Raw genomic sequence first — 288,358 nt, forward strand, 5'->3', positions numbered from 1 at the left:
ATCTATGTTTCAGGTGACAGGAGTGTTCAGCAAAGAATATATTCCTCAGGGGACTCGCTTTGGCCCCCTGCAAGGAGACATCTACACCAAAGACAACGTCCCAAAACAGGCCAACAGGAAATACTTCTGGAGGGTAAGGGAAAACATTCATACGCATGCAAAAATCTACACAAATTCACAATACATACACCCATTCACAGTCAGACAGGCGGAGAGGGACATGGGGACATGTGTTCATCTTTCTGCATTATTGGTCACATACAGAAGTTTCACATCAAGTCCATGTCTGTGCGTCACAGACAAACACAAAATGCTTTCACACGGATTGCACTCGCGTAAAAGGATTTTTGGAAGAGGAAGTTGGAACCCTGGTGGCACGTACGATCACACACGCACACACTTACACTTACTGGCACTCAGGTCCACTATGCCACATCTGTCACATACACATAGGAACCCTTGTCTCCCCCCCCCCCTTTTTTTAGTCATCAAGTCCTCTGTTACTTTTCTCTCTCCAAACATAGCTTATGTCACTCAGGAAAGTTTCTACTATGCTGCCTGAATCAATTCCCATCAGGAGTTTTGCTGCAATCCTACGTGTTTTCCTTCCGGTTTTATTTCCTGTTGAACCTGAGCAGTGGGGGCGTTTCTCCCCCCGAGCAATAGTGAAAGTCTGACGTGCTCCTGAGCTGCTACTCTTATCATCCCTAATGACGAAGCATGCCAGCCTGTGTTTTTGGCTGCCTGCCAGCAGCTGTCAGGCAGTTACATTTCCCTTTCATCTTCTGTAAAAAGAAGATTTTTTTTTTCCTTAGAAAGAAGAGATAATAATCGAGTGTAAACGCTGGCATGTATATACTGTATCATAAAACCAATTGACATGCCAGGAACAAGAGTAACTCTTAAGAAGTGGGAAACAAAAACAAAGACTAAAAACAAAAAGGGGGAGGTGGCAACTGTGAGGGGGCCACACCTCCACTCCTCACACCTCATAAATGGAGTGACAGCACAGGCATAAACACACACAAGAGTGAAACCCTCAGGACAAAGAGCAGAGCTGCACCGTGCAGAGCAAAGGAGCAAACAATATTACTGATAACTAAAGAGGATAAAGGATATTTAACTGTACATGGCAGAGGTGATTATTATTTTTTCTTTAGAATCTTTAATCATTTTAAAATGTTTGGGGGATTTAATGTGCAGTTTATTTAGCTTTTCAGTGTGTCAGATATTGTTTGAAATCTTACACATTTGAGCGTCACACGCTGCCAAGTTGGTCAAATAATATAGACTTATATTTGAATAATATTCATACATTTACCAAATTATTCTATCACATATAAAACGATGTAATATTAAACCTATACTCATGATGTTACACACAGAAATCTCAATCTCTCAATCCCATCTCTTTCTCCCACCTCCCCCCTGCCACAGATTTACAGCAATGGGCATCTTCAAAACTTCATTGATGGCTACGACGTCAACCGGAGCAACTGGATGCGCTACGTCAACCCGGCGCGCTCTGCGTCGGAACAGAACCTGGTCGCGTGTCAGAACGGCCGCGACGTTTACTTCTACACCGTCCGCCCGGTGGAGCCCAACCAGGAGCTGCTGGTGTGGTACAGCCAGGAGTTTGCCCAAAGACTCTGCAGCCAACAAGTCGACATCAAACAAAGTGAGTGAAGCAGACTAGCTACCATATTGTATTATGCGCTTTGAGTGTGAGAAAAGCGATATATAAATTAAATGTATTATTATTATTATTATTATTATTATTATTATTATTATTATTATTATTATTATTATTATTATTATTATTATTATTATTATTATTATTATTATTATTATTATTGTTATTATTATATTGTGGCTAAGGATAGAAGGCAACCTATGCAACCTTGAGTAGTATTCAATGTGATGGAAGTTGTTGGAGATAGTGTCAGTCAATAGACTTAAAGTTCACATACTACCCAAACAACCGTCTTAGTTTGGTGAACTTGAACTTGATGTCCTCTTGCACTGATCTTCCTGACTGGTTAGGTGACAGAGGCTAAAGGACAGCTGATAATCAGCGGCTTAGATGGTGACTTAAGACAACAGACAACAATTGAGAAATTAGATTCCGATCTGTGGCAGCTATGACTAAACAAGTCCGCGTGATGAGAGGATAGCTATTATCAGCCAAATTCTTTGACTTCAAAGTGATTCCCTTCCTGTGACGAAGACCCGATGTTATCTTTCCCCCGACATTTATAGAGTTTGTTTGATGCTATTTTTCTATCTGTCTGCCATGCCACAAAGAGAAGAATATTTATGTAAGATCAGAGTGAATGCTAACAGGCACGTAGACCAAACAAATCCGAGCATTTACTGGTATGTGGTTAATGACGTAGGATTTTAGGAAGAGTGGAGGAAACCTAAGAGGTGTAATGACTGCTTGGTCAAAGTACCTGGCTGACTCACCTGTTGTCAGCTAGTAGTAGATTGGCAAGTCATGCCTTCATCATCCTTTATGGTTCTCTGTTGCCACTAAGTCTGGTGACTAATGCCAACTGGGTACACCAGATGCACTGACATTATCTTGATGACTAACGCTGAGGCACTGCATTGTTTTATCAACTTAAAGGATCCTAAAGGAATTCACCTTCCTTTTTGTCAAAGTCCAGGTCCGCTCATTGTTTGTTTTGAGGGTTTGATCTTTTGATGTTTTGTGAAGGCAGTCTAACTCAACAGCTCGCCTACTGGTTAATGAAGCGTATGGGGGGGATACATGTTGGGTTATCAAATACATTGCTATGCACAACAAAGACATAACATAAAACTATGATAATGTGCACAATTTCTGGCAACCATTTTTTTCATAATAAAGCTGAATGAGAAAGGCTCCATTGAGGTTTATATTGAGATTTGTGGAACACTATGTTATGATTTGTGAGGGGGATTTAAAGTATACATCAATTGCAGTAAATAAGCTTAACCATGCAAAAACACTGGCACAGCCCTTCAAAGTACCTTAAATTAAATTCATATATAATGTACATGTCAGTAAAATGACATGAAACGATAGTTGACATACAATAATGGTGAACAAGGCGGGCCCAGAAAAAGGGTTTCTCAAAAAGAGAAAGGAAAGGAAAAAAAAGGAAGAGATGTTTCACTTTTTTTTTTTTTGTGGCCGGTACGGTAAGACAGCTATACCAAGAAAAGGTTTCACAAACGAAACTTAGAATCTCGCCGCACAACTGCTTATACATGACATGGCATGATACATGGCCGCCCACGCTCTTTACCACTAACTCTTCTTCCCACACCAAAATCACTACTGCGATTGACAAACAGACCCGTTTATCGTATGATTGATGTGTCAAGTCATAACTGAAACTACTATCATTTACCATAACTGGGTGTGCCTTCTGTGGGCAGATGTGTTGTGTCAGTGTGTGAGGGAGGGAGGCCTTTGAACCTATTAAATGAATCCGCTATATTGAGCTTCTCCAAGAAAACCAAGTAATTAACCAGTGTTTCTTTTAATTTTGTTTTTCTCACAGAATACACAAGTTCCGATGAGGACCGTGAGCTTGAGTACACCAAACAGCACTTACCTCAGCGGACGTGGCTCAAGGACAGAACGAAGGAAGAAGTGAAAGAAGAGAGGGAAGAGGAAGGAGAGGAGAAGATCGACGTGGAGATGCTGGAGAGAGACACTCCGCCCGACACGCCCGACGACCAGATCATGGACTTCAGCAGCAAAAAGGAAGAGAAGATCCAGAGAGCTCCAGAGGAACAGGGGAACGTCCCCTCCCCTCAGCCCGAAAGAAGAGAGCCTAGCCTGGGCTTGAACCACCCGATCTTACCCGACCAGCATCGGCCGCTCCCATCCCCGCACCGAAATCTCCCTCTCCACCTCCACGGCCTCTATGGACACAAGGAGGGCCTCGTATCATCCTACCCCCTTTACCACCCCCAGTCCAGACCGCTGCAGCCATCAACATACCAGCTCCTCCCTCCATACGGTCCCCACTATCCTCGCCTCCTCCTACCCTCCTACTCCCCTCCCTTTCCTGGGATGCTGCCGTCGAGAGGACCCCTCCGATACAACGGCTACCTGGGCACAGACGGGCTGCCCTATCCTCCCATGGGCCACCAGCCTAATCTACTTCCAGGGTCCCTCCAGTACCCTCCGTCTTCACAGGGGGGTCTGAAGGAACTAACGCCAAATGTGTCGCCGCCTCGGTGCGCCCCCGTCACCCCAGAGCTTTCCCCCATCCCCAAGCCCAGCAGTCAGTACCAGTCTCCCGAGCATTCTCCCTCCGGTTGCGAGGAAGCCATGAACCTAAGCCTGGCTACCACCAAAGGCGCCTCATCGCCACGCAACGGGCCCGGCCACAAATCTTTACCCTACCCACTGAAGAAGCAGAACGGAAAGATCAAGTATGAATGTAACACCTGCTCCAAGACTTTTGGACAGCTGTCGAACCTCAAGGTAACGGCTTCAATTCCTCTCCCCCTTGTCATCATAACTCAATTGAACGTATTTCACATTTTTAGACCGCATTGCCATTGGACACCAGTGCTCATTGCTTATCGCTGTGATCTGTGTAATTGTAGGTCCATCTCCGAGTGCACAGTGGCGAGAGGCCGTTCCAGTGTAACCTGTGTAAAAAGAGCTTCACCCAGCTGGCCCACCTCCAGAAACATCACCTGGTCCACACGGGCGAGAAGCCACATGAATGTCAGGTATGTTGAAAATCAGCGTGTGTTTTTTTCCCGCTTTAATAACATGCTTTGCACAAGCCTTTTACTTATCCACAATGAAGGTGACGTACAATCGACAGTGGGAGAGACATATACACAATACATGGGGTTACACAGACATACCTTTCTGGTAACGCAGTGTCTGTTTGATTTTCATTGAGCCACTACCCACCTTGTCATGTAATAGTTTCTTTATGGTTTTTGTTTGTTAAATGTGACTCTGTGGGTGTGAGTGTTAGGAGTGACTATAGAACTGGTCTTAACAAAGAAAGAAAAAGTGATGTTGTTTTGTGATAGTACCCAATAGAACAGGAATGACATGGTCAACCCTGATACTAAGCTATTAATAACGTCAACATGACTTCATACTCCTACTGCCTTGCCAGTTTTTCCAGAATAATCCTGAACACAATCCATACAGGTTTCTTAAGTGTGTTAGTAATCAATCATAATAGTGGTTGCTCGGGGGAGTGCTTAACCTTTTCATTTCATTCTTTCTTTCTAGGTGTGTCACAAACGCTTCAGTAGCACCAGCAACCTGAAAACACACCTGCGCCTCCACTCCGGGGAAAAACCCTACCAGTGCAAACTGTGCAGCACCAAGTTCACCCAATACATCCACCTCAAACTGCACCGCCGCCTGCACAGCAGCCGCGACAGGCCCTACCGCTGCCAGCTCTGCGCCCAGACCTTCTTCCACAGATTCTCCCTCCGCATCCACCAACGCAGCTGCTGCTTAGCTAACTCCAACGCTCCCATCAACGTGCACATGAAAGAGATGGTAGAGAGGTTTGACGCTAGCCAAGAGGCGGACACGCTAACGGAGACGGCGTCGGCACTGCAAGTGGAGGAAGCCGTCGAGCGCTGGTTGGCTCGTACCTTCGAAGGCGAGGGCAAAGAAGACCAGAAGGAGGCCACCATACTGCTGAAAGCTCTGACGGTGGCCATTAACGCACCAGCAATGTCCATGGCCCAATCAGCTTTACCTCCATCGCACCACAGCCCTCCACTGGCTAACTATCAGGAGAGGGCCAGCGTTGTTTATCTCCACAAACGGCCAACAGTGAAGACAGAGGGACAGTGAAATGGGGAATTGAAAGAGAAAAAAACATAATAAATGAAAAAAGGACATACAGCCTACCATCAACCAAAAAAAAAAACAGACTCCGCCAAATAAAACTCCCCTTAATGTCCATGAAGGACATAAAAGGGAAATATGTACTTCCATATTCCAATGAGCGCAGCACCAAAACAAGAGCATTCCAAAGACTGAGCGTGTATTCAGTACTTCCTCCCTAACATCAGTTAAAACAGGGAGGACGTTGTTAAGCTGTGAAATATTTAAAAACTCTTTTCACTCAGGTAGAGAAGTGTTTGCTTTTTTTGTGCTTTAACTTATTACTTTTCTTATTTTTATTTGAGTGTTTTTTTATTTATTAAATTGTACTGTAGGTAGTTTTTTTTCTTTTCTGTTCGTGTTTTTTTCCCCATGTTGTAGAAATTTTCCAGGAGATGTGATCTCTGTGGAAAATCACCAATGGACTCATGAACAATAACACGACAAAAACCTGTGGATGAGTCACTTGTTTTATTGTGGATTGTTTTGTGTGTGTGTGTTTGTGTGTGTGTGTGTGTGTGTGTGTGTGTGTGTGTGTGTGTGTGTGTGTGTGTGTGTGTGTGTGTGTGTGTGTGACAGTGTGTTTGGTCTTCCGGTTGCATGTGCACAACAAATGGAAGTTTTTATATGAACGACAGGGCACAGTGATGGCGCAAACCAACTCCCTGTTCCTATTTTATTTATTTATGATTTAAAAAAGGGAAAAATCAGGTATTTTGAAACTGTGTGTTGATAAGCAATTGCCAAAATGAATGTTGAGCACTGACTTTGGATCATTTTTCATCTCTTTATACCATTAGAAGTCGGAAAAGAGGTTCAGATAACGCTAATGCCACCAAAAGAAACAAAAAGTACACATTCAATGTGATAACAATGACAATGAATGAAATATGTACACAAGATCCTCTGGTAAATAGCTTTTTGCTGCATTCAAATATTTTACATATTTCTTACAGAGAAAGCTTTATTGTAAATGTTGAACTCAAGCGTCATCCAAATCTAATTCACACATCGGTACCTCATATTCAGCATTGGATAACAAAAGCCAGCGACTTCTAGCATTGTTAATAGTTTTGTCACTTAGCACTGGAGTAAAAAAAAAAAAACAGCTAGAGCTGTGTGTCTTTTGGCATTACCCATAACCAGAAGTTGGGAATTGTTCTTAATTTTACTTCTGAGCCAGTAATGTTCTTCCTTTTAGTAGTTTATTTTTTATTTTTTCATTTGTTCAATATGTTTGTCTACAGTAGTTTATTTTTGGAAACAAGTTATGAAATGTTAAGAATTTATATGTGAGAGACTATTTTGATGATACTTTTATATTTACACGATGTAGCATATTAAAGATATTGTTTCTATATCTCTTGAATTCTCTGTGTGTTTTTCATGCTGGTGTAAGATTTAAATAATCAAAACAATACAGCTACTGGGAGGACAGAAACATAAAAATTCTGAATTTCCTTAATAAATCAAGCATTGCATTATTTCTGGCAGTGCACAATGCATTTCTAATAGCAATCTGATAAGCATTAGCTCACCCTGTATACTCACCTATGACCTTTCTGAAGGCCATAATAAGGAAGTCGTTTTTATTGAAGCTTTCACCTAGAATACTGCTGCTATACCAGTTCATTTCCTCCAACAAGTCCTCCAAATTAAACAGCAATATAAGTTGTGAACAAGACATCAAGGCGTTTTCTTACCTAATGCCCTAATCAGTAGGAGGACATTTATATGAAATTACAAATTGTCTATGATTTGACAACGTGATGGTTCAGGTTTGATAAGGTTTATGCATAAAAACAACCTGGTTAGGTAAAAGCAAGCATTTTGTGAACAGTGAAAACAAAGTACTATTGTCATTGACCTCAGTTTAGGCTTTGATATAGGTGATAAACATTATTTAGAATCCAGTTGTATTGTCAAGTACGTTTTTTCCACAAACAAGGAATTTGTCCTGTATGTTCGTGCACCCAATACACATAGATTTTAAGAGTAAAAAGCAAGCACTCCAAAATAAAAATACAAATAAAAGATAGAAGGATTTTCAAAGAATAATATATTTAATATATTTGTAAACACTAAAGTGATTCAGTGTTTGGGAGAGACAGAGAGCGGGGGAGAGAGAGAAACAAAGAAAAAAGACAAGAATAAAGGGAAAAAAAGTAGTAAACAAAGTTAAGAAGTCATTTAGGCTGTGGAAATCCATTGAAATAAGCTTGTGTTCAGAGCCAATTTACAACTTGTTAAATGTATACTTTATATTTCTTTACTGGAATACCTATAGACAGACAGAGAAACACACCAACACCAATCTCAAGTGTGAAGAGGAGAGGCTTGAATCAGTTACAAATTCACTCCAATTACAGACCCTTGCAATATTTCTCCCCTTGGCAGAATGATTGTGACATTCTAATCAAAGAGATTAATTGATGTATTTTAACTTTAAAGGTCTTTCACTCTTGTTCTCTCCTTAGGGCTCAACCTACTCACTGACAGTCTTAAGTTGCATCACATCCGTAACACACCATACCCTTTTTGGAGATAAATCAGATCCATACATGCTGGGATTGCCTCACCGGAAGACGATGTCATCCTTTACTGTAATATCTTTGTACCTAGGGGGCAAAACCCCTTTTTTTTTAAAACAGACATGGAGCGTTGTAAAAGGTTGTTCACCAGAAATTATATCTAGGACCTTCCAGGATCCAAACCTGGGTGGACAACCTGGTCAACTAGCTGCTGGAAAGCTACAGCGGGCCGATAGAGCAAATCAGAACCACTGTTTAAGCGAATGGGGGTGGGCTAATAGGGAATTTTTTAAACTTATAGATATCATTATGACACTTTGCAAGTTGATTACTGACATTAAAACAACAACTTTTTGTATTACAGTATTTTCCAAAAAGTTTGAATAAATATGAAAAATCATCAATATCTTACTAATGATGCAACATTTGCATATCTGCAAAGCCCCAAAATCTAGATGTTGGACAAAAACAAAGTCAATTTGTTTTTAAATTTTGAAAACAAAACAAGTGTCCAACTGCCTGAAGCTTTTACTAATCACAGTTCAAATTTGATCAATAACCCATAGAAAATGAATTCTTGACACAGTTTTTTCCAAGGGAATGTCTAGCCGTTTCCTAAAATACCAGCTGGAGACTCCAAAAGGACACTTTTGGTCCATGGTACATGAAATGTAACTGTAAAAAAAATATTTTCTATGGGTTATTATTGATCAAATTTGAACTGTGATTAGAAAAGGCTTCAGGCAGTTGGACACTTGTTTTGTTTTCAAAATTTAAAAACAAATTGACTTTGTTTTCTTCCAACATCTAGATTTTGGGGCTTTGCAGATATGCAAATGTACGCATCATTAGTAAGATATTGATGATTTTTCATATTTATTTAAACATTTTGGAAAATACTGTAATAAAAAAGTTGTTGTTTTAATGTCAGTAATCAACTGGCAAAGTGTCATAATGATATCTATAAGTTCAAAAAATTCCCCATTAGCCCATCCCCATTCACCCCCATTCACTTAAACAGTGGTTCTGATTTGCTATGTCGGCCCGCTGTAGCTTTACAGCAGCTTGTTGACAAGGTTGTCCACCCAGGTTGTGATCGTGGAAGGTCCTAGATGTCATTTTTGGTGAACAACCTTTTACAACGCTCCATGTCCATAAAATCACTTTGCCCCCTGGGTATTGATACATTTTGCAGAAGGAGACAATATACAGAGAACAAATGTGTCATCTTTTCAGCTCTTTCTCGCTCATGGATTTGTGATCCAATTGTCCATCAATGGCAAAACCAGTATCACACGTTCTTTTTTGCTGATATGTCAATACGGTATATACTGCACTGAATATATTTTTACTTATACGTCTTTGACACCTGTGAGCCAGGTGTTTCAATTCTCGTTGAACTAGTTTCCTGCACATTTCACACTTTTGCAGGGTATTTCTATTAGGCTATAACACCCAGCTATCTATTTTCTATTTGTGTGGTATTGTTGTTAGCATGAGGTAGCGTTTCGCTGTTGTGCGTCATAAACACTATGTAGGGGAGAACGGGGGAATCTGAGGCATCGGGTAATGTGAACCACCCCCTGTATCTAGGCAACGGAAAACATTTGTGGCCATGTGAGATATATGTTTTCAAGCCCCTCTCATTTCCCCATGGCCCTGAAAGAGAGGACCTCATGGTGCTGTGGTAAGCATGTTTTTTTCACCAAAATAGGTATTTTGCATGTAAAAGTAAATTTTCTTGCTGTCAACTTAATCAACTGTTGTGCCAAAGCAAATGTATTCACGTAGAAACACTTCTATCATAAGTGTTGATGAACTACCAACATATGAAACCATGTGATGCTGATAACTGAAGATTAGCCTGAAATACTAAGAGAGGTAGTTTTTTCTCAAATTGTGGTGGTGGGGGAAAGTGAGCCAAATGCTGTGGGGGAAAGTGAGCCACTGTCTCACTTTCCCCCACCATGAGGCACAAGTTAAGTTTAGTCTTAAACATATTTTAATGTAATATTACATAACATATGTTTTATTTTAATGGCATACACATTGTAGAAAAGCCATCATGCCAAGGAAATACACCAGGAAGACGACCTGGGGCAACCACACTGAAAGAGCACCTTCTCATCTTTCCCTGTAACCTTCAGGGCTGGAATGTAGAGTAGGCCTAGTTGTAGAGTATGACAGGCTGATGTTTCATTTCATTTATTGTTTATTTAGCAGGGACAGTGCACAATATACAATTGAGCCAGATTATAGCCACATGGCTAATTTTCGTCTGTAGTCCCTGGACAGGAATTGGTGTTAAGCTAAAAACAAAAAGGATTAAAATGAATAATAATACAAGAATTTGATAATACAATTAAAAGGTGGATGTTATAATCCAGTTGGGTCTTCTCCTGTGTTCTGAGTCCCAGGCTGTTCTGATTTTCCTATGCTTTGACCCCCAGACACTAGCTGGCTCTAAGGGTCCTGTGTTCTGAACCCCAGACTGTGTTCTAATCTAACTGGTTCTATCTTTCATTTGAATCTTATTAAAACCTTTTGAATTATAATATGTTGTATTTGATTTTGTTCAGAGTTACTTTCAAGTGTTTAGAAAATTTGCTTTGCTTAATTGACCAAACCCCATCATTCTTTTACTAGTCCGACATTAGTTCTGGAATGTGTGGCTAGCTTTCAGGATTCTTAATGTTACAATATGTGTTGTTATGGTAGTTTCAGAGTGGAAAAAGTAAGTGGATCAGTTTACCCCACAGCTGGGGTAAAGTGAGCCACATGACAACTTTTTTTAAAACAATCATATTTTCACTGCCCTTTGTCTTGAAAAAATTCTGCTAATGCCCATTTCTAGGAAACATCCTGAATTAATGGGAAATGTGTAAATTTGAGTGATAAATCATTTTAGCTCCCTTAGAGGGGAGCAAATGTAAAAAGTGGCTCAGATTACCCCGTTCTCCCCTATGTGTTAATTTAACAAAGAATAATATATTTAATACATTTTTATTTTTAAATATAGCTATATATTTTTAAATGATATGATATAAATATGTGTGAGTTTGGGTCCCAGTTCCTGTAGATGAGGCAGGTTGCTGTACTAGTGGAATGAGGTTTTGCTGTTAACAGCCTGCAGCCTTCTGCCAGAGGGACTCAAACGGATTTGGCTCTAGATTTGTTTTGCTCAAACCTGTCAAACTGTCCCCTCTCCCTCCCAGAAAGTTCCAAGTCTCCTGTGGAGTCCTCCAGGTGTCCATCCTGGGTCCTTTACTATTCTCAGAGTTTGTGCTTCCTTCCCTTGAAGCCTGCTTAGACAACGGTGTCCTTTATTCTGACATTTCAATTTGATATCCCAAGAATTTTATCCCATTCATCAAAAACAAGTTAGAGATACTTTGGTGTTCTCTTCGTAGTTTTTGCATTTGTATGATAGTATCTCAGTGTGTATGGACTGTCCAGGAAAGGGTCCCTGTACAGTTTCTTTTTAAGAAAAGTTATATTTACACCAAAATGAGCACATCCTTTGGGATATAACAATTTTTTTAATGTTTAAATTTAATTTAATGTTTTAAATTGTGATTGTTTCGTTCTACGTTTACAGTTTTCTTTGTTGATCATCTAATGTCAAGATAGCCAGGAATGCAGTGGACAGTTTCAAAAGAACTCCCTTCCAATGAGCATATCAAAGAAGTCATGATGACATAGTTCCCTGGCATGTAAACGAATACAACTTTTCAACAATTTCAACATCCTGCTTACTCCCCCCTCTATTGCTACAGTAATAAAGTAAAGGAAGTCTCACGCTACATCCCCCTTGACTGGTTCATTTCCATGCTCTTACCTAGAAACTACAGGAAATGAAACCATCCAGTCACCAATGAAACTCTGAAAAAGTACTGCTTGCATCACAATTTTTACATGACAAAACCGATAATTGTGACAACAGAGGGAAGAGTGTATGGATAACCAACACAGTGTTTACAGTAAGACAAGTCGCAGGTGTTGAGTATTGTGTTTTGCAATGAAAAAACTAAAAAAAAAAACTGCCCTGAATTCTGAAATGTTATTTGAAATCAAACTGACTATTTTCTCTACAATGCCCTTTTTCTCAGACAAGACATGAATAGATAGAGGGTCTAAAGTTAGATTTAAAACCATAATATTTTACCCTTCTTCTCTTCTCAAAACAACAGAGTGATATATTTACGGGCAAAGCGGACATCCCTAGACGCAGGCAAAACCCCAAAATATGTTTCTCATGTGATCATTGTCGGTCCATGGCAATGACACACACTTTCAAGCAACAAAATGTGTGGCAAAGTTACTGTAATCATGTTTTTTTCTCTTTACAGTAATTGTCTTAGTCTCTCTCAATCTCTCTCTCTCTCTTTCTCCCTCTCTCTCTTTCCCTCTCTGTTTCTCTGTTTCTTAACCACTTTCTTTTTCTTTTTGCTGTGCAATGATACCTGTTTCTATAGTATTTCCTCTTGTGATATGTGCTGTGGGGGAGAACCCTACACAGCACTGACCAGAATGAAAACATCTCAGACCTTTAAGGTGCACAGTCAAACTGCAGGGGTGACAGGAAATCCCTTTCTCTTGGCTGGCTGCCAGCCACACGTTTACCCCATTGAGCAATTTAGCAATAGAAGCTAAAACAATAGCTAGAGTCAGAGAAAATATAAAATGCCTGTTTTGAGACGAAGGAGAAAGGAGAAAACAAACTAACCAATGTTTCTTATACTACTGTAGTTAAGTCCCCCTAAAACTATGTGAGTTCTGTTGTGATGTCACAATATGTCCCAGTATATTTTTCACTTCATTATATTAGCAGGCTAATGTCAGCTTTGTCCATTGGTTCAGTTTGTTACCTAACAGTTATACTTGGCAGGGGGATGTAAATGGTGGTGCTATACATTTGAATTTAGTCATAATTAGGCTAAGTTTCAGCCTATAAACATCTGGTGCAACTGGTGCCCACCCTTTAAATATACTAACTAAGGTTAGCAAAAAAATGAACTAAAACTTGCTCACACTCCACTTGTTGCTATGGTGGCAAAACACACACAAAAGAATGAAAAAAATAACAAAAGAAAACAATTGTGCAATTTTTCATCAAACCTGAATATTGCCACAGTCATTCACGTGAATGAACAATCGTGTTATAGGATACCCACCTCTTCAAGAGTTCATTATCAGTTCACCGGTACAGGGACGTGAACATGTACACGTGCCATGCTCCCTCATAGCTGGCAATACCAAGGAAGTTCTCTTCCAAAGGAGGCGGAGCATACGGTGCACCAATAAAAAAAATTCCAGCTAAGTCAAAATCTCTTTCCAGATTGCATCATGCATCTAACTCACATAAAAGGCACTGACTTCCAGCGGAAATGGATACAAAGTTTCCATTGTATTTCGGGAAAGTGGTCATCAGTACATTTGATAGCAGTAGTAGATTCAGTAATAGTAGCAGTAGTAGGCTTATAGATTCAGATAAGGCAATGATTTCAGTTCGGGAATTATCAATGCTTTTATTTTTATAGTACAATCACATTTCCAGCTGATTTGTTTTACTTTCAATATTACAAAGAACAGCACGCCCTGCAGAAAAAATGCAGTGTCCACAGTGAACTTTGACTCTTGAGTCTCAGGTTGAAACATTGGAGTATGAGTGTGCACCATCAAGGCTGAACCCTGACCCCTGTATTGTTGCCGTTGACGTACAATGGATTCCACAGTGACAAAAGCCCTTGAACTTGGCAAACAATGGAGCGAAATGCAATTCACCACCAATATCGGGAAAAATTTCTCATTGCCATTATCACGTTCACAGGAAATTTACAAGCATTGGCTGCCACACACGACATCCACTTGTAGAGGAAATGTCAACATTACAGTGATTCAGTGTTTGAGAGAGACAGAGAGCGGGGGTAGAGAGAGAGAGACAAAGAAAAAAGACAAGAATAAAAGGAAAAAAAGTAGGAAACAGAGTTAAGAAGTAATTTAGGCTGTGGAAATCCATTGAAATCAGCTCGTGTTCAGAGCCAACTTACACCTTGTTAAATGTATACTTTATATTTCTTTACTGGAATACCTACAGACAGACAGAGAAACAAAACAACAACAATCTTAAGTGTGAAGAGGAGAGGCTTGAATCAGTTACAAATTCACTCCAATGACAGGCCCTTGCAATATTTCTCCCCTAAGCAGAATGAATGTGACATTCTGAGCAAAGAGATAGTCTTTCACTCATGTTCTCTCATTATGGCTCAACCTACTCACTGACAAAATCAAGTCTGAAGTTGCATCACATCCGTAACACACCATACCCTTTTTGGAGATAAATCAGATCCATACATGCTGAGATTGCCTCACCGGAAGACGATGTCATCCTTTACTGTAATGTCTTTGATACATTTTGCAGAAGGAGACAATGTACGGAGAACAAATGTGTCATCTTTTCAACTCTCTCCTGCTCATGTATTTGTGATCCAATTGTCCATCAATGGCAAAACCAGTATCACACGTTCCTTTTTGCTGATATATTAATATATACTGTACTGTATATGTTTAACTTATACGTCTTTGACACCTGCCAGCCAGGTGTTTCAATTCTCGTTGAACTGGTTTCCTGCAAATGTCACCCTTTTGCAGGGTATTTTTATTAGGCTATAACACCCAGCTATCTATTTTCTATTCTCGTGGTATTGTTGTTAGCATGAGGTAGCGTTTTGCTGTTGTGCGTCCTAAACACTATGTATGTGTTGATTTAACACAATGCCAAAACAAAAGGGGAGAAAGTTACAAAACATCTAAAAAGAGGTAGAGAGGGAAGTCAAAAAAAGTAATTGTTTAAATGCTCAAATCAGCAAGAGTATGTACGTAATACAAATAAAGTGGTGGTATGTTTTTTTATCAAATTTGATTCATGATGTCCACTTGATACTGTATCAAGTCCTAAAGGAAATATATCAATAAAGAAAAAATGTAATACGGAAGCAGTACTTGCACTTAGAGCCAAGCTGTGTTGGACGATCACCAATTTCTTCTTCAACCTGCATGTTTCATATCAACAACTGTAAACACAGAGCATTGTCTGACTTTTCTATTTAATTTCAACAGAAAGATTTGAAGGATGATAATGTTAAATGGAAAGGGTGTGTGTGCGTGTATGTGTGTGTGTGTGTGTGTGTGTGTGCGTGTGTGTGTGTGTGTGTGTTTGATTTATGATGGTGGAGTTTGCATTGACAGCGCCAAAAGACAGAGAAGAACAAACTATGACCTCACGCCAATGTTCCCTTTCACTGTTAGCCTCTTGGTTGTGGAGGACAAGACAACACAGATTCCAGTCTTTATTTTAAATTTTTTCTAAATGCTTACCATTGATTGTACATAATCGTGCATCACTGTCATTCTTCACGACGTCATTTATTCCAGTTTGATCTCAGTGTTTGACTTTCGGTTGCAATTGTTTCTTAGTCAGCAGTGTGAAGGCCATATACTTGGGTGTGGGGCACTGAAAAGCAAAAGGTTGTCACTCATAAGCTGAAATCAGGTCTAAAGGTTTGTAGGTTATAAAGATAAAAATGAAAAGTGCTTTTGTATCACCATATGTTAGTTCACGAGGAGCTATAAAAACAATATGGATCAGAAATCTGCACTCTGAATAACTAGAGTGAAATGTTTTTGAAAAGCAACCCTGCTGTTCTTAAAATAGGATTTCTATTAAAACATTGTTTATTTAGAAAAATAATGCTTTTTAAGGATTTGATTGACGATAATGCCACCTTGAGAATAAATTACATCTACAAAAGCTTACACCATTAATATACATTATGCATGGCCACTGTTATAGTGAAACTAAACCAGGCTGTTTAAGTCATAGTGATCAGTTGAATACTGGAATCATATAATCAAGTTTATGGCCAAGTATGTTTTCTCATACAAGGAATGTGACTTGGTATATTGCTGCTTTCAATAAACATAGGGGAGATAAGAACAATAAACACAGAAAATATGGAAGTAAAAAGCAAGTACTGCAAAGTCAAGAATAAAGAGGAAATTATGATACTCATGTATACTAGATAACTACTGTATACATCTCATACTTGTTTTTTATTCTTTCATTCACTGCATCAGTGCATATGAAATAATGACAATTCAAATGAAATGTTTATATATTTCTCTTTATTGTGTTAATTGTATACATAAGTGAGGGCAGTGTAAAAAAAAAACAGAGAAAAAAAAATCAAGGACTTTAGAACTTTAGAGGTTCCTCTCCTGTGTCCGTGAAGGCTGTGGCAATGGAATGGAATCTCAGCACAATGAGTGAAACTATGATTTATCTTGAATTACCCTCTCTCTAAAAATAAGATCACGTAAGATGTGTGTGTGTGTGTGTGTGTGTGTGTGTGTGTGTGAGTGTGTGTGTGTGTGTGTGTGTGTGTTTGTGTTTGTGTTTGCGTGCGAGTCTGAGAAGTCTCTTATCTCTCCTTATCTTCTCATTATTGGCAGTGCGTGGGTGGCTACTGTTACAGTAGAGACTTACAGTTTCAGTCGTTGTAAATTATGACATTTTACAGTATTGCAGTTTTTCTGGCGAATATACGCCTTTGGTTCAAAAAAGCATGCAAATGAATTGATCTGGGAACATAAGGTTTTGTGTGTTTTAATGTTAAAGATACAATAAATAGTTCATTGCGGGGGATAGAAAAATAAACAACACTGCTGGAACTGACTTTCACTTGTCAGACAGTAAGCTTGCTGTGCTCCCTATGATTGGATTGTGTGAGCTGGTAGCGCCATCCTGTGGCTGAGTAAGCCACATGCAAACAAACATGAGCAAATGGCCGAGGAGGTGTTCTGTGCCCTTTTTCATCAGATCTGTGATCCAGTTGCAGACTGCTTAGAGACCACATGATGTCACTGTTGATCCACTGAGATTATACCATTATTATTAGGTAGGCCTGCATAAACTATAATTTGAAGTAATTATATGTAATTTTGAGGGTTTATAAATTATGTAGTTGCAAGTGCCTGCTCTCTTATCTCCAATTATCAGACATGCATCATATAATTATACAGGTGTTATCTCTCTCTGTCTATCTGTCTGTCTGTCTCCCTCTATCCCTCCCTCTCTCTATCTTTCTTTTTAAATATATGTACGTATATGTTTGAGTAAAACGTTTTTTTTTGTTTTTTTTATAATGAAACATTTACACCGAGCTTTCCCATTTAAGTCACATGCCAGACAAAAAAAAGTCAATTTGTCCTCACAGGTCATATAAACCAATCATGTTTTTTTATTTTTTTATTTGTTAATTATTAACACGTAAAAAACTAAAAACATTAAAAACAATAACCACATATTTTCTCAGGTGAGCTGACAATCCTGCTTCCAGGTGAGTTGCCCTGGACATGCCTTCACAGGGCAAGGATGAAAGGAAAAGGGGACAGGGCTTGTTAATGGGAGTTCAATTACAGAAGCAATCGTAGAATAAAAACAATTAAATTGTAAAACAAAATGTAGTTTATTGTTTCAGTAGGCTAGATAACTACACACAAATGGCAAAAAAAATGTAACAACTCGACTTCATTATGCAAATATGAGTGTAGTTGAACCAACAGCAAGCTACTGCAAAAGTTACACTACGCCTACTAGTTTAATTGTATAAAGTTCACTATAGATAGATAGATAGATAGATAGATAGATAGATAGATAGATAGATAGATAGATAGATAGATAGATAGATAGATAGATAGATAGATAGATAGATAGATAGATAGATAGATAGATAGATAGATAGATAGATAGATAGATAGATAGATAGATACTTTATGTATCCCCGTGGGGAAATTCCTGTATCTATAACTTCTCCCCAACACTGCCAGTTTGGGACAAAAGATTTAATAGAATGAACTCATTTCGAATGTTTTTTTTAGTGCATCACATGGTGGAGGACCAGTAGAGGCTGCTATGGGTTGTGCTGTCTGTCTAGCTGGGTTATGGGTGTTGCTCCTCGTGGGCGTGTCGCGCCACACCTGAGCTCAGCTCTGTGTAAACTGGGGGCTGCTGGAGCGGCAGCTGCCATCTGTCAACAAGTGCCATCCCCGGGCAGTTCTCCACTCCACGACTGTTTCTTATCAGCGTTGCATGGGCGGATCACCAGCGGGAAAAGTAGTGTCGCGAGTGACTTGTATAAACAGCCCGTCAGTCCTGCCGTCTGGTAGAGATGGCGAAGAGCACTACAAGCAGAAAGTCTCTGAAAAGTTTGTTCTCCAGGGGCACAGCATCAGCCAGCAACCCTGACAGCCCCGCGGAGAAAGACAAGGAGAAAGAGAGGGAGAAAGAGAAGGAGAAAGATGTGGACAAGAATGAAGGAGGAGAGAAGAAGAGGTTCAAGTTCCTGAAGTTCAAGACAAAGCCGAAGCCTGCCTCCAACGACAGCCAGCAGCAGCAGGTGTTCAGGTAGGCAACTGTCTGCAAAACGTCGGGAATTTTCGGGATAGCCTACGTTTTTTCATGCCTGTGCATGTGCTTCTCATGGGGGCAACATCATGAAGCAGCTTCTGCAGGTAGCTTTCAGCTGCTCCAGATGGAGGCCTATTGCTCCCCAATGTTTGAGTTAAAACCTGCATCCTTCAATTCCAGTTTTAAATGAATGCACAATGTTTGCTTTAGCTTTTATTATCTTACACCGATAATTCACAAACTGTAGTATAGGCTATGTATCTTGTGGGAACCTTTGGACTTTTGAATTGATGCTTCGTCAGGTGAGCGTTCAACATTCTTGTGTTCATAAAGACATCACTTCCTGTGTAACTCCCTTGGCACTGCCAAACAAATGTCAATGCAGACATTTAATAGACATCAATGTGTTTTAATGAGGTTAATGATAGCCGGAAAGCTGTTATCACTTGCACCATATTAAACCCATTTTGAATTGCCTTACTGTGACTTTGTAGAGGGTTTAGTTTGATGGTGGTTTAGATGGCCCACAAGGACGTTTCTGTCTAGACAGGACTGTTGAAAGGGGCACTATGTGAAATCCATAAAATTCAGCCCATTCGGTCAGGCGTTACGTAATTGTGTTAAAGAGCAGGAGAGAAAGGGAATTTGGGGAGAGCTGGAGGCTTGCAGAAGCCTTCAGGGACTTGCACTAAAATACTTTTTGACACTTTCAGAAATGTGTTGTAAAGTCTAGTGTAGGCTACTACATCTATAGCACTAGCACCCATGGTATATTTTGTTTTGAGTCAAATACTAAAAAGTTGATTGGACATGGATTCCATTATTTGATGGTAACTGTTAACATAGCCTATTAGTTCATGTATTAATGTTGAAGTTGTGATTGGGTTATTTAAAGCAGGAACAATAAGTCAACCAAGTGATTAGCTGTCCAGCAACCACTTCTTTGATAACCTACTATTCATGTCAGTTGCTTTTTAAGTCAAGATTCCAAAATGTCTCTGGTTCTAGCCTCTTAATATTAATATTTACTGTTTTTTTGTCTTCTATCTATGACATTCAACTGAATATATGTGTGCCTTTTTTCTAAGAGCTCATGCAATTTAAAAAGGTCCACTTTGGGTTTGGACAACTGTGTTGCATATTTTTTATTTCTCACTACCAAGTCCAAACTATGTAAAGCTTAATCGACAAAATATGTGGCCGACTAATCAATCATGAGAGCAGATGCAGTTTCGGATTGATACTCTTTATCTGTCAACAGTAAGAAATAACAAATTCAAGAAAGGTGAAAAAAGATGGGTGATAAAAACATCTCTGTCAATTAGCCCGTCAGCACTTTTAGTCTTGTGATGTGCTGGGGGCAGACTACTAAGCAATCGAGTCATTACCCTAAACATCTAGAAAACATCATCTGCTAAACTCTGATATTAACATTTGTAGACAATACAGGCCACTCGACAAGTGAAACAAACAACATAATGATCAGGTTGAAATGATGATCCTTTAAATAACGATTGGGCTTTCTGTATGACTACACATATATGTTTGTGATAAGCCAACATTGGCAGATAGGTAGCTCCAACCGTCCCATTCAATGTATTGACAGATTTGCTCTTCATGTTGCTTTTGTATATCCATGCGACTGTCAGTGGACTGTTGGACTGTATACTGATAAAGCTGATATACACACCATAGTAAAAGGCAACCTCACCCCTGGAACCTCAAGAGACACTTTGTATAGAGCGCAGTCGGCAGGTAAATACAATACAGGGCCCTTCAGCAAAATCATACATGCAATAAATACACATGGAACGTTTTTAGAATTCGCATTGGAAGAGTCCCAACTGTTTCAACTTCACCGCGCTAGTCCCGAAATGTCTACACTGGAGTAAAGGAGGCAATCTTGAAACCTGGTACAATGCATAAGCAAAGGAGTGTGCGTAAACACACAGGTGAGGCAGTGTGTTTGTGCAAGTCACATGCAAGGACAATGTCATCATGTTGTTGGAGTGGTTACAGACCATAGCGAGAGTGTTTGCATTGGGGCGGGAAAAAAAGGAAAACGATGAGCTGACACTCCGAGAAACGACCTATAAACACACATAAGGTCCATAAAGGGGGGATTAGGCAAGGGCAAACTTTACAAGCACAACAAATAGATAAATAGAGAGAACATGGGCAATGTCCAATAATCATGATTTTATTTTAATTTTTTTCTGTACCAAGGATTTTAAATTAAAGGTGGAGTCAGCGTTTTTGGAAAAGCTTATTGTCAATCTATTTTTTTTTGTAAAAATCTGTGAATATTTCAATCTGTCCGTATTGTGTGTGCGCTGAAAATCCATTGTTAATAATACACAGCCTAGGCTCTGTAAACTGGTATGTAAATTAAGGGGCCCCACAGTAGGTAGTGACATGCCCCTTCCCAGAGCCTAGGCTGTGTTTTAACACTTGATTTTCTTTCAGCGCACACACAGTAAAGAGATCGGTATAGATTGGGATGCGAAATTATGGATCTTGAAAAAATTAAAATTTGACAACAAGCTTTCTCCAGAATCGCTGACTCCACCTTAATACAGAATTTAAAGATTGCTTTGCAATTTCTCTTAATGGCTTCTCATCCACTGATTGTTGAGCTATTATATTCACTTTTTTTGTAGTGGTATGAATGCATTCTTTAATTGTTGACATTCTGGAGTTAAATCCACAAACGGGGACTAAATCTGTTTTTGTGTAAATTCAGGATTAAGTGTTTTAATCTTTGTCCAGGGTTTACCTATAGCAAAGACTTGAGGACTCCACAATCTTACAAACACATCTTCAGGTTCAGCTGTTTTGTTTGTTTTGATGACATCATGGGATTTCATGCAGTTCAAGGGGATGTCAAAGTCATATCATAGGAGAACATGACACTTCCCCCTGCAGTATGCTATTACAGACCAAACACTCACATTTTTTTTTAAACAAGTTGAACACACCCAACCTTTTTAGTATCTGGAAAGGCTTGTTGGGCTTCTGCACGGAGCTGTGGATAAATGGAGGTACTGTAGCCAAACCTGCCACTCCACATGCCTGCAACATTGTCGCCAAACTACTAATCAAACACAAATGCACACGTTGGTTTGCCAACAGATACAGGTCGGCTACATCTTAGTCACAGCTGAACCTCAGACATCTCGACTTGGCTGGGTTTAAAATATCTGACATGGTTGAGAACAATCGTGTTCAAAATGAGTCAGTGTATGGTGTAACCTGTTATCTCTCGGTAGAAAGTGTATTGAAGTAAACACGTTGATTGCACAGTGAATGAGTTTTCTAGATGATCAATAGTTGATTATCCTCATAGAACATGTGTTATTTGTATTTTTCTATCGAAGTAGATTTATCTATTATTGTGACTTACTGTATCCTACTATGCCAGTGAGTTGGAATAAGGGAATCAGATAACCACTCCTTTGAGGTGTGATGTTTTTCCCTGTATCTGCTTGAGTGCAACAATGTTATCAAAGTCTAATGCGAAGTTGGTGGAGCTGTTACCATTGAATCGATATTTAAAAGCTTAATAAATTCTGATTACGATCTGAGTCATTTTCTTTTATACATACTAGTTTCTGGTAAGATACATTTACACTAATTGACTGCACCAAATATTGCACTTTTTTGTATTTCTGCACATGACATTATATCATTTGAAATCTTTTGGTGGTATTGTTGAAATAAATAACACTTATAATAAACAACATCAACAACAAATTCTTCACACACAAATGAAATAAAGGCGGTTCTCTACATGAATAACCAAACCAACCTACCCTGAAAACTATAAAGTTGGCCTATGTTTGGTTGCAACATTTAGGCTTAGTTCATTCTGCTCTCATCACTATTTTATTTTTTATTTTTAGAAACAATACAGAAAGCAGGACCTTGGTGGTTACGGCAATAATTAAAACAGGATGATGCTGCTCGTCAGCTTCATTGTGGTAGGACCCGGCTGGTTGGTCAATTGGCCAGGTTTGTGAAAAACTGGTCAGACCTGGCTGGTCGTGTCAACCTGAAGACTTATGTCAAAGCCTTTAGAAGCAAAGGCAAATTCTTTTTCACAAAAATGTACGTTATGGGGAGAGAGAATTTAAACCTCTTTGTAGACTCAGGAAAATTACAGAGCTCAATCTGAAACATTTTGAACATTTCTTCTTTTCTACTGCTTTTTAAATGGCCGTAAGCGGAGCCACAGCTCTGTGTAAACACCCAACTTTGAATAGATATTGACATAAATATCTAAAAATCTAAAAATAAAGTTTAGCTTATAGGCCTTTCACACCGCCGCAAAATCGGCGCTAGTTCTGGGCTTGTTCGGAGTTAGAGCCAGTGTTTTGGTTTCACACCGCCAGAGAGCCTGCTCCGGGCCGTAAAAACCGGGGGAACTCATACCCCAGGATTGAGCAGGGTTTGATAAGAACTGCTTGCGCGAACGGTTGGGGGAGGGATTATCCTGACCAACCAGAGCAACTCAAACCTCATGCCCGCCATATTTAAAAACACCGCTACTACGAGACGTAAACATAACATAATTACCGAACGTAGCGATCAAATTGACCGGCGAGAATACGCTGTATGGGTCCTGTTTGCTTAAGAAAGCAAAGCGAGAGCCAACAAGTGTAAAAATAAGACGTATTCGCCGCTGTTGTTGTGCTTAAAGCTAGCGGTAGCTTTAGCGTTAGCCACAAGAGCAGCGGCGTCGGGTGACGTACACACACGTTTACAGTGACGTCATCACGTTGCTCTCTTGCCGGCTCCATGGCTGTCTCCGGTCGATGTGAAACCAACCGGTTCATAACTGGGATAAGGCTGTAACCAGTTTTGAACTGACCCCAACACCAGCCTGGAACTGACTCTTGGTTCATTTTGGTGTGAAAGGCCTACTAGTCAGGTTCTTGGGTTCCAAAGACCATGGGCCCCCCAATTGGCTGGGCCCTAGAAAGCCTTCCCACTTTCTACCCCTTATGGGTGGCCCTGCTCAAACTTACAATCAGTTGCCTATATAGTAAATGACTTGTGTGCGCGCGGGCGCGCTCGGGCTTTCGGTTTAGCTTTTAAACGTAAATAAAACATTTTGTGGAAGCATCCGAGAACGTGCTGTCAATTAACGTGTCAGCTGTGTGTGTGGGACTTGGGCGCGCGGTCGTGCTTTCGGTTTAGCTTTCAAACGGATATAAAACAGTTTGTGGAAGCTTCCGAAACCATGCTTTATTATTATAGTGAAAATAGCGTAAAGTGGAGTCCTTAGCACTAAAGCGGACAGGTGGAGCAGGTGAGGAGTTGTTGAGGAAGTAAGAATAGGCTGTGTCGGTCTGCTGTGTGTGTCCCGCTAGTCAGAGGGAACCGGGGTTTATTCGGAGATTACTTCATGCTCCGTGCTCACTGTGCTCACTGTGGCCTTCAGTGTGCGCACTTCACAATGAAGGATGAAGGATTCACACCTTTCGTATTTCTAAAAACTTCACAATGAAGGATGCACACCTTCGTGCTGTGCGCAAGCAATATCCGGAAGCTCATGCCGATCGGACTAAAACTCAGAGAGATATGCGAGCCACAGACAGACGTTTCTTGCTTTATAGATAGATAGATACCAACATTTTTGAAAAGGCTCTCTTAAATTATTTTTTTAAGGAATTATGACCAAGATGTTTCATAGAATAAGCCACGGTCAGCCCTAAATTGTTAGTCCGTGCATGGCTCATGTTCACAGGCAACATTCTTTTTGTTTGAGTAAATGGAGTGCAATATTTGTCTGCCATAGTCGTAATCATCAGAGTCTACTGTACTCTAAACAACATGTAGTAGACCCATCTGTTTCAATACTACATGATTTATACAGGCCAGGTTTTGTGTGTCTGTCTAATTTCTTCAGATCTTACATGTACTTTTTTCTTCCTCAAATTGCACTGTCCTATGTTAACTATCGATTTGGAATGTATCCTCAGGTGTTTTTTCTTAACCCCTAACCCCCTTTTTTTTTTTCTTTTTTTTATATATATACTATTGACTGGCCATCATTGACAGGCCGGGTTAAATGCCATTAGAGGAATTCAGTGAGATACATTCAGCGAAGCTAAAGATGGCTTTATCAGTAAAATCAATGGTGGGCTTTGAGCAGTAAATGGGTGACACCTTGTCATTTTAAATTCACATCACTTTCATTCATTCTATTGTTCAGGGAGTAAATGGGCGTATTGATTTTCAAATGACACCAAGGCCTGAAAGATGCATACCCTTCATCAGTGAGATAAACGGAATATATGACCCCTTTGTCTCTGTGAACTGTATTACCTAAAATATTGTCATAATATTGAATTTTAGGCAAGTTTGACATGTGTGCATTTCAACATTGACTAAAAAGCAGTGTTGGAAAGGCAAAAGTCTTGCATGATTCACTGCAGAAAAAGGGATACTCATTGGCCATCATTGGTTAGGTGTTGCATTGGCACTTGTGTGATGTTAGTATCACCTGAAGGGGTACCGTACAGCAGTAATACTCTTGTCAGTTAACAGCAACATTAAGTTGCATTTAAAGCCCAATAAAGTGCAGGTGCGTGACCTAGTAGCCGTGACATACTCCGCCCCCCCCCCCCCCCCCCCCCCCAAACAGGCTGTTACTTAAAAACGGAGCAGGAAGACCTGCATAGCTGTCTGTCATCTCCCTGAGGTGCTGGTCATGAATGTGTCACATGCATGAATATGTTTACAAGCGTAGCCATGCACACAAAGCCAATGGAGACAGTTTGAGCTTCTAGACAGCGGATGCAAACCAAAACTGTCTTTCAAGAGTATTGGCTTTATAGGTCATTCAACAAGATTCATTAGGAATGAGTCATGTATGTGTTTGTTGGGTTAAATGAGAAGATGGATACCACTGTCTTGTCTCTCAATTCTAAGCTAACTAGCTGATGACTCCAGCTTCATATTTTCGGCACAGTTGTGAAGTATATTTCCCCGAAAAATGTTGTACAATTCCTGTCAGATGATCGAGATGGTGGCCGCATAGAGCAAACGTGTGGTTTCACTGTAGCAAAGTGGCCAGTAGTAGATACAGATGCAAATGTCTTAGTTAAACTCCAGCAGGGCCTCACTTTAGCTCTCTCTCTATCTCTCTCTATCTCCCTCTCAGTCCTGTTCTTATGCAAACAAAGATTATCCCATTTTGCTGGCAGCAAAAAGAGAACGTACAGGAGGTACTTTCACATCTCGGTTACATCCTGTTGAATTTCAACCATACCAAAAAATGTCTGGTTATCACGTGTTGTCATGTAAACAAACATCACCTTAGGGAAGGTATGACTCACCCTCCTATCTCTGGGCATCTTTTTGCATATAGGCTACACTCGGTGTGTCAACGTGAGCCTATCAAACTGTGTAATGGTGTTAACTCTCTGCTGTTTAAACCCCATAACCGCCTTAAAGTTGTCACCTTTTTATGAGTGCTAGTAAAAGTTCAAGCTCACAAAACAGCAGATGAAATACATGTTACATGTGTACTGTGTGCACAAAATAATGGTGAAGATGCATCGTTTTTGAAGTCACATTGTTGTAGCGCTGCTACTTATGCTTGTCATTTGGCTTCCTGATTGTGCAGAAGGGAAACAGCCTTTCGGTTATAAATCAACCTTTGTTTAATGTGATGACAGCTTACTATTATTGTTGTAGCGTCTCTGTTGACTTTGAGCCCCAGCAGCCTCATACTGACATAGAAGTCCCAGGAGGAAAGGATTAGTTTAACAAGTCAGGTGACTGAACAAAGTCAAAGGCCTATTGAAGTAGACAATAATTTAATTAATAACCCTTTTAGACGTATTGCTACCAGTTCCTATATTTAGGAGACAGCTACTTTAGCTCCAAGGCCAATTTCTATGTTCCTTAACTTTATCTTGGTGGCATACTTAGCCTTTCTTCTGTACACAAGTCAGTTTCACACATAAGCCTAACTAAGTCCCTCTCTGCTTAGTTCTATTCAGCATTCCATACACAGTCATTCACAGGATGAATGACACACGTGGATTTCCTCATGTTGTAACAGTGTATTGTACACATTGCACACTGGTCAAACATAACTGAAAACAATGTTTCATTTGTCTGAGGAATTGCATTTTATACCATTGACATCAGTCCTATGGTTCCGTTTATTAGTATGTTCATATATCATAAAACAAACGTATCTGTTTGCATCATTTCAAAACCTTAAAACTGTGTTAGCATTTCAATGCTCAGATTAGTTTTTTTTTGTGGTAAACATTTGAAATATTATAATTTTTTTTATATGTATTTTCAAGTTGATTCAGATTGTGAATGTTTATGACCGTTTACCCCTCAGTGATCCTGAGCCCAGCAACACAGTCGATGTCGATGGAGAGGCCTCGGTTGAAAATGTCTTCCCTGAAAAAAAGAGGTTTTCTCTCTATGGCACCACACCCAAGTCAAAGGTCAGTTGAACTATTTTCAAACAGTTTTTAAGCTTTTAAGTGTTTCAAACCACACAGTCAAGCATGGAAGATTTTTGACTGGCTCATTTCAAGGGTTCCACGTGTGTCTGTGTTTTTAAAGTGATAAGTGGAGCCTCATATTTTTTTTTTTCATTTAACTTTTATTTATCCTCGAGAGACCAATTGAGGGGTGACCCTCATTTACAATGATGTCGAGTTCAAAGCAAATTCAAAGGAAAAACAACAATACATAAACAATATTCAATGAGAGTGGCAGCAATTAAAATTAAATGGGTGAAAGTACAATATAGTCTAATTAAAACAGTTACATATAAGTAATCATAGAGATAAATAGCCTACATTCAAAGATTGTAAAATAAAGTGTTATAAAATCCCAACAGACTCTGGAGCCAGAAAACTAATCGGACATAAAGCAGGTCATTGTTCTGTATATTGTAACTTTCCCTAAACATTAACTACAAAATATGAGGTTATTGTTAGTATATCATTTTATATTGAATACATCAATTCAAGTGATGAGAAAACTGACCCACTTGTTTGTGGTGATGTAATCTATTTTTCTGTGTATGTGACACGCAGGGATCATCATTCATTGGCAGAACATGGGCCTTTAATTACATGGCACTTTCATGGCATCAACCATAGGACATCAAGATATGCCAACTATTCTGTCAAACTTGAAAGCTATGAAAAGCTGATGGCTGATTGCCACACTGGGAAGCAGATTTAGAACTTGCTGGTTTACCTGGACCTGAATTTTTTTTTGTTGCCACAGCTCGGTTGGTTTCTAAAATAGAATAAAATCGAATTCGAAAATGGACGTGCCAATATATTTATTTGCTTCTTTAGCATTTATTACGGCACTGTATGCCAATAGAATGTCATCCGCACAAATTGGTTCCCCCTGATTGGACTTGATCCAGAAAGGTATTGAATGAGGGTTTTGAAACTCTGTACACTTCCTGTCTACGTAGCCTTAAGAGTGAAACGACTACAATTAAAGCAATAACACCCTGTAACCTTGTAAGCCTGTGAGCTTGAAATTCAGTTCAAACTTCCTACTCAGTCCCTGTGGCGACAAATGTCATGCTCAAAATAGTTCCATGCTCTCTCTTAATACATGGAATAACAGAAATCAATGAGGATGATATATTAACCCTAAATAAAAATGTTTTGGGTTGTGGAGAGTATTTTTGATGGATAGAAAACGTGTCTGTACAAGAATATTCCCTGGGGCAAAAATCTGAGTAAAAGATGAGTAAAACGGCCCCAATAAGGCGACTTCAACGGTTCTGCATTCCACTTTTAGATTTGTAGAAACTCCCTCTGGGTCTCGCTTGAATTATTATTACGCCCTTACTATCACATGCACGCACTCACAGGCAACTCTAATATTATGCAGTCAGCATAGGCACAGTCACATTCAGCCATTGTTGTCATTACACCACACTCAGACGTACTAACTAATAAATAACCCCTCTTGTGATCTCAATCGAGTTACACCCACAGCTACATTCAGCACACACGGCACAGCGTGTTTGAATTAATCTAAGTCACTAGGGATTGTTGCTTTGAACCTTATGTCCACAATGCTATGGTTTCATTCATTCCTGGCCTTGTTTCTAATGTGGCTTGCAGTAGGTATATAACACAGACAGGCAAGACACACCGAATACTTTTAGATCCCTCCAGAAGAGGGCGTTATTGCTTTACTAAACGGCTTTGTTTTGATGGAGAAGAATTATGATTGGGCCCCTTTTCTTTTTTTCTCATTCCATCTGTTCTACAGGCCTCGGCTATAAAGTAAATCCACATATGTGTTTTACTTCAATTGTAATCCATTGATTTGGAAGAGTTTACAGTACAGTATATTAGCGTAAAAATATAGGAGTTGAATGCAAGAAATCAGTGGATGTGTGTGTCCCCTATATGGTGCATATGTGCTTAAAAGTTAACAGCCCTCAACGGGAAGATTTGAACCCATGATTCAAAGGTGAACACATAATGCAGAATGAACTAAAAACATGAAGTAATTGACTTTAAAAATGCCAGTTTTAGTTTGTGGCTATGAGCATTACAGGTGGGCTAAAGTGTTAGATACCCTAAAAACACTTTGCATTGTGGGAGGCAGCCTTTGGTGGACATGGTTAATTTTAGGGTTGCTAGTGTCATAAAACGTAAGTGCATGTTTGCATTAAAAAGCTTTGCATAAAAATACATGTATGGGACACAACATACTTTTTGTATTTCATGTTGCGTCAGTGTGCAAGGATCCTTATGGACATCATCATCAGTTTTCATCAGTCATATTAACTAATAACTGTGGCCACATTCATTTTTATTTCTTAAATTCGTGAAATCAACTTTTAACTTCAATAGTGTTTTTTCTTTTTTTTGATAAGTAACATCATCTTGCAGGGGCACACAGGTTGAACATATTGTTATATTTAGAGACAAATATTTTTTTTATGCAATTATTTTTATGGCCAAATAATTCTATTTAATGTTTAAGACTTTTTCAGGCTTTGTGTAAAACTAATATGAAAAACACACATTATTTAATGGTAGGACCTGTCCATTGTTAATTGAATAACTGGATTTAAATTGAAAAAAATAAAAGATGTTTAAGCAAGACTAATAGATAGTTGCGGGTCTTTTTATCATTTTTCGTAAGGCAGCCGAGTTACAGTGTCCATGCCACTCTAGACTCAACAAAGCCTCTCCTTTGATTGTTGTCTTAGCTTGTCAAACTTTCCAAACTATCCATCACTAAAGAAAGAATTCAAGAGGGCACACCCAGTAAGAAAACCTGGCAAGATTACAGTCAGAGAATCCCTCGTGTTCCTTTGTCGTTTGTCTCCACCTGCTCGACAAAACATACACACAACTACCGGAATAGCATCACCTCTATCTCTACGATCGATGTCTGCCTGCATGAAGACGCATCAGTTCCTTTTCAAATTATCTAATGAGAAACACCCAAGTCATACTGGATGCCCTCCAAAGATACCTTGACATTTGTTTTTTAAGTCTGGCCAGACTTCCACGAAACTCATTTAATTTTTGTAACAATATTGTGACCCTGCTATTTAAAGAGATGTATGCAAAATCAACGAGCCATTATTTCATACATTATTTAATGCCCTTTCTTGCACTTACTCGTACCATACTGCAGTTGCTGTAAATCTATAATATTCCACAAAAGGTAACACTATACAGGAAATTGCTTCCTTTTTTATTTTCACTTACTTTCAAGTTCTCCATACCTCCGTATGTATGCTAGCAGCTACTAGATTTAGATTAGAAAATCGTGTTATACTAGTCTGACATTTTTTTCCTGGGTGGAGTGGCATTTTTCACTGCTTGGAATGAAGGTAGGGTGTCAACTATTTCTATTGTTTATCAGTGTTAAGACTAATAATCTGTGGGTTGCTACATTTTTTTTTCATTATGTAATATCCTCACTCTTCATTCATACCAAAAGAAACAGCATTTGGAGGTTCCTAATAAACCTTTTGCAAGGGCTTTAAAAAAAAAGTTAGGTCTGTGTGGTCTGTGTGTTCAACAAATGATAATGGTCGATGTTGCATTCCCAATCATCATAAGTGTCAGTAGAGAAATCACTAAATGCTTTGAGAAACATGCAGTGTTTTTCTTGAGATACTTACCTTGATATTCTGTCTTCATGTCTTTGCATTTCCTCCCCTCTCTCCCCCTTTGTCACCTCATTCCACCTCACAGGGTAACGAACTCAGCTACTCTGAAATGGATCTCCGCAAGCCCAAAAAGTTTGCAACCTTTTCATTTGGTCTACGAAAGAGGAAGAAAAGAGAGGAAGGGTCTTTCTCTAAGAGCACTTTTGGCCTTGATAGCCCTGGCATTGAAGAACCAGAGGAGGTAACCCGGTTCACTGTGTTGTTTTCCTCTGTTTCATGCCTGAACAATGCATAATGACTCACTTTTATGCAACTTTGGAAATGTGGTGCATCAACAAGATGTGGATTGTTTAATCTGAATTCCCCATTTTGAGCCAGTGTTATCTTTCTACTAATATAATGGTGTTATATTACCATAGTAGGGGTTGTCTGTCTGTCTGTCTGTCTGTCTCATTTTCCAATATTTACCCTAGCTAACATAACTAGTGGATGAGAACAAAATGGAGCCAGCTATTCCCCTCAGGAGTCGCTAGAGACCAAAAGCAGAACTAAAAACAGTGTCAATATTTAAAAACAGGAAGTCTCAGTGATCAACTGTTTGCAAAAGTTTGCTAATCTACTTATGTCAATGTAATGTTCACATCTATAAAGAAAACAGCTCATGAAGATTTAAAGGTCCTATAAAGATTATCAAAACAGATATTTATTTATTGAGTCTTGGTCCTGTTGCTCAATTGTAATGATAACATACGAGAGGTTCAAACTGGGGCTAAATCATCAATATCTACAAATGATTTAATAGTTAGATCATTTTTCATATTTTGTTGAAACTATAAATGATCTTCTCCTAGGCTTCTATGGTTCTCAGTCCGATGGAGTTGGATCCGGCCACGACCAAGAAGAGATTCAGTATGTCTCAACCAGTGCTTGACACCAGCGACTCTTTTGACATCCCTTCTCCTCCCCCCGTGGCCACAAACCCATCAGGGTCGTACTTTAATCTCCCCGACCAATCGCATTCATCTGTTAACATAGATCCCCAACCAGAAGCAAAGGAGCCTCTGACAAACGGCTCAACTCTCTCCGATGAACATAAGGAACCGCGGAAAGCACCGATCGCTGCCATTCCTGAGCTACAGCTGGATTACGCAGACTCGACAGAGGAGAAAAAGAACATTCCCGTCGATGTTAAGTCATCCAAAAGCGATTCTTTGACTCACACAGAAGCCATTTCTGTTGTTGATAACCAGACCGTACCCGTCCTCACACCTAGCCAGCCTCCGATCGTCCTCGACGGCTCAGATGGCAAAGCAGCAGCAGTTGTTGAGACTGTCTTTACGAGAAACACAGAAACGGAAACCTCTCTTGCCGAATCCACCGTAGATTCATTATCATATCGTCAACAAGATACCCCAGACATAGCTGCTGACAGGGCAAAAGGTGAGCCCGCCTTGTCAGGTGTTGACTTTGAAATTGACACCACTATGACACAGTCAACCCCTGTGGCTTCAAGTGTCACCACAACCCCAGCTGTTAGTGGTGAACAGGGTGCTCGTAGTGAAAGTCAAGATGAAGTTTACGGAGCATTGTATGACTCGCTGTTCCCACAGAATTTCACCACAGAGCTTTTTTCATCACTCTTAAACAGTCCATCTCAAATCAACTCTGAGACCAGACATCTTAACACAAGATCAGAAGAAGTCACGGTTCAAACCCTCAATGAATCTTACTCAGAGAAGAATGTCATGTACTCTCGCCTGTCCACCTCACGTGAGCGTGACCTTTCTCTACGCAGGATGGACGGACATTCTAACATAAACGCCACTTTCAATGGAGAGAGGGGGTTTCTTCTAGTGAGAGCTCCAGGTATACCTCTTACCGAACATCCTCCACTTATAACACTCCTGCATCCCCAGATATCCACTTCAAATATCTGCCACCCTCTTTCTACTCGGGCTCCGAAACGACGGGCAGTGATCACACTAAATACTCTGAGCAGACCAGCTCCCCTTCAGAGGTGAAATCCGACAGGTGTGGCCTCTTTCAAGACTCTGTCAGGTCAGCCGCTGAATATGCAACACCCCAGGGGACGGATACTCAGGTTACCGACTCGATACGGAGAGTAATACTAGTCAAAGAGATTGTCGCAGAAGGGGAGGAGGAGAAAAGGAGAAGGGCTGTCCCTCTACTGTGCCTGAAAAACACAGCTCAACAAATGGTCTTAACTCACCAACAGAAAGTTTTTCTTCTCCCGCCGTACAAATGGACGGGCACGAAGGGCTTCAGAGTCCAGCGTATCTGAGCGTGGGATCGGACGATGGCAGTGCCATGGAGATATACTACAGCGCAGAGGAGGACAATGCAGAGGAGAGCGGTGACGAAGAGACGCAAACAATGGTCCAAACAAAAGAGGTTTTTGTAGTGGACAGGGTGAAACAGGATGAGCTGTGTGAGGACTTTCCCCAGCAGGTGGAGATTGCAGAAAGGAGCACACCAATGTTTGAAAGAGAAGAACTGAGCGTGATAGACGAAGTGGAAGAGGTTGAGATTTCAGAACGGGAGATGAGCAAGAGAGATGAAGGACTGATGAGGGTGGTCATTGTGAGAACGCAGAGTAGTGTAGACGAAACGGAGGATATCGGTAGCCAAGGGGAAGTGCAGCGACAGCTAAATGACGGTCAGAGTTCAGAAACTTGGACGTCTGAGTTTCTTGCAGGCAATGATGCAAAGAGTGAGGTGAAAGAAGTAGCCACCACGGCGTATCCACCAGTGAAAGACACCGAGCTATTTGAGGAGTTTTCAGAGCAGGGGGAGATTGGAGAAAGGGGGATAGCAAATGAGGAAAGAGAAGTTTGCGTGGTTGATGAGGTGAAACAGGTCCAGCTAAGTGAGGAGATTGCACAAAGGAAGATAACTTACGTTGAAAGGGAAGGAGTTAAGGTGGTAGAGGAATTGAAAGAGGTTGAGCCGCGTGAGGAGATTCCCGAGCACAGGGAGATTAAAGAAACCGAGATAAGCAAGAGAGATGAAGGACACATGAGGGTGGTGATTGTTAAAATGCGCAGTGTTGATGAAACGGAAGATATCGATAGCCATACTGAAGTGCAGCAGCAAATAAATGATGGTCAGAGTTCATCTGAGTTTCTAATGGGCTTTAATGCAAAAAGGGAGGAGGACGAAGGTGCCAACACAATGTTTTCACAGGTGAAAGACACAGAGAGGGGGCTAACAGTGGTTGAAAGCGAAGCAGTTTTAGTAGTAGACACGGTGAAGGAGGCTGAACTGCCTGAGGAGCTTCCCCAGGGGTTATTTGTTAAAACACAGAGGGACGGAGGAACAACGGACAGTGTAGAAGAAAAAGAGGATATCAGTAGCCAAACTGAACTTCCTGATGGTCAGAGTTTAAAAACGTGGACCTCTGAGATTCTAACAGGCAGTGGTGCAAAAGCAAGTGAGGAGAAAGAAGTAGCCACCACAGCGTTTTCACATGTGAAAGACGCTGGGCTGCGGGAAGAGTTTCTCAAGCAGGACGAGATTGCAGATAGGGAGATGACGTACGTTGAAAGAGAAGACGTTAGCTTGGCAGACGGGGTGAAACAGGTCGAGCTCAGGAGTGAGGAGTTTTCACAGCATGTGGAGATGGCAGGAACAGGGACGAGCCAGAGAGATGAAGAGGAATTGAAGGTGGAAATTGGTCAAATTCAGAGGGAAGGAGGAGCAATGGGCAGTGAAGAGGAAAACGAGGATATAGGTAGCCAAACCGAAGTGCAGCAACAACTAAATGATGGTCCGAGTTCAGAAATTGGGATACCTGAGTTTATGGCAAGCAGTTACGCGAAGAGTGAGGAGAATGAAGAAGAAGAAGCCACCATGGCGTATCCACAGGTGAAAGATGCCAGCCCGATTGAGGAGATTTCACAGCAGGGGGAGATTACAGAGAGGGAGATAACGTACGTTGAAAAAGTAGAAGTAGTTAGTGTGGTGGACAAAATGAAAGATGCTGATCTGAGTGAGGAGTTCCCCAAGCAAGGGGAGATTGAAGAAACGGGATTAAGCAAGAGAGATGAAGGACAATCGATGGTGCTTCCTGTTAAAGAGCAAGATGACGGAGGAAAAATGAGCGATGAAGAGGAGAAAGAGCATATCAGTAAGCAAACTGAAGTGCACCAAATTCCAGATGGTTCGGAACAAACTGGGACATTTGAGTTTCAGACCGGCAATGATGCAAAGAGTGAGGAAAAGGCCACCACATCGTTTCCATGGGTTACAGCAGGGGGGCAAGTGGAGACGGAAGTGGATTTACTGGCTCCACCGGTCAGGCGGGTGAACACAGTGATGGTATGTGACTTGGCTCCACCCTCCAGTGAGCCGTATGGGCACATGAGGGAGGGGGCGGAGGGAAACCAGACCGGGGGACTGGTAACTGAAGACCCTCCTAATGGAAAGAATGAACTCCCAACAAGCCAGGCGATACAATGTGTGGCTTCAGTAGACTTGAGTTCTGACTATATACCTGCTGCTGCTGCTGCTTCCAGTAACTCAGGAGAGGAAGACTGGATCACACCCAAATTAAGAGAGGCAGAAGAGCAAGTTTGCGAGCTGAGAGAGGAGGCGTGCAAAGACAACACAGATATCAACAGCTGCACCACAGCAATTGCGGTCGCAGACACTTCTCACGAAGTACAGGTTGTCTCAGGCACTTTGACAGACAGGGCTGAGCTGGAATCGGATGCCACAGAGAAGAGTTGTGAGTGGGTGGATACTATTGTTCAGAGCGCTGACAGAACCGGGACACCGCAGGAACAAGTGACAGTCGAGCTGTCAATCCCGAACGCTGACACACAGCATCCCGACATCCAAGCTGCAGACACACACTCAGAGAGACACCAGCATCCGTCTGAGGCACAACCTGAGCTGAACGGGTGAGTGGAAAGTCTTATCTCCTTTTGAAACAAGTTTTATAGTTTGAGTGTGTGAGTGTGTGAGGCGAGAATGAAGTATGTGAATGAACAGTTACATGAAATAGTCCTCAACTCTGGCTGTCGATAATGTCCCGCTTTAGGGAGCATCAATTAAAAGTGCAAGAGGTTGAGTTATTTTACAAATGTGTGAATGGTGTCATTAAGGAATGTGCAGCTCTATTGCTACCGTGCTGGTGCAAACAACATGTAGCCTAAGGGGTATAGTTGACACCTAAACAAGCGCAGATTTCTTCTTACTGTAAAGCGATACGCTCAAAACATTAGACTTTGTAAGTGTAACTTTATACACTCACTGTGTGGTTATGTGATAAGGTCCTGAAATGAAAGCTATACATTTTCTTGATAAATAGGTCAATGCTTGATGAGCGCCCTTGTTTTTTTTTCCAGCAGAGTGGCCTACGCACCTGTTTAGATCACACACCCTTTTTAATGAACCACATGTTAGCACTGGGTGTTTTCAGCTCAGGCTGTCACATACACTCAGCCTGGTGAGCGATCGATTCGTGGGGCCTGAAACAATGCAGTCAGTTCTGTCTTGCACAAGATACTCACTCATCCATCCTAAGGAATTAAATGTCCAAAAGGCAATACATAATAGCAAAAAAAACATAAACTATTGACATGTTGCACTATCATCCTCCCCTGAGCTGTTATGCTGAGCTGTATTACATGACATTGTGTTTCCACCATGCTGCATACAGATGGCCAGCCAAGGAATGGATAATGCTGCAGTGTTGGCCTATAATTCGATACTTTTAAACCCTAATAATTGGCTGGATTTGACATATTAAATCAATCTTTAATCTATGTCGCCTCTTGTTGGATCTGCAAACACTCTGCTCAGCTATGCATCGTCACTGTTGCACCACGGCATGCTTTCCTGCCTCCCATTCCCCAGCCTCCTCCTCCTACCACCAATCTTGATGAATTCTAAACATTTAGGTCACTTGCATAGCCTGGACCCCAGGATATACATTTTTTCGGCCTCTTTGTCATGCTTGCAATTTAAAAAGGAATTCCACACAAGCAGAAAAACTGTTACATTAAATACTTTTACCCCACTGTTACTCATAAAGTCCCAATCCACTTTACTGCCACAACAACATGTCCTGACACCTGCAGCACTGGGTTTCATGCCAAAATGCTAATATGCTTATTAGGACTGATAGGTGAGTTATGGCTTTTGAGTGTGTGTTATTGTGCACAGGCATGTGTTTACTTGATGCAACTTTTTTCGCACAGTTTTTCTTGGCGTGTGAAAGTGTCAACAGTTGAAGGCAAAAAAAACGCAGCAGCAATGGTGCAACAGCAATGGTACAACAGCAATGGTGCATTTAGTCATCATATCACTTACATGTTGCTGATTGGTGTCAGCATGACTTATTCAAAGTGTTTCAGATTATAAGGCAACCTTGCTGCATTGAAACCACAAGATGGCAGCACAGACATGTATTGTACTCGAGATTGAAAGTCAAAAGGAAATGGTGTGGGTTGATCACACAGTGTAGTGCATCTACTGCATATTCAAGAGAAAATGGCTCTAAAAAGGATTTGTTAAAAGGCAAATAAAGAGCCTATTGTAGCAGTTTTTAAAGCCATAGCTGCATGTATTTTATGTATGCATTAAAAAGGCTTCAGATGAGCAAAACGGTTTTCTCATTTTGTAAAAAATGGAAAGAAGACATTTTTGGAAAATATATGCAGGTTGATTGACGTTAGGTCATAGGAATATTTTGATAATTAATACCAACTCTCTGTGTGTGTGTGTGTGTGTGTGTGTGTGTGTGTGTGTGTGTGTGTGTGTGTGTGTGTGTGTGTGTGTGTGTGTGTGTGTGTGTGTGTGTGTGTGTGTGTGTGTGTGTGTGTGTGTGTGTGTGTGTGTGTGTGTGTGTGTGTGTGTGTGTGCTTCTGTATCATCATTTCCATAGACGTCTTTCATTTTTGTTGATGCCTTCTACACTTCTCAGTCAACCTGTTTCTGGTGAACAGGCATGTTGATTAATGAAAGATGATCAAGGCATGTAGCCAGCCCCACCTGTCTTTCGCGCTTCTTCTGATGTGGTGTCATAATGCACAACATGTATTTAATTTGGTAATCCATGCCAAACTACAAGGGTCAACAAGTCCAAAATATAAATGAAAGTCTGACACACAAAATTAATCTTCTTTGTATGGGCATGTTTCTGGAATGACTCGGATATGAAGCCAGTTTAGCCACTTGCAGATCTGTATGGTCTTTACTCTGCTGCTGGGTTATGTCTTTTGTTCCTTCTTTGGTGTGCTGTTGTCTGACAGCTTACTTGAGAAACAAGCGGAATGAAAAGCTTGTGGAGAATTCCCTCTGTTGAAATTCAACTTGTGTAACAACTGGCTTTCAAATGCCCAGGCGTCTATAGAGGCTGTACATTTTACATCTTTACACAATTGTCACTAGTCAGACCACCATAAATATTCTAACATTGTATGTCAGCTTGTCTCACATCACAGCCAGTTGCGGGCTATTGTCAGCATTTGACCATAATTTAAGGGCCAAAAAAACAAATCACTTTTAATCGAATACTGCATGTTGCTACAAAACCACACAGTCTAAATTACTTTTATGCATTATAGTATGAGTAACAAGTAAATATTTAAATCTCTGCTTAAAATTAACATGAGGAGTAGTCACTACTGTATCATGCTTTCCTGTTTATCATATTAATTGACTGAATTTTTTTTTTAATCGACAGCATTGTAGTAAACATGGATTAAACTTGAACTGCTAAATCCAAATTGTATGTTAGTAGCGACTTTTTTTCTCGACAGACAGATAGTCTTCAGCCACAACCTGTTTTGTTGAGTGATGTAACAAATGCTAAAAATGTTTAACATTTTTTACATCAAAGTTTTTTCCTGTCTGCTACTGAAATACATTGGCTAACATTATGGTATGAAGACAATGTTAGCAGGTAGCAATTAGAGTAAACACACAAGGGGCTGGAGGCTGGTCAGTCAGCATGACCAAAATAGTTGTGATGCTTTCAGCTTTGGGCTTTAATGGTGTCTGACAGACAGATGTCAGCTCTTGCTGAAATCCACAGTCACACTGCTGTGGGCTCAGTAAAGAACTCTTTAATCCCCTAAGGCTGTGCAGAGAGAAGGGAGGCCAAACGGGAAAAACATGCCAAGGCTAAATAACACATCATGCACTCTTTTCTTACTCATAGGTTTCCATGTGTGTATCATATCTTTTCTGACCGATACTCAACCAGATTTAGGAAGAAAGAAATAGATAATGCTTCAGTGTTGGAGATTTGTTGGTGCTTTTTTCCTCATGAAAAGAACGTAGTAATCTAGCGTACTTTCCAGCAATACCTCCTGCTTCCCACTCCCCAGCCTTCTCCTCCTGCACTGGCAATAAAGTTGATGAATTTTGAACGTTTAGGTCACTTGCAGACCCAGGAACCCAGGATCTGCTAGGGGATTTGTGTACTCGAAAAAAATTCACAAATCCAGAAAAACTGTTGCAGTAAAAACTTAACCCAATTCCCGTGAAGACGCAATCTAATTTAGCTCCACGACATGTCCTGACACCTGTAGAACTACATCTCGTGCCAGAATGCTAATATGCTTAATACCACATTATATAACGCTCGTCCCTTTCTTTGAGAGACTGCAGGATGAGTTGCAGTATTTGAGTGTGTGTTATTGTGCACAGGCATTTGTTTTCTTAATGCATCTCTCCCTACTGGTTTGTTCGGCGGCATGTGTCAAAACAATGTGTGTTTTGACTACATTCCAACATTTAAAGACCGACAGAAGAGTCTTTTTTTTATGTTAATCAGTACGGAGAGAAGAATGTTTGCTGTAAAGAGTTTAACATTTAGAGAGAAAATGACGCTGAGTCAGAGGTTTTTCTTTGATTTTTCGAGCTTCATAACCAGTTGAGACCTAAATTATTCCATGGTAATGTGTTATTCCATGGAAAGTTGCCCTTTCATGGGCAACACCTGAAATCACTAGGTGTGTTACTCTGTGTTAAAGTACAAATGGACTCTGTGTGGATGCTCCTCGCTGCTGGTGCAAGTTCTAGCACGTGTTTTTGATTTGCATACATCGTGAATTTCAGGTGTACCTATGTCTCTTTACCTGAAACTTAATATGTTAATGCACAGTCTGTTCCTCTGTCGAACTCTGTGCCTTGAAGTTTAGGATTGCTGCCAGAGTTTGCAGTGCCCTCAGGGTTAGGTGTGCTCCGCAGTCAGAGCAGCAATGTGTACACCATGTCCCAGCCAGGAGGAGCTTCTATCCACCTGGTTGATGAATGGCAAAATGAATTGGTTAAATATTTCATATTGAGTGGATCAAATTGTGAATATTTTATTCTGAGATGACAAAAGTTATTTCTATTCACTTTTAGAAAAATATGCTCTTAAGCAAGTTTTTTTTTTCACCCTAAGTTAACCACTAAGCTGAAATACATGCTGCCTCACCTTTTTGTTATTTGTGGTTGATGGGGCTGAATGCAATCTGAAAGACCTGCAGACCACCCTTGAGTAGTTCAGGGGTGAAAAGCAGGTTTTAGACAACTTTGTTTTTCTGTAGTGTTTGAACGTTAGTCAAAGACAAAATTGGAAAGCACAAAACACTTTATGCCAAAGATGCAAATACAAAATGACCTGTATATATCAAATAATGAGGTCTCTATAAAGATAACTAAATGGGATTCATCATTCATCATCAATTCACAATACAGAAGTTGACATAGCATCAAAGTTGATCAAAATGTTTTCTGATCAAATTGATTATTTGCATCTGTTGTTCTTAGGCTGCAGTGAGTTTAGTTACACTGGCCACCGTACCAAACCAACTGATACATATTTGCTCCAATTCACTTAATGAAAGCTATATTGCTTTGCACAGTCAATGGAAAAAAAAAGTCCTGAAAGCCTGTAGATATTTCTGCACATTTTTGCATATTTTATAAACACTAATTTCTTAATTTGGATCACTAAACTTACCTAACACAGGCTGATTACATGTGTATCAGTTGGCAAGAGAATAAAAAAATTCCATGTCTAGTTGTGCCCTTTAATGTAGTCAAGAAGCAGCAAATGCCATTCAGTGATTCAAGGCAATTATATTATGACCTTTATATAATAACCTTTATGTGCCAGTTAGTCATATGTGCCTTCTTTGTGTAGATCGCCAACCTTTTCACCTTTTTACTGGTAATCACGCACACAGTTGGTTGTAAAAACACAACACCTTTTGCCTTTTAAAGTCCACAGAGTTTATGATGTTGCCCTTCCTTGAAACCTTTCTGCTATGTGGAATGTAGAGTTTCGTCAATTTACTAAAGGTCAAATGATTCACTAACGCAGAATTAATGCTCAAATGCTTCTTGGCACCAAAATTAATCCCTGTTTTGTGCGTTTTGTCAAACAATACTGATGGCGACGATGAAGTTTTTATTTTTGTTGCTTTCAAACCTGCCAAGCCAGACCAATCAATCAAACTGTTTGATCATCTGCACGCTAGAATATTTCACCATCAAGCCATTTTAAAAAAAAACCTAGACTGTAAAGTTACTGAAGAGAAGTGGACTTGCAGAGGTCACACAATTGATTTTCCTCATGATTATTTTTGAATCTGAAAGTAATAATAGATTGAGGAAGAAAACCAGCTTAATGGTATAACTATAGATGTTTTTCATTTTGGATAAGCATGGTAAAACACGTAATTCAGGAAAAAAAATCACTTTGAGAAGTGTTCCACTGATTTAGTATATCACATTGAGAAAGTTGAGGGAATTTTAGTTTTTTTCCTTCTGTCAAACTCTTAGACACTCAACACTACAGTTCCCATAATTCAACTTGATTGCATTTTACATTTGCTTAATGCCCACTTTTTTCCATCTTGCCTGCTTGCTGGACAAATGTTTGTTGACTTAGGCTTGCACAGGAAAAGATAACATACAAAGTGTTGACTTTGTGTAACCTTGAATCGTCAGCTGACAGTGTTTTTCTTGTTTGCACATGATCCTTTCATATCTGTTGGTTTTATGACATTGGGTTTGTGCATTGACCGAAGCCATCCGAAAGCTTTGCCTCGTTGAAATTATTTACCGTATTTCACTTATCCAGTTTCACAAGAACATTTCTTTCACACAATATTCTTCAGCAATACAGTTAAGAAATAAGTGGAACTTCCGTTTTGGTTATGACGCATTTGTTATTCATGTTTGACATTTCGTGGAAGACAAGGTGCTCAAAGTTGCTTCGCATTATTTGCATTGTTGGCATTCTGTGACCACCACACCCTGAAGACACTTAAAACACTGTGCAGGGTTTTTCCTGCATAGAGAAATTTTCGGCGCCCCCCAAAGAGGATTTAACCAGCGCCAAAGGAAAATCACCAGCGCCAAAATGATAAAATTTGAGAATAAATATAGCCATTTAAAACCTCTCTAAATTCAGCCCAATTTAAGTCATCCTTTTGAGGGACTAGTCAATAACTTGAATTTCAATTTCGATTACATTTACGGCCTCCCTCAATCATGAAAACAAAATAATCGTAATTTAACTGTCATTGTTCCGCACGCCGGGGCATGCAGGCTTTTAAATGCAGCGAACCCTTTCAGCCGTGAGCTCCACCTGATAGTTAACTTTCAGCTGGTTCAGAGAGTAGGAGGCGCATTGCCAGGAAAAACTTACTGCCGTCCTTCGAAAAATTTTGAAGGACGGCAGTAAGTCGAGAAGAAAGGTAAAACTAATTTGCAGTATGTTCAGTATGTGACATTAAACTCATGGAATATTAGTACAAATTGTACCTGGCTGCTGGCGTCAACCTGAAGACTTTGGACCTTATTGTCCCCTAAGGGAAATTCTTTATCTCAAAAATGTACGTTAAGACATTTAAACCTGTTTGTAATGTAGACTCAGGAAAACAACAAAGTATTACCTTGTCAACTTTATAAGAATGTTTTCTGTTTTACCAAGTACTAGGTCCAAATACTTTTCACAATTCATAGAATAACACCCAGACACAAGTAGCAGGACGACTCAGGTAAAATAATCCAGACAAAACTGTACAACAATATATCAAAACCAAATTTTGTGACCATATGGCACAAAAAGTAAAGGAAATTAATGCATACTTGTATTAAAGAACTCCATTTATCTGATATGGAGATACCTGAATTTATCAAAGAAATAATTTTACTGTAACTCACATTTAAAAAAGCTCTTCAAGACTAGATTATTTTTTGAGAGTTCAAATTAAATGGATGCTGCGCTGAAAGATTCTACAATTCCTGGGAGAACAAATTGATATTTATTTTGTGATTAACACATTACTACAACTAGGTGGGAAGCCAACAAGGCATATACTGTATAAGGGGTCAAATTATAAGTTATACAAGTTCCCTGGCCAGCCTCCATTCCCCCTCAGCTCAGTTTTGTGGTACCCAGTCCACCTGCCCTGGGTAAGGGTGGGGGGAGTACATCATGTTATGATGTTTAAAAGGCATAGCTAATCTCTAGTGAACACTTGGCGAATGTTTGTTTATGTTTATACTAACCACGTTAATATTCGTCTCTCAGAGCCAGTCCTCTGTACTCTCGACTAGCCCGTTCCCCGAAATGTCAAAATCGTACAGCTAATGGCTCTGAGCCAGGCTTTTTAAAATTGGTGTTAGTGACTTTTTTTCAGCGTGCCGTGCACACAGGACGGACATAAAGTGGAGGGTAGCAGAGGAGTAGATATTGGCATTGAAGTTACAATATTTAAAATGTTTGTTTTGTCGTTATGGTTGTGCAAGTTTTAAATGGTTATAGTGAATATTTCTGTTAAAAATAATGTTAGGCTCAGTTAGGTTCCTGGCCTCTGAAGACCATGGGCCACCCAAGGGCTGGGCCCTAGAAAGCTTTCCCACTTTCTACCCCTTATGGGCGGCCCTGACCACAACAGTCAACACTGTACAATATCCAGCCAGCTCATTGAGACATAAATAAATGATGCCCTCACATCCCTGTTAGCAAAAATATGTGCCCTATCAACACCATTTGCAACGGGTTATTTTTAATTTGACATATTTGTTTTATTCAATTATTAAAAATATGTTTCACTTATTTAGCCTATTTCTATGTTCATTGTTTTCAGTTCAATTAGGCCTATGTTTAAAGTCCAAAGTCATGGTGTAAATAGAAACAACCTTGTTAAAAGTTAAATAAATGGACTGAGGTGTCTGCCCCCTTGGTGCCACTTACCCTGCCGGGTGCCATGTGAGATTTGCCCCAGTTTTGTTTTTGCTTTTGTTTTGTTTTGTTTTTTATGTATTTGTAGCTTGTTTTCTTGATTATTTTGTCTTGTTTGTTTGTTCTTTATTCTTGTTGTGTGTCTTTCTTGCCTGTTTATGTGAGGGAGGGAGAGGGGGGTTGTGTGGGTATTGTATGTGTCTACTTGTTTTTTTTGTCCATATATGTAAAATCGTAAAACCACAAAAAAAAAAATAAAATAAAAGAAATAAATGCATGATGTTCTTAAATCAATGATTAACTGTCTTTAATAATCGTGATTACACAATGTCAATCAAAATAATCATGATTAGGATTTTTTCATAATCGAGCAGCCCTACCCTCTTGCAATTTCCATGGTTTAGATCAATTAGAAACAGTCATTATTAGTATTTTGACTTCATATCTACAGGTTCTTTATTGTGATGTTATCAGTCAGTAAGCTCCATGGTAACACAGCGATTGACAGGCTAACCTAAATGCTCTGTAGCTGGACAGAAACTGCCCTCTCCCAACCCCACACCCCTCTTAAAATACAATAACGTTTTGCCTTTAAAGTCGCGAACCCCAAACAAAGTTGGTCCGCATACTGACCCCCCCAAATGCCCATTCTGAGCCAGGAAAAACCCTGCTGTGGATCAGTAATTAAATCAGTACATCTGCCTTTTCTGTTTTCATCATCTTTGCTTTGTTTTTTCTCTTTATTTGTCCAGGTCCTTGACAGATTCACTGACGCCAACAGCCGCTTCAGAATTCGGCGCTCCTGAAAATCAGCCCATTGAAAGTGACCAGGAATCAGTTGACAAAATGAATTTGGGCTACAGCAGCCTGAGCACCAAACTGTCCATAAACACATCATCTACCCCTAAAGAGGATGAAGCTAATTATCGTTTTGGTAAAGTATCCCTGACCAGTGAGGCTGATTCAACTACAGTCACCCAGGATTCAGTGGACTTTAACAAAACAAGCACCACCGTGATAGACACGAACGGACCAGATCTCAGCTCATCGTGGAGAAATAGATTTGAAGAGGATTCTCAGTATAAGCCGTACACAATAGAGGAATCCTCTTTCACTGAATCTCTGAGTTACAGAATGTCCGACACCTCTAGCAGAGTGGATGAGGCAAATACCTACACCAGTACGTCCTTCTTGTCCTCCTCTTCTCTGCCCAAGGCTACTGCTTACACACACCTTGGTGACACCTATTCCTCCTCCCTCCCCTCTACAGAGGAACGCATCACCCTTGGCAACAGGCTGACTGACAGGACCGAAGTTTATCCGAGCAGTGAGTGGAGGAGCGGCTTAGTGGAGAGGGAGGGGCCTGCTGCACCTGCAGGTGAAAGAGAGCAGCAGAGAGAGGGAGAGGCAGAGAGGATAGAGTCACGCCTGGACTCAGAGCAGCTGCTGCAGACAGACCTGTCCTCGCCATACCAATACTACTTTGACACTTTCAAAGACGAGGGCGACGACTCATCCCGTTTTTCTGGCTTGTTCAAGGCCACGCTCGTGGAGCTCGTCTCCGACCCAGCGGCACCCCCCTCCACCCCACCGGCCTCCCCCGCAGAAGACTCCACCAACCAGTTCGACATGGACAGTCTGGTGGACACCCTGAAGAGCATGGGACCTTCCCTGAGGCAGAGGAGCATGGGCCAACGCGGGCCTCCTCCCTCCCTTATGTCCTCCCTGCCACCAATTGTTGAGGATGCTCCACTTCCTGCAGCCTCTGAGATCAAGGCCCCAGCTGCAAGTCTGACTAGTCCTGCAAAACCCCTAACCCCCATTACAAGTCCTTCCAAATCCCTAACCCCCATTACTAGTCCCTCCAAACCCCTAACCGCAACTGTAGAACTGGGCAAGCCTGCCCTGTCTCCCAATGGACTTTACACTCTGCCAGGTGACATCGGACTGAAGAGGACCGCCGCCAGAGACAACCGTTCACCACTGGAACTGATGAAGCAGAGCCAGCAGGTACAGTACAGTCACTTTTCTTGGTTAAAGGTCTTCTTATCTCCGAGATGTAAATTTTTTCAGGGATAGGGAATATGCAAATAGATAAGGGCTACATGGGTTTTAACAGTGTTTTTTTCTTTTTGAGGCTTAACCTAATGTGACAGAAAGTAAAGTGAGATAAGCCTTTATTGATCCCCAGAGGGGAAATTTGGTTGTATCCATTTGCAATGCAAAATAAACAATTTGTAGATATGAAAGAGGTAAATTGGAAATTTCTGATATTTGAAAAAGATAATGGCACAAAAGTAGTATTTAATTACGTCGATTCCTCTCCTTCTCTAATGGTTTCATCAAAATGGAGAATCAGCAAATGTAGGTTTTGTAACTTGAATGAAACAACCCTATAACCTATGGCTTTACTTGCATGTTCTCAATCAACAGCAGGACCAGCAACAGCCTGGAACAAAAGGCCTGACCTTACCCCTGAGACAAAGTGCCATCAGCAGTATTGTAATGAGAACATCTTCAGACTCTTCTCCTGACGAACTCAAGTCCCCAGTGCTCAATGGAAACGGAGTAGGTCAGTCTTCTAGCCCGAACTCTCGCTTAGAAAACAGCGTCGTCTTCGGAAGCTACAGGTCGCCATCCTTGGATAAGCCGGTGGAAAACAAGCCGCCCCATCGACCGCTCTTCCGCACCGGCTCGTTACCTGATTCGGGGCCTTCAAACGATCGCGTTAACTTGGGACATAAGGAGCTCGGGGAACCGGCCACTGGGGCAGAACCGGCAGGGTCCCGCTTTGATCGCTTCTCCTTCCTTTTGAACTCCACCTCCAACTCCACCACCACCTCCACATCGTCCTCCCTGTCGGGTTCCTTGACCGGTAGTGAAGACTTCAACTCCCGTCTGAGTCGGGGTCCACAGCTGAACTTCAACTCTCCAACGTCCGGCAACAGTCCCAAAAGCCTCCTCAGCCCAGCCAGCTCCTTTGACCTCCACAAGCCCTTCACCAACACCACCAGCACAGACTCCTCCCTTCTATCTAGGTTTGGCCAGACGCAAGGGATGGGGATGGGTGCAGGTACCGGGGCACAAAGCTCTACCACCCTGCAGAGGAGCTTCAGCAGTGAGGGCACTGCGGGGCTCAAGCCCACTTCATTGTTCAACAGTGTGCAGGGAGGATCTCAGTTCCAGAGCCAAAAAAAAGAGCCCGAGCCGGATAAGAACTTAGCGACCAAATACAGAGCCTTCCCTGATGCTTATGTGAGTACTAAAATAATTGTGTTTTTAGTCTTACTAAGTGTTAGAATTTTTGCTTGGATGACTTTTAAAGGTAACATATTTTGGCAATTTTCACTCCTTTCACCCTCTGACTGAAACGCTCCGTTTAAGCTTAGTCCCGCCTTCCAAAATGCCCAGTCTACTCCGATTGGCCAGTTCCCCACGTGGGGGGCACAGGCAATGTCCGCCAGCTCAATATGGCTGACTGCTGGTTAGATTCTGGGGTTTCAGGGGATGTGCTTATCACAGGGGAAAGCAGTGGCAAGTTAGGTTGGTACTGAGGGGAAGTGGCTTCTCCCGTCATGACACCTGGACCCATATTAATGTTGGAAAAACCATGAAAAAGTAAATTTTGCATAACATGTGACCTTTAAACTTATAACAATTTTGGGGAGAAATGACTAAATCAGATAAAGAGATATGAGCACAAGCACAATGTTGCTGTTGTTGAGGAGTAATTTATGCAGAAGCAGCCCTAAGGGAAGAGGCTGGCACAAAGGTTATGAATAACGTGTTTGCCGCAATCCAAGGTAAACAGAAGAAACATTTTATTTCACACTTTCTTTAGCAAATATTAAGTCCGGAGTGCAGTCAGTGGAATCCTCAGCGAAGTATGAAACGGAATGCTCGACATATTTCTACCTATTGTACAGTGTCTGTGTTTACTTATTATGTGGGCAGCGCTGAGTGTCACTCCCACACCTATTGTTCTTGCTGACAAACAGCAGGTTATACAATAGGTGAGGGAGATGCCGCAATGTGTGGTTTGCTGTACACACTGGAAATGTAACTTGTTGTGTGGCTTTCGTTGGTGTCGGTAAACCTCAATGTACAATGACATTTGCCATTTACTGAGTACATTTGGAGAATTCACTGACGTCTGATAAGTATCTGATAATTGTTTCAGGAACAGAGAGGGCATCAGTAGTGTCAGAATAGTCCCTCAGTGGTCATGCATTTGCAAAAAACTAAACTGTCAACACACAGGTTGGGTTTAGGGATGAGCATCGAAGAAATTACAAGAAAGGGGTGTGTATCCAGTTTTGTGTTCACACACGTAAGCACTTGTTCTCACATGCAAGCATTCATTTGGGCTTAACTGATTAGGACGTGTATTAAAATGATTTGGTTGGCAAGAGAAAGAGAGAAAACATCTTCTCTGCACACATGTGCAGCTGACTTGGCGTTGCAGACACACCCTCTCGCTCTCTCCATCTGTCAACTCATTCTAAATCAAGTTGGCACTTTCACTTTTTCGGCAAATAAACCACAAAGCGTTGTTTCGACGCTCAACTCTTAACCATTAAATATTGCTGGTAAACAGTTAGGAAACACAGCAACCACAGAACTGACCCCTGAGGGAATTGGCTGGGTTGTTCAAACGAGCAGTAGAACTGGATCATTACCTAATGCTTTTTCTAATAAGGCCTTTCTCTATTTCATGTGTTGCGTAACGCTTAAAAGCTTAGGCATTTATGTACATGCAAACTCTGTCAGCTGGAGTTTGTACCCAATGTAGTTACAAATGTAATACAAATGTTTGCAGTGAATGTGTGTTCCTGTTCAAACAATGCTTAGTGTCTGTGTTGTGAAGTAGTATGGCTCAGCAGCTCCTTTTTCCAGGTCAAAGCACACAGCATGACCATGGATCCTGTTACTGGCTGGGCCACCGAGACTGAGACTCACGATGGGTTTGGGCCTTTTTTAAAGGTCAGCAGGGGCATATATTACTGCAGTAGAAAGGGTAGTTTTAAACTGCCCTCTCCCTCAAGAATGTACTGTAAGGCAGGGCTAGTATGGAGGGAATGCAGACAGGGGATGTCGCCACACTTTTGTTACAAATACATAAAGTTGCATTCTTTCTTATGATTACTACTACAGAGGCCGATAATAACAGGTGGCCACCGAGGCAATAGTTTGTTTGATCTGGATGTGAGGTCACTTGCAGTTAAACTGAAGAGGTTCATTGAGTATAATGCTTATAGCTTCTGTCGTGTATGCACTTTGTGTAAAAACTTTCAAACACGTGTGTGATCTAAATGCCACTGACCCCGATGTATCAGATATGTTATCAGATGAAACAAAAAAATATATACAATGATATATGATGACATAATGTATCTATATAAACTGCAGTCTCATGCAAAGGCATGAACTGGCTTCTATCAGTGAAAGTAGTGTGCTAGTTTCCTATTATGACATGGGTGGGTGTCAACAGGGATGTGCTTTACAGCTATATCCTGCTCTGCTCCTGTCAATTGATAAAAGTTGGAGTTAAAAAAGAACGGCTTAAGAATTGTATGTAAAAATCTCAAACCTTGACGGATTTTGGAGTATGCTGCAGGGCACACAATTAGACCCTACCTACATTAGTCAGGCAGTAAAGTTCTTCATGCATTTAAACCATCAGTTCAGTGACACCTTTTCAGCCGTTGGGCATCAAGTTGAATCTTGGCTGAATTATTGCTGCTTCCATCTGTTTTAATTTCTTCTTCTACTTCTGTCTCCGCTATGCTCCCCACCCAACCCAGCTATCCGTCTGTTCCTGCACAGACACGGCCACACCTCACCTTTTGTATTTAATCTCACATTTCTCTGCACGTTCGTTTGATAATTGACAAAGTGGAGTTGACAGTAAAATTCTTTGCAGGAAAGGGGGGCAGGGTGAGAGAAGACGACAAAGAGACAATCTGTTCCATAATGAGTGTTTGTTTATCAGCCTTATGCAGTACGTGTGGGCTTTTTTTTGTTTGATAGTTTGTTTTCTTTTGTCTCTGAATACGTGATCTGCTGAAATGGCACATTCTGTCTGCGGTAAGAAATGTTGTTGGAGAGCAGAAGAGTAAGGCATATGCTGAAATCATACGCAAACTATTGAAATAATTGACATTACTGAAATGGAAATGGATTTTTTTTTTAGGTTGGGACACAACAATTATGCAATTTTTAAAAGTTCACCTTTCAACTCACAAGAGCTTCAAGTTCCTCAACAGCCTGTAGCAAGTGAATGTTTACGCCCATGGCCGTCAACCTGAGCTCAGACGGCTACAGTGCTGAGCTGTAATAATGACCAGTTATAAAGCAGTGCATTGCCAGAAGTCACTTGCAAGCAGTTTGTCATTATTACGACAACTGTCTATGTATGCAATGAAAGTAGCATCATGTTTGAATATCATGATTAATTTAAAGCAAACAAAATAAGGTAATGATATAATCTGAAAAAATGCAAAGAACAACGGTGTTACTTTATTCCGTTGAAATAGAGACACGATTAATTTATGATTGTATTGCTACAAAACGTACTTTGTACAAAGCCAATACAGTCCTGGAATGTATAGATAATAATTACAGTCATTACAAAAATCTGCAATCTTTTGCCTCACACCATTCAACTCTATCTTAGGCTTTCAGTCAACCCTTACATTGGGATTCATTTTTTGGAATTTGTTTGTTTCATCTGTCTGAGACTGTGATTTCACCGAAATACAACACGCCTCCTTAAAAGAAATACCTGTGAGGAAAACCAGCAAGGCAGAGTCAAGTGTCGCAATCACATAGTTCATGCTTCTACAGTATGTCGGCTGTTGTGTCAACGTTTGTTATTCATCGGTATGGATCAGGGTCTTTTCTTTTCCAAAAGCATCAACACACAGCTCTCCACACACATTATATGACAGCCATGTCCAGCTACAACAATGGGTAGGAGAAACAGTTCCCACCCATGGTTACATTCGGAAGTACAGAAAACGCAATCCGAATTGAAAGCTACGCATATGATTTTTATACACAGGGACCATTTACAGACATAAGTTAGGGTCACTTTGTGGTGTCGGATTTACAGTCTGAATTCCTGAAAGACTTTAGTATAGAATGGAACGGAACTGAATCATTTCTTGCCCATTTGACGGTTCAATAAAACATATGCAAACAACATATTACAACAGAACTTGTCAGTATTAATACTTCACGAACAAAAATACAATAACAGAAATTCATAGTCAAAACATTGAGCAATTGCCTTTAACTTCATAAGTATGTTCCCTGCTGAAATATAATATTCAGTATGTTTGCATAATTTACTGTAGTTTGGCCAATGGGATCCTTTGGCTCTTTGGAAATAGTCTGACTGCTATAATGTCCTATAACATAAGTAAAATGTGACTTAAGAATTTAGCTTTCCCCAGAATGCATCTAATTTAAAAAAAATAACTTTTCAATTGAATTCAACCCAGGGACAGACAGCAACGAGGACCGTTGTAATAGAAGTCGCGGGCCCGCTTTGGCTGGTAACATGATCCAGATTATAACCTGTTTCCTAAAGAGGTTCCAGAGAGTAGAGGCCAAGTGATACCTGAGACCACAGACAGACATACACACACAGACACACACACACACACACACACACACACACACACACACACACACACCCACACGCGCGCACACACACAAACACACACACACACACACACACACAAACTGTCACCTCTATCTCTGGTAAATCTATATGCATATTTGCTTAGCGCTAATCATTTCCAAACACCCTAAAAATCCAGCAGCATTCCATGCTGAGATTCAGTCATTCAGAGATGCGCACACAGACAGAAAGACAGACAGACAGACAGATGGACACAGAGGGGAAAACAGTGAGTCAATTCATGGCTTCTGGGTTCCGACCAGAATACTGTTGTCAGTGGTGGGGGGGTGGTTAGCAGGTCGAAAGCGGCAGGTTAAACGGGTAGAGGGCAGGAATGAATTCCCACCTGTCAAAGAGGAGCTAGCTCTGTCATACAGTTGTGAATGATGTTCTCTGTCCTCATCTCTTCCCTTACATAACCTAAACAATGTTTGAGTTTGCATTGTCTGGTCCACCCGGGTGTGATGTTAATGAATGTTGAGGTTTTTACACAATCACATTTTAGATCCATAATGATTTACAGTAGTTCGCTTGTGTCGCTCTATTGTAATTACTTCTACATATATACAGTAGCAAATATTATTGACAGTATTTGTATATGTTTCATATTTCAATTGGTATACAGGATTATCTTTGCTTCTATCCTGACCTTTTACCCTATTAATGAATTCATTCAAGATGTCAGGACAAGGGGCGCCCTTAGCTCAGTTGGTAGGGCGTCCCCCCCCCCATGGGCCTCGGCCAGCAGCGGACACGGGTTCGATTCCAGCCCGCGGTCGTTCTCTGCATGTCACTCCCCTCTCTGCCCCATTTCAACTCTGTCTCTACACTATCAATAAAGCATAAAAATGCCAAAAAAAAAAAGATGTCAGGACATAGTAAATTAAACAATGGCTTAATACTATATTACATTTTTTGCTAAAATATATATGTATTTTCTTTGTCCATAGCTCACTAAAACGAAGGAACATGGGAAGCTCAATCCTCGTCCTGGAAAGGTGAGTCTCCACACTGAATGCATTCCTGGCTACTGTTGAGGCTTTGACCTTCATCAGGACACCAGGGAATGATATCGGTGTGAATGCGGTGTTTCTGTGGAATCCTGCACCACTGGCTAAATAAGCCGTTGTCCCTTTTTTCTTGTACTGAGTGACAAATTGCACTGGGCTCCATTCAACGGTCTTGAGAACGGAGACGACTGAGAAAATGTCAATGCTTCTACTCATGTTAACTATCTCAGGCATTTTGGGTGTCCTCCGAAGATATACTTGAAAATATATTTTTCAGCCATGATCTACCAACATTTGGTACAGATATCCATGACTCTCAGAAGATGAATCCTTAAATGATGCTTAAAAATATGCATGCTAGTACTGTCGTTTTTAGCAGGTTAGCATCGTGACGTTAACATTTAGATCAAAGCGCACTGCTAGTGTGGCTGTAGACTATTGTTTTAAACTAAAATATACCTTTTAGAGATTTGAATGCATGTCACGCGCAATTTCTTTTGCAGCAACATTACATTTTAAGAGAAAAAAGGGAGTTCAATAAGTCAGCAAAACTGTTTATACACTAGAGTATAAGTTACTGCTGTTTGCACTGGGCCATTAAATGTACTTGTATTAAGCACACAGCAAAGATGGCTACTTCCGTAGTAAAGTTGTTCATGTGGTCTGGCATTATGCTCCACAAGTTCATTCACAAAATACATAAAAAGTTATTTGTACAAGACCGTGTAGTGTTTTTATTTCGGTTAATATACACATCCGCCAGTAACCGCTATTACGTAAGCCCTTGTGAATAGAAGCAGCGGACAGACTGCACGGTTCGTTCAGTAGGCAATCAGGCCAAACTCTTCCCAGACGTCTTTTGTTAAATGTAAGATTGTGATTGACGCCGTTAAATTGCATAGGCTATCAGCTAGATTTGCCTAATCCAGCCCACATGCATTACTAACCTTTAAATGTCAGGCCTGCTCCTGCTTGCAGCTGAGGTGTGCTCTTGTTGAGATTGTCCATGAAAGATCCAAAATGCTAGAGGTGGAGCTGACATTTAGCTTTACTTTTCTTGGTACTCTTCCACGCTGCAGGGCGTCAAACCTGACTGAATCAAACGTGTCTGTACTGTCAACGTGGATTGTGGACAGTACTGAACATATCGTATTTTTTTTTGAGCTGCTACTGTAAGGGTTCAAGTAACATGAAACCTTTACTGCTTTTGCATGTTGTAAATATTAATACAAGATATTCAGGCCTAATGCTACATTGTATCTGTCACTGCCACACTGCTTTGGGAATATCACAAGGTGGAAAGTATCAGATTGCTGAAAGCTTGAAATTTAAGATTCATGCCTGGATATGAAACTGTAGATAATGGCGTTGGAAAATACTGTCTCCGTTCTTAAATTACTTTGGTCTTATTGAGGCTGCAGAGCCGCAGGTTGAGCAGTGAAACGCCTCTCAGCCACATGGCCAGACTTCACACACGGAGATGATCAAAAAATTGTGTCTCCCCATTAATATACAGTATATTGTAACATCCATGTTTTCTGTGTTAGATGTATATCTATGACCGGCCGGGCATGTGCGGCCAGAGAATCGACATACGCAGTGATGTCCACGATGCTACGTCCTGGGACCTAGGGGAGACCATCTCCATCAGGGTCATCAGAGGAGGGTGAGTGCTTGATCTGACTGCACGTTTGCTTAGAGTGCACACAGTTTGCGACACCAAATTTCCACTTAGAATCAGCCAGGTGTATTGAGTCTCCATCTGTGTCCCAATCTAGTGCTACATACTGGATACATTTTCCTGTTAGTATACAAAAATCTGCCTATGTTACCTTTTTGTACTTAGAGAACATGTTAGTCTTACTTTGTATATAATTTAATTTTTTTTTGCATTTTTATCGAACTCCGATCTTTCCGATTTGTGTTGTATTACGGGGTAGTAATGTACATCAACAGTACACTCAAAATCAAGCCTGCATTTTGTACTATAGTATGCAGAATGTTTTTGATTACACTTCATTGGACACAGCTATTGTTTGGAGTGAAAAAAGTACAACAAAAACTTTTCACTATTGGCTCATATTTGGCTCTCTGTTAAAGCCTAGGCTTCCTGGCACCTCTACTTCTAGTTTTTCTTGAAATGTGAGGTGTCTAAATAAACACTGTTTTTTTTTTTCAAAATAATCCCCGCAATAATCTCTAGTAGCATGCAAACAAAACAGCTATTGATACACTTCGGACATGCATTCAATAGTGACTTAAGACACCAAGACAAACACACACACACACACACACACACACACACACACACACACACACCCACCCCGGTATACATTATTGCCTCAGATGTGGAATGTTTTATCTGCCAGACGGCGAAAACTTGCACTGATACGGATGGTACCTCCAGCCTGTGCAAACACCGGCTTTAAGATTGCTTTGCCTCCAACAAAGGGATAATTACACAGTCACCTCATGCATCCCACTGTGCACCACTTCCCCAATTCAAAACTAAAGCTGCAATTAATGGATTTTGTGTAAGTGGAGTTTGTAGCCCATTATCCGTAGACTTAAACTGGTTTCTTTTATTAAGGGATTTACCTTAAACAAGCAGCTCTGTGCCGAAGTGCAATTCAAAGGAACTTTTATTGTGCTTGAAGCTTTTTCATTTAATGCTACTTTCCTCTTGATTCAATCCATTACATTTCAGGGTGTAATACTGTCCTTTTTTAAACTAGACTAAGTTTTGCCAAACAGCCACTAGAAAAATAATGGGATAATGCTCAAAGCTTAAAACTACTCATCAGTAGCACAAGTGCAAAAGAGTTAGTAAAGACAGTTGCACAGTAATTTCTATCTATGGTAGCTAACATTAACCACCATGAGCTACTGGTCATACCAGACCAAGTAAGGCTTTAGCAGAAGACCCCATGAGTGTTTTGAAATCATCATTGGTGTGTTTCGTTGCTTATCAATACATTTCTTCATTTAAAAGAGCGAGAAAGTGTTGTCTCTTTTTTCAAAAGTTACAGTGTCACTTTAAATAATTATACATGTGTTGTATAATATAATCATCCCCTCTAAAAAGCCTGGAGCACAGTAGCAACTGTGTGAAAAAGACAGATCAAACAGCGGCATCAGCGAGATGAATAATGAGATTCTTTGTTCCCTTTTGTGTGAACACTGTTTTGATAGATTCCAGAATAATGATGCAGTAATTTGATCCCAACAAAGAAATCATTTCCAATAAACCAACAGGGGTCTATGAATAGTATACAAACACATGCCTTATCATACACAATAGGTTCTAACCATCTGCCCTTTCATTTGCACCCCCCCCCCCTCTCTACAAGATGGGTATTGTATGAGCTACCTAAATTCAGAGGGGAGAAGATCGCCCTAGACGAGGGAGACTTGGAGCTGACCAACCCGTTCAACCCTCCAGAGGAGCCACTGCAGAACGGACAGACGGCCGAGAAGCAGAACGGTGAAGCGGGGGATGGGGAGACGGAGAGCAAGCCAGTCAGGAAGTTTGTCATCGGATCTCTAAGAAGGGCCGTGAGGGTAAGAATTTCAAGTACTTTTCTTTTATGGGTTTTTGTTGTCAAGAAGTAGTTGACAGTCACGCACCTTAAATTCCAATCAGATCAAGTCAGTTTTGTTTATATAGCCCTGTAGCCAAAAAACTATTTGCCTTCTAGGGATCCCTCTCGCAGAACAGACAGACATGCAATAGATACATGTTGTGTGTGCCTTTTTTTATATACAAAATGAACAGGTTTTCATGACAAAATTATAACATGGAAATTGTAAAATTCCTGAATAATATGGATACAAGAGGACGTTAAGAGACTCATGTGTCCCCAGATCTGATATGATTTGGATATGATCAGCTGTAGTGGAAATATATTTGAAGTTTTATCTTCTTAACATTGTTATCTGATGCAGAAAGGCTGAATAGTTCCGTGCAGAAATGTTGCACTGTACCTTTCTCAGTGACCATGCGCACTTTGAATCAGTAGCACCATCTAGCGACGAAAGCAGGAACGAGCACCTGTTGCTTTGAAGAAATGTTCATGATGTCAAAAGGTTTCAAGAAGCATTGAAGATTGACAATTTTGTCGTAAGCAAATTGATGGACACTCTTTGTGCCGTCCCTCAGGACTACAGCGTCCCAGAAATCAGCCTTTTCCCTGAAGAGAACGCTGAGGGGAAGAAGGTGACCTTCAGAGATACGTCCGAAGACGCCAGGATTTTTGGCTTCCCCATCAAGGCCAACTCTGTCATCGTTAACGCTGGGCTGTGAGTTATGAAATACCAATTATAAGAAAACACGTGTTGAATCCAAGCTGTAAAAAAACAAACTTTTAAAAACAATATCAGTTGACCAAAGTGCTGTACAAAATACAATAAAAAAACAACATATAAGATGCATGAAAATTCAAATGAAAGTGTCAAAAAGCTCAACTTGGGTTAAATGCCAATGCAACAAAGTGATTTTTTTTTGTAAGTTCAGATTGATGGTGCTTTTAATTGTTTTCACTTATATTATTTTTCTCTCCTGCTCAGATGGCTTGTGTACGCACATCCCTTCTTCCAGGGCGTACCACGTGTCCTGGAGGTGGGGGGGTACTCGACCCCTGCATCCTGGGGAGTGGAACAGCCCTATGTGGGATCAGTTCATCCACTCAAAATAGTAAGTGGTACTGTTAGTATGTTCATACAAGCCCTGTTCTTTACTTATTATGAAGTGTCGATAGTTAGCCTGCTATCGGTGTATGAATGTGTGTGTGAATGGTAACGTGGGAAAGGAAAACAGGTCTCCCTTGCAAAAGAGTCTTCGGTCTCAATGGGATTTACCTGTATAAATAAAGGTTAAAAATATATATATATATGTTTTCACTGATTGTTTGTAATAAGTTCATTCATTCCTTTGTTTTCTTAGGCTGAACCAAGAGTGGAAAATATAAGCGAACCAAAGGTGAGAAAGTACAATTGCTTCTAATAAAATTTAGCTAAATGAAAGTATTGAGACAGCAGTGATAATGAACAGAACCTATAATTAAACACTGTTTGATTACAATGTTTGTCTCCAGATTGAGATCTACGACAAGCCGTACTTCTCAGGGAAATCGAGGATAATAACGACCAACATGAGAGACTTCATAACCAAAACAGACCAGAAGCAGAAGGCCTTCATGCACAAAGCCTGCTCCATTAAAGTACATGGAGGAATGTGAGTGCTGTGTTACAATCAGAGACTGTTATATAAAATAGGTTACAATGTGTTGTATTCACTTAAAGGAGCACTATGCAACTGTTGGTGTTACAGAGAAGTGAACATTTTCTAAGGTATATTCTTTCCCCAAACAAAATTGGATCCTTGGAACACCGTTTGAAGTCAGAAAGCTACCCGAAAAGTTACTGTTTCACTGCTGTTGTTTACAGCACAGGGACCACAGTTTGTGTTGACAAACTGTCATACATTTGATTTCAGGTGCCTCAACATTTTGTTTGGATTTATGATGATAGTTATTCCAGACTAAGAATTACATTAAGAGAACATAGGTTTTGTAAACTAACTGCAGTCTCTGCTAATGTAAACAAATCCCCCCCCCCCCCCCCCCCCCCCGAAACTGCATAGTAGACCTTTTACCTTGGAAAGACACATTCAGTGAGTTTTGTTAAGCAATGCAGCACAGCCAATATCACTGGAGTATGATCTCAGATATGTGTGCTTTTTAACCCTGTGCCTCTCTTGTGTTTTGCAGTTGGGTTGGCTATGAGAAGGAGGGCTTCAGAGGCCACCAGTACCTGCTGGAGGAGGGAGAGTACCAGGACTGGAGGGTGTGGGGAGGCTGTGATGCTGAACTGCGCTCTCTCAGGGTCATACGAGCGGTAAGTTGCAAGGAATATTTCGCTGCAGTTAATATTTGCTAAAAAGTAATAATGTTGCTTCCCCTGTGTGCAAACTGCAGATGAAATAGTCCATGGAGATTGTTTAAAAAAATTATAATAAAAAAAATTAGGTAGTGGTTGAATTCGAAACAACCTTGACCAAACTGTGACATTGTTGTACAGGGGAAGTTGGTAGCTTGAAAATATTTTTACCAAATTTTATATCGGACATCATTAAAACCCTTTTATCTAATCTAAAAGTAAAGCTCTTGAGACTTTGCACTCTGATAAATGGCCTTTGTAATGCTGATACTGAGCGGGTCATGAGTTGGATTACACAAAACAGCAACCGACATCATGAGTTACAATTGTGGTAACATTCTAGCTGCATGATTTAGAAAAAACTGAAAAAAACTATTAGAATTTCTCTTGATTATGATACATATGCCCTAAGTGCCCCTTGGCTTAAGTAAAATAACCCATTGTTTTACCCTTGTTTAGGACCTGTCAGACCCGTTGATGGTGATGTTTGAACAGCCAGAGGAAGAGCACGAGGAAACGGCGGAGGGGAACACCTTTGAGGTGTCTGAAGCCATTCCTGACGTGGAACTGTTTGATTACAAAACCTCCACGCGCTCCATCCATGTAGTCAGCGGGGCGTAAGTAGTAATGCATACTGAATTTTCTATCAGTAATTGAGATGGCGCTGTGATAAAACGATGAGCTAAACTGTGTGTTTGCCCTTTACAGGTGGGTGGCCTACTCCCAAGTAGACTTCTCCGGGAACCAGTTCATCTTAGAGAAAGGTTTCTACAATAACTGTGCTGACTGGGGCTCTCATGACAATCGCATCTGCTCTGTGCAGCCAATACTACTGGTGAGGAGAGGAGGACACAGACCTATCAACAAGATTTAATTAATGAATTGATGTTGTTAACTTACCTTTTTTGTTTGTGTGTGTTTTTTTTAGGCCCCGAGTGACAGCTCAAAGAGCAAGAATGAGGTGACTGCATTGCCTTGACATTCTCAGTTTATTGTTGTTTCATGTGCCTCAGACAATTGACTACTCTATTTTGTCTATTAAATAGTATTTACTATCTGCAGTGCAATGCGTCGTCTGCGTTAACTTGCGTTTTTTACATTCAAATTCAATTTGATTTTCAACCAAGTTAATGTGAAATAGTAACCACATCATATCTGCATTGTAAAAATAACCTGTTATCAATAAGATTAGCAACAAAAAACTTGACCTATGACAGCTGAACATTTAAAAAAAATAACATGTGAAGTAGCACTCTTTTGCCGCTAAAAAACTACAATAAAAAAATTTAACAAATAAAAGCCTTCAGGTCATGAATGTGTAAATCTAATATTTCCTTTGATTTCTCTGCGTCTGTCAGGTTATTCTTTACGCTGACACAGACTTCCAGGGTGCAGCTCACGTCTTTGACCGCAACACTGAAGAACTGCCCGAAAAACTACTGACCAAGTCCTGCCGAGTGTCAGGGGGAAGGTGAGGAGCAATGCCGAATTATCCAATGAGGAAAAAAACAAGGGGAAAAAATCTGTAAAATAAAAGATAAATGTATAAAAAGGCTGGACAATAGCATTGGGGAGGATAAAAAAATAACTTAAAGACCTACTTCATCTGTGGGAATATGAATGTGCATTGAACTCTGAGATCATATGTAGTATAAATGTGCAAACATTTTTGAAATTGGTTCATCCTAGCCTGACAAAAGGGAGAGAGTGTTTTATGGTCTCACTGTCTAACCATACATTTTACTAGGATGACTTCATACTGGTAAAAATGTAGGGTTAGGATTAACAGGAGAGCTGGGCCAAGGGAAGACTGAGGGAAGAAAACCTCATTCATTATATTATAATAGCGATTTTATAATGATAGAACGCCGGTTCAGTATGGGTGAAGTTTTCCTTTTAAATTTGTTGGTTGATGGCAAATTAATTGACAAGTTTGTGTTTTCAGCTGGGTGCTGTACGACGATAAGAAGTTTCTTGGGAACATGTACGTCTTATTTGAAGGAGACTACCCCAATCTAACCAGCATGGGATGTCCTACCGGCAACACCATCCGGTCCGTCAGGGTCGTGCCACTGGTGAGAAAAGCACAAAAAAAAAATGCTTAGATAATTATTTTCCTTTTGTCTAGTTCTAAACTTTCCATCACCTCCTTGTGTAGACGTTCTCCGTTCCCTCCATCTCTCTGTTTGGCCTGGAGTGTCAGGAGGGCAGAGAGATCACCATCGACACAGAGATCTTCAACATGGTGGAGGAGGGCTTCAACAACCACATTCTGTCCGTCAGGGTCAACAGTGGAACGTAGGTTTTTGTCTCTTGTGTCTGTGTGTGTATTTGGGCGAGACCGTTAGCATGTTTGCATTTGCACAAGTTCATTATCATCGACACGTGTCAAAAAGTATCTTTGTTATGAGCTGCAGCTTGTCAGTGAGTATCTCCTCACCAACCGCTACCTGTAAAAACAATCTGGTATTTATACACAGCCTAGGCTCTGTAAACTGCCAACAAAGGGTATGTAAACAAAGGGGGCCGACTGTTGCCAGCAAATTGGCCGTTTACAGAGCCTAGGGCTGTGTATCATTACCAGATTTCTTTTTCAGTGCACACACTGCAGGCGAATCGTGAGGAGATATACACTGTTTTTGACAACAATCTTTCTCCAAAATCACTGACTCCACCTTTAAGTCTTGAATGTAAGATGTTAAAACACAACGGCAACATGTTTGTTCTGGGTCCATGTCTATGCCATGTGATTGTTGTTCAGCAACACAAATCTTTCATCTTTCATTTTCTGTTTTCCTTCACAGCTGGGTGATATGTGAGCACAGCAACTACAGGGGGCGCCAATTCCTCCTGGAACCCATTGAAATCACCAACTGGCCCAAGTTCAGTTCAATACAGACCGTGGGCTCAATGTTCCCAGTCAGACAGGTTAGTCAACAACACGTCTAGATAAGCTTCTTTTTTTTTATCAACCTAGGAATTAAGTACACATTTAAGAATACGCAGTGTAGCCGTCAATCAGAAGTGGTGGCTGGTTATCCAAACAGAAAGGCCATATCAGTTTCATGCTTATAAAGCACTTGATAAACATTTCCAACGACAAAAGGTTTAGTTTAAATGCATTAGCAGTTTAGACAAATTTTGAGATAATGGCCGTTAGAGATGGTTGTATAGGAGAAATAAACAGATGCAAACAGGCAAGGTACTTCTAAAATGAACACCCCAATGTTAATTTTTGAACCTTTTTATTTATACTAGTATGAAAGACGACATGTTATGAAAGCAAAATAGACAAACATCTTAAAATGGACCACTGCTTGACAAATCTATGTTTTTGCTGGCCTTTTCTCGCCTTTAAGTAAAAAGCCGAACTCAAACCAATCTCTGAGGACATTCCTTTTATATTTAAAAGGTTGATTTAGTTGTGTGGGGTCTTCTTAGAACCTTGATACTCTTGAAAAACAGCCGAGGGGGTTCTTGGCTCCGTGACTATGTAACCTTTATTAATTGTTGGTGTCTTTTGCCTTCTGCAGAAGCGGCACTATTTCCGCATCAAGAACAAAGAGAAGGGCCACTTCATGTCTATCCAAGGCGGTGTGGAGGAGATGAAATCAGGACGTTTGGTGGTGTTACCGGAGGTGGAGCCCATGACTGACATCTGGTTCTATCAGGACGGACTCATCAAGAGCAAGGTAAAGCTTAAAACCGTTATAAGAATGTACTTGGCTGCGTCTTGTAAACCAAAAACATGAACTGCCATTTTATGCTGCATAGCTGTGTTTATATTAAGCTGTTCTAACCATGTACCATATGTGTGTGTGTGTGTGTGTGTGATGTAGTTGGCCCAGACAATGAGTCTGCAGGCGATGGGTAAAGTAGAGCCAGGATCCAAGGTGGTTCTCTGGTCAGAGACCCGGCAGCCTATCCAGAGCTGGGCGGCCCAGACCATAGGCCTCATCACCAGCCTGACTTTCCCTGGCATGGTCCTGGATCTCAAAGGTATGAGAGGAAAAACCTACAAACATTTATAAGACTGCATGCTTCCCACACTTGCTAAGAGTCTTTTCAGATCACTCTAATATTGTAAAAGTCCCTCTTTGTTTCATCATACTGTCTCCTCATGAGCTGTTGTTGGTATAGCTTCAATTTGAGAGTCTCTCAAGCAGATTTTCCTTAAATAATGTACGGTTCTTAACTTTTATATTTCCTTATTGTCCGTCCATTGTAATTGATTAATTTGCTGGCAGTGGTGGAATAAGTATTCAGATTATTTCCTTAAGTAAAAACAAGAATATGACAATGTACAAAACAAAATTCTAATTCTAAAATATATATATATATATATATATGTGTGTGTGTGACTGTGTCTGTGTGTAAATAGATGTATGTTTATATTTTATTAGTACTGGTGCATTAATGTCCTAAGGTAATACAGTACATGGCAATTGTGCTAATTAAAGCATTCCACCACTTGCTTTTCAAGATGATCATTGTAACATTACCACGATGACTTGACTAAAGAGATTATTTTATTTTTGTTCAGGTGGGAAATCGTACGACAAGGACCACGTGGTGATGATGCCGGAGAATGATGAGAGGCCCAGCCAACAGTGGGAGATAGAGCTGCTGTAAAAAAAAAAAAAAAACTCTTTTCTAAGCTTTCCTCAGCAGTGCATCAACAGATTAGTCCCTTCATATTCTGGGAACCACTTCGTCATGATGTCATTTATTTCAGTACCTATTTTACCTAATATAACCATTGCAATAATACAAATGCAGTGAAATCAACAAAGGCCCAGGAAAAGCTGCACCAGACAGGACAGTTAAGTGCTTTGAAAAGTTTTGTGTTTTTTTTCTCCAGTTTTTAATACTAAAAATATTAAAAAAATGTTCCGACTCGAATAAAGATTTTTCTGTGTGCATTGACTACTGGAAGTGCCTCGACCTGCTGCGGTCAAACTGGAAAGCAATTATGAATGGTTTGACTTTTTTCCATCTCCGACATTGGCCTTTAAACCATTTTACCACAATTTGAATATTCAAAGTGTATCCCTGTTTGTGTGATGCCAGGGCTCATGCAAATGTCCCCACAGTAGAAGCACCTGTACTTGATGCTCTCATGACTTTTGTTTACAATGGAGCAAACCCAAGTTTTAATAGCGTTGAGTGAACAGCAAGTGGCTCTGACGGATAGTGGACGAATGAAGCCAAACTACTGCATAGTGTGCGAGAAAATGTATGCGCTGCTTTTGTCTTTTTTAAATATATATATAGATTTTTTTGTATGTAAAGTATGTATCAATGTTTTTTTGTTTTCGCGGGAAATGTTGCACTTCTGTATTTAGTATATCGCATTACATTAGTGCAGTGCAATGCAATGGGTTGTGTGTTGTATATTTGTTACATGTGAAATTGTTACAGGAAAGAAATTGTCTGTTACCTGCATCAGTTGTATGTCGTGTGTATATTTGATACTAAAGATATGTAAGAGGGAGTGGTTTTAAAATATTGACTAATAAAATTTAGATAAAACCAAGCCGGCTGATTTCTTTAAATTTTTTTCCCCTCCAGGTTCATAAGTGATATTTTGGTAACATGATGTGTACATACATCTTGTTTCCACTATATCCAGCCCTTAAAAACACACATCAAAACAGCTACAGTTAGGGGCGCCCTTAGCTCAGTTGGTAGTAGGGCGTCCCCCCCCATGGGCCTCGGCCAGCAGCAGATCCGGGTTCGATTCCAGCCCGCGGTCGTTCTCTGCATGTCACTCCACTCTCTGCCCCATTTCAATTCTGTCTCTACACTATCAATAAAGCATAAAAATGCCCAAAAAAATATATTTTACAGTTAACATTATTATGAAGCAAAATAACTTTGTAATAATTATACTGGTTTCATTTTATTTTGCGATTAAGTTTTTTTTGTTTTGTCTTACACTGTTTCGCCTCAGTGCTAATAACTGCCTTTGTAAGTAAACTGCTACAGTGTTGATGCTGCTTTTAAATGGACTGTATAATCCCTTTATTCATTTCAAATGTTTGCTTAGGCTTTCTTTTCATTCATATTTTCTTCTATTCAGTGATGCTTCCTGTTTGCGCTCAGGGAGACAATTATGTATTGATTTAGATTATGCTTTTTTGAGATGCACAAAGCCAACTTACTCAACACAAAATGCTAAATGAAAACACAACCACTCATTTTAAATGTGTATATTTGTATTCATGTCTCGTCTTGAGATACGCTGGCTTTCGAACACTTGCATCCATTAACGACTAAAACCAGAAAAGGAAATCAAGAAGTGCACATGATAAATGCTAAAAAAGGAAAAAAGAAAAAGTAGTCCAAAACGTATTAAGTTAATCACTTTCTCTGAAAGGTCATCCTCTTTTATACATCAGGTGACATTCCAGCCGCTTTGATTTTTGATTTGGCAAGTGACACTCAACACCTAAATTAAATTGACTCTCTTCATTCAGTGCTTATCACTTCATATTAAATTTTAAAGTTGAAACTTATCTGAGCATCTTTTAGGATCTGAATATAGACAGCAATTTTTTTTTTAGTTAACATTTTTTTCTTTATTTTGAGAACATGTCATATCTCAAGTTAAAATTGCCAAAGGGCAAACAAGCTGATGCTGGCTGTGTTTGTATTGCCCACACTGGTCTCATATTTTTATCGCTGAACACAGCACAGAGAAGTGGAATGTTGGATAGTCTCATTGTTCTCAAGTTATACTGTGTGCTCTGCTAGAAATGACTATGAACAAATGATTTTTATCTGACCTGTCATGTGTGCCAGCTGAGTTTGAACTTGATATGACTGTCTGCATGTCTCTTTCACTGTCTCTCTCTCTTTCTTTGTCTTTTTTTTGAATGAGGGGAAAAAGGGCGGATAAGAGCCTTTGGAGTGTCAGATTCCTATCACTTACCAGCCAGAAATGTAGCAGCAGAAAGGGCCTTTTGTTAGCTCACTTGACAGCATTCAATTTTCAGGTGTTGTAAAAGGAGGGAGGACCACCAGGTTATACATGAGCACACCAGATCTTAAGAAAGTCTGCTTTTTACCCTGAAACCAGAGTTATCGCCATCTCTTACTCACGAAAATGCCTGGCATTGTTTTTCTCTATCATTTAACTCCTCCTTGGTGAAAAGCTGCAACAATGACAATGTTTTAACTTGAAAAACCTACATTTTACCACATTTGTCAATGTGCTTCCAGAAGCAAAAGCCAGAAGTTTACAGGTGGGATGTCATAGTAATTCAACAGACCAATACTGTTAAAAAATAAGAAGCTGTTATGATACTGAGCTCTGATTGGTTGTCTGCTTGATGGACAGTCAGGTTTGGTTGAACTGCAGCGGGTGTGGCGTTGTAAAGGGCGGGACCAAGATAAGGGGCTGATGAGAGGGTTGTAAAAATACTCCACTACCTCCACACCTTCCTACAGCTGCCACAAGCATTCTGTTACAGGTAAGAAAAATAAGCATTTTGTTGTATTATGTGCTTGTATATTTATGTCAGTGTGTTTTGGGCATGTCAGGTGTCCTATAGTCTCTATTAGATAAACACTTAAGGAACTGGTGTTATGAATAAACAGTCATCAAGTGATTCATGTAACACATTCAGAATGAAGTTGACTTTAGCATTCTTACTATTGACATCACCAAAAATGTAATGTCATTTTATTTATACATTGTGTCCATGGTTCTTTTGATTTATTGTATGTGTCTTCATGTGTATGACATATGTATATCTTACTCCCATTCTACATTGCAGATAATACAAACATGGACCCTGAATACTTCAAATCCTATGTAAGTAGACTTCTTCACTGCCCTGTTAGTCTGACGCCACATTTGTAGATAATGTTATCTGCTGTCTTCTTGTGATTGCATACCTCCCAATGTTATCTTCATTCACTGTGTCACTGTACCGGATGCCCAGGAATGTTGCAACGTGAACATGTGTTTCTGTTAGAATTTTCATATTAAAAAAATCAAGTCAATTAGGAATCGATTAACTCAACACAGTTTTACAGTCCTTAATATGATGTTTCATGACATAGGCTATTAATCTATTTCCTCAACTGTCCCCCCCCCTTCCCCACAAGTCTCATGCAAGAGGAAGGAATATTTGACATTCTTTGAATTCAAGTACCATGAAGAATTACCCAACATCTATGCTCATCTTTTGACAACACCTGCATGGTGTGTCGACGTAAAATCCATTGTCAACTTCCCCCTTTTTTTGTCACACATTCCAACTGTTCTCCTGCCACTCAATTATTTATTTATTTTATTTTTAACAGAAACAGACAGAATAATGTGTCCAATGCCAGTATTATATGCCTAATTTTCCTTCAGTATTTACGGTTGTTTTCATCAAAATGTTTGTTTTTATCTATCTATTTGTCAAACAGGAGATGTGTTGGGGTACACTTGGAACGGTGCGACCCTTCTCCAATTTCCGCCCTGAGCGTGATGCTTTGGACATTCAGGCAGGGCTGGAAAAGAAAGGTATTTTGGTTGCTACATTAACCGGTGTTGTCAACCAGCGATGTTGGGATAAAGCAAGCTGTATACACAAACCCTGCTTTTTATTTTGCCTCTTAACATTCCTCGCCCCATCGTTCAATTGTCAGTATTGTATCATAATCCAAACATTGTGTGTCTGGCTCAGATGTGGATTCTCTGTTGAGGATCCTAACCAATCGGAACAACGCCCAGAGACAAGACATCACCAGGAACTATGAAGAAACAACAAAAAAGGCAAGCAAACAATTAACCCTAATATATTTGACAATGTAGGTCCTACATGATGGAAAAGGGTGAACAAAGGCATTGAGACACTAACACAGTTTGAATGTCCCTATCTGTAAAATAACTGTAACATATTTCAAATAACCCATGTTATACAGTACAACAGAATGGTTGTTTGCTCATTTGTAACCTCTAAGTGTTTGCTGATCAAACAGTATCTAAACAGGTCTTGAAGGGTTTTGAACACACCTTTGTTTGGAGAGGGAGTAGGACACGCAGTAGGCTACATAAACTGCAAGAGAACATTCATTATTTATTAGCTGTAGTTATTCATTATGGGTCTTAATGGTATGGGCGTATTTTGAAAACCACAAAAAGATATAGCAATTGCCCACTTTTCTGTTCATTGTCTTGGAAGTTTTTTCTTTTAGACAAAAAGGTGATTGTATCAATGTTTCACTTTGTCAGTCTGTGGTCAAACAGTCAGTTATCTCTATCCAGTTGCACAGTGACAGCTTATCAGGGTATGTTGAAAGGAAAGTCCAAAGAACAGAATTTACACTGCGCTACATCGTCATATTTCATTTTAACTAATGATGTCATCGGTCGGTCCATTGATTCACCAAAGTTACATCATTAATGCATATTGATTCAGTTAATGTTGGTCTAACTATTTTTGAAGCCTCTTTTTACATAAACTATCAAGTTATGTATTATGTTTAGCATTGATTTCCTGCTTTTGTGAGTCAACCAAAGACAACCATAGACAATGTCTAAGACAATAACACCAGTGTGTGTTCTGACTCCGTTCCAGGACCTGAAAGTTGGTCTGAAGAAAGTTCTGTCTGGAGATCTAGAGAGTCTGATGTTGGACTTACTGGTGCCTCCTGTGCGGTACGAGGCTCATCGGCTGCAGCAGGCCATGTCGGTGAGTGGGTGATTGTGTACATCATTTAGTGGGCTTGTAGGGGACGTTTGCATTGTTTGTATGCATGTCAGTCACATCCACGGATAAATGATACAGAATGTATGTGTAGGGAATTGGAACAGATGAGGAAACGCTACTGGAGATATTGTGTATACGATCTGGGAAGCAGCTTCGAGAAATCAGCACCGCATACAAAGACTGTAAGTGACACATTTTATTTTATTTCATTTCTAACTGATTGTTTTTGACTTTTGAACCCTTTGATCTAGAATCTGTTATGTTCTGATATACAGTATGTCATGTGGTGTGTCCCCCTCTTCAGTGTATAAAAAGGACCTGGCCAAGGAGGTGAAAGGAGAAACCAGCGGAGACTTTGCTAAGCTTACCCTGGCTTTGCTAACTGTAATTTGACTATTTATGCACTTTAAAATCACATTTAAGAAAAGCAATTTGACCTAAGGCTCATTTGGAACAGTCAGTAAAGCAGGTTCTACTGAAACCTTTTTTTATGGCTTTGGGATTGCAATTAAAAGTGTTGTCTCCCTCTTTTCTCCCGACAGAAAGAAAAGGTTCCTGGTGTGGTTCGAAGAGATATTGAGGTATTATTTTCCATGCTACTTTTATGTTGGTGGGTTTAAGGGACATTCTTAATCTACACAAGTTTGTATACTAAAAGAAGAAATATGCCACAAAACACTTGAAGCCCTTCCATGTTGCATGTATTGACCATGTCTGAGATCTTAACCCTTTCTGTGTTTGATTGTTTCTTATTCGTACAGTCTCTCTTGGCGTCACTAAATGCGAAAAAAGCTGATGCAGGGCCATGGATTGACATTCTGACTAACAGGGACTCAGACCATCTTAACAAAGGTGAGGCTGTGACAACATGTTATCTTTAAATAGTTAGTGCGTATTTGCTTCTGTATGTTAGAAAAGTCTTCCCTGTTTCAAATATGAATATTGTTCATTGCCCTGACCCTGACCATTATTGACAGTGTTCATGGGACTGGAGCTAGAGAGCGGACAGATGGTGGACCAGGCTTTGGAGAAGAAGTTTACAGGAGATGTTCGACTGGGTTTGAAAGTTTTAGGTAAATATTGTTTCGAGACACTGTGTGAGTAATCTGCTTGCCTTGTGCACTGTCCATGTTGATTAGTCAGTGATATTTCTTGATATCTGTGTCATTACAGTGCAGTGCATTCAAAACCCTGAGGCCTACCTCGCCCAAAGACTATCAACCATGAAGGTAAAATACCGTTATCATTTATTTTTCTCTTTTCATCTGAGGATGTACTGTAATTGAAGATTGAATCGAGCACTGTGGAGAAACACCAGAGGGAAAACTCAGAATGGTTGTACGAAGTAGTTTGTTATTTTTGATTATAAAGTGTGCTCCCAATCTTAATAATCCTACATTTAAATATCTAAAAACTGCCTTGTGTATGAGCTGTGCTATTAAAGAACATTTTCCCATGCCCTTTGCCTCTGCATAGATCACAAAAAGCTTTTTGTAGGCTTAACAAATCATCTTTGCTTATCCGTGAGCTGCAGTTATATATTTACAGTGCAATGCTCAGCCAATCAGAAAGCTGTCGTCATTATATAGGAGGGGCCAGTTAGTGGAAACACTGTCTGAAAATAGTCTGTCACTTTATAACCAGCTTCCCCCTTTCCCTTACTGTCAGTAGGCCTATATAAGAAATAAAGAAAGACAGAATCTCACACTATTGTTTCATGATAACAACTGAACTATCTGTGGTGCTGCCGCCATCTGTGTAACGTATGAGAAGTACAATATGGGATTGCCACCACCCTTTTACAGTGTCTTCCCATTGGCTTATTCTGTCAAACCATGGACGAAGCAACATTTCTTGTGCACATATATTCAAATATGACTTGTCAAAATAATAGTCCCATACAAAGGCAAACCTGTCTGAAATATATGTTTGTACCTGTAGGAAATCCTGTAGTATCTGAAATGGGTAAATAACATCACTGTTCACGACACATTTGACTCTTTCAGGCGGCAATAGTGCAGGGGATCATGGTGTCTCACTGTGAGGAAGACCTGCTGTGTATCCGAGTTGCCTTCCTTAAATTAACAGGCGCTTCTCTCTACACCACTCTACAGGTGGGTCGCATGCATAAAACCAGGCCACACCTTGAAATACCTGCTTAAGTGTATGTTTACTACTGACATGATAATGACTAATGATAACTTCTTCCAAGTTAAACATTATAATTAGAAGAGTCGTTTCCAAAATGCAAATCCTGTTTTTGTTACTCTTTAAAGGGACAAGCACAGTCGATTTTACATGTAAATGTTGTGGTGTTTTCCAACAGAAACACTTCAAAGGAGACCATCTACAAGCTCTGCTGGCCATCTGTCGATCGGAAGATTGAACAACAGCCTCCAATCTTGAGAAGCCGCATATTTTAAATTCATTTATATAGTCCCCTACCTCTCTCTCCTGAATCCTTCTACTGTTGTGCAACAATAAGCATTATGTTCTACTGCTGCTTTCCATATTTAATGGGCCTTGTGAATTATTGTTCTATTGACTGATGCAAATACATGCAACTGAATGTAATAAAACCAGTTATATATTTTATTGAGTGCAGTTCAGCCATTTGTTTCTATTACTTCTCCCACAAGACTTCCTCTTCATCCCGATGTTACATAAAGTGCTCCTTCTACAATTTAATTATACATTTTCAAACAATATATTATTTTTCTTATAATTATCATCTTATAATTATATTGTATATACATACATATATAACAATCACCTTTCAGAAATGTTTGTAACAGTCTCAGGTAACTGCAGACTTAAAATATGGAGCTCTGAGTTCGGATTCAACACACAGATACTGGCAGCATCAGTCATCACATCACTTTCTCAAGAGCAAGTCATCCGCGATGCCACATAAAGTTCAGATCCATGTATGTTCAACATTAATTATTTTAAGAATCACATTCAAATGTACTTTTAAGTATATAGGGGAGAGTGGCCTAAGTTGTGCAACTTTTCACTCAAAGTGACTTTAAAGTAAGGCCTTGACAGTAAAGTCTCCAACTCAAATATGTACATATATTTCAGGATGTTGTGCATCCCTGGCAATAAAAACTTTGGATCTGGAATAAACTGTTGAAGAAATATAGCTTTCGGAAAAAAAGTTGTCTTGATGCACAACTTGCCCCCGGTGTGGTGTAAGTTGTACGTTTGGAGAGAATACCATGGGGTGAATTGTGCCATTGATATATATCTTATAAACTGTAATGCAAGACAAATCCATTAGACAATCACTTATTTAAGGTGTATTTAAAGTAAATAGTTGACAAAGATTGAAGGACAATTTTCTTAAACAAGGCATAGCAGATCTAATGGTTTTACCTGCAAAGCTCACAATGACAAAGTCACTATCATCATCTTTCTGGCCATCTGAACTCTCATCAGTGGTGTCGTTAAATGGAATTGAGATGTCACTCTCTTCTGAGCTACTGTAGACAATCACTTTCTTTTGGTGACCAGCGTATACAGCCATGCCACTGGCACAACTCTCAGAAATGTACTTTGCACTAGTTGCTCCGTGCTTGTGGAACCAACTGCCACCTGACAAATGTGATTCCCCTACATTTCTGCCTTTAAATCAAGGCTCAAAACCCATATGTACACCCTGGTGTTTCCTCCCCATTAACTATCTTACCTCTGCACTACTATCTGTGTTTATGTGGATGTATGGGCTTTACGTCTTTTATTTTGGTTATTGTTATTTTACCTTCATTGTTTACCTACTGAATGCACTATGTACAGCACTTTGGACAGTGCAAACTGTCATAAATGTGCTTTTATAAATACATTTTACTTACTTACTTACTTATAACTCACCCAGGCCCTTTGGCAAAAATCACCCCAATCCCAGAAATTTGGATAATAAGCATGATGCGGCAATTTAGGGCTGACATCGTGCTAACTGTATAGACTCAAAGTGTAGCATACTAAAGCACTAAAACATGTGTCAAATGTTTTCAAACTTGTCTATTGTTCAGACACAATAATCAAAACACCTTGATCATGGAAATTTTACTTTGAAAGGCAAAAAACTGTTTTTTGAGCTTAAATGTGCTTATATTTTATTCCTTGTGTCTCCCTTCTTTACAGGATGAGTCAAATGGATGGCTCTTCTTAAATATGTGGTCACATTTCCAATTTCTTTCACGGTTTTCGAGAAACAAAGGGGTGGCACAACTTCCAAAATGCACAATTTAGGCCACTGTCCCCTACTGTAAATAAAAGGTTAAGATTTAGATTGTATTCACTTCTTCAGTCCCTTTTTTTGTGTGCAGTGCATCTGCATTCAGTTCAATTTGACCTTCACACTCAAAAACATTGACACATTTAGAAAAGAAAAAGGGGTTTTTTAGTGCTTCGGGCAAGTTTTTCCAGTTACTGCTCAGGGGCAGAGTGTGTAGAGCAACAATGGCAAGAAAACAGCAGAGAATCCTTTGACTTCTGAGCCTCCATTGATTGCGGCGATGGTGGATTGAGCAGTTGACATCGTTAGCTTTGCGTTGGTGACCTGAGAGGTGGCAGTTATGTCGAAGGCTAATTGATTGGTGTTCGCAGACATGGTTGTAGCAGTGGTGGATGGGTCAACAGCGGTGGCGCCCATTGTAGTTGTTGGGGCGTTCGCAATTGACAGAGTGGTGGCCTGAGAGGGGGCAGTAATGTCGGGGGCGACAGTTATGGCATTCACAGACATGGTTGTAGCGGTGGTAGATGGGTCAACAACTGTGGCACCCGTTGTAGTTGTAATGATTTGGTTGGTTGAAGAGTCTGTTGAAGTGTTTGGTGTAGCAACAGTTGTTGCCCTTGTGGTAGGGGTTGCTGTGGAGACTGTTATAGTAGCATTTGTAGTCATTGTGATATTAGCAGTTGTTCCATTGGTAGAAACAATGGTATTTGCGTTCCCAACGGTGATGCTCCCTTGAGCCTGATTAGAAGCAGAACATGATTTTATTAGAACCAAAAGCTATAGTGAGTCCAACAAAAGTATTTCTGTTCCCAGACATCTATCTATCAGACATCTATGAACATGACCATTGGATTAGAGAGCACGTTTTAAACTTAAACTTGTTTTCAACTATATCGTTGATTTGTCCTGGAGCTCCAGTTAAATGATAATACACCAGCTATCTTGTCATGTTGGAATGGACTGGAAATACATTCTTCTCTTTTGTGTCCCATATATACAGTCAGTGCAGTTTTAAAGATGAAATCAAAATCATCGTTGTTTTTAAAAGTTACAATAAGCATGTTCTATCATATACAGTTAAATTAAAAAAATTCAAAGAAATTCCATTGCTGTATATGACCTACTGTATTTAATTACATGTGAACCTTATCTTACCTTCTCAGGAAAACAGGCTGCCTAAACCACGCTGAATATGCCAACATTTTGAGTGCACGTATAGTCTGTTATGAATTGGTTGGCTATGGATTATTTCAGTCAAATCTTGTGCAAAGTGCAAAGTGCAAAAAAAAAAAATCTAGAAGATAGTAATTTTTTTCGACATGTTGTCTTGATAAACAATTTTAAAAGTTTATAAGTATTTACCTTTCCTAATGCCAGCAGAGCCAGTAGGCAAAGTCCCAGAGCCAATATCTTCATTGTGGAGAGCAGAGAAGAGAGAGAGATGAACCAGCAATGTTCCTGAAAGTGTCCTGTTGTTGTGCAGATGGCAGGTTGATGTGAACGTTCTCCCCTTGTAACCTGGTCTACTTCTACTTTGTCCTGGGAAACTGAGAGGAAAGCTTTTGTTCTTTCTTTTAAACAGAAATATCACATTTCAGAGGAGGGGTGTGAATTTATGACAGTATAACCTTACTCTTGATCCAGGAAGCTGGTTGGTCCATTAATTGTGTGTGTGTGTGTGTGTGTGTGTGTGTGTGTGTGTGTGTGTGTGTGTGTGTGTGTGTGTGTGTGTGTGTGTGTGTGTGTGTGTGTGTGTGTGTGTGTGCCCGTGTGTGTGTGTGTGCGCGCGTGCGTGTGTGCGCGCGTGCGTGTGTGTGGGTATGTGTGTATGTACATGTAAAAGGCCTCCTTCTACTTTGTCCATTACTATGGGGCGACTGTGGCTCAGGTGGCCAACGATCCAAGGGTTGGCGGTTCGATCCCCGCCCGGCCACCTGTGTCATGGTTGTTGTGTCCATGGGCAAGACACTTCACCCACCTTGCCTTGTGTGTATGATTGCTGTATGTTTGAGGTGGTGGTCGGAGGGGCCGTTGGCGCTGAATGGCAGCCACGCTTCCGTCAGTCTGCCCCAGGGCAGCTGTGGCTACTATCGCTTACCACCGATGGTATGACTGTGTGTGAATGAATGGAACCTGGAACCCTGTAAAGCACTTTGAGTCACAGAGAAATAAAGCGCTATATAAATACAATCCATTATTATTATTACTATGGATATATTACTTTGTTCTTTCCACTCTTCACTACTTAACACATTTTTACCATTCATGCTGACACCCTTTTCCAAACTAAAAATGTTTTTATTCCGTTAAAGCAAACAAACACAATCACTTTTGCAGTTTTTGTGACCCTGGTCAGTTGAAAGGAAGGATATCACTTATAATATCATAGCCTTTAACTAACTTTTAACTAACCCCCCCAATGACTGCTCATAATCCTTGAATTCACACTCCCATTCATATTTACTTTGTATGTTACCTGACAACTTTACGAGTTATATAAATTCAATATATTCAATTTGTCTTTGAGTTTATATGGTGGAAAAAGGTGACCTCCTTACAGTGGTGCTGTGATCTGGTTTAATATGTAAGCCAAATAAATATGGACTGACTGCTTTACTTCCTTGTACGTACGGAAATTCTTTCAACGTAGGATGACTTTGCTATAGACATCATATAACCCTTGGTGGATTATTGGCAAATATTGTTTACTCATGACTGTGAGCCTTAGTAGTATGAAGGTCTTTATCAAGATGTTAGTCTCCAAAACATATCCCGGACATCCTGATGTTGTTTTCATTGAAATAAAAAGACAATTTTGAGTTTGCAGGTGCCAACTGTGATCGGTATGTTATTTTTGAGGCGCCATTTTTTAAAGAATCTTCAGATCGATCAATTGTAATAATTTGTTATTCATTAATTGTTTTTTTAGTTTGTGAGTTATTTTATTTGTGTCTTTTATTCACTTTTATAGTAAATTATTTTTATCTTACTTTTATTTGTATTTAATCAGGTGTCAGAGTGAGAGGTCTACTGATATTAGCATAGTTCTTCTTATTTTGTAAAGCTAGTGATAAAATACAGTTCACCAACAGGCTGAGCCTCCATTGGAAATAATAGCACAAAAGCATGAATGGCACCTTTTGTGACTAAGTGATGCTATCTTTGGGCTTGTTCTCTCTTTCATCAACTTTATTGGCAGGAATGTAATAAAACAATATTGCCAAAGCATCCTTAAAATACATACAAATTCAATAACAACACTAATGATCAACATAACCTAAGCATAATAATAGAAATGATTTATGATATGATATCAATGGTAATATTGATATAATAGTTGTTTTCTTGTTCTTCTGTCATGCACATACCAGGCCATCCTACATACCATACCATTCCCCCAGTGCATGGTTATAGTATTACAATCTGCTATATGATATGATAGGTAAAGTAGGCCTACCAAAATTGAGTTGTTATTGTATGAAAATGTGAGAAGAGTTTGCTGTGGTCTAATATGTGGGCGTTGGCTCAGTATTAATGTCAAACTTTCTTCATAGCACATAACACAGGCTCTTGATAACACTCTATCTCTCTGCCCCTTCTCTATCAAATATTTATTCATTTTTACCACAGGACACACAATACGTTGAGCGATTACTGTCTGTTTTGTGTCATGCCAGCACAAACCGGTTGGACAACACAGATCAAGCCGTGTACAAACATTACTCACTCGCATTAAATGATAATTATTTTTGTTCTATAGCTCAGTTTTGGGGTCTTTCCATAGACTTACAATTATGAATGAATGAATGAATATCTTTATTGTCATTGTAACAGGTACAACGAAATTAAGTGCAGTCCTTTTAGTGCAAAAACATCTGTTATGAGAAAATTTATTTCACTCATCACAATGTATTCATAAATAAATAAATAAATAAAAACTAAATAAAAACTATATAAATAGTCAACTATAAGAAAAAAATTGAGACTTAACCATAACGTTAATTATAACCATAATCAATACTTGACTAAACCTAACCCTAACAACTGATCCAAAAATCAGATTTCTATGAGGTGCACGGCTTTTGTCCTCAATTGTACAAGCCACCCCCAATCAACTGGTCTCAAGTCGAGTCCACAAAAGTGAATTAAGTCAAAAACACACACACACACACACACACACACACAGATGGGCACGCATGCACGACAAAAACACAAAAGAGCGGTCGTTTCAAAGTTCAACACAACTACTATTTACATTTTTTTTTTAAATGGCAATTTATTCCCTTTATTGCATTCATTACATTTTATATTTGATTAAATAAATATTCTCACACAGGACAATACATAGACTGGTACTGTCCATGTAGATAATGCAAATGTGATTTTGTATATGTCAAAATACAGATCAGGCGGCAGCAATCTCCTAATACGAGAACAAACATGTAGGAAACTCAGTATGATCCGTTTGGTGGCTCTGTTCACTAATAATTTCATAATCTCATGGACCACAACTTTGGTTATCAGAGATCAACAATAACGTATTTCCTCTACAGCAAGTATTCTAAAATAAACTCAGTTTTAACATATGCTCAACACATGTGAAACGGTGTGGTAATTTAAGAGCCTCAAGAGGGCGCTTATTGCCAAAGAGCTTGAATAACAAACAATCCAAACGGCAGACTGGCAGAGGTGAAGGTGTTGCTCTGGCCGTTCTTTGTGGTGGTCATGTTGGTCATAGTGGACATATTAGAAGAGGTCGCTCCCGCCGTTGTGGGTCCTGTCACCATCATGGAGGTGGCTGTAATATTTGTTGTAGCTGTGGTGGCAGTACTCGATGTAGTCTTATACATGGAGAGAAATAAAAAAAAAATGTTTTAATGCATTTAAACATTGATTTAAATGATAAAAAATGAAAAATACAAGCACAAAATAATTCACTGAAATATGAGCCTATTGATTTATGAACAACATTAGAGCTTCTTGCGGTATAAATGGAGGGGATTTTTATTATTATTATTATTATTAAGAATCTGTAAAATGTGATTGTAGTTTCTTTTAGATTTCAAATTGTTCACACCTAGTTTACATCTTTCTCTTGATCTACTTTTAAAGCCGGCAGTGAAGGAGATTTTTACCTGTCCACAGACGATTCCGAGCAGAGCCAGTGAAAACAGCCCCAGGACATGGTTCTTCATGTTGGATGAGAGATTATTTCCTCTTGAAGAAAAACAGACTGCTGAATATATCTTTTTAAAACGTTTGTAATAGCTTTTCAATATGTAGTTGTTGTTTTTGTAAGATTGGTCTGGTCCTATCGAACACTTGTATATCCTTCTGAGTCCTGGTTTTGCCAAATGTGTGTGTGTGTGTGTGTTTTTCCAGCGACTGATCCTTTATAAGGCTTACAGAATATTCACCTGATACCCATTTCCATACACGAAGCCTTGCCTCAGTCTCCACCCAAGCTCTGGACCGCAAATGCAAAACATCACATTGACCCAATTGAAATCCATCCGTATATGGTTGTCAGAGTAGATATACTCGGGCTGTGCTCCCTACAATTTAGCTTTAGCCATTTTTATTGTTTCATGCCTGTAGAATTTGGTAAGAAACCTACTGATCAATACTTAAAAATAAATAACATCTTAGATTGGCTTCACCTTGTAGACACTAGTGTGATGTAAAGATGAAATCTTCATATGAATTGCACAGTGAGATGATCATCTGAGTACAGTTTATTTACAAAACATACAGCTGTGCACAAACAACGTAAGCAGAGTCACGAGAGAAAAGAACTCTAACTAAACAACATTAAAGCTGATGCCTGTATAAGAATTTGATACGGTTACCATTATATTTGCCAAAACATCCGGAACAGATAAATGTCATACTCCGTGTTTATGTTGCTTCTTTTATATACATTTTTATATTGTATTGGAGGATTACAGTGATTGCATTTTACAGGAATTAAGAACAAAGTACTACATTTTTTTTTTATATTAACAAAATAAAACCTAAAACAAAACTAAAAACTAGCAAACAGAACATTGTTTAGTAATACCCCCCCTGCCTACTAAATTGCCCCGTAAAATTTGGTGTATTGACACATGACGCACGGGATTATACATCATTTATTGCTTCAAAAGTTTAAAAAAAAAGGAGCTCAGTGCAAACAAAGCACTTCATAGCGCTAAGATGATAAGTGTGTGACAGTCACAGTGAGAGCCATTCAATAATAGGCTCTTTTTCTATCGAGACGTTCAGCCCAATGAATTGTAGGCCATGACACAGATCAGGGGGACCAGTAGTTGACTGTAGGACTCGGTCAAAGAGGCAGACCCTCCGTTTAATGTCACAGCTGAAGTTGTGGGAGCGGTAGAAGACCCATACGTAGGATGCTGTGTGGAGCTAGTGGTTGCTCCAGAGGACACGGTGGTCTTCTGTGAATAGGTGGCGTTAGCTGTGTTGGGGAAGGTAGTAGTTGCTGCAGTGGTTCCAGTAGTGTTGTTGTTGGTTGTAACATGAGTGGAGTTTTTGTCGGGCACTGTTGTGGCTGCTGTGGTAGTTTGGGTGGTGCCGGTTGGCTCAGTGTTGATGCTGCTGGTTGTTGTTGCATTATTTGTTTCTGCCTGCACCTGTAAAATGGAACAGCAGTCAGAAGAGAATGTTTTTGTAACTTAATTTTTTTTTATGGACAATTTTGTAAGCATACAAAAACGACATACAGACAACATTGAGTTGAAGAGTTGAATACCCGTGAAAACAAATAAAGCCGGCCTGTAAAACTATAACATTTTCTTACATATATGCATATTAATAATATTATAAAGACAAAAATAGGAAATGACAGTATAAAAACAAACATGTGAGCTTCCTCCCTTGTATGTAATACAACATCATGGTCTGATTCCAAGCCTCCTAATTTATGGTGTTGTTCAATTTTCTTTTATATATCACCCACTTTTCCCACTTTGACTCAACATTCCCCTCCTGGAGCCTCGATACGTGTGTGAATCTTCCCATGTCAAATATTTCCTCTACTACCCCCAGTGAAAAAAAATGTATGCAAACTATATTTTCTTTATTACTTCTAGTGCTATCTTGACATGAAAATACTTAAGGTTTTTATGAGCTCATATTTTGAGATAAGCATCTTGAACATTTCCACCCGCCCCATGCCCGTAGGCTACAACGGAGGAGGTGAGAATTGCATTGTCTTGGTTCTCAAAGCAATAGTTCTTCAAAATAATATTAATATAGAAAATAGTTAAGAAATTAATACAGCTCATGCCCTTTATGAAACGTCACAATACAAGTGGTACACATATCTAAAGACTGAATTTAGGATACAGGTGATACCACTGGACAAAATGCTATCATAGGCCTACTAACAGCAAAAATGAATTATTGTTTGTAGTGCTGGGCTATATTCCCCTTTCTGCCCTCTGCTCTCTGTTCAACCCAAAACCAATTTATACCGTTATCATTTCATGCCTGTATTATGTCGTCAGCCAATGCCTTTGATATGAGCTGCGTTACATTGTGAGCCCTTGTTGGTGATGACAAATCATTCGTTGTGGCGGCATGCAAATGTCAAGCACCTGCTCATATTTCAGCAGAGCACATGAGGCACAGAGACATTAATCACACTTTGCATATTGGTGAGATTGGTAGAGGCCTGCAGAACAAGTCTGCCCTCCGCTGATTGTCACACAGCATATCCGCATCCACATCCGCATCCGTCTCTTTGTTTTATTTGTTTTATTTGTTTTATTTCAACCCCCCTCTATAGTGCAAACATACGCTATATTTTTCCTAATAGGTGATATCCATCTGTAAATAGAAGCACTCCCGTCACTGACACCAAAAAGTCCCCTCAGGCAAAAGAAAAGGATTTTTGAGCACTGATAATATAAAGTAGGTCTAATATAATAATTCAGTATTACATAATTTAAGCAGCCGAAACGTTATACAAATATCTCCTGCTCAACAAGTATATTTAGCGTGAACATTTGGGTAACATTCGGTTCTCAGAGAATATTGTACAAAGGGGTTAATTATATCATTTGACCTAAACACAATTTCAATTTGACAATCTTTTTCAAATTAAAAGCTTTTTTTTAAATAAGGTTTTATTAAATCCAAAATGCCCGCACTACTAACACACAATCAGCTACTGCTTCCAATGTCAAGAGCTAACTGTATTATGATTTCCATTCTAATTGTTTGATTGGGTGTTTTGCTTTTGATCAAGTGTTAGTATGAAAGCTATATTTGGTACTTCTCAATAATTTTTTTAATTCAAACTGAATTTTTTTTGCCTACTGTCTTTTCGTACAATGAAGAAAAAAAAATCTATTTATTTGTTTAATTCCATTTGCCTACACTCGGACACGCATTTAAATGTTTCATTTAGCCTTCCGTGAATTTGACTGCAACCACACTCCGTCCCGAAAAAAAGAAAGAAAAAAAAGGCAGCTGTGCATTGTGTTCAAAATCCACATAAATCATCTCTCCAACCAGTGCCCAGTAATCACAGAGGCTCCATTTACTAGTCTATCACAGCCCCTCAAGAATGTGGACACAAAACTCAGGCCACTTGTCCCACTAACATGTAACGCAGTTATAGTTATCCAAAGTGTCCCTTACCTCAGTGCAGCCCAGAGACATCAAGGTCAAACACACACAGAAGACAAGCATCATTGTGTTCTCCATCTTGGTATTCAACGGTTTCATTTGGTACCTTATGGCTGTCCACGCCTTTCTGTCTGTCCTTTTATACCTGCCGTCTATAACAGGTGTCAGCGAGAGGTGGGCACACAAAGAAAAAAAAAACATGCACTGCATCATTTACAACTTGACCTGCATTGTTTGTTCAAAGAGAGGTCTGATAAGTGAAATATGTCTGTTATATAAATCAGAACAATGGCGTGAAGAAAAGTTTACATAGCATTTTTCTCAAAGGTAGATCCAATAAAATCTATTTTTAATCACACTGGGTACTCGGATTTTCCCGCATGCCAACTACTTCCCAGTTCAATGCAGCAACCATAATAAAAAACCTTTCCCGCATCATAGTAAGTAGTGCCATATTACAGGATATATTAAATTACCACATTTCATCCAGCTTTACCAGATTCTAGAAACTTGACACTTCAAAAGTAGTCTTAATTACACTGTGTGGATGATATTTAAAAAAAAGTAGTTAATATAATATTATGAGAGTATTAGATTTGGCATCAGAGCAGTCTTTAAGAAAGTAAACAGGTAAACTACAGAACCCAGGTTTACATAACTTTATCACTGTGTTATGAATAAGTGTACAGATCATAACCAAACAGGATTCAATAACTTAGGTGTGTATAAAAATGATTGAAAGAACAGAATCTAATGTTACCTCTTTCTGTTTTACTTTTCACGTTTGACCAAGCTCTAAAAAGATCCGCCAAAGAAAAGCCAATTCACTATATACTATGTGAAATGATAATGTTATTCACTCAAAAGTGGAATTCAACACAGAAACCCATCACCTAAGATGTCCATGGTGATGTTCTGATAAGACAACAATTCTATTTTGCCCAATTTTTCCATCCCCACGAAACATGAAAATCTGGGAAATAAGGCACCTTTGATTTCACTCAGCCTGTTAACCAGAAGCTGAGTGATCTGTTGGAATGACACTCAAATGTGTGATTCTTTTTTGAGACCTATTTTATAAATAAGAAATACTTTAGTTAAAACGTATCACTTTCTAAAAAATGTATACAACCAATGATTTGACAGCCTTGTTGCACTGGGCACAGGAGTCTGCTGTTTCCACCTCAGTGGTGTTTCACTTTCGAAAAGAAAGATACGTCGGCTCGTACAATTTATTGTCCCATAAAAATCTGCTCTTAAAGGAAAAGTAAACAGACAATCTATCTCATTTTGGATTTTATTAGGCTGAATATGGCAGAGGGAACGGGTGTGACAGAAAAGGCTTCAAGTGAATAGGTTACACAATTCTCACCAGGGCAGTGAGCGCTGTTAGTTATTCCAAGGTTAAGACTGATAGTTTATGGTCCAAAGAAATTCCCAGGTGACTACTTCACGTGTTTATATGAGATGATACTAGATGATTGAAGGAAAAGATTATGGAACTAGATATATTGAGACCATTTTGGCAATTTAGGTCAGATGCAATCTACAACCGCGAAACACATAAAACCATAACACACTTTTCATCTTCTCATCAGACCGAAGGACAGAAAGGGGAAGCAAATGTGTTCCTGTAACAAGTTGTTCTGGTAGCACAGCTAAGCCTTTGTGGAGCCTTATCAGCTGTGCCATAACCCAGCTCAATATTTCCTGGTATCAGGCATTTAAATGTCTCTTGCAGATAACCCAATGACCTGTCATCTCTGCTACTGGTGCCGTAATTCAACTACGGCATATTTCATTTGTGACACTATTCTTTCTTTCTTTCTTGCATTCCTGCTTGTATAGGACTTGCTCTGAATCAATGCCTAAATGTTAATGGTTAAACATCACATTGCGGTCCTTCCTGTCTTGCTCTGATATCTTATTATATATCTGTTAGGTGGACAGAACTTATTTAATGAGAGTTACTGATTGAATCAAATAATGTTTTATTGCCTTGTTGTGTTCATGGTTATTAGCCATAAAAAGGAAAGGAATGCACTTAGAGGGAAGAGGGGTCCTTGTAAACATTTCAATTGATGCTCGGAAAGAGAAATTTGCAGAACCTGTGAATATAGTTAACTGTAAATAACACAACAATGAACCGAGGATGATGTGTCAAAGAGACAATTGAAAGCCTGACAGCCACAGAAAAAAATTCCATTTAGTAGGCCTGAGACGTGCCAATTTCCTCCTGAGTGTGAGATTATGGTACTTGACATTTCAATCTGTGATATGAAACGCAGCAAGAAAAAACTAGTCATGCTGGGGCTAAATGCTAAGATGGTGCAAACATGCTGATGTTTAGCAGGTATAATTTTGAACATGCTCACCACCTTATTAGCCTGTTAGCATGAAAACATCCGCTAATTAGCACTACATAAAGTGGCTAAGACTGAGGTTGATTGGAATGTCATTGGTTTTGAAGGTAATTTGGTTTTAAACTGGAATACTGCACACATGAAAATTTAGATTCGATGGTGGTGTCATATTATAAGTGAGAGGATCCTCAAAGTGATTAGAACTCATAATCTGGGGACATATAACTTTCTGTAACAGATTTATGAACAATTTAGTTGATGATTCGTCATATGGGGGACTACTCTCTCAAAAATAATCAATAGATTATTTACAAAAGTGACACGTGATTTGATATTTGCTTTCAAAACAGTTGGTTAGTTACTAATATGAATACAAACCTTAAGGTTTATCTTTCTGGACTATGTTATGAAAGTGGCCGCACTTATGTAGTGCTTTATGATGTTTTTGTCGCTAATTCACCGTTTCAATGACATCTAATTTGCAATTTCAAAATTAGTTTAAATTTATCTAACAATGTGTATGACTTGTGTATCCTTGCTGTTCAATGTTGTCATTGTGCTCCAGTGACCTCTGTCTTTATTTCCCGGCTTCAATACAAATCTCCCTCGGGATACAAATAAAGCTCATGTTGAAGTACTCTCTCTCTCTGTCTTTCTTTCTCTTTCCCTCTCTCTCTCTCACACACACACACACACACACACACACACACACACACACACACACACACACACACACACACACACACACACACACACACACACACACACACACACACACAAACCAACAATTATGAAAATAGTGACACGCACAAACAAATCAGGGGAGCATGTTATACTTACACTTGGGTTGATGTTTAACTCACAGCTGTTAAGGTCAAAAAAAGGTCATTTTAAAAGTTAAACCACAAAAAAATAAAAGTACTTCCTTAAAACTTTTTATTCCCGTCACAATGAGAACAACCTTTGATCTTACGTAAACGGTGTGGATAAATCCAGCCGCACTGATTCAACCATTAAAGAAAGCAGGTCGACGCATGAATGATTTGACTTTACTCAATGTCATTGTGATGGCCAGGCTTTGAGAAAAAAAAACTTACACAACCTTAATTTAAACCACAATATCTAAACTTTACTCTACGACACAGTGGTTTCAATTTCATGTATAGCCACACTCAAAATGTTATATGGAACAGTACACACTTCCTTTGTGAAAACCTGGTTTGTATAGGTTTCTTCTGTCATGGTCATATCACACGTCAAGTGAGCACTGGTCATCTGGTTGTGCCAAGTCCACGTACACATGTAATGAAGAGATCTGTTCTACACTCAACAAAAATATAAACGCAACACTTTTGTTTTTGCTCCCATTTTTCATGAGATGAACTTAAAGATCTAAAATTCATTCCAGATACACAATATTACCATTTCTCTCAAACATTGTTCACAAATCTGTCTAAATGTGTGATAGTGAGCACTTCTGCTTTGCTGAGATAATCCATCCCACCTCACAGGTGTGCCACATCAAGATGATGATCTGACATCATGATTAGTGCACAGGTGTGCCTTAGACTGTCCACAATAAAAGGCCACCCTGAAATGTGCAGTTTTGTCTCACAGCAAAATGCCACAAGCATTGAGGGAGCGTGCAATTGGCATGCTGACAGCAGGAATGTCAACCAGATCTGTTGCTCGTGCATTGAATGTTCATTTCTCCACCATAAGCCGTCTCCAAAGGCGTTTCAGAGAATATGGCAGTACATCCAACCGGCCTCACAACCGCAGACCACGTGTAACCACACCAGCCCAGGACCTCCACATCCAGCAGGTTCACCTCCAAGATCGTCTGAGACCAGCCACTGAGACAGCTGCTGAAACAATTGGTTTGCATAACCAAACAATTTCTGCACAAACTGTCAGAAACCGTCTCAGGGTACCGTGATGAGATCCTGAGGCCCATTGTTGTGCCATACATCCATGAACATCACCTCACGTTTCAGCAAGATAATGCACGGCCCCATGTTGCAAGGATCTGTACACAATTCTTGGAAGCTGAAAATGTCCCAGTTCTTGCATGGCCAGCATACTCACCGGACATGTCACCCATTGAGCATGTTTGGGATGTGATGTCATGATGTCAGATCAGCATCTTGATGTGGCACACCTGTGAGGTGGGATGGATTATCTCAGCAAAGCAGAAGTGCTCACTATCACACATTTAGACCGATTTGTGAACAATGTTTGAGAGAAATGGTAATATTGTGTATCTGGAATGAATTTTAGATCTTTAAGTCCATCTCTTGAAAAATGGGAGCAAAAACAAAGGTGTTGCGTTTATATTTTTGTTGAGTGTATATAGGGCTTCTCCTGCTTGGAAAATGCTTGCCTTCAGCATCAGACTCACCAAAAGCCGACGCTCTTTTAAATATTTGCTTAAAAAAACAATTGATGAACCACATTTAGATCGTCAGTAAGTGTGCTTGTGGATTATACAGGTTCCTATTGTTTGTTTGACGTGGTTTCATTTATTCAATGTTCATTTTATTTGGATGAGTTTGACGTTTATTGTTGTTTGGTTTGTTTTATTGTTCGTCTTGTTTTTGTTTTATTGATATAATGTGATTTTATATTATTGTTTGTTTTAATTGTTGTCGCTCTCTGTGTGGACCCCAGGAAGACTAGCCAACCCTTTGTGGAAGCTAATGGGAATCCAAATAAAGAATAAAGAATATATAATTTGACATAACTGGCAGTCAAAGAATGCAACTAAGTAGCATTGGTTAGATTTTTTTTAACCTAAAAGTAACTTGGGGTACTATGTTTAACTACTGTGAATGCAGCACTGTCTAGCAATGTAATCAAAAATATTTAGTGAACTGGTGTGGCATTTAAAATCTTAATTATATCTGTTAGAAATAGGTTATTTAGTGGAGTTTAAGCATAAAGTAGCAGAAAATGGAAACTCTTGTATAGGCTAAACATATAACGTATGTTTACACATTCAAATAAAGTGTATCATTAATATCAATGTTATTTAATCTGATATAAGGTTTTTTGCACTGTGGTATTGTTAGTGTTGCTAATGTAAGGATCTGACTACTTGTGAAGGCCTACTTAGTTTAGCACTTTTCACTTTTTTCACACTCCGCAGTGTCTCCATCTAGTGGCCCAAAATATGTTTCTCCTGTGAAGGAAGTGACGCAATGAAAATGGTCACGTGCAGAGCTGTCTGAAAGAAATCAGCGGAAAGCTTTCATTATGTCTAATTCAAAATAACAAATAAGCAAACGTTTTTTTCACTATCAATAAAGCAAGCTAGGGATACCTGGGCAGCATTAAACAAGAGGAAGTTAATTTAGGTAAGCAATTTTCTCCACTCGCAGCCCGCTAGTTAGCATGCTAGCTGCTAACTAACATGCCTTATATTCTGCTGTTTGGGTTAGCATGTTTAGCCACAAAGAGTTAGCTTTTGTCAGTCAGAAAAAAAGTGTCTCTTTAGTATGTTATCTCATAATTTAGTGCGTACAACATAACGTCTGGCTTTCTAGTAGTAGTGTGTGTGTTGCAGGAATTGTTCCAACATTTTATGCCGTGTTATTATTTTGAAACTATTTGTTTCTTCTGAAACGAACTAGCGTTAATCTTGGTCATTTTAAATACCCAATTTTCGACACAAGTACAAATCAGGTTTGGAGTTGGCCTAATAGGCTCATATCATCTCCGGGCGCTGTATGTAGCGATCGTCTACTCTTTATGTTACTGTGTCTCATCCATTTCCCTTATGATTTGTGTGGTAGTGATGGCAGCCTCATTACCGCAGAAGCCGGGCATGGCAGGGATGCCCGCTCAGCAGCAGCAGCCCCACCTGCCCCCCAGCGCTGCCTCAGCACCGGGTCAGCAGCCTTTGCCCCCCCAGGGCGCCCTCAGGGAGATATCTCCAGTCTTCCTCTGTCGCATTGGACAGGAGACCGTCCAGGACATTGTCACGCGCACCATGGAAATCTTCCAGATCACACGAGCTACACAGGTACTGGAAATCAGACTGTTTTGTTGGTAGTACGAGGTAAACTGTAGAATAGATAGTCTTTATGTTTTTGCTGAGACCAGCACATTTTCATCATTGATTTATCTAAAGATAGTTTTATGACAAACTTTCTCAACTCAAGGTCCACTTGTTTCGCTTTATCTGGAGCTTTCGACCCTCTAATCTAACACTCAATATTGCATTTGCTTTTTCGTCACAAACAATACAATAATTCACTTCATAATTAAAAATAGTTGCAGAAAGATGGCCTGGACTCAAAATGATTAGTATTAAATAGTTTATATTTATTATTTTTAAATAGTTTCTGTGATAGATTATTTAAATAATTGACTAACTAGCTTATCGATTTGCATAGATGAATTGGACAGAATATTCGAATGTATATACTTTACTGCTGCTATAAATAACAATTTTAGTCTAACTTCCCAAAAAGTGACTCCTGTCAGGTGGATGTCAACTGGATAGCTGCTGTTTTTCTAGTTTACAGGGTTCCTCTGTTGCCTGTCAGTTTGCATTTGTCCCATCCCTCCTCTTTTTGGTGTGTCTGTTTGACATGCTTGTCAGCCTCTGTCTAACTCATCTCCACCTGGCGTGTGTGTGCCTCTAATTGACTCTCACCGTGTTGCTCGGTGTGTAACTCAACTCTTCCAGCTTGTCTTTGTCCATTAAGCTGAGCGCATATTGCTTTCCCTGCACTAAAAACTCTGTCTGAAGAAGCAGCATCAGGACCATGGACTCTACTCAAAAACTGTGTGTTTATGCATTTTATCTATGAATTTTAACCAGGCTTCACACATCGCCACCCACATGCTCTTATATCCAAAACAACTAGGAGAAATTCTGGACAGTTTTTGGAAACACAAACATTTTCTTAAATTGGAAATCAAAGGTGGAGTCAGCAATTCTGTAGATCGCTTGTTGTCAAAATCACTTTTTGTCAAAATCAGTAAACAGCTCCACACCATCCGCTTACTGTACCTGTTTGCGCTGAAAATAAATCTGGTGTTTATACACAGCCCAGGCTTTGTGAAACTGGTATGTCAACAAAGGGAGCTCACTGTGGCTAGCAGAATGTCAGTTTTACAGAGCCTAGGCTGTGTATTAACACTGGATATGTTTTCAGCGCACCTACAGTACGGACAGGTAGTGGATCGTGAGGAACTATTCAATGAATATGATGACAAAAAGTAATCGCTGACTTACCCGTCTAAGTGTTAACCAACTAGTCTTGATCTCTGCACACAGCACTGCCATCAATGTAAATAACATTTCCCACTGATGAGTTACTGTATGTGTGTTTGGTGCAGCTGCCTAACGGTGTGACCCAGAGCCAGGCCATGTACCAGGACCGCTTTGGGAAGCTGCAGGAACATCTCCGCCAGCTGGCCCTCCTCTTCAGAAAGCTCCGGCTGCTGTACGAACGCTGTGTGGAGATGACCTCTGACCTGCAGGAGGAGCCAGTAGAGGTCAGGGAGGAGCCCCTCAAATTTAGACTTTGATATTGGTTCCATGTGTTTGCATTTTGAAATATTCTGCTTTATTATGGAATGGTCAATACAGCTGGAGAAAACCTTCATTAGAAAATACTCTCACTTTTCAAACCTTAGATCCGGTATTGATTAAATGAATTTGCACAAATGTCAGTTTTATTCTTTGCCTTTTTTGTTTACACTCTGTATTCTCTCAGTATCAAAACCAAATGCGTTCATAGACATGAGAAGGAACATTTGTATATTTTTGTGTGTTTTCAGCTTCTGCCCATTGTTGGAGAGGAGCTGCTTTCTATCAAAGTGGAGCCCTGCAGTGCTGCGGTCAACCAGGAGAGAAAAGAGGTTCTTGAGGTATGTTCCGGTTTTTCTTTCATCAACAAGGAATGGACACCTATTCCAAGCAAGTTAATATGGAGTCACAGCTTCCTTTGCTGTTTGTCAAATTGCAGTGCAGTTAGTAGTTATCATGTATGCATTCAAGGAATTACAAATGGCTTGAATCTGTCTCATATTGTCAGATATCCATGTGATTCTTGGTCTAGCAAGATATAAAGATCATATAGAGTCCAACACTGCTGCTACTTCTTAAATAACCTGAATATGCTGTTATTTGGCCAACACAATATCATTACCCAGGAGCTCAGGCTGACATTTGTTTTGTGGCTATGAGAGAACACTGAGCAACGCATAACATTTAGCTTTTTTAATGTCACTGCAAATGCCTGTAGGTGGCAGCGCTGACTCTTGGTGAAATGCAGTATCATGTGCAGCTGAAGTAAATGTTTTATCAACAACATTTGCAGCAAACCAGTTACAAGTATTATTACTAAAAGTATTTGACTTTACTCTCAAAATCCTCTTCTAGCTATAACTGTAAATAAACCACTAGGCACTTTCCTGATTGCTCTGGAGAAAGCCTCTTGTCCAAATCGCTTTTTGTCAAAATCAGTGAATATCTCCTCAAATCCGCTACGTAAAAAAAAACGTGTGCCTAAAAAAATTTCTGGTGTTGATACACAGCCCAGGCTCTGTAAACTGGTATGTAAACAAAGTGGCCCACCGTAGCTAGCAACATGCCCTTTGACAGAGCCTAGGCTGTATATTATCATTGGATTTTACTTCAACCCGCCAACAATACTGACAGATAGTGGATCCTGAGGAGATATTCACTGATTTTGACTACACAAAATTGTCAAGCTTTCTCCAGAATGGCTGACCCCACCTTTTTTAAGATGTTAATGCTAAAGCTATGGCTAATGTGCACTATGGAGCTTTACCAATGGAGGTCTTGTGTTCACCTGCAGAAGGTCCGTCTGAAGAACCACGAGATGAAGGTTCTGATGGATCAGATGAGGAACCTGCTGTGGGACGTCAACGCCATGCTGACGCTCAGGAAGTGATGCTTCCTCTTATGTTTACTCTCTGTTTAAGAGATGCATTCATACGCAGACGTAAGGACTTGGACAATGGCAAAGACCAGGTGAAATAAGGGAAAATCTGTTGGATTTTGAACACGGGACCTTCCGCTTCGGTACACTTCCTATGTGTGGACACTTCATCACTGAAACTCACAATTCACTCACTCTTCGACTAAGAACGTCCACTGTTTATTTTGTAATATATTGAAGTTCTTGAGGGGGGAAGCTATTCATGAAAGGTAGGATGAAAGGGATACACTTGTGTCAACCTGATACACTCCAGCTCCAAGAACCTTTATATAAGGCAGCTGACAACCCAGTTTTTTTTTGTTTGTCAATTGCTTGACAACTGTTCTCTGAAGGACTCCTGTTTCCAATAATCAAATAATGAGTATAAACCGGCCTTACCTCAGGTAAAAACAACAACAAATATTTGTTTCTCAAAACACTACATTACGGTGCTGTGGCCCCAGGTGCTGACTCACTCAACACCAGACAGGCTTGAATTTATTGCAGGTAATTCTTCCATGGAGCACAGAAGCTGATCTGACGACTACAATAGGAACAATCGGCCTTATTATGCTCAGTCAGTTGTACAGAACTCAAATGAGCCCCTTGGCAGCTATGTATCTCAGGTGTTTTGTACATAAGCTTGTGTGTGTGCATGTGTTTAATGAGATTAGCTTCCTCAGTGCTAGAGAACGCACCTGTTTACCCAGAGGGTCTTGAGACTTGCTTGCCTATGAATTTATTTTTGTAAACTGTGGTACAAAAGGTAGGCCTACTGGGTCATTTCTGTTTTTGTATAAAATATGCTTTTTATTTTCAACTAAATGTCTGAATATAAACCTTACCTGCTTTTTAATACAGGACAGACCAGCTGACACTTTGCAGTTTGTGCTCCATTGTGCCAAAACCAACACTGAGTGCTGATGTGGGAATTCATGATCTCTTTCATAGTTGAGATAATATGAGTGCATTAAGACATATCTGTAAACACATTAATGCAGATTCCTATCCTGACCCTTTGAGATGCTGGGGAACGCTTGTTGAAACATTTATTTTGTGGAAACAGGAAGCAGTACGCTTAGTTGAGAGTAAAATTCAAACTGTCAAACGGCCCAAAAATGCATTTTTTGTAATTGATCAAATTAATCTGGGCTATTGAGTAAATTGCAACTAAAAATCAAAAAAATGTATGGCAATTTGAGTAACTTTGGTTTTTGGACTTGTTGGTCAGACAAAAGCAGTTTAAAGCTCCCATATTATACACTTTTCGGTTCTATTATACACCATATTATATGGTCTTAGTGGTCCCTAATACGTTTTTCTTTAATTGTTTGCTGAAAAAACGTTCAGATAATTTATTGTACTATGCTGATGTTCAGCTAATCTCACAATGGCCTATTTTTTTAAAAAGAGCTGCAGCTCCCCTCGTAAATATACAATCTTTGAGCTCCCCCCGCCCCCTGTCCGGAAGCGAAGCCAGATACGCCTCGCCCTCTGTCTGTCAGGGCCGTGGACCAATAAGAAATAGGGGTGTGGGCTGCACAGTGGAAGCTTCTGGCTTTCCAGTTTGTGAGGTCAGAAAAGGGGAGAATTCTGACTGGAGTATATTGGGTGGGGGAGGGGTGGTGGTTTCAGAAAGGGGGAGAGTGAGAAAAGGAGAGTGTTATTTTTTAAAATATTTTGGCAGTCTCTAGGCACACCGTGGACCCATGGATATGTTAAAACACATTTAAAAAGTGCATTTAGCATAATATGTGACCTTTAAATTTTGCGCTATTTTGCTATGCATTTAGTAGGATCCAAATAACCTGTTACTATATTCCTCCCTGATATTATTTTTTACAACTCAGTCTCCCAAAATTGCAATCTTACTCCTTAATCGATGCTGAAAATATGTCTTCTTGGAATAGAGGGTGTTTGCCATGTAGGGGAAAACAATTCTTTCTGAGGCAACCATCAGTTTGCATTTATAAATCCTTTTATTGGTTTTTACAGTTTACACATTTTGATGTGATATGATCTGTTTCCACGGCAACAACCCCTGCACAGTAAAACAGAGACACACAGACAGCTGGAGTGCATGGCACCAATACCATTCCCTTGGGTGCTTCTGGCATGAGATAGCCATTCCTTTTCTCATTGTCACAGCAATAGCACTGACATTGGAAGTGTTCACACGCATTGCTTTTTTCGCCATCCAATGGAGATTGTCCTTTCTCAGTGAGCGGGCCAATCGCAGCGGACCCTTTCAAGGCCCCTCAATTCTTTCTCATAACAGTCTCATAGAAGTAGGAGAAATTAATTAATGCTCCTTTCAAACTTCTGAAGGCCTTTTTTTCTCTTCATATTTATACGTGTATAACCCAGAACAGTCCACCAGGGTCTGTCTGATTGTACTTAGTCCATCACACAAATGGACCACACTGGCACTGTGTCCACGTCCCAGACAGTCTTGGGAATCCCATCTTGACTGTTGTTCTCTTATTGGTCCATTAGTCTTAATCCTAAAGGCCACTGGACAAGACCTCAATGCCTTTCAGCCTTTCTTGTCCATCATTTTCACGCTCTCTCCAGATCTTTGTACTTTTTGCGGAGGACAGACACTTGATCTTTGAAGAGCACGGGGTCCAGGCGGAACTGAGAGTGGACCAGCGGCATGTAGCCAAACCAGTTGGCGAAGGCGTTGACACACTCCTGCCGCTGGTTAAAGTGCTCCGGGTTGGCCCAGGGCACAGCCTTGGTTCCCTGGAAGGTAAAACAAGACAGTGTCATTTTTAAAGGAACTGACGGGACACTTAAGGCCAGGACACACCGGTCCGACTACCAACCATCGCCAGAAAATGGAATCTGCCGATGCAGGCAGCTTCATTTTCCCCGGCGCGGTCAAAAAAATGCGAAGAACACACCGAGCCGACTACTGACTTGCCGTACGTTCTGCGCTTGCGCCGGATGACATTAAGGAGCTGTTATCATAACGTAGGCTGTCATTATAACGGAGAGAATGCATGCTGCAGACACACACACACACACACGTGGCCGCTCCTCGCCCAAACTACCTCCACTATTTCTGAAAACGTCATGCACGGACAATCTAATGCTATGTGCTGATTGTGATTAGCCTACATAACAATCCGAACATTCTCCGATTTTATCGATAGCTTCCTAAATCTTGTTTGACAAAAGTGAAACTAATATCTGCTCCGCTGCCGTGGCAGAGCAGAGACGGGCGAGCCCTCCACCAATCAGATTACTCTGGCTGAAAGACTGCCCGACGTCGATTGAACATGTTGACTCGGCTGAAAAGAACCCCAAACAGATTTGTGTCCCCGCCCCCTCCAGACTCTCCGACGCGGGCTGGTGTGTCCTGGCCTTTAGGTATACAGCATCTAAGGACTACAGCTTTAAACACATATGAGAAAGACAAATGGCTACCCACCTGTGGACTGGGCAGCTCTTTGTACTGCTTCCTTTGAGCCACTTTGATTGGTGGCAGGTGGGTCACACCAGAGACCAGGAAGTTCATGAGGATGTCCTCGCAGTTGGAGGTGCGATCCACCAGAGTCCGCAGAGACTGGGGCAGGTAGTGGGTGAACAGGTAGTGGTAGTACCTGTGGGGCAGGTGAAAGTGTTCCACAGGCATGGGTTTAATGTTATCAAAAATGTAAAGGTTAGATAACAGCAAACATATATGGTACTTAAGTATTCAAATGGAAGGCCTAAGGGGTGGGACATAGGTTACATACGTTGTTTTGAGTGAAAAAAACCGACAGTGTAACCTATGTCGTTTTGAAATGGAATGAACGCACACAATCTCTGACTTTAACACACATCAGTGGGTCTGCAGGCTGTTCACTATCAGCCAGTGTGTGTGTGTGTGTGTGAATGCCTGGTGTTGTGTTAACTTTATATATAGGTTTATTTAAACCTGACTCTCTCTTCCCCCCCCCCCCCCCCTTTAAAAGTTAACTTATTGTCTCGAGACTGAGCAAATGTATACGACCATTGAACAGTGTCATCCAAATCAATAAAGGTTTTAGTCACATTTTGTTTCATAAGGGCTTTTTGGTGCCAATAAAATAAATATTACTGCAGGATAATGGAACATCTCAGCCATGTGCCTTATAACATAACCAAGATGTGAAAAAAGTAGCTCCTCTACATTGCTCTTATTCATCTGACAGGAATATTGCGTCACGTCTGCCGCTCCAGTGTGAAACCTGGTGTTCTGTCTCACTATTATTAGCCTTTAATCACAGTTTCAGCTTCTTGTACTTGCACTTGCAGTACACTAAATCTCTAAAGACAAGCGCATCAGCTGAACACCTTAAAATAAAAATGTATCGTACAGAACAAAGAGATCCCTGCACAGTGTCCCTCAGGTGGAGGCCAGGCATCCAGCACCTGTATGCTAACAACAGGCACGCTAACATCTCAGCTTAGACAACGTGGTACACTGTATATTGATGATATGTATCTGGGACAAGTTAACCATGTCATCATCAGTGGGATTTGATATTTATAGTGCATAACGAACCATATCCCCCATAGTATAATGCATACAGTATGTGTTCCATTCTCCATGGTCCCTTATAGCAGTGCTTCCTAGACAGCTAGCAATCTCACATTACATTATTCAGAAAGGCACCTGTTACTATCTTTGCAATATTCTTTAATTGCAGTTAGGAATAACCACGTGTATCTTTATGCGAGTCGTTGCAATTGATTCTAGGAAGTTGCCATCTGGTGAACAGTTTTAAAATAGTATACTGCAAGCAATTAGATAATTTGCATACTAAAGACTAAATTGCGGGTTCTCAGAATGGGAATGGCAGGTTTGAATTGATTTTTCATTTCTCTGTTTAATTGGTGAAACAGACATTTGAGAAAAGGCCCAACCCATGGGTTTTAAGGATTCAAATTAGTGTGACAAAAAAATGACCCTGTTTTTTTTAAAGATGTAATAAGGTTTCAGCAGCTCCTCATGTACCCTGTCCGTGTAGTAATTGTCATTTAAATTGTAGAAGAACTAGCATCCCTCTGCCATTGCACATTTCGACTTCAGGCTTTACGAATGAATCAATGGGCTTGAAGTAATCCCTGAGTATTTCACCCTCTCATTTTCCTTTCTCTCTGTTAAGCATCCACATAATTATCCTCCTTCATACTTCTTTCTGTTTGATTTTCCCTATTTGCTTTTCATGTTAAGATTCAGGTCACTATGCTCGCTGCTTCTGTAATTCATCAAGTTGTAATGTCTACTGGGTTTAGCTGTTTCTGAAAGGCAATCTGTTTTGATATCAATGTCGAGTCTGTTTGCGCAATGTCTTGTTTTGTGATTGATTCAGTTGTGCGCCCAGTATATGCATGCACGCATGTCATAAATTCATAATGAAAACACATAAACAAAGCATATGTAGCTCTTAATAGCATTTCGTGTTTTAAGCATTAGCTAGTGATATGGCTATAGGGATGGCAACACTAGTCCATTGGTCAGGATTGTTATGAACTATTGTAAAAACATTGCTTTTTTTTCCGATAAGCCAAGTCAAAATTGTAAGCATTTTAACATTTAGCTCAAAGCACCACTTTTCCTCCCTAGTACAGCCTCACAGAGCGGACTTATTGATGACAATATTAAGAAGCATCTCATGCAGTGGGGTCCAAAAGTCAGAGACCAAATGGAAAATCTAGTTAACCTTGAAATAATCATAAAAGTTTGAGGATGGAAAAAAATTTAAAAACTCGGTTTATGTGGTGAAATGTAAAACAAATTGAAGCAAATGTATGGCAATTTGTAGGAAAAAAAACACTCTCTGGAGGGATACAAGGCCAAACGCTTGAGGGGTTGGTGGGGTAAGACATAGCAGTATTTCACAGATACTGTATTTATGGTACTAACAGAATGGTGAACAGTTTGTGAGGAGAAAATAGGAGAAAGAGAGAGAGAGAGAATGATACCGCAGTGTATCTACCCCACAGTGAAAAATGGTGGTGGAAATATTCATGTCTTTTTTTTCTGCCTACTCTGGAGTATGACACCTGCAAAAATCCAAAATAAAAAGTATCTCCCACATCCGTACACCACTGCATATAGCATTATGTAGCTCTAATTGGCATTTTCTATTCAGTTTGCTACAGTGTGTTGCTGACTGTACCTGTGATAGAAGGCAGCTCCAGTCAGGACGATGGAGTAGTCGTTGGTCCATTTGGAGGTGTAGCCCCAGGCATGCTTCAGGGGATCCCAGAAGTGGCTCCTTGGAGGGTAGCCCACGATGCGTTCAGGGAAGCTCCGCCACACCAAGAAGGCAAAGTTCACCTAAGATTATCGACAATGCAAACCCTTCAGACACTGATGCAAGCAACCTTTTCCAGGAGTATTGATTCTTATGTGTGCACTTGGCCTGTGTGTTGTATTGATAACCAGTGGACACACACACACACACACATATATACACACACAAACGCACACACACACACACACACAGACACACACACACACGCACCTCACTGGTCAGCAGGACTGTATCCTCGTCCAGACTCAGCACTGCTTCTGTCTCTATGGCAACATGAGGTAGGAACCGACTGGTGGCCTGGGAGATGAAAAATAAATCAGAATTTATTCTCAGTTCTGGTGCTGTCCGACAAGGGCGTAGGTTTTGCTTCAACATTGGACACACACACACACACACACACACACACACACACACACACACACACACACATTATAAGTGGGGATCTGGGGGGTACTCCACCAGAAAAAAAAATGTGTTTCAAACATACCTTTTTGTGCAAATGACACAATCTAATTCACCCTGAAGGTGGGAAAATGCATCGTATTGGGCTTAACTCACTATCCAACAACTTACATTGGGCCAGCTACACGCTTTGCACTGCACAAGGCTGACTAGCCGTCTGCAACTAGAGGCAGAGGAGAGCTGAACGACGGCAAGTTTAAGATGGTACGGTCCACTGTAGGGGTGTTTGAAATGATTGGGGAATATGTATTAACAATGAGGAGGGATATGTAAGTGTTTCAACATCCTGAACTGTAATTTTTACCTATTTTGGGGAGAAGGGTTGTCTTCCTTACTTTTTGAGGGGGACAGATGTATCTATTCTAATTATTGGGGGGGGATGACGTCCCCTGCGCCCTCCCCCCCAATAAATCTACGCCTATGCTGTCCGATATACTGTACGTGTTATATGGCCAGCTGTGCTTTGAGAAGTTTTAAGAATGCGACAGAGATGACCATATTACAGTAAATTAGGTTTGTCTGAGATGAGTGAATCACTACAGATTTTTGCATTTGGAATTTAAAAAAAAAGATAGACAGAGTGACATTTATGAAAGCGATTGCTCTGCAAATGGGTGGATGTGTCAGCTCAAGTAGAAGGAGCACAGAAATAAAGTAACAGAGGGAGATAGTGAGTCAAAGAGAGAGAGCGAGACAGAGAGATACATAAACAGACTGAGCAGCAGAACAGTTTGTCATGCTGTCACTCAGTGTGAGTTGCGAGTGGCCCTGGCCCTCACCTTCCTCCTGCCGTCTGTCACAGTGAGGGGGACGGGCATGGGCGGCCATTTGCTCCGACTGGGCACCGGCTTCTCGCTGTTCCAGAGAATGATGATCTGTATGGCAGCAAGGGAGGGGGGATGTTACATACACTTTAAACAGATTGACGCATCAGATGTTTGACTGCTGACATCGATCAACCAGTAGGGGTGGTTAAAAGTTACCATTTGTGGCTTGAATATATTTGATTTTGTCATAGCATCTCAAATGTTTCGTCACATTTACCTGCGAGCAGTATTTCGACTTGGAGACCACCTGAAGCAGCTTCATGATTGGCTGAGACTGGGAGACCAATGGAGAGACAGCGTGGATGACAGCGGTGAACTCCTGACCTGGAGTGACCCCTGAACAAGTTCCCGAATAAATGAGGGTAAGAGAGAACGTTTTAACGGTTTGAATATTTATTTTGGTACAAAAATGCATCTGTATTATTCCATCAGCAAAAAATGCACACATAGTGGCTTTAAAAATAATAACATTGTCATACATATTTTAGCAAGATTGAAAACTAAAACTAATACAGACACGGACTTGAGTGTATATATCTGATTATGATTTGCAGGTTGACTGTAATTTCCACCCTCACAGATCTCATATAATGGTCTCATCGCCGTCCTTAATGTGCAATAAAGATTGGCAAATTGAGCAGACCCATTTAAATGAAGTGTGTGTTTACCTAATCCCAGGTAGTAGAAAGGGAAGTGTGCGAGGTGAGTGGAGTACTCTGGCAGGACCAGCAGACCTCCTGGCAGGGAGTTCCACATGTACTTGTTCCTCGATATGTGAGAGAACACACGGTCTTTAATGATCTGGGAAGGAGAAAAACAAATAAGATTAGGGTAATAATATCAGAAGCAGAGAGAATGTGTTTGCTTGTGCTGTGAAGTGGCTGGTGTGCTTATCGAGTATTACCCTGCACCAAATTCACTTCTTCTTATTTTTTCTTTAAACCTCTAAGCCGTCATATGAGAGTCTTGGAGCTTAATCTAAACTCCACTGCAATTCGAGGCCTGACACACTTGCGTTTGCATATTACATCAGTCCCTATTGATATGGCACGTGCACTTCCCATTTGACACCAACAGGAGGAGTCCACGCAACAATAACCCCGGTGTCTGAAGCCCTCATACCTCCCTGACCTCAGGCTGCCGGCACAGCTGTCTCCCATGGGGAGAGGTTCCCCTCTGCATTCTCTATGTATATAAGCAGCTTATCACCAACCTCCAGAACCTCTCTCCTCTATTATCTCTCTAGTATAAATCCCCAACAGCCAATACACTAGGGGCTGCCAGACTTGCCTTTATAAACATGTGTGCAGGCCTATACCACTCACTGTGATTTCTTCAGATTTCAAAAAGGTGTAAAATAAAATAAAAAATTCACGATTTTTTTTCTTTTAATTGCTAAAACTGGCCCTGGCAGCGTGTTCAAAAACAGGTTGTTATTTCTTTTCATGCATCGTCTAACCCTTGGGCCAACCTTCAAATGACATTCTCTTAGCTGGGGCAACTACCTTTGAAGTACATTTCTTCTCAGTTTGTTTAAAGACAGACATATGTTTGAACAAGACTGAATGCTAGAACAACAAACATATAGGGGGGGGAGGGATCCATTCAGCTCTTTGTTTCTTTAGTATATTGAAAATACTTTTTCAAGGATGAAGACAAAAGTGTTTATAAGAAAACATTTCCTTCAGTCTGATAATAAAAAGCACTGAGGCAGAACCTAGCATGTTGAGACTGATAAATGCCATGTAATGATATATCATTTGTATACATTAGGGGGTTTCTCTGAGACTTCAGGCAGCTCTGATGTGCACTGCTTTGAAATGGTCCATATACCTACAGTAGACTACATAATAGAGCTGAGAGAGTGAAAGCCTTGCCCAACATCCAAACCCATAATCATAATAATAAAAGGCCCGTTTTGATTCAAATGTGTTTTGGAAAGGCTTTCTGACAGAGATCTAATGATAGCGCAGAGGCGATAATGATAGCACACTGGCAATGAACTGCAAAGAGGTAGCAAATAAGGCTGTGTGTCCACCTACAGAGAAACCTGTGTTTACAGCTTCTTTTTGTAGATGTTTTCACTGGATGTTGCTGCACATTCCAGGACAGAATTGTATGGTAGCAAAAAAACTTTTCGGATTCAAGGTTTCGAACCATTTCATTTAGGTCTCTAGTCAATACTCAGCAGCCAAAATCAACATTACTTAAAGTATCTGTGTGAGAAAGACAGAAATCCTAGTGGTGGCACACGAAGATTGTACAGTATTATGTTTAAACTCTAGGCTGCTGACTTCTTAGTAAAGTTGAGACCAGTATTTAGAACTTCTGAATTTTGTAGCAAAAAACTATTTATTCCAATGTAATTTGAGTTTTTTTTTTCAGGATCACGTATTTGGAGTGTTTGAATAGAAATTGAATCAAACATGTTAATTATCACACATTGTAGCCAACCATAGACCTTATAGGAGATATTGTAGCTGTCAGAAACTCTTGATATTTCCATTTTGGAATTACTCAGGAGGCTGACATAAAGCATATTTTTTTTTACACTTGGTTGCTCATTTGTCTTTTAAATATACTGTGCGAACTAATAGTCCTGTTAGCAACAGAATGAGCCGGCCGACTGACAGTTGTGTTTGCTAATTAATACCAAATTTTGTAAATGCATTTTCCTTTACCTTCAATAACAATTTTTTATGATAATGTAGGACTACAATCAACAGAAAAAGCCCAGTACAGACAAAACAGAAAGCTTGGGAAGTTACTGTGCCTGACTTGCTCTACCATGTTCCTGGCTGGCTAGGCCTATGTTAGAGCTTAGCTTCCCAGCTACACTTCACCAACTAGCCCTGGGAGTAGTCACTAGGTCACCAAACTTTAGATCATCATATTTCACAAAAAACAAGGATGAAGTGTATGTGCTGCTTCTTGTGACCGAGCTGATACGTCATGCGGAGTGTGATATGGCTGAAAGGCTGACCTCCAGTGTGGTGAGGACGATCTTGTCCACTGAGGAGAAGTAAGCTTCCCACAACATCTGGGTCCTTTGTCTGAGGGCCAGCACCCGCTCGTTACCCACCGCTCTCACCGTGGATGGCACCTGAGGACAGAAGGATGAGAAGTGTAAAAAATCCATACAGTGAATTAAAAACACAAAGAGTTTTACTTGTTTTTTGAAAGCAAATTGTGTCTCGTAAATTAGACAAGAAGAAGAGCGAATGGCATTTGAGTGATCAAAACGGCCTAAAGTGAATCGAGTTGCTGCTTAATTAGGCCCCCAATTTGGAGTCTGTTGTTCGGATAATTAGACCTTGATTAGTAAGGAGTGCTTTTTGGGTTAATCACCAAAATTGATTTAAATCACTTTAGATAGTTAAGCTAAGCGGCTCATTCAGAGTGGTGGGGAAAGCCATGTTGAACTGAGTGAAGTGTGAGTGGTTGACCCAGCTAACACATTTGCTAATGAGCCCACTAAATCTTACCCTCTTTTTTTTCTTTCAACCTCTGAGTTACACTTCACACACCTCCATTTCCACACATTTCACTACTTCACCTTGTCAATCCCTTGTCTTTCTTCCCAGCCTTCCCTACTTTCTTCTCCCATCTGAGGGACAGCTTCAGTATAGCGGGGGTCCTAAATTTGTCTGAGGTGTTTTTCCTCACTCAGCCTCTTCTGCAAAAAAAAGACTATCGCTGCGTTCCAATTCCCTGCTATTTAGTATGGCATAAAAATATTTAGCATGTCCAAATTCTTATGATCACATGCAGTAAGCTTAAAAAAATAAGTAAAAGTATGTCCCAATTGCATGCCTACTGATGTATTATGTAGAACAGAAAAAATAGAGTGTGCAATTTGGATGTGAAGTGTGTAGTGTGTGTTTGGTGTTTGTGTGTTACGTTTGTTTCCATGTAAAGAGTTTGGCAGGTGTGCAGAAATGGCCGTGATGAGGTCAGCTCATTTAGTGCAACCCTGCCTTTATTTGAAAACCGTCTCCGGCTCTGAGCGTTGGGGGGCTTGATCCCGTTCATTAACTGAATGCCAATTCATGTCCTCTGTTTGTCGACATCCAAGCGGATCAATGTGGAGTTGACATGATGCAATTTGTGTAAGGTGAGCGGGAGAGATAAAGGTTGCAGCTGAGGGGTGAGCCGGCTTTGCTTACCCATTGTGTTTGTTTGACACAGACACGGGGGGATGAGTGAGCGTGTGCTATTGAACTGAAGCTGGATTACCAAGCTTTGAAAACACCTTTTGGTAAAGGTAACAGAGACGATGATGTCAAGACGTCCCGTTCTATCATAGCTTCTGTAACTCAATGCAACTGATTCAGAATCCTTTTCTATCTACCAGCCACAGGACATATCGCTGAGTAGGGGTTATGTTTCAACAGTTTATTTTTAGTTTTTGGCGTAGTTACGAATATCGGTCGGATTTTGAAAGAGGTTTTGTTATGTCTGTAACAAAACCAGAAAGTTCAGGTTTCACTTCAGCTCTCTAGACCTGCTTTGTAGCCTTAGCATGGCAATGCCATACAGTGACTACATAAGCCTCTATAAGCGCAACACTGATGTAGTGAGGGAAGTATTGCCTTTCATCCTGACATCCTCATTAGTATGTTTTGTTATTTTTGCTTCATGCTTTGAACTTTAACTAGCCCATACATTAAAGCTTCCTGTAGAGACACGCCTTTATTAGTGACTTGTGGCACATACTGTACCTCTTCCCACACCTGCTAGCTTCAATATTCATTGATTTTCTTTTCATTTACTTTAATTAATCTGGTGCACGGTAGCAAGTGATTTTTTGTGTGTTAATTTCCATTCTTTAGTGGCAGCTTTCTCCTCTGAAGTTTGCTTTACACAAAATGAACATACAATAACTTGTGGCTAAGTGCCAACATATTATGTTGATATTTTTTTATTTTATTTGTTTAAGTAACTTCTACATAGCATTACCTACTACATAGTTATGCATTAGCAAATGCCTTTGTATGCATTACCTGTAGTAGTAATCGCTCATCTCCCTCGATGACCGCCTGGTTCCACTGTATGACATCGGAGAACGGCAGCTCCCAACCGTTACTCAGCAGCACTGGGATGCACGCCGCCTGGACACACACACACACACACACACACACACACACACACACACACACACACACACACACACACACACACACACACACACACACACACACACACACACACACACACACACACACACACACACACACACACACACACACACACACACACACACACACACACTTTAGTGTCTAGAGACAGTAACAGATACACCAACTAATACACAAAAAAAAATCTAAATGCGATCAGTTGCAGCTGACTGGTCTCCTCCCTTGCTGCCGGCTCCTTTTTTGGCAGCAGACAACATAGCACAGCATGCTACAGCTGCACAGATATAACACAATCTGTATGTATTCGGCCCCAGCTGCTTGGCACTGTGATATATACCAGGATGAGCAAGACGATACAATCAATGGATCTTGCGTGTAAATGTATGTGCAGCTGAGTATGTGTGGAAGGGCCCTATATAGGCTGCAGTGAGTAATCACTCCTATCCCTCCTTTTCCCAGAAAGCCCTGGAGGTCTGTTTAAAGGCTTTCAAACCTGCAAACACATATGTGGCTGAGAGGGCTGAATCTTTTGCGTACTAATAAGGTACGGCTTCTGAGGGGAAGTATGCAGGGAAGAAGGTAAACGGAAGAGAAAAAAAGAAGGGGAGAGCATTGAGGTGATGGGAGGAGAATAAGAAGGAACCTGCTGATACATGGAGGCATCATCCTTTATTGAGGTTGATTTTTGATGTTGCCTTATCTCCTCGTTCGCTGTCAGGTTTTTGATGTTTTTGCTTTCCAAAGCCGGTTTCTCTCTCTCTCTACTCCTTTTTTCCCCTCCACTGCACTCTTGCGCTCATCCCATCCTGCTCTCTATGGTCTGGCGTGTTGATAGGCCCGGGTGTTATTTTTGATTTTTTTTTTCTTCTAATTAAACCTCCAGAGAACAGCAGCCGAAGCAGCAGCATCCAAAATGGTTTGAGATCAAACGGCTCTCTCCCCTTGCCCACCGGGGGCTTTCACGCTCCCGCATTTCATCTGAGAATAGACCTGCTGAAGGACACTAAAGCAAATAGGTCGACTTGTATGTGTATGTGTGCGTGTGTGTCAGAATCGGCTTAAGGTTGCAAACAAGGTCGCACGAATACACCCTAGAGCGAAAATCCAAGACCTCTAAATTTGAAATGCACCCCAGGGCTCGCCTAAGTCTTCTCCCCAAGAGGTGAAGCACTGTTAGGGGTGATTTTCAAACATTTCCAGCCCCCCTCCTCCTCCCCATGCCTGGAGGTATAGGGTTACATGAAAATCCTATGTGCTATGTGGAGTTGTTTTTGGGTTTGTTTGCATTGGGAGATGGAGAAGGGGGAGGCTTAGAGTTAATGTGTATGCATTGGAGTGCGCAAATGGTGGTGTCGTGTGTGTATTGGAAAGCTGGCAGGGAGTGTTCTAGCACACTGGTAATTGACAGTTGCGGACTGGACTGGCACCAAAATCAAAAAGGAAAAAAATAAAAATCCACAACCGAAAAAGTCCCTTGAATGGAAAAGAGAGGATGGCAGAGGTGTGTGAGTGAGTGAGTATGTGAGTGAGTGAGAGACAGAGAGAGAAATGAAGAAGACAGGAGGGATAAAAGGGACCATGACTTGCTACCCAGCCAAGTGGGCTGTGTGTGGATTTGTCCATTCAGCAGACATCAGCGGTGGGGCAGGCTGCCACTCCTAAGGATGCTTCCGGGCCATTCATGCGCACACACACACACACACACACACACACACACACACACACACACACACACACACACACACACACACACACACACACACACACACACACACACACACACACACACACACACACACACACACACACACACACACACACACACACACACACACACACACACACACACACACACACACACACACGCACAAAAAGCCCCGGAGAACAGTGTGGCTGGGGAACATTGTAGCAGCCAGAGAGCTTTGGGTGTTTGGCAAATCTAAAAACAGCCACTACAGCTTCCTGCGCTGGTGCGAGACTTTCGACTTGGGTGGCAGAGAGAGACAGAGAACAACAGCAGAGGCACCAGTTTAAACTGTTCTCTCACTCCACTGCTCGCAGCTTTTTCTTCTTTGTTTGTGTACTTGCACGTTGCAAGCGAACAATACCTGTGTTTGTGTAAGCGTGTGCGTGCATCCATGTGTTAAATGGACCCTTTTAGTTTAAAAGGCCTCGCAAATAGCAAATAAAGCCTTTTACGGCTCTATCTTCACTCAACTCAACACAATGGTCTGGGGAAAATACTCACAGATGTGACCATTAAGGTGTCAATAACCAAAATAGAACAACATAAACCAAGGCTGTGGAGGATAAACATTCTGCAGACTGTTCACTTCCATGTTGACTGAACGCTTTCCTGTGAAAAGTGTAATTCGGTCACTCTAGATTGTTATGAAAAGGGGGGGAAACGGTGCAGCTAATGTTGTTTTGATGATGGTTGGCCTGGCCTGTAGTGTGTGTGTGGAGATTTCAGCTGTTTGTTTATATGTGGGCCTCGGAGAAACCGGAGAGGCCTAAAGTACTCTGCGAGAATGAATGCAGAACAAGAACAACACCGTTTTACAAAGAATATAAATCAATGTTGCGACGTAGGGCGTCTGTCCGAGTCTGAATGTGAAAGGGATATGTGTTACGTTAGCCAAAAATACAGCGGGAGGTTACTGGTTGCTGAGGACTTGAATCATCAACTCCAGATTCATTCCATTTGTTGCCGAGTGTGATTATAACATGAGGATTTAATTGAATGGAAAGTTATAGTGCTGGTTTTTCCCTAGTTGTTTACTTAGCTGATAACAACACAGAAAAGACGTCTAGGCGTCTGTTCAAACTTTTAAAAACAGCCATCTTTTTAAGAAAAAGGGTTAATAGTAAACATAACAGTAACCTGTTTTAAACTGGACATATTTAAATTTTTATCTTAAAGCTGGGGTGGAGGATTTGGGGAGAAAATTGTAGTTGGGATAGAGATTCGAATCCAAATACCTCAACCGCTCCACTTGTTCTCTTTGGTCCCTCCCCTACGGTCCCTCCCTGACACGCTCTACACCAACACAGTCGTGGCAAAGTGAATGGACAGTCCCAACAGCCAATAAGAACAGAGAATCGGAGCCTCGCTCTGATTGGTCAAAGTGTACAGCTCATGTTAACTTTGACCAATCAGAAATCATATACCCCAGCTATAAGTGAAATCTTTTACACACATCAGTGTTACATGAGTGTAAAGGTGAGGTGTCACTGCACCACTGGCTAATCTACTGTGCTACCCATAGTTATTGTTTATTTAGTGTTGAACCATTAACAGAGCTAATCTTCTTCATCGGGACAGTGTGTGATTTGCGACATAAGCAAATAACCTCATCTGTTTACCCAGTTGGTACTTCATCGTACATGACATGACATTTTTCCCCAACTTTTTCCAACCACTTCCAACCAGTGCAACAGTCACACACACAGAAACCCCAATGGAGCAAAACTTCCCATCGCTCATTGTTAAAAGCTGATAGAGGAAATTGATTTTTTTGGGTCCTCCCAATGCTGAGGGATGCAGGTCTACAGCATGCTCATATGGATAACCAGACTTCGGTTATAAATACTGTTGACGGTGCGTATTGCATTGAGCGCTGTATGTTTACCTGTAGCGACTCTAGGAAGCGAAAGGAGCCCAGGCGTCTGCCTCGAGGCACCAGGCAGAAGGTGGAGTTGTGGAGGAGCTCCTGGTAATCAAACCTAACAAAGAAGAGAAGAACAACCATTACAATGCATTCATCTATACATTTAATTTGGTTTTACTCAGCTGGAAAAAGTATATACTGTATGATGCAAAACAACAAATCGGTTTAAAGGGGAATACAAAGACAAAAGAAGATTAACAAGTCGATAGACAATTTAAGCAGAATTGTAGGCGCTTTTTTGAGGGAGTGGCTCCACACTGACGTCTATAATGACGGATTTTACTCCAAACTATGGGATAAAGATTTTGAGCCATAGTTATAATTAGGGGCACATTGAAGCTCTGGTTATTCCCCCTTGTACATATGAGAGCTGCATTAGTGAAAGCTATGGATTATGAAAGGACTACACAAGGACTTTCATAATCACTACAAAATACAACCATTGGTTCGATAAGTTTTGCAAGTGGCAAGAGACCAAGTGGTCGATTGTTGCATATTTGAAAATTATAACTGCATTAAACTATGTATTAGAAAAACAGTGCAGGATACGAAATCTATTCAGATACACTGAGAAAATAAACCAAGATGGTGAACCTCTCTTGGGCCAAAACGGTGGGTTAGAAAATAGTTTTCTGAGAGAAAGGACATGCATACATTCAATTACAAAAAAAAAAAAATGCTATTCAGCTGGTGTGCCTGGAACCAGTTAAATAGGGACTTCAAGAGAATCGGGCTATAAATGTGATACGCAGATGTTTATGTGTATACAAGTGAAAGTGATAATAGGAATAGAATAAAATGAAAAAAATGGGCAAATACGTTATCAATCAATATATTGATCTGAGGAAGGCGGCGACAGAAAAGCAGCATACCCCATCACTTCTGTAATAAACCAAATGATAGCAAACACCTCTAATAAATGGCCTGCCAGTGTGGCGACACGAGGCCCCTCTCTGATATATGATATCGAACATCTGTCACACATAAAATAAACCAGTTATTTTTTTGTGGCTTTTTTATTTTTTGATGTTTAGTCATAATGGAACACATTATATGCGGTAATAAATGTTCCAACTCTTCCCCCCCACCCACACACACACACACACGTCACACACACACACAGAAATGTTGGCACCACTTCAGAAGGGCTACTGTATGTTGGAAAATATATCCATCATCGGGCTGAGTAAATATGCCCTAATCTCTGCTCTCTCTATTGATTTGTGTTGTAGACAAGAGGGCCTGAACCGGTGCCAAAGTAAGACATTTTAGAGTGCACACACACACACACACACACACACACACACACACACTACTCCCACCACTGGCTGCTGCCGTACGTCAGACCCGGCTGATTCTCCACCACTTCTTCATACTCATATTTCATATTACTCTTCGTATGAAAGAGAGGAAGCCAAAGGGGAAACTTCTGCATCAATGCTCGCCCTTCATCCGCTACCTGGAAAGGCAAAGCAGCGTGTGGTGTAACGGCCACACGGTGAAGTGCTGCTGCAGTAGAGCAAACAGATTGGGGTGGAAACAAACAGGCTCTTATGGGAGAGTTTAACCCTAACCACCTCACTCTGCTACTCTTCATCTCTTCATCTCATCACCCCACTACACCTCCTCCCTTACAAGGAGCTGTCAGTGATTCTCAGGAACGCTTGCAGTCAAAATCAGTCAATATCTCCTCACCATCCGCTACCTGTCTACAATATGTATGCGGCTTTGCGCGGTAAAAATATTCCAGTGTTTACACAGCCTATAGGTTCTGTAAACTGGTATGTAAACAAAGGGAGCCCACCGTAGCCAGCAACATTTCCATTTACAGAACCTAGGCTGTGTATGAACACCAGATTCTTTGTCAGCGCACACACACACAGTGCAATGGATTGTGAGGACATATTTGCTGATTTTGACAAGAAGTGATTTTGACAGCAAGCATTCACCAGCATTGCTGACTACACCTTGGAATCCTGCTTCTCATCCTGCTCTCTACTCTCCTCTCCTTCCTCCTCATCCCTCACTCGTCTCTGCATCCCGCTTGTTTATTTGCAGGAGGGACGTCAGCGTAAAATATGCCAGCCATCAATCGTCCCCGCTCGCACATTCATTTATTTAACGCTCTGTGAGTGACGAGACGCAGGCCCTGGGTGAGAAACATTTGGATTTCATTGCTGATTTTGGCATCATTTCACACTGCTATACGCTCAGTCCCTGATCTGTATGGATGTCTCTGTTTGAGCATGTATTCAATATGGATGTGTCAAAACAAGGCAACTGACACTGGCACATGCACAAAAAAACACTAGCATCAGTTTTAGTGAAAGGCCGACCTTGTTTGGCGTTAGCTACGGTTCCGCTCTAACATTCCTCCACCTGTTGATAGAGCTTTGCCAATGGCCACTGTTGTACTGTAGGCCCACATATGCATGTGTGCGTTGGCGTGTGATGGATCCGTGTGAATTTGATTCCGCAGTAATATAAATCTCCGGCATGGATGTACATTTGAAACAAATCTCCGAGCGAAAAAAAAATAAAAAAAATCTAACAGAGATTTACGCAATGCATTTCTAAGGGGATTTTGTGTCCAAATCTCGTTCCGAGCATGGGATTTAGGTGAAACACATTCACTTAGCTGTGCATGAGTAAATTCATTTGTAGATTGCATCTGTGAGGATGAACAACTCCTCTGCTTATCCCTGTGTTGGAGCAAAGAGAGTAAATAAATGTGTAACCGAGTGTGCGTCATGTCTAAAAGTAAATATATTTACTCTACCTCGAGTAAATATTTTGCGTTCCGCCACAATGGGGTGAGAACAGTCATATTTTCCGGGTAGTGTGTGTGTGTGTGTGTGTGCGTGTGGGTGTGTGCAAGTGCTGTATATGTTAATGTGTGTGATTTCATGTGTGGTGTCTGACGTGAGACAGTGGGATCCTATGAATGTTGCAAATGTGGTGAGACCGAGCTGGTTAGTCTGACCCACTTCTCTCTCTGTTCCTGCTGTGTGTGTGTCTGTGTGTGTGTGTGTGTGTGTGTGTGTGTGTGTGTGTGTGTGTGTGTGTGTGTGTGTGTGTGTGTGTTTGTGCATATGTGCCTGTGTGTGTGTTGGACAGTGTAATGTAGCAGGCAGCTCTGTGCATGAAGTGGTTAATGCCCGTGCATGAGTTGTGTGTTTGCGTGCAATAGAGCAGTCTAGCCGGCCAGGCTGGCTGTTCCTTTTAATGAGGGACTGTACTTTAATGCAGCGAACAAGTAAATCATTTAACAGCACTTTGTTTTCCAGCAACAAATGAGCAGGCCTGCTGTGTCTCTACTTCACGCTCCCATGTCCCCTTCTCTGGTGTCTTTCCTTGGAGAATGCGTTGTGTCTGTCCACTGTCTATTAGCATATAGATTGCACAGGAAAACATAAAACAGTTGCAGTGTAGGCTTGTGTATGCATATGGATATGTCCTGGATTATTACACTGCCATATTAATTAGTCCGCTAATCCATTAGCCAGTCAGTTGAATATTCATAATAAGCAACAAATTAGATTTTTGATAAAAGGCATTTCTCAGGGAAAATGGCAAGTTTACATGTTCCCGCTTCTCATATACAACTTTTTTTTTTGTCTTTGAGTGTAAAACTGATTTTTAATATGTCATCTTGAGTTTGCAAATTTATAAAACAGGGATTTTTTTTTCACCAATTTCTTACATAAAACCAAATGATTCATTTAGTTATCCGCAAATAATTCGGCAGATTAATTAAGGTGCATGTGAAAATATATTTATCGTCATAAAGTACATTTGGTGGAAAATCTATTGCAAAGACAGTTTATGGATGCAATTACCACACAGAAGTGGACTGTCTGTTCTTGGAGAATAGAGTAAATTCAATACTGGCCAAATGAAGGAATTCCATCACCTTGATGAAAATTCATATAAAAACATCAACATCGCCGTAAGGAAGTGCTGCTCATTCTTGATTTTCAACTTTTCCATTACACCGACGCCTGTTTATTTAGTCAATTCTCTGACTGGTTGACACATTTATAAATTGTCATAGTATTTGTTGTCACATTCCCCAGGCCCAACAAGAGCTACCGTTAGTTAAAAAAGTTTTTATTTTTTTCAAGTTGGGTGAACTAACTCTTTGAATACCTCATTAGTTAATCATAAAGGCATGTAAAACAAAATTAGCATTTGCATGAGCGAGTAATTGAGTCATAGTGTCTGTGATTGCTGGCTGGTAGGTAAACCAAGCTAGATAACAATGTCTCACTGTGTATTCATGTGGACGTGATCGCATGCATGTCATTTCGTATTGTGCGCGACACAGGAATGTACCACACTAGAATCATTGTATGTTAATGTGGGAAAGCATTCATACGGAATGTGTACAGTAACGTACACGTATACAGATCTGCGCTTACAGCATACTAAAGGGGGCGTTGGGGTTACATTAATGTTGTGTAGGCACTGGGTGGCGGTTTGCATGATTGTTATAAGCCCTTATTCTAGTTGAGCTCAGATCTAGTGGGTGGATGTGGATTACATTAGATTACAGATACACTTTTACATAATTGTTGGTAGCAAAGTGCATATTTGAATGGATACACTGGATTTATGGTTTAAGCATGCAACTAAAAGAATGCACTGTACTGTATACTGAGCAACCAAGGATTATGTTCACTATCGATTATTCCGTAGAAAATTTCTGATTCATTGTTGAGTCAAGCTAACATAAGAGAAAAACTTTAAAACATTGAGGGAAAATGTTTTAATAGTGGACATAGTGAAGCATTTAGTGGCTATAGAACCAGATATTCCCCTCAGGTTGAGAACTGGAAACTGAACTGAAAAAAAAGTAAATATAGCATATATTGTTGATAACTGCTAATAAGAGATTCAAATGATTATCCAAAAGTGTATGTGGTTCTGTTTAGGCATGTATTTTGACACATAAATACATTCTCATTTAATTGGTGTGCTCTTGGTTGCACAAGGTTTGTGCACTCCATATCATTAGATGTCAGCTCTTCTATGTGTGTGTGTGTGTGTGTGTATATTTGTGCATCACTGTGTGCATTTTCTGTCTACGCACACATTGCTTCCTCCCACCACCCTTTTCCAATCTGCCCATCTCCCAGGAGGACAGACATCGTTAAATATTAACCAGCCAATATGGAGGCAATCTATGTAGAAGGATAAGAAAGTTGATTGTATAGTTAGAACACACACACACACACACACACACACACACACACACACACACACACACACACACACACACACACTTAGGCTTGATGTCTTAATATCATTTTCTGTCTCAGATAGCCACAGTCTCATACAGACACATAAATAGAGACACAGGCCTCAGTTCCTCACCCCCACCCAGTGTCCCCCCCCCCTAAACATACACACACACTGCACCGCAAGCTCTCTCTCTCTCTTCCTGTCAAGGCATTTGGCTCAGTGTGACACCACTATCATCAAAGCTATGTTTACCGTGGTGGCACCATTCTGAGTCTCTGACTGTGTAGGTGTGCTTACATGTGTGTGTGTGTGCTCACTGCTAACGTGTACATTTTGTGTTGTCTGATAAGCAAATCGGCTCTTCCTCAACCCTATCATCTCCTGATCCTGTTTCTCTCTCATACGCCCGTTGGCTTTGCACTCACTGACTTGATTCTCCCTTATATTTGTTCTCAGCCGCCATTTTGCCTGGGATATCTTGTTTATTTCTACAATTAAAAAATGCATGGCATTTCCCTCATCTATCTCTCTTTCGCTCCATCCTCTGCTCCCTTATGTACACTCATTCATTCCTTATGTGTGCTGAACACTGACTATTTAATGAATATCGGCTGAGCGAGTGAGACAGTGCAGGAGGGAGGGGGAGGATGCTACTTGATTGACAGCGGCTTCTGGTCAGTTGATCTGCGCTCTGCTTCCTGTAAAAGGTCAGGTGTCAATAGAAGGCGCGTGCTTCGGCGTCTGTGTGTGCGCACGGTAGTCCCTGTGCGCCCAAACACAAGTGTGTGGTTGACCGAGGATATGGATTAGCCGCCACAGCGCTAACAGGCCCTGACTGTCAATACTTTCCATTCCGGTGTTGTGCACCTCATCGAGCAAACGGCAAGACCTGAATGACGGAATGTGACTGTCTTGGTAATGTCAGCTCACAACACATCCATCCACCGAATGCAATAATGGCCAAGGCAATAAACCTCACCAACAAACATCACCGCGATGAATGCGTGATTTGTATCATGTACTGGCCAATAAGTTTCTGTTTTCCGTTTCTTAAAAAGCACAATTTAACAATAACAAAGCACACATACTGCCACTTTCTTTCCTGCCAAATGGTTTTACATGTCTGCTGTCCCTCCACAACGAGACAACCACCATGTCTCAGTACAGTTGTTTAGTTCTCACATTTTTTTAAACTAGAACAATTATGTTTCATAGTCTACACCACTGCACTGCTCTACGCAGATCCTTTTTGTTGTTGCAGTTCCTAAAAAGTGGTTTAAGTTTATTTTCAGATATGGGAATAATACATTTAATTCTATAACCATATGCTATCTGGTATGAGAGTATGCTATCTGCTGTGCTGTCACTAACATAACTGATGCTGTGGTGGATGCTATTATCAGGAGCAACTTACTCAGAGTGAGTAATATGATACAGTTTGTCTACGGTGAATGAGACAACTATTATGCCCATAATAAGGCCTCCTGTTTCTCCTCAGCTTTAAAACAAAAGCACTGCACTGTACTTTATATATAGAAGTGCAACAACCTACAATTTTTCGTCGCAACGTGTGACATACAGTAAAAGGGAGGGAGGAAAAAGATGGAGGGAGAAAATGGGGGGGAATAGAGAATAGCAGAGGGAGAGGGAGTATGTATGCGGCCGGCCAGCTGCTGCAGCCTCTGGGACTCAGGAGGAAGGGAGGGTTGGAGGAGAGAAAGTCACGAAAAACCCTCTGCTCCTGTCTGCAGGCGATGGGTCAGGCACAGGTCTGCAATCCGCACTAAACACGCTATCAGGCAGAGGCAAAGGCAGAAGGGTCAGAGACGTAGTATTGCTGTGTCTTATTATACAGAAGTAATAAAGGACTAATAGAAAATATAAAGTCTTCATAAGAAAGGTTTTGACACAAAACAAAACAGTGTTAATTGATATCCAATGTCTCCCATTAATGAAATTGTTTGTTGATAACTTTTATCTTGGGGATTATTTTTTTTGGTAATTTTTTAGATACACCCCATTCTCTGAACAGGAGTTCCGAATAGGGGAAATGTGACAAAAAAAGACCATCACTTGTGAATGCTTTCTTGTTTCTTCATCTGATTTGCTGACACGGTATACGGAAATGAGGAAAGGGAAGAAAGGGAAGAAAGAGAGGGACAGAGTGAAAGGCAGGAGGCTAAATTGACAGTTCAGGTTTCAGTGTGCAGAGGAATGAGCTCTTCCAGTATCTACTTACATTAAACACAGGGAGAGAGAGAGAGAGAGAGAGAAACCGAAAGAAAGAAGCAGGGAGAAGCGGCAGTCCACACTGGCCTAGGCGTCGAGGAGGGATGTCTCAACGATGTCTCATGGAAGCAAAACCGCCCGTGATCTGCACTTTTTGTTCCCCCTCCCTGCCCCCTTTCTTCTCTTTCTCATCATCCTGTCTTTCCAGTAATCTTCATGTGGAGAAAAAAACCAATATACCGGACCACAGCTTGCGTGTCTTATGTGTGAGTGAGAGACAAATCAACGAGAGAAAGGGAAGGTGTATCCAGATGTTAAATCCTCTCATGCAGCTGCTGTATGTTCACGTAAGGAACTGTTCTCTCTCTCTCTCTCTCACACACACACACACACACACACACACACACACACACACACACACACACACACACACACACACACACACACACACACACACACACACACACACACACACACACACACACACACACACACACACACACACACACACACACACACACACGCCCCCCACATTGACTGTCTTAATAGCAGATGGACAGATAAGCCATCTCCATCAATCCCTCCTTTTTATTCATCTTCTATTCCCGCATTTCTTCATCTTTCAGCACCTTCAAATCCCTCCACGAAGCTTACATGACATCCAAAGAGGGCGGTAGTATGCTGCATGTGCCGGGCTGCCCTCGCAAAAAAATATATAAATAAATAAATGAAAGTAAACTTAGAGTAGGATCATAGTGGACAGAGTGTACGGTGTGGTCTTTCGCAGGCAGCCGGCATGGAATTCTGAAATATTGAACAGTTGCACACAACTCGAATTGAATCCCAGTGCGAGGCAAACTGGTTAATGGAATTTATATTTAGAAAGAACAAGTACGAGGAGCTGTTCTGTTTACAGATCCCGGCAAAGATTTGTAAAAAAAAAAGAGACACAAGTTACCACAGCGTTTCAATTGACTGTCTGCAGTGTAATTAAAACTAGGAGCACTATACACAAGCCAAACCCTGGTTCACTCTGGCCACTCGCTAAACGAAGGCTTACACATGAACCCATGTGGGATTCTCACTGCCAATCTACACGCCATTTGTCCCATTGCAAAGTTTGTTGCACTCCACTGGAACTTATGAGGAATTCACTTTTTTTATTGGAATGGTTTGCGTGTGTTATATGTATTGGTTATGATTCTGCTGTACATAATGATGTTCAGTGATAATAATCCTTCAATCCTTGAACCCTATACAGTCTGACAGTCTGCCTTGTAAAAGCAACTTAAGAGGGTCACACATATTTTATTTTTAAATTAGTCATGATGCAGTAAAGCAAGAAGTTGCTTGAATGTGTTGGATGACTGTTATGTAAGCTCTTACTTCTAATACCTTGTTGTCTTTTACTGACTTGATTTTTAGGGTGAAACAAAGTTCAACACTTGTGTCTATATACAGTGTGTCAGGATTGTGACTTGATTGTGAGTTGCATATAGGTCGGAGTAAAGTTTTTGAACATGTTTTTTAAATCTCTATCAGCTTCTCACTTCATGATGGGATCCTATAAGAAGTGTTTGTGTCTGTCCTCGTCTAGTCTGAGTGAAGTTCTTTTGCATCAAATTCTTCATAAAAAATATGTCTTCTGAACTTTTATCATTGCCTATTCAGCCATCAATACTTAATGATGCGAAGGAATACTTTTCACAGGCGTTAAATGTGCTGACCTTAGATGATAGCTTAGTCCAGCCGTGGACTCACAATCTTTCTCTCCCATAACTTCCTTTCAGCTCTCTATTGTTTAATCTTTAGGCAGAAGAAAAAAAAAACCTATTGGTCTTTCTCATTGTCTGTCCACATTCTGGTATTGTTATGCTGGTGGCGCAAATCTCAATCCTCTCTCCCTCACACTTAAAGAGTCATGCCCTGACCATGACACACACACACACGGACACACACACACACATATTAATCTTCCACATGGGGTTCTGACACGGGGGATAACTTCTACCCGGCTTTTTAGACGCTCACAGACAGACAAAAAGACAAAGTGGTTATTTCTGATGCCTCCAGTGCAGTGGGCCTCGCAGTATCAAAAAGTCACCATTCCTCTGTGTCTCTTTGCTATCTCGCTGCAGACTCACTAATGGATTTTCTGCCACGCAGCTTTGTCTTCCTGAGTTACCAAGAGTCATTAATGTTGAGGGCTCGAACGCCAGGCTAAAAAGGAGTGATTTTCTTCTCTTTCTCTCGGTCTCTCTCTCTTTGCATTTGGATGCAGAATTGCTTCCCCTGAGTGAGTCATTGAGTGATAAATAAACTCCTGTGTTATGATAATTAATATGTATATTTTCTTTCCTTATATAACCTGCATTCAATTATTAATTTGGTTTGGTTGGAGTGTTTTTGACTTCACGTGCCCCGCAGACATTTTGAAATACAATTTAAGAAAAAGAAACAAGCAGCAATAATCAACGCTGCAACCTCCCTCATTTGAAACTCTCCGCTGTAGTAGCAACAGTGTCGTCTGCGCTGAAATTAGAATCACATTTTCACCTATTAAATTAAGACTAAGGTTAATTTTTTATGACTTTATAAATATTCATTTTAAACACAACTTTCTCCCCTCAGGTATGAAAATCAAGCTGAAAAAATCGCTATTTTGTTAAAGGTATTTCTTGATCCGACAAAGTTTGCACCAGAGCAGTGTATTACTGCCAACATGACCTACAGAAAATCCAAGAAAATGTTAATTTTTTTTAACAAAACATAGCCATGGTTGCTATAAGACACTGCTTTGTTTTTATGGGCGAAAGAATAGAAACCACTTCTCCTAAAGAAACACCAATTACATTTTTTCTTCTTCCCAAAACCACTTTGAGCGTTCGCGCACATGCATATTTTTGTGTGTCTGCCCTTCCGTTTGAGGCTTTCGTATACGGCCGCATTCCTGCCATCCTGCAGTTATTATCCCTGTTGACATAAGGAAGGTCCTGAACTCTGCTAGACAAACCACATATCCAGGCTAACCCTATCTGTTGTTAGTTCTGGACTCTCTTGCTCTGATGTCCACACACGCTCCTCGTGTACACAAATACACTGACCGCCAGGCGCCCTGTCATTACACACAATTCCTGCTCCTCCTGCCAGTGTGTTTGTGTGTGTGTGTGTGTGTGTGTGTGTGTGTGTGTGTGTGTGTGTGTGTGTGTGTGTGTGTGTGTGTGTGTGTGTGCGTGCGTGTGCATGATTGTGCACTAGCTTATTTTAATACCACTCTACATGCGTACGTACATCTCCTCTTTGCCGCTTTGTCTTTATCTCTTTCTTTCGTTAATTACAGAGACGAGAGGACTAAGCTTTCTAATCTGAGAGAATACGACCCACCACCGGCTGATCCCTTAACACTGTTACTTATTCCTCAATCGCATTGACGACCGCACACGCAAATACACAACACACATACAGAATCAAGTGGCAAAAAAAGGAAAAATAAAAAAAAAACAATAAAAATGGGGACTCTAAATCATATTGATTTAATTACACAATATGGAGGGTCAGAAAGAGTGAAGCCTCCATTACAAGATTTAAGTTAATGTGATTCTTCACTGACAGACTAAACAGGCTTTTTATTCTAGTCCTACGTCCATTTAATAACAAAAAATATGGTTTGATGCGGATTAAAGCTACATTAAATAACGTATTTTTAAGTAGTTCCAGCGAGACTTATCAAAGTGCTTTTTCATTAAATCTATTTAATGTAATATATTTTTGGCCATAAAACCCGCATTTAACATGTTGAGCTAGAAATGAGTAGATAAGCAGCAGCAGCAGCAAAAAATAAAAAATAAAAGTAGCAAAATGAGCAGAAAAACCTTCCAGATTAAATTTGGATATACAGGCCTCATAACTACCAAGCCGTATGAGCACGCTCGCTCGCTCATGCGGTATTCCTTGAGTATTAACATCGCTTCATGTAGTAGCCGGGGAGAGAGGGTGTGACAGAGCTCATCATGTGGTGCTTGTTAGTTATATATAGAAACGGGAGCACAGCTGTCCGTCCATTAGCCCTAAAAGCACAGCAGCAGCACGGGAACATGACCATGAAGTCAGTGGCCTCGCTCGCCCCTGGATGAGAAGACGAATGAGGAAGAAGAGAAAGTGCAAGGAGTTGAGGAGAAAGAGGGAGGACAGAATTACAACTCGCTTCTTCATCAAGTGTTTTGGCAAGTGGGTCAAATTATCTTTTTAATGAAAACCAGTCGCCTTAAATGACTCAATGTGATGCACTGCAAAAAAAAAAAAGTCTGGGTAAGACAGCAAATTGCCTCGGGGCCACAGCTCTCCTCTGCTCCATAAAAGCCACACAGTCTCACGGCATGTCAACAGGTTTTTGTTCATTCCATTAATTGCACTGCAGAACATTATGATTGAATTCCTCAATTATTATTTGAGTCTCTGTTTCGAAGAGGTTCCTTGGCCTGTGTCAAAATATATTGTTTGAATGCACCAAAAGCTAACAGGCTCTTGGTTGCTACTTCTTACTTTTAATGGACATATATAAAAGGACATATATAAAAGAGGTGGGGAAAAAAAGACTTATCCAGACTTATTTCTTTTTCTGTTGTATGAGTCATCTAAGAAGGCAATTCTGTGAACAGCGGACACAAAGCAGTCTTATTTCATAGATATCAGTGGATATATGCGTAGGACTCAGACCAAACAATTAGTATTGATTCTACAGTGTTCACATTGAAAGTTCTCACCATATTTTCAAGACTTGATAAGATTGTCTATGTGTGAGGAAAGTGCACTCTCTCTCTCTCTTTGTGTTTGGTGGGGGCTATCAATGGGAAAAATGGTAGCGGACACACAGAAAAACGGAGAGATAGAAAGTACGGGGTACACTGAGACAGAAAAAAATCAGCACAAACCCTGTGCAAGAGAAGATAGAAAGAAAGAATGAGAAAAAGCCCAGTGTCTGTCTGCCTGCCCGCCTCCCCTGGCGAGCGGTAGGTGTCTGCTGCAAGTCTAGCGTGACTGATCTGAAATCAGGTTTCCTCCTTATAAATATTGAGCCGAGCAAGGCCAGGACTCTTCCACTTCTCCTGTTTTTCACACCGCACCGTCAAGAAAGTACAGGCCGCAACCCTGCTTTCATGTTTCCATTACGGCTCGGATACTTTATACAGTATGTCCATTGCAGAGAGAGAGAGAGAGAGAGAGAGAGAGAGAGAGAGAGAGAGAGAGAGAGAGAGAGAGAGAGAGAGAGAGAGAGAGAGAGAGAGAGAGAGAGAGAGAGAGAGAGAGAGAGAGAGAGAGAGAGATGGAGGACAAATGACGGAGAGGGTCTCAGAAAATACGGAAAATGGGAGTCTTTCATTACCATGCTCCATAAGTAATGATGTCGGGAGGGATGGATACAGGAGGAAGGCAAAGAAAGAGGGATAGATAGGCGTCAAGCTAAGAGCAGGAGCAGCCAGACGCGCGTCAACACAGTCTATTGGGTGAGAAGGGAGAGGAATTATTCATAGTGAATTAACACATCAATGCCATTTCTCCCCGCTGCACGCTGAAAATAAAGTGTGATGTGAACTCGTACGGAAGGTCGGAAACGCTGCATTTGTGAGTCTGCACATGTGTGTGTGTGAGAGAGGGAGAGACAAACTCTAGTGTGTTGTAGACAAAACTGTAGTGTGTTCATGTGTCATTGTGCGCCTTTAATTGTCTAACCACAGGAAAGTGCAGACAAATGTTTTGTTTATTTCCGGGCTGACTGAAAATTGGCAATTTTTGGTTCCTCGTGATGAGACATGCCAACTGGCAGCACAGCGGGTAGTCTATTGACGACAAAACAAACACACACACACAGACACACACATAGAGAGGCAGACACATCCCATCAACTGCACCACTGCCATTGCTGGACCACCTATTGGCCTTTGAACAGACATTACATCAGTGACAATAGACCTGCTTTTAAGGACACAATGTCATTAAAGCCATTTTAGCTCTGAACAAACACACGCATATAGACAAGCAGCTGTGCTAATAGCAGTGGGTGAAAAGCCTATACACAGGTGGGGCTGCAAATAGGTATGGCTGTCATGTGGCGGCTCCCTTTGAAGTCATACAAGAGAGCAAGTTTGCAGAGACTATAGGATCATTGGTGTGTGTTTGTGTGTGTGTACGTGTGTGTGTGTGTGTGTGTGTGTGTGTGTGTGTGTGTACGTGTGTGTGAAAACCCTCCTTTCATGTCCCTCACAAAGCCCCAAATAGCTCTTCTAAAAACAATAAAGGCCAACATACTCTTTGCCCTGAAGTTCAATGTTCAAAGAACCAACCTCAACCCGGAACTTGCCAGACTCAGGGTAAACAGTAGCCCTACTCATTCTCTACCTAACCGAACATCATGTCACAAGAGATTGACTGCCACCCTGCAAAAACTATAGAATGAATTCTCATTTTGGGGACGTCAAAAGGCCGACCTTAGGCTTTACGACCAAACATAAAACAGTGGATGGCTGCCGGTTTTATTGAGCCATCTCTAAATAGAGCCGCTATTCATAAAAGTGTGCCCATTTATCATAAAACTTCACGGTCATATAGGTGCAATTGACACTTCCAAGTGGCTTCACTAAACTTATGATTAAATGTCTATCACTCGGTGGGTGTCCCACAAAGAATATTTTAGTTTTTTTCCTCTCAAACTAAAAATGTGAGATGGTTATTAAAAATGCTTTCTAAAAAGGGTAATTCTTGGTGATGAACCCACAACAAAGTATCATCATTCTATGAAATGTGCCTCTGCTCTTTGGATCGTTAGAGTATCTTTCAGCCCATTGCTAAACTGTACTGTTTTGGTTCACTCTCTAGGCTCTCATCAGTGTTTAAACTAACTATTTGCTGTAAGTATTTCGCAGCTAAACAGATATTGTTCTCAGGAGTCGGACGAGATTTAAACAGAGTTAAGAGTGAGTATTGGACTTACATTCAACACATAAAGAGAAACACTGGATGTGTACTTAAAGGCCTACATAGGATCTCAGAATTCAATACACCTTCATATTCAAACCGGTGAAGTATGCCTTTAAGCCGACACCTTTAACGTACGTACCGTACTGACGGCTTTTGTATAGCCCCCAAAACATAAATGAATACAAATTTAAATAATTATTTTGATGTGTTTGGAACTTAATAGCTGAACAAAAAAAGTTTTAGAGGGTTAATTACAAGGTCATTTATGATTATCAGAGGAAACATGAGGCTGTTTAAAAGATATTTAAATGTTACTCGTAGCCGCTTTAAAGGGGGATTTTCATATTTCTAAAATAGTTTTGGAGAGCTGGAATGCAGACAGTAAACATGGGGAAAGAGAGGGGTGTTTGATATGCAACATAGATCATTTAAACCAGAGATGTTGCTGTAATATGGCATGACACACGGCCACCAAGGTGCTCCATCAAATGTAGCCTATTTCTGTCACATTCTGTAGGACCGTAAAGATAAGTCTGAATAAAGGAAAATCGTTAGACAAATATGTTCATAGGATTTAGCGAGTATGAAAAAAATACTCACAAATTTCTCCCCGCAAAACACCTAAAAATTCAATATTTGCACTGTAATAGCAAGATATTAACCCTGATTGTTATGCATTGCTGAGTGGGACTACTATAAAGACCGTTCAGGAAAGATTCTTCCTCTGCTGAGGCTCCCCGCTGTGATCATAATCCGTCTCTCTCTTCGTGATATTTCATCTTCTATTAATAGACACACACGACTTGGAGGGTGTTGCATATTTCAGGGATCTTGAATTCTGTGCCGAAACCTTCCCAAAAAAAAAAAAAAAAAAAAAAAAAAACCCTGGGTCATGATGAGTCATGATCAAGCCTGGCTTAACACCTCTCTGTCTGATGTGGACTGCCATTAGTAAGCAGTGGGGTCTGACTCAGGAAAGGCGTGACATTTGGATGCACAACAACAACAACAACCAGATCGGTAACTATTCCGGGACGGTTCAAAACTTTGAATGACCTTCTCCGGCTAAAATGGATTATCACAGCCGCAGAAAGAAAAACACACAAATCTGGCAATTTTCTGCCTGACAGTTTTCACCTGTGGTAGATCTTCACTGGACACACACACACACACACACACACACACACACACACACACACACACACACACACACACACACACACACACACACACACACACACACACACACACACACACACACACACACACACACACACACACACACACACACACACACACACACACACACACACACACACACACACACACACACACACACACACACACACACACACAGAGCCCTTATTTTGGGGAGGCTTTACAGGATATTGGAGCTCGCGGTGACCCCTCTCAGCTGCTAAGGATATTGAATGGACAAAAGACAATCTGAGGCGGGTCGGCTGCAGACGTGTGTAGGCAAGTGAAGCAAAGAGAGAGAGAGAGAGAGAGAGAGAGGGAGAGAGAGAGAGAGAGAAGACCAGACAGCATGGGATGGGCAGAGAACAGATGTGTTCCTTTGAAAGGGTCATAAACATGAGTCACTGAACCCGCCAAAGATGGCCGAAGGGCACGGAGAACTGTGAAGAAAAGTGTGAAGACCGGAGGTGGAGGAGGGAAAATCCAGGATGCCGGCAAAATGCAAAAGACGTTTAAAAGTGCTAAACTTGATGGAGGAAGCGAGAGAGCAGAGGAGAGGTGGAAAAATTAAGCGAGTGGTGAGGGGAAGAAGAAAGAGAGCGGCAGGGAGACTAAATGGTCTGTTTTCAGCAGCAAATGTGCTGGCGGTGAAATCCATCACTGGAGGTGTGGCTGGCAGCTCATCTACACTGCAGCCTTTGTTTTATGGCGTTGACACCGCCGCTGTGTTTTCATCAGTCAGGGCCCTGACACCACCCTGGGGAGTCGCACACGAACAGGCATACTACGTGTGGGCGAGGAGATCAGTGCATCTGCATATCTGTGTTTGTGTGTGTGTGTGTGTGCGTGCTCACACTTGTTTGTTTCTACCTGTATGTCCCGGTGTAGTGACTGCTTCAGTGTTTGATTTTAAAGATTAGTCAGCTAGACGCTACTGGGTAAAACACACACACACACACACACACACACACACACACACACACACACACACACACACACACTCACAAACGAGACACTGCAGCATCGTCGGCTCCTGATTAAATCCTTAAAATACTCAAGTAATCTACATAAGAACCTCGGTGCGAGGCAAGCGAGCTAGGATTATATTTTTTATTTGCGGTGTAAGTCTTGCTGCTCCCAGCAGTTCGTATTTCAAACACTAATTCTTCGTGCTCTGAGGACAGCAGTGATATATTCCAAAGACACTCCCATGGGTGTTTATATAGGCCACATATACAAGCGGAGGAACGACGTTCAGCAGTTACAAAAGCAGAGTTACAGTTTATAGAAAGATGCCGTTCTATTGTGTATGTGTTTTTCAAGACCAAATTAAAGTGTCAACTTTTACTCCTTTAAACATCGATAACTCCTGCTGCCAGAAAACTGCCCCTGTCATGGTGACACGTTCACTCCCACTTCAGCCTCAAACTTTTATCTCCTTGCTGGGGCCCTGTATTTATAATGCACTATACATATTATTGATGTGCCCTAATTCCAAAGAAAACACAGTATGAACTAATATTAATTCTGATATACTGTTTTTGCAGTTAGTGTACGAAACAATCTCTGTACTCAACCAACATTTTGTAAATTGAAAGATGAAACTCAGTCAAACTGCGACAGTGGAATGACTCCGACAATTAAAGAAGCAATTATGAATGTTTTCCAAAAGATTAAATTATGAATCATGTATCTAACATTCCTTTTTGGTTGCAGCTGCGAGTAGCTTCTGCATTACCTTTGTGTACTGCATTGGACAGGAAACCAAATGCTTGTTTGTGCATATAATATTTTGGGGAGACTACATTTTTGTTGTGAGTTTCCAGAGTGAATACATTTTAAGGTGAAGAGAAATAGTTGTAAGCAACAGAGTTTGGCCAACATGTGTCATAGATGTTTTTTTTTTTTTCAGGAGCTTTGTATTTTTCAAACTTTAAAAAAAAAACTGGAAACTATTTTGAGGCATTACATTTCTTTTGCTTCCCTATTTTTGCATGTGTTTCGTGACCCCTTCTGATTCATCCTGTGACCCCTTATGGAGGTCCTGACCCTAGTTTGGGAACCACTAAAGTACAAGATGGTTGTCAGCATAAGTGCGGTAAATCCAGTGATGCAGTTAATGGTTAAGGTAACGGTTTATCTTCGTGCGTGTACGTCTCAGTGCAATTTGAGCATTCTTTTAGGGTGTGTGTGTAAGGAGCTTGTGTATGTACATGTTAGCACGGACATGTAGAGTGTGTGTGACTGTGTGTGTGTGTGTGTGTGTGACACCTGCATAAACACAGACTGCTCTGATAAATAGCAGACACCAGAGGTCAAGTCAACGGAGCCGGTTGTGTGTGTGTGTGTGTGTGTGTGTGTGTGTGTGTGTGTGTGTGTGTTTGTGTGTGTGTGTTTGTGCTGGAGGGCAACAGTGATAGGTATGTGCATGTGTCTAATGGCATCCATGCTCACTCAGACAGAATCGCTGCTTCCAGGCACAAACACTATCAACTACTGACTCTTACGGGAGTCGCCAGCTTATCTAGATCACAACAAAAACACACACGCACAAGCTCACTAAAGCGTGACCACACACAAACACACACAAGTTATGAAGTAAACTACCAAGCTTGTGACCTCAATTGAGCTGGACACACAGGGCGACTTTACGAACTACCTTGTTTAGCAATGACCCAGGCATTTTTATCACCAGCCTCTCCACATACCTATGTGCACACAAAACACACACACACACACACACACACACACACACACACACACACACACACACACACACACACACACACACACACACACACACACACACACACACACACACACACACACACACACACACACACACACACACACACACACACACACACACACACACACACACACACACACACACACACTTCCATGGGAGGCATTTTGGGAATTTCGAGCATTTGCCTGCAGTCTGCCTTTTCTGTGGAATTCCTCTCACATCCCTGTGGATGTGTGTGTGATACGTATTGTCTTCAGTCATGATTGCCTGCTCTCCTCTCCTTTTTATAGCTCAGGTTATTTCGTACAAGTTGTATGTTACTGTTTCTTAGGAAAGTCATAGAACACTGAAAGATTAGAACCAATAAGTGGCAGTTTTTAGGTTTAAAGGTTTAAAAAAGAAATCCCCGTAAAATTGGAAATTTGAGTTTTTTCGTATTGGTTTAGTTTATGCTAAGATAAGAAACGCTTATCCTCTTATCTTTGTTTTTTTCATATAATAACTCGATTTTTTACCTTGAATTTTAAATGGGTCAAACGCCAAAAAAAGGTTGCTATGAGCAAAACCCAGTCTGCCTCCTCCTACCCCCCAACATGCATAGTCCCTAATCTGTCCACACACATAATGTCTGGAAGCGTCTGGCATGTGTGCTATTTCCGGGCACATTGCTTTTCGAGTTAGGGTCACCTTCTGCCACCTGACTGGACCTTTACTCTAGGGTCCAGCTCCAGCCTTGTGTGTGTGTGTGTTAGTCACTTTGCAGAGAGAAATACTTCTCCTACACAGACCCTATACACCATCTGTGCCCTAATGAGTGATGTAACCATATTTGTCTTACGGTGGACCTTCTACTCAAGAAACACTATCAGCATCACTGGTCTCACGGACCATTGATGACGGCAGAGGTTAAACAGTTTCCTGATGCGAAACACAGTCACTTTGCCTTTGAAGTTTTTTGTACAAGCCTGTTGTCTCCTGGAGGACAGCCAAAGGTCAGCTCCCTAGACGTACACTAAGCCTGGTGCTAACACTGAACCATATGCTCCCATTTAGACTGAAGGGACCGCTGAGAATGGCAACCACACAGGTTCCTTTTTCACTTATACTTCATGATAAGATATGTAATAGTACACTGTGTCACATACAAACTGGTTAACTTTTTCAAAAACATTAAGATAACTTACGATCACAAATTTAGAACCTGGCTTCACTACTTTTTAGAGATACTTATGACAGAGCAGTTCATTTTCTGCATATCATTTTTGGAAATATAAGCTGTAAAAGAAATGGTAATTCTCACTGCTGGTCAAACAAAATAGTTTTTTTAGGAGAAAAAAAAGCTCACGACAATGTCAATACGCATGCTCCCAATCCTAAGGCCATCGTTTTCACTGGCACTCAAAGCCTTTATTTATACAGAACATCAGCACTCTGCCGCAGCAGGCTCACAAAGGGTCGAGCCAGTCCACGCTAAATATTCAGGTGCCTACTCTCCACTCGTCTGCTTGCCTCAAATAAACCATTTCCACTCGTTTAGAGATACACTTCATTTCAACAACGTTTTTAGAACAGTGGTGGCTGGGAAAATTTTTAGCACTTTGACCCCCTTTAAAAACAAAGTGACATCTACCTGTGACCTATGGAGGTCAGAAGAGACCAAAGGCATCTACTACAGTGTTTCACAGGACACTGGGCTAACCCTCAGTGGTCTAGAAGTTGTTTGAAGCACCGACCATGAACCACATCGTTGCCCTGTTTCCGTCCATGTGATCGTCACCCATCACCTCATTCCCAGACATCCCTCGTCTGTAAACTCTGTGATAAAGGCTCCCCCAAAAAAAAGGAGAAAAAAAAGAAAAGCTCCAAAAAAATACCCAGATTATTTCCCCACGTCCCTTGAAATGTCTTGGGAGTACTCCAGTTTCTTTTGGGAAGGCCTTCAAAAGGGGCCAATTTTAATTTGGTATGAATTCTTTCTATCTTTAAATAGAGATTTTTTATTTTTTTTTGCTAACCTTGAGGCAGCAGAAAAAGATTGCGAACAAAACATTGACATATAGTTGTTACCATTGCGTCTTGTTCCTGGTGGCACATGCATTTGTTTAACGAAGCGAGTGCAAGCGAGAACACAGGTTGCACTGCAATGAGGTAAACTATTTATGACCATGTCAGAATAATAATGGTAATATGATGATGACCATGTTGAAGCAAAGTGAACTTTGATTTAGTACCATTTGGGAAAACACAACCTTTTCCACTCTGCCTGCTGTAAATCATTTTATCTAAGTTCCCGGGAAATTGGACTTGATCAAAGGCATTAATAATGACTATATAAAAATAACGTTGTGTGAGGCAAAATTCACGAGGCATGAACCCTCAGAATCCGAATACCTGTCTCTCCCCTCGGTGAACAGGTTACCCCTCACGCAATGCAAAACAATCTCTCGACCTGCGGTTTCGAAAGAGCAGCGGTTAAAACAAGAGCGGACACTTCAGGGGTCCCGCACACACAAACACACACATGCATGCACACACACACACACTCTCTGGCTGCTCTCATTTTTGCCTGCCATCCTCCTTAGCCCGCGTAGCTCTTGACTGCAGTGAGATGGGGAGACAGTGGGTCCAGTGTGGAGAGCCTGGCCTCGCTCCAGAGACTCTCCAGAACATTCCATTGAGACCGCTGGCTGGCTGGCTGGATGGATGGCTGGATAGTTGCCTGTAAACATGCCCAACAACAAACAACAACGCTGGCTCTACGTAATTCCTACGGAGAGCAAAAAAAAATCCATTCTGAAAGGGGGATTAACCCCTGTCATATTACTCTTGTGATATCTCAATTTGTACTTAACACAAAAAAAGGATCTGCTTTCAAAGGCTTGATTATGGCTATATCCGCTCTGCTGATTCTATTACAGCATTCAGGATCAATTGACAGGGAGAAGAGTTTATTTTACAGTTCCCAACCATAAGCATTGCAATGAATTGTTTTAATGTCAAAACTCTATATATGGGGTGGATTTTCACTTTAGAGGCACGATACTTGGAAATGCAGAACTTGTCGTACAGCTGTATTCCTGTCAGAAAGGGCTGTTGAACGCAGCCACTAACAGAATAAATTATCAATGTTTTTCACAAGCTCCAGCTGTCGACCAGACTGCATCTCATATCTTTTCAGTCGGCATTTAAAAAATTTTCTTAAATGTTCATTTTTAATTTTACAAAATCTGTTTTGTAACCTGGAGTTTTTGCAACAGGGGCTAAATGAGGCTTTTGTCTCAGCGGTCTGCAACAGTGGCAGCAGTGACAGCGTTTGACACAATACAGTTTCACACCGCATTAAAAAAGAGCTAATGAGCATTACACTAGAGACAAACAATTCATTGACTTCAGAGACGAACTTGTGCACTGTAAGTAATGGCCTGTTATTGCTGTGCGCTCAGCCGATTTCCCTCATAATCTCAACAGATTAAATGAATCAGCGAACCAGGCGACCCGGAGAGAGAAAAAAGGACTCGGCCATTCAGTTTAAGTTTGCGACAGACAGACAGTATCAGACCAGGCAGGATCTCCATGCCGACCGCTGCTGGTCCACACACAATCAATCACGTCATTATGTGCTGAAGCAGCACAGAGTGGGTGGACAGTGCTGACAGTCATTTCCACCTGGAGAAATAATGGGGCTTAATAGCTGCACACTGGTTACAAGCAGGTCAGTAACACTTTTGTTTCTGGGACTGAACAATCTATTTGATAATGTCCATAGATGCACTGGGGCCACATTGGGTTACTATATACTGTAGGTAGGGACAAGACAAGCAAGGTGGTGATGATGAATTCAATCAGCCATTAACATGTTATATTATTTCCTGTGTTTAATTAGTCAAATCAGTAGATAAATAACCCAAGGCCTGGGGCTTATGGGAAATGCGGTTCGCAAAAAGAAAGAAAGAAGGAAGAACAAATATTATTTTATTTACATCCTCATCCATAACTATGAAAACATTCTGATGAATGTTCTGTTCCAAGGCTGGATTTTTGGTCATTAACGTTGCCAGAACTTTCACTGTGATTTGGATTGAGGTTTTTTTGTTTTTATTGTGTGGCAGAACCCACAAGTTCCAGCTCAACTTTGGCTCCCCCATATAACGTGTTAATTAGTGAGCTTTGGAGGTGCTGGTGGGCGGACTCAGTTACATTTGGACAGAGCTAGGCCAGACTGACTGTGTGTCTCAATGTGTTGTTTTCCTGAGACGTGGCTAAGTGACATCAGCGCCCAGCCGGCACGTCGTGCAGCACAGACGTCCTCAGCAGAGAAACACAGAGAGAATAAACATCCACTCAAAAGTGAAGAGCCATTGAGTCTTACTTTTATTGACTCAGCAGCAGTTTAGCAGCAGCAGTGCGGTCCATGTGAATGAGCAGGCGTCTGTGGCAGTTAGTAAGCCAGTTTGTGAGAACTAAAAAATGTTAATTGTATGTCTGTCAATGTGTGTGTATATCTGTCAGTGGTTTTAGATGAGCATGTCTGTGCTTCTTTTAAGGTTTGCAGGTTTTCTCATTATTTTGAATGTGTATTTAATCACAAGTGCATATATGTGAATGTCAATACGTTTGTCCATCTATGAATGTAGTTATAATCTGGTTATTTGTGTGTATTTCGATGCAACTGTCTGTTTTTATTATTGTGTGTCCACGTGTGTGTGTGTGTGTGTGTGTGTGTGTGTGTGTGTGTGTGTGTGTGTTATCAGGACAAGCAAGCTGTGTGTGTGTGTATTACCCCATATGGTGCAGACAGAGGGTCTGAGGTGTGAGGTGCACTGTGAATTCAAAATGTGATTAATGAGTTAGTAACACCGGCGACAACCGGAGGCTGTGCACAGTGACTGAGCCCCGCTGAGTTCTGCTGTTGTTAAGGTAAAGCCTGTGTGTGTTTTAGCGAATGCTGGGAATAAAACACCACTCAGCATGAGCCCACTATCGAGAGACCTCCTACCTGCTTTAACCACTAACGCAGACACACTCACAGGGACACACACACTCGCAGCAATCAACACGTCAGCGCATTTCCCACCTGACATGTCAGCTTAGGTCACATAAACGGCAGAACTTCTACTTTTTCCAAAGTTTTTTCGTTTCATAGTCACACTGCATTCAGTAAGAAACATGACAAAAGACAACCATGTTTTAAAGCTCCCATATTATACACTTTTCGGTTCTATTATACACCATATTATATGGTCTTAGTGGTCCCTAATACGTTTTTCTTTAATTGTTTGCTGAAAAAAACTTTCAGATAATTTATTGTACTATGCTGATGTTCAGCTAATCTCACAATGGCCTATTTTTTAAAAAGAGCTGCAGCTCCCCTCGTAAATAAACAATCTTTGAGCTCCCCCCGCCCCCTGTCCGGAAGCGAAGCCAGATACGCCTTGCCCTCTGTCTGTCAGGGCCGTGGACCAATAAGAAATAGGGGTGTGGGCTGCACAGTGGAAGCTTCTGGCTTTCCAGTTTTTGAGGTCAGAAACGAGGAGAATTCTGACTGGAGTATATTGGGGGGGGAGGGGTGGGGGTTTCAGAAAGGGGGAGAGTGAGAAAAGGAGAGATTGTTATTTTTTTAAATATTTTGGCAGTCTCTAGGCACACCGTGGACCCATAGATATGTTAGAACACATTTAAAAAGTGCATTTAGCATAATATGTGACCTTTAAATGAACTTATTTGGAAGAGGAAACACAGGCAAACAACCAAGCTGTTGTAATCCGCTGTCAAAGTTGTACAAATGACTTCCCATAGTACTCGTGTGTTGAGTTTTGTGTATAATGCAAACAACCCACATCTTTCAAAAACAAGGAACACACATTTGTTATACCTAGGAAAAAAGCGACACACACAAAGTGACAACAGCTTTCGTCTGTGATTCTCTGCAACTTCACTTTGAGATTCACATCAACCTCCCACAGAAACAACAACACCCCCAATTCTCTTCTCTCTGAATACAGACTATCACACACACACACACACACACACACACACACACACACACACACACACACACACACACACACACACACACACACACACACACACACACACACACACACACACACACACACACACACACACACACACACACACACACACACACACACACACACACACACACACACGTCACAGCTCACTCACTCCTTTTCTCTGCTCAATCCCCCGCCTCCAACCTTCTGCGGCAATACCAGGCCAATATTTCAGTTCTCCTTTTAAGTATTTCACATTCAATAATTTGCTCTCATTTTGTAGCACTGAAAAAAAAGCCCACACACAAATGAGCACGCACTCTACACAAACACACACACACAAAATGAGGCGTACAGTTAATTAGACATGGAGCTGAGAAAGAGCCTCTTCCTGCTGTGACACAATCATCGACACCGCACCTCAAGGGGAGAGAAAGTGTGTGTGTGTGTGTTTGTGTGTGTGTATGTGTGTGTGTGTGTGGGTGTGTATGTCTGTGTGTGTGTGTGTGTGTGTGTGTGTACTTTAATATACACAAAAATACTCCCCCGCACAGGCATACGTATAGCTAAACACACATATAGTTGCAGGCACAATGAGCAAATATAAATCGGTATACTCGCAGAGGGATAAATAAACAGTGAGTCAGTGTCAGTTCATTGCAGTGAAAGTGCCAGAACTACAACAACACATATAGTCAGTGTCAGACTTCATAAACCACTCTTTTTAGATGACATACAAACATTGCAGTGATTACACTCCACTGACTAACTCGCCTGACTTTCCTCTATTCCTTCTCTCAAACCTGTTGTGATTTTATCTGAAGGGAAGTTTGTCCTACAACTTCTCTGTAATATATTAGCATGCACACACACACACACACACACACACACACACACACACACACACACACACACACACACACACACACACACACACACACACACACACACACACACACACACACACACACACACACACACACACACACACACACACACACACACACACACACACACACACACACACACACACACACACACAGTTCTTTAGAAGTGTTAGCAAGACATCTTCCTCTGTTTACCCAGCTCACCCCCAGCTGAGTGCAGCCTTAGCTCTGCCATGCAATGAATTCAGAGCAGCTTTTATACAACACAACCCCTTTGTGTGTGTGGGTGTGTGTGTGTGTGTGTGTGTGTGTGTGTGTGTGTGTGTGTGTGTGTGTGTGTGTGTGTGTGTGTGTGTGTGTGTGTGTGTGTGTGTGTGTGTGTGTTTGTGTGTGTGACACATCTTGAAGTTAGATGGTACTGGTAAATGGAATTCCAATTGTACATAAAAAATGTACAGGAAAAAAATGTGCCTGAATTTTCCATCACTGTTCACTTAAAACACTAAAATAAAAAGTTATGATGATGATACATTTAATCTCTCTGTGCCACAAAGACAGACACACACACACACACACACACACGGTTTATGCAACTAATACAATAAAACAAAAATCCCAAACAAACAAATAAAAAAGAAAGAAAGTCGCCATCTGCTCCTGAGACACTGTATCTGCTGATGCATCTCTCTCCCCTTTAATCCCTCTGTCTGCCGCCTCCTTATTCCTTCTCTTACAAAACTCTCCTACTGATATGAAAAAAAATCATGCTTCCCCTTCCCCCCCATTCCACCTTATCATAATATATTTTTCCTGTTTCAACTGCATGTCTGATTTTATTCCCAAGCCGCCATTTTTTCCCTTGCATTGGGGTCACTGAGAACACAGATCATAATGCAGAAAGAATCGCTGGTTTTGACCTTGAGTGAGGAGACGAATGGAAGGGAATGAGAATGGAGCAACAGGGGAGGGGGCTCAGCAAGGAGGGAGACGTCCAAATGTTTGTTTTACGCCTAATTGGGCCACAGATGAGCCAAGGGGCCATCTTGGATAGCGGTCTATCCAGAGGGAAGGAGGAGACGAGCATGAAGGAATGGCAAGGAGATAGGGAGGAGAAATGAGGAAAGCAGTGGTGGGGTTTTAAGCCCCTGTTATCCCATATGCATAATTATAAATCCAAATGAAAGATATTGTCACATAAGATTGATAAACCTTACAGAAATGCGGTTTAGATGAGGCGGGCTATGCTCTGGTTCTTATGACACATTAAGTATTTTGAACCAGTCACGACAGTTTTCTGCCTGGACATTGACTGTTTCCATAGAGACCATGTGATATGGCAGCGTCCACACAGTCAATGTCAAACGGTCTGGACGTTTTATAGTGTTTATGAACATTTATTTTTTTTAATCAGATTTTCATTAAAGCTTTTTCGAGACACCCAACGTTGATATCATAGACTGATTTAGACTATTTTAGACCAAGTTTTCCGGAGGTTTTAAAAGAAGAATAGATAGAGGAAGTCAAGAGGAAAGTAGCAAGTGGAGAGGGCGGGGGTGTTTGGCTGTGAGGAGAGAAAATCAAGGACAAGAAAGAGGGGATGAAAGAAGCAAAGTGAGGAGTTAAAGGAGTGGCAGCAGCGCTACCTCGGGGGGAAGTGCTATCTATCCAGTAATTAAACAACAAGACGTTTTCAGCCTGTGTGGCTGCACTACAAACATCCTCCTAACCGCTCCCCGCTGAGCACATTCAAAACGACACATTGCTTCTAATTAGAGCAACATATTGGAGCTAGCGTTCTCTGTGAACTCGCCCAGTAGGCTCGTAGAGGTGCTGAGGTAATGTACAAGCATAACATGAAAGGGCATAATCCTACAAAACAAAAAAAAACAAAAAACCTGCAAATGGATTGCGGTGCATTTGCTAGTGAATTTTGCCCCACAGCTATGGAGGTTCTATTTGAATGAATATGAAGATCAAAGTCATATAAAAAAAGGAAACCAAGGAAGTTTTTAGAAAAGGAAGCAATGTCATGAGTTAGAAGTGTTCAGTAGAAACAAAGCAAGGCAACTGTGTCTCGGGTGTGTACAGTGAAAACAAGCTGTGGGAATGTTTGGCTCTCGATGTGACCTCCTCAAATCAGTGCAAGTGCTGATGACCGTCAGTCTGTGGCAGAATCTGGAATCTGAAAAAGGCGTCCTCCTGTCCCAGTCATTTGGAGACAGGCCATTTGAGTGAATTAGTTCACATACTGTAGTGACTGAGACAGACACAGCAGAACATTGCACTGAATCCCTGCTATAGTTTTGGATGAGTTACTGCTACTGAAACTATATTGACATTTTGAGATGTACAGAGGCAAAGTCAGCTTCTAGTTGGTTACAACATAGGAGTCTTTGTCTAGGGCTGTGTTTCTGTTGTTTCACATGGTCACAAGACAAATTTCCCCCACGAGGGCAATAAACTTAAAGTTGAAAGTGGAGACCGGTGCATCCGGACAATGTTTTTGTCTACATGCGTACATTGTTATGCGCCTTGATTAAGCCCAGTAAAAAAAAAAACATTAAGCTTTAAGTGAGTGAAAAAATCTGAACCCATTAAGGGAATGAAAAAGGGCTCAATTATGCTTATTGTGTGTAATATGTGCAGAAAGTATACATGAGGTATAGAGAAAAACAGACTAAGTATCCGGCCGGCCTGTGTAACAAACGCTGACATCAATACCCCTCCTTCTCCGACCCCCTGCTCCCTCCATCATTCCGTTGCAGAAAAATTCATTACATTCCTCTCCAGCTGTCCGTCAACCACTCCCTCCTCCTGGCAGCGGTGACTTATCTTGCATTTTCCTTTCTCTCTCTTTTTTTTTTCTTTCTCTTTCTTGCACGTTAGCGAAAAAAATTACTGTGCCTTTTCCACTCTCTCCTCCTCCTCCTCGGAAGCAAGCTTTCAATTTCCTGTGGGTGGCTGACGTCTGCTGGCTGTCAGAGCGGTGATGTCGCTGGGTGTATTTGATGTTGCTGTGTGTCTTTTTTTTTTGCGGGGTGGGTTTGGGTTGGGGTGCTTTCTATGGGGACCCTAAAGCTCTTGGGGGTGTGTGTGTATGTGTGTGTGTGTGTGTGTGTGTGTGTGTGTGTGTGTGTGTGTGTGTGTGTGTGTGTGTGTGTGTGTGTGTGTGTGTGGAGGGGGAGTACAGAGAAGAGAGGGAGATTGAAGTCACTCCAGCTCCCGCCTCAGAAGCTGACAAGTGAGAGATTAGTGGTTAATTAAGTCTGGTGAGTTAACTGGGGGAGCGGCCCCTCAAGCCAATCCGAGTGTATATTTTTCCGTTTTTGGTTGGAAAAAACAGGAGCAGAACTACTGGGGGGGGGGGGGGGGGGGGAACTCAGTGTATACGTCCCGACTCCCCGGTTTCTCATCCCTCGTTCGCACATCTGGGGAGGCTAGATAAGAAACATGTAATGAAACAAAATGGTGATTGACACCTTTGCTCGCTACGTGCGTAATTGAAAGCCATTTTTTCAGGTGCAGAAGGATGCAAAAAACAAAAAGGGGAGGAGAAGGAAGATACAGCGCGCGACACTGAAAGCACCGAATGTCAAACAGACAAGAGAGGAAAAGTGATTAGCATGGAGCGTTTATGAAATGTCACGCCTCAGTAAGACCGTAAACACCGTTCCTTGGACCTCACTACCAGGTCTCTCTCTCACACACACACACACACACACACACGCGCGCACACACACACACACACACACACACACACACCTCAAGGTAGAAAGGTCTAAGCACTTCACAAAAAACACCTTTCCCTTTGATAGCTCCATCAAAGAGAACTTTCTGCTACTGAAAGACACGTAAATAGCCCTTCAATAACATCAAACCGGTCACGGACATCACATCAAAAGCACAGGCGAGTTGGAGGTTCACCTGCTGGAAGGTCATGGCAAACTTAACTGTTTTCCACTCGCATGACTTGAACTGATTACTTTGTTTATTCTAAAACCAATTAAATATTCAGGCAAAATGGCAAGCTATATCTAAAACCTCTTTCTTTAGTGATAGTTAAACTGCTAAAAGTTCCTCTTACTTTATGAAATGTTGCCTGAAAGTGTCATGCATTTGTAACCCATGATATACTATATACTGATGCACACAAGCTAGACATTGTGTCTTATATATTGAATAATTCAGGCAGAAACAAGATGCAGTATTTCCAAAGTTTGGGTTCATGTATATGCCCCCAGAGGCCTACTTTCTGTGCACCAATTCATCCTTGAAAACAAATATCAATAATAGGATTTCACCCGAGGCGTTAAAGGTCTACAGAAATGCTTTTGTATTTTTTTTTAGAGCTTTAGGAAAAAACTGTATGTTTCAACACATTGCTGTAAAAACCCAGGAGTCATATGCAGGCTCCTTTTTTTTAAGTATCTGCCTTTAGCAAAGTTACCACAGGCACAAGTCCAATGGGTTTACTTTAATTGTTGCCACTGTGCTTGAGAGGTTGCCCCACCTGGCATGTGGCTGATGAATGAGGGTAGAAATGAGCATCCGTATGTTGCAGTGAGGGAGCGAGGGACAGAGACATGCGGGCGGATTACGGAGCATCGTGGCCTAAGGCCTGTGTGTGTGTGTGTGTGTGTGCGCGTGCGTGCGTGCGTGTGTGTGTGTGTGCATGTGTGTGTGCGTTCGCGTACGAGAGACAGAGAAAGACAGAGAGATAAAGAGATAACTCAGTCAGTACAGAAAAAGACATAAATGAACAAACATAATATCACAAAATGTGATATTTGACATAAAAAAATATTGTTTTTGCCCTCATTCATTATATATTTTCTTCTCATCTAAGCAGTACCCAACTTTTCTTGGTTCTTCTCACGTAGTTATTGTCTTGTTGGCTGTCTTTCCATTTGCATGGGAGTTGCAAAAGGTGTCAAAATAACTTGGCAGTAATCACCTCCATTCTCTCTCGGCATTTTAATATTACTTGTTCCAGCTTTGTTGCGGCTGACGGATTCTAATCAAGAGCTATACCTATACCGATGACTTAATGATCAACTTCACGATTGAGCGCAGAACTCATTTGATATGTATACGCCCAAATGATTCTCTGGAGGGTGTAAAGCGAGCGAGGAAGCGAGAAAAAGCAGTAGCGAGGAGTCATCGTTAAATGTAATATGTCTGTACTCTATCATTGCTGTAAGTTAAACTGCTGCAGAAGTTAGTGTATTTCTTCTCTCTGTCCAACTTTCACACTGCTCATCAAATCATCACTTTTTACCGACTCAGTTCACTTGGCACTTGTACTGCGGCGCTGTCATCATTAGCAGCCACTTGCCGCAGAGACGGGTCTTGCTTGGCCATTAGCCCGCAGCCACCCCTGCAGCACTCCACGGCTGAGGGGTTAAAAACGTGTCCGGTTTGGGATGGGCGGTAGAGTCGAGAGAGAGAGAGAGAGAGCTCCCAGAGAAGAAAGGGAACATTAGGGATGAACTAGTGCAATCGGCCCAAGGCAGAGAGCACAGGCTGAGCTAGGGTTCAGTGAATTAGCAATATATTTTCCCAGCATAGATCAATGGAGCATTACCGTAAGAAAGAAGTGGAGATGGAAAGAGAGAGGGATGGATGGCGCAACAAGAGCGAGGCAGTAACAAACTAATAATTTGTCTCTCTGCCTTGAGGAAGCTTTCTCTCTCTCTCTCTCTCTCGGTGGTTCTCCATTTCTCTTTTTAATCCCCACCGGTGATTTTTCTCCAATCAAACAGGGGGATCTATACGAAGCAGAATGGCAGCTTTCCAGCCAATAATCACCGAGCAAAACCATTTCAATACAAATGAAGGCCTGCTAATAGGCTTAATGAATTAAGAGGCTATACCGTGCTAATAGCGCTATTGTACATCCCCACGGGTAAGTAGCCCACATGCACATAAAATCAATGTGGTTTTTTTTCACAAGTTTCTACAAAATGACAATGAATTTGGGACTTGTTGTGCCGCAAATGTATCATTTTGTTAACCATTGAGTGTGACCACAATGGTTCGGACATCACTAGGGACAACTTATCTGTTGGTTTCCGTCCAGCAAAAGGCCTTGGCTGACTTCTTCCGACATCCAAACAGCCCAAGCTATATATTCAGTTTAACAATTCATTTTGAACTAAGCAGAAATGTCAAGGGTGGTGTATTGATCACTGCTGCTGCCGTGTTTAATTGTCACTTGTCACACTTAGAAGTCCCTAGCTCTGACACCTCTCCTGTAGCTCTCCCTGACCTCTGAATCAAGAGGATTTTTCTACGGGGATCAATAGAGCCCCACATGTTTAATCATCATTGCGTTAACCTAAGAGGCGATGCATCACCGAGGGCACTCTCGTCCGAAGTTGCATTTTTACGGGACACTTAACATTGTCACTTTCCTCCAGCTCATCCGCTGCAGTCTTAACCAGCAGTAACCTGATAGTCGCAAACGCTGAGAAAACCGAGACATATTACCTAATCCATTCTCTCTCTTCTTCTCTCCCGGCCTCTGTCGCTTTCACTTAGTGGCTCTCTCTACACACACACACACACACACACACACACACACGCACACACACACACGCACTGAACCTCCACTAAACCAAATGGACTTTGTTTACCACCGGACACGGGAATAAAAAAAAATTACAACGTACGGACTGGGCTTTCAAAGATAACAGTTAGATGGCCCGCGGTGTATGGATTGCATTGAAAGGGAGGGCGCCTCGATAGATCACAGTACCTTTTATTGGCTCTGCGGATTCCGTTGAGTTCATAAGGCTCCAGAGAGGGAGGAGGGAGAAGAAGAAGTGCCTAGACTGAATATAGATTCAGTCCACCGCTGTCTGCTGAGCAAGGCCCTGGCTGTTCCATCCAGCCAGTGCCCTATTAGAGGCCATGATGGAGTGTGACAGTGTGTGTGTGTAAGTGCTTGCATGTGCATAGTAAGTGAACAGAGGCTGGTATAGTGCACTGGACATATACAATATTACAGAAGACCTCTTGCTGCTCTTATTGTTATCAGGAAATCGATAAAGTCATTTATCTAAATACTTAAAAGGGAGGGGGGAGGGTGGGCTTTGCATCATAAAAAGAGAAGAGTGGAGACTACTTTGATCGTCTAAATGCATGTGTGTGTGTGAACTATGTGTGTTTGTATGGCTGTTTGGTGAGCTGTACAAGGTTTTGTATATGGCAACAAAAGCGCTTTAGAGACAGTAACCAAATACATGTAATCAAGTAAGATATTTCCAACTTATGCTTTGTTACACTATCCTTCTACTCCACTACATTTCAGAGTTAAATATTTGTTATTTTAACCCCACTATTTACCTGACAGCTGTAGTAGCTAGTTGCTTTACAGATTCATATTTCAAATGAGAAATCATGTGGTATGCTCATAAAGTCGAGTAGATGTTAAAATATTTGGTTTCCAAGCTATTTGGCTTGTGACCTCAAACAACACAAAAAAAGCTGTGTCTGGTTGGGGCTCCTTGCTCCATGTTGCAGCTGTTTCTTTGAGCTGTTTTCAGACGAGCGAAGCAAAAGATTATAGAACATTTTTCTTTCGTCTTTCCTCTCCCATTAATCATCTCGTGACCCCTCAGAATGATCCTGTGACCATTTGGAGGAGGCCCTGACCTCCAGTTTGGGAACCACAGAACTAAACTATTGAACTAGCCTCATCCACCTCCAGCTGCCATAACAGCAACATGCAACGTCAGCGTAAATGCATCATAATGTCATACACAGTAATATACCAGTCAGAAAAGAACATTTTCTTTCACTTTCTTTCACTTTTGATACTTTGGAACATTTTGCGGCTAAGGCTGCTATGTGTTATGAAGTATACTGTAGGATTTTGAATGCACAATGTTTTACTCGTAATGACTTACTTTTTTTAGCAGTGGCAATTTGAATGTGTTTTTTTTTTTAGAAAAATATCTGAAAACTGCTTCCATCACTTGACACCAGTAGTTCGGGCAACGGAGAGACTGAGGGGATGTGGAGAGAGCAAATAAACCTTTTGAGATGAATAAAACCAAGACACACACACACACACACACACACACACACACCTCATCACAAAACGTCCCTATAGGCGTAAAAGCCAAGGGGGAAGGGATGGGGGATTCTTGTGATAAAAGTAAATGAGGCAGAAATAGTAAATATCTCTTCCTTAAGGATATAAAAATAGAATAGAGGTTTGCGGTCAAGACAACAAAGAGAAGTAAAAGAGGGTTAGTGTGTGACTTATCTCGCAGTGGGCTAGAGGCTAGGTCACTAGTACACAGAGGGAAGAGACAGAGACGGAGCGCTCTGGTTACTGGCGGAGTGTGATAATCGGGGGACAGCTGGAAACACAGAAGCCGGCCGGGCACCCCGCGAGTAACATGAGCGAGGGCGTGTGTGTGTGTGTGTGAGGCTACATGCATCTCGTGTTGAGGGAACGATCAAGTGAAAGACAGAGCAACAGAGGCAAAGACGGGAAAAGAGAGAATGAGTGTGTAAGGGCACACGGAGGGTTCTGTGTATGTGTTTCATCTGGGGCTTGGCATTGGGTGACAGGTTGGGGAGTGACACCCAATGCCACCAGTGGACAGTTAGAGGTCGTCATAGTAGATGCCAACAAGCAAGCTAATAGTAGCAATGCTGTAAACATATCACAGCGGGTAATCCACTATAAATACATCGGCCTACAGATGAAAGAGTTCGAGACTCCCAAGGCACAGCTTGGAGGAATACAGTCCACCATCTTGGTCTCAAATGTGTCATTAACTATATACATACTATAGGCATTTTCTGATTTTTAATCTTGTGCCACATAGCCAGTGAAATAATCTCTGTGTCTTTACTTTAGAATAAACCACATACTGCATACTGTAGGAGCGGGGCGCGCTGCCATGTTGCACCTCCATGTTTCTACGACTGTACATTTTCGGAAAGGGATGTAACGTCGCAACTACAATCTCAGCAAAAGATGCCGCTACATACTCAGATATTACACACTGCACCTTTAAGTTCCAAATTAATCGTATATATGACATTCCTGCATTTGACTATGTAGTTTATTTTTTCCCCCTAATCTGCCTTGTCGCACCTGCTTGCTGAGGGAATGGAGGCGTACACGTAATACTGCTTTATCATCAAGAAGAGCATGGGACAGGACAATGCCTTGCTCTGAACTTAATAAGCTTAATGGTGTGTATAATGTAAAGGAAATGAGGACTGAAATGAGTGGCGGATTGGAATGAGTCGGGACCCGCTGTAGTGTGAAGGAGCTCAGCGTGCCCAGGTTTTAATCTAGAGGGGAGACTTTTAGGTTGAGCTAACAGAGGCAACACAAATCCCATTTTTCACACACCACACAGATATCGGGCGCAGTGGAAGGCTGTTTTGTTGCGTGCTGTAGGTGAGTGTTCAGTGTATAGTAGGCCATCTGACGAGGCAGGCAATACATCATACACTCTGAGGAGCTTGTAGGGTTTGTGTCTATGGTGCAGTTTTTTTCTGAGAGACAACGGCGCAAGAAGACAGTTTGAGAGCAACTGAGGCGAAGTTTTCTCCTCTTCCTCTCTCCACTACTTTCCCATTCATCAAAGGTGATGAGGGCGGGAGACAGGCAAGAACAGAGCGGTCCCTGCACGGCTATCATTAAATAAAAGTTTGACACCAGAACTCATGAGTAATTCATGATCCTCTACACACCCTTCATTTGCGAAGGTAGCTGAATAAAAAGCCCTTATCTGGGGCACATGTACTGTTTTGTCTGCTGTCGGGCTTGGCAACAGCGACGCAGGCAACACACACACACACACACACACACACACACACACACACACACACACACACACACACACACACACACACACACACACACACACACACACACACACACACACACACACACACACACACACACACACACACACACACACACACACACACACACACACACACACACACGCACACACACACACACACACACACACACACACTCATGCACGCACTTTCCAACTGGTGATGTGTGTATTACTTTGAAGAAAACAACACCTGAATCGCTTCATTATTAATCTTACTCTTACATGCACTTTAGTAAAACGACAAGAAAAAAAAATACAGAACAAGGATTTTATCAGTCGTAATGTCTATTTTGTACAGTTTAGGGAATGGGTTCCGCCCTTTCTTTAAGCAACAGTGTTGGACAAAGAGGTGTGGACTAAACAGAAGGAGTACAATAGGTCCGACTTCAAAAACATTGCCGATATTGCACAAGTCAAGAAGGTTAAGAGAAAACTGTGTGCTCCCCTCAAGCGCGGGCTGCTACAACGGCTGCCATGTTCCAAGCTGCTCATTTATACTTTCAAAAAGTCTACCCGGTGTACTCCTTTAATGCCACCATCAGAAGGAAAAGGACATGAAACACAGGGTCGAGTTCCAACAAAGTCTCTGAACAGAATCCCTTATCCGACGCTAATGCCATTTCAAACACCTGGGGGGGGGGGGGGGGGGGAGGGCGATGGAGCTGAACTGAACTGTTTGTTCAAATGGGAGTGAGAGGAGTAGACAGCCCGTACGTGAGCCGTCAGTCCAAGTAGCTTCTGGAGGAGAAGAAAACACTGTGACTGGAGGGAAACAATTGTCACGCAAAGAAAATGAAGGACACATGAGGAAACACACACCCGCACACGTGTTTAACAAGCAGTGCAAACACTCCATTAGAGGGTGTTAGTTTTCATTAAAATACTAGACGTTCTTTAGACACACTCTCATCCAAATCCCAGTTTAACCCCAATACCCCAATGTGTTATATAAAATAAGGGGGGGTACATATCAGTTCAATGTCGATATTGCAGCATGCATTAGTTAGTCCACTGAAGCCTTCAGTGGTTTGGATTATCAGTATGCAATCAGTCATTCATCTGAAGACCGGCCAATAGGAGCGCTTCACTCAACATCAAAAGCCTTTTTTCATCTTATTGCAAACTTACACTACACACACACACAATATTTTTCTGACCTAATTTAACACCACATATCTCAAGCAATTTAGGGGTTCCTCTGAGGAAGTGCTTGAACTTGAGAATGAGTTTTGGGACGGCCTAATTGAAGCCTGAAATCTGCTCCGAATGCTGAGTGTCTGTCAGTAATGATTTGGCTGCTGGCTTCTTCTTCACATTAATGTTTTCAACTTCTAAAGCCCGTCTCCAACTACATATCTTTCCCTCTGGTTAGTTTTTGAGTTTTGAGAAAAAAAAAACATATAGTCTAAAAAGTTCATAAGCCCCAAAAACAAATGTGCCTTCCACTTTTCCGCAGAATGTGTCGCGGTTTTAACCCTTGACAAGACAGAACTTCTTTTCTGACCAACGTCATATAACCAAGAAAGACCAAGAGGTATCACTTATCTCTCTCTTCATCGCTTCCAAAATCCCATATCCCATTGACTCACACAGCATGTGGCTGTGAGGCCAACAGGTCAAATACATGCTATTAAAACCCAGTAAACAAGTGAAATCCAGGCCACTTGGCGGAGGTTTATTCTGGCTCCTTAACCGCACAAGGAATGAAAAATGTCTCCCTCTGTCTCTCTCTCTCAACTGCATTGTCATTGTCAAAGCCTTTTACGCTCCAGTTGGCCTGGACAAAGGAGAAGCAAGGTCGCCAGAGGCTTTTCCTGCTATGATCGCGGTGGCGTTAGCAGGGGCTGATAAAGGGCCCATTAGGGCGCTGAATGAGGACCCATTAAGGAGACACCCACACGGCTGAGGCAGGCCCCGGGGCCAAACGGCTTTCCTTAAGGAACCTGATAGGCACCTGACAGACTGGAGCCGCCCACTCCATATACACTGCCAGTTTAAAAGAGAAAAACAAAAGCATGAGCTGAGGTAATTGAGAGGGTAAATGAGGAGCTGATAGTGAGAAACCTGCATGCTTTGCCCGTGTGGAACTTGTGTTATCCCTAAGCTCCCTTAGCGGTCCACAAATAGTACAGTCAGTGCAACCCTATCTCTCAAACAGAATGGCCGAGCAATTCATAGCATATAAGGTCTGTGAAATGATGAAGGAAATGTCATTGATGGGGCTGAAATTTCAGCCGAGGACAGAATTTGTAGTGTAAAGAATTAAAAACAACTGACAAACAATTCAATTTGAAACCCGACTGGAAGCCAGAAGCCAATATTTTTTTGGTATCATTGAAAAAATCAATGTTGCAAAATGTTCTCGAAAACTTCACAAACCAGGAGAAATCCACAGAGAACAGAACACCCAGAGTTTGATAAACTGGCAGCTATTAAAAGTTCTCCTTTTACCCATTTGTTTATATTTATTTTGTCATCTGCAAACCCACAGTATGCATGTGAAAAAGAGTCCAAATCCGACCAGTGTGCAGACACCATTGGGGAATGTTTATCCTGGTAACATCACAAACCAGATTTGAACTTCTGAAACAAAGACTGTATGCGCCAATTAAACACTGCCTAGACCAGAAGGAGATTTGGGTTAGAAGATTGTATTATTTTTCTGAAAAAACTCAGCATACTAAAGTTGTATTTACATATGTCAAAATGGTTTCTGTATTTAATTTGATGCCCAAAATGCAATAATACAAGAATGTACTTTGCACTGTTTCTGGGGGAAAATATTAATACTCATAATTCCATAACTGCTGTCATAACTAAGAGCCAAATCTCCCACATTATCAGTGAGACACGGAGCCCCTGCTGCGCATGCATAGCACCACTCATATAATTCTCTACCTGGATTAAACAGATCTTCAAATCCTTTGAAATAAATTGAGGTCATGCCTGCCAGGATTTCTTTTTTTTTACCACAGCCACGGTTTTGTTCCTGTGGGGCCCGTGAGCTTCTCTTGCTTCCAAATTCTTCCAGAGACGATCAGTCCAAAAAGAGATGTGATTTTAAATGATCCTTGTTTTCACATATGACTGCAATGAGTGAACACAGACAGGTCAACCGGCAGGCGGAGGATATTAAAGGTAAAGTGATCTCCTTTGAAGCAGCTGGACTGTATTAGCTGAGCGATATTACTAGATTTTTAGGATTGTAAGGATAGTAAGACCTCACCAAAGGGAGGCCGGTCTGTTGCCTCTACTGACAAATCCAATCTTTCAACATAAATTGATGTAGACATTTTTGGGCCTAAGTTAGATTGATGATTTTTGTTGGGAAACACTTGCTAGGAGGCGACCTTTGTAAAGGGACTATAAGTTGTTACTAATGGCTTAAATAGTTATGTTTCAGTTGCAAGCTTTAAATAAGAGCTGCTGTGTTCTGCAATCTGGGTTGCCAGATTGGTAAACATACGGAATCATTCTACTCTTGCTTGCTTTCAAACAGAGTGTTAGATCAGTAGATTGATTACCTAAAATACATGATTTAAGTTATATTATAAACCCTTAAAATGCTATGGTCAAGAAACCAATCCATAACTCCACAATAGAGGGGACTAAATTAAAAGTGCAGCTGCTTAGCAAAATGCATTAGAGCGCCCGGTTGTCTAGACTCCTGATTTGTTACTTCTTACGAAGTGGATTAGATGGAATCCTTGTTTGACACTTGACCTCTGACATGCTGTCATGGGATGCTGACATGGATAGCATAGATTACCAAGTAACAGCGCAGTGGGAACTGTAGTCTGAGTCAAGTGTTTTTGTGAGCAAGCATACCTGGATGCATGTGCATTTAACTGACACAATGGCGTGCAAGACAATAGTGTGTAATGCTACGGATGAAGCTATGATGTCAAAAAAGTTCACCTTCATGCAGAAGCAGTGTCTGTGGATAAATTATGCATACTGGATAAGTATGGTAGGAGACATGCAGTCAGCTGCTGGAGGGCTCTCTACTTTATGAACAAAGTTAGAGAGAAGGACAAAATGTTGGAAGAGAAGCTTGGGGGTTGTTCTGAGGATACACAAAGACGGTTGAAGTTAGAGACAGAATTAATGTTATATCGTGCATGTATGCATGCATTAAAGGTGTAGTACACCATTCTGGAGAATTCTCGTTGTCAAAATATTTTTTTTTGTCAAAATCAATAAATATCTCATAACCATCCACTACCTGCCGATACTGTCTGTTCGCTGATATTAAATCTGGTATGTTAACAAAGGGTATGTGAACAAGGGCGGCCACATTTAATGCCACATTCAATTGTCCAGTTGTTTTTAATGAAGGAATTGAAATGAAGATTACACCAATGCAGGTAAGGCCTAGGTGTGGCAGATGTGTATGCCTCACCTTTAGTCATATTGTAATTTTTGATTTTGTTTTCCAGAACATGTTCAGCTCAAAGCTGTTGACACCTTGATTTCCTAATGTTGTTGTGTAACTGCAGTGCCACCAGTTCTGCCAGTTTGACTTGTAAACAACAAGCTTTTGCCACATCGAATCCCCTCGGACAAGACGGATAAATTATAACCTATTGTTAAAAAAAAGGAGGGGAGAGACCAACCGGAAACTCAAACCAAAATAGCAGCATTAAGGAAGTGGGAGGCTAGCGATATGTGTCACGGGTTCAAGAGAAGTGAGCAAAGGTCGGGAGAACAATGGGAGGATGTGAAGATTTTACCACAAACATTTAATAAGATATAACAAGCAGGTTGTGACTGGCTATGTATGTGACCGAGAGAATATTGAATTTTCCCAAGACTAAGGTATGAAAGCTATGCGTTTCTTTGTCTGCCTTTCAGATGAACTGTCTTGGGAGCTTCAGACTCTCAGAGAGGGTACTAAAAACCTCCGCCAGCTCTGAACAACCCAAATTGATGTAAGAGCCAAAGACATCATTTCCATCATTTTGAAGTGAAGTTAAATTGATTTTGTTACGTAGCCAAAAAGGTCTTTCGGATTCCAGATGAAGTGTCTCCCTCTCTCATAGTTGCGGCTAAAACATAATAATCATCTAAAGCTGAACAAATGACTCCTTGGCCCCTGTATTGTCCAACTACCATAATGTATGAAAGTCAGAAAGAAGTGTATGTTAGATCTTGCAGAATAAAAAATAAATAAAGGCTTGGCAAAAATAAATGATCTGGATGTGATACACTGATACACATCCATCACCATTGACAAAGAATACAAAAGTACATTCAGTGTTGTTATCTTAACTCCATTTAAAATGATACTTTACTAGTGTCTGAGATGGTTAAATCAACAATCGATGATAGGCTTTATTTGATACGTTTACCAGACATCACAAAAGTACAGGAATGGAGGAAGACCGGTGTGTGTGTGTGTGTGTGTGTGTGTGTGTGTGTGTGTGTGTGTTAAGTATATGAACTTGATCTGGAGGAGATGACCATAAGAACAGAGGATGGATCGCACAAGTGCCAGAGAATCCCATGGATGCTTTCATTTCCAAGTATTCTAAACTGAGACAGCAGAGACGGACCACGCCAACCACACACACACACACACACACACACACACACTAAGACCACAGCATCTTCAGAGGTACAATTTCTCAGGCCATAATTACAGTGGCCTGCACTGTCTCCTCTTCAGTTTGCCAAAATCTCAAATCGCACACATTCCCGTAGAGCGTTTACAGTTCTAGACACATACGTATAGGCAACTGTGCTTGTCCACACCCACTATTGAATGACTCTTTCATTTGTCCCAACAGCTAACAATTATACGGTTTATTTTCCAATGCTGATTCTGTTTTCACACACTCCATTGGGTCTTTCCTTAGGACAGCTTTGACAGCAAAAATAAGTCTGCACATTTCTAGTTCAAATTGCATATGCATGAGAGCATTTCCCAAAGCATTCTCTTCTAACTTTTACCGCAGCCGATATACTATTTAATTGAATTTAATCGTTCTTTCTTGCAGTCTTGCAGTTGTGTTTTTTTTGTGTTGCCTGATTAGTATTCTGCATTCATCTTGAACTGCTATCCCCATGTTTCAAAGTCTGAGTTCCTTCATGGAGGGTGATGAATAATGACCCATCACTTTTCCGACACCGGCCCCCCTTATACGCTGAGACCGGAGCAATTTAGTACAAACAGAGAGAGGTACAGCCATTTGCCATTTCACATCCTCCTCCCCTGTCACTTCAATCTCTCCCCACTCCCACCGTGTCCAGCCCCGCGGATCCACCACATAAACACAAACACTCTTTCGTTTGTCTCTCGGTCCGAAAAGGAACCTGAGAATTTTGTGTTTTTTTTCCCTACCTTTTGTATCTCCCACAACATCCCACTCTTTCTTCACTCCCCTGGCCCGTTTTTTTTTTTTTTTTTTTTTTCACACTCTTGCTCATTAACATTCACTGTACAATGCACGTTTCCCTTCCCCTTTCTTAGAGAATTCTCTAAAGTGAGGGGAAACTAGGCCATTAGGCTGCAGCACAGCTTCTCCCTCGCTTCCCGTATCCCCGTTCTCTTCCAATTGCCTCTCTCTCCCACTTTGTCAGCCTTTCTCATTCTCGCTTATTCCCTAAATTGCCTGCTATCATTCAGACTTTTTTTTTCTCTCTCCATTTTTTTTGTTAACTTTATCACGTGATATAGTCTCCTTCCCTTCCACTCTGTCTCGCTGCTCCTATTGCCTCGGGTGGGTACCATAGTGTCCTACCTCCAACTTGTCTATATCATCCATAATCCATGCATGTGCACACAAATGCACACACAGACACAGACACGCGCACACACACACACACACACAGACACACGACTCAATAGACCAGAAAAGTATTCCCAGCGTACTTCTGTTCTATTTCAAATTTATTTTTCCCTGAGGAAGATTTTAATGGGAATTTCCGAGTACCATTTACCAATCAGTGACTACTGTCAAGAGGAAAATTATGTTAATAGAAGAAATGCTGGGGTTTTTCAATTTAATCTGGTCTTTAAAAATTGTTCTGCTAACTATGGATGTTATCATTGTTTCAAAGAGCAGAAATACTTGTGCATTATGCAACTATTCAGCAGTCCATGCCATTCGGACTGAAAAGCAAATCCCAAATCTTTGTGTTTTGGGCAGTGCATTGATTAATTAAAGAACGTATCGACAGATTCATTGATAGTAAAAAATAATAAGTTGTTGCAAACAGAAAATTACTCTGGGGCCCCTAACCCTGTAAACTCAATCAAACTAAAACAGTTGGTGTTCTCCTTGGATGTGATCACTCTACTTTTAATTTGTATTATCTGTTTAACAAGGGGGGTGACTTGGTGGGGGGTATTTAGGTTTTCATTTGGGCAGTAAAATGATGTCATGACAGTTGATTGATCTGTCTTATAAGCTCTCTCTCCCTCCTCCTCCTCCTCCTCTTCTTCCTCCTCCTCTTTCTTCCCTTTGTCCGTTGCTTGCCGTCTTGTCCGGGTCCCTCAGGGCTAATCTGCTGGTGCACCAGATGCATGCGCTCATTAACCTGGTAGCACCTTCTAAAGGCCTCATTGACCGTGACACCATCGCACAAACACACACAATCTCATGCATACATTACTACCACACACACACACACACACACACACACACACACACACACACACACACACACAGTGCTGACATGGACCATTATTTTTAGTGCCTTGGTTTTTCAGTTTAAGGATTTTTGGCAAAACACAGAAGAGATAAAAGGGAAAGGAAAAAGGAGATGGAGATGCGAGGGTGTGTATCTCTAACTGGCCCTGAACCTGGTTCTCAGAGAGAAATCCTCTCTAAAGGGAGTTTCAAACGATGCAGAAGAGATATGGATTCTCTCACCTCCCCTCTCCGTCTTTCATTTCCCACATCCCTCCATCACACCTCTCTCTCTCTCTCTCTCTCTATCCAAGGCCAAGAGCCTCCCTTTTTCCAATGAAAGAGACTTCACACAAAAGGGGAAGAAGAAAAAAAAAATCAGCCACCTTTTTTGTGTGTTTCTTGAAAAACGGCAGCTGTCTCTCACATCGCCGTCCCCCCCTCCTCCCCCCCATTCACACCCTTACACCCTCAGAGCTGCTGCTGTATCCAGATCTACCGCAAGAATACCACATGGGACCCCCACAACCACCAGCACTATCCTGCCTTCGTCCCCCATCCCACACACACACAAACACACACACACACACACCCACCCTGCCCACCCGGGTGTCTGTCTGAGTAGTGGGGCTGTGTGTGTGGAATAAATGAGCTCATTCATAAAGTGTTGAGCAGCTCCATCCCCTTTTGGAAGGCCAGGCCCAAAGTAAACAAGCCCAAGGTAGCTAGTTAAGAGGCCACAGCAGCCGGGAGTGTGAATGCTTGGATCAGGATCACCGCCTATAACTGCCGATCCCACAGTATAAACCATGTTTTAATAAAAGTCATATTGTACGGTCTAAAGATGATTGGCCTCGGGCGTTCATTCGATAGCCCCAGAAAACAACTTCCCAACCTCCCAGGAGCTTATTGAATTACATCAGTGTCAGTCCAAAAGAGGACAAACACCTCAGTGATGCACAAGCAGTTCAAAGTTAGTTCACTGTGAAAAACACTGCGCTGGACTCGGTTGAAAGGAATACATCTTTTATAATTGAAGAAATTTCATTAATTTTTTATATGGTTTAACATTAAAATGTCTGTTTTTTTTTCATTTCACTTGAATTATGAAATGAATTATTTTGACTCAAAGTACTGTGACATGGAATCATTAGTTGATTGAGTGTCCTGATGAGTAGAGCTAAAATACTCAGTCAGGAATCAATTGGTCAACTGACAGGATATTGATCATGGACTGTTTTGATGATACTTTAATCATTTATGTCACATTTCAAGCAAGACACTTGATGGTTTCAAAAGAAAAAAAAACAAAAGAAAAGAAAAGAAAATAAAGGGCTATTTGAAGTTGTCACCTCTGGTTCTGAAAAGCGTACAAGTTGATTTTTCTAGGTGTATCCTATTTCTGTTTGTCAAAGAATGAATGGGACAAATAGGCCTAATGTATTCCCCCAAAACATCTGAACGCAAAAATTATTTTTGTGTGCTCATTGTCTTACAATAGAATAATGACAGCAGGAGACTAGCAAACTATAACACAGAGTTTGTTAAGGGCTTAAACCCTTAATGCCATTCTTTCCTTATTCTTTCTTTCCCTGAAATCCATCTTCTCCGGTCTACATGCAGTGCACCAGATCATCATGCCCCTGGTTTATGTGTATGAATGGACAGGCACAGACTTTATAATGAGGTTCGCTGTCAGCACTTCGACTTTAGAGACCTTTATTGTGACGTGCAAGTTAGGCAAGTGGGAGTGAAACAGAGGGGCTGTGTTATGGGACGCTATGGTTCCCTCTACATCAACGATGCAATTACTAGTGTATAGAATAATAGAAGATAATGACTTTGCATGAAACTTAACGTCTGTATTCCTCCACCCCCCTCCACCCCCCCACACCCCCCAGTCAGCGTACAGGAATGTGAATGACAAAAAGCTCCCACTGTGTGTATGGAGCTCATGCATCTATTTCCATCTGTTTTTGTTAATCACCGCTCTAATAAGCTAGTAGGAATGAAGTTATCCAATGGATGAGGCGTGTTTACCAAGCTACTGGTGCAACATGTATTGTTGGCAGATGGGTGTGTTTTCTACAGCTTTTCATTATTAACTCAACAGTCGGTGCACACATATTTCAACAAACCCCACAGTGTGGAAAGGTCTGAGCAGCACATAGGGCTTTAGCAAACAAAATATATTATACAAACCACAGCAAAAGGTCAGAATGCTGAACTTTATTGCTTTCTAACTATTGTGGATGTTGCTGGAATCTTATTGCCCAATCTATTGTATCCACTCTCCCTCTGCCATCTAATCAGTAAACCCCAACACATCATTTCAACTAAAGTGAAAATGGCAAACTTATGTACCATGCAACAACAACAGCAAGACAACCTTTATAAAAAAATAATGGGCTGACTGCAAATTTGCAGTGGCTTATTCACTGATGTAATCATAGATTTCACCAAGTCATTCTTTGGCGATGACCTTTTGCTTTGGCTCATGAGTCATTATGCAGTGTAGTTTCAGTTGTAAGCCATTAACTGTAGTAGTGCTATAGTGGAAAACACCCAGATATACACAATGGAAATAACTGCATGAACACTTGTTTTTTTTCACAATCTTGTTGGATACTCTTATTTGTTTATCTAGCATAAGTCTGTTATTACAAGTTGAGTAAGAGACATCCACCATCTAAATCACTAGAGCTTAGAATCAGGCCAAACATCATAGAGCTTAACAGTAAAAGGTTTTGATTCCGTAAAAGAGGGACAACCATATCCAGTGGGACCCAAAAGCAACAGCTGACTCTGCTTGTCGAGTATCAGTGAAATCTTAAAAGACCAATAAAACAGCATGTAAAGATCAAATAAGAAGGCAAACGGAACAACACCACTGCGTGTTTGCTGGTACAAATAATAATACTGTGTTCCCTATGCATCTCATTTAAATATTACGTCATAGCTGCCCGCCCCGTTTGGCCATGTGACCCCCCCTGTCTTACCTCTCATACTCCAGGTTGTCATGGTCACAGCGGGCGTCTTTGTGCTTCTCCCAGTCTTTGCCGTGGCGACACGTGGTCAGTGAAACAATGTCTTTTCCGTTGTGGATGTGGTGGAGGGCGTTCCTGGTGTCGGAGCCGATGCCCGTCAGGTAACGCTTCCCCTTGAACATCAGCAGGTACTTCCTCCTGGGCGGCACAGCGTTCCTCACCAGCCAGCCCCTCTCCCCTCCCTTCTGAGGGTGTTCCTTTGAGAACAGCGGGATGGACACGTCGAACCCGGGCCTGAAGTGTTCCGTGTTGAGGCTGGCTTTGGCTAACATGGCCTGGCCTATGTTGAAGCCCAGGTCCTCCGTGTAGTTGGGCCAGGTGCCCGAGTACAGGTTGAAGATCAGGTGGTTGCGCCCGTCGTTCCACAGCGGGTAACCGCGGATCCGCTCGTCCACGTTGGGCACAAACTGTCCTGACAGCTGGTCCCGGTCTAAGGTGTCTATGCCCAGCACGAACAGACACGCCTCCCGGGGGTCCGGAGTGTAGTACCGCGACTCGCCTATCGACGTCAGGATCTTCCGGTAGCTTTCCGACACACGCTCGTTCTTCTCCGACGGATATATGTAGACCCTGAAGCCTTCCCTGCCTCTGCGGCGACACCGCGAGAAGTCGAAACATGTCTCCATGCGGCAGCGGCTGTCCTTGTAGATGGCGGACCAGGCCTGGCGTCTCTGGTGGGGCGACTCGGCGCTCCCCGGGTCCGTCTGCAGCTCATCCAGGTGGGCGAAGCGGGGCAGGAAGGCCCGGTCGGTCCAGTTGGGCCAGGGGCGCGCCACATCCCCGCGCTGCCGCGTCAGCAGCCGCAGCAGACGCAGCTGGGCTCCTCCGCCCCAGTAGAAGAAGAGCAGCCAGCAGCACGCACACAAGCCCAGCAGAACATACTTCTTACGCGCCTGCATGGGGTTCCTGTCACTGTCTCTTTTTTCCCCACTGTCTCTCTCTCTAGTCTCTCTCTGTTTTCCTTCCTCCTCTGCCCCTCAGCTCTGTATAGCCTCACAGGGGCGGGGGGGTTGTGATTTCTAACAAGGAGCTTCTAACGGAGGACAATGTGTTAACAAGGGCATCGCTGCCTCTGAGTGCGGCCAAGTCCACTTTGCCATTTAGAAGGACGCAATCCGAGATACCGACTCCGCTCTCTCCCCATTTGCTCTCCGATGCACTCTCTCAGAGATGTGTGTGTCTCAGCCCGTCTCCGCTGTTGTGTGCATTTCTTCCGCTGCCCGGCCCGGTTGAGAGTGATGAAGGGTGATGTCTTTGACTCTCTCAGGCCAAGCTTGCTGCCTCATGGTGCCTGGCGCGACTGCTGTCTGCAGGGCCCCTCCTGGGGAGAAGTAAACAAACAAGAATACAGATCAGTACACAGTCAGAGAGTTGCCGCGATGCAAGAGACACATACTCTGGGATTAGTCGAGATACTGACGTCTCGAGAAAACCATGTCTTACAATTTTGTTAGTCCAATTGGTATAAGCTTTTCATTTGCCTTTCATTCCCAACAGACGTATGTAATCTGCGACCCCCGTCCCATTTAACACACACACACAAAACACACACTTATAATTGAATAGCAATAAAGTAACACAGCTGGGTAATGTTTCACAGGCAGCACAGGATTTTCAACTATGAAAACGATCAACCCTCCTCAGCTCCGGCTCATAAAGTGTAAAATGAGTACACTCTCAAAAAGGCATCCATTGCGATTAGCCCACACATCAGAACAATCTCTTCCACACCCTTCCGGTCTATCCTCTCCCCTCTCAGGCTTCCACAGTCCTGCCAAGTAGATGGATATTTACAGGCTTGAATGTGTGTGCTGTGATGGGTACTGCCTTCTTGAATAGTGCATCGCGATAGATAGTATGTTAAACGTGGAACATCACGACGGGACTAGATAGTATCGCGCTCTTCATGCTCCAGTTGAACCGAGACAGATAGAGTAGAGGTGCAGTGGAGGAGAAAATAAGAGAGTGTTTAGCATCTGAAATGGAGATTTCTGGAAATGCAAAAGGAAAACAGGGCCACTTTATGGCTCCCAAACGTCCGTTAACCCTGGAGAGATGTTTTTTTGTTGTTGTTAAGTTTACGAACTTTGCAACGGTTTTTCAGCCCCATATTTTATGCCAAATCCCCCCCAGTCCCATAACTCCCCAACATGTACAGTATACTGTATACTTGAGTGTGTGTGGAGAACACCTCACAGTGAAGGGCAGTGTTCATCCTGCCAGCTGCCACACAAAGGCAGCTTTCAGGTCTCACCTGGCTGCTCTCTCCCGCTCTCTCTCTCTCTCTCTCTCTCTCTCTCTACCTCTCTTTCTCACTACCTCTCATTCACATTCCCCATTCCTGCCTCTTCTCCAGCCAAGCAGAAGTGATGGCTGCCCTCTCCGCTTGCAAGGAAGCAAACAGCCCACTGGTGATGTGGGTACACAATGCATCCTCTGATTTATCCACCTCAAAACACCTAGAGGAAACAAGTGTGTATGTGTTTAGACCTCAGTTCTGGAGAAATTCAGAGAAAACAGTGTGGTTTTTAGTTTTACCAACGTACATTTTCACATCAACTGAAACTGGTTATCAACGGAATCTGTTAACTTTAGGGTCAGAATTAAATTATTCTACTAGAGTTATACATTTAAGTATGTGTCTATGCTGAGGGTTTTTTTAAAAAATGGCAATATATGTATGTGTATGTATGAACACAACACACATTTGTAGGCCTACTGTGTTTAATTATTCAGTCAAATTAGATACATTTTTCCTAGCTTTTTAGCTACTCGATCTGTTATGATCTGTTCAAATTCAACATGGGCCTTTTTTTCCCAACAGTTCAAAAAGTGCACTATCACTCTTGTGTTGTGTTTGAATATGTTAGTTTATTCAAATGTATTTGGTTACAGCCCATGCACTGAAGCATCTGGGCACATTAGTCTTATAACTGCATGTTTTACTATACAACAGTGTGAACAGAGCAGCTGGCAGTGTCAGCCAAACTGCATCAGATAATTCAGGACAGCAAATCTGCCTGTGGAGATGTTTGTGGGAGGTTTTTGGCACCCTCATTGTTTCTACTTCTCATGGCTACAACTGTTAGCAACCTGAGCAGCAAGCAAGCAGTCCACGTTGGAGAGAAATAGACATTTGGGATCCCATTACATACTCCTCATCAATAATTCACTCGCTTCTTTGGTAAAGGCATTGATTTTTTCTTTCTTTTTGTGTGTGTGTGTGATTTACATCTCCTGCCACCAACGTGCACAATTAGACTTCAATCTTCGTCAGAATGAACTCCGGAGAGAGATCTGTCCTGGTGATTTGTGCTGGCGGGGATAATTGATGGTGAAGGCAAGAAGGTGCAATAGCAAAGTGATGGAGGGCATCATTACGATGTCGGTAATGATGATGGGCATGGAGAATTTATTCTGTTAACTTTTCTAATCAATTGCCATTGAATGCCACTGCTTTTAATAAAACACACATCAAGTACTTCGTCTCTATATAGTTGGATGAATCCACAACAGGAATTTCCAATAAGACACGATTATCTGAAAGAAATCACTGGTTCAATAATTTAAAAAAAAAACAGCTCAACACTTGAATGTGAAGTGATTTAGAAAATATAGTACACAGGAGGAAGAAGGAAGGAGGATGAATTGTAATATGTAATTGAACGTTAGAATTGAAGACAACGGTACGGGATTGTAGGGCATGTAACCACCATTTTAAAAATAACGGACCGCAAAAAAAAGGAAAAACATTACCCCATCCTACTGCCTATGCTGAACACGTTTGTTGATCCCTACCCACTGGCCTATTTTTGTGTGCAAGGACAAACCATTAACGAACAGCAATAATGATGAATGTAAGCCTGTGGCATGCCTGGACTTGGCCGGGCCTGACAACATCCTTCGAGCTGCCTAAATCGGCAAGGAGACACACACACTTATGGCTGCACACATACACACACATAAGTGGCTTTAAGTGGTGAGAGAAGTCCCTCTGTCATGGATCAATGATGGATCATTATGGTTGGGTAACTAGCACTGGAAAAAAGCCACAAGGCCCATTGAATAGACGAGGCCTTAAGGTGGAAGGACAGGGTTCAGGGAAGGGTGACAGCACAGCTCTACAGTTTCCAACCCTTATCATTTGTTTCCAATCTATACCTTCGTCCGTAATTCTTACTTGTCTTGACTTCAATCATTCCTTCCCTCTACGTTTGACCCTGTTCCACTCCTTCTTGATTGTACTTGAAGGTGGAGACAGTGTTTCTGGAGGAAGCTTGTTGTCAAAATCAGTGAATATTTCTTTAGAATCCACTACTTGTCAATACTGTGTGTGTGTGTGTGTGTGTGTGCTGAAAAAAATCTGGTGTTAATATACAGCCTAGTATCTGTAAACGGGCACGCATACGGTAAGGACAGGTAGCGGATCGTGAGGAGATATTCACAGATTTTGACAAAAAGTTATTTCAACAACAAGCACTCTCCAGAATCGCTGACTCCACCTTTAAGCCAGCTGGAGGGTTAAATGAAGAAACAATGCAGTTTTTGCATAGTTTTACTTTTTCAATTATTTCTGCTTTATCCTCAAAAGAAGCTTCTGGGGTGAAGCAGGGGGCAAAACACACTTCACAGACATGAGGAACAAACAGGGCAAGGCCAACAATCCTTTGATCATTCGCTCGCCTTGAGTGCAAAGAAACTTAGGAAGGTTCATTTACAGTGTACGGAGCAAGTAATGAATTTATGTTGATGCGCTTAAAATCTGCTAATATAAAGGGGCCGGTAGATGAAGTACCATCAGACCAGGACAAACTCGCCTGGCACCGCCCGCCTACATACTTCTGCTCAATTTTCATTTCCCTTCAGTAGTCAGTCTAGGTCAGCGGTATGTTAGTGGGTTTTCTCCGGCAGATTTCTGCCGGTCCAATCAAGGAACATATCATATCATATATACAGTATATAAGACAGTGTTGACCTTGATTATTCATCCTAAAACAAGACAGTTAGTTTTCACCATTTTTACTTTATAAATTAATTTTAAAATAATTTGCATAGGAAAACGGGACAAGGAGTTGCCTCAGTGAGCTGTAATCTGAGTTTGCAGGCCGAACTGGTTGCACGTATCAACAGTGTGACAAAAACAGCTTGTGCCAGGGGCAGCATGAAATAAGATCACATCCATTTATTATTGACTGACTATTAAAAAAACATGAGTTTGATTGACTGGGGTTGAGAACAGATACACAAGTTGCTGTGGTATTTGGTATCTATATGGTATTGTGGTATTTCTTGAAAAAGTCTCTGGTCAGCGATATTTAGCCATATTAAATTGCATTTGCTGATACTAGCAGTAACCACAAACAGTGGAGGTCACCAAATCAACCAGGACTGAAATATTGAGGCTTATTGAATGTAGTCCAACCTGGAGGACATGTCAAAGTCAATACTTGAAAGGAAAGAAACAAGTCAAGAGGTAAAAAGGATGAGGATCAAGGAAATTAAAGTGGCATTGAAGAAGAGAATGCCCCAGGGGACAGGGACTCAATGATCAATATGTCATGGATGACAGCTCCACCCAATCCCTATACTCCCTGCCCCTCCATCCTTCCTCTCTCAAGGCTTCCCTCAACTACTTCTACCTTCTTCAATTTTCCACAGAACTTGGCCATTAAGTATAGCAGAGAAATGGAATTAGAATGTGTCATCCCATCTGCCTCCATTAAATTGTGTTTACACAGTAGCTTATTCAACTGTGGTGAGGCAGCCTTTGAGAGTAAATGAAAACTGACATGCTCCGAAATGGATGTCACCAATGATGGGCCAGGAAATTCAGCGATTGTCAATTTTGTCGTTTTTCTCCCTCCAAATATTTGTACAAGGAGATGTCTGCTTTCAGTGACTGATTGGCGTTTTCTCTTATTTGTTCAATTCGCTGTTTTCCCACCACACCAGCGCTGAGCACAACTGACGCCCTAAATGAAATCCGCTGCCATTACAGTCACTCATCGGGTATAGTGCAGTCATTGCCAGTGCAAGAGAGGCAGCAGCAGCATTATTATGTCTGAAATGATTTGGGTAGTAACATAAAGCTGGTTGCAAATTGACACTGGATGGACCAAATGTCTGCTAAAATGAGATTTCCAGTCCTTCCTAAATGATATGGTAACGCTGTAAAGACAGTCCACCAGAATGATGGAAGCCATCAATATACTGACACACAAGTCCTGAGCGATCGCACCGCTCAAATGCCAGTGTTCGGTAGCAGGCCTGTCAGTGACTATTTGCGGCTGTATGGGAGCGTGTGTCTTTACTATACTTAAACACACATCTGGCATGTGTGTTTTCGCTGGCCGAAGTCTGGCGACATATTAGTTCAGCAAAATGAAGTGTTTCTGAAGAAAACACACATTTTGTGGTAAGGTGAAAGGCTCAGTCGGGCTAAAATTAAACCCCAAACTCTGTCATTATGTTTCTTGAGAGATGTGACAGCCTGACCAGGACCAGCAGATAGCCGCACTGTGTGTTGTTTGTGTTATTGCAGTAGTTCAAATTTATTTTTTTGCTTGGGACCCCTTAATACATGTTGCAGATGTCACTGAGTGGAGGCAAGTTTGACCAAAGAGTAATTTTTTCCTTTCAGATTGTTTTATTTGCAAACGGTTTGAAGTTGTAATCCTCAAGATTTCAATCCTGGTTGATTAGACGTCATCAGTGGTTTCATTCTACAGGCCCCCAGGATTGAAAGAGTAAATACTCTCGTAAGTAACTACTAGTGTATCTGTTTACAGAGCAGTCAAACAAACTCAAACAAGCGCCGTTTTCCCTTCATACCATGAACAACTGCAGTCTGATCTTCATGCTGCGTAAGGCACAAATATAGTTTTCCAGACTTCCGCAGGACACTTTAAAAGGAGCTGGTAATTTTGCTGCAGAGTTGGATGTGTGCTGCCTGTCGCATTTTAGTCATAACCTTAACTTTTGTACCGTCTAAAAGCTCACTGTGGCTGCTGCTTCTCATTCCATGACTCCCTACTAGTAATAACATTGAGCTTATCTCCGACTAAACAATTTAAGCAAAGGACAGTTGTCAATTCAGGATAAAACTCCCCCCCATGTTTGCCAGTTAAATGCTTTCAGTGTGAAGCTGCAGCAGAAGGAAATGCTGTGTTTCCATTAGCAGTAATTTAATACATTCGGAGTGGCAATGTGAATCCAGTGTGCTCCACCACTTACAATGAAATCTACTATATAGAGATGGTATCAAGGAAAGCTAACTTTTTGCAGCAGATATTTTCCCCCTACTGTCCCTATGTGTCTTCTCATGACCGCTCCAATGTAATTTGTGACCCCTTATTGGGGTCCCAGACCTCAGGTTGGGAACCAATGTGTTTGATGTATGCTTGTTGGTTTAAGTATAACTAAGAATTTGTGTATGTGCCCTGTGTGTTTTTATTGAGTGAATGTGAGTGAGCTGCATAGTAGCACAGTTGAATCTCTATCTCCTTTTGACTGGCAGGAGTCACTGAGTGTTCTATGAAGTCGTATCAGTTGGTCTGTGGCAAGCCAAAGAAAAACCTGCTGCGGTAAAAGAAAAAAAAGGAAAAGAAATAGACCTGCATTAAAGGCTTACAAGGGGGATGTGATCTATGTTCTATTTTCTGCCATCACCTACTAGTTGGCCTTTGAAAATGAGGTGCTCTTTACACTCCCACACACAATATGCATAAATAAGAAGACACATACGCAGACATATTATGTGAATTTGAGTCTATGCTGAACAAATGGGCTTGTACTGAATAAAAACATAATCTTTCTTGACATATACATGCAGCTACCGGAGCATTTTTCCATTAGCTCAACAACCTCTGAACCTTAATGCTCAGAAACCTGGTTCTTTAACAAGGCCATTTCTATAACACTGATAACAACAAGTTTGTCTTCCTCTTAATAAGACCATACACGCCCTGTGTGGGCCGAGCGACTCTGACACGGTTAATACGATGTTTACCTCAAGCCGAACGGCCCTGTAACACAACCAGCCTCCCAACCACGCTCACATTCCCAAACCCCGGCATAATTACAAGCTGGGTTGATTAATTATGTCTCCACAATATGCTGCACTCCAACGCCACGAGGGCTAATTAGCAGAATGAACAAGATGGGTAGGAACGGTTATTAGGCGGGTTCAAGCTCGTGCTCTGAAATTGGCAAAGCAAAAGAGGGACATAAAAACGCGCGAGACCAAGACCACCGGTAAGACTGGCACACAGCCCCAGAGCACATAGAGAGGCAAAGCCTATGCTGAGGACACAGATACAGCAGGCTTACTGCTCTGTGCATTGGGAGCCTGGCTGTGCACCTGACAACACACACACAGCAGAAACAGCATGTTAGTGAAATCCATCTGGCTTATTAACTGGTCCTACTCCCAGTGCATCCGTATACCTGCAACAACCCATCTTATCTCTGCAGCTTTGGCCCGGAGGCGCGTACTCCTATCACAGACCTCAGATCAGATCGGCCTTTAAACAATTTGACCTTGACAACACAGAGATGATATACGATCTAAAACTGGGATACGGAAGAAGGGGCACATTCCAGACGGTGGTTTAATTAGTAGAGCATCCCTGACATCTGAGATTACAGCTGTAGTTTTTTTGTTGACAAATATAGCTAGAAAAAGATTAAGGATCCAGCAAAGAAAGTATCTTTTTCAGTTTTCACAGTGTATTATCCATTACACTTAAAAGGAGGAGTCAGCGATTTTGGAGAACACTTGTTGTTGAAATCGGTGAATAGCTCTTCACGATCTGAAAATAAATCTGGTGTTAATACACAGCCTAGGCTCTGTAAACTGGCACGTAAACAAAGGGTAGGTAAACAAAGTGGGGCCACGTAACTAGCTAGCGACATACCAGTTTACAGAGCCTAGGCTGTGTATTAACACTGAATTTTTATTTAGCGCAAAATGGATTTTGACAACACGTGTTCTCCAAATCTCTTACTCCACCTCTAAGTGTACTGTATGTATTTAAATGAAATTCCTTTACTTTCCATTATGATTATTATATCTGAACCTGGAAATACATGAGCCCTACACACAGTCATCAGGGTGAATAGCTTGGTCGGACACTAGACAACCCTCTAAAGAGTGCATTGATTATGGAAATGCTTACCAAGCCTGCAATATGAATATGGTCTGAATTGGCCCATGCTTTGACAAGTCAAGATTTGTGCTACTACAAATCACAAAGGAGGGATTTACAAAACCAGCGTGAAGGCAAAATCCCATTAAGATGAGGGGGGTCGTCATAACGACAAAGTCATCTCATAAATCAGATAAAATCCACACACAGCTTGCCACTAGCATCCCCCCCTCCCCTAGAGAGCTTTTCTCAGCGCATCCGTGATAATGACAGCACTTTATTTGGAATAACCAAAGTCGGCATTTTTTTTCATCAAAAAATGAACAAGAGAGATGTAATTAATTGCTGCAGTGACCCGCACAGCCTTGTGTGTTTCTTTGGGATTCATTGGATGTGAAAGCAGGTAATTTTCGGCTCTTTCCTGAGCTATTAGCTACAATATGTTAAATACAGGAGAGGCATCGGACACAAACAGAAGCCAGGGCAAAGCATTTTACTCTAGTTGGATTGCATATGGAAGATATACAGCCCAGAGGTGTGTGTATTTGTAATGTGTAACTAAGGTGTAAAGACGGGGAGTTTCAAAATAGGTAAATGGAAATCCCCTACGACCCCTACACAATATCTAATTCATATTTTCAGAATTGAAGAAATCTTTTGGTTGTGCTGCCCAACTTTAAGTGTCAGTCACACCCTATTGTATGCTATAGTCTGTTGTTCCACAAATGCCTTGCACTGTAACAGTCGCTCTCTTCTGTACAATGTGTCCATCAATACTGTGTTACTTTAACATTAAAATACTCCTCACTGCATTGCACTCAACAGTAGGCCTATCTATCACAGCTGAACGAGTGACAACATTGTTTCATATTCTTGTGCAACCCACAGCCCATCTGTCCAGTGGGAGAGGCAGATCAGCTGCCAAGAAGATATAAGTGTGTTATGAAGATTTCTCTAAAGCTCTGGGAGTTAGAAGGCTTTGAAAGCATAATTACCAACAACAGCATTACCATTACAGTTAATGACTTCGATCCATTAATACATTAGTCATACTGTGACACACCTATTATAGCACATAGCCTAACTGCTGTCAGAACATGCCACCTATATTCAGCCTACCTGTCACAGAGAGAGACCGAGATCCATTGCAGGTGGCGGCAGCAGGTTCATCCAGTTCTGAACGACAGACTCTCAGACCCCCTGAAGCTACAGTTGCGCACTGAACTGTTGAGCGTCCTGCTACCGATGACACCAGCTGTAGAGGCACCAGAACGCAAACTTCCCCCCCTTCGCGGAGTGATTCCCCCCTCTGGATTTACGAGCCCTACGATATGGTTAAGTTACAAGGCTGGCATAGCGCTAACATCTATGAAACGTCTATAAAAAAGAATATGAGGCGCCCCCTCGTGTCTCTCCTCCAAATTTCCCAGGTCTCTCATTCGCCGATATGTCAGGTTCTCCTTTATTATTATCCAGTATGCACCTCTCTCATTCAGAGCGCCACGGACCGCACATCATCCGAAAGCCACCAGATTCACTGAAAGGAGGCTGGCTTTGTGGTCACGTTAGAATCTGGTGGTGAATTCAAGGGTCCCTGTTGCACTCAAAGAGTGAGTTTAGGTGACAGTGACCTTCTTCGGGCATTATGTTACTTACAAACCCTACAGTTGCCTACAACATAAAGGTTTTCCATGTGTCTTCTTCTGTGTGACATGATGAGGGCTGCTTGCTTCCAACACTCCACATCTAAGCTCAACATCAGAGCAGCGTGAGTGACAAAGGTGAGCTGCTGAGCGCCATGCAAACAATACAGCAGGGGCTGGTAGCAGATCAGGCTGTCAAAACGCACTTTACCAAAACATATCCCTAATTTACAATCGCCTACCTGTGCCCTTACAATTAAAAGGTGTTGTAGTATTTATATGAGCATGAGATTGCAAAGGTGAGTGATACCTTTAGACCTGAAGATATGGTCCATACATCATGATGAATAGCTTTGGAACTGTAAATATCGAAAATGTAACCATGGAATCTCCTCGGAAACATCCCTGTGTATTCAGAATCATCAACAATGAACACATCAGCCTCTCAGCATAGACAGCAGAATTCACCCAGCACGAGCCCCGCTGCGCTCCGTACTTCTCCCCGACAGAGAGCTTTCCCTTACCGGGTAGTGAACCACGCTCTTCTCTCTCCGGTAATTTTCCTTTTCACACCACGGCCGGGCATTTGTGAATCAAATCAGCGCAGGTCTCCCAGTCGCGATGTGAATGATGAACGTTCGTGTTAAATTGTCCATTTTCCATATCCACAACAGTCCACACACGACCCGCCCCCAGGCGGTGGTGATTGGTTCGGAAGCTCCTCGACGTCTTCGTCGCACCGTAAAGAAAAATACACATCTGGATGCGACCCCGCGCAATTGGAGCGCTTTGGCTTCAGCGGATTACGCTCAGGAATTGAACCGACATGCAGGGACGTTTTATTTCCCAAGGGCCCTTGAAATGTATGCTAGTCTGGAGATAGCAATCCTGTCACCTTTAGTGGAAAGTGTGGTTTCAGCCTACATCACTGGAAAATATACAAATTCTCATCAGACTGTTGGCTGTGATTATGGTTTTATATGAGGGACACCAACCTTGGAGGAAGTTGTTGTTTCAGCAAAGGCCAATAGTGATGACAAAAGGACATCTCATGCATGCCGTAGGTCGTGAAGGGGTCTATTGGCTATAGCCTTTTGACGTAGCGTGTGTTCCAAATGTTAGGCTATGCCTAATTATCATGCACGTTTAATGGGGTTGAACGTGCATGGAAAATTGTGGGAAATAGAGCTGAGAGGCCAAGCACCTTCTCTAACTGTGAAAACGACATTTCGGAGACTGTGGCGCCGCCCTGTGTCGGGATGGAGTAATGCTCATTCATTTCCCTTCCCGTGTCTCTTTATCTTATCTCCAGCAGAGCTGAACCGAACCAAGCGAATGGAGACGAATTGCGACACTGATTTCTTGGTGAGGGTTAGCGACAACAGTCACTGTTTGAATCTATATTAATGCTTTAAAAATAAAGAATATTGAATTTATACAAAGAAACAATAAATGTGAATATTATTTTGTATTAGTATATTAGTTAAAAGGTAGGCTAAGGATAAACTTCACATAGCAGAAAATAAATATTATGTTAAATGTTGTCTGAAACTCTCAGATTTGTTATATTTTGCGTCAGAGGTTGAAGTGATAGATACACTCATTTACAGTAACCATGAGGCATTTAAAGTGAAGGCAATGTTGTTACGCATGGTACTAGGATCTCCAATATTCCCTATGTAGCTGAACGCAGCACCAGGCTCCTCCCAAACCAGAAGTCAAACCGGCTGTATTTGACTATAATAACCCCCCGCGTCTTGCCTGTCAGGAAATGCTTTCCTAAATGTCCCAGTGCACTGTTGGCGCAACTGTCAAACATATCACTGCCTGGTAGACTAAATTCAGGAAACAAACAGCTCATACGAATCGCCGTATTGATTGAAACGACTGCATGATCAACGCTGCCGCTGGTGTGTTGCTCAACAAATTGTTGTCTTCATTCAGGAAAAGGTAGGCTACTACAAATGACGAACATGTGTGATTCAGATTCCATTTCAAAAGTAGGTCTATTATTGCTGGTACTGTGCCAGACTTCTGCAGGGTAAGAACATGCCTTTTTGAATTGAGAAGACTATTACAAATATAATGTCTTCTGGTCATTCTGACTGATTGCATTCCTCATAGCAAAGCTGTGAATCGAACTTTAGACTTATCATGTTATACAAGTAGTTTGGTTATTTACCTTTGACGTCAGAGTTTGATTACTCACGTGACATTCAGTTATTCATGAGATAGTCATGCAGGTTTAAAGCTGTAGGCTAACTGTTAACTTCTTAATAGCCTACATTATTTATACATGTAGCCCATATGACCTTCAACGACAGCTGGGTCTGATTCTTATGTAATTATTTACACCGAAGAGTTTCATTTAGTCAATAAGATTCATGGTTTTGTAACAGCAGAAATGTGTTGCCCTCTAGAGGCTTGTTTCCTACATTCACCCTGAGACTGTTTCATTATTGTATCCAGACATGAAATCTATTCAGTATTGTTTCTCTATCTCTCTGCTGGTTGATATCCCTCAGTATTTGGGCTCAGGTGAACAAAAGCAGCATGCTGGCACCGCAGGAGAACCGTGTCATGGCACTGGGAGAATGGGAGGAACGCTGGCAGGAGGACAGAATCGGCTTCCATCAGCCTCAAGTACACAAGTAAAGGCCACACTTATTTATCTACCCCTTTCAGTGGGATACTGGAAAAGAAGTCTTCCAAATGCCTGTGTTGATGTAACATGATTTCATTGACTGTGAATCAGTTAGTCAGAAAAGCTGCACAAACAAATCATTTGTTTACAGAGCACATAAGGACAAGATTAACTGGGCTTATTCTGTCCAAACTTGGCAACATCTTTCACAGATTGCCTTTTTTTTAAGTTAAAATGTTCATTGTGGAGTTAAGAACTGATGATGTAACCCTAACTATGAAAGGAACAAACAGAAATATATTTATAATGTTTTGTTTGGGTTTTTCCAATAGGATGCTGGAGGACAATGTTGATAAAGTTGTTGATGGACGGACAGGAGTTCGATTCTTCTTCCCTCTCTGTGGGAAAGCTGTTGATATGAAATGGTATGTAAAGTGTACTCTAATAGGGATGATCAAATTGTGGTGTTTCGGCTACAATATTCCAGTTACTACAAGACCGTATGGACACGCTATAACCAACAGTGAATTCCCGTAACTTCATGTGTGATTCCCAGGCTAGCAGACATGGGCCATTCAGTGGTTGGCGTGGAGATATCTGAAAAGGCTATAAAGCAGTTCTTTGAGGAGAACAACATGACTTACAGCGAGGAGCCTGTCCCTGCCATACCAGGAGCAAAGGTTTACAAGGTAGGTGACACATGTGTATATAAAAAAAAAGGATAGGCATTCCCTTCCTGTTTTTACTCATTTGTATGAATGTCAAACTATATTTGACAAACTATATTAAACTATATTTATTTAAAGCGGCAACGAGTAACTTTTAAATATCTTTTAAACAGCCTCATGTTTCCTCTCATAATCATAAATTACCTTTAACAGCAAACAAGTCCATCAGTGCAAAGAAAGACGTTTTTATATAGTTTTTATTACTGCATTTGATCTGGTCGTACACCCAGTCCGATTTTCGGTTCACGCGTGCATGCTCTATGGTCACATATCCGCATTGGTCGCAGATTTCAGTGTGGCGCAGGAACGCGATTTGAGAAGCCTATGTCTCCAGGTGAGGGAAGGGGATAGGGAGACCAGATCCCAATTCACCAGATGTGGGACAAAGACTACGTTTGTGCGGGACAAAGTGCCGTTTTCTTTAGCAAAATAAACTCGTGTCACCACCAGTAATGCCAGAGACACGGCTTTCTATATTAAAAAACACTATCTTTAGATCAGCGCGCAGCAGTTAAGTTAGCTACTGTTAAACAAATAGAGTTAAGGCTGCGGCTTCACATTAAAAGCATTTCACTGGCTTCACATAAGCATTTCACTTGACAAACGTGAGTTGGCTTTTATTTTGAAGTAACAGAAAGGAAATGCCGAAGCAGGCAGCACCTTCACAGAGCCACTGAGCCCAGCAGCCCCCCGACAGTGCGATACACACACACAGAGACAAACGGAGAGACGCACACTCACAGACTGCTGTCTCCACACAGCTATCGGATATATAGGCTACCAGATTATAAAACACGCATTTAAAAAGGGGGGCTCACTTTCAATAACAATGCGGGACAACGTCTCAATTTGCGGGACGTGTGAAAAGTAATGGAAATGCGATCTGGTCACCCTAGAAGGGGAGCGGGAGCCTTGTTTGAGACAGTTATTTGTCGTCATAATTGATAACGGGGCTGAACCATCAAAGCAAAAAAAGAAAATGCAATGAAGAAAAGCAAAAAAGGGAGAGTGATAGGCGGGTGGGAGGGCGTTGCCAAGCAACGTATAGGCCTACACAATTTCACGGAGTGAACCTAGACTGCAGTGTTTACTCCTAAATGAATGAGTGGTAGCCTACTAAAGACTCGTTCAGCTCCGTGAGAGGTGACAATGCATCAACTCATTGCAATCAGGAGTGTTTAGCACTTACTGGCATTAGTAGATGCTGTGTCACCACCACTCTCACCTAGCCGAAATGAGTCCACACACGGACACGCACCATATTGCTTCCTGATTATTTGAATCTTGCAGCCCTGCACGAGCAAGCAAACAGCTTCACGACAGCTGGCGTCGTAATAATACTACCGCTTTTGTTCAAAGGTGTCGCCAACGTGCCGACTTACTCGTAGTGCCTTTAATTCAAAATGCCGCTTAGTTCTGCAAATGTTTGTATGTTATAATCCGTGTGATTTTCAGGCAATCTAAGTTTTAAAGCTCCCATATTATACACTTTTCGGTTCTATTATACACCATATTATATGGTCTTAGTGGTCCCTAATACGTTTTTCTTTAATTGTTTGCTGAAAAAAACTTTCAGATAATTTATTGTACTATGCTGATGTTCAGCTAATCTCACAATGGCCTATTTTTTAAAAAAGAGTTGCAGGTCCCCTCGTAAATATACAATCTTTGAGCTCTCCCCGCCCCCTGTCCGGAAGCGAAGCCAGATACGCCTCGCCCTCTGTCTGTCAGGGCCGTGGACCAATAAGAAATAGGGGTGTGGGCTGCACAGTGGAAGCTTCTGGCTTTACGGTTTGTGAGGTCAGAAAAGGGGATAATTCTGACTGGAGTGTTTTTGGGGGGAGGGGTGGGGGTTTCAGAAAAGGGGAGAGTGAGAAAAGGAGAGATTGTTATTTTCTTTAATATTTTGGCAGTCTCTAGGCACACCGTGGACGCATGGATATGTTGGAACACATTTAAAAAGTGCATTTAGCATAATATGGGACCTTTAATTGCTGGGAATTTCCAGAAAAATCCCTGCAATGTATTCGCCTTCTGTGCATACCTTTCTGTATAAATGTTTTCATTGTTGGTGGTGAAGTCTGCTATTCCCAAGCTCGGTTCAAAAGGGATTGACGGATATGATTTAGCATGCAGTCCTGTGTTGCTGACCGTCATGTTATCCTATTGATATAAAACTCACACTGTTATCTATTCCCATAGCCGTATCAGAGCTGTTTTAAGTTACTACTAATGCAAAGTGAACATTGCAGCTGCCTCAAATCAAGCAGAAGCCAAAACATGGGGGGCTTCTTTTTTGTCAAGCAATGTTTTTATCACAGAGTAGCACTAATTCTTCTGCATAATAAAATCACGTTTATACAAATCCTGTATAATTCCCATTTTATGAAACAAGATCTCGGAACAAGTGAACGAGGGAAAAATTCAAATTAAACTATTATATTTGGTTAAAAATAACAAAGACAAACAGTATTTCTGTAGGAAGTAATGGCCTCTTGCGCTTGAGTTGTGTGAAGGTCAGGATCCTCAGCCCCTTGAATATGCAGACTTATTTCATCATACTCCTCAATGTGTCTTCTTTTATTGCACTCAAAGTTACATCATTATTAAACGGAAAAAGGAGTTTCAAGAGCATATTGACTGACACAAGTCAGCACTGCATTTCCACATGATAACATAACGTTGTCAAATAAAAGTACACAGGATGAATTATGCAACAAGAACCAAAGGGTATGGACACAATTGTTTATCCACATTGTCTTTGTTTCACAGGGCTCTGAGAGAAATATCTCTCTCTATCAATGTGACTTGTTCAACTTTTCCAGGTAAGTAAACAGTTTAGGTTGGTATCCCTGTTAAAGACGCTTAATTACTTGCATAGGTAAATGTTGAACAGTTCTGTTTTCTCATTTCACAGTTCCATTGGCGGTCAGTTTGGGGCAATTTGGGACAGGGGGTCTCTCGTGGCCATCAACCCAAGAGACAGAGAAAAGTGAAGTGACATTGAATTCTCCAAGGAGATGAATGTCCACCATTTCAAAAATATGACACATAATCACTCAGGCATACAACCATGCCTTTGTCTTCCTTGTTGTCTCACTATTCTCTCACATTACCACAGGTATGCTAATCTCATCATTTCTCTGATGGCCAAAGACTGCAGATACCTCGTGGACACTTTGCTGTACAATCCTGAATTATATACAGGTAAGTGTTGGTGATGTGTCTACCTATCCCTAGAACAATTAGAAAATATCATGCTTTTTCTTTAGCATTGTATTGATATTTGTGACTGGATTTGTCTTTCAGGTCCTCCCTTTCTGGTGCCCGATGAGCAACTTCCCAGCCTGTTTGGTGAGTGTTGTTAATAACAACAATGGCTGAGTGTATTTCTATACATAAATCATAAAACTGAGATTTCTTGATGGTGCATTTCTTTTCCACAGGAAACAGCTGTGATTTGAAACTGCTGACATCAGTGGACAGTCTGAACGAAAGACAACGAGGCTGGGGGCTGGACTACCTGACTGAAAATGTTCACCTCATCACACCAAAGAGCATTTAAAAAATGTAAATAAAATGTTTACTTTTAGAGAATTTACAAAAGCAGATCTGTGTTATTTTAAATCAAACACTCAGTTTCTAATGCATATGCATCTTTTTATACAGTCACATTTTGGGGGAAATTGAATCCATGTGGAAACTAAATAAAACATAATAAAAAAAAAACTTTTGTTCTCCTGATTTTTCACAAGGCTTCTAAGAATTGTTGTTACACAATATTTTGAATGCCAACATAAAACAAAACTCAAATAAAATGTCATGAAACACAACATGTTAAATTGATAAACTGCTGTAAGGACAACGCCAAAACAGAAGCAATGTGTCATTTACTGTATGGGAAATTGTTTAAAAGCAACAAACTAGGAGAAGTTACTAAGTAGCCTGTTGTTGTTTCTTTTTTTTTTGGGGGGGGGGGGGGGGGTATTGAAATGCGCCATAGCGCCTGCTTCTTCCCTGTTGGCTGTTGCTTGGATACGGTGCCAACATTTAGCAAAAGACAAGCAGCACGAGCTAACCCATAGCAAGTTTTCAAGAAAAGAGAAAAAACTCAAGAACGTTCTTTTTACAGAAATGTCGAACTTTCCCGAAGAGCCAAGAAAGGTAAGGTGCCACATTGACCTACGAATTGTAAACGTTTTGACGACATTACGTGACAAAAAAAAAACATTTTGTGCTGACATGTTATATTCACGGCGTGACAGTTTGACGTTAAAGTTTCTAATAGTAGCCTAACTACAATTAACCTCAAAATTACACATAAATAGCCTACGTCCATTTTACATTAAAGTATGGGCCTACCTTGCAGGTGTCTTTACCGCCTCCAGGCCGTTGGGTGTGGAATGAAGAATCTCAAACTGTCGAGTTCAGGTGAGGGCAGACGGGAAAAAGGACTAATTAGCGTTTGCATACGCAACCTGCTATCTTGCAGTCACGAGGGGGTCACCCCTATGTTCCCAATCCCAGCATCCTTTGTACCCCAGCTCTAAATTAACAGTAAATTATGTACATTTTTTGAAGAAAGAACGGAATGAAATACATATCTTTAGTTTGGTGTAGACGACCTATACATTTCACTGGGCCTATTGCTCAAAAATAATTAGGCCTAATAATTGCCTATCAGGCAGATTTAAATTATTCACCAGTGGATCAATGTAGGCCTCCCTAAACCAGCAAATGAAGCAATACTGAGGAGTAATACACGTTAAATATGCCTATGTGTAGTAGGCATGTTGTTGAACATAGGGCTCTCTGGGAAAATGAGTAATTGCAAACATAAAACCTTTTGAAAATGATTGTGTGTTAACAGAATATTGAACAGGGCAACACAGGGCACTGGGAACATGAGAAAACTTAGTTTAACTAAAATAAAGTAAACAGCTTCTTGTGTTTTCTAGTTCGAGTCCAGCAGATGAGGGTGTGGTGAGGCAAAGGAAGCAAACCAATGCCAATGTCAACCACCTTCAGCAGCGATCAGAGTGGTAGGCCTGAATCAACAAGCTGCTTTTACAATATATTTTTGATTGTTCAAAGGCAAAGAAATGCAGCCCCATCATCACCTCTTTGTGTATATTATATGTTTTGCTCTTCACATTCAATACTAACCTGCATGTAGTGATCATTGCGGTTTCCTCAGGCTGGCTCAGGTCTCAAGGTTGATCAATAGGGGGCGCCAGAGCACCAGAAAGAGCCTGAGTGCTGCTCATCTGAACGCTTACCGGTCTTCATTGATGAAGAGACCGGGGGACCACGTCACCATTGATGATGTTAAACGCAAGTGTCCATATCTTGTTGAACCTGAATAAATATAATCTTGCATGGTTTTAGTCAGCAGTGCCTCTTTGTCTCCTGTAAGAACAATGGTAATCGCCGAACAAATAGGGGCTTTCTAGGAATCAGCAATTTCTCATATTCGCATTTGTGATGACTTGCTCCAGACCATTTCCCTGGGAGTTTTTTTTCTTCTTTTGCTACCAATTTACCACACAATTAATTAATTTACTATCTCATCACACTATGCTATATGCACACAATTGTCTAGTGATTCCTTATTCAAAATGAAGATGGATTCAAAATATTAACTAAAATTAAACTTTGCTCTTAATTTTCGGTGATGGCTTTTAGCCAGAAGATGATGTGTCTATCCATAGCGAGTGCTCGATGACTTTGACCCAGTTCTGACAAAGCTCTCTGTGTGTTACAGAGGTGGCTGTCTGTTTGCTGCAGGAGAATTATTCACTTCCAATTCCACTCTGCTTCTTGGCTGTAATGAAGTGAGGAATAGAAAAAAAATTTCATCTTAGGCATGCATACAATTTCCTTTGTTGTACATAGTATGACAAGATAAGATGTGCACTGATATGAATGTCTTGCCTGTCTCCAGGAGTAAAGAGCTTGATGAAGTCCTGACTGCCCTTCTCCTTTACCTGTCCTGTTTCTTTGAATACAAGACTCTGAAGAAAAAACCTCAAACATCAATGGCGTAAGTATGCGAAAAAAAATGGAAGGGTGTTTTCTATTACACTATACATTTCTTTCATGTATATTACACATCAGTAATATCACTTGCTTCAATGTTGTTGTTTTTTTAAATCATTGTATATACACCAATGTCTGTGGCTTGTATTTCTTTTTGTGTTTTTTTACTTCTTCCAATCCCCTTTTCCCTCTTCTCTGTCCTCACCTCTCTTTCTTACCGACATGCCAGTGTGGACATCATCACAGATCAGCAGATGATGGTGAAGGCTTTGGCCAAAATGGAGATCGCTCAAAAGAAGCTGGCTGTCTGCTATTTCAACCTAGTCATGGACCTGGAGGTGGAACAGAATCAACACACATCATATCGCAAGTTTGTATTTGTTCAGATTTAGAACAATAATTTATCTCATTTGAATAGTAACAAGGATGTTTCACTCATCATACCTTTTACAGAATACCTCCTGGGTTCCATTTGACTGCAGTAGTGGATATTTTTTCCATTAAGGAAACATGTTTAGCCAACCTTACATTTAGAGGGTAAATGACAAGTAAGGGCAGGTTGGGATGAATTCAGCAAGGTCATTTATGGAATTAATAGAAATATGTATGATTGATATAGTTTCAAGTGTTATGGTAATCTATTTGTGGTAAGGCACCAACAATCACTTCTCATTCTAGCCCAAAGTAAGATCTGCAAGAAAACCATCTAATAAACTTCACCTAGAAATCTCAGGTTTCTCTTGAAAAAGTTTTGCTCTAATTAATGCTCTGTTGAAATAAAGCCTTCTGTTAGGAATATAGTCATGCACCAGCAACTCCCAGATTATGAACCAAAATGTTATTGTAGAATTCAAACACAACACACTAAGCTCTTGTGTGTTCTTCCAGGGGCTGGATTTCGTCAAACAGTAAAGAATGGCTGCTACATGCGGTAGGTAAATCCTAAGGTGATACTAATCACCCAATTGCAACTGGACAGCTCCAATTAAAATGTTTTTTTAAGGTTATAATGACTGTAAGGATCTTGTTAGTAATCCTAATTTGTCCCCTCATTTTTTTTAAACTTGACTAATGTGACTCATAACTGACCTTACTTTTCCTTCCTTACACAACCAGCATGTTGAAACATTTATAACTGTATTGCCTCACTCGTGCAAAAAATAGAAATGATGCCTTCAACCGGTGAGAGCAAAGGCCAGTTCACCATCTGTGAATACAGACGGCACTGAGCAGAACAGGACAACATTGATTGCTGGTTATGCCTGGTGGCCTTAATGAATTAGTTAGTGGTAGGAGATGTTGACCCAACGCAGGTGCTTTGCTTTGACAGGCACTCTCCAGTATTTAGCCAGGTGGACGGATGGGGAGAGAAATATCACGCTAACAGCAGCAGCTTAGTGCCTGCTCCCTGTCTGACCTTTTTTTCTGGACAGAAATAGCCATTCTGACCTTTCGAAAACACAGAAGAATAAGTGGCTGCCTGGGTTTTTTTGCCTCCCCCTATCCCCCTCCCCCCTTTGTTCTCTGTTTCCAGTGCTTGGACAGCTTCTTCTGTTATGTAGCCTGGGTGACGTTTGGCAGGAAGGACCTGAGGGACATCCAGTCAGAGCTGGGGCGTCTTCTGTACTCCGACACCTTCAACACGGCAGTGAGCAGCGGGTCTGATGGGGACTCAGGAATTACCTTCGCTACCGTTAACGGTTCAGTGAAGACGGGGGATGCTGACCCCAAGGAGACAGGGTGTAAAAACACATCCAACAACAAGTACGCTAAAGTGATGGAACGGTTTTGTTGAGGTGGCATGTGATACCATCACTTTCACTTTTTTTTAAAGAGTAGAATAATTTTCGATTGGCGAAAAGTAAAAATTTTCGCACATTCTGTTACTTCTTCTATTTAATCAATCAGTATTTATTTAAAGTGCACAATCAACATGCGGCATGGGCCCAATAAACTTTAATAACAAAATGCATTGGACAAAGCGAACATAAAGCAAATAATTATATATATATATATATATATATATATATATATATATATATATATATATATATATATATATATATATATATATATAATTCAGCCTAGTCATATAATTATATATATATATATATATATATATATATATAATTCAGCCTAGTCATATAATTCCCCGCCCGGCCACTTGTGTCATGGTCGTTGTGTCCCTGGGCAAGACACTTCACCCACCTTGCCTCGTGTGAATGTGTATGACTGCTGTATGTTTGAGGTGGTGGTCGGAGGGGCCGATGGCGCGGAATGGCAGCCTCGCTTCTGTCAGTCTGCCCCAGGGCAGCTGTGGCTACTATCGTAGTTTACCACCACCGGTATGACTGTGTGTGAACGAATTGAACCTGGAACCTTGTAAAGCGCTTTGAGTACCTTGAAAAGCGCTATATAAATCCAATCAATTATTAATTATAATTATTATATCATATATATTAAACAAATCATATTTTAAGTTAAGTTTAGATTTTTGATAAGAAAACTCTTTCCCCACAGTTCATCAGCTCGTTGCGAAGTTTGACGTTCGGTGCTGGACAGGTTGCATACAGTGAGTCTTTAGAGCTTTGACTGACCCAAAACAGTAAAGTTGCAGGCCTGGAAACCAAAACATTATGTTAAACTAAGCCAAAAGAAAACTCAGTTCAGCTGCAGGTTACTGCAGAATCTGGTAATAATTATGTATGCGTTAATAAACACTGGCTTCGAATTTTATATAGGCCTAGTATAAGTCATGTGATGTATCCTTTACTTAGAAAATATTGATGACAGCAGCTTTAACGTATTGATATAATGTATTGTCTAACTGGCAAAATGTTTAAACATTCTGACCCTGAGTTGATAGCTGCGGCAGTAAAGTTGTCTGTGTGTTTGATGGCTGTCATGTCAGTAGAATATGATTGATGTAGACAGATTCATAGCTGTGTCTGATAGGGAGGGACTGACTGACAGCATGTTTTATGTTGCTCTGCCGTGTCTGACACACGATTGGCAGTTGTGTATTTCTGTCAGAGGCCCCAGTGTTCTCTCCTGCTGTCGGGTTGAGACAAAAGATTCAAAAGCTGGGGCCTTGAAGTTTGCTCTCCTCCTGAGGGTTGGATTGTACACAAAATGATTTGGACTAGCTTCAGCACTGCTTCCAAGCTGCCTCATAGATGTTGGAAAGATTGCGATAAAAAAAATCCATCAAACTATGTATTTTCTTAAAAATGTGATTTGGAATTGCACCTGGATCTTATGAACCAGATTTTCTGATTAAATAGTTTCCGGAGTTCTTTTTTCTTTCTTTTTTTTCCAACTATGTGTTCTATGGTATACGTACTGTATGTATAGTGTATGACGACAGCATGGAATATGTGAGGAGTGTCTCCTTTTCAAAATGCTTATACAGCTGTTGCCTATGCGTGAATGAACTACTATATAGACACATCTTTAGTATTGTATATTAATGGTAATGGAGTGAGAAATGTACATTGAAAGTTCATAAGTTTGTTCTATGACTTTCTACCACCAGTTGAGCAAGTACAATGTACCAGAGAGACATTTTTAAACTTTCGTTGCCCTTTGAGTTTCCTCTAATACATCTTTTTACATTTGCATATGTTCTCTAGGGAGTTGTAAAGAATATATCTAATACAATTCTTTTGGCCCGGCTCCTTGATATGACTTTTTTTCCCCCCAGAACGTTCCAGAGGCGTCCGGCCCTCAGCAGTATAGTTAATCAGCGATCCCCACTGATGGTGTGTCTGCTGCCCTCGCCCAAAGAACAGTCGCCCCATCTGTTCTCAGGCAGCCGGGCCGGGAGGCAGAGCGCGCCGCGGGCCGAGGCCAGTGTCACAGAGGCCCTGACCGAGGAGCTCGATAGACAGCTGGCCCATGTCAGGTGCGTGGCTTGAAATATCATCATCTTAGAAAATGTCAGATATAATGCTCAGGAAGATGGGATTTGTTTTATTCAAGGGTATGATGGATGTAGGCTATCTGTTTCACTACTGCCATACTCAAATAAGAGTTACTGGTATGTGTGCAATGATGTTGACCAAACAGCAAGGGACTTGTGAACATCACACTATGCCAAAAACTCTATCTAAAAGGTTATTGTGATTGATATTTATTGATTTATTTATTCATTCATTCATTTATAGGGACAGTGCATATTGATGAACATTTATGTAAATACGCAATGCTATATCTGGTGGCAAATTTACATCTTTAGTCCCTTTGGCAGTTTGATGATAAATTAACAATTATATGTAATACTGTCAGTGTTTCACTGTATGGTTTAAAATGAATAACCCCATATTTCATATATAATGGGAAACTTTATCCCCACCTGACGAGCTCTCTAATCAACTGAAAGAAGAAATGATAACTAAACTTACTTTGCACCTATGTACAGATATACTGTATTCTTTTTCTTGTTGTGTGAAGAGGGAATACAGTATTCTAGACATACTATATACACATATATACTGTAGTTTGTCATCTCTCTCTCTCTCAATTCATCGAACCAATCAGATTTGGGATTCTCGGCAAGCCGTTGAGAATGTTCAGCCGCAGCACCCTGATTCCCTCTGAAGAACAAAAAGACAAAAGAAAAGACGACAATGAACCAACCGAGTGATGTAAAGAACAACAGTGAGCATCATCCTGGCATCCATCTTTGAGGTAGCAGGCCATCCCTCATGGCACTCAAGTCGACAGATATGGCACCAACACCACCACCCACATAAACACTAGATTAGAAGCTTCACAGCCACCTTTGAGGCAATGACCTCATACACTCAATGACTAGCATGTGTATGTGTGAAAGTGGCCGAATGCTTCGAGTGTGCCTTTTCACTGACATGAAGCAGACATTGCATGTGCGACTCAAGCAGCAACTAAGGTTTCTTTCTGCTTCCCTCATTGGAAAATCAACTCCCTGAACCGTCACCCCACACACATCATATTTTTAGCTGGGATTTGCTTCTGAATTTAAATCAGTCTTATTTGCCTGCCGGTGGTGCTTTTGAATAAAAAATATATGATGAAATCCATAACGACTTTGAAGATCTCCACTTCATATAGAGTCGGAAAGATATTCAATTCACATTAAAATAAGGGACGCCGAGCACACATTGCATGCATAATTCCCTCTGGATGATGTGTTATTTGGGAATCAAATTATACAGTCTTCACACTGTTTGTCATTCCAAACTACTATTTACCTTCTTTTTTTAATTTAAATCATTGAAGGCTTCCCTTAAGACCCTTAAATCATTCTGTGTCCTTGTGCTGCCCTCACAACAGGCTGCCAAACACACACACACATTCTTAAACACCACTCTCTAGCTAGGATTGGTGGCAGAAGGGGCTTTGCCTTCGTCCTAATTGGCTGCGTAATCTGGGGCACCAGGAGTTGAGTTAAACCCTCTGAGAAGGAGGAGGAGGAAGAGGCATGGGAAGCTTGTGCTTTAGGATGGGGGATGGGTAACAAGATATGTTTTAAATGTGTTTCTAACAAGTTGGAGAGCTCCAAATTTCCACTGTGCCACACCCAAAGCAATTAGGTCAAGCACTCGCCGGTTTTTGGTCCAAGTCTGGCTGGTATCACTTAGTTTTTCTGCTGTAGGTTGTGTCTTTGCAGTCATAGAGAATGAACACTCTGATATTGACAAAGAGAATTGGTCAGATGAAACAAGAACTGTGTTAGGAAATGTGCTAAATTACATTTTCTGCAAGAATTAGGAGAGAAGAACGATACCGGTTGTCAGTTGCAGTCAGAAGCCAGTCAGCTTAGTTTAGCATAGGCTGGAAAAAGCTAGCCTGGCTCAGTCCAAAGTTAGTAAAATTTGCCAACCAGCACCTCTACAGCACAATAATTATCAAGTTATATGTAATTTATGAAATTAGTAGAAAAAAAAACAAAGTGTAAAGTCGACAATTTGCTGCTTTACGGGGCCCAGGCTATTTCTTGGCAGGAACCACTTGTTAGGCAACCGGCAGAGTTTTTTAATTACTGATCAGGGCTGAGGGCTAAGTCTTTCAAGTAATCCACTGTAAAACGGAGAGTTGTTTTTACGCGTACCATTCATTACACAGAGCTGTGTTCCCACTGTGTTTAGCCTTTTTGCTAAGAGAACCCCTACACAAGCAAACAGCTATTTATCACAGCTAAATATCTATAGAACAAATGTGAGAGCGGTCTTCTCGTGCAACTCTCAGCAAGAACGGGAATAAGTGTATATCCCCAAATGTCAGTTCAACTATAATGTATAGAGTTACATATTGGATAAAAAAAAAACATCAGCTTTGCAAACCTGCTGAAAAAAAGAGATTGCACTACTCCTCTCTTCATCAGAAAATACAGCAGGATTTCAGTCAAACTCTCACTAGAAGATTCTCTTAACTGGTGTTACCGCTTGAAGCCTAAATGGTGGTTGTCAAACCATTACAACTAGGGATGCACCGAAATGAAAATTCTTGGCCGAAACCGAAACCGAATAAAATTAAACAGTTGGCCGAAAGGCCGAAACCGAATACCGAAAGAGGCTTTTGCAGTTTTGTTTATTATTTAGTCAATTATTTCAACATTGCATACATGAACTCCCAAATGTTCTCCTCAAACATAGCCTACAACTAAAAAGCAACCCTAAATAAATAAATAAACAGTAAAACCTTCAAATCTAAGAGTAAAATTTATATTTTACTAGGAATTAAATTGTGAACCACTCACTGATTTTTACCTTGACTTATAGTTATATGAGGATGAATCTACAAAAAGATCGACTTATTGCCTTTCTTAATTTTTTGCAGTGCAGTGCAGGTTGAGTTGCTCTAAAAAAAACTGCACCACAGCTCCCACCGTAATGTCCAGACTTCAGAATTTGCATCAAAGCCCTGATCATAACAATGAGAGGCTTTAAACGATGTCCATGCTTAGGAGGTGATTGTAACTTTTTCGTCTGTAGACTGAAACTAACGGGGGGAGGCGGCTCACTGGACATGTAGTCGCGCTGTCAGTTTGCCGACATGGCTGTGTATTCAGGCTCGAGAAATGCAATCAGACCGTAGGAGCCTTTTCCCCCAACAGCGCTAACGGACAGGTTATCTCCCGTTATCATTTTAGCTGTCAAACTAAAGTTTTTTTTGCGCGGCGGCCCTCACCGGCGAGGTGTCACTGTGAATGACACCGTTACCAACTGTCACACTGTCACAGAGTTGCACCGGGTGAATCGCTGCTTCGCTCGCGCAAGGCTTTTGTGTTTCTAAGGTGTTTAAACATCAGTCTTGGACGAGCGTTTTAACTGTATGCTGCATAAAGCATTGCACTGTCTGCGCCGTGTTTTATCCAGTTGCTCCCACACTGGACTCTGACATTTAATTCATGCACGCTCCAAACTGCTCCTGCTGCGCGCTCACAAAGAGACGGGGACTCGCATACACGGTTACGTCTCTCTTTACTGCCATTTCCTGGTTTACAAGCGCGCAGCTCTTTTAAAAACATATGTCCTTAGTGTCATTTAGTTCGCCAATTTTCGGTAATGTTATTCGGCTTTTTAACTGTTTCGGGCCGAAACCGAAAATTACTTATTTTGCCATTTTCGGCCGAACTTTTTCGGTGGCCGAATATTCGGTGCATCCCTAATTACAACAGTGAGCAGGGAGCTGTTAAAAGTCATTTGATTTCGATGTGGGGATGTGTTTTGGTTCTAAATTGAAGTTGAATACCTGTGAAAGCTCCACATAAAGCTTACACAGTGATGATATATTGCACACAGAAATATTCTTGTTAATCAAGTCGTCAGAGTGATTTTAGTTGCCTGTCAAAATTCCTGAATTGTTTTTTATTCTACCAAAATGAGGAGTTCAACAGTGTGGCTCTAATTAGACAAAGTTAAAATGTGTTGGCTCTGAATCGCTTATCTTCCCATCTGAGTGTCGAGGTTAATTGGTTAAACCGTGGCAAGGTTGTGACATCATGAGGCTGAACTGTGCAGTTTAGTATGCGTTTTCAGATAAAACAACTTGAGGAGTTCAACAGTAGACACTAAAGACATATATGTGAGTGACACAATCTGTTGTATAGAGGTACTTATGCACTGGTGGAGTTATCCCAAAATCTTACATGTATGTCCATTATAATTTGATATGTGAAAAATGCATTTTGTGCACCAGTGCATAAGTACCTCTATACAACAGATTGTGTCACTCACATATACAGGTCCTTCTCATATAATTAGCATATTGTGATAAAGTTGATTATTTTCCATAATGTAATGACAATAATTGAACTTTCATATATTTTAGATTCATTGCACACCAACTGAAATATTTCAGGTCTTTTGTTGTTTTAATACTGATGATTTTGGCATACAGCTCATGAAAACCCCAAATTCCTATCTCAGAAAATTAGCATATCATGAAAAGGTACTCTAAAGGAGCTCTTAACCTAATCATCTGAATCAACTAATTAACTCTAAACACCTGCAAAAGATTCCTGAGGCTTTTAAAAACTCCCAGTCTGGTTCATTACTCAAAACCGCAATCATGGGTAAGACTGCCGACCTGACTGCTGTCCAGAAGGCCATCATTGACACCCTCAAGCAAGAGGGTAAGACACAGAAAGAAATTTCTGAGCGAATAGGCTGTTCCCAGAGTGCTGTATCAAGGCACCTCAGTGGGAAGTCTGTGGGAAGGAAAAAGTGTGGCAGAAAACGCTGCACAACCAGAAGAGGTGACCGGACCCTGAGGAGGATTGTGGAGAAGGGCCGATTCCAGACCTTGGGGGACCTGCGGAAGCAGTGGACTGAGTCTGGAGTAGAAACATCCAGAGCCACCGTGCACAGGCGTGTGCAGGAAATGGGCTACAGGTGCCGCATTCCCCAGGTCAAGCCACTTTTGAACCAGAAACAGCGGCAGAAGCGCCTGACCTGGGCTACAGAGAAGCAGCACTGGACTGTTGCTCAGTGGTCCAAAGTACTTCTTTCGGATGAAAGCAAATTTTGCATGTCATTCGGAAATCAAGGTGCCAGAGTCTGGAGGAAGACTGGGGAGAAGGAAATGCCAAAATGCCTGAAGTCCAGTGTCAAGTACCCACAGTCAGTGATGGTCTGGGGTGCCATGTCAGCTGCTGGTGTTGGTCCACTGTGTTTTATCAAAGGCAGGGTCAATGCAGCTAGCTATCAGGAGATTTTGGAGCACTTCATGCTTCCATCTGCTGAAAAGCTTTATGGAGATGAAGATTTCATTTTTCAACAAGACCTGGCACCTGCTCACAGTGCCAAAACCACTGGTAAATGGTTTACTGACCATGGTATTACTGTGCTCAATTGACCTGCCAACTCTCCTGACCTGAACCCCATAGAGAATCTGTGGGATATTGTGAAGAGGAAGTTGAGAGACACCAGACCCAACACTGTGGATGAGCTTAAGGCCGATATCGAAGCATCCTGGGCCTCCATAACACCTCAGCAGTGCCACAGGCTGATTGCCTCCATGCCACGCCGCATTGAAGCAGTAATTTCTGCGAAAGGATTCCCGACCAAGTATTGAGTGCATAACTGAACATAATTATTTGAAGGTTGACTTTTTTGCATTAAAAACACTTTTCTTTTATTGGTCGGATGAAATATGCTAATTTTTTGAGATAGGGATTTTTGGTTTTTCTTAAATTTTTTGCCAAATTCATCAATATTAAAACAATAAAAGGCTTGAACTACTTCAGTTGTGTGTAATGAATCTAAAATATATGAAAGTCTAATGTTTATCAGTACATTACAGAAAATATTGAACTTTATCACAATATGCTAATTATATGAGAAGGACCTGTATGTCTTTGGTGTCTACTTTTGAAGGAAGTCAACTTGTATCTGCAAAACTGACTTGCATTATATGTGACGAAGACAGTGACAAAGGAATGTAGCTAGTTTAGCTGTACTTGTGAGCAGGAGAGTTGTGGGGTTTACTGTACAAAGGGAAAGCTGTTATTGGGCGGAATTAGTGGTTTTTAAAAGGTTCTGGGAAAATTGTGTTTCCACTGAATTTAAATGATCTGGAAATGTAACTGCGTAAGGGAAGATTGCGCTGGCGAGCTTGTCTTCAGTGTACCATTCGAAAGCTGCCCTCTATGTAAAAACCCAAACGTATGTATTACTCAAATTGAATAATTACCAAAACTGTCCATCAAACATGAAAGTTGCACATGTTTTAAGAAGCCAAATAAAATGCACTGCAAGTGATTATTATGAAATATTATTAATTTATTTTATTATATATTTTTTTTTTTACCTGCAAGCTTAGTATTGTCAACATGTAGATGTAGATGCATGTGTGTCTGTACACTTGAAAGTTGTTTATTTAGGTGTGGGGCCACAGGCTTCATTTTTACAAACTGTGTGCAGCATAAAGAGGTATATGTGTGCACTTACCCACTGAACAAGGTTTTGAACACAGACCTTTATAAAGAAAACACAAGATTTGTAAGAGAGAGGGTTTGAGATAATTTAACTTCTGACAAATGTTACTGCTTCAACCATTGACAATAAGACACCTAGATTAATGTAGAGTTTACAGGCAGGGGGGGGGTAAAAAATCTGAAATCGGCAAGCAATGACCTGAATTGAATGAATATAAAGCTTTGAAAACAAAAGTTGCAAACGTACATCCAAATTTAGCAACAAAAAAACAAAAAAGCTAAGTGAGGTTTGCCAATCTAAGATTACAGGTAAATATTAGAATATTAGGTTTTTCTGTAGATTATAAGGGGGCGTTTTTCATTTACACCAGCAGGGGGAGACTTAGTCCATAAAAGGCTAATTTTAATGGGTCTTCCTTGTTATTACATTAATATAACAATTTCTTGCGTTTAATTCCATCTCTATTGTGTACTGTATTTCTTACAGGATGTTTGTGTGCTCTTCATATATAATGGGCTGAGCTTTGATTGCATTACAGTAGCAATAATGGACTAATAGGATGCATTCATAACATCATTGCTGCACAGTAAACACGTCACTTGATTGTAATTTAGCGCACCGACTGAATTAAATTGTGGAATCCTCTTTAGGGTGCAATTAATGATCATTATTCAGACGTGGAGATAAATGGCCCAATCAGCTGTGATGATTTTCCTCACGAGGTCTGTTATCCCACCTACCCTGTATAAAAAAATATATAGCCTGCAATTATCAATAATGATTCCTTTGAGGGACAACGTACATTGTTTCGATGTGATTGCTGTTATTATTGGCTTCCCTTTTTTTGGGGTGCTACTTTGTCGCAAGTTCTCGCGGTGACAAAGCCGAATGCAGCGCACGCGCTCAGCAGCAGGAGCGTCAGTCGTGCTCGTGCCTAAACACTTTTTTGTCCTCGTTTATTTCAAGTGAGCGCTGAGGGAGAGAGAGGAGAGCGAGCGAGCGAGCTTACGTGTCTCGTGCGGATTTCGCTGACAGAAGGGCGCGCGGAGGACTTTGCGATCACATTGCGTGTTTGATTTTGATTTTATAAATTACATATTGTTCGATTTACACAGTTAAAATCAAAAGAAGGAAACAAAAAGAGGTGCCTGAAAAGAGTGTCTGTGTGGGGGGGTGGAATAACCAAAAAAGCAACACGTATCCGGTGGGATCCCACACTCCTGAGAGAGAGCGAAGCGGTAGGAGTTGGAGCGAAGGGTGCAAGGACCGAGAAGAAGCAGAAGAAGAGGGGAACAGATTTGACGTTTCGCTCGTTCCAACGCGCTTTTAATCAATAAAGAGGAATAATGAGGAACGTTTGGATACTTATGACCCTCGGGCTGACCGTCTTCCTCTCCGGGGAAAGGGTGAGTTTTTTTGGAAAGCGAACTTTAAAACGGGGGTGAATGATAGCCTATGGGGGGAGAAAGGCAACTTGGGTCCACGTAAGTAGGGGACCACTCACTTGGCTCGCTGCTTTTTCTTTTGCTGTTGTTTTTGTTTGTCAATTTGTTTGAGAAAATCCTTGGAACGTTTACTGCTTTTCCAGTTTCATTCCAAACGACTGTTTAATAAACAATAACGAAGCGTTGTATTTGTAGTTTGTCGAGAAGGAGTCAGACTCTTGGTCCATTGAATCTCTGTGTCCGACAACTCAGCAGGCAGGCCTATTGCTGGCGCTATGCACGAGATTTAGCCTTTGACAATGTCATGTCACATAAGATACTGAACTATAGGCTACATGTAGAGGTCAAAAAGATCACTGCCGAGTGCCTACTGAGTTGTTTTGTTTTGGTATGGTAATATACAATCCTTTAATGGGACCTCTATGGGTAAAGTGTATTCAACTTGCTTGTATTGACTTCGTATCCATTCAAATCTACGATACATTTTCTATAACATTGTTATAGGGCGTGTATATGACATCTGAAACGAAGGCTTTGATCACCACTCTGACTATCAGGGAACTGACAGTACCACTCTACCAGTGTTTCAGCTGAAGTGATTTGTTGCTGTGATGTTGTTTCCTATGGCAGCTGTACAGGTATATATATGCTCACGGAAAGAGATGCATTATTGAGTCAAAATCCCATCAATATTGCAGCCATCAAGCTCTCTAGACAAAAATAAATCTTTAGTTTTTTTCCTCCTTTTGGTGGCAGTCATTGAATGGGTGTGACTTGTAAATGGATAGGGCTCACCTCAGCAATATCCTTACTCTCTATTTCCCACTTCACCTTTTTATTATCAACAGTTATAATCTAGTTTTGGACCCTCATCTTGCTGTTCATAACTGTTGTTTCCTCGGTCCAGTTTCAGTGTGGTGCCCCCATTCTGAGGGCACATCACCCTGCAAATTGGCCGGCTCATAGGAATTACATATTTTGGCACTTTCATGTGCAGGCCCTGTCATTATTGTCCCCCCTCCTGTTGTTTCTCCGTGGGTTGTGACTTGTCGCTTGGCGCAGTGCCTCTTCCTCTGTTGGAGCCGCTTGTCCAATTAGCTGATTCAGACACTGTTGTTTTAATGACTCCTCGCTTTGCATGAGGTCACCCTCAAGAGTCACATTTTAACATGTTTTTCTATTTCTTTCACACCAGGGCTGTGTATCTGAACACAACCCTTAGGTAATTGATTAAACTTCAACTTAGTCATGCAAATTAGCCGAAAAATACAAAGAGTGAGTGACCAATTTACAGCAACAACGTGACCACAACAGTTGAAAAAGTATATTTACGACACACAAATTCAAAGTTTCATAAAGCATTAAATACAATATAAGATTGGATATTCTATATTCTTTGGTCACTTTTAGTGTTCCATCCGATGATCGTGAAGAAAAATCCACATAGTTTTGGCAAAATGTAAGGGAATTCATTACAAGACTATGGCAGGATTGGTATGCCTGAACGCCAGGATCTAGATAACCTTACACACAGACAAATCACACACACACACACACACACACTTTAAATTGAACCTGATCGATATCTGCCTTCCCTTTATCTGGGTTCCCTGAAGGCCCCACTGGAACTTGACACGTGACATTGATTCTCAATATTGGCAGTGGCGTTGACAAGTGGTTGATAACTTGCTTTAGGCGCATTTGTCAATGTTTTAATTACCCCGCCGCATCACAGGGGGTACCATGTAACTCAGCGGTGTCCAAACTTTCCGATACAACATGCTGCTCATGGCTTTTAAAAATAAATGACCCAAACCCTGACCAGAATAACTGATTTTGCTCGTCACCCACAGCCCTATAGCTTCATATTCAATGGTTTTGCTTTTGTCTAGAAACCATTGATGTACTTTACTTTTAGTTTGGCTTGCCTTCTCACCTCATACTTATAGCTGGTAATACTTTGACAGTAACGCAACATGTGTGGTCTCTTCACACATTTGAAGCCTCTAGTTCAAAGACATTTTTTTGTTTTGCTGAATGCAGACCCCTAGAGGAGCCATGCTGGTAATGTCGGCATCATATCTCTCATTAGATGATGTCAACATTGTAAGTGTGGAAGTATCAATTTTGTTTCTTCTGCAACTTTTTGTTCTTGTGACGTTTTCGAGGATGAAGAGTGTTGTCTGGGCCTAAGCTATGGGCTGTGCACGCCATTCAGCAGATGTTGTGGTCTGTAATTTGTGTCGTGTTTTTGGTGGGAAGCGGGGCTGTTGTTCACCTCCCTTCACATCTGTGATTTACAGAGGGTTGGGGGGTGGTGGGTTCTGATGTGCTGTCTTGCATTCTGACGCTGGACTCAAGAATCACTTCAAGAGGAGGAGGAGGGATGGAATCAGTAGTACGGGTCTGGTGTTCAAGGACGGTCGAGGAAAACTTGGAGTGTGTTGGAAGAGATACAGAGATTGAAGGAACATGGGAGGATGGAGGATGGAGGAGAAACAGACCCCCAGAATGACATGGAGTGTCTCTGTTCAAGTTCAAGGGGGATTTTCGAGGTTCAAGAAAAAAGGAAGATTTTGGCATGTCTGTTTCTTTTCCTAGGCATTTTTCAATGGATTGTCGTGACCTTTTTTTTTCTTCCCAAAAATGATTCAGGGCGAAAGCTGTCTTGGTCTCTTCTCCAAAAAGGGCAAGTGAGGTCGGATCGCTACGATAAACTATACCCTCAAACAGTCAGAAGGAAAAGCCTGTGAAAATCCCAAGGATGAAAAGGCCAAAGTGCCAAAATACAAGACTTCAACTTGAGGCCTTTGATGGCTTTTCAAGGGAGGGGGGAAACATTGCAGGATGTGTATTGTGAAGGATGCATAACCTTAGTCCCAGGGCAGCTTTTGAGTTTTTATTTCTCTGGCTTTAATTCTAAGTTTTTGTATCTGCTGATTTTTTTATTAATGAAATAAACAGCACAGTCACCAAAGCTGACCTTCCTCTTTCACTTGAGGCCGCCTGGTGCAATACTTCTAAAACACACACATAACCCCGCACTACTCTTTCCTCTTGCATAGATTGATATGAAGGCTAGATGAATCCTGAAAGCATGTTATTTTCAACTCTTTCAAATGTATTTTTAATCCTTTCCGACGCCCTATTGCAAGGCTACCGAACTGAATACGACACTTCACTCGCTTTGTTGCACTACACAGCACAAGGCTTTCAGAGCCCGAGTGAGGCGTGTACGTTCTATATTGGATTTTTTTTTTCTTCTCTGTATTCTCCAGTGATAAAAGCAATATGCTTCGTCTCATGAACTTCATTTCCCATGTACTTCAAGATGAATAAGTAAAGTACCTGTCTGCGGTTGGCGGACAACATACTTATATTTACTATCACTCAAGAAGGAATAATGATCAAGGATGAAATTGAACACATAAAGAGGTAAAGATATAAAAACGGAGCAGAGAAATGAAAAGTTGTCTGGTGCTGCATAGAGATGAAAAGAAAGCAGAGGCCAGATGCCGTGCTGCGACTGCTGCTGTATTTTTAATGATGCTATTTTATTCGCATTACCCTAGAACTCTTCATACGGAAGACACACACACACACACACAAAAAAAAACACCACCACTCTGCGTGTGACTGCTTGTGTTTTGTCTGTCTGTGGAAAAAAAAGCCACTGCTTTCTTTTTGTTTGCCTAATACATTCGCCACTGACACACATGGGAACAGCGAGTTTCTTGCTCTTGCGGGGCAACCTACCTACCTCCTCGCTAGTGTCCGACCCCTCAGGGGGTCGCATTCACCCGGTCCCTGTCTGCCAAGCATTATGCAATCGCTAATGGATTCTACAGAAGGCAAAGGAGGCAGGAGGCAGGGGCTACTGGACCACTGAAAGCAACAACAGCAAACCACCACCGCCCCCCCTATTTTCCCTGAATCCATCTGTGTGTCCAAGCATGAACTCCTGTTTAGTCACCATGCAGCGTGCATTCACACACAAGTAGGTAAACACACATTCACACACATGGTCGCTCTTTGTTTTTCTACATGCCCCCCACACCCCTTGCCACATCTCTCTGCTGCCTGTCATTATACCACTTTGTTTTTGGATTAGACTGAAGAAAAGTGGCGTTTTATTTAACTCTGCTGCAAAAAATGAAGGGAAAAGGAAACACAGTATATACTGTATATCTTGTTTGTCTTTACAAAAAGTAGGGTATCTTTAAAAAATGTTCACTAATGTTATGATTACCCATAGAACTAACTGCCTTTAGATAGCCACAAATGCCCTTATCTCCTCAGTCACTGCAGTTCCAATGAAATACACAAGCTAAAAGTAACAATGTAAACTATACAATGCAGTATTGAAATTTGTTATTGAACAAGACAAGACATATTTCGATACTCGATTCTATGGAGGCATATCAGTCTGTGCCAAAAAATATATATCAAACTTCGATACCCAGCCCTGAGTACACCCCTTGTTTTCTTTCCTTTCCCAAACTATATGGGTGCTTGCATTGCATTTGCTAACATCTGCAGGATGTATGTGTGTTTAATAAGAGCTGCTTTTTCTCTCCTCCTCCTCCTGTTGTTGACAAGTTGGAAGAGACTCTTACTTTGGCTGGGGCATGTGCTTAGACTAGTAAAGACTCACAAATCGTCAAAATCTGTTTACTGACTGTACATGTGTTTGTGTGTGCAGGATTCTGCATCCCTGCCTTTTTTATGTCCCTTTATTTATGTGTGTGTGCGGGTTTATAGCCACGTGTTTAAAATACACTGTCATCATCCCAGTCACCAACCCATAGGGAAAACACATTAGGGAAGGCATGTGACAGCAGCACTGGTTAGCCCTGGGCCACAGCCACCTTTTGGCCTGAACAGCGGACAACAAAAGCCTCAACATGTGCTTGTGGCAATCTGGATAAAAATATTTAGACATCTAAAACCTGCAACATTACTCTCTCTCTCTCCCTTTCTTCCCCTCTTCCTTCTCCCCTTTCTTCTATTTAATTAGCTTAGCAAATGGAAACTTCCTTGGCAGGACTGCGGTGGAGGGGATTGTGGTTGTGACAAAGAGAAATGGGGAAAACCCTGTGTCAGGACGTCTGTTTTCTTCCTCTCTTTCATTCTCTCCTTTTTTTACTGCCTTCCAGTTTCAGTCAGTAGAAAGAAAAGAAAAGAGGGAGATGAAGGAAAAAGAGAGGGGGGAAGAGTGTGAAGCCTGCCTCCCCTTTTGGTGTTCAGGTTTTTCCCAAGCCAGACGGGACCTGTCTGGAGCTTTCTGTGTGAGGTGTGAAAAGTGTCTAACTTGGCAGGGGTGAAATGACTGGGACGAGACCCATGTGGTAGACAGAGTGCTACCAATAGCATTAAGTGTGTGACTATACAGGACCTGGTCCGCTTTGACTTTTAAACTCCCATCAAAGATTCTTTGTGCTTTCTCATTCATAGTTCATTCATTGCTACACCGTCTGTGGCAGCGGAAGTCAAAGAAGTAGCTAAATATGCTTCAGTACATTATCTTAGGCCACTTCTTTAAAAGGTATGGTCACATTATTTCAGTTGAAGTGTAACCGGTGGGTTCCCAAATGTTTTATTTTCCCGATCACTCTAGTGTACCACTCTAGTGTACCATGGAAGACACCGGTTCGATGACAGGAAGTCGTGCCCATAATTCATGCAAGGAATCATGGGGGCTAGGAATACAGTGGATATTCATAAAAAACAATAGCTTCAACTCAAAAATAATTGGCCCTTCAAATAGTTAGACTTATACAGTATATACATTGAGTACATCGTTTTAACTTTACTTCGCTGTTTGATGAAATGTATAATGTCCAGAGATAAAAAAGTATTTTAAGAATTGTGTATTATGGGGTCGTTGCAATTTACTGTAAAGCTAAAATTCAATCTGTGACATGGGACAAGAGCTTGGCTTATTGCCTTTCTTCCTTTAAAGCTGTATTAAATATCATTAGCGTAGATTGTGGTCAGTTCAGGTTTTGTTGGTCGGCTTGTTAAAGGATGAAGTGAAATGAAACGCGGTGCCGTGAAACTGTCTTGGATGACTTTGTTCTGCTGAATAGGCGATGATCTTAGGGCCAAATGAGTTCCATCTGTAAACTTTCCCCCACAAAGAATGGCAGATATTCGAAGCCATGACGTCAACTAGGGTTTTTTTTCCCCCGTCCAACTCCCGAGATTGCTGTGGAAAACAGCACGGCAAATTTAGCACATCTGTGCTCACTCCTATTTATGAGCTTGCTTTTATTGTCTCTAAAAGGCGCCAAATTGATATCTGCACTGGCGTTCCTCCATGCAGAAAAAATGTACTTATAATGTCTGGTGTTTCCATTATTTCCCCCCTTCTCGAATCAAAACAGCAGCCAATGAGCTGAGGCTTATAAATCATGCTTTCTATGCTGGGTGTATCACAGACCGCAAATTTTACTCCATGCAGTCACTTAATTTAGAGCTGTTTTCATGAGAAAACTTTAAGGCTCCAGAGGGTATTTGGGGAAACTGATGAACTAGAGAGGGGGAATTCATTAGTGAACTCCCCATGTAGCGCATAGCACTTATTCCTCCCAATGCGTGCCGATGTGTAAACTCATCTAACCTTAAAAGCTCCAATTGAACACTCATGAATATTCAATAATAAGTGAATCTTAATGGAACGCAAAAAAAAAAAAAAACGGAAGTAGATGTGTTTTCATCTCCGTCTCCACGTGTATAGTCTCTGTAGACTCCTGAATGCCTCAAGCTTGTAATAATTTCCTCATGAGCAGCACACAACCTGTAATTTAATAATGAAACAGCTTTTTCCATGTTTAGAAAAATATGCATCCGTCTCTCCCAAGTCGTCTTACTCTAAGCAAAAACAAACATTTTTGAGTCTTCAGTAATATTTTCATATGCACGTTTTTTGATCCTAGTTCAATTTCAAAGGCGACGGCAAATGCTGACTTTGCTGAGGTTCGCTTCATTTCCTTTATTTTGATTCGGATGGAACCGTGATGTCGAGACCGTTTGTTCAGCATCCAGATGTTCCTGTGTACCGTTGTGGCAGACATCCGATGTTTGAAAGTCTGAACTGTGACCGCATAATCCAAGCAGTCCAGACAGTGAGTCACACTGTATGACCGAGTAAGGATGTTACTGGGCATACATCTAAAAAAGGAAAATACTTTGAGGGAAGTTTCAGTCATGTCAAACTGAAGGCCTTTTCATAAATGTATTGTCTATAATCTGATAATAAGGTACAATGACCACTTCTTCCATCAACAATGAGCTTCCATAGAGTCATACATTTGGTAAACGTCAGTTCCCCAGGAGTATCCCTCTAAAGGTTGTTAGCATTAGCTATCATTAGCCACCTTAAGTCCTAGTCCTACCAGAACAAGACAGGTTGTGTACTTAATACTTAATCAATTAATGTCTCAGAGCAAAAACTGTCTGAACATATGGAACAATGACTGTCACCATTTGGAAAGCCCAGAGTTCCTTCTTCAAATGCTTCAATTTAGGATTAACATAACTAGCCTGCACAGTTTGCATGCTCTTAACATTTGTGACTGCCTTTTTCAACTATGGTGGACACTATACATCGTACAACATTATTATATTGCCAATATCCTCAAAAAATGGCTCCCTGAAAAGAAAATTCGCCACACACAATTAACTGTGCAGCCCCAGGTCAAGTCGCAAGCCCGATCATCATACCACACGCTGTGGGTTTTAACATGATCAGAGGCACTAATGTGGCGATTCTACCAGGCGAGTTAATCTTTACTAATGCATTCTGTTAACAGCCATCTGTGTTCTCCACGCCGACTGTAAACCCTTTCAGCAGAGACAGCCCCATGCGCCATCCAGCACCCCAGAAGTCACTCCTCCATGACGTCGAGGGATTGGGTTTATTATTCAGCCCAGAGAGGCTTTAGAGCAGAGAAAACCTGTGTCAGATGGAATCCATTTAGATTTTTTAAATACAAATACCGCTGACACGCTCATTGCCGCCGCTCTCCTTTCGGAGCACGACCACACAACCCTCTTGATGGGTGGAGAATGTCTCTAGACAAACAGAGGCCTCCAGTCAGAATGTGTCATGTCCACAGTCAGGTACACAGTTGACCCCTTAACCCCTTTTCCTGGAAATCTGTTTTTGTGCATGGTTGACTGTTTTTTTTCTTTAAATCTTTACAAAAACTTTTTGAGGACATAAACCTCTTTTTACGCTGTCCTCGTTGACAGTGGGGATTTCTCTATCTTGCTTTCACCCTTTCTTCCCAGCTTTCCCCGTCTTACTTCAACTCGAGTCTCCCCCCAAAAAATAAGCCCCTTTGACAGCAACGTCAGCCAAGGTCATAGCTTCACTTATAATCTGTATGGTTTCCATGCTATGCTTAAATCGGTTTTCATGCTATAATGGAAGCGGGCAGGCATGGTGCAAAGCTTGATTACTTTGATGATGATAATTTGTTTAATCAAGTGATTGGGATGGGAGGGTGAGTGGAATGACTTGCATGACCAGCACCATCCTCGCTCAGCAGGATATCCTTTCTGTTCGGCTAGCCAGAAGACGCTGGAGCCTTCTGGCTTTCCAACACAGTGTCTGAGGGGCTTTTTCACATTCATCACAAATAATGTATTAGTGGATGTAAAGACATATATAAATAGGGATATTCAGAAGCTTTAAGATTTTTTAAGCCTCCTTTGACTCATAACATACTCGCTAACTTAAGCGATATCCCAAATCCAGTAGTGCTGCTCATTTCACCATGCTTTGCTTTTTAAGCAACTTTCTTCATGGTCTCATTGTCTGTTGGAAAGCATTCCTCTTTTTTCTCAGTGTCATTGTTAAGCCAAACTTAAAGGTGCCCTGTGGAGTTTCTAATCACTAATAGCACTATGGAGCGTTGTTTTAATCAGTGGGTCCCATATGAAGCCGCTTTTCGATACTTACAATTATATGGTACCGGCTCTACTCTTCTCGCCTTTTTTGGTTTTCCACTATAAATAGAGCACCTGTTACCAGGTTGTCTGATACCAGCAACAGCAACTTGTCGAAGAGATTGCAGTGCATTTATACTTAACGTATTTATAGGTACAAACAAAAAAATCACAAAAACAATGACACACAAGTTTTTCTGAAGTGAAAGTAAAGGACCTAACGTTACCAAAATCAAAAAACAAATTGTGCAAATAAACTATGGCCCTGATAAAGACTGAGTAGAAAGACATAGCCGCTAAGGTTGCTAACTTTGCTATATGACGACTACATGTGGTACTATCATGCGTACTATTTTGTAATGGTAAACGACTTCCAGAAAAGTACTTGATACCAAAGGCGAGTAGAGTAGAGTCGGTACTATGTAATGGAAAAGTGCTGAAGGCGCACTTGCCGCCAGTTTTAAGCTATTCCACTGATAATGTATGTGAATGCGCAAAGAAGTATAGCAATGTACCAACAAATGCATGGAACAGGACTGCTAGATACTGTAGTAAACATAAAAGACAAAAATGACTGCAATGTAAGACAACGACACCAGCAAATGATCACAGTGGAGGAGGGGCTGGAAACAGGTAATAATTGGCAACTTTTGCAGACAGACTTAAAGGGGAATTCCAGAGTTTTTCACATCGAAATCTGTATATTAGTCATGGAGAGAGAACGACTCAGCCTGTGAAAATAGTCGCATAATGTCTGCTGTGGCTCTGGGGGAGCTTTGTCAAGCCTGAGAAAATATCTAGCTGCATAACAAAGTAGGGGCTCGGAAGGAGACAGAGAGAGAAATTGGTGTTCCAAGGCTGGAAAAAGTAACAAAAACAGTGCTATGAACCGCTTCAACTCGGCCATTCTATTTTTAATTCTTGTCTTATGAGTCCTCCAAACGTTTTGGAAGCGAAATGCTAAATTGCTGAAATACTCATTTATCTAAAGGTCATAATGTTCTAGTCGGCGTGGTATTATTGCCAATGAGAAAAAACTCCGCAAATACCAAAGTGTAATAAGCCATAATGACTGCTTTTGTCATATGATGAGAGCAAATCATAACTGGGGGAATTGTCTCACACATCTCGCCCCCTTTTCGAGATTCCTTTTTTATTGTCCACTTATTGTGGCATCACGCTTTTACAGTGAGAGTTAATGAACTCCCCTGCCTTCACCACATGTGTGTGCGGTAGAAAGAGCATGCTTACAGAGTCGACTGAAGATACCTTTTTGAAGATGATTGCTTACTCTCGCAGCCTCTGCTTTTGTTTAGTGCGGTTGCAATTCCCTGTGTGCAACTTGGTGACCGCAAGCTTTATGACCAGTTTTGGTAAACCTGCAGTGCAAAAAAACAGCTGGAGACATCTGTTACATGGTGAGTTTTTGATAGGCTTTAGTGTGGAATGTACCACCACAACTTCTGTCTTCCAGCCTTCACGGCATATCTGTGTTTCCTTTGCACACACATATCTCTTATTGTGGAAATTCTTGCTATTAACTTCTTGCAACCGCTCATGATGCCTCTCCCGAGACCCCAGCATCCACAGCCAGTAAGGAGGGGGTCAATGAAAAAACCTAGAGCAAAGGGTGGAGCGCCAGTCGGCCAGCATCTTGTGTTGTTTCTGGACCTTTCAGGAAAGCCAGACTGCCCTGTTGAAAAACCACACATTCTTGCAGGCTTACAACACAGGGAAAGGATTGAGAAAAGGCTATGTAGTGTAGAAGGGAGCAGGGGTTTGGCACACACATTAAACGCCATTTTTAGCTGCAGGAGTTTTGTTACCGATCCCTGTCTTGCATCCAAAGGATGTGAAAGACTAGACTCTTACTTATCGTGTGTGCTCTCGGTTGAAAGTGCATTGTTTTCTGTCTAAATAAATTGGCCCTTTTGAAAAGTACCAGCTTATTCGTGCACAAGGTCATTAAAGATTGAAAATGCTGCCAAGCTGTGGTTCGAGTACTGGGCCTATTTTGGTTAGCCAGAATTCAATTATTTACGTAGGAAGGAGCCTGAATAGAAATTTTGCCCCATCATTTTCAAATACGAACCGGAGGCTAGAACACACAAAATATCCCTAAAATAACAAGACAGGTTGGTTTTTGCCACAACATTAGGGTTGCACACCTCTGTCTTTAAAGTGGTAGGGGGTGAACTTATTTAATTTTACAAAATAAATAAAGCAGGCAATTACCAGGAAAGTCTTTCCATTTAGGAGATTTTTTTTTTGTTTATTTGTGGGCTCTCTGTTGTTGGGTTGATAAGAGCAAATGTATATGGCATTAGGCAGCTGGCCCACATGTGTAAAATGTGGAAGCATTATTCTTTTTGTTGTGGAGCAATTTGTTTCAACAAACACAGGAACTAAGAGCTGGCGCCGCAGCGTTCCTTTCAAACATCACTCAAACGCAGACAGACACACAGATGTACATTACAATGGCTTCCTCTTTTTTTGGTGATTGGTGTTTGATCCCCAGGGCGGGCTGTATTCTCCAAACAAATCACATCTGTTATTTTTAACACAGACAGATTTATGAACTGCTGATGCCTAGACTCAAAACTTTAGTTCATCAACCAAACACCATTAGCCTTAAGTTAAGTTAAGTTACTTTTATTAGTCAATGGTTACATTGAAATTTGTCTTTCCGCATATCCCCCCTCAAGTAACCACACTTCAGAGGGGGTCAGAGCGCAGTGTCAGCCGTAGTACAGCGCCCCTGGATCAGTTTGGGGCTTAGTGTGTCTTGCTCAAGGACACAATGGTAGAGATGGTGAGCACCGTAGACGTTATACCAGCCACTACTACTTTTACAACTAACACCCTCATGTCCGGTGCCGGGGATCAAACCACCTCATGGTTACTGGTCGGCCACCTTTCCTCTAGGCCAGTGGTTCTCAACCGGTGGGGCGCGCCCCCCCGGGGGGGCGCGGACACTCTACCGGGGGGGCGCGAGGGGGATGAAAAAAAAAAAAAAAAAAAATCTGATTTTTTTTTTTTTTTCAATTTTTTTCCTGATATGTAGCCTAGTTCAGACATGATATGTATTTTTTTCTTAATTACATTTTTTTGATAGGTAGTTGCCAAGTTCATCACACAAACACTCCAATCCACTGATATGAGATCAGTTTGCAATTTTCAAGTACTGAATTAATGGTAGGACTGTGGCCACTAGAACTGGTCTCTGGTCAGCAAAGGTCTTGAAAACAGCATAAGTGTGCTTGTGACATGCGTGCCACCCATGCATGTGTATGGGCACGTGTCCCAGCAGATTTTTGAAATCTGAATAAAAAAATTTAAGTTTGTAGTTAGCAAGTGTAACATGTTCTTAGGGCAGAATTTCATAAATAAAGGTTTATTTTTTTAGCAAGATATTTGGTCAAAAGCTAGTGGTCATCCGTCCCTCTGTCCAGTTGTTAGGCATCTGGCTGCTAGCAAGTTATGTTGTCTTGCTAATTTTACTATTCATCTGAACTGAAATAAATATTGACTTTTTCCTTTATTATCTTCACGAGAATGCACCAGAATGCTTAGATTACATGTTAAAAACACAAAAAAATCTTCTGGGGGGGATGCCCCCAGACCCCCCTTCAGGGGTTTAGTTTTCTGACAAACATTACAATGGATACTAACATGATTTGGGCATTTGGGATTATAAATCATCTTTGAATTGGTTGTACAGCATATCACATGCTATTCATTCAGGGGTGCGATGGCCACCCCACTCTAGCTCTGTGGCCCACCTTGGCCACCCCCAGTCAAAATTTCCTGGAATCGCCACTGAGACACACACAACTCCGCGTTCAGGCTGCACAGCACATTAATCGCAGGTAGCATTTTGAGCTAAATCTGGCCACTTTCCAAATCCAAGACTCAATAGTTGAAACATTCTCTGAACTGGGTTGTCAGACAGCAGTGTTTCCCATTGATCATAGACTTTGTTTTGTGAAGCTTTTTCATAACAGGTATACCTATTGTAGAATTTATTCTGTGTGTGTTCTATCTAGGCTACTATTTTCTTCTCTTCTAAGGAGATTAAAAAAAAAAAAAAAACATTTCCTCAGTGTCTCATTGATACAATCTCATAATTAGCTTTTAAAGTGCACCAGAATTTAACGTTAAAATATAAGAAATGTCCGGACCCCAACCCTAAACCCAATGTTCAACTCAAAGGTGCGCCACTGGCCTAGCCCTTGTGATAATAACAATAATAGATTATCTATCTATCTATCTATCTATCTATCTATCTATCTATCTATCTATCTATCTATCTATCTATCTATCTGTGTAGGGTGGTGTGTGTGTGTGTGTGTGGGGGGGGGGGGTTGTCAGGGTCGGTGGGGGGGCCCAACTGCGATGACCCAGCTTTGGGGGGGCCCAGCTTGCAGAAGGTTGAGAACCCCTGCTCTAGGCCATCCTACCACCTAACTGGTCAAGATTAGAGTTGTGTTTTTTAATGTATATATTTACCCTGAAATCGGCCTGTAACCAGCATTTATTTTGATTAGGTTATTGATTGTTTAGTCAATGAAATGTATATCAATTTAAAAAAGGAAATTACATTTTTAATGAAATCAATACATTTTCTGTAGAATGAATTGCTTCTATGCTCCTACCTGAACTTTAAACTTGCAAGCGAGTTAAACTACTATTTACCCCATTAAATGAACTGACCTTGTGTTGCAGTGATCATTCTGGTATTTGCACGCCAAGTGAGGACTTTAGTTTGGACGACACTGCTAAGAGGTCAGAAGCGCTCTCTGGCCACAGCATGCTAATCTGTAGCATCTGTTGTTTGAACCTCACTTGACTCCCAACACTGTTAATCCACACAGGTGACCGTGTTAGTGGAAGAGTATATGACCTTATGCTGCTCACTGTATGCCATTAATCTGAAGGTCTTCTTCAAACGTGGATTTACGTACATGGGTGCAATAGTTTGACTATACCATCAGAACTTACTGTCAATGACTTTTGTCAAAATCAGTGAATATCTCCTCACAATCACTATCCGTACTGTGAAAACAAAATCTGGCGTTAATACACAGCCTAGGCCTTGTAAACTTGTATGGAAACAAAAGGGGCCCACCTTAGCTAGCAACATGCCCGCTTGCAGAGCGTATAGGCTGTGTCTCAACACTGGATTTTTTTCATCGCACATACTTATGGACGTAGCGAATAATGAGAAGATATTCACTGATTTTGACAAAGTGATTTTGACAATAAGCATTCTCCAGAACCACTGACTCCACTACATTCTGGTTTTACAAGGTTAAGTGGGGGTGAATGTGCACATTATTAGTGCAGTAATTGACATTAATATTTGACTCAAAGGTTCTATGTTGGTGGGCCTCTCAGTACTCAAAACCCACCTGCAGGGACCTATACCCAGGTAAAGCTGCCAAGAAAACATTGCATCGAAAGGCATTCCTCCCTTTGTCTGCTTTGAAGACATTGTAGGTACTGAAGTTTGTGTATTGATGGAGAGATTAGGAAAAACCTGTGTGGTTGTGGACCCTACACAGAGTCTGGCACGCAGCTCAGCTCCACACACCCATAATTAGACGCCGGTGCCATTAATGTGCAATTACATGAGTCACGCTTAGCCCACGTTGGATCTAGTCACCGTTCATGCCGGAGCCCACCGGGAGCTGCCCTTTTGTTTGTCGTGATTTTCAACTTGCCAGTCTCTCTCTGCAGAGATAGGGTGTGTCCTATCATGGAAAGGCTCAGTTATATATTCACGATCATAGATGATATTCAAACTATTAAGTGTCACAGCACACACATACTAAGTTTTGACAAATAATATTTAAGACTTCATCTATCTGTTGCCTGTCTGTTTCTGACTTGTACTTATATTGCTTTAATCAAACATGTTGTGCTAATGTCACTGATTTAGCCGTCACTGGTTCATATCACACACACATCTGTCTTCAGTTTGAATAAAGGCGGATTACAGTGTCAGTCTTTGGTCTGACACTTCTTTTTTTTCCCTAAGGCTTAACATCTATAGCATGACACTTAAAATGACCCGCACATCTACATCTGGGACTGCAGTCATCCGACATTATTGTGTCACATGGTGGCCCAGACTGGATTAGACCGGATGATAAAACCCTCTTCAAACAGAACAAGGACTTGACGGCAGATTTGATCATCAAAGCAATAACGCACACTATTGTTTTAACCGGAGTCAATCCGTGACCTACATTTGAATTTAGGTCTCATTGCACGTAGAGGGCACAATTCCTGTTGTCTCTCAGTCCACACTTCTTTCCAAAAATAATGACAAAATAAAGCGTGTTCCTGCGATTTATTTTACATCTCAGGAATAAATTGCATCAACTTTAGCACTTACTACTATTCAGTAAAGCCTTAAAAGTTTAACAACAAATGCTTTTTCACATGCAAAAAATACAGCTCCCATGAAATTCTGCAGCATAGCAATTTAGATACTTGCATCATAGTAATTCAGTTTGGCCTGTAACCATAACGCTCTTCTAACACACTCAACTCACTCATAGAGTTGCTTCCTTTGATGTTGATGTTTGACCTGCAACGGTCAAGGTCTCATGGGAAAGGATGTACGTGTACCTGTTTCACTTGAGCTCTCACTATAAAAGCAGTATTTGAAATAAGTTACAGAAAAAATATATAATTTCATCCATGTATAAATAAATGATCCAGACCGAGTGTGTAATGCATGCACACATCCCAGTGTGTTCCAATCAGCCTTTGTACATTGGGTTACACAAACACATTGTGACCCAGACATAGTGACTGGGGCACAATGACTATTAATAAACCCTGCTGTGCATACCTTACTGCAGCCAACTCTCATGATGCCGAGCGTCAGACTCACCCAATCACATGCGCTTGTACCTGCACTTTCTCAAACTCCGAAAAGTTAATTCCTGAGTTTTATTGTTTGAGCTTGAGACACGCACCGTTTCATCTGACAAGCAGCGAGCTGACAGAAGTGTGATGCTTTGTGAGGGAGGCCCAGATGGAGAGAGCAGAAAGAAAAACGAGAGAAATAGGAGCGCGTATAATGACAAAGAAATAGCTTGTTAAAATGTCGAAAAATTAACAAGATAAAAAAAAGAAAAAGAACATTTGGTAGAATTGAATAGCTAATTCGTCTCACTGAATAGACAGATTCAAAGGTTTAAACGTTCTGTTATGTCACCAATTTGGCCTGTCATACCTTTTTTCTATAGTCTTTGAAGTGCTACACAGTTTGTGTTCTAAATGAAAAACAATCCTGTATGCACATTTGGAGGAACAATTAGACTGTTTCACAAACATTTATATAAAAGATCTGTGCTGGAGGTTTAAGTATAGTAAGATTTTAACAAATTTCACTGTCTTTTGATTTTTTTTTTTTTACCCTTAAAATTGGCTGCAGTTTGACAAAGACTTGATGCTTCAGTGAGCATTAGGCACACACACACAGACAGACACACACACACACACACACACACACACACACACACACACACACACACACACACACAAACACCACACATCCCACAAACATGCTCACTGCTGGTCAGGATTAGGACTGGATAATGGGATCAGAGATCACCACCTGCCGCTCCTCTCCAGTCGTCTCCTCCTCTCTCTTCCTTCAGTTTATCTGTTCCTTTAAACCGTTACCGTCCCCCATTTTCCATCTCCTCCATCTGACAGTTATATTGTGTGGGACTTTCTCTCATTAACCTTTTCCCGCCATCTTCCCGTCTCTAAATTGCCAACACATTAACTCTGCCGGACGTGATAAACGCGTTTGAGAGCAAAATTTATCCTTGACATTTGCTTCTTTCTTTTTTTTTTTTTTTTTTATATCATCACCCAGGTAAATAGAAATGGCTTTTTTAATTATTTTCCTGCAGTATCTCAATCGTTCTTTCTTCCTGCACCCATTTCTTTTTTCCTTGTCCTCCCTCCATCACGGGTTTGCTCCCATCGCACTGTTAGTCCTGTGGCCTACTCACCCTCGCGTCCAAATCCTCTTAAGGAAAAGGCTTGGATGGGAATTCAATCGCTGCACCACAAGGATTGAACCAGATCAGCCAACAAAGCAGCAAAATCGTCACTCCCCCCCCCCACCCCACCCTCGCATGCCCCTCACAACACGCTGATAATATTTCACACTACTCCGGTGTACTTGATTGTAAAACACTGCGGATCTGGATGTGCACTGATCTATTTACAGTACATAATCCGGACCATCTATTCATGTCATTTAAAAAAAAAAGTGCTTTGAGCTTTCAGGGCCACCATACCTCTTCCTCCTCCCTCCAATCCATCTTTTATATCGTCTGTATTTTTTATGTGGTGTGGAAGACATGTGGACCCCCTACAGTCCGAGAGAGAGAGAGAGAGAGAGAGAGAGAGAGAGCTTTCATGTGCTGGTGTTAATGATCTGGCAATAAAAAGCTCTGTTTTTTTTCTATTTTGGCAACAGATTGGTTTGGAGAGACAGACACACATGTGATGCAAAAGCAGCCAAATGGAGTATGTTACATTTTAAAACTAGTTCATCCATCAGGAGAACACACACTCACAAACACTTTCTCGCGCATGCAAGTATGCGAGCATGGCCACGTTCACTAACGCGCAGCTTAACACACAAACACACACACACACACACACACATCGTGCCCTGGGGATTTTTATAACACACAAGCTTTTAAAAGGCAGGAGATGATGGAAAACATGCCCTTCTGTTGACAAAAGCGACAGGGAGAACCAGACGGCATGAGGTGTGAGAGACGTGTTTTGTGACAAGGAGCACTGGGGGATTGTGTAGCTGGCGGCGGCTAACAGCACAAACCACTCCATCTATTCCCCAAAAAAACTTTAACATACAACTCAGAAGAAGTTCTCTTGTCAGTTATTTGGAGAGTGACATATTGGCCTTCGTCTTGTATCAAACACACACAGAAGTTGTTAAATATACACTCATTGGACTGCGTTGAAAGTGAATTAACCTTCCATCTTGATTGTTTTGAGACAAGTCGATTGGCTGAGCTCTTAGTCTGCAGCGCATGATCAGTGATTAATGACATTGATCCCCCCCACCCACCCCCCCCCCCCTGCCAAGCCAGAAACTATGTGAATGCCATTGTCTCACAGATTAAGGGCAGTGGGTTTAAAGCACTTAGAAATTCCCCCTTTATGTTCGACATTATACATACCAGAGGTAGAGCAGCTAATGGGAGACCGAGGGACAGAACATCTGATGTGGGAATGTAGCATTTGTTTTCATCAAGATCGGGATCAAGAGCACATATGCGTTCGCCGTATGTAATAATGTACGTGGCCGGAGCTAGTCAACACGCGTCACTGACAACTGTTCAGTCCAAGAACAAAGAGTGCAAGTACAAAGCATGCAAAGGCGTCGTGGAAGAAATGCACTTACGTACACAACGTCTAATTATAGTGACAGGGTTCAAACCAGACCCATTCCAGCAGTGCGGTAACGTTGTTGACAAAGTGCAGTCAGCGGTGCACAACACAGGGCGCCGACTGTGCCCATGTGCCTCGCAGGTGATTATGATCCTTATATATAATGCATTGTGTGTGGTTGTGTGTGTGTGTCTGTGTAGTACAGAGGGTTAGGATTATCCGTTCGAAAGTAATTGTGAATAACAATATTATCCCGATAATCATCAAAATATGCCTAAGACTCCTATAAGGACTTCAAAACAAACAAACAATTTTAAAGCATGTACTTTGTTTGCGGGGGGGGGATACAATGCCCAAGCCAAGCCTTCAGCCATGGGGGCAGGTGTAAGATTAAGGAATGAGGCAATTCAGAATAAATCAGGAACTCAATATATGACTGTTCGTTAACGAGCTAGACAACTTTTTCAAGTCACTCTTTAAAATATTCCCGATTATTCCAATAATGGAAATTCCTGATCGACATATTGTTTTGTTCTTCTTTTTTCGCGATTCAGGTAAACCTCTCACACACACACACTCAATATATCTACTATTATGCATGTGCACACAAATATTCCTTTCAATTGGCCCGTCCAGCAGAAGCTGCACCTGTGAATCCTGGAATGGTTGATATTGCAGGCCTGCTGCGGCTTGAAAAGGCTGCATTCATCCCTCTCCAGAGCACTGACTGACACACTGACGACCTGATGGAGGAGCTGTGTGTGTGTGTGTGTGTGTGTGTTTGTGTTTGTGTATGAGGGAAAGAGAGGGCAGTGTATGTGCTCACTGTATGAATACGAGTTGATGCACAGGTCAAAGCAACACAGTCTGTACTCTGTGTGTTCAGCTCATGTGGCGATGTGCACACATGTATTTGATGTGTGTGTGTGTGTGTGTGCCCGGCTGCACTGGAAATGTGTGTTGGCCTGTGGCACAGGTGTATGTATGCGCAGCAGAGGTTTATATAACAAACAGCCTGATAGATCTCAGCTGGGAGCCCTGTGGAGCTTTTGAAGTCTTTTAATGTTGTTGAATAATGGTGGGTATATTTACTGAGGAATGTCTTTTTTCTAGTGCTAAATAAAATAGTGTTCCCTTTCGTCAGTCAATCCACGTGATTTATAAAGGCATCCAAAAAATCATATAAGTAGTAATGCTGAACTTCCACATAAACAGGAGGCTGGTTTCTGGCATCTTGTTTTTCCTACCTGCTTATAGATAACTAGAGGTTACTAGTGTGAAGATGTATATGGATATCATTCCATTTTTTGTCTGCAAAAAGTCAGACCCTCGAATCTAAAAAAGATACTGCTCCCTAGTGCGAAATAAAGGTCAAAGCATGGTGCACTATCTTTGGTGTGTTCATGGTCTAGGTGTCACCTCGGAAGGGGCATTTTGGCAGCATATTTACTGCAGCAGCAGGTGCCAGCTTGGAGAGCTGAACATTTCCAGAAACGAAGAGGAAGTCAAATGTTAAATGAACCCTCAAGCATCAAGTGTCACTATTGGGGGTCGGTCAGAGGATAATCAGCTACTAGAGCACTGCATTATACCTCTAACATACTGTACATTCAATTGGCTATGTATCATGTCCACGCAGATAAGAGTAAATAAAAGCTAAAGAAGCAAATATGTCTTTAAAAAAAGTCTTGAACAATTCCTTCTTTATTAAAATGGTAATTCATTTACCAATCCATGAATCTGCTACTCGCTTCTGCTATAACTAACTAACTTACTATATTGTCCTTGATGTTTGAAAATCTAACACGACACCATCAACCGACAGCATATACAGGAAATTGAGCCATAAGCCGTGAGGTTAAGCTTCCACAAATAATTGTCGAACGATTTTCCATCCATCCACCACCCCACATCCTTCTTAGCGGGCTGGTCCAAGGACACGAGATAAAGAGAGACCTGTTTTCTCTCCTGCACTCCCTTTGCAGATGGTCTTGGCACCCTCTGTTAGTAAGTAGTCCTCCATCCTGGGCCTTTAAAACCGGGATAGTGTGTCCGTCTGTTTGTCTGTCGGCTGCCGACAGCAGCTGAACACAGCAGGGCTTTTAGTTCTGGGCCACACGCTACTTAACCAAAACCGTCATGGGAGCAAGAAGCCTGTTGGCGCTGAGAGGTAGATAAGAGTCACACACATGCATTTAAATAGGTTGGCTAGTGAATGTACAGTATATGCACACATTCCTTGCCCACTGAGCCGAGCAGTACATAGCAGGCCTGAAAGATGAGAGCTTCTGTACTGATGTTGTACAGTCTCTATATGCCCTCTTCTCTAATACACACCGCAGCTCCTTGGAGAATACCTGCTAAGTTGAAGCATAACTATTAATTTCCTGCTCTTGCACATGGCAAAAAGGCTAGGGTCTCGTATAGTGTGCACCTGTGGGCTAAAAAGTGAAGCTAAGCGAGTATTAATGGGATGCAGGTGAGGGGCCTGGAAATCTGCTGTTTGGAAGCCCAAGAGGGATATGCACACGCCGCACGGAGAGAGAGAGGGCCGGATGCCCGATTAGTTTCATATTATATTAAGAGTGGAGGAGGAGGGTCAGCGAGACCTTTTTTCTTGGGCGAGAATAGGCTTTTGTCACAGTGCTAATGTTCTCCCCATGTTAAGTGGGCTCTGCGGGCCTAGTCACTTTCAGCCCCTGATTGGGTGGATGGGATGTGAGGGAGGAAGAGACAAAGGGAGCTCTCTGGTCCAGCTAAAGGTTGCCATGGGAGCCAAAGGTGGCTGATAATTAAAGGAAGAAACTACCGGTGATGTCAGTGAAAACACCGTGGCAGAGTGTGTCTCTATTTGTGTCAGCCGTATAGTTACATCTGCTCTTTTTTCTTTCTTTTTTGATCCCTCAGCCCATTTTCAACTCAAACTATTTTTCCCAATACATACTTAGTTTTGTATTATCATTAAAAATAATTCTCCAATATTTTGTTGATTAAGTCGGGTATTTTAAGGAAACATACTTTAAACATATGCAAGGAAGCTCCCTTGTTTGAAGTAGTGAATGAAATAATAATATTTTCAGGATGATAACAAACTTTCCTTGTACCTATGTGTATGTAGAATTGAAGTGTGTGGGGACACTATAGGACTCAACAGGTAATCATTGGTTTGGTTCTAGCGAGGTATGTTGTTGAAACTTCTTCCCATGCTCTTGTTTAACACACGCTGTCTTTAATTCATACAGCTGCTCACATGCATGTGTACATGGCTCGAGTCCCTGCGACTATAGTGGCTTGATCCCCCTTGCTATGCTGTATTCATGATATGGGCTGTGCTATCACTTCCAGCTAAATGGAAAAACTCTGGATTGTTCCCATGCTGCGCTTTAGTGCTTTCGGGTTATTGGAGTCCTTGAGATACAGAATATGAGACCAGTTTTATATAACGCACTTAAATCTCTCTCTCTCTTTCTCTTTCTCTTTCTCTTTCTCTTTCTCTCTCTCTCTCTCACTGACTGTGTTTTGCTCTTCTCTGCGTGCTCGTCTTTTCTCTTGAGCTTCATATTTCTGTCTGGAGGGGAGAAAGCTGCCGTGCTGCAGAAAATCTTTCCGCGTCCCCCCCCTTTCCTCAGCACCAAAAGATGACTGCAAGGTGAAGCCCATTTCCCAGTGTCTAGAGTTTCGCAAACGGACAAAGAATCTAGGCTTTCCCGTGCGTATCGAGAGGCCGTTTTAACGGAGCTGAGGAATTTCCCCCCAATTCCCTACCGGTGGACGGGCGAGCGAGCATGGGGGGCTTAGAAGAGAGAGAGGGAGAGAGAGAGGGCGGGTGGGTTTGGGTCGCAGGGAGCAGCAGAGCTTGCTATAGGCCCTGGGAATGTGCAGGGCTCCTTCTGGTGCAGACGGCAGAAAGAAAAAGTCGGTTACGGTCCATGAGTGCTGGATACCACAGCACTGAGGTATTCTCTAAATAGGACCATGTTGAAGCCACATGAGCTGCACATTGTGTCCCCCCCCCCCCCCCACACACACACACTTTATGGATTCTGGCAACACTGACTGAGGAGGGGGGTGAAACTTCACAGCGAGAAGGTTTACATTAACTTTACGTTAAATCTGATCAAGGCCTCTCTGGAGACAGACTTGACTGGAACAGACAGCCTTTAATTAGAGAGGTGAAATATTTAGTGGTCTGCTATGAACTAAATCAGCTGTAATTTGTTGCAGCATGTGGAAAAAAATCCATAAACTCACACAGAAAATGCATAATACACAAAAGAGCGGTACAGTTCTGCTTCATTTACGCAATTTTTGATGGTGGTTGCATATTTCATTGTTATCTACTATAGCCTCTGAACTGTGCTGGACAGGTAGGGGTGAGAGAGGCACCATTGTTCTCTGTTGGCCATCAGCGTCTGTCTGTCAGCATGTGTCTTGTTTTTTCTTGGAAACCATTAAATTGACTGTCTTCCTGTTGGGAAGCAATACTGCGAGGGAGGAAATCATAGCCCCTCCATGTTGTGTCTCGCCGGTCTGCGGGGAAGGAAAAAAACACAGAGGCGCATGTGGTGCCGGTTTGAAAAGCAGCACATTATGGTATGTATAGGGATACGATTCCACTATACGTGCACTGTTTACATGGTATGAGTCAGAATAATATACAACTACAGATGCCCTCCCTCCCCCATCTCAAGCTCTCTGTTGTTCTGTTCTAGCATAAAAAGAATGATGTGGATGGTATTAATATTTAAAGTAAAATCTTCTTCATCTACTCCAGAAAAGCCTCCAGTTTCAGTCCTTGTTGCCCTCTCTGTGGGCAGAAAGCGTTCAGGTTGGGCAGTGAAGATGTAGCTGCTGATCCGTCATAATATATATTTCAGGAAAGTCAGGGTATTTGCTCAGCACTAAGTCAGCCATTCCGCATGTTGCTGTCGAGTGGCAACACCCTCGGGAAAGGTCTGCCGCATTTTGATTGTCCAGCAGTCTGAGACCGTTTACTTGATCTTTATGGGGACATTAGAGTTGTGCTAATGCGCCCATAAAAAAGGCTGCTCTCCTACTATTTTAGTTGTTTTATTAACAGTGTGCAGGGCTGTGTATAGTATGCGGTTTGTAATTCAGAACACTTTTTGACAAAATCAGCGTATATCTCCTCACAATCCGATCGATAACCTGTAAGTAATGTCTGCTGGAAAAAAATCTGGTGTAAATGCACAGCCTAGGTTCTGTAAACGGGTATGTAAACAAAGGGGGCCTAACATAGATAGCATCATACCAGTTTGTTTTGTTCAGCATACCCGCAGTACGAAAAGGTAGCGGAATGTTCTACAACAGATGTCACACACTGACCCCACAATATAAAAATAACAGCTTCCAGCACGACCATACACCACCTGCACAGAGGAAAACAGTAGGGAGCCAAAGTCACTGAGTAGCTGGTGAACACATTCAAACATCTACTAAGTCAAGAGACCCAGATGTGTTTCCTGGAGGAGTTGGCAGACCAACTGTAGAGCTAAAACACAAGGTATTATTGGCCTCACATTTGATAGGAAGTAAAAGAGGATTCCTACGGAAAGAGCCACAAGCTCTGTTTTTCTAATGGATGTCACAGTGACACTCTACACATGTTTGGCAACGTTTTAGTCAAAAGACAGTAAGAAATTCAATCTATAACTGAGAGTGTCTCTGTTTTTCTGACCAAAACCACAAAATTTGCTTGGATGTCTCTCAATACTTTCTGGCTATACCCCGCTAAGCTGTAGGCCTACTCAACGTAAAGACTGGGCAAGAATACACACAGTATATATTTATTTATATGTTCTAAGGTTTTATTTAAACAGCTGGGTACTTTGGTTTTGCAGCAAACATGGCTCAAACAGGACTAAACTGTTTTTTGTTGATGTCGGGGACTGTTTTCAGCTGCGGATAAATATCCGGTGTGCTTGTGAGTATTTAGGGATGGTTTATGTGGGCCTGGCTCAAAATGGACTACAGAGATTATGTTTATCGTAATGAACATGTGGGCCAGTGCCACTGTGTGGTTCATTGATGTGTTTGTAATAGCCTGTAGTCAACAATGGAGCTTTGTGGTACGGAGGAATAAGCTAAATCAGACTTTCACTACACAGGCACTACTTGTTGTGGAGATCAACTCGCTGCTGGTTTTTTTTGGTTTATTTCATGGGATTTACTCACAGTAAGATACTAGAAGAATATTACTAGAGTAGTATCTTTTTAAGTTGTGCTCATAATAGTGGTCTACCTTATTTTAGTTTTAGGAAGGTCACAAGTTGCACACAGCAAGAGTATGGGTACAGACGCCCCTGGAGGTTTGAGCTGGAAACCCCTCCTGCCAGTGGCGTAACTTTGATGTTCTGTGGGGACATATTTTGGTGAAACGTCACACAATTAGGCGAAACGCCCTCACCCCAGACCCAGCATCCAACCGCTCACTAGTTTATTAACCAAACCAGTTTTATCATGTAGCCAATCTATGTACAGTTTAGTCAAGAGTTGAGCGGCTATCAATCGTGTTGCACTAAAAAACGTATTATATTCACAATCATTGGCTGCTTATGTTTCACAGTAGGGCTGTCCCCGACTCGGAATTTCAGTTTACCAGTGAACCGGGGAGTTGGAGTACACTGACTGAAAAAACTAAACAAAACGTTGTTTGGTGAAAATAGTTACGAATGTCTTCTCCTTTCCTTTTTTCCCCCGACATTCTTCCTCAGTTGACGTCAAACGTCAGCCGCATTCATAGCGCAGCAGCTGAGCTGATTGATTCCGAGAGGGCAGCAGAAGCTGTTTTACCGCTCTCAAATTAAGCAACCAATCACCGCTAACCGAAACACAACCCACGACAACCAACAGGAGGCAAAGCCAATCACAAAATACATAAGGCGGGACAATAAAGAGGGAACGCATTAACCCTTTCCCGTCGTTGTCATATCGTTCTATTGGTGTGGACAATTTCAGCACATTTGAATATTGGTATGGACACGTCCACACCGTCCATATGCAATGTTACGCCCATGCCTCCTGCCCCTGCCAGTCCCCTTATGGAGGGGCTTGAGCCGTGTGGAATTTGGCGAATGCCTTTCTGTGTCAGACGGCCGTTTGTTTTGGAATCGGAGACGATATGAATCTGAGCCGAGTGCAGCCACATGCTCAGCTTGTGCTCAGGTTGTTGAAGGGGGGCCTTTCACCTAGCAGGCAACGCGATCTAATCCTTTAGGAGCAGGGGGAAAATAAAAAGAGCCGGGCGAGGTGGGATGACATTTCCATAGGATATTGTGCAGTGTTGAGCCTCTGCAATAAAGGCAGCATCTCAAAGACACCGTGCTGCCACAGATTTAAGTAAAGCTTTCATAGTGTTTTTCTTCGATTTTTAGTTTTTTGTAAATCCGTGACTCATTTAAACGTTGTATACATACTAAAGAAAAATAACTAGCTAACTAGTGTGAATATAGGATACGTAGGACATTGGCATCTCTCTTATAGCTGAAACGCATTATTTAGTATTGCAAAAATATGGGAGTGGTTTTGGTGCAGAACCAATGTTTGCAATCAATTCAGAATCCTGAAGAAACAACCTAGTTTGACCCCTCACAAGCTTTTTAAGGACGAGGTAAACTTTCTCAATCTTCCACCAATTATCTTTTGTTAGGGAATTAGTTCTCAGATTGCACTAATATATCTGATAATATTCCCCTGACTAATTCAAACTTTTTTTCAGTTATTGGGTCTAAAAGCGGAACTGACTCGTTTGGTGAAGTGAGGAGGCAACATCCAGAGAGGACAGTAAATGTCAACTCCACACTGGCCCCTCTCGCTTTATCTCAGTTGCACTCTCTTTAACGTTTCCTCTCTCTGCTCTCCTCCTCACACACACACACACACACACACACACACACACACACACACACACACACACACACACACACACACACACACACACACACACACACACACACACACACACACACACACACACACACACACACACACACACACACACACACACACACACACACACACACAGTTGCTGTTACCCATCACAACTCGGCTGGAGTAGCTCCAGACCTTAAGGGCTCGGTGAGAGAGAGTTTGATTTGTGTCGACTTCCTGCAGGAACTCCCCCTCTCCTCAGCCTGCGGCTCAAAGACTATCAATTAGTTTCTTATTATGATCCCTGGGAGGGCAATACAAGTTAAAGTGGGTTCAAAGAGCACAAAGACAAACACACACACACACACACACACACACACACACACACAGACAGAGCCTTTTTTGGGCCTGTTGGAGTTACAGTTTGGGCATCCTCTCCGAGAGTCCCGTAGGTGGCTTGTTACTTCCTCTTCCCTCCGTTGACATTTTCCAAACAATGCTCACCACCCACATATATGACTATGAGGCAATTTTTTGCCTCCTGTCCATCTTGCCCACACTTTGTTCAGTTATCAGCAGGTGCTGGTGGGACAAATTGAATGTTTGGTTGTTGTGGCCGACCCCTCCTGTTCTGTTATTGTTCTGTCTCTAATGACAACACCGCACAGATCCAGCTGTTATTCATACGAAGGCAGCAGCTGTCGGCTCTGTTGATGGCGGGTGCTGCATGGATTCAGGGGAAAGGCCAATTTGTCGCCCGCTGTGTAGCCATCGAAATTCTCCCAAACTTCTACTTCTGTCACTCCTCCTCTCCCAACTGTCCGCCTCTCCGAGCATCAGGGAGACTTCTGTTCCCTTCCTCTGTCTCCCGCAAGTCACAATAGAGTTGTAAAGTGGGAGTAAGGTGTTTTGATCAAAAGCCCCATTTGATATCATTACATGCAAAAAAGTTGAATTAGTGGGTACAACTGTGTTCAGAGCCAGCAGCTCAGCCCACTCACTATATCTTCACCTGTTTTTTTTCTTTTTCTTGTCCCTACATATGGAGTAGAAGGACACATTTTTCTGGGTTTTAATTATTATTTTAGAGTGTCCTGCCCAGTGTCTATTGATAGAAATCAGTTCATGAAAGAGGCAGTGTGCTTGTAGAGTTAGTTTGATTGACGTCAGTTGCCGCCTGCCAGTGTTGCTGTATTGACCTTGTGTATGGATGTGTGGCGGGCCAAGTAGAACAGATAAAGTGAGAGCCAGCAGGCCGATCTGCCACCTTTGCTTTTGTTAATTAGAATTAATGTCTGTCCATGCCTCTCTTTCACACATCTGCTTTACATAGTATTATTGAGTTCTCTTATAGATGCAGATATTTGTCCGCCTGATTGCCATAATGAGAACGGATTTCTTTCTACTGGGAAGAGCAAAGCGGATAATACACTCCACTGAATAATGCTATCACCGTATGCAATGAACTTCCTTGATATCGTGAAAAGGCGTATCTGCAAAATGAACTACAGTGAATTATAGGGCGTAGCGTTGTACCTACTGATACGTTTGGTGTGGATGAACTATTAATTATTGAGTCAGTCTAAGTTCAGAGTTAGACAATAGAGAAATACTTCAAAGCTAGAGACAGCAACATACCAATAAAGGTAAAGATGTCTGACAGTCCCTGCACACTTGTTTTCCTCTCTAAAGTCGGTGTCATGACGTATGTCTGTGTATTCGTCTCACGCCTCTGAGATGTGAAAGGCTGGATGGGGACTTTGTGTGTGTGTCTGTGTTGGCACATATGTGTGTCCCATGGGTGCCTTCATGGACACGCAGATGTTCAAGTGTGTGTGTGTGTGTGTGTGTGTGTGTGTGTGTGTGTGCGTGTGTGCATTCCTTCGAGGATCACCATTTCCCCTGGCCTGACTGAGCTAATATTTGTTGCGTTAGGAGCGAGAGTCGTGTGTCAACAGTAGGAAGTCCGCAGTAGGAGCCCACGGTTAGTTTGTATGACTCCATGTTTCTCCATACGTGTCCCGTTATTTCCTCCATCCATCTCGGAGGGAGAGAAGTAAATGTTAGACCGACACACATACATACTGTAAGTAGCGCATACAGAACTAGGGCCTCTCAAGCGTGGACATGGTGATTTTGACAGGCTTTTAGCAGAGCAACCTCCAGGCTACGGGATTGTCTGAAGCAGTGGGCCATTCCACCCCTCCTTCCTTTCCCCTTTCTCATCCTCCCATCCAACCCCCACTCTCTCTTTTATCTCTGCTCCCTCTTTTCATTTCTGTTTTGTCCAAACTCGGGCCGTAGCTCTTCTTCTTTTCGGTCTTCTGTGGGTCGACAGGTCAGACAGACAGACAAGCGTGGAAGCTGGCCACCCGCTGGCTTAGTAGTAAATTAGCAGGCAGAGATGCCAGCTAGCGGTAGCCCTACTTACACCTAGTAGAGGGCACACATCGCTTGCTACTAGCTCATTAGGGCAGCTCACCCTCCTTTTTCACTCGCTCTCTCTGCATTAGTCCCTGAATCCAAGCATGGTCATGGCCATTCTATGTGTGATCTGCCTGTTAGGTGTGTGACAAGCTTGTGACATGGGAAGGTTTTACCAGTTATTCAATCAAATGATGAAAATAGTTAGAAAGTTCCTACAATGAAATGGTAACGCCGAATGTAACTGAAACAAACATTTTAAATAGCTGTAATGTTTGGTCTCTGAAATATGTTAAAAAAAAACTGATTGGTCCGTTGAATCAATTCAGAAAGAGAGCCACAAGTTTTCTAACATTTACCACCATCATTTAATGGTCATACCAGACCAAGTTAGATGGCAGGAAAAAACCCTGACTGCCTTCCATTGAGTTAATTTGTTATTAATAACTTTTCGTTTGTATGGGCGACCCTGTGTTATTTCCTCTCTCGATTAATAGACCTACAGTTCACATGATGTGTGCCTTTAGTGTATGTATAGGCCTACTGCTCCACCGCACAAGGACTTTAACATAGGAGCATTGATGTTTGTCTCCTCAAGGTTTCTTATGATTTTCCTGAAGCGTAGTCCTACTTCTAGCTCGCTGCAAGGTGAACGGCTTGAGTTGGAAGAATGACACTCGTCAAAGCAGTGTGCTAGTGCTAAGCCTCCTTTATGAAGAGCGGCTGAGTGGGTCTTTGATGCGTGCAATTCATGGGAAGTCGTTTCGGTTGTCATAGTGAAGTATTCAGTATGTGCCTTCTAATTACTCTGCAGTGTGGTAAGGTGATATACATAGATGATATAGCAGAAGTGGTAAGAAGACATACTAAAAATGTGTTATTTACAGTTAACAGGGATTATTATCTATGTCCATGTCTGATAAAGTTTGGTAATATGTAATAGGAGACCCACCAAATATATTATATTATGTACCGCAAACACTCCCGCTCGCATTATACCCCCTCTCACCAACTATGCACAACAATGGTAAGGCTAGCTATCAATACAAAAACTCTGCAAGACAGAAAGCTTAGGGGTTTATTCTGCTCAATAGTTGTATTACATTGATTCTTGCTTGCTATAAAAAAAAAAGAATGGCGTTCTACTTCAGATTAATACCTGCAGTAGGCTCTTTTAGTATTGAAACACTTTTTTTGTCGAAAGTTCACACAACTTTTATACCGCATTAGCTTTCAGAGCCAATAAGTGAGGACATAGCGAGGCAAAAGGGCACTGGAGGGATGAGTCAATAGACATTGGCTGTATAATAGATGGGATTCCGAAAAAAAAATATATATCTTTCTCAATCAGGGGTGACCATAACATCCATAGCCAAAAATAAACTTGCTAAATTAGATATTTCCAACTGAATACATTTCACAAGGTCTTCCTGTCCTGAATCTATTCTGCAAGTAACACTGGCAATTTTACAAAATAATTGCTCCTCAGACTAGGGCAGCCATGTGATAAAGAGAAGCTAAAAAAGTGTGACTACTCCGGCAAGGCTGGGTGCATCCGTCGGCTAACTGTTTTTTTTCGGTGTGTCCACTCTGTTTTTCTGATGTCTGGCTTCGGCTCAGAGTCTGTGCGATAAGGGCTGGGAAGCAGAGACTATACCTGTAAATGTCACCGAATTGAAAAAAGAGAGGAAAAGTTTATCGGGGCTTGCTGTGTGTCCGTGCACAAGTTTGTTTGTGTAAAGGGATAGAGGAAAAAGTCAGCTTCATTTAAGTTTGTGTCGTGTACACATGCTTGCTAGCTTGCGCGGCGCGTGTACCTGTGTGTCAGATAAAGTCAGTGAAGTTTTATCGAGGTCAAACAGACTTTTCACCTCTCTCGGTTTCTGCACTGATTTGTTGTCGCAGCCGTAGCTTGTACAGGTCAACCTCCAAAATCCAAATGCTTTTAACAAACTGTCGAAAGACGAAGATTACGGAGGAGTCAGTAGACTTTAGTCGCTGCAGAAACATGGCCTCTGTACACGGCAAAAAGGTAGCATCACTCAATGGTGGGATGTTGCCTCATTGTCATTGCTAAAGGGAAATGTTTTAACCTTTTTAAAATAAAGAAAATGCGCTTGTTTTTACCGGTATTGCTGAAAGTTAGATGAGAATATTAATACAACTCTCGTGCTTCTATGGTAAATAGAAGCAGGATAGCTTAGCCTAGCACTGAGACTGACAGGTGGAGATCGTTAGCCTGACTGTAAATATACCTACCAGTACGAAACTTACAAATGAAAACAGCAATCTTTTTTTTTTTACGTTTTATTTTCAATATGGATTATACAAGCTACGTTCATTAGGTGCAGGTGTATTTTGTTGCCATTAATTCCCCATTTCAGGAAAATAATTAATAGATGATGAAAAACAAAATGAATCGTTAGTTGCGGCCTCTTAAAATAGTATATTAAGGGCTTACTGCTTAGAGAAAGAAAGATTAAAACCATTATGGGCAATCTGCATATGCATCACGGAGCCTATTCTTCATCCATTTATTCATTTAACAAGTCAGGTGAAAGGTTTCGCATTATAATTAATTTGTCTTTTAAATCTATGTTCAATGGGCCCAAGGGGGAGTTAAAGCCTCATTGTTAATACTTAACACTCTTTCTGCTTTCCTTCACACGTTGTCTTTGTGTGGAGTCATGTCATATGCTCAACTGCTCTCTCTAATGTGCGTGTATGTATAATCAATGAGTGCTCGCATACATTTGTAAAACATGTCTAGTCATGCGTGTGCGTGTGTGCGTGTGTGTGTGTGTGTGTGTGGCCTCTATCTCATTAGTGCCCTTTGTCACCATTTGATCTGTGGCCTGCCTCCTTTTTGGTTCATTGTGTTCATATTGCCAATGCTTAAAGACCTGCTGACCGCATGGGCCGATGAATTGGTTGGCCAGGCTGTAGCAGAAGCCGCAAAAGAGAGAGGGGGGGGGGGTGTGTTTGTGTGGAGAAGAAGCCAAGAAAGGTTAAGATAAAGTTGCTTTGAACAAATTTTCTCTTTGATCAGGCGGCTCGGCAGTGAAAGGCCTTTCTTCCAAAAGTCAGGGCCAGTTGCGAGAGGAGAGATGGAGATACTTATTGTTCTTTTTTTTCATCTGGTTGGCCTCTGTCTCTCTTTCTTCTCCTTCACACTGTTGTAAGCTGTGTGTGCACTCCTTTCCTCTTTGTTATGGAGAGTGCCAGGCCTCTCTTTCATGACAACCACGCACATATGCATATACAATGACTTAAAAGCACCACTGAACACACTCAGATGAGAATAGCGAGTGTAATTGGAAATGCTGAGGTGCAACTGCTGAGGTATGAATCTGAAGGAAGATGTTTTTCCCAGGTTTTTTCGTCCATGCTTTTAGTGGGAAAATAATTTGTTGGTGTATCTGTCAATGGATCAGAAAATGTATTTCGGCAACTACTCGGATGATCAATTCATTATTGAAGTGAAGTCCCTCGTGAAGCAACATGAGGCAAACATCTTGAAATGCTTGTTTCCAGCTTCTTCAATGTGAAGAGGTGCTGCTTTTAGCAGTGTTATAGATTCTATAAATTGTTAATAGAATTCGATGTTGGACTGTTGGTTAGGATACAAACACTATGAAATAAAAGTATAACACATGGCATGCTACATATAAAAAAAAGGAATTGGACCGACTATTCAATAATAAAATCAACCGTTAGTTGCAGCCCTAAATACTAGTCTGTCCAGCAGCGTTCACTGTTCAGAAAAAAAACATATTTCCTACAGAGGCAATTGATTAATTCATCTTATTCAGCCCCGGGTTTATCATTACAACATCCTCAGAGCAGAACTGTACTGGATCTGTAGCAAACACACACACACACACACACACACACACACACACACACACACACACACACACACACACACACACACACACACACACACACACACACACACACACACACACACACACACACACACACACACACACACACACACACACACACACACACACACACACACACACACACACACACACAGGAATGATATACTGTGGGGTCTAGCCTTTGTACTCTTTTTTTTTCTAAAGCTGGACTATCAGATCGGTGAGTACTAGTTGAATAGATGTTGCCATGGATGCATTTATAGCTATTCCAGTCACACACATTTAACACAACAACTAAATAGTTAATGGTGCCATACACACACACACACACACACACACACACACACACACACACACACACACACACACACACACACTGGTACAACAGTTATACCTGTATGGTTAATAATATAAGAGTGGCCAACATACATTCGGCTCTGCAGGCCACTGAGCAAAAACAAAATTGTCCTAATTTATTTTCTCAATAAAACCTGCAACAGCATGTGAGGAGGTGTTTTTCTTTTTTAACAAAAAGCCACTGTTAAACTGTGCTCTTCTCAGCCAATCACTCCATTAAGCCCAAACACAAACATTCCCAGCGCTCAGGCTCGTCGTCCGGACAACGATGCTGTGGGAGGGTCCATGCACTCCGATTGGTTGGTCACCTGTGTGGCTGGCGGTGCTTCATGTCAGTGTTAGCAGACCTCTCCAGTAGCGTGGTATTAATAGGGATCAATGTTGACCAGGCAGCCCTGTCCACAGCGTTTAGACTTAACTGAAATATATCAACAGTTATTGGATGTATTGACTTTGGTGATCCTCTGACTTTTATCTGGTGTCACCAGCAGGTCAAAGCGCTTACACTAATACAGTAGATACCTCCACATTCACTGGATGGATTTAATCAATCTTTTGTAAAGACACTGATGTTCATCCACACAATGTATGCTATTGCATTATGTGATGCCTTGACTTGTTCTTCAGTCCCCCAGGCATATTGACATTTGTGTTTTTAAAATAAAATATCTCAACAACTGCCGAATATGATCGTCATACAAATGACAACTGTTGCAAATACTTCTGCTACTAAAATAAGAGGTTCAATTTGTTAACCAACAGGATTTTATAGTTGTCAATTAAAGAAATAATTACCAACAGAAGTCCTAACCTCAAAGCAATGGGGGTGTGTCTACTGATTTAAAGGCAAGGCTAAAAACCTAGCCGCTATTGACTTCCCGATTAAAGCTGTCAGTGGTTGAATATGTGTGCTGTGTGTGAAAACGGTTGAAGTTCTTTACTTTGTTGACGTGGTTTGGATTCAAAACGTTCAAATGGACTTCTATAAACAAAAAAGATATGTGTATAAAGTTAAAGAAAAATAAAAAAATGACCTGAGTCCTCAACACCTTGTTATGTTGTGGTTTTTGCAGATAGCAGAAGCAGCCAAGACTTCCTCCCAGGCTGATGACTTGTACCTGGACGACACAGGCTCAGGAGGGTTCTACCCTGAAGATGATGATGACTTTAACTCGGGGTCTGGCTCAGGTAAGACACACACACACACACACACACACACACACACGCAAGCTCAGCAGGCAAATTCCCATAGGCTTGATGGCATTCATTTAGAAGTCTGCTGCAGGTACGTTTTATGACCTCTGCGTTTTTGCCGGTAGACTTAAGTTGAGCCATTACTCCCTACTTCTCACCCTCTCTATATCTCTCTCCTTTCTCTTCTTCTTTGTCTATTCTCTACATTTGAATGGAGATTGCCCTGTCACCCAGACGGCCGTGGGCAAGTGTGCACATTTTGACAAGTCTTTTTTATTAGCTCCTCTACCTTGAGCACCTTTACAAGGCTCGGCTCATTCCTTTGTCAAAGTAACTCTTCCCTCCGAGAGAGTCGTACAGCTGAGGTGACACAAGGTCAAGCTAGATGAACAGAGAAAGGGCTGTTATAAGTAGCCCTTCCAATAGTGTATGTATGCCTTACTTTTGCTCTTATGCTTTATATTCTATAGGACAGTTAAACTGTAAACCACACATTTATATTCACTCCACATAGTGCACAGTTAAGGTTAAGCTACACTACACTGTGGGCATTAAAAATGTATAACAATAACATTCCAACACACCTATTTGCATAACATAATCTTTTTGTATTTTTAAACTGGATTATTACATTCAGCGAAAGTGTTGTCCCCTCACACCTGCCGCGATACTAGATTTATTGAGGAAACACTTAAGACATTTTACACAGAATGCTTTTTAAAGGGGAAACACATTATTTACCTGTCCCCCCTCCCTCCCTCAGGCATAGCTGAAGAAGTGGTGGAAGAGTCGGCGACTGTCAGTGTGGTTTATATAGAGCCCAATGCAGCAGAGCCCACCCAGGATGCCACCAAAGACTTCAGCCCCAGGGTGGAGACAGCCACAGTCAGAGAAAAGGCCAGGGAGAGCACACCCAGGAAACCACTCAGAACAGAGGTAAGAAGTTTAACATGTCTCATATACCGGATTTTTGAGTTCTGTTATATCAACACAGCAATATTTTTTAAATGTTTCTAACTATTTTAACTAAGTAATTCATTGGCAGGACATTTTCAAGTTGAAAAATATACAGCTGAAAAAACTATAAAAACTTCCGGTATGTAGAGGGGACATAACACTGATACCAAGGGTTAGGGTTATCTAGCTGATATTGACTGATTCATAGGTCGAGCTCTAGTAAAAACAACTCAAATAATAATGACATTTCTGGACATTGGACAAAGAAAGATGGAATAAATTACAGTATTCCCATTTTATATCTAATATAGTAATTTCTAATCATGCTGGGTCATTAGTGTCTATCCTGACTCAACAGAGTGCGACACACAGCACATCGGTATGTCTTTAGCTGACCCAGTATGTCATCAAATCCCCTGTAATACCAGCAGCCGTGATGTTGCTTTCAGGATAGAGATCAAGTGCTCACGTCACTTCTCTGCGTTTTCGCTCCATTGCAAATTATGGAGGATTACATCTCTCTCGGACATAATCACATATTCTGGAACCATCCTTGATGTCACGTCAATCTTACTGTACTGCACTGAATGCTACATCTGTTTGGGATTAGTAGCCAAGGTTTCAACCCTGTCCCCTAAGCCTGGCCTACCTGGCCCCATTCCATTTTTCGTCCTCTTGCCTCTGTCACCACTACTCCCTTAGCCAAATGCACTGGCCCGGTTTCATTTTGGGTTCCTTTGCTCCCTTCTCCAGTGTTACTAGAAAAAACATAAGATACATGGGCTCAGGTCCACTCCAGATAATACGCTTCTATTCCGAGATCTTGGGGTCCCCAGGCTCTGTTTGCATTGCCTACTTCCTTCCCAGAGCCTTGCACTAATCTTCTTGGGGAAACTGGATGTGTTCCATTTTCTTTTCTATAGGCCTCACTGGCCAAGTTCCATTATGGTCCTCCTTTCACCGACAAATCTTGCTTAGTGGACGAGTGAAATTCTCACCTTCGTATTATAGGAATAGTTAGACATTTGCTTTGATGCCAAGAGTAAAATTACAAGACGGATATCGGTTGCATGTCTGACCATTATGCAGTCTGTTAGCTTAGCTTAGCATAAATACTGGAACACCAGACATAAAAAGGGTAACAATATACTAGCTACTAGCACCCCTTTTTCTCATTTATTTACAAGTCATAGCTCGGCTGTTTCTATCTTGTTTTTTGTGAGGGACTATTTCCTGGCCAGGTGCAGTGACTTCCTTGAGTCTCTGCTAGTTGCCTGATAACCTCAACAAGACAGCAAGTCACTGGGAAATCACTGCACTGAGCAAAGAAACTACAAATTATATTTTTTGAACACATCAGTTTTTCCTATAGATTAAACAATGAGATAACATGCTAATCTTTAATATATAGAGGTGCTAGTAGGCATAGTATGTGACCTTTGGACAGAGCCGGACTAGCCTTTTTAGGTCTTAATGCCAAACTAAACTAAGGTGACCTGCTGGCTGAAATTCTCCGTTAAATGGACTGATAGAACAGTGGTAATAATCCTCTCATATAAGTCTCGACAAGAAAGTGATTCATCTTATTTCCTATTTCTTAAATATTAGGAGTCATCATTGTACTAGGGAGGAATTAAGGATTATGCCATAAAACCCGGATGAACCCCCAAATCCTCTAAACACACACAGACGAGCAATATTAGAGGACAGAGTGTGAAAGTCAGCTGTCAGTAAAGCAACTTTAATCTTTATTTTTCGCCATCTCTTCTTGCCTCTTCCCCCCTCCTGTCTCTCTCTCTCCTCACACAGGCACCAGTGCCAGTTACAGAGGACATGCAGAGGAACCAGCTGACTAGCACGACTAGTGCCCCCGGCTCTCCAGCGGAGGCCATTGAGGTCCGCACTGAAAACCTCTTCCAGAGGACAGAGGTGTTGGCAGGTATGTGTCATAATAAGCCGTTTTCTTTTCTTCGTGTTTAAACAATGGGTATACAGATTAAACAATGGGTTTACTATGTTAATTAGTGAATTGTAGAGGTGCTGCTACTAGTCACATTCTGTTACCTTCGGACAAAGCCAGGTTAGTTTATGCTAAGCTAAGCTAATTCTTAACTTAAACTTCATATTTATTGTGCGGAGAGTGGTATGTATTTTGTCATCCAACTTCGTACAAGAAAGTTTTTTTTCCCCAAAATGTGGAACTATTCCCTTTTAATATGTCCCAACCAATAACAAAAGTACCATTTAAATCCATTGTGGAAGTATTTTTTTTCCGTTTGTCTTCCAATGTCCCTCAATTATAATTTTTTTTGCCGTTACATGTCAGCATATTTCTGGTAAACATGCAGCTAAGTGTTCAATCTCGGAAATATTTCCCCTAATGTCTCCCACCTGATCCACTTCTCAAAATAATTGCTTTGAGTAAACTCCATCTGCGTCCCTCTGTGGGACCTTGTAGAGTTCACAGCATTGTGGGTGTTTCAAGTGTGTGTTGCTCGGCTTTCGGCGAATGCTTGAAAGAGGGTGGAAAGGAAATTATCGTCCTCGAAATCACAGCGCTGTGTGAAGCCCTTTCTCTCTCTCTGTGTGTCTGACGCAAACATTGATTGGCACCTCGCTCTTACTTTGTTGTGAAATCCATCTGGTGTTGGCAATATGCAGGAACAACATCAACGAGGACAAATCAGGACAGCATCAGTTAGATGAGCACCTCACATCTCTCTCCTATTGATAGTCGCATTGCAGCATTTGCATTGCGTTTGATTGTGGTACGGCAAATCAGTTTTGCTGGGAAAAGCATTAAAAGGACAGGACAAAGTGTTAAAAACAAAATCAGAATTTAAATTTATATATATATATCCTCCTTGCCTTCTCCACTTCCCTTCTTCTACAAACCATTACTCTTTATCTCCCATGTGACTCTATGAAAAATAAGTGCCCATAATCTAGTTCCTTTATTTCTTCTGCATTGCATTCTCTGCATCTTGCAGCTAAGAGACTGGGTGTGTGCCAGGATCTTTTTACCCATGGGGCCGTAGGGCCAATCAACATGTGGTAACCTAAAGTGGAGCAGAGGGCACATTGTAGCACCATGAGTAGACACTAAACAGATTAGGAAGCTATAAAGAACCTCATACAGGCATAATTCTCAGGCACAGTGAGAGAGTGAAATAAACCCGTGTGGCGGGTTAGAAACATTAGTGAGGGAAAGTCATGGTCAAAGCTGTGGAGGGGGGCAACATTTCTTAATACAGCCTGGGTGGATTTTATTCAGATTTCCTTTGATGTTACTCTTCGTTGGTTAACAGTGTGTCCTTCACAGAAAGTTTTACCTTCAATATTTCTATGGACATGTTGTTCACTGATCTACTGATGAAATTCATAACCGGGAGAGTAAAACTTAAAATCAAACTGAAGATGTCCTTCCATGGGATTTAATATTTTCAACATTCAACAAGCTTTACTAGTGGATGACAAAGAGGTTTGAACAGTGACACGTACTATACAACCCTAAATCAGGACTATTGTGCATTATCATGTCCTCTATGTAATATGTAATATGCTGATGTCCAAAAACTACAAATCAAACAATTCAACCCTTGCACGATTGTCTCTTCATGGCTGGGGGTTCGTCTATATCACTGTCAATATTTTTACTCTCGCGATGAGATATACCGGAAACAGAAATGGGATTTAGCTCAAGCCACGCTGGACTGGTCGTTGTTTGTTTTTCCCTCAATGGATTTATTCACCCGACTGTTAAGCAATGGAACCAATACCATCAGCTTTTTTTTTTTTCTCTCTCTAAAGCCCCCGTTGGCCAGAGAACGATTGGAACACGGACCATGTCGAGTCCACCACGCTTGGGACAAAAACTATGCTGTTTACCAATCAAGGATCAAAGCACTAATATCCTCTCAATGGAACAGTAGCTTTTAAACTGAGGACACACATTAGATGGAAGAGGTGCACTGAACCACAGATAATGGCTTGACTTGACTTTGACTTTCTCTTGAGACAAATTGAGGGTGAAGAAATTGCATTGGCTTTCGACATTCAGCTGGGATGGGTTCCCACTTGGTTTCAACACATTTGAAGCTCTTCATTTTGTTAATTTGCTAAGGGATCGCATGTGTATTGAAACGCCTTGCAAAAAAAATAGCTGAAAACCGTGTGTCGTAATTGACTGCACTCGACAGAAGACTCAATCCATCTCGGACTGTACCGTAAAGGAGACACTTAGTTCTTGAGAAGAGTATTCCTCAGGGGCAAGTTTAAGGTTATTCTCAGTAGACATTGATTTGGCTGTCTAAGCACTGACACTTTCCTTTCTCTTTTTGTGTCTCCCTCAGCTGTTATCGCAGGTGGCGTGATCGGCTTCCTGTTCGCCATCTTCCTCATCCTCCTGCTGGTCTACCGCATGAGGAAGAAGGACGAGGGCAGCTACGACCTGGGAGAGAGGAAACCCTCCGGCGCAGCCTATCAGAAGGCCCCAACCAAGGAGTTCTACGCATAAAGCCCACCCCCTTTTAATCACTGGCGACTGTCAGAAACACAGTCCATGACAAACAGAAAAACCTGTTCAAACCCAACAACAACAAAAAAATGTTTTCGATTTGATAAAGGAAAAATAGCATAAAGGAAAAGGCTTTTACATAGAGTATTGTAATTAAGACCCATTCTTTCTTTTAAAAAAAAGAAGAAAACCAAGCATTTCTCATTTGAAGGCAAATCTCAGTGCATTTAAAAAAACATTTTGTGTATTATTTGAAAAGGCTGAAAAATCCTGTAAAGGCGAGGAAACTAATCGCGTCAATCTTCTGTCAAAGGAGCCGCTCTTAGTCGCTGACTACTTTTAACTGTAGCAGTTTGTTACTTGTAAAGAAAAAAAACAATTTTTAAAGTGGAAATAATTGAATATAATTATTCTGTATCAATCCTACTTTCATTTGTATTTTATTTTTCGTTTTTTTCTTTTGTCCTAGCATGTCTGATGTTGATCTCTAAAGGTGTATTACATTAATTTATCTTTTCTCTGATGTTTAAAAAATAAAGAAATTTGCCTTTGTAGTTTTGATGAAGCTCTTCGGTCTTCATATTAACGCTGTTTAACGGTCAATGTAAATGTTCTCCCTTCAGGTTACAATGTTTATTATTTGCTCTCACATCAGTTTTTTTAGTCACACGTGAGCGTTTCATTATGTCTTGTTTACTTGTTTGTTCTCTTCTCAGTGTAGCCTTTTCTATTCTCTCTCTCTCTCTCTCTCTCTCTCTCTCTCTCTCTCTTTGACAACGTTTTATTTTCAGGTCTTTTAAAAAGATAAAATTAAGTGTCAGGGTTCAAGATAACAGTTCGCAAATCTCGCTTGTGTTTAACGTCTCGCCGAAACTTCTGTTTTTCTATTTAAAAAACGCACTCTCTTTCACATCGCACAATCACTGCTTTCGCTTCCCGCTGCTGTCGTGCAGCTTTGCGTGTATGTTGAGTGACGGTACGCAAACTCTGCTAGCACCATTTAACCCTAACATCTCCTCCTGATCTCTCTCTGTTTACCCTAACCTCCTCCCCTCCCTCCCACCTACTTTTTGATCAGATTGGAGCATGGCCAGTTGAGTTGTCAGCCCCAACCAGTCCTCCCTACGCTCACTCTATTTCTCACTTGTATGGAGCCACCAGGGTAGCCCGGCGTTATTGTCCTTGTCCCACGTGTTGGTCTTTTAGGTCCCAAAAAACCTGCTCACTAAAAGCCTAGCTTCTGATGGGGGGGGGGGTAAAATGCCAAGCACATAATTCTGCAGCAAACACCACCAGAGCCCCCCCCCCCCCCCCCCCCCCCACCTCTCTCGAAACCTTTTTTATTCTCAGAGGGATTGAAGGCTGAAATAACGCTGCACAGAAAATGTAAGACTCCAGTGTTACGTCTGAATGGTCTTTGAGAAGATACACACGGTTGAGGGCTATTCATGTTTTTTTAGTGGTCGGCGCAGGCATTTCAAAAAGAGCTTCTGTTGACAGATGAGGTTGTTTACCAGGTTGGAGAAAAAAAAAACCTACACAGGGTGTTTGTTTTGATGCCATTTTGCACCCCCCCCCCCCAAAAAAAAAACGAGTGTAACCGAATAAGAGGCCACAAAATGGCAGTTTTTTTGAGTAAATAGCTAAGTAGCGACATCAAATGAAAACATAGGGTCACGTGGCAGAAACGAGTGACTGTCAATCTTCTTTTTCTTTTCTTTTACATTACGTCTATGTGAACTTGCTCTGAAGTGAAAAAGATGTTTTTAATGCGGCAGGTTTGTGAAGTTGCCTTTCTCAGCTGTACAGTGATGTGAAGTAGATGCTGTCACATTGTCTAAACCCCTTACACCAACCCACAGGAAGCTATTCATCCCTCTACCTCTCCATTTCCCGTGTTCCTACCCCCCCCCCCCTCTCTCCAACCCGTCTGTCATCCTTTTTGCTCGTCCACTTCTCTGTTGTCCGTTCTTGTCATAGGACTTAAGGTACTGAACTATACTGAAAAACCCAAAGACTCACAGTATTTCTATTTCTACTCCAACCATCTTCTGAGACCCCCCCCCCCCCAACTCCCCCAACCCCTCCACCATGGCCACATCATGTTGTTTCCTCATTCTCTTTTTCTTCACTCTTTTTTTTTTTTTTAGTTATTTCTCTCTCTCGATTGGAGACCTGACCTCTGAGTCCAATTGCTTATTAGTATATGAAAAGATATATAAATATATATAAATGTATATTCACAAATGTTTTAAACCTTCAAAGTGCCTACCATTAGGAGATGTACTTGCTCAAGGTGAGCACGTGGCAGGTGTGTACACAAGAGGAGGGGTGTAAACGACTTGACTGGCATTCTGTGAGCATGGATGACTGTAATGGTAACTTTTTTTTAGTCTTACAAAAGCTGACAGTATTGTACCTATAAGTTGAAACAACACTACTGAATAAACATTGTGGCCTAATATCCAACTGCTTCTGTCCTCTTTGTTCCTCCCTGATCCGTTGATTGTCATTTTTAATCAATCAAAAATGCCAAATATTCCTTTGTAGTAGCTTCGCAAATATAAAGGTTTGAGGCTTACATGATGAATTGATCATCAGATTAACCTGATTAGAAAATAATTGATAATAGCAGCCCAAGAAGGTTTTATACTCAAATTGAATTAATTGTAGATTTGCCTTTCAAGTATCGGTTGTGACTTACAGTTCTGAAAAGTACATTTTGACAATAAACAATGTGTTCCCCCCAACACAAATTTGGAAAATATGTCTATTTACTTTCTTGCTGAGTTATTTGCTTTTTATTTTATGTATGTTTTTATTTTTTTTAATAGCCTACCTTTGAGAAAAGGATTCCTGGGACTTGTAAGGGAGGGTTTCTTCTTTTAAAGATTAAAGCAGATGCCTTGCTCCATCGTTCATTTTTATATGTTCTTGTTTGTGTACCGTTATACAAACATTGGACAGCTGGCCGCGTCCCCTTGCATCGGCTCTGTACGCTACACTATAAGCTAATCGCCTCCTGGCTCCAGCTCCATACTTCAATTATAATAAATTCTTGATAAATACTTGGCTTTAAGTTTATGTGCTTCCCATTTTATTATACATACATTTAAGCAAAGATTATTCCTGAGGCATACCAAATGTTCTCATCTAAAAAGTTGAGATCCTTGCTTTACCGCTCTTTAAGTACTTAAAAAATGTCTTACTATGGTTACCCTAAAGTCAAAAATGAACCAAAGCTGCCATCAAAATGGGCTAATTCTGTATGCCTACATACAACATGGTACATACAAAGTGTAGGGCTGCCTTTAATACTCTACAGAATTTCAGCTCTTTTAAAATTACTTAAAAGTCTAAGGGGATTATCAATGTGCAGAGGACTAATCTTTATGAGGTAATGTCTTCCACCATATCATCTCAGTGCCCTAATCTCGCCCTGTTACTGCGGGAGATTAGAGTAACGGAGGGGGGATTCATCTCGCACAGGATTGCACATCTTTGAGTGGTGCCATGAGTGTAATGAGAAAGCAGTGAGGCTGACACCGACCTCTGACAAAAGTCTCAAGGGCTGTGACTTCATCCTCATTAACTGCTTTATTTATTCAAACTTATCCCATAAAACACATCAGGGCTTGTAGTGTAGTGCGTTGTAAAAGTGCTTATCCATCTCAAGAGGTTGCAACACACCTGGGTATTTCTGCTCTCTTTTGACATTTGATCCATACTGACTCGTGATTTTTAGAAGATGCTTCATCACAATTGGGTTTTTCATTCATAAAAAAAAAAGCTCTGAGCGAAGTACTTCATGTGTGCAAAAACACACAGACTTGAGACGAGGAGAGGAACTGCATACATCAGTGTACTGTTTACTCCAAGAGAGTGTGTGTCTCTGCATGAGTGTTTCAAACTGTGTCCATGGGCGTGCATTTTGTCTACTAATGTCTCTAACCCGAGGGGGAGGCAGATCATTGGGTACCAGATAAAGCTATCAGATGTTGTTTTAAGGGAATACTCCTCTTTCTACGTTTTTTTTTCCTCTCTAAGGAATCGGGTCAGTGTGTTCTAATACGGTATGTGATATTTGCCCAGAGGCAGTTTGTACAAGACATCCCACCATTGAAGGGGGGTGGTGCAGCAGGGAACCAATCGGAGAAGCCATTTATATTGAAGCTGATGTATTCACCAACATTTCCCAATCTGTCTGTTCCACTCTGTCCAGCTATGTTGCATGAGTTTTGCCCCTTTTAGTCACCAGTTTGTGTCCTAGTGCAAACCATAAGCCGTTTATGTTTTATTTAGGTTTATGTAAGGGGCCAGTATGGGTTTGTGTCAAGAGAGGGGGCATAAATTAAAGAACACTTTGTTAAAAGGGGATGGCTTTTAGACTACACAACAGTTTTGCTCTTGCTCATTTTCACTCTATCCCTTTCTCTTTCTTTTTTTTCTTGCTCAGCCTTCCTAGCTGTGAGCTAATTTAATAAAGCTACTGGCCGTCAACTGGTAGTCAGTGCCAAACCATGCAGAAACGTCAAGGAAATGGCATCCAAGAAAAACAGGCTGTCAAGCCACATAACAGCTCATGGCTGGAGACTAAGCCTGGGCCCGACCAGGGTGGACACGTAGCATCTCACTGACCCAAAACACACAGAGTACAGAAGCATTTACAATACACAACACTGCACTATAGTCTGCATCAGGGCCAATGCACAAGCCCAAGTCGGCAAATGCAACTGTGATAATTATAGCATGACCAAGCTCAAGTCGTACAGTCCAACCTCAGGCCTATAGTCTTGCCTGGTTTTCATTGTTGTCTTTACCACAAGCCTCAGTCATTACCGGCTAGAGCCACCTCTGTGTGAGGCTTTACAGCCTCAAACAAAGCAACTGCTCTTGCACTAACTGGAACGCATTAAAGGAGGAAAGGTGGAGTCAGTCATTCTGGAGCTTGTTGTCAAAATCGCTTTTTGTCCATATCAGTGAAAACCTCCTCACAATCCGTATCTGTCCATACTGAGTGTGCGCTGAGAACATGCACGTTTACAGAGCCTATGCTTTATAAACAAAATATTTTGTTTCAGTGCATAGTACATAGAGTACATGTAGCGGATCGTGAGAAGATATTTAGTGATTTTGACAAAAAGTGATTTTGACAACAAGCATTCTCCAGAATTGCTGACTCCCTGACACCTTTAAACTGGGAGTGCTTTTCAATAAACCCAACGACACTAAGGAGGGAGGCACATTTCTGTACAAGAATTCATGGCAAACCCTGCAATAGTTGTTGAGACATTTCAGTCCGTAACAGAAGTGGTGGAACAGCTAGGCTCTGTTTCCACAAATTGGCAAATGAATGTAAAACTTCACACGGTTGTTTGGATAGAAGTTCTACATGGCCTATTTAGCATGGAAAATAATTACTCTGGACAGATGGGATCAGAAGAAGCAACCTGCATGGGATGGGACACAATTGGCAAGAGATGGATGGGAAATAATATCTGACAAAATGCAAGTGGTTATATATTTATTTATATCAAGCTGTGACATTAGCAGCCCCCCCGACTCTGTCCTTCCATAGTCAAACTGACCGTTCTTTTGTCTAGTGCCCTGCTGGGTTCAAGGTTTGACCGGTCAAAAGGGGACAGACAGAGGAGATAACAGCTGGAACAGGATTTCCTCACCTCTACAAAGCGGTCTCAGAGCTTGTGTAACTCAGCTCTGTGTGAGGGAGGTGAGCTCAGCTGAGTGCTTCCAAGGATCAGAGGTTTTAGTGGCCAAAGAAGCTTAGCATAGTAAATCACGTCTAAATGTTGTGAAGAAGCTACTACAATGTGTTGCATTTGTAGCAATTTTTGCGAGGGGCTAGGTAATCACAGCTCCACTTCTTTTTAAAAGCTCTGAGTCATGTATAAAAACGGCAATTTGGGTCTTGAGGTTTTTTAAAGCTTAATGATGCTTTTTACATTATAGGAAGGGAAGCATAAACTAATTATGCAACAATATTGCTTAGTTGGGATGATCCCCATGGGGAATTTGTACGATTTGAATTCCTTGGTTGAAACGTATAAACAGAGCTGGTGCAGTTAGGAGTGCAGCGCCTGGCTGCTACTGAAACGTGGTTGTTACAAACATCAGGCAATTAAGCCATCACTGCTGCATAAAAAAAACAGCACATTTGGGATGGAGGAAAATGTTTAATGACTGCTACTAACACATTATGAGGAAAAAAAGGTGTTTTGAAAGCACTCTTTTAGCAAAACAAAAGCTAATCAATGGAAAGCTATGAAACAAATGTGTTTGAGGGTCGTCCATCTCTCCGACACGATTCTTAATTTTGTTTGAGATAACATTGTATACATGTGGTGATGGATTCTACAACAATTAAGGCCTTTTGTTTGGCATACCGTTATTTACACTAGACTGACAATGCATTTCAATGGTTTTCTCCTTAGAACATAGGACAGTTAATCTTGTTTAATGAGCACATTTTTCAAGGAGCAGAACTGTGTTCTGATTCAGTGTCATCCAATTTCTGTCCATTTTCAGTGTAATTTAACAGGCTAGTGATAAAATGGAAGGAAGAGGATGGTATTGTGAGCTCACAAGATTGTCCTCTTGTCCTCTTTGTATGCTGTAGTATTTTACTTGTTTGAGCTTATTCAGTAAAATGAAAACTGATTTCACCCAGGTCACGCTCAGTAAAATGTCCTGATTGCACGGCTTTTACTTCAATAACCTTGAGTTTTTTTGTGACCCAAGACACTGAATCTGCCTTCTGTTGCAAAAAGATTATTATTATTATTCATTTATCAGGGTTAATTTTATCGTTTCACAACCTGTGAGCACTAAAAGCATACTGTAAATTCATATTATTGTGTTTCACCCCAAAGGATGACATGTTCAACTTGGTTATAAAAAAAAAGTAAGAAGTATCATTTTGAAAAACGTGTGTTCCTTCAAATTGTGAGCCAATAGAATCCACACATTCAACTCCAAACACACCACTTGTCCAAATTGTCCTACCTTGATTTAGTTATTGGGATTAAGTCAGAGATGCAACTATATAGGCTACATTGTTGAATGTGAGAAAGCTCCCCAAAATGACCAAAAATAAGAGTTTACAGCAATGCTAGCAGCTCTGTGAGGTAGTGGTGCTTTGAGCTAAATGCTCACATCAGCATGGTGACGTTCTCACAACGACAAAAGCAAAATGCTGATGTTAAGGATTCATAATGTTTATAATTTTCACCACCATCTTAATTTAGCATGCTAGCATTTGCTATTTACTAAGTACTGCTGAGGCTGATGGGACTGTCATTACATTTGCAGGTTTGTGGTTATAAACCAAAAGTTATTGCACTTCATCCTGTGGGGGAAATTAATATGAGAACCTAATTTCATGGCCATCCATCCCATAACGGTTAGGACATTTAACTTAAAGCCATAAATGTCAACCCAAAGGAGGCGATAGAGGCAAACCCAGGTCATAAATAAGTCATAAAGATACAGGGGAACCATGAATGTCACTGGATAAATGAAAATCTTGACTTGTGGAACTTTTATGATGAAAACGTTAAGGGATCACATATCTTAGTAGGATTTATCATCTGGGACTCATACATGTCTGTTCCCAGGTTGATGCCAAAACATCCCATTGTTTTTGATATAGTTCATTAAAACCCTCAAAAAGTCAACCTCAGCTAGGACAAAAAGTTAGAGGATCATCAAATGAAGTAGATGCAGAGGGGACAATACATGATCTGTACCAAATGATATAGCAACCAATTCAATAGTTCCTGCAATATTTCTAGCTGGATCAAAGCAGTGACCAAACCAACACTGACATCACTACTCAAAATGGCTATACACACTGTATCTGCTCTCAGGAACCACTGAAAACACAATGTGAAAAGCTCTAAAAGTCTTTCATTTCCGGTGGGACAAAACTCTGACTGGTACAATTCAGCAATGGATAATATAACCTTCCTTCCACACACACGACAAACTCAATTTGGAGAAAAGACAAGCTGCTCACTTTGCCTCTTAATCACCATAGCTTCTTGATTAAAAGCTGAATGATAATGAATGCCAATTTGCCACCTTGCTTCCTCTTGATAGGATTTGGAAATCATTTCATTCCCATGGCACCCTTATAGGAACACACACACACACACACACACACACACACACACACACACACACACACACACACACACACACACACACACACACACACACACACACACACACACACACACACACACACACACACACACACACACACACACACACACACACACACACACACACACACACACACACACACACACCTCGCATTGCTAGACTTCTCATCTTACCCGACTATAGCCTGCAACGCGATATTACCATCATTTAATTTAAATGCAGTCCGTTCATTGGAGGTCCACTGAGGGAAAATGGAAGTTTTGTTTCTGATTAGAGTGCCTGTGATGGGAACGTTTATAACCATTATATGCTAATTAGATCTGAAGCTACAGGGACGAAAAGTCATATGGATTTGTGCTCAGAGCCCATGGGAACAGTCCGTTTTTCTGGGATTGGAATACTTATTACGGCAATGGTTTGAATTATGGTTTTATGAAGTGTTAAGGCCCTGTAATATAGACTGCATCTGCACATATTTACTTACATATTCTGGGTAGCAAAAAATATGCAGTGCAGTGAATCGTGAACGATTTCAAACACACTCTGTTACTGTTCCGGGCAAAGATCAAGGCTGCAGATGCAAGAGTTTTGATGTTGAGAAATGCATGATCAACTTTATAACACCACACGTACACATTTCAAGGAGAGGGTTCAGTAAAGTCACAACATGCTGATCCCACCTTATTACTTTTGACTCATTTTCATATTCATCACAGAACGGAGATGCTTTTCAGCCGCTGAACTCCGGCAGACCTTTCCGTGGATCTGGCTTTGGACTGTTTGCCTTTGTTCTCATAATTCACCATTGCAGCGCTCTATGATGAAAGCCTCACATTTTCCAAATAAATCATGTTTCCGGGATGTTAAGACCAGGGGGCATCGAAGGGGGACGTGTGTGTCTTTGAAGTCAAATCTGGACGGAGACACGCCGGGGGGGGGATGATGTACACTATGGTGTAAAACCCAGACTAACTATTTGTTAATGCTTAAACAACTATGTTAATCACTCATTTGTACTGATGCGGGAAAACCAGAAACAGCAGTTGGTGGCAGCTGGGTACAGACACATTAATCTGCTGTTGATGGAGGCAGTGATGCGAGTCTGATACTTCCGAGGCAAATCAGTGAGGAATATCAGATCATTAACAACCAAGGCACCCCTTCCCACCTCCAGACTGTTACTGACCTGAGTCAAACCTGAGGTGAAAAGCTCCAGAGAACCTGTTGAGCTGCTGAGCTCTAAAGGTCCTCCATATGTCTAGCTTTCAAATCACGTCATCTGACAAGGGACAGCTTCCTTCTGGCATCATCTCATCAGCCAACATTTTGGGGGATAGTTCTGTCATTTGAAGTAGAACCATTTTGCCCATAGCACTATAGAGCAATCACTGCAGTCAGTACTTGAAATCATCCTTGGTAGTGGACTCATTCAGAATACGCAATGGCCTCAAATGTGGCTCATTGCTTGTTCGCACCTTACAAGGCAAGCACATGCATCCCTGTGATTTTTATCAGCCATGTTAGCATAGCTCTAAGTAGGGCATTCCTTCAAGCCAACATGGTCCATGCCTTTAGTCCATTGCCATGGAATCGTTGGCTAGAGGATGAAAGCTATACTGACATGGATTTTCCCGGTTCCCTGAGATTCATCTAGTAAATACGACTTATTGAGAGTAAATTCACATACATCTGAATGCTAAGTGGGTGAAGTAGAGGGAATCTGCTCAGTGAAGGTAGTGCAGTAGCAGCAAAGATGTAGTGCTCAGCATTGCAGATGGTATGATTGCCAAATATATATTAGAGATATGAAGGTATATTTGATCAGATGGTAGGTGAAACAACTTCTGTGACTGTCCGAATGACTGAAAAGCTGTTTGTATCAAAATTCTTACCTGAAGCAACTGCAATGTGTTACATCAATAATACATGTTGTTGGCAACAGCTTTGATGTCAGCATCACCGTACTTCTGATTAGCGCAGCTGACAACACGCCTTTGAATTGCACCCCCAAAAAAGAGCTACTGATGTGACCGCCTGAGAAAACATTCAAATTGTGATGCAAAAATTGGCTCCTGGCAATTCAGATACAGTATATTGGTCTCTCATTAGATTTATTCTACACTTTAACATCCCTCTTTGCCCCTGCTCACTTGTCATGTTCAACATTTGTGACAGTAAGGGTCTCTGTCTGGAAAGGAAATGTTTTTTTTGCCACTCCGTCTGACACATGTCCGCGCCTTGCACTTCCAACCAGAGCAAAATCACACTTAAATTTTTCTCTAATCCCCTATCTGTAGACTGAAATGGGTTTTTCCTCCAGAGGGTGTATGTGGATGTATAGTCCTCCATCCTGATAATGATCACATGTGCTGCTCCCTGAATTTCCCCTCAGCATGGGGTGCATTTAATCATGTCATGGATCGGACCCTGATGTGTCCAACACATGTCCTAAAGCTGCAATCAGCACCATATTTTCCATTTAAAGCGCTTTGTGTATGGAAAATTAAACAAAAAACAGGTGGCCATTAATTGGAAGCAGAGTCCTGTGAGAATCTGAGAAAAATTTGTAACGATAACATACACAGTGCTTTTTGGAGTTACATTTTAAACGCATTCACAAGTTCTATAGTTCTTAGGTCCTGAGATTGACTTTTGGGAAACATTGCGTACATTTCGTGTGTCACATCACTCTGCTAGGGCTTCAAATGCTGTGAAAGACACCCGCCTCTGTGTCTATTCTGATTCTTCACTTAAGCCCATGCGCACACCTTTTCCCTCTCCATCTCTGACTCAGCCTTTTAAAGACTTAGAGGAAGAGGAGCAAGACAGCGACATTGCTGATTGAGCTCGAGCAGCGACAAAAGAAGATACGGTTCAAATAAAAGGCATTGCCCGTTGGAATCAAAAGACCCGGCTCTCTGTTGACTGCATGGCTGATCCTTCCCACCCCCCCCCCCCCCCTCTTTTGTCTCATCAAAGCTCTTCCCTTTCACTCACTTCTCTACCTGCTGTTCTTTATGGCTGAGTGGTGGCAGGGTGGAGAGAGAAAGTGAGTGAGACAGACGGTGGAGAAAAGAAGGATGAGGAGGATGAGGATGGATGGATGGATGGATGGAGGGGAGGGGGAGTGGGAGGGAAGGAAGGAGCGGGCAATACCATCTCCAGGCAAGGCTTTAATGAAGGGCCTTTGAAGTTTGCCGTGATTGAGCGGCACCCGAGTCCTCTTCAAAAGGGAACCGGCACCTCTCCGAAGACATGCCCGTCGTTTCCTCTCCTCTCCCTTTCCTGTTTTCCATCTCTCTCTCTCTCTTTCTCTCTTGATTCTCTGTCTCAGTCAACTCCATATGAGATCTTCACCTCCACTTTCTACTCTGTGTGTTATCCTTTTCTTTTACCAACTCCCCCTCCCCCCCTTCAGCCACATGTCCTCGTCTGTGATCAGGACATGGATCATGTCTCTACTTAACTAACCGTGGTGGTCCCATCCCTTTAGCTTCAGGACTTTGAAGCCCAAATTACTTGCAGGAAGGGGGGGGGGGGTTGTATGGAAAGAAGAAATGAGCTTGTGTGTGTGTGATGTCATTGGTGCTTGTATGTGTGACGCGGGGGCTGCCTAGATACACGTATCTGAATGTATCAAAGAAGCACATTCAGAAACACAAACGCACGCCCTTGGCATTCAGGAAGAGATAGAAGTTCCCCCCTCCCCATCATCCCCCAGCAGTGGTACCACTCTGTTATCTCAACAAAGTGGCTCCGTGGGCGATACACTGTAGCTGCTGTCCACCCATCAATCCATCGCGCCCACACACTTTTTCTTCCTCTTCCTCCTCCTCCTCTTCCTCCTGCAGGTCATCCCTCTATACTTTGTGCTTCACGTCTTAGCCGTGGCTCTCCATTTACCCCTCCCCCAGCTAATTGATCTACATACCCTCCACTATGGTGGGCTCGTGCCTGAAGCCATCTATTAAGGCCATGTGTTATCAAAAGGAAAATATTCGGTGTGTGCACATGGTTTGCATTTCATCATGAGAGGAAGTAAACTTCAGATGGCAACACTTTCTGAGTATGATGGAAACTATTGTTATGTGGCGTGTATAGCAGCCAGTTAAAAGGACCATTGAAACAATCGGAAATATACAAGAAAATGTATATGGCTAAAGTATGTTCTCATACTTTTGGTCTTCATTGTTTGTGGTTGGCCCGTACAGGAATTCGTAATGCCACAGCAAACAATTGAATTTTAAACAACAGTTTGTGCTTGACACAATATGATAATACGCCTGTGTGCAAAGTATGTGTGGCCTCATCGCCTAACAACCGTATAATCACTGGAGCAAATCCCTGGAGCCAAGTCCCAAAATCTTGTGTAAGGCTTTCCCAGAATAGTGGATGGTAACAGCATATTTAATGCCTGTGGTGCACAACATTTAGTCTGTGTGTCAACATACTGTTGTAGTGTGTATAGTCATTGGTTTCCATTCCTCTGGTATGAACATCTACTAGGATGATTGGGAAAATTGTTTGAGAAACGTGACAAAAAAAAAAACATTAATTTGAAATGTAGCTACTAATGTAGCAGTATAAACTACAATACTAGAGTACCTCAAAACTGTTCTTAAATACAGTGCTTGAGTACAATCTAAATTTGAACATTTGGTTGTTTACAAGAGCACTCCAAAGGCCTTCTTACAACTTGAATGTATTTCACATCAAAATGTCAAAAAGGAAAAACCAACATTAATGCCAAACTCCATTAGTTTGGAATGTGACTCTAATTATATTATGACAGCACTTGACTTGCCCTCATGTGCTGTTGTGTTTGCAGGGGTCCGAGGCTGGCATGCCATGCATTTAAACTTGTGGATTTTATGGAGCGGACAGGAGGCCATGGACGGTCAGTCAGCCACTGGCGGGCTTAGTCTGTGTGATTACAGCCCCCTTCTCATCCAGCGCCTGTTTTTGCGGCGTGGCCAGCGAGAGATTAATGGGTTGAAAGAAAACATTAGCGCAGCCCAATGGTTCGCGCCCTCACCCCTTGGCTTCTGCCTCTTTGAGCGTGCCGCCCCCTCGCCCTTTTTCTCTGCTCTCAAACTCTTTCTCACTTTTGCACTTTTCAGAGTTCAGAAAAGCCCGCGCGCCCATGCCTTCTTGGCGTGAAGGACGTCTTAATCACAAACGCTCCCAATCTTGCTGACTTAATATGAAGCTAATCCTGCTATTTGACATGGAATTTGATTTTGCATGCAAAAAGCTATTAAAACCAATAGTCAAATCAAACCAAAATATATGTTTTGCTGCCCACAGAAACAAAACAAACAAAGAATTTAAGCTCTTTCCGCATGAGAATCTGTGATATATAAATTGACACAATTTTAAAAGATGTTATTTGGTCAGAATTGGTGTATAGCCAGTACCCTCAGATGTCTCAGATCATCAGTTATAAGCTGCATTACAAAAACATTTACAGAATTGCTTTGCAGCTGACTAAAAGGACAGTTTTTTCGGGATGGTTTTCTTTTTATGTTCCCGTTCAGCCGTTCACCGAGGCAATTGTATCAGGTTTTTAAAGTCTTGCAGTGCAGCCTCATGCTTGGTGAACAACTTTGATTTGCTAACCCATAAATGATTCACCCAGTCATATTTTTAAGCTGTGTAGCCATTTTGAAACTATGTATTCATCAAGTGAGTTCAGTTGTGTCCATATCCAGGGTTGGCATGAATATATCTAGATTTTTAACTTTGGGTGCTTTAAAATGTGTTGAAATATTCATTGTACACACTGCGTTGGTTTTGTGGATTTCCAATCCTGAACATGCGAGAGGGCTTTAAAAAAGAAATGTGAAGAGGAATAGATTATGTTTTTCGTGCTAAGAAAGACATTGACCTCACTTGATTCTGACAGGAAGTTCTTCCTCAGAAAACTTCAAAGGGAAATGAAGGATTTTGCAGGGGAGAAATCTACAAAGGTAAGACAACTTGGGAAACACCATTTGTCCCTATAAGCTCCACACAAAGCAAAAAAAATGATTGAACTGTCCGTTGTTTAGTTTGCCAGCCTGGAGCCAGTATGTGGGCGCTAATGTAGCTGTCAACAGAGCTATGGACCACACTGAAGTCAGACGTCAAAGAGAGCACAAACAAGACATTTACCTGCCTCACGCAAACACACACATGCACACACACACTCCTGACATGTTTAGACCTGTAAGACAAGCGAGTTAAGTGTGTTTACGTTGATGGATGTATGGCCCGAGAAAAGGACTTATAATATAGACGGAGGGGTAGGTCTTTTCTTGTTTACAGCTCCCAATAGCAGCGCAAAAGGCAGGTGTTACATTTGACGTTCAAGCAGGGAAGCAGTCTTTTGTGTGTATTTTAATATAGAGTTTGGAGCAGCGGGGTCTCTGTGTCAAAAGGCTTTATGTTGCAATGAGAGATTGATGATTAGCGTGAAGAGGGAAGGTCAATGAACCTCTCCTGTCCAAACAGAGGCTGTGTATTTTACCTTTCTGTGTGTCCTGATTTCTTTCTCTCAACTTTTACAAACCTTTGCCCCATATCCCGATACGAAATTGGTTGTGGTTTTCCCAGAGTCTTACTTCAGACGGAGTGTACATGCAGCATGCCTCATAAAAACACTCCTTAACCTCAGGATTTTAATGGTTCTAAAAGGATGCTGAAAACATTCGGTGCTCCGATCCACACCTCCTCCTGTCCACATGTCAGTTTGGCAGGACACTTAACACCCAATTCCTCTTGATGGTCCAGTCCCATGCCTGGCTGAACACTGTGCCTGTGTGTGTGTGTGTGTGTGTGTGTGTGTGTGTGTGTGTGTGTGTGTGTGTGTGTGTGTGTGTGTGTGAGTGAATGAGCAGCAAAAACTTAATAAGGCTCTTTGGATAAAAGCTGTATGTATACGTAACTGCAAGTTCTATAAATGACCAAGCTTGCTGCCATTTTGCAATGCACAGTGAATAAGAAGCCAATCAGAGTTGTATCAAATCCAAAACTCTTGAGTTACTAAAAACATAAAAAAAAACAAATCAAAATTTAAAAATTGAATTGATCGGTAAGGGAATATTTAGCACCTGTAACAGAATTCTTAGCTCGGGAGGTGTAGGTAACTTATTCCCTGAAGTTTTTATGTACGAAAAGAGCTAGGTTTTTCATACCGTCGTTGATCTTTTTGGACTGATGATTAAACCGGAGAGATTGTAATGCCTATCCAAAGTCCTTAAAGTGCTCCAACTGTGACTCATGTAGGATTGTCGATAAAAAATTTAATGTGACTTTTTACTTCCTGAACTGGAGGAACCTACAACAGCTCTCCTCCTCTCTGTCTCCAGTTGCTGTACTGTATCATACAAACAGCAGCTGGAGAAGAGACAGAGGAGGACAATAATGACCGAAACGGGAAAATCAATTATTCAACTCAATTGAATTTTTCCCCCTCAAACTTTCACTTAGCAGAGAATGTTGGGTCAAAACCTGGTCCATGGTTCGTTCCTATAGCAGCCTGAATGGTAAGGCTTCTCGGGAAACATCTAATAAAACCTCAATAAGGTTTGTAGAATGGATCATCTTAAGACTTCAAATGCTACAGGGAAACAAAGTTATATTCCAGAGACCTATAGATGAAAAAATATAAGAACATAGGACAACATGAAACAGATGAAAGAGCTATACGTCATCTGAGGTGCCCCAATCACACTCACACACACTCACACGCCGAGCGCAAATTCAAAAAGTATACTGCTGTTTTCCTATTGACTTATTGCTTTGCGATGCACTTTTCACCTCCAAAAAACATCATGAAAAATAAATACGTCTGCCTCTCGCGCAAGGCCGTGACAGACTGCTGCTGACCTCGGAGAGCTGAGGATTGGGCTTTTTTCCACATGTATCTCCCGGCCACGCAACAATTACCTTGACGTGCAGCAGTTGTACGCGCCGTGACACATTTCATAAAGAAGAGGAATGGGAGTCGAATGCGCTCCTGGCTTCTCTATCGCAAGTTATTCAGATGTGTCATACAGTTCACGCGCGCTCTCTAATGGCACTTTTTCCTGTGATTTTAGGTACAGCGTCCTTCTCTATTTATGATAATGCGTTTCTTAAAGCCTCCCCCAGTTCTCTTATTACCTCGGAGCCAGTGGTAACGACTGAGTGTAAATTACATTTTGTAGTGTCGGAAACAGTGGGTGTTCCTATTCCTCTACTTCGGTTGAAAATATGAATATATTTTTTCACTCTCGCTTTCATTTCACAGGAACATCCAATAATCTTCTAAGGCCCGGCTTCGCTCTTTGTCTCTTTTGCCCCCCTGCCTATCTCACTTTGCTTTTCTCTCTTTATTTGTCAAAGCGGATAACGGAGTACAAGCCCCATGACATGAATCTATATCAAGATGCCAAATTGTTCAAAGAAAAAGATCACCATTATACGGAGGCCACTCACTTGTCGATGTCAGCCTCTTATTTGCAGTCAATTGTACAGAATATAAAAGACAAACAAACCCAGGAAATATCCAAGAATGTTGCATTATGTGTTGTTTTGCTCATACAAAGAAAACACGGCTCACCACCAACTAGGCTGTGATACCAGGATTGACGGACTGTTTTACCGTAATCCTCTCCAAAAGCAGCCTCAGCTCCCATGGTAAGAGGAGACAGAGGTATGACAACAATGTGATTAACAATTTGTTTATTGCACCACAGCTGTTTCCTCCCCAGCAAAATGTACAATGCTAATATGAGATCTCACCAAAAAGGAGGGGCGACAAACAATGTGTGAAACATTGCACAATTCTTTTGTTTTTCTTTTTTTTTCTTTACTATAACTTTGCTTGAAGTTTGTTTCTGCTGCTCCCATTGGACAAAGATAATATACTGTATTATTCCAGGTTTAAAAGGTACGGTGTGAAATATTGGAGTATTTAGCGGCATCTAGTTGTGAGATTGTAGATTCACTTTCTAGACGCTCCCTTGCCAACCCATCACTTTCAGAGTATTTACAGAAGCTACGGTGGCCTTCAAGGACAAGAAGCTAGTTACTAAAGATGGCATCATCCAAAATGGCCTCAAGTATTTGATCAATATCAGGTGATGAGGTGAAAATGAATGTAGTTATTAATTCCATAGAACTTCTTCTACATCTTACAACAGGACAGGTGCCTTTCCGGCGGACACCCACAAAAAACACGCAAGGCCGTTGATTTTGTCCAGTCTGTGCGACTGTAGAAACATGGCGGTGCAACAGCAGCGTGCCCTGCTGCTATGTAGATATAAAAGGCTCATTCTAAGGTAATAACCAAAAGCTCTCTTTTTTCAAGCAAGTATACACTAATCAACACATACTTATGAATATTATATTCCATCTCTACCAAAATCTGTTCTGAAGAAATGCCAATATATTCTACACACTGTACCTTTAAATAAGAGGCATTACGCATAATAGTTTTTGCTGTATTCAATTCACTGCTTGTTTTGATACCCTTGCTGCAACACACAGGACCAATTGCATCCACAACATTTTCCCAGTGTTGTATCTGAAAATCATGGTACTGGAGCGATTAAGTCACTTCCCAAAATGACTGTTCTGGCCTCCACCTTTCTGTTTTTCTACTCTCAAATGTTATGATTGTCACAGATTACAGTTTGTTTTTAGTCAAGAATTGCTAAAGTGGTCACATTTGGATCTTGACTCCACCCATGAGCCATAGCACCAAATCAACCTTCCTCCCATTTCACCTCCACCCACCCTCACACCCATCTAACTATAGCCTTCTTAGAGAAAATTGCATTTCTTGCAAAGGCACTTAGAGAAAACCACTCCCTTGTAAAGTTCTAGTGGTTAGATGCCACTGCATATAAAAACAGACAGTGGCCTATTAGCACCAAATTAGCCTTTTACACATGTCTTATGAGATGGGAGGCCGTATAACACCCATTCAGTTTTCGGAAAGAAGGCACACTGAAGTTTAGGGACGGCTAAATGTTGGTCATACAACATTGTAGGGTTTGTACTGAAATGTGTTACTTTTTTATTTTCACTCCTATACACCCTTATCTCTCTCTCTCTCTCTCTCTCTTCATGGTTTTTGATTAATTGACATTCGTCTCCATATACTGCCTTGCTTTTGCCGCCCACCCTTGACTGGTCCTACTTACCATGGGCAACCTTGTCACTATGACATACTATCAAACTCTGCCAACAAGCATAATGCGTTGCTGTAAATCAGGGTCCATAGGATATTTTTGGTTGCGGAGCAGTGCTGTGTTTTTATAGTTATCAATACATTTTAGTATGTATTATATTACTATCATTATCATATTGTGAATGTGCCACAATGCAAACATCATCTCATCAATCTCATCAAGTCATGTTTGGTCTGTGGTAGGGAACATGCAATCAGGTTCCATTGTTTCATTTGTAATTTTCTGGTTCAAATCTTGATTTGTATTGGAGACTTTTTTTATGAGGAAAAAAATATATCATTATGCACCTGTCACAGGCTGGCGTTTTGACAGGTGTGTGGGCTAATGAGAATAGCCCACACACCTAACAAAATCTGTTCATATTTAAAAAAGAAAGAGTGGCCATGATGATGAAGGTACATGAGTAACTTTGATAACTGTTTGACTTGTCAACCCCAACTGTAATTGGTAGTCGAAGGGTGAACAGATCCCAACACTTCCACAGGAATGTCAGCCTCATGACACTCACAATAAAAATGACTATATAGACATGTGATTACAATATGCCTACTGCCTTTAACATTAATTTATTTAATTATGACATCACCTGTGCTTGCCTTGTCCAGAAATGTTTTTCTTCTTTTTTACTAAACTTGTTTTTTTATGTATAATGCACCTTCAGTTGGCACTCCCAATTTCGTTGTAAAGGTGACTGTACAATGACAATGAAGGTTATCTTATCTTATTGAAATCCAACACACTGAATGCCTATTGCTGAAAACATGGCAACCTTTAATGGTATGGGTCTGTAGTGATGGGTCTTTAGGGATAGGTTAAAAGGAAAAGCTGTCTGCCTAGCTCTATATAGTTATGGAAATATCTGTCAAATGTACCTTGCACTCTCAAACAAACGCAACCTTCAACCTGTTTGCTTTCAAAGGAACCCCACGTGGTAGAACACCAATAATAATGCGTTTTAACCTTGAGGGTCATAGCACTCGCTACAAACCAAGAGAAAAGCATTTAATAATTTTTAGTATATCTGTATAATTTGACTTTGCTTAATAAACTGCTAGCTATTTTATTTCTTCATATCCAGACCACCTTACGCATTTCAACCAACCTTCTCAAGCCCACTGCTGAGAGTCTGGCCTCATATATACACACAGATGATGAGCAGTGGTTCTGTTGTTACCAGAATGCAGTAAACTACTCAGGCAGCAGTGAAAGGTTTCTTTGTTTCTCCTCTAGACAAGAGACATTGCTGCGCCATCACTTGAAAACACTCCTTGTCTGGGGCTGCACGCCCAACAGACCCTAATAAAGCTCTCAGGTTTTGTATTACGCCCAATCAACATACCACGAGGGTGTACTTCAGACACAATCGTGCGGCGCAGAGGATAGAAGATGAGTCTGGGTCTCTGTCTCAAGGCAAAGGGAGATTCCACTCAAATCTATAATCTTTGTTTTGCGTCAAGACTCGCTGTATGCAGAGTGAGATTACCATATTAGGAGAAGTGCAGTGATTCACTTCCCTCACTTTGTGTATGGTAAACGCTATAGATGCATCTACTGGAAGAGAAGTGTGAAAATGGTTCATGGCCGAGGAGGTGTCAGACTGTGTCACTAGTCTACGTGATCTGTCCATGTGTGCTTTCATATTATGTAGCACAGCTGTGTTTTCACATCAGGTATTCCGGAATTCAAGTGTGTAATTGAGAATTGCTGGTATTCATGACTGTATACAAGGATGGGACACACATCAATATAAACATATAGTGCACCAATACAAAGCCACACGTGCACGCACGCGCACACACACACACACACACACACACAGGTTTACAAAGACAGACACACACACACACAGGTGTACAAAGACACACACATATCTCCGTGGATTCTCAAGCAGTTTTTAATCACTGCTGTGTGACAGGCAGGGCCATGGCAGCAGATTTGTGACATGTGTTATGTCACACGGAGACGCTTTCTAATGAGGACGGATGTGATCACTCTCTGGATCAAATGGAAACGAACAAGACAGCAGCAACATCTGAAAATCTGTGTGGTTATTTTTGTACTTTCACAGTCAACAACAACGGATGTCCACAAAATTCCATTCCCCTCTTTTCAGTGTTATCCACAATGCCTTTGTCCAGCTTCAGCTGGTTTTTACAATGCTGCAAAAATATCTCACTACACCCAGTTTGAGTCCTTTTAGCACTGTTACATATGCATTTGGGGGTCCATTAAACTGTTTTGCTGTGTGATTTGGCTGACAAGTCTTAATTGCAGCTGCATTCAAACTTGCTACTGTAGCAAAAACACACTGCACTGTACTGTACTATGTGTAGGAGTGTTAAATGTCAAACTATGTTTCACTACAATAAGAGTCAAAGAGCAAGAGCTTAGCAGTTTTTCACTCATTCTGAGCTATTACCTAAGAGGAAGTACATCAAACTGTAAAGGCAACGGAGACCAAACTCTTTGCTGATGGCAGCTGTAACGGACCATAATGCAGTGCTCCTACAGTATATGACATATGTGTTGTATTTTTGAGTAAGGAACTGTCTATACTGCTGCCGAGATTTAGTTGGACGCATTGAGTTCACACCCAGCCCATAGGGACTCTCAGGAGTCATTTTAGGAAATGTGGCTTAATGTAAACTTAAGGACTGGATGAGTGAGGTGGGTTGAGGGAAATTTGGTACACCGAGAAACATTAACTTAATCATACCCACCCCGGAATAACCGCTGGAATGCACTTAGCAGCCAAAATTGCATATACATTGGGAGTTGAGTTTGCCCTTATGGTTGGTCGAATACAGTATGTTGGAGAAGCATGGTTACTGGAAATAGGATGGTAAGTCTGGGAAAAGTGGTTACATGGCAACAAAAAAAAACATCAATTGTCTTTATTAAATGACGGTTAGACTCAACCCAAACCTTTTGTGGCCTTATGGACTCTAGATTCAAACCCTTAACCCTACTTAATGCTATGAACTTGATTTCTAGGAGACGAGGTTGCAATACAGGGATTTATTACATTGGGCAGATCATCTTCGTCACTGATATTTAAAGTGGCCACCAAATGAAAATTAAGGGAATACTGCTACATTAAAATTGCTAACATTAGCATTCATAAGCTACTGGTCATACGAGACCAAGTAAGACTGACAACAAAATGATTTGAGTGTGTTTTGGGGGTTTTACTGCTTTGTCATTCAAACTTTAAATTTTGCTGGGAACTGTTGTTTTGTCAACTATTTTCACGATTTAATGACACAAAGCAACACAGCAACCATGACTTGTTTCCGTCGTGAACACAGTGGTTGGAGGGGCAGTGGTGGTGGTGAATGATGAAGCAGGGCATTGCTAAGAAGGAGCATGTGTACTCAGACGCTTTAACTGGATAAATACAGGTTACAGGAACTTTTCCCCCCTGTCAGCATGCTGCCTATCCATTCCAGCCTTCACCACAAAAACGGGCTTGCTCATTCAAGACTTGTTTAAAAGCCTGTGCCTATGGAGAACTTTGTTTGTTTTTAACTAATGTAAGCGGCTATTGGTTGGCCATTGGTATAACCAGGACATGCGGTTTTTGCTCTGCTGTGCTTGTGCTGATTTACTTCTGGCATAGAAATAACAAACCTTGACAGGGTTTTGTAAGGTTTTGGTCATCGCTTCATAAAAGTAGCTGAAGCATCATGGTTGTGGATTAAGGAGCAATCCGTATATCTGCGATGGTAAAATCATTACAAAAATAAAGTAAAAAGGGGGACACTGGGGCCAATAATACATTGTAATCTGAGAGGGTATAGCTTTTACCCGTGCTTATGCGGACAAAAAGTGTTGGGTGGACAGCCACTAAGGCCCTAATAACTAGTTGTTTTTAAGGTACGAAAGCACTAAATCCAAAATGTACTTTTGACTTTCAGCGATACATCATAAAAACATTGGAACCTTTAGTAGGAACTATGTTTGTTAAACTAACATGCACAGTTATTTTCCCATAATGCATGATCTATTTCCTGTTTGTTTAAAGGTTGCTTTATATTGCCATTGTTTAAATAAGTCCCTAACACACTAAAAACATAACACATTCACGACTTGTTACAACAGTGTGTCAGCGATGCATTGAAAGAGGTCAAAGGTGCTTGTAGTTTTTCAGTGCCTGAAAAGAAGACTGAGCGCTGTACTTGTGTGTAGAAGCAGGATGCAGCTGACAGAGCACACACACACACACACACACACACACACACACACACACACACACACACACACAATCCGCAGATGAACAATAAAAACACTGGGGCAAAAATTCCCACGCACGCACGCAACCTCCCGTAACCCTAGGCCTAGCTCAATTCCACCCACACACGCGCCGTTACACAGCAGCGGGCGTGATTTTAGAGCAGGATGTACGTGGCTGAGCCCAGCTGTGGTGGATGTGGTGTATATATCGTTCTCTCTGACCCGCTAAATGAAAACTAGAAATGAAAGGCTCTCTCAGATGGTGTGAGCGTTGCGTAAGCCATGCAGGCACCGAGCAAGGTCCCGGGATAAGCTGATTACGTGGCAGACTCATATTCATTTCCACATCCTTTCCATTGCCACATTCCTCTCTGCTCTAGCATTCTCAATCTGCTCCTCTCCTTTCTTTGTTGCAATATCTTCTTCTGTGTCTTCTCTTGGTGTGTGTGTGGTCAGTCAGTGTCTCTGCAGTGTGCGTGTGTGTGTGTGTGTAATGTGTGTGTTTGTATATGTGTCCTGAAAATGATCTCTCACATGCTTCCAGTGACCGCAGCATTCAGAGGCAACTGCTAAATCTGCTTTGGATAGCTGTGGCAACAAAAAAAAACATTTGCTACTGGAAACACACGTACACAAGTGGTCGTGCATACTGTATGCACACACACAAATACACACGCACGCACAAGCACACGCACACTCACACACACACACAAACTCGAACATGAGCACAATACCTCGCATGGCTTAGCCTAATGTAATGTACACACCGAGGCTTAGCAGCTGTGAAGGTGAAAGCGACAGGACAGCTGGGGATGTTATCCAATTGTCAGCGCATGTCCCCCTATGCCATTTGCGTACATGCCTTGTGTGTTCAACAGTAGCCGTGCTGTCGGGAGGTCAGATGGGTCAGAGTTGACATTGCAGGAGAATTTCTTTTAGCCGGCTAGGAAAGTGCCAGAGCTCAAGGTGACTTTGTAAGTGTTGTTTTTCTCCAAGTGTCTTCACACAGAGGAAAAAAAAGATATGATAAACTGAAAAAAGAGCTGACGGGAGAGCTAGGCAGTGGCTGGGAGTGATCTTTAACAGGTGGTAACACTTCGTATGTCCTTCCCCTCTCATTATATGGGCCTGTGTCATGTATGTCACGTGTATTCCTGTGTGGGCAACACAGGCTCTGTTATTGTACCAGCTAATCCTCTCGCTGAGGCCACGGCGTGTAAAAGGGAACAACTGGGCTTTCTCACCATGTGACACGCTCACACAGGAGAACCCACGGAAACGCACAGCGAACTGCTTCCTGGTTTTACTCCTAAATCACGGCGGATAGATCAAGAACAATGCCTCCATTTGGAGCACAACGGGCTGCATTGTCCTCTCTGAGCATCTGTTCACCGTACAAGGACCGCCAGTCAAAAAGTAGGCAACGAAAATAATCTTTGAAAAAAAATAACATTTGGAACCATATTATGTGCATTATTTTGTTAAAACCGTATGATAAAAATAAAAACACTCATATTGTATTGTTGGGCTAGCTCATTAGTAGCACGCCATATCTTCAAGAGGGAGTAGAAGCATCATCATCTCTCAAGTGTAGGCATACACTCTGTGACACCTGGATGGTTCTTCAATACTCAATTTATTTCAAGCATTTTCTCTAGTTTGATAACTAAGTGATGCTGGAGTGATCAGGATTTTAGCTCCTCTGTAACTAAACTGTATCCTGTGCAGAGGGAATGAACAAAAGCGTAGAATAGTATAGAACCATATGTTGTCTAAAATAGCAGGCGCCAAATTCATCTCTATACCTATAACTTTATATGTAGCCCTTCCTTGTATTAAACACTTGCCCTGATTTGAAAGTAAAGCTGTAAAAACCAAGTTTAATATAGGAATGGACACATTAGCTCACGGTGAAAGGTATTTCTACAACACCCAATTCTCCCATAATGGTCACCTCAGAGCAGTATGATTTCCAGATGGGTGCTCACAATTGCCTTCCTTAACTCGCCGGTGCGCCCACAGACTTGGATCCCGTATTCATCCTCTTTTGTTTAGCGTGTAGGTAAAGCGTTGTCTGGGAGACATTAACTTAAACTACATTCTGCATCTGTGAGGCTGTAAAAAGAAAAGTTGTGTTTTATTGCTACTTGGGGCCTAGTTTTGTAGCTTTCGATTATAACATTGCACCAAAGTAATTGCTGAGATCCGCAAACACTACAACAGCAGCGCCAATACACAGCAAAGGGCCGCAAGGCAAGCAATGGTGTTCAGACCACTAGACGGGTCAAAACAGTTCAACCGTTGATGATCTAAAAAAACTAATTTATTTGCAGGTAAAACTGAAAGTTAGCGTGTCGATAGCAATCACGCATTGCTCGGGAAAATTGTTTTGTGGACAGGAACTTCCTGGCACTGCCTTTCAGCACTTCAATGCATGGCACTGGTAGAATTTCTCGATAGTTGGTAAATAGTTAGGAATAGTAAGGGTGTGCAACTCATATACAGTTTGTTTGTATAATAATTAAAAAAATCTCTACATCCTGTTGCAACAAAGAATATTTCTCTATTCAGAAACTGTAACAGAGGAAATATGTAAGCACATAAATAACAAAACAATATGAGTATGGAAAGTCAAAATATACACTCAACAAAAATATAAACGCAACACTTTTGTTTTTGCTCCCATTTTTCATGAGATGGACTTAAAGATCTAAAATTCATTCCAGATACACAATTGTACCATTTCTCTCAAACATTGTTCACAAATCTGTCTAAATGTGTGATAGTGAGCACTTCTGCTTTGCTGAGATAATCCATCCCACCTCACAGGTGTGCCACATCAAGATGCTGATCTGACATCATGATTAGTGCACAGGTGTGCCTTAGACTGTCCACAATAAAAGGCCACCCTGAAATGTGCAGTTTTGTCTCACAGCAAAATGCCACAGATGCCACAAGCATTGAGGGAGCGTGCAATTGGCATGCTGACAGCAGGAATGTCAACCAGATCTGTTGCTCGTGCATTGAATGTTCATTTCTCCACCATAAGCCGTCTCCAGCAACTTCGCACAGCCATTGAAGAGGAGTGGACCAACATTCCACAGGCCACAATTGACAATCTGATAAACTCTATGCGAAGAAGATGTGTTGCACTGCATGAGGCAAATGGTGGTCACACCAGATACTGACTGGTTCTGAGTCCCCAGACCCCCAATAAAGCAAAAAAATGCACATTTCAGAGTGGCCTTTTATTGTGGACAGTCTAAGGCACACCTGTGCACTAATCATGATGTCAGATCAGCATCTTGATGTGGCACACCTGTGAGGTGGGATGGATTATCTCAGCAAAGCAGAAGTGCTCACTATCACACATTTAGACAGATTTGTGAACAATGTTTGAGAAAAATTGTACAATTGTGTATCTGGAATGAATTTTAGATCTTTAAGTCCATCTCATGAAAAATGGGAGCAAAAACAAAAGTGTTGCGTTTATATTTTTGTTGAGTGTAGTTGGCATGTGAACTATGATGGATATGGTATTATTTGGATAATTGCTGTCCTTCATTCCGTCTTGAAAACTTGGCGAGTTCTATTTTATGATTACAAATAAGTATGGTAGCTAAAAGCAGGTTGCATGGAACTGTAATTTCCTCCTTGAATACAGTTTTATTCAGTCAATAGTGCTAGGAAAAGTATTTTTCTGCCTCTCCTTTTCAGTGCACCTTTCCTTGGACTGACACAGCGTGTGTTTGTGTGTTGTCTTGTTTACTGTTGGTTACCTGCCAGCCAGCCGGCCTATTATCAGAGCATTGACAGCAGCACAGTGTCACAGTAACTGCCCTTTATCCTCCCGAACAGAATGACATTTCCACCGTCTATTACCATTTCTCCGGTCTAGTTCTGTGCCATCTGTGTCCATAGCAACTGGAGAAAAAGAAGTTACTCATTATAGTATGGTGGAGCTCAGCTGGCAGGTGTGAGATGGTGTCATATCCTCTATCAAACAGTTCAACTGCACAAGAGGTACGGGAAGTCAGAGGTTGAGGCTGTCGGCTTTGGGAAGTGAAAGAGTGATCTGGTTCTACTTGGGAAGTGTAATGTTTCCTAATGATAAGAATGCTTGGTCCTATAGTAAGAGTAAGGCTCAATTGTTTCAATTTTGTGTCCTTTGGCCTTTAACTATTGGTCATTTGCTTAGCCAAAAAAATCAGATATGATGACAGTTGGCTTTCAGACAATATATACAGTATACGACTGTATATAAAAACAATTTTCCATCCACAAGCCAGAAAAGCAAACCCAGGAGACATTAAAAAATAAGTAAACATTCGTGACTGCAATGGACATTTGACTAGAGCCCAGTGTTGTAGCATAGTCATGTATTTTTCTTGAAACAAGCGGCATGGCATGTGTTCAGGCCTTAAGTGCACAGTACAGAAACCAAAGGAGGTCTTATTCATCAAGAGGGTTGTCAAACAAAATATGTTGGCATTTAGCGTCAAACTTTTGGTTTTGTTTAAAGTTATAGCTCAACATTCCTACGCTTGTTCAGATGAGAGTTAGAGGTGAAGATTGATACTACCCTCATGTCTGTGTTAAGTACGGTGCTAAAGCTACTGTATGAGTCCATCAGCTTACTGTATGTCTACTTGTCTCTGTCAGTTCAAAAATGTCCCTTGAACGAACCTCTGAAGTTCACTAAGTGACATGCAGTATCTCATTTGTTTAATCCGAACACGGACGACAATGTCATGTCAACTAATGTTGGTTTTACAGAGAGTAAGGTCCTATATTTTGTTGCCTATTTCAGTTTTTATTTTAGTACGCTAATACTTTTCTATTATTTTGTGTACACAAATTATTGATTAAAATTAAAAAAAAAATTGAAGAATGGCATTTCTGCTGATCTAATGTAGTATACTATATTATAGCACATGAAACCTGCTAGCCTGTAATTATGCACTTACATCAACTGAACTAAATCCAGACCTCACTTTTAATGATGCCATTTCGGAAGCCAAAGGTCATGATACTTCATTATCATACTAAGTGACTTAAAGAACAATGACTTCACCAAACTATCATATTAATATCATTATTCCTGAGTACACTAATGTACGGTCCGGCTTTCTCATAAGACATACTTTACCGACTTTAAACTTAATAGGCACACCTTTTGGTATCTGGTTAAAACAATCCCTTTGACTGCTTGGCCACTAAATCTGGCCAACTTCTAAACATTTACAACTTCATGGATAAACAAAACAAACTTTAATAATGGTTTACTAGCATGTATACCTTCAGAATGAAAGGCTATTAGAAAGGAAAATCCCAGGGGTTTTTATAGGGATAAACACACTTTATAATTGCATGTTTACCCACCACAACCCAGTCATTCTATAGGACTCATAAAAAGATATTTTGCTGCCTCAAAAATACAGATAAAAGCACATACAAATACTAACCCCCTCTGAACACCCCTGATGCTTACATTTATACTATACTGCATGTTTGTGTGTGCTGCTTTGTTCTACCCACATCAATTAAGCGACACTTCAAATGTTCTTCACAGACTCCAAGAGAGTGGTAGGGAGATGGAGAGGGATGTCGATTGGCAGCAGCTGCGGGTAGAGATGGGAAAAGATAGCATTGCAGACCGTCAAATTCCTCCCCTATGCCCCCCCACCCCTCTCCCCTCTCCCTCTTCCCTGTCCTCTGAAGCACATCTGTGTGCAGGCCGGCAGCAAGCTGGGACCTCAACAATGGAGGACATTCAGCGGCTCAGATAAACTCTTCTTACTGCTAGCTATGTACCACCATCCCCGCTGTTATCTCCTCCTGCGCCTCCATGCACCTAGAGTACATTTTCTCCTCCCTCTGCCTCTGACTGTCGCTGCCTTCCAAATCTCAGCGCCACCTCGGTATCGCCGCCGCTGTTCCCTCTCTAACCCTCCTTGATAAAGTGCTGCCTGCTCTGCCCCTACTGTTATCAGCATGCTGTTAACCCGCACAATGAGGGTATTAGCAGATGTGACATGCTGCAGCTGCACTTTCTCCTCAATACTGCAAACTTTTTTTCCTTCTATGTATAAAAATTGCCTCAGCATTTTTTTTTGTGAGTAGCCAATGTGACAATGTGTGTCTGTTTCTTAGAAGATTATACATCATAATATAAAACCAATCCCAAAATATGTATTGCACCTCCAAAATAGATATTTTGCATAAGGACATTTTGTGGGAATTTAAAAATGAAAAAAATAAGTATTTTAGAAATGAAAAAGTTCCTCCTGGTTCTCACAGATCTCTAGGTCTGTCCAAAAGTATTGATACGTTGCCCCAAAAGTGCAATATGTCTTCTAAAGCCCTAACATATTAGCATTTGAATAATTTCTACCTGCATTGGAATAACCCACCTTACGCTTCGTGACCAGCACCGAATGTCAGATGGACTAAAGTTAGCAACTAGCTGATGAGTGTAATGGGGGCATTTATCCACCAAAGAGCTGATTATTTGGTAGAGACCAAAACAGTGTCATAAGGAGAGTGAATGTTGAAACATGACTGCAAATGACATTGTAGAGGTATTACACCTTGCAAAACACAAACACACAAAAATAGTAAGGCCCATTTATAGAAATACGCATTGTCAAGTGCGGTTAGAGCCTATCCCAGATCACATTGTGTACGGCATAGGCTTTACTACGGGCACGTTACCAGTTCATCCCAAGACTAACACAAACAGCAGCAGCAGGGAAACCATTTATTCTTAGACCTATGTAGTCTCAAACTTGGCTGGGTCATACACAACCAATCTACATTGCTTTTCTCCCTCCCTCTAACTAAAACTCTGAGCATAAATCGACCCCATTCACTCAATTACCCAAACTCTGCGGCAACAAATCCTATTAATTGTTGTCTGCATGTCAGCAGCGCACCCTGTGAATTCATAGCTATAGATGTTTATGGTTGAAAAATATGGACTGTCACACAACAGCAGCATGCTTTGGGACACCGCCATTGTTTATGTTCCGTTCTGCCGGAGCAATTAAAATCAGCCAATCAGGACGGCTGTAGCTTCATTACCGGAATGTTGGATTACATGTATCAGCGTCATAACTGTAATAAGTCAAATCCTTCCCCTAATGAGCACATTAATCCACTCCCTAACCCCATCTCCCCTCTCTCTCTGTGTGTACAGTGATAAACCTGAACAAAATGGATACAACTATCAAACCGCTCGCCAACCAACTGACAAACTGAATTTAAGCATGGGATGTAGGCTGAAACTTTTCTCCCAAGGCTTAGCTTATTAAATATTTAAATTAATGCAAAAGGGAAAAAGACATAAGCCTAAAGATAATCTTGCCAATAGGTTAACAACTACTTAATCCCAATGAGTGACTCAGTGTTGGGGGCTGCAAGTTTTTAACACACTCGGGGAAGGCACAGATATATGGAGTCCAGAGCGTGCCAACGAAATAACGGTAGTCTTGTTCAGTGTTTAAATTATATTCAATTAATAGACTGATTCATGTGTAAAAGCATTATAATATTACTCAATATATTTCAATATTGACTGCCCAGTATCACATGATCAATTGCATACGTAATCAGGAAAGTCTGCTGAATGCCACAGGATGTGACTGAAAGTTCCAGTAAGCATATCAAATAGCATGATAATGGATACAAAAAACTCAAAAGTGAGACAAGAATACAGAGCTGTGCAATTGTGTTGCTTTGTGTTGCGCTTAAATGTGTTTCATATTGCACGACAAATTGTGACAGCAAAGACAAACATTTGACATGGTTGACAATAAAGTAATACAAACATACTTGCAAAGGGGTGGAAAGTTTCCGGTACATTTCCGGAAACTTTCCACGGGAACTTTCGTTCGGGAATTTTGGGAATATTCAAAATTAGGAATTAACTAAATGGCGGTCATTTAATTATTTTTTTTATATCCAAAGATTAATCTGAACATATAAACATTATGTTTTGTCATAGGCAGACATCCATGCAAAATAATACAATAAAAAAAAACATAACATTTGAACAGATTTATTTGTAAGTACAACTTTATCAAGTTTTGATTATTTTGTGAACAATCAATAATTTCATTGAACAGAAAAGGATGAAGGTTGAGTAAAATATAACTCATCTGTCTGACCCCACCCTTTCAATAAATAAAGTAAAATTCCAGAAATGTTGCAACCCTAGTTGCAGCTAACTTTTTTTTTTCCAATTAGTTCCCTGTCTCTATTTGGGGATAAAGCATGGAATCGAGTACACTGCGAAACACAAAAACATTTTGAAACCCTTCTGTATCAACAGGCGCATCATTAATAGAAGTATGCCATGTTCAGCACCCTCATATTGGGGAAATTGCAAAGATAATGGACACACAGTGCAACAATGGAACACGTGCTGTATTTTGTGCAGAGCTGATGTTAACACATAAACAAGCTGCTGACTTTGGTTTATCGTGATGAGATCAATGGAGGTCCAATAAAGCGCCGGGACAAATGGTGGCGTCAGCTTCTATTAGCACGCACTCTACACAAGATGATGGAGAAGTATTAGCTCCTAACAACACAGATTGTTTGTGGAGATTGAACTACTTTTTAAGGCAAATAATTGGAGCAATGCAATCACTCCATTAGGCCCAACTGGGTAACAAAGGCCATACCCTTGAACACGGGATGGAGAATGATGCTTCCTATTAGGAGTTCTGTCGCTCCCATGACAACCCCCGCTTTACCCCGCAAATTAAAATCTGGTTTATGGCACGGTATACATGTTTTTCTCCTCTGTTTAGAGACAGCCATAAAAATCATTTCTCTGTCACACAGGAAATGACTACGCAAGTTATGTGCCCTAAAGCAATGGAGTTTGTTTTGGCACACACTTACAAGCCACTGTCATTAGATTAGCGCTAGCAGAATGCTAAATGGATAATGAGAAAACAGTGAAACGGCCATTACCGCTAATGACCCAAGAACTTACAGGGTGCAGTACATTACAGGGGGAATCAGTTGTGTGTGTGTGTTTGTGTTTTCAGGACGTGAGGCATTTCACTTTATTTTAGACTTTACACAGGTGATTTAAATGTGACTGTTTTACCTTCAAAAAAGAAAGCATTTGGGCCCCTGGGCCCAGACCCTCAGCCCACACACTTTTTTTCTTATTTTTGTTTTGACATTTTGCAGATTAACCTTCGCTCAAAAGTTCTAACGTTGCTTGAAACTGTTTTGTTTATGCTGAAGGTGAAGAGAGGCGTTCTAACTCTTCAAGCCACAATGAAATATTAAAGAAAACCTGTGATCCAGGTTATATATTTTTTTTGCTCAAGTGAGTCTACCCTGCTGCCAAACATAGTTCTAAAAATATTATAACAAAACCATTCCAGTGGTATTATGAGTCTGTACTTTGGCACAGCAGTGCTTTGAGGCAAATGCTCAATTTAGCATGCTAACCAGCTCTCACTGACAATGCTAACATGCTGATTTTTTAGCAAGTACAATTGTTACCGTGTACATCATCTTAGTTTAACTTATTGCCCTTTGATAAATAGCACTTACCACAAGCTACAGCTGAGTCATTGTTATTCATCCATCCAGATTGTGAGGTACATCATAATATAAGTGAAACCATGGATATCAGTACTACACAGCTGAAGGTCACTCGAGAGGTTAAGTCAGAGGATCACCAAAGTCAGTATAGGTTCCATCCCGAGGGGAACATGAATATTTATTGAGATATTTCAGACTAGGAGAAAATGGTAGACTGCCCGACAGACCAAGCAATGGAGTACAAGCTTTATATTTTAAATATGTTCATAGGAGACAACGTTGGTGAATAAGTTATGCAAAACTGGTCTCACATAGCTCTCTTACACACCTCACCCTGCATATTCCTAGCAGGGTTGGTGGTGTAATGACAGCACCTTTCTTATACAGATAGATCCAACACTTCCCCTCCTCTCCCTCTCCTTAAGCCTTTCATCCTCTCTTCTCCTCCACTCTCATCTTCCTTGCTTATCTTATTCAGGGGGGCCGCTGAGCGATGGGCCCCGTTTGTGGACAAGACTGATCTGGAGATAAAAGGCGAGTTTAAAATACCGGTGACTCAGCCGAGGCTCTGCTGTCAAATACATTGGGACACCTCTCTGGTCCCATCAGATCTTCACCTGCTTGATTTGGATTCTCGGTATCAGATGAGCGAGCGGCCGCTAACAAAAGTGTGAGGTTTCTTTCACAATGATTCATGTAACTCTCTCTCTCTCTCCAGCCAGCCATTCTGTTTTTCCCTTCTTTTCAACCTTTCTCCTTTAATCAGCTCTTGGTGTGCTTATTTAGAGTAAGTGATTGCCTGTAATGTGCTCTGGCAGTGAGAGGCCAGAGCCCAGGACCTCATTGAAAACCATAGATCTTCTCCCACCGACACCGCTGGCTCTCCGGGCGTGAGTGATGGTCTCCATATGGCCAGGCTCACCTCACCACTTTTTTTTCTCACCAGTAAGGCTATGTGTATTAGTCAGGCCTGCATGCCATTATCACCATGTGTCAAGTGCACACCTGGTATTCTCGCATGTGCATTTGATTGTGAATGTCCAAATATGAGCATGCCTAAGCATGTGTGGCTGTGAGGAGGATTGTTCAATATTATCTGTTGCTGTGATGTGCCCGGAGCTGGCACCTCACCAAATCGCCACCTCACCTTGGTATATATATGAGCTATGTGCCACAGCTGCTCGCTGGCTGTTTACACTGGCCTTGTCATCAACACTCAACTCACCTGGGCTGCAAAACCCTGCCACAGAACGCACAGAAACTGTATCTGTAGTGGAGGGTTGAGAGGAAAAACACAGCGTGCAAAGGCGCACATCAACTAGATTTTGGTGCAGATGAATTGTATCGTGCTATGATGTGAGATGGTTGTAATATTGTCCACCCCATTCATATGAATGAGGGTAGACTTCAAGGTAGGATTTACTCTGTCTTTTGAGTATCAAACACAAGTTCAAAAAAAAATGGTTGTTGAAAATACAGGAAAATAACCGTTCCTGCAGTCCACTTGTCTGACTGTCCCATTTTCACAAAATGAGGCTAATCGCGCAACTTAATTTTCATCTTCAAACTAATGTGAACTCAAATGCATAGCTTATCAATTGGTCAAACCAGCTCTACCCAAGGTGGATCATTAATTATTAATTATGATTAATTGGCTGCTGGGTAAGCCATTCCAACTGCTACTTCCTCAAAATACAAAACACAAGACTCAATACAGACAGTTATCTGCTGTACTTTGAGTTCAAAAAGTTATTTCACACACATATATATATATATATATATATATATACAGTATCTCACAAAAGTGAGTACACCCCTAACATTTCTTCAAATATTTCATTATATCTTTCCATGCGACAACACTGAATAAATGACACTTTGATACAATGTCAAGTAGTCAGTGTACAGCTTGTATAACAGTGTAAATTTACTGTCCCCTCAAAATAACTCGACACACAGCCATTAATGTCTAAACTGTTGGCAACAAAAGTGAGTACACCCCTAAGAAAAAATGTCCAAATTGGGCCCAAAGTGTACATTTTTTGTTTTGCCATCATTATTTTCTAGCGCTGCCTTAACCCTCTTGGGCATGTAGTTCAGTAGAGCTTCCCAGGTTGCAACTGGAACCCTCTTCTACCCATTCATGACGACATCAAGGAGCTGGTGGATATTAGAGTCCTTGCGCTCCTCCATCTCCCGTTTGAGGATGCCCCAAAGATGCTCAATAGGGTTTAAGACTGGTGACATGCTTGGCCAGTCCATAACCTTTACCCTCAGCTTCTTTAGCAAGCCAGTGGTTGTTCGGAGGTGTGTTTGGGGTCGTTATCATGTTGCAGTACTGCCCTGCGGCCCAGTTTATGAAGGGAGGGGATCATGCTCTGCTTCAGTATGTCACAGTACATGTTAGAATTCAATGAACTGTAGATCCCCAGTGCTGGCAGCACTCATGCAGCCCCAGACCATGACACTCCAACCACCATGCTTGACTCTAGGCAAGACACACTTGTCTTTGTACTCCTCACCTGGTTGCCGCTCCACACTCTTAACACCATCTGAACCAAATAAATGTATCTTGGTCTCATCAGACCACAGGACATGGTTGCAGTAATCCATGTCCGTAGTCTGTTTGTCTTCAGCAAAATTTTTGTGGGGTTTCTTGTGCATCATCTTTAGAATAGGCTTCCTTCTGGGATGACAGCCATGCAGACCAGTATGATGCAGAGTGCGGCGTATGGTCTGAGCACTGACAGGTTGACCCCCCACCCCTTCAAGCCCTTCAGCAATGCTGGCAGCACTCATACGTCTATTTTCCAAAGCCAACCTCTGTGTACGACGCTGACCACGTGCACTCAACCTTCGTAAACTGGGCCGCAGGGTGGTATTGCAACATGATAACGACCCCAAACACACCTCCAAGACGACCAGTGGCTTGCTAAAAAAGCTGAGGGTAAAGGTTATGGCTTGGCCAAGCATGTCTCCAGACCTAACCCCTATTGAGCATCTTTGGGGCATCCTCAAACAGAAGGTGGAGGAGCGCAAGGTCTTTAATATCCACCAGCTCTGTGATGCTGTCATAAATGGGTGGAAGAGGGTTCCAGTTGCAACCTGTGAAGCTCTAGTGAACTACATGCCCAAGAGGGTTAAGGCAGTGCTGGAAAATAATGGTGGCCACACAAAATATTTACACTTTGGGCCCAATTTGTAAATTTTTTCTAAGGGGTGTACTCACTTTTGTTGCCAGCAGTTTAGACATTAATGGCTGCGTGTCGAGTTATTTTGAGGGAACAGTAAATTTACACTGTTATACAAGCTGTACACTGACTACTTTACATTGTATCAAAGTGTCATTTCTTCAGTGTTGTCCCATGGAAAGATATAAAGAAAAATGTGAAGAAATGTGAGGGGTGTACTCACTTTTGTGAGATACTGTATATATATATATATATATATATACATATACATATATAGAAGAGATATTAGATCATGCATATGGGTGTAAACACAACACATACACCCACACTGAAAGTGTGTACAGTTATGTCATTTATGTCAAGATTAATTAGATCCAACACTGATGTGCTTAATTTAGCTCTCCATGGTAAATGAATATTCTACAGTAACATTTGTAGTTGAAACATAGCGGATATTTCATCAGTATCAGTAGATTATGTTTCCAATACATACAGTTTTGTTGTATACTGTCAAGTAATTTTTATCTGCTCTACCAATGATTCACAGCTATATATTTCAGCTATAAAAGTCATTACAAAATAAACCTCAGGAGTTATGAGTGGATGAATGCGATAGATCAGTTTCAAAAGAATCCCTAAGGCAAGACATAAACCTATTTTTTCACATCATTATTCTTTCTTTCTTGTCAATTGCTGAATAATGGGCTTTTTTCTAAACCGAATATTAAAGGTGTTATGTAATGGGTTACATGTACTGACTTGTTTAGTGAAACATTGATTTGAATTGGATGATATTAAAAGGTATGCTTTTTTCTTCCCATGAACATAGTTATGCTGGGGATGTGTGATACTTTATTGCAAGGGAGAATTTTTTATTCTTTTACTTTTATGTGCTTGAGGTTAGAGCACAGGGCGCTGGCAGGCATTCCACATCTTGCTAAATGATACTTAAGGAGGGAGGTGCAGTCCTTCTAAATGACAACAAAACCCCCGTTGCCTGCTATATCACTTATTACTAACAGTCACGCAGCTTCCTCTTGCTTTTTACGACTGCACACACCACTGAGTGACTGCGCGAGGCAAGATCTCAACTTTCTCATGAGCCGGCTTAGTAAGCGAATTCCCGCTACTGCAGGAATAGCATTGTCTCATAGTCTTATATCTAAACACTGCATGTGTGTGTCTGAATGCGCCGATGTCACAGGCCAAGCAATGTCTTGCTCTCCGTGAGCTTTATACTCCGCTGCTCCAGACATCACAGGCCTTTGACACCCACGCCTGTGGCTCCATTTTGTCAGATGCTCCCAAAAAGTAGAGGCACAGTGGCAGTCTCCACACCGACACACGAAAAAAATATGAGCTTGAACCAGCAGGGGATGGAGAGGTGAAGGGAGGGAGAGAGGGAGGGAGCAGGAAAAAAATAATTAGAGAAAAAGATGCAAAGCGATAGAGACAGAAGGTTTTCAACAGACCCAGGCACAAGAAAAAAGCATTATAATAGAGGCTCAGAAGCAGAAAGGGGTATTGTATTAAATGACTTTCCCCTTGCCAACATTTCACAAAGCATCCACATTCAAGTTACCCGCTGCTTTTTCAATTTCTTTTGTGGCAGCATTGCTTTACGTTAATGTCCAGACACCTTTTTAGTGTGCTGTTCATTTTTATTTTAAGACCGGTACCTGCTACACATAGAAACACACGCAAGCACACACACACACACATGTGCGCACACACGCACACGCACACATGCACACACACACATGTGTGCGCACACACACACACACACACACACACACACACACACACACACACACACACACACACACACACACACACACACACACACACACACACACACACACACACACACACACACACACACACACACACACACACACACACACACACACAGGGTAGTTGTAAAAACCAGGGTAGGCCAACCAGTGGATGGTAACGGGATCAATCGGAGCAAAGAATGGCATCTCTACAGCTAATAAGCAGTCAAACACACGCACACAGTCCCACATATGCATAGACACTTGTCTTCATGCACACACTCACTCATAGAAATGTGAAATTCAAGCCAGCACCACCACACCCTGAGAATGTGCAGCAATACGCTCCCTGCCAGTGGCCACATTTAATGAGACTGCAAGAGACCACTAGCTGAGGATAGTTTAGAGACAACACACACACACACACACACACACACACACTAAGGGCATATATAATTCTGCCAACAGATAATTAGTTGGGGGCTGCATGCATACCACTATAGAGACGCTTCTTTAGGAGGTAAGCATTCTGCTATAGAATTCATACAGTAGGTGGTGGGACACAATTTAATACCATCAACGATCTAGGAACAAAAACATGAGGCTGCCCTCACTGGCACAACAACCAAATGTGCTTTATATTATTCAATAGACAAAACTGTTCCCTAACCATGATATGTGTTTGTATGTACTGTAAATGTCTGTGCATTTGTTAATACAAATACATTGTTAATTAATACCAAGACATTGTACTCCATCTGAGATCAATTTAAAAGCGTTGGTTCGTTCACCCAAAGTATTTGGAACTATTTTCTACCGAATAAATAGTCCCTATGAAAATGAACGTGTTTTGAGGATTATCCAGAATGACATGACAATGTTGGAGTATTGTCAATTGTGGAGTAATACCACTATAAAACCATAATACATACTAATTCCAAGCAGCTTTTGAGTACAAAGTGAGTTCACATTGGAAAAGTGACAAATTTGGCAATCGAAGATTTTTGCTTGTGTGGATGCACACCATTCCCCCACAATGCAATGCATCACATTACAGCATAACAACTGAAAAATAAACCTAATTTAGGATGTTGGAAAAAGCAGATCCAGGAACACATTAGAAAAGAAAAGCAGTGACATAGTAAAGTTTGTTTGTTGTCCAGTATTTCATAACTTCCTGACGGTACAAAACGGCAGTGTGTGTATTTCTTGTATGCTAACGGCAAAGACAGTATTATAAAAAAAAATTGCGTATGTAAGCTGTATGTAGCATGTATGGCATCCATGGAATTGCAGATGGCTCTAAAACCGCCCATAGTCATGAGCCCTGGACTGCTTCTTCCTATGTACCGTAGTGAATTCAAAATGCTTTGTTGTTGCACTTGGAACCCAAACACAGCACTTTAGTTGCTCGAGTCATACCACAATTTACCCATAATTCAAAGTGAATTCATTTGAAATGCTGATTGTATTTGCCAATTTTTTCTCAATACTGTACTCTTTAGCTTTCACCGAAATGTAACATTGATGTTTGTTGTCGAAAAGCATATGTTATGGTTGGGCCATCATCTTTATGTACACACATTTATAACAATCACTTCCCATCATGGAACCAGATAATGTTTAACACATTTGTTAATCTTTTGCAGTGATGATGCAACCGACCACATTTAATACCGACCCAAGCCGCAGAAGTGTTAGTCACTTAACCTTGTCTTTGGAGAAAAATAAATGAGTCTCTTACTTCCTGAACCAGGGGCAACCCAAAACCACAGCTGCTATGGCGACACCGGTATAACTGCCCAACCTTAACACTGCTGTCACGGTTACAGTACATGTATCATTAAGTGTACTGCATTAAGCCTTTTTTTCTACCTCATTTCCGCTCTTCGTCATAACCTCTTTGTCGTTACCCTGTAACTCACCTCACGTTCACTCCTCCTACTCCTTCCTTCCTTCCTTCCACTGTCTCTGTCTTTACCCAGGGATTTTGAGATTCCCAGTCCCCTGAAGTCATCCGGGGCTTGGGCAGTCAGCCAGCACAGTGAGCAGTGTTTAAATCTGTCTATTCACTTCCTGAAGAAGACGTCTTCTTCTGGATCTTCCCAGTAGGCAGAAGCAGGGGATGAAAGAGAGAAAGAGCAATAAACAGTGCAGATGGGGGGTTTGCGGGGGTATATAACAAATGACAATGTGTCAGGAAATGGCTTTGTATAACAGCCAGCCATTATTCATAAAAGTACTGAAATTGCTCGGGTCTTGAATATTCATATACCTGCAACTAAATCTGCAGCCTGGAGGTGTTTTTTTTAAAGAGGCACCCAAATGTATGCAGGAGATGAAGCATTATAGGAATAAACAAAGCATTACTTTAAAAAACTGCTTCAAGTGAATGCAATCTCACGAGATCTTCATAGATAAACCACTACTAAGTTAAATATGCATTCATGGGTTCGTGCAGTCTCACTCATACATATAAAGTAGCTAGGAGGACTAAAATAATGTAAAAAAAAAAACTTTTCCATATGAATAGTCCATAAAAAGGGTAGGGTTACATCCCTAGATGGCCAAAAGCTATAGGATAATAACTTTCCAGTCACAACTGCTCTGTTCCCAAAAGGGCTTTATAAATCGGGCGAGAGGTTTCAGACGGCCACGGAAAAACCTGAACCGATCTATAAATTAACTTGCAGCTCTTGTGGTCAGCTAAGCCGGGGAGGTAGGGAGGGAGGGGGGTGACAGGTTGGACAGGCTCTCTGCTGGGTATCTTTTGCCCTCTCATTTCCTTGTACTTCTTGTCATATGTTTTTCTCTGTAGTAGCGTGGCTTTGGGGTCCCTGCTGCTATGGCTGATCATAGATGGTTCCTGCTGATATTTACTATCCAGTGTCCATTGCTGTTGCACACACTGTCTCTCTCTCCCTGTCTTCACTGCCTTGATGAATGGGGCAGTCCGCTTGTAACAAGATCTGTGCGACTCCTCACTGCATACCTGGATAATAACATGTACACGGAGGAAATGTAGACAGGTCACTAGGGCTGTGACCCACTGTCTGCCCGGGGTCACGACCTCCGTCTGACTTCAACTCGAGATCTAAACATAACTCGTGGTGGCGCCTTGGGGAAAAAGAAGAGGTAACTGTGGAAACAGCTTCTTCAGAATGCGAAAGAGAGTGTCTGTAGTAGGTGTTATTTTTAAACTGGAGAGTCCCAAAATAACTTACAAATCTTTGCAAAACCATAGCTGTGCCTGACTAAAAAAGCTGTTTGTTTTCACACACTTTGAAGGGAAAAGAGACTTACAAACAAATGTTATACTGTATATATATATATTTTGTTTTTACATACACCAGAGGAATGATATAGTGTGGCTGACTAATCCTAGCCTATGCTCTGTAAAAGGCTATGTTACTAGCTACGTTTGGCCCCCTTTGTTTACATACCCTTTGTTTACATACCAGTTTACAGAGCCTAGGCTGTGTATTAACACTAGCTTTTTATTTTTCAGCGCACACACAGGAAGGGGATCGTGAGGAGAAATTCACTGATTTTGACAAATAGGGATTTTGTCGACAGGCGTTTTCCAGAATGGCTGACTCCACCTTTAAACCATGGTCTTCATAATGAAGCCTTTAACTAATTTGCCCCCCTTTAATCCCAACTTTAAAGAGCGACTAATGACTTACTAACGTCTTCCTGTGTTGGGTGACTAATGATGACCCAGTGTCTCCTGGGCTCCAGCCAGTTTGAACTCTGACCTCGGTGACATCACGGTTGACATGGTGACGGTACCAGCTGTTGATTTAATTATTACCTTCAGTGACATGATTTTGGTTGAACAGTATATTATTGTTGTCATATTCATATTGGGATGAATTGGTTGTAATGTAAGCCAGCTTGAAATCCATTTAAATGAAGTCAGTCCAATCGACCCAGCCGGGGCAGACTAGATGTCATCCGGCGAGGCGCTGCAGTGGCCAATCAGATAAAGTGCAAGAGCGCATTCCAGGTAGATTACTGTGTAACACGACTAAGTATTGTGTTTACCACATGATCATAAAATGAGATTAAAAACGTTTGCTGATGTGATCATTTTTTGCCTGAGTTGTACATTTCGGTCTGTGTGGATTTTCAAAGCGTAACCTGAATGTGAGACGTTTTCCATCAGAAAAAACAACAGCATTGGTTGTTAGTTAAAATGTTTAACACAGCCTGCTGCATGTATTGTTTGTCCTGGTAGGCTCTTGGTGTCATCCGAAAAAAAAACACATCTTCTCTCAGAAGCAAAACGCGGACTTAGTGAGATGTCAAATTCACAAAACAGTAAAGTTGCGGCCCGACAAAACCATTTTTTTTAAAAAGAAGTCTTCCTAAACTTAAAAGTACAATCTATGGTCCTTTTCATCGCAGGAAAACACTTTTCCTTATTATTCTGATTCTCATAATACACCATCTACATTTTCCAATTCAAAGTTCAAAAGTGACCTGAAACAGAAGCCAGTGATCATCTCTTCCACAAACCACCAGACCTGACTCAAACTTCCCCTTTGCGGCCCCTTTCTCTATATATCTTTCCATCCGCATTTTTTACTGGAATAGTCATCGAAAGTAATTGTCCACAACTGTCAAATTCAATTGATTCCATTCACAGGGACGTTATTGGAGCACATAATAAAAACAGTGAAAACCATCATCATTACCAGCTCTTGCCCAACATTTATTCTTCCTTAGCCCAGCTATTTAACAACCATGACGGTTTTATTACCATCCCTGCACTGTAATAGGCCTCTCATTGTTAAGGAGCTATGTGGCCTTGGGCTGCTTTAAAAGATGGATCTGGTCGACGTGCACTGTTACTATAATCTTCTAACTTTGCGTCGGTGAAAATGTCGCCGTGGCCTGGAGCTTGCACTGTGTGTTCTCAGCCTCTGTTTGTATATACTCTACACTGGTAAGAAATGACATCACCAACACCAACTCAAAGCTATATATATATATATATATATTCAGGCCTATGTATTGATGTTGCCCGCTTAGGGCTGCAGTCTACATGTAGAATCAAAGAGCCTCATCAAAACAAAAATTATTATTGGAGTGGAATTTATTGGCAAACGTGTCAAAAGGTTTTAAATCATCCCTTTGTTCTCTGTTCAAACATGAAATAATGACTCAATCCATAAGTCCCGTTCTCTTACAGCATTGCGCTTCTAGCAGTTTGCTACCCTTCAAAGCTCAGCAGAGGAAAACAACCAGGGAACATGCTAGATCAATGTGGTGTTGCCCTTGACAAACAGCGAGCCATTTGGGGTATCGCCTTAGAGAATACAAGTATGACGACTCTTAATCGATCTGGGCTTTCTGATATATTTTCTGCTAAATTGTGCTGCGAAGCAAAATGCTCAAAATAGATAAAGCTGACTTTGAACTTTGGACTTTCTTTCCAGGTTTTTTTTTGTCAGTGCTAAGACACATTAGGTCTGATGCTAACAGTCATCGTTTCAGTTTGATCATGGTAGATTTTTGCACTATTTTCCCATTTTACCGAGACATATTTCTACAATGGACGTGTGTATCGTGACAATCCGACAGACAATAAGGAGGAGCCCTAGAATTTGAAAGTAGTCCTGGCATCATAGGGGGCCTCTGGGTAAATCAGAAATCCCTGCTGCAGCCAAGTGTGCAGTCAGGGCCTCACGCAATGTACAATGTTGGGACGTGCTGCTACTGTCTCAGGAGATGCTGGAGAGTCAGCTAACTGCAGAACAACAGGGCCTGAGCACGGTCGGTGATGTTTTTTTTAAGAGAGAAAGTTTTTGTGCGCAAGAGGTCGCAACAGTTCAGATGTGTCTTGTGAGGGTGGGTTCAGGTTTGTTGCTCGCAGAAGAAATAAAATAAATAAATATTGTAACAGCATTGGATGGAACCTAATGTCTGAAGCACAATTCTTTTCAAACAATAAACCACATGACTGACGATTATGAGACTTACGATTAAGTCAATATACTGCATACGTTGGAAATAAATATTTAAATACAGTAATAACTTGTTTGAATGAGATGATCACAAGGTCTCTTTTCAAACAATTGCATAGTTCAGTGGCTTGGGATATTTAGTTTGATGTTCATTAACCAGGCAGAGTCAAGTACAATTTGTGGTTGGCTATTTCCAGTCCGTTCAACTGTTATTTCAGGGGCTGTCCCGATGTCAGAGCGAATCACTGAATCCTCTTTGATCCCGCTTCTCCGAGGCACAGCCCATACAGCTCAACATTCACAGGGTATATTTACTTTTCTAAGTGAGGTGAAAAAAAATGTTCTCATTAATAATGCTGGATTTGTTTTGTCTCTGAGCTGTCTGCCTGGCAGTCGGTTGGCTGCTGGTTGCTTTCTCAAAATCAGAGGAGCGCATCCACCCAGAATGGGCCCACGGATAGGCTGTGGCACATTTAGCAGCATGCAGTGCTAATCTGAATATCAGACTCAAACATTCGGCTCGCATAAGTGGCGGCATGAGAGCTGCTTATATTGAGAAAGAGAAGGGGTGAGTGGGATTGAAATTGAAAAGGTGTGCGTGAATGTGTTAAGTTAAGTTGCTTTATTTGTCAATTAACACAAGTCTACATTGGAATTTGGCTTTCGCCATATCCCCTCTCACACAACACTCCAAAGGGGGTCGTCGCACAGGGTCAGACATAGGACAAAGTTCCCCCTGGAGCATTTCTGGGTTTAAAGACATTATACACATTGTGTCCTTGCTCAAGGGCACAATGGTAGAGAAGGTGGGCACCGTAGCTGCTTACACCAGCCACCACTTGTTTTACAAATAACACCATCCTGTCCGATGCTTGGGATTAAACTAGCGACATCATGGTCACTGGTCAGCCCCTCTTTCCTCTAGGCCATCCTACCTAGAGTGTGTGTGCACTAGTGTACATACAGCACATGCATACATGGGTTCTTATAAATTGTCTAACATGCATATTATTATCCCCTCAGAGTTGAGGGAAGGGGCGATTTTGCAGGATTGGATTTCACCAGTTGAACTCTGCAGTCTGACACGTTTTCGGTGACTGAGGTAAATCACACAGAGGGGTGACCGCTGTCGGGAAGGTGAAACTTCCAACTGCACCAAAGGGTCATGAAGACGATTGAACTTGAAGAGGCCTGAACACTCTGTCCATCTCTGTTGTTTCATACCAGATCATTTGTTTTCGTATTGTATTTTTACTCAAAAATCACTGCCCTGTAATGTATTCTCTGTAATCCCTTTGTGAAGCAACACAGAACCTCTTGTCTAATCTCCCAGACCCCATGACTCATCGACTTACTGCTTCACAACAAGGCCGCTTTTTATAATCATTTTTTTTTTCCACCTTCCTTTGCCATGTGCCGCGATGGGAAGCTTAACGCGCGTTATTAAAGTGCGTTCATATTAGCGCAGCAGTGAGAGTGAGCACACGAGATACTGACTCTATGAATTTCAATATAGAGAACCCCCCCCCCCCCCCCCATCTGATCTGATACGCGCCACAGTGGGATTCAGGCTTATTGCAGTGGGAGGGCTTGGCTTATATGATTTCACCACATGGATGTATTGTCCTCAAGCCACACAATTGGCTTTTGTGTTTTCATTACGCTAATAACGTGGTGGTCTTCTGGAGGCGGGCGTTGAAGTCTGAGTGTGCTACTGCTGTCATTTCAAAATTAATGAAATGTCAGACATGAAAATTGACACGGAGCTTCAAATGAGCACGTTTCATAACCCCTTGCTATCACTGATCCCATTACGAGTTTATTGCAACACGTGAAGAAAAGTATCGTACTTATTTGATCCAAACTGTAATCACACAGTCAGCAATAGCTTTTCTCAAATACTCACCAACTGTCGATCTTTCAAATGAAACATCAAAATGTGTGGTTTTGTATTTACCCTCCAGAGGAACACATACAGTAAAAGCATTTCTGATCCAACACCACTAAGGTATTAGTTTGGAATCCAAAAGACTTGGTTAGGCTTAGGGTCATAGTTAAAAGGAACAATCATTGATTGTTGGTAGGTAATGCAAACGAACAGTGCTCATGGTCCAAGCTTTTGTTGACTCGTGCGTCCTCCTGAACTACTTGTGTTCATGGACGGTGTGACTCAATAGCAATGTCACAATATTTCCTACGTTGGTCTACTAAAGGCCTGTGAGCTACTGTTTGCTACTAACGCAAATCCCACAACACATTCATTGTGTTTGGTTACAATGTTTATTGGTTCATATTTAACCGGTCCACCTCAAGTTTCACTTTAGTTTCATCTCTGTGTCAAACAGCTGATCCGCTCAGCTGATCGGCTTGAGCAGACAGCAGGAGTCAGTCTAAAGGCAGATGATCACTTAGAAGCCAAAAGACAAAATTATAAAATAGAGCCTCTTTGCCTCTCTCTATATCTGTCTGTCTTTCTCTCTCCAGTGCACACTCAGTCACTCCGACAGCATAAAAAAAACAAAAAAATCCCTATTTCATCGGCTAAAAAAATCTATTGCAGATAGTGCCATCATACACTACCTGTCCCGAATCAAATCTGTTTTTCATTGGAAGTTGCTTGTCTGATGACCTGACAAATGTAAGTCTAATATTCACTTGCCTTTAAGCTGCACAGTCTTGTAATGGGAGCTGTATGATTGCCATATTGTGTATATGTTTGCGTGGGCTGCCAGCATGGCCAGATTTGAGAGTGTTTAGATAGAGGATTAAGATATTTTTCAAGACAGTATTTTATCTGTGTCTGAGTGTGTGTGTGTGTGTGTGTGTGTGTGTGTGTGTGTGTGTGTGTGTGTGTGTGTGTGTGTTTCGTCACAGAACAATGGGCCTGGGAAGGAGGATGCGTGTACCAGTGGACCTGTCATGAAAAAAAAGCAGAACTCCAGACAAAACATGTCTCCTTTCAGCAACCTTGTACGACCCAGTGCACAGTGAGGGGCAGGTCTGTGTGTCTGTATGTGCGGCAACTTGTCTGAGTCTGTACTTTCACTCTTTGTGTGTGTGTGTGTGTGTGTGTGTGTGTGTGTGTGTGTGTGTGTCTGAAGTCCCCTGAGTACCCATTGGTTTCCTTTGTCTGATCCTCCAGACCCCATGGGAGCTTAAAGACTTCAGAGTTTCACTTTACTCTGTTTCTCTCTCACACACACACACACACACACACACACACACACACACACACACACACACACACACACACACACACACACACACACACACACACACACACACACACACACACACACACACACACACACACACACACACACACACACACACACACACAGGTATTATAGATCTGCCGTATATACAGTCAAGTGCGAAAGTTTGTGAACCCCTTGAGCCTTTTGGAATTTTATTTATTTTAACCATTATTAATTCATTTTTATCAATACCAGTATTTTTTATATGAAATAACAGATGTTTGTTTATCAATTCAACATTTTTCTTTTCCAGAAATCAATTGTTAAAACAGATAAAACAAATTATTTGACGAATGTTGTATGTGCAAAAGTTTGTGAACCCTGAGCTGCATTGCTTAAATCGAGCAGGGTAAACACAATCAGGTGGGCCAAATTGGTTGATGAAATAGACCAATGTAATGAGAGATCTTTAGGAAAGAAATTGGGCGCCACTAGATAAAACAGAGATAAAACCAGGTCAGTTTAGGCTCACCAAAGTGAACCCATACAGGTCAGACATGCTAAAAGGGAAACAAATCTCAGAGGATCTCAGGAATAGAGTTTTGATGTTGCACATTTGTCTGGGGACAGTTATAAATTCATAAAAAAAATTTGAGCTCAATCGGTCCACCGTGAGGCAAATCATCTACAAATGGAGAGCTTTAAGAGTGACTTAACATCTGCCTAGAAGTGGACTTCCTTCAAAAATATCCTCAAGCGCCACAAGAAAAGTGATTTTTCAGGTAAAAGCCAACCCAAACATTACATCTGGAGATTTGCAGACAATTTGAAACCACCATTATTCACTTGGGAGAAGGTTCTGTAGGTGGTAGGCAGAATTGCGTTTTTGCCCAAACATGGCGGTTTTGGTTATGACCAAACAGTTCAATTTTGGACTAATTTGTCCACAGAATAAGACTTCAGGTATCTCCAGGTGCTCTGTGGCAAAGTTGTGACAAACAGTTTTGTTCTTTTTTGAGAGCAGAGGCTTCTTCAGCAACCATCCCATGAAAGCCATGTTGACTGAGTTTTCTTCTTATTGTGGAACCATGCACATCTGTCCCAGATGCTGCACGAGAGGTCTGCAAATCACTAGATGTAATGTTTGGGTTGGCTTTTACCTGAAAAATCACTTATCTTGTGGCGCTTGTGGATATTTTTGAAGGAAGTCCACTTCTAGGCAGATGTTCAGTCACTCTTAAAGCTCTCCATTTGTAGATGATTTGCCTCACGGTGGACCGATGGAGCTCAAACTTTAAAAAAAATAATTTATAGCTGTCCCCAGACAAATGTGCAGCATCAAAACTCTATTCCTGAGATCCTCAGAGATTGGGTTCCCTTTTAGCATGTCTGACCTGTATGGGTTCACTTTGGTGAGCCTAAACTGACCTGGTGTTATCTCTGTTGTATCTAGTGCCACCCAATTTCTTCCCTAAAGATCTCTCACTACATTGGTCCATTTCATGACTCAATTTGGCCCATCTGATTGTGTTTACTTGCTCGATTTAAGCAATGCAGCTTAGGGTTCACAAACTTTTGATCATACAACATTTGTCAAATAATTTGTTTTATCTGTTTTAACAATTTATTTCTGGGAAAGAAAAATGTTGAATTGATAAACAAACACCTGCTATTTCATATAAAAAATACTGGTATTGATAAAAATGAATTATTAATGGTAAAAATAAATAAAATTCCAAAATGTTCAAGGGGTTCACAAACTTTCGCACTTGACTGTATGCCTCTTCCTCCAATCGACAGAACCAAAAATGAGATCCCTGATGGCCTGAGTCAGACATGGAGAAGATGAATAGGGACACTGACATCGATAAAATGATCTGAAACTACTCAAACACACCTTTTCAGTCGCTTTTAATTTCCTGCCTGCTCACTGATACCATGCAGAGGATAAGGAGTAACTGTGTAGAGACCAATGTGCTCTGTGTCTGACAGAAGGGAGTGAAGGGAGTGAAAGCAACTGATTCCAGACCACATAATGTGTTCATAGTTAACGTAACTGGGTGATGATATGGGTCTGATACTATAACAGCAGACTATTTAGTACAAACGTGACACCTTAGAACCAGAGGATCAACAAAAGGAAATTGAAAATCAAGGCCTACAGAACAATAAAAAAAAAGTAAAAAATTCATAAAGGTAATTTTTTGGTCCAAAGCTCAGTGTATTTACTCGCCGAAAAACACAATTACTGAAAACAAATAGGTTATCATGGAGGACTTCATTAGCAAGTAAACAGAACATGTAACAAGGCACAGGCATAGAGGGTCTGAGCTGCTGAGAAACAAGGAAAGCTCCCGTTGGGGTCACTGGGGACCTCACACTCAAAACCAGGGATCACGAGTTAACACGAACGCCTGAAAGATAACAAGTCGATAGCCCTAATGATGCCTGCTGGTACTGAGGGTGGATGTCTAGGAGGCCGGCTAGGCTCGGTATGGGCTGACGCTGTGGGTCAGGGGAAGGCTGGATGCAGGATGTTCACATGCATGGATTTTTTTTAGGCACCAGGGAACCGGACAACAAAGGCTGAAAGGGAAAAGGGCAGAAGGCGAGTCTATTGATAAGCAGGGGTTGGAGATAATGGGATGCATTGTAGGAATGCACTGGGATGTATCAGCAGATAGACCTTATTAAGTGGATCAGGATCCAATCCACAGTGGATGATTGTACCGTAAGAAGTTAGGGTTTAGCTATAGATTCAATGCATATAGTTGCCAAAGGTAAAGGACAAAGCTCACACCCCTGCTTCCATGTTGCATTCGAATTTGTAACATACAATGTAGGAAATCTAGGAAAGGTGGAAATTAGGGGTGACCCCGAATAGTTAACTATACAATGATCCATTGGCTTCTGAGGTATAAATATAAGTCTATTAATAATACAAAAATACAATTTTAAATAATTCAAACTTTGAATCAATCTCTTTGAGCTTTAGGAAAAACTTGACAAATCAGTTTCAGGTAGATTCTTAGTTGGGGAAAGCCCTAGTAAAAATATCTGGTAGCAAATTAGTAGATGGTATCAGCAGCCACCCTGAGTTAGACAGACACAAGGTAAAAGATTGCAAGAATCCCTAAAACAAGCAAAACTACGAGACAAAAACGCTCTGAATTTAAATTGGGCAGGATGTAGAAAGCACCAGACTTCTGAGAACCAGTGGGTGGACAAAATATCTGGAGCAGGGACTAATCTGGCTACAGAATTCAACAGGTGATCATCAATATTTCAGTCGGCCCAGCGGGCAACTTCACCAGTCAGAGATTGGAAGACACGAGCCGTACTGCTATGGGTGGGGGCATTTCATGTGTGCTCCTTTATACAGTAGAAGCATACGAGACAGATTTGCTTTTGGCAATAGAGTGTACTTAACGTTCAGTTTAAGTACAGGCCATTTGCTACGAGAATGAGGAATCAAAAAAAAAATTAGGCTACATTTTCTATCCAGATTACTCCTTTTTAGGTGCCATAAATCTGTACACGTTACATGAGACACTATATAGAGCTGTTTTTTTTGTATCTGTAAAATGCTTTTGACTGACAGTGGATTGCAACGCTCTTATAGGACTGAGACTTGAGATGCTGCCTGGCATCTGGCATTTTTCCACACTGGGCACACAGAGCGGGTATTTTGGTTATAGCAGATTTTTCTTGGGTTTGATCAAGAGCCACTGATGAGAACAGATGGACAGGGAGAGGAGAGGAGACAGAGAGATAGATAGAGGATGGGGTAAAAGAGGCTGTGGTACTATTTGGAGAGCCATGGAGATCCAATAAGTGGGGAAAAGGTGTAATAAATCATCATAAATAGACTGCAATTTGTTGGGATTCCTGCAGGTAAGCACTGTACAGTCTCAGCATGCCGCTCATCCCTGCATACTGAGTCCGAGCTCGGTTTGACAGGTGCGCTGAAGGCACAGACAGAGAGCTGCATAATAGTGAGAAATGTCTTCTTCTTTTTTTAAAGGACCAGCCAAAATTCATTACAGGAATCCTATTATGTTATCAGTGTTGTATAACGTCCACGACAGCGTTCCTGTGACAGGTTGGTAATCTCTCCAGAAATGTTTTGACAGTCCATCAAAACCGCAAATGGTCTGATCCTATTTTCAGCTTCATTTTGAACGTCTTTCTGTTTTGATTTTAATCTGTCATATTAAAACCCCCCCACTGCCACCACTATCACAACCGCACACCAATGTACAAGCGCCCCACACGCACAAGAGACTCTCATATCCCCACTACTACTACTACTGCACGCCATGCCTCTGACTTCCTCTCCCGCTCACAGCAAGAGCCCTTTTTTTTTGTCCTGCAGATTTTTTATTGCGATGCTCACCTGGCAGGGCTTCATAATGATCTGCTCTCCGCATTTTGCCCATCTCCTAGAGAAGTAATCACCTCTGCTCTGCTGTAGCAAACTCAGCAAATCAGATGAATGATACAGAGGCAGTAATAAGAAAAAAATATTCCGCAGTGGCTTCGTTACCCCTACAGCAGTAGGAGCCTTTCACCATCAGATTTTTTTTTTTTTTTGGGAGGGTGGGGATGAGCGACTGTGCCTCTCTGATTATTTACGAATCTAAAACTAAAAACAGCCTTGGAATTGTTGATTGTACTGAACTACAGTTTCCCTGGGGGGAAAATTATGGTGTTACCTCAGGAAACAACATAGCTTACTCATATCAAATAATCTGGAAAGTTAACTGAAACTATTTCTCATTTACAGCCTCTCAATCAATGCCTGTGAGAACAACCATTAACAGTGAATAAAAAGACGTAGCTCTTGCTTTCTATGCTTTGTGTGCTCCCACAAGCCTAACTCTTTCTCCGTCTCCCTCACACACACACAAACAAACAAGCATATGCATCCGCACTCTGCACCACCTACTACTCTCTCCCTTTAAGCGCAGTCTCTAGAAGTTCTTAAATAGCCCTCTCTTTCACTGGTCCATCACTTAAGGATACAATGTGCACAGGGTCCAGTGAGCACGCTGAATGATGGAATATTTTGCCCCGTGTTCCTCCCCTCCCCTCTGCCGGAGTTTGAAGTGGCTCTCCTCCTGGGCCGTGTTTCGCATCTTCTCCGTTTGTGGCCAAGATAGATGAATCATTTATCAGTCCTCTCTCTCTGTCCCAGCCCATCTGTGTGTATGGGCTCATCCTCAACTTGAATAGGCCCCAAACCATCCCTCCATTTTTTGACTCTTCGTAAGGACTTTTGTGTAGCAGTTTCTTGTTCTAAAATAAACAAAAAAAACAACAACAATGTATTTTTAATCCTCTTTGGATTGTGAACAATGTGAAACGAGAAGAAAATGAAGAAAAGAGAAGAAATCTCAGTTCGCTCTGCACTATAGAGACAGGATGCGAGACACAAGCGTATGCCCACTGTGATCTAGTTTCTCAAAACATTTGACATTTTGTGTTTACCCCTGAACATGATTAATGAAAAACTGTTAAACTGGGATTTACCGCTACAGAGTCTAATAATCCATTTATCCCAGCCAGCAATGCGTGCATATCTATTTTTCCACACAGTTATATGTTTTATTTCAGCGCTGGTTATAAGCCTCCATTTAAAAAAATTCTATCCCCGTGCTGAGTTGGCACTGAATGAATTTAAATCCCACAATGAGCACCTTGCAGTTCCTTGACATTGGTATATTCTCTCGACGGCTTACATCAACAGTTTATAGCACTTGTGGCACGAATGAAAAGCCACAATCACAGTCTAATCAGCTCGTAATTACAGGCGGCTACGGTGTCATTTTCTGGTTTTACTCATTAACCATGTGGTGTGAGTCGAGCTGGCCCTCAGGGGTCTTGCGTATTGCATTTGGGAGGGTGGGTGGGGGGACAGTACCACAGCTGCTTTTCCCATTCTCCTTTCTTCAAGATTGTTGACTTCACATCCTGCGGGCCTCGCCACGGGACACCTGCTTTGTCTGCTCCCTCACTCCTCTGGTTCTCTCCATTCCCTCTCGTCTCCTCCTCCTCCTCCTCCGCTACTTGTTCTTCTTGCTGGATGTTTGTTGCTCTCCGCGTCTCTCCCGTGCTGCGTCTGCTTTTCTGACTTTTACTCACTGTTGTTTCTAACTTTTTTTTTTATTCCTTTCTCATATCATCTCTCTGTTGCGACCTGATTATGACCCACCTACACTTCTCCCCATCTCTCTTGTCGTTCTGCTTATTGTCAAAATGAAAAGTGAGCACAAGAGCAGTGTTTTGAAGAGATACCGTCCCTGTGTCACAGAGCATGGCGCATTACATTTTAGATTTATACATGAACCCCCCACATGTCTTTGAGCAAACAGGAGTTAACCTACTTTATTTTCACCAGGGCAATGCTGTTGACTGATTTCAACTTGTATTTGCCTCTGTTGGCTGCGACTGTAAGTAATCTAATGGTAAGTTATCATTAAATATTAAACTTCTGACCTCATAGAAGTACATGCACTCATGTGTGTATGTGTGTGTGTGTATGTGTGTGTGTGTGTGTGTGTGTGTGGCCCCTTCTTTAGCTATTTAAATGACTTTTGGAAATGCTAGTGGTTCATCAGCAGGTCAACCTTGAAGAGACATGAGGTGATTTATGTTGTCTGCAGGAGGGAGAAGGAGGAAAGGGGTGAGGGGGGGGGCTGAGTGGGGGGGGGGGGGGGGGTGAAGCCATCTAACACCCCATCCAGAATGGGATGTTTTGGCAGCCTGCATGTTTGGTGCCCCTGCCGTGACCAACTGTGTTGACACCGCGGATAAAAAATAGGCCAAGGTGCTTTCAGGAACATCGGACTGTGAAACAACACCAAAAAGACGAATATTTTGCACAGGCTGCATCCCGCTTAGGTTTCTCTCTTCTCCAGCGTTTTCTCGTCTTATATTTGACAACAGAGTTTACCAGTTTCTAGAACATTTAGTTAACTTATTTAGTTACACATTTGCAAACAAACATTTCATTAAAAATGTGGAAAAACACTTAATTGCTTTTGATTGGATAGCACAGTGACAGCCATGACTGACCAATCAGGTTCACTGCCCCCCCCCCCCCCCCCACACAGACACACACACACACACACACACACACTCACTCCACTGTGCTCCCTTCCTACTCACATGCATTTTTCCCTTTCAACTTGGGCCTCGATTTAATCACAATCACTCCTGATTTCCTCTCCATTTCCTTTCTTTTTTTCCCGGTGTCTGGTCCGCTCTCACGCTCATATATCTGTCATGTCTGGGTCTATTAGTCTTGACATTCTGCACAGAAATCGTAATATGAAGGGATCCTATACTGCTGCCCTGGCACTCTGTACTCACACAGAAGAGCAGTGAGTGAGCACGGAGTTAGTTTGAGTGACAGTCGAGGCGTCAGAGAAATCCTTTGTGGGGATGGGAAAAAAGGAAAAGAAAAATAGATGAAATATAGTTCTGTGTTTAAAAGATAGCAGCGCATTTTTGCTGCAGTGCTTATGTATCTTGTCATCTAGTTAGAATAGTCTACTGCAGTGAAGCTAAAAATGGCTGCACACACAACAAAGTTCAATGTGCATGAAGGAAATGTACACAACGCGTGTCATTTAGTCAACTATAATGTTAAATACCCAGAGTTATAGCAGTAAGTTCTTATTTAGCCAGGATATAATAATGCACTTGGTAAATATGAAGCTGTAGCCAGCATCTGCTTAGTATAGCTTTGCATCAAGACGAAACCAAACTCGTTAAGGTAATCTGTATTAGTTATTTTAGCTAATGTAACCAACAGAGATACCCTTTGTAGCCAACGTGTTATATAACTTGTGACCATGAAATATGGTTGAAAGATCTGATGAAATGATTATTATAACGATGTGATGTGGGAAGATTGTAGATAACATTTTACAAAAACAGCCAACAAACTCCAAATAAACAAAAGCCATCGACTGAATGATGGATTTACAATCCAATCTGCAGATTTGAACCTTGAGTCCTTGTTTACTTGAACATTTTATTGCTATTCATTCCAAACCATTTCACAGAGATACAAACACAGCTGCTCTGCAAAATGAGAAAGCGGTTTTAACAGCCTTTTTTTGCATATGTTCCCCAAATTCAAATCCTGTTGACTACCCTTTGGTCCAAATTATTTCCCTAAAAACACAATGAATATAGTATGAGAGTGTATACATATATATATAGCTCATAAATATTTAGATTCATTTTGGTCTTCGGCCTTGGCCCTGTTTACCCTGTATTTTTGTTTTCCTCACTGGGTGCATCAGCTCAGTGCTTTTCCTATGGGTCTAATGTTTGATGTGGAGTAAAAGGCTCCAGGAGTTTATGAATGAATATTTTAAAAGGGATTCAGCGAGGCGGCGGGGGCACAAAATGGTTCTTCTGTCCTCTCTACAAGCCGGTCAGTCATCCTGCCGCAAGCCCGACTCTGGTATCTCATAAAAGCAAAGCTGCATCACTCTGCTGGGAAGGGGCGTACGAGCACAGGGAAACTCCTGTGTATATGTGTGTTTTCAAGAGAGAGAGAGAGAGAGAGAGAGAGAGAGAGAGAGAGAGAGAGAGAGAGAGAGCTGACAGACAGAAAGAGTGTGAGACAGAAAACAGAGGTGCAGGTTGTGAGAAATAGGGCGAGGGAAAATGTGTGGGCATTGGTTTCTAAAATGAGAACTTGTGCTGTCACATCTTTGTCGTTGCCATGAAGATGCCTCCTCCTCTCCACTTGGAACAACTACATGGAATTATCAAGTTGGAAAAATTACAGGGAGAATAAAACAAACATAACATTGTTTTAGAGGTGTGCTACATACATATATGCCATGTAAGCTACCTATTGGTGTTGGCAGTTCCTCCTCTGGGGTCAATTGAGCAGGTTTTTCCAATCCAAATGAAGGACACAATTTCCAGGCGATTGGGAAAATAAAATGTGAATTATTGTGTGTTTCCATCCACGATCATTATGTGAATATAGGGAATTTGCTTCTTTCGAGAAAAAGCAGCTGGTGGCGCTCATTTTCCAGTCACTTGCTATTAAAGCGTTGCAGAAGAAGAGCGACGTAGGGAAAACTTGAATAAAAACGTGACGGAAACATGATGGCATTTGCGTTTGTTTCGTGTATTTATTTGAGGAACGTTACAAGTCTTCTCACCTCGCACAGCGCCGGTGTTTTTGTCTGCAGCAATTTTCCGTGTCTCGAGTGGAAGTTTTATGTTGCGAGCTTCACGTACAGTATGCCATGATTTATTTTCAGTCAAAACAAGCCACTTTTATTGAATTTTAGCTAGAGCTGTGTCCTTTGCTCTGTTGGATATTGTTTGTATTGAAACAGCAACTTTTCCACCCCCACCATGTGTTAAAAAAAATTCAACTCAGCTTAAAATAAGTGAAATATGATGCAGACTTTCCTTTTTTCCCCCTCAATTAGGCAATACAAATAACAGGCCTAAGGGTACACTGAATTCATTGGAAAATCCAAGTTCAAAGTTTTTGTTTTCTGCCCTATATGTTGCATAAGCATTAGTGTTGGCCAATCACAGAAACCCCTTGCAGTCAGCATGAGGTTAGCTATCAGAGCCAGGTAGCTACATGCAACGTGATCCTTAGTCTCTGATTTTTTTGGCCACGGTGTCGAAATTCCTCGTTGTCTGGTTCAAACCAGTCATTCCTTGTTGGTATGGACAGTGGGGGGGTACGGGGAGGTCATGGTTGGTCGGGTGCTGCAATTGAAGTTGCATTATAGTTTGTCTGTGTTTTTGTCTTTTTCCATGTCTTGTACGGCTACAGTGATAACATCGGTTGTGCGATTTGTCTGAGGGGAATTGTCAGGAGCGAATAGCCATGATTTGAACTATTCAGACACAAAGAATTTTTTTTCAAAGATTACGATCAAAATAATGTGATCGAGGCATACTGACTGTCATCTCCAGCGTGTGATATTGGAGCCTTGCTGGAGCGTGGACTGTTTTGACACTAAAAAAGGTATTTTTTGATGTTGGTGGAGATCAGCACAAACAAGCCTTTAGGTGCCGCCTTCCACTGCTGCCTCAGAGATTATCTCGGGGAAATCCCATCCCTCAGGTTATTTTTTTTTAACAAGATTGAGTTGAGTCTGGATCTCTGAAAGCATCGCCTTAGACATCTCGGGAGAGGCCGGGGCCAGTTGAAGTGGGCAGGTGTTATAACGCACACAAAATACAAGGAATGCTATTTTGACAGAAGAACCCTTTTGGGCTCTGCGTTAAAAGCTGGGAGTGACGTAATTTGTCATTCTCTTTCCCACACTGAGACGTATACAGTATGTACATGTTTGTTAACAAGGACTGCCTCACACAGAGTCTCTGGTATGTTAAGTGGAGAGTGGTGTGATGGGCCGACCCCCGTGCAGTTGCCTTCACTACCTCATATGTAAACAAACACACCATTTCCCCATCTATGGTTCATCACGTTTGTATGCTCCGAAAATGAAAACTTTCTATCAGAAATCCTTAGCGAAAATGGGAGGTCAGGGCTTTTATGCTACAATGGTGCGTTCTAAATTAGCCGAGTGTATAAATGCCTTTATCCGAGTCGTTGGTCAGTATCTTGTGGCAATGTTTTTGAGGCAAAATCAATAGGCAGCATGACCTTCAGCACGGACAGGGGTTGGCAAAAAGGACAAAATCAATATTGTAGCTTCATGGCTCTGAGCAAACTATGACACAATAAGATTGGATGGCATTGGTCGTATCATTTGCTGGGGAAAAGATCACATCCGTCTCTAAATTGAACTCCAACTTGTTTAATGTGTTCATTAATCCTCACACACTGCATCAAATCTAATTATGCATCCACCGTATAACATTGTAATCAGTCAGACGCTTGATGGATTTGTTAAACTTCAAGAAGAACAAAGCATCTGCCCAAGATGTACGATACAAATAAGTAGGGTTGGGCACCGAAACCCGGTACCAGTATGGCACCGGTGCCGACGTAAGCGGTAGTAACCAGACCGAATAAGAATGAAAGTTTCGGTGCCTCATTTCGGTGCCGCCGTCCATGGGTGCCGCCTTTCTTTATATGTCCATGGGTGCCGCCCCCTGCTGTAGTCACGTTTGTATTTTGACAGACTGATCGCTCTTTATGTCATGATCGATGAAGCATGTCCGCTCGCGGATGCTGTTCTGTGAACACCGCAAGGAGCATTTCTCACCGGGCTGTGAGTGACGAGAACGAGCCCGACCGTCTCGAGGAGCGCGCGCACGAGTGCTCAACACTCGCTCACGTTCGCAGTTTCACAGACTGATCGCTCTTTATGTCAGACTATTGTTGAACGTCAATGCAATGCATTTCTTTTTGCAAATGACACGCGATCTAGCAGTATTGTCACGCATGTATTAGGCACGTGTAGGCTGACGATGAGGCAGCGGCCGCCTGCACGCTTCCTCCCGTCAGCTGTTCTAGTGCTGCCTTTACGCACGGCGGTGGAGACAAACCCAAAAAACACACAGCGGAACACGGCGGCCCGGTGATATGGAAACGTTTAACAAGACACTTCATAAAGACACACTTAAAATAATGATCTCTGCCCATACAAAAAGCTCTGACTTGGATAACGTTATGGAGCGATCGATTTATAAAACCATCCGGTAGGCTACATGTGTCTGATGACGGGCCGTTATATTAATAATAAACAGCGCTGCACATTATAACAGCATGTACTTTAAAGATCTCGTATCCATCCTGAAAAGGCAAACATGACATTTTTTCTGCACAAAAATGGTTAATTTGACAAAGTTAATAGTTGTGGTCTTATCTTTACAGAAGACTTCTTTGTATTTTTTATGTCAGTTGAATTTTGTTTCAAGTTAAATGCAAATGAGCACTGTTAATATTCCAAAAGGCTAACGCTCTTCCTTGACTGTTTTCAGTCTGTGGTTCTCATTGGGTGTACTTATTTCCTTACTGTAAATCCAATACTGCATTTAATTTCATATGGGTGTTTTATATGTGTATCTATTTTAATTTTTAAGGTGTTGTATTGTTCAGGTCATAAGGACTCTTTCTTATCAAAATGATTACTTTTAGCTAAAGTTTTAAAATGGAGATTAGATTACCTGGTAGTCTCCACATTAATCTCTATTATTATATTGTTTGAAACAGTATTGTTGTATTAGATAGTATGTAAATTGTGTGAATTTTATTTTATTTACATTTTAAAATAGTTTATCTGTAAGTTACTCGTAATTATATTGTTAAAGTTAATTGTGTTAAATTTGGCACTGGATATAAAAGGGCATTATTTTTTGACAAAGTGTGTGCAATTTGAGGCTTTAAAGTACCGGTAAAAGTACCGGTTAAGCACCGGAACCGTTTCAAAAGTACCGGGTAGTAACCGGTATCAGAAAAAACCCAACCGATACCCAACCCTACAAATAAGAATACCTAACATATACTGAGATACTGCTGAACACGCAGCTCTTTTTTTCACTTACGTATATAAAATGCAAAATAAAGAGCAGAACTGAAAAAGAGAATGCTGTGCTAATGCTCAGAAAAGACAAGTCAAGTCAAATGTAGTTATATAAACATATATAACAAATCACAAATCTTCCCCAAGGGGCTTTACAATCTGCACAGCATATGACAACCTCTATCCATAGACCCTTGATTTCGGATAAGGAAAAACTCCCCCAAAAATCCCTTAGCAAATCAAGACCGTCTTGGAACTACGTGCGAGTTCTCCAGGTGTGGAACATTTCTGGCAGCCATCTGCTGCTGCCTGGCTCCAAATGGTGCATGTGGAAAGATTAAATACATCGTTGTTTAAACAGGTAAAAGTCCGCTTTCAATATCAACTCCAGTGCCGTGATCCTTTAAGATGTTTTTATATACCAGATGCCTCACATTTTTGCTATTTCACAGAATTCCCAGACCAATGTGAAATCGATGGAGCTCAGAATAAAAACCAGCAGCTCCTCACCTCTCCGGCTGGACTGAATTCCTATGGTGGGTCGTGTAAGAATGTTAATCACTGCAGCTCTTTTTGAAAAAATGCACAATTCGCATTTACAGCTATACTCATTTCAAGGGGGAGGAACCATTTTAAATGATTATAGACAAGAGACCATCTTTGAGAGCATGATCACTTTTGCGATCCACTTCCAGAGCATTTTCTACCGGTTTTCATTCAAGATAGATGGTGTTTTTCCTCTTAGTCTTTTTCTCAAAACAGGCTCATAAAGACCCGCTGATCGCCCTTAAATGTTTGTTGATTCAGAAAACAGGAAGGCAGGCATGCGTTGGTTCATTAGTTACCCGGTGAGCGAGACTTTAGGTACGCACTACCCGGGGGCAACTCTCTATTCCAAACATGCGCAACTTAGTATTGTAAACATATGCTCACACACATGCTGCGCGGAAACGACAAATGCATGCTATGAATCTATGAAGTTAAGAAAGTGTGCAAACTATAAATGAATTAACAAGCTTGGAGTACTTCATACAGAGTATTATCAAACACACACACACACACACACACACACACACACACACACACACACACACACACGAGGAGGTGTGATCTGCCGGGCAAGGCCGGGAAACGCCGCTGTGTGAGAAAACACCTCGCAAAGCAAACAGAGCCCTCACAAGGCAAACGCTTGTTCACAGGCCAGAACCCGGGGCAGCGCTCCTCACATCTCTACGAGAGGAGAGGGAGGAGAGAGAAGACAGCAAGTGATGATCAGATGAGACCAGACTAGAAAGCATAGGAGGCATGAAGAACATGATGGAGGGAGCAAGAGGAGAGGGACGATTAAGGTAAAGGGTTCTCAGAGACGTGCCGTTAGGGGTGGGAGGAAAAGATGAAGGGGAAAAAATAAATCTTGAAAGATACTGAGCAGTTAGGTGAACTATGGTGAATTGATGGCAGGAGATAATATATTGAGTAGAGAATATGGAAGGGAAATAAGAAAGACATAGCATTGGCGCTAAACCTATCTCCAAAATAGAAACAAGTTTAGCAACTGTAATGAGACACAACTGGTCCTCGCCACATATTGAAGCAATACACAGCTATTTAAAGAGTTTGGGGGGTTGGCGTCTATTTTGAGCCTCTCTAAAACCAAAAACACAATGGAATGGAATGGATTACTCAATGTGTTTATCTGCCCTATGAAATGCAACCCTTAGCATGTCCAGCTAACTAGATTATAAGTTACATTAGTAACCGAGTTTTACTCCTAAAGCCAATAGTTATGAAATGGACAAACAGTATAATTCTATCAATTGTGGGATTATATACTACGTTAAAATATCCCTGTCCAACACTACCATGTCCACTGTACATCCTTTCAGCCGACAAAGCCAACGGTTGCAAGTTAGAAATGAGAAGCTAGTGTTATCACTGAACAGGAAGTAGTTAGCGGTAACAATGAGGTTTAGCGAATAGTCAATTGCCACATAAATACTACAACTTTTACATGCGGAAATAAGTATATGGAGCATGACCTTTGCTATAGTATCCTTCTGCTACATCTACTCTGCTATAGTTGTGGCTGTTTTTGAGGCGACTATTCAAAAGGGGCCCTTACGCTTTTCACAGAGACGACAATGAGCCAGAATGTCTGGAATCCAACATCCAACAGAACATTATTTTTTCTCCCGCTTCCATTTCCCCCCAAGCAGAACCAGACTGTTTTGAGAAATGTGACGCTTATTATGCTTTACGATCTGCGTCCGGGTGTCGTATTGACACATGTAAGAGGCCAAAGCTGAGGATGTATTTTCAGTTTGAAAGAGGCCGGTTTTCAGCTCAGTTTCTTCTTGATGACTGGTGTCCCCCCTCTATGTGTGTCAATCTTGCTCTAAAAATCTGTCCATGAAGGCGACCCGATAACAAACATTGCAATGAGTGCTTTGGTCCCGGGGATATTTGAACATGGCTAGTCTTCTTAGCCAAAGCCAATCTTTAATTTTTTGCAGCCAAATCCCTCGATGTACAGCAATGACATTAATTCTCCCCTTATATTTGCGAAGGAGTTATTTTTCCTCAGTTTGCTGCTAAGTAGCTTTTTTTTTCCCTCTAAACTATGATAATTGTTTGGGACACTTTTTTTCCAGTCTGGAAAAGGTTACCCTGATTGGATGACGAGTTGCTCTAGTGAGCAGTCTCTGCTCTGTTCCATTGCCATATACATTTAAGGTCGCTGTGCTGCCTGGCACCCGGCTTAAAGGATTTGCTGTTTACATTGGCTATGGGAAACCTGCCAACAAAAAAAAAGTCCTGGAGTGAAATGGACTGACGATTTCCCCCTCAAAAACAAAAACACAACCGACGCACATAGGCCCTCATTTATCAATCTTGCGTAGACCAGAAAAATGGGTGTACGTACATTTCCACGCAAATCTCGGCATTTATCAATATGGACGTGAGCGTAGGGTACGCTCAAATCCCACGCCAGCTCTCAGCTCGTGTACGCAAATTTGAAAACAGCTTGGGACTCGCAGTGCAGGCTGTGCCGGGTAGCCGATGACTTTGTTGGACAATTATTAGAAGATAATACAAATGCAGTGCAAATAAGACCGAAATAAAGATATTAATCACTTAAAAATGAGCCGCTTATGGTGTGCAACTGAGTAGGAGAGCTGATTCAATAGTGCGCACACGTAAGGGCAGTTGTCTCCGTTTTGGAGCAGCTGGGGGGACACTGCGGCACGGGGGCTGCATTCATTCAAAATGTTAGCCTAAGTATTAAATATGTAGTAGGCCTACACTGCTCTTTATGATACAAAAAAATACACGGCTGACGGCACAACATTCAGCTTAACATTTTATTTATTTGACGCACTTTGTAGATGTTAGTTCCTCTTTTAATGTGTCATTGATGCTAAAGCGAGCGATTTATTTCCACCTTAACCGGCACGTTTTTCCGATCTGCTGGTGGAGCAGCTCAGCAGGACAGTGGGCGCTCTCACAGCTGATCGCTGCCGGGTCGGCTTGTGCAGCTGACGGCCGGGCTGACCACTCGTGCCAAGCGCATGCTGTCATACAGTAAAACGCTAAATGTGTTATTTTTAGTTTTTAAAACCCTTTTGAGTAGTGCTATCTAAAAGGGCCAATACATTCTAATCATTCAAATCTCTGCAGACCTCTATTTATTTTATGGGGACCATTATCGGACAGTTGGTGCGTCTTTTTCTCCTCCACCACTTATATTATGCCCGCAGCCCCGCACCCCCAGTTGGTTGCATTTCAGAACAGCAACACGCTTTTTTTAGTGGCGATTTTGAGTCAACACCAACGCTGTTGACCGCAGCAGTTATTTCCTTCCTAACTGCTGCCTTCTGTCGTTATTTGATGCTGCTTGTAGGCTAATGCTCCGAAATGAAACTCTTTTTTTTCTACTTTCGCTGTTATTCTGTCAATTTCTACTTCAGGGAAGTGCCGTATTGCGCATATCCATGTCGCAAAACCTTTGGGCGAGGCCTCTAAACTGAGAAAATATAGGGGCGTGGTACGATTGTTTTCAGCCGCTGCATTTATCAATAATTGCGTGGCGTACGCCGAGATTGGCGAGATACGACTGTTTGATAAATCCCACGCGATACCTGGCGTAGGGAGGTATTTGCGCCAGAATCTGCACCAGTTTCCACGCAAGTTTGATAAATGAGGGCCATAGTGTTTATTACAATATCCAGATATCCCTCCCCTGCGTTGCAATAGCTGTTTGCATTACTGGCAACGAGAACTGGCAAACACATGACTCACTGAGACATGTTTTTAAAGTGTGTCTGTTGTTGACGCACATTGAACAGTCCGTGTTCTCAAATTTTCACATGACATCCAGTTTTGCAGAGCTTCCTGTGTTCCCTATCTGTTCTGCCTCTCCCGAAGCATCTGTTTACCATCAGCCATAACACCACTTCAAATCAATACAGTTGAAAACAGTTGGATATGCATCAATAGTCATCAAAGTATAAACCCACATAAAAAGGGAATACTTTATTGCCATCTTGACAGTGTTCGTGGAATGTATGACTTTTGAGCTATTCAGGAAAACCCTCAAAACACAAGGAAGCAATTTGCCTTGCGAATGAATCCCATGTTATGCTTGTGAGTTTGGTATTTGTGTGCATGACTCTTTGTGACAACAATATGCAACCAAGATCACTGAGGAATTTAAAATTGCAGAGCATATTCTTTGTAAAATATTTGTCTCATTAAAAAGGCCTGCATTCATTTGTTTATCTGCAG

The 288,358-nt window shown here is 41.4% G+C and overlaps 9 protein-coding genes across 11 annotated transcripts; 7 read left to right on the forward strand and 2 right to left on the reverse strand.

Annotated features, from left to right (window-relative positions):
* Positions 1-1,030: 1,030 nt before the first annotated feature.
* Positions 1,031-7,235, forward strand: prdm1b (PR domain containing 1b, with ZNF domain). Its single transcript, XM_080045043.1, has 5 exons — positions 1,031-1,138; positions 1,438-1,678; positions 3,552-4,486; positions 4,612-4,740; positions 5,264-7,235. Exons 1-5 carry the CDS (start codon positions 1,130-1,132, stop codon positions 5,840-5,842), a joined length of 1,893 nt encoding a protein of 630 aa, XP_079901169.1. The 5' UTR covers positions 1,031-1,129; the 3' UTR covers positions 5,843-7,235.
* Positions 7,236-18,515: 11,280 nt separating this feature from the next.
* Positions 18,516-64,413, forward strand: crybg2 (crystallin beta-gamma domain containing 2). Its single transcript, XM_080045826.1, has 25 exons — positions 18,516-18,871; positions 27,243-27,351; positions 31,114-31,269; positions 31,880-33,045; positions 33,101-35,950; positions 45,000-46,257; positions 46,681-47,502; positions 52,885-52,932; positions 54,492-54,610; positions 56,295-56,505; positions 57,104-57,243; positions 57,511-57,637; positions 57,887-57,922; positions 58,038-58,177; positions 58,713-58,839; positions 59,341-59,498; positions 59,590-59,716; positions 59,810-59,842; positions 60,240-60,352; positions 60,827-60,956; positions 61,040-61,179; positions 61,686-61,809; positions 62,415-62,573; positions 62,721-62,880; positions 63,425-64,413. Exons 1-25 carry the CDS (start codon positions 18,636-18,638, stop codon positions 63,511-63,513), a joined length of 8,778 nt encoding a protein of 2,925 aa, XP_079901952.1. The 5' UTR covers positions 18,516-18,635; the 3' UTR covers positions 63,514-64,413.
* A 1,909-nt stretch (positions 64,414-66,322) lies between these two features.
* On the forward strand, positions 66,323-71,160 carry anxa14 (annexin A14). Of its 2 annotated transcripts, none has more exons than XM_080045671.1 (13): positions 66,323-66,356; positions 66,663-66,700; positions 67,306-67,402; positions 67,566-67,654; positions 68,460-68,573; positions 68,683-68,773; positions 68,896-68,975; positions 69,134-69,172; positions 69,353-69,443; positions 69,569-69,664; positions 69,765-69,820; positions 70,598-70,705; positions 70,918-71,160. In XM_080045671.1, the coding sequence occupies exons 2-13, from the start codon at positions 66,674-66,676 to the stop codon at positions 70,975-70,977; spliced, it is 948 nt and encodes a 315-aa protein (XP_079901797.1). In that variant the 5' UTR covers positions 66,323-66,356; positions 66,663-66,673; the 3' UTR covers positions 70,978-71,160. The 2 variants fall into 2 exon arrangements, with proteins under 2 accessions (XP_079901797.1, XP_079901798.1); XM_080045672.1 differs by lacking the exon at positions 70,598-70,705 and adding an exon at positions 70,706-70,755.
* A 7,393-nt stretch (positions 71,161-78,553) lies between these two features.
* On the reverse strand, positions 78,554-81,568 carry LOC307264621 (uncharacterized protein). Its single transcript, XM_080046062.1, has 2 exons — positions 81,481-81,568; positions 78,554-79,466 (listed from the first exon to the last, which is right to left on the reverse strand). The coding sequence occupies exons 1-2, from the start codon at positions 81,565-81,567 to the stop codon at positions 79,092-79,094; spliced, it is 462 nt and encodes a 153-aa protein (XP_079902188.1). The 5' UTR covers position 81,568; the 3' UTR covers positions 78,554-79,091.
* Positions 81,569-87,045: 5,477 nt separating this feature from the next.
* Positions 87,046-91,842, forward strand: LOC307263907 (mediator of RNA polymerase II transcription subunit 30). The gene is made up of 5 exons (XM_080045203.1): positions 87,046-87,187; positions 87,626-87,855; positions 89,181-89,339; positions 89,625-89,714; positions 90,668-91,842. The coding sequence occupies exons 2-5, from the start codon at positions 87,628-87,630 to the stop codon at positions 90,761-90,763; spliced, it is 573 nt and encodes a 190-aa protein (XP_079901329.1). The 5' UTR covers positions 87,046-87,187; positions 87,626-87,627; the 3' UTR covers positions 90,764-91,842.
* Positions 91,843-92,802: 960 nt separating this feature from the next.
* On the reverse strand, positions 92,803-164,485 carry ext1c (exostoses (multiple) 1c). Of its 2 annotated transcripts, none has more exons than XM_080045614.1 (12): positions 164,349-164,485; positions 152,988-154,356; positions 107,143-107,236; positions 103,376-103,483; positions 101,356-101,475; positions 99,041-99,173; positions 98,590-98,708; positions 98,325-98,420; positions 97,294-97,380; positions 96,946-97,106; positions 94,227-94,398; positions 92,803-93,535 (listed from the first exon to the last, which is right to left on the reverse strand). In XM_080045614.1, exons 2-12 carry the CDS (start codon positions 153,932-153,934, stop codon positions 93,350-93,352), a joined length of 2,223 nt encoding a protein of 740 aa, XP_079901740.1. In that variant the 5' UTR covers positions 153,935-154,356; positions 164,349-164,485; the 3' UTR covers positions 92,803-93,349. The 2 variants fall into 2 exon arrangements, with proteins under 2 accessions (XP_079901740.1, XP_079901741.1); XM_080045615.1 differs by lacking the exon at positions 164,349-164,485 and adding an exon at positions 163,301-163,425.
* Positions 164,486-165,621: 1,136 nt separating this feature from the next.
* Positions 165,622-170,863, forward strand: LOC307264305 (putative thiopurine S-methyltransferase). Its single transcript, XM_080045690.1, has 9 exons — positions 165,622-165,774; positions 166,350-166,475; positions 166,801-166,893; positions 167,025-167,157; positions 169,969-170,021; positions 170,114-170,188; positions 170,318-170,403; positions 170,506-170,550; positions 170,643-170,863. The coding sequence occupies exons 1-9, from the start codon at positions 165,716-165,718 to the stop codon at positions 170,759-170,761; spliced, it is 789 nt and encodes a 262-aa protein (XP_079901816.1). The 5' UTR covers positions 165,622-165,715; the 3' UTR covers positions 170,762-170,863.
* Positions 170,864-171,330: 467 nt separating this feature from the next.
* Positions 171,331-177,152, forward strand: ppp1r36 (protein phosphatase 1 regulatory subunit 36; the record flags this gene model as incomplete). Its single annotated transcript, XM_080045827.1, has 10 exons — positions 171,331-171,360; positions 171,566-171,627; positions 172,155-172,238; positions 172,394-172,530; positions 172,961-173,030; positions 173,141-173,239; positions 173,465-173,605; positions 174,124-174,166; positions 174,770-174,999; positions 176,939-177,152. 10 exons carry the CDS (start codon positions 171,331-171,333, stop codon positions 177,150-177,152), a joined length of 1,110 nt encoding a protein of 369 aa, XP_079901953.1.
* Positions 177,153-184,468: 7,316 nt separating this feature from the next.
* On the forward strand, positions 184,469-227,195 carry sdc2 (syndecan 2). Its single transcript, XM_080045774.1, has 5 exons — positions 184,469-185,062; positions 219,144-219,258; positions 220,028-220,200; positions 222,031-222,160; positions 224,574-227,195. The coding sequence occupies exons 1-5, from the start codon at positions 185,003-185,005 to the stop codon at positions 224,735-224,737; spliced, it is 642 nt and encodes a 213-aa protein (XP_079901900.1). The 5' UTR covers positions 184,469-185,002; the 3' UTR covers positions 224,738-227,195.
* The last annotated feature ends 61,163 nt before the right edge of the window (positions 227,196-288,358 follow it).

Source organism: Ammodytes marinus (assembly GCF_949987685.1).
Source record: "Ammodytes marinus genome assembly, chromosome: 17".
NCBI classification, from domain to species: domain Eukaryota; kingdom Metazoa; phylum Chordata; class Actinopteri; order Uranoscopiformes; family Ammodytidae; genus Ammodytes; species Ammodytes marinus.

Coding starts and splice junctions, on each gene's coding strand:
- LOC307263907 (XM_080045203.1), top strand. CDS start 87,628: ATGGCAGCCTCATTACCGCAGAAGCCGGGCATGGCAGGGATGCCCGCT. Junction 87,856..89,180: donor AGATCACACGAGCTACACAG/GTACTGGAAATC, acceptor TGTTTGGTGCAG/CTGCCTAACGGTGTGACCCA. Junction 89,340..89,624: donor TGCAGGAGGAGCCAGTAGAG/GTCAGGGAGGAG, acceptor GTGTGTTTTCAG/CTTCTGCCCATTGTTGGAGA.
- ext1c (XM_080045614.1), bottom strand. CDS start 153,934: ATGCAGGCGCGTAAGAAGTATGTTCTGCTGGGCTTGTGTGCGTGCTGC. Junction 107,237..152,987: donor GACAACCTGGAGTATGAGAG/GTAAGACAGGGG, acceptor CTTCTTTGTTAG/GTTTGATTACCAGGAGCTCC. Junction 93,536..94,226: donor AAGAGCTGCCCAGTCCACAG/GTGGGTAGCCAT, acceptor TTTACCTTCCAG/GGAACCAAGGCTGTGCCCTG.
- anxa14 (XM_080045671.1), top strand. CDS start 66,674: ATGGACCCTGAATACTTCAAATCCTAT. Junction 68,774..68,895: donor CAGCACCGCATACAAAGACT/GTAAGTGACACA, acceptor CCCCCTCTTCAG/TGTATAAAAAGGACCTGGCC. Junction 69,444..69,568: donor CTCAGACCATCTTAACAAAG/GTGAGGCTGTGA, acceptor CATTATTGACAG/TGTTCATGGGACTGGAGCTA.
- crybg2 (XM_080045826.1), top strand. CDS start 18,636: ATGGCGAAGAGCACTACAAGCAGAAAGTCTCTGAAAAGTTTGTTCTCC. Junction 59,499..59,589: donor ATCCATGTAGTCAGCGGGGC/GTAAGTAGTAAT, acceptor TGCCCTTTACAG/GTGGGTGGCCTACTCCCAAG. Junction 62,881..63,424: donor CATGGTCCTGGATCTCAAAG/GTATGAGAGGAA, acceptor ATTTTTGTTCAG/GTGGGAAATCGTACGACAAG.
- prdm1b (XM_080045043.1), top strand. Junction 1,679..3,551: donor ACAAGTCGACATCAAACAAA/GTGAGTGAAGCA, acceptor TTTTTCTCACAG/AATACACAAGTTCCGATGAG. Junction 4,741..5,263: donor AGAAGCCACATGAATGTCAG/GTATGTTGAAAA, acceptor CTTTCTTTCTAG/GTGTGTCACAAACGCTTCAG.
- sdc2 (XM_080045774.1), top strand. CDS start 185,003: ATGAGGAACGTTTGGATACTTATGACCCTCGGGCTGACCGTCTTCCTC. Junction 185,063..219,143: donor TCTTCCTCTCCGGGGAAAGG/GTGAGTTTTTTT, acceptor TGGTTTTTGCAG/ATAGCAGAAGCAGCCAAGAC. Junction 219,259..220,027: donor TAACTCGGGGTCTGGCTCAG/GTAAGACACACA, acceptor TCCCTCCCTCAG/GCATAGCTGAAGAAGTGGTG.
- LOC307264305 (XM_080045690.1), top strand. CDS start 165,716: ATGATCAACGCTGCCGCTGGTGTGTTGCTCAACAAATTGTTGTCTTCA. Junction 170,022..170,113: donor GACTTGTTCAACTTTTCCAG/GTAAGTAAACAG, acceptor CTCATTTCACAG/TTCCATTGGCGGTCAGTTTG. Junction 170,551..170,642: donor GCAACTTCCCAGCCTGTTTG/GTGAGTGTTGTT, acceptor TCTTTTCCACAG/GAAACAGCTGTGATTTGAAA.
- LOC307264621 (XM_080046062.1), bottom strand. CDS start 81,567: ATGAAACCGTTGAATACCAAGATGGAGAACACAATGATGCTTGTCTTC. Junction 79,467..81,480: donor TGTCTCTGGGCTGCACTGAG/GTAAGGGACACT, acceptor TCCATTTTACAG/GTGCAGGCAGAAACAAATAA.